At 47.9% G+C, this 237510-nt stretch overlaps 8 protein-coding genes and 1 pseudogene across 45 annotated transcripts in view; 2 read left to right on the forward strand and 7 right to left on the reverse strand.

Annotated features, from left to right (window-relative positions):
* The window catches only part of ANKS3 (ankyrin repeat and sterile alpha motif domain containing 3), a 39404-nt gene extending 17491 nt beyond the window's left edge, over window positions 1-21913 (reverse strand). For 2 of the 21 annotated variants that reach the window (XM_080680419.1, XM_080680401.1), the window contains exons 1-6: window positions 21736-21909; window positions 18793-19000; window positions 16339-16537; window positions 16025-16146; window positions 11101-11182; window positions 1596-1731 (exon numbers count right to left, since the gene is read on the reverse strand). In XM_080680419.1, the coding sequence (XP_080536545.1) occupies window positions 1596-1731; window positions 11101-11182; window positions 16025-16146; window positions 16339-16537; window positions 18793-18962 (709 nt within the window). In that variant the 5' untranslated portion in view covers window positions 18963-19000; window positions 21736-21909. Of the gene's footprint in view, window positions 1-1595; window positions 1732-6893; window positions 6994-11100; window positions 11183-16024; window positions 16221-16338; window positions 16538-18792; window positions 19001-21294 lie in introns of those variants that run through there. The other 19 variants (XM_080680404.1, XM_080680407.1, XM_080680422.1 and 16 more) reach the window with 17 other exon arrangements.
* A 228-nt stretch (window positions 21914-22141) lies between these two features.
* On the forward strand, window positions 22142-43070 carry DNAAF8 (dynein axonemal assembly factor 8). 4 transcript variants are annotated; one of them, XM_080681103.1, is made up of 10 exons: window positions 22149-22383; window positions 23875-24054; window positions 26334-26465; window positions 27377-27877; window positions 30032-30149; window positions 32028-32169; window positions 33381-33509; window positions 33968-34057; window positions 34898-35057; window positions 40909-43070. In XM_080681103.1, the coding sequence occupies exons 2-9, from the start codon at window positions 23926-23928 to the stop codon at window positions 35055-35057; spliced, it is 1401 nt and encodes a 466-aa protein (XP_080537229.1). In that variant the 5' UTR covers window positions 22149-22383; window positions 23875-23925; the 3' UTR covers window positions 40909-43070. The 4 variants fall into 4 exon arrangements, with proteins under 4 accessions (XP_080537230.1, XP_080537229.1, XP_080537228.1 ...); XM_080681102.1 differs by lacking the exon at window positions 40909-43070 and adding an exon at window positions 35268-35692; XM_080681104.1 differs by lacking the exons at window positions 33381-33509; window positions 40909-43070 and adding an exon at window positions 35268-35696 and having other exon boundaries at window positions 22142-22383.
* ZNF500 (zinc finger protein 500) lies at window positions 37614-47742 on the reverse strand. Its single transcript, XM_080681106.1, has 6 exons — window positions 47589-47742; window positions 46446-46938; window positions 44071-44254; window positions 43800-43867; window positions 42657-42765; window positions 37614-39120 (listed from the first exon to the last, which is right to left on the reverse strand). Exons 2-6 carry the CDS (start codon window positions 46839-46841, stop codon window positions 38516-38518), a joined length of 1362 nt encoding a protein of 453 aa, XP_080537232.1. The 5' UTR covers window positions 46842-46938; window positions 47589-47742; the 3' UTR covers window positions 37614-38515.
* A 16190-nt stretch (window positions 47743-63932) lies between these two features.
* On the reverse strand, window positions 63933-74508 carry SEPTIN12 (septin 12; the record flags this gene model as incomplete). Its single annotated transcript, XM_080680075.1, has 8 exons — window positions 63933-63977; window positions 65511-65566; window positions 68319-68414; window positions 68504-68621; window positions 68767-68904; window positions 70420-70501; window positions 70584-70712; window positions 74346-74508. 8 exons carry the CDS (start codon window positions 74506-74508, stop codon window positions 63956-63958), a joined length of 804 nt encoding a protein of 267 aa, XP_080536201.1. The 3' UTR covers window positions 63933-63955.
* Window positions 74509-80929: 6421 nt separating this feature from the next.
* ROGDI (rogdi atypical leucine zipper) lies at window positions 80930-87566 on the reverse strand. Of its 3 annotated transcripts, none has more exons than XM_080681531.1 (11): window positions 87238-87566; window positions 87089-87160; window positions 86233-86287; window positions 86018-86072; window positions 85251-85331; window positions 83980-84075; window positions 82671-82769; window positions 82207-82320; window positions 82055-82104; window positions 81841-81967; window positions 80930-81509 (listed from the first exon to the last, which is right to left on the reverse strand). In XM_080681531.1, exons 1-11 carry the CDS (start codon window positions 87536-87538, stop codon window positions 81468-81470), a joined length of 1092 nt encoding a protein of 363 aa, XP_080537657.1. In that variant the 5' UTR covers window positions 87539-87566; the 3' UTR covers window positions 80930-81467. The 3 variants fall into 3 exon arrangements, with proteins under 3 accessions (XP_080537657.1, XP_080537658.1, XP_080537659.1); XM_080681532.1 differs by having other exon boundaries at window positions 86233-86315; window positions 87238-87558; XM_080681533.1 differs by lacking the exons at window positions 87089-87160; window positions 87238-87566 and adding an exon at window positions 86651-86684.
* Window positions 87567-87802: 236 nt separating this feature from the next.
* GLYR1 (glyoxylate reductase 1 homolog) lies at window positions 87803-135117 on the reverse strand. 8 transcript variants are annotated; one of them, XM_080678191.1, is made up of 16 exons: window positions 134995-135117; window positions 133978-134014; window positions 132982-133061; window positions 123672-123810; window positions 122875-123117; window positions 113050-113136; window positions 111855-111911; window positions 110795-110845; window positions 110630-110703; window positions 105109-105208; window positions 99169-99261; window positions 98395-98496; window positions 97504-97666; window positions 97101-97280; window positions 96657-96781; window positions 87803-89967 (listed from the first exon to the last, which is right to left on the reverse strand). In XM_080678191.1, the coding sequence occupies exons 1-16, from the start codon at window positions 135030-135032 to the stop codon at window positions 89893-89895; spliced, it is 1644 nt and encodes a 547-aa protein (XP_080534317.1). In that variant the 5' UTR covers window positions 135033-135117; the 3' UTR covers window positions 87803-89892. The 8 variants fall into 8 exon arrangements, with proteins under 8 accessions (XP_080534317.1, XP_080534318.1, XP_080534315.1 ...); XM_080678192.1 differs by having other exon boundaries at window positions 98395-98491; window positions 99167-99261; XM_080678189.1 differs by having other exon boundaries at window positions 99169-99279.
* Window positions 135118-135223: 106 nt separating this feature from the next.
* UBN1 (ubinuclein 1) lies at window positions 135224-182660 on the forward strand. 3 transcript variants are annotated; one of them, XM_080678187.1, is made up of 20 exons: window positions 135224-135934; window positions 137022-137124; window positions 140757-141044; window positions 144034-144120; window positions 144648-144743; window positions 145078-145212; window positions 145905-146008; window positions 148880-149318; window positions 156472-156542; window positions 157794-157923; window positions 158100-158218; window positions 158370-158498; window positions 158683-158829; window positions 167321-167371; window positions 167470-167512; window positions 168664-169881; window positions 171590-171833; window positions 172112-172201; window positions 174182-174267; window positions 182588-182660. In XM_080678187.1, the coding sequence occupies exons 3-19, from the start codon at window positions 140796-140798 to the stop codon at window positions 174229-174231; spliced, it is 3402 nt and encodes a 1133-aa protein (XP_080534313.1). In that variant the 5' UTR covers window positions 135224-135934; window positions 137022-137124; window positions 140757-140795; the 3' UTR covers window positions 174232-174267; window positions 182588-182660. The 3 variants fall into 3 exon arrangements, with proteins under 3 accessions (XP_080534313.1, XP_080534312.1, XP_080534314.1); XM_080678186.1 differs by lacking the exon at window positions 182588-182660 and having other exon boundaries at window positions 174182-176330; XM_080678188.1 differs by lacking the exon at window positions 182588-182660 and having other exon boundaries at window positions 157875-157923; window positions 174182-176330.
* Window positions 164659-165587, reverse strand: LOC308253873 (Y-box-binding protein 1-like; annotated as a pseudogene). The gene has a single exon. The product of its transcript is annotated as a Y-box-binding protein 1-like (transcript).
* On the reverse strand, window positions 176518-226996 carry PPL (periplakin). Of its 3 annotated transcripts, none has more exons than XM_080678183.1 (22): window positions 226866-226996; window positions 202622-202721; window positions 196023-196177; window positions 195282-195402; window positions 194612-194737; window positions 194487-194528; window positions 193248-193409; window positions 193037-193144; window positions 191806-191901; window positions 190442-190564; window positions 190151-190297; window positions 189388-189539; window positions 188158-188255; window positions 187795-187952; window positions 186833-187011; window positions 186609-186747; window positions 185465-185658; window positions 183560-183710; window positions 182704-182787; window positions 181356-181472; window positions 180768-180860; window positions 176518-180039 (listed from the first exon to the last, which is right to left on the reverse strand). In XM_080678183.1, exons 1-22 carry the CDS (start codon window positions 226925-226927, stop codon window positions 177379-177381), a joined length of 5268 nt encoding a protein of 1755 aa, XP_080534309.1. In that variant the 5' UTR covers window positions 226928-226996; the 3' UTR covers window positions 176518-177378. The 3 variants fall into 3 exon arrangements, with proteins under 3 accessions (XP_080534309.1, XP_080534311.1, XP_080534310.1); XM_080678185.1 differs by having other exon boundaries at window positions 176518-180042; window positions 226866-226950; XM_080678184.1 differs by lacking the exon at window positions 181356-181472 and having other exon boundaries at window positions 176518-180042.
* Window positions 226997-237510: the final 10514 nt, after the last annotated feature.

The following is a 237510-nucleotide window of genomic DNA, read 5'->3' on the forward strand; positions in this document are numbered from 1 at the left end:
CCTCAACATAAAGGGATAGTTAATTTACAAATTTGCCACAATCTCAATATCAACATGCTGTTTTTAAAGGAGCTAGGCAAGCTGATAATCAAGTTCACACACACACACACACACACACACACACACACACACACACACACAAGCTATAGCTAGGAAAACATTGGAAAGGGAAAGCTACAAAGGAGACCAGCCCTAGTAAAACATATTACAAAAAACCTCTATAATTAAAGCAGTGTGGCTCAGTCCACGGCACAAATGGAAATTTCGTGTAACACAAACAACCACTCAGATCACTAAGTGGTCAAAGTGGACTTTTAAATAAATGATGCTAGGACAACTGGGTAGCCATTTGGGGAAAACCATACCTCATACCATAAATGAAAATAAAAGTGTAAATAAGTCAGAGATCTCAATGTTAAAAATGAAACCATGTCGCCCCTAGCTGGTGTGGTTAGAACACTGGCCCATGCACCAGAGTCTCGGGTTTGATTCCTAGTCAAGGGCACGTACCTGGGTTGCAGGCTCAATCTCCGGCCCAGTCGGGGCACGTATGGGAGACAACCAATCAATGTCTCACGTCAATGTCTCTGTCTCTGTCTCTCTCCCCCCTGCCCTCCTCCCTCACCTTCCATTCTCTCTAAAAATCAATGGAAGAATTATCCTCGGGTGAGGATTAACACACACACACACACACACACACACACACACAATGAAACCATGTCAGTACTAGAAGAAAACATGGATAAATTCTTGTATAACTAGGGCACAGGGAAAGATATTTTTTTTTAATCCTCATCCAAGGATATGTTTACCATTGATCTTTTTAAAAATATATATTTTTTATTGAATTCAGAGAGGAAGGGAGAGGGAGAGAGAGAGAAATCATCAATGATGAGCTGCCTCCTGCAAGCCCCACACCGGGAATCAAACCCGCAACTCGGGCATGTGCCCTGACTGGAAATCAAACCATAGGCTGACGCTCAACCACTGAGCCATGCTGGCTGGGCTCCACTGATGTTTAGAGAGAGAGTGAAAGGGAGAGAGAAACATCAATGTGAGAGATACATCAATTGTTGGCCTCCTGCACGTACCCTGACCAGGGGGGCCAGGATGGAATATACAACCGAGGTACATGCTCTTGACCAGGATTCGAATCTGAGACCCTTCAGTGCTTGGGCCAACACTCTAACCACTGAGCACACTGGCCAGGGCAGGGAAAGATTTTTATGACTCAAAATCCAGAGGAAAGAAGATTGATGAATGTGACTATATAAAATTAAAACATTTTGCACAGCAACAAACACCATTAGAAAATCAAGAAACAAGACCCAGAAGCCAGCCCCCTTGTGAAGCTGCCCTCCTACGTCTGGGTGGTCATCACAAGTCCACATCCTGGGTACCCAAATTCAGCCTGGTGGGTACCACACTACACTCTAACTAACTTGTCCTTAGACAAGCAGGCCTCAACTCTGACTGCAAAATGGAGTCGTCAGGGGAGGCAGAGGTCTGGCAAGGCTGCAGGAGCCAAATCTCTTCAAGTAGGTGAGAGCAGGGGGAGGGACTCCAGGAAACAGTGAGGCCGCAGATACAGGTACCTGGGCTCCGATAGAGGCTCTTGGGCAGAGAAAGCGAGTGAGCATCTATCAACCCCACTATCTTCATGTGTCCATACTGCTTGGCCAGCATTCGGGCTGTGGCTCCACTGTGGTCTCTTGTGTCCACTTTGACTCCCTATGAAAAGGGTAAAAGAACAAGAGTTAGGAACCTCCCCTGCAAAGCACCCTCACTTCCAGAGCTGTAGACCCAGGATGAGAGGTGCAACGGTGTCTTATCACCATCTTGGGAAGGTCTGCACCAGGGTCCTCTAAAACTTCACAACGTGGGGAGAAAAGGCAAGTGCCCGTGTGGTCTCACTCTCGATGCTGAAAGTGGGGTATAGCGAGGAGCTTGCTGGCTTGTCAAATAACACATTAACCCAGCCACCTCACAGCTGAGGCAGCTTCCAGGTTCACTGTCTTTGGCTTTCAGCCGCCGTGGGGCAGGCAGGTACTTAAGGGAGAGAGGCGATCAGGTGCTCTGGGCGAGGATAAACTCAGGCTGCTGTGAGCGAGAGCCCACCTTCACCCTTGGCACCTGGGCATGCGTCCACCTCACTTCATTCTCTTCACACAGAAAATTGGAGACAACAGATTTGGTAAAGAAGCAGCCTTTAAAAAGCATAATCAGAATAAGAGCGCCACTCTTCTGAAACAGAATTAGTAACTTTTATCCTAAGCCCCAAAAAGCACTTATTGTATACTAGAGGCCCGGTGCACGATATTCGTGCAAGAATAGGCAGGTCCCTGGCTTCACTCCCAGCCGCCCGGGAGCCAGCAAGTCCCCGCTCCCCACCCCAGCCGCCTGGGAGCCGGCAAGTCCCCACTCCCTGGCAGCCTGGGAGCCGGCAAGTCCCCACTCCCTGGCAGCCTGGGAGCCGGCAAGTCCCCGCTCCCTGGCAGCCCGGGAGCCAGCGTCCCCACTCCCGGATCGCCTGGAGCCGGCAAGTCCTCGCTTCTGTCTGGAGCACCACTCCAGTAGCTCCCTCCGACGCCCTGCTTCCCCTCATAGCAGGCTTCACACCGCTCTTTGCCTGCATATGCAAAATAACCTCCATCTTTGTTGGGTTAATTTGCATACTCATTCTGATTGGCTGTGGGTGTAGCAGCGTGATGGTTAATTTGCATGTTTCTCTTTTATTAGGTAAGATAGCACTGTAATTCCACTTCTGTGACTCTATACTAAAGAAATAGCCCCAAATACATAAAGAAAGCTTTTACGCACAAAGATGTTTAGCACAACATTTTTGCAATAACAAAAACCCAGAGACAACTTTAATGCTCAGAGATGGAGAGTTCACTATGTTACTGTCATACAAATAATCGGTATAACCAAGTTTTTAAAAGAATCAGGAGAGCCAAAACCGGTTTGGCTCGGTGGATAGAGCGTCAGCCTGCAGACTGAAAGGTCCCAGGTTCGATTCCGGTCAAGGGCATGTAACTTGGTTGCAGGCACATCCCCAGTAGGAGGTGTGCAAGAGGCAGCTGATCGATGTTTCTCTCTCATCAATGTTTCTGACTATCTATCCCTCTTTCTTCCTCTCTGTAAAAAATCAATAAAATATATATTTTAAAAAAATAAAAAAAATAAAAGAACCAGGAGACAAAACTGTATACACATTCCAATTGCAGCAAAACAACAAAGTACTAGTTTACAGAAAGCACATTGGAAGGAAATATGCCCAAACTGTTAATATTATTTTTAATATTTTTATACTTTCTAAACGTATTTCTATGAGCATGTTTACTTTTGAAACTAGAAAAGCCCAATAAACTTTCCGTTTTCAAAGCTTCAACCGTGCGGTCTTATATCTGCAGATGAGACTACCGGATATTGGAGCTCAGTGCTCTGGAGGACATATCAGCAAGAAAAAGTTAAAACATTAAAAGTGAACATACCCTGCCTGGCTAGTGGCTCAGTTGGTTGGGCATCATCCCATGCACCAAAAGGTTGCCAGTACGATTCCCAGTCAGGGCACATGCCCAGGTTGCAGGTTCCATCCCTGGTCAGGGCATGTATGGGAGGCAACCGATCAATGTTTCTTTCCCACATCGATGTTTCTCTATCCCTTCTTCTCTTTCTAAAAATCAATAACATCCTCAGGTGAGGATTGGAAAAAAAAATAATTTCTAGAGGGGAAGGGGGAACTGGGTGAAGGTGGTCAAAAGGTACAAACTTTCAATCCTACTACTGTAAGATGTATAGGAAAAGTTGTTAAGAGAGAAATCCTGAGAGCTCTCATCACATGTTAAAACATAGAGCCCTGGCCTGTGTGCTCAGCCTGCACACCAAAGGGTCTCGGGTTCAGTTCTCGGTAAAGAGCTCCTACCTGGGTTTCAGGTTCACTCCCCACCCCATCTGGGCGTGTGCAGGAGGCAACCAGTTGATGTGTCTCTCTCACATCAATGTTTCTTTCTCTTTCTCTTTCTCCTCCCTCCCCTCCTGCACCTCCCTCTCCCTTCCACTCTCGCTGAAAAGCAATGGAAAAAAATATCCTCAGGTGAGGATTAACACCCCCCACAAAATACGTACAGGTAGGGCAAAAGTAGGTTTACAGTTGTGCGTACACAAGAGTTTATTCTTCTGTCATTATTCATTAATTATTTTATTATTTTCCATATGAACAACTGTAAATCTACTTTTGTCCTACCCTGTATACATATTTCCTATGAGATGATAGATATTAACTAAAGTTATCGTGGTTATCACTTCACATATACATAAGTCAAATCAACTTATATAGTGATGTGTATCAATTATTTCAAAAAACTGGTGGGGGGAAAAATATGATTTCTAGTTTCAGTTTGATAAAAGAAACCCAAAGGTTTCAACGAGAACAAACAATACTATTTTCACGGTAGGGTTTTACCTAGTATCTGTTATTAAGCCTGAAGACTTCAACCTCAGACCAAAGCAATACTATTCCTTAACAAGAAATGAGGAAGAAAGGAGACCCCAGAACAAGAAGGTCCTTGAGGTGAGGAAAGAGAGTATAAGAATTTCTATCTATTTACCCTTTACATGTTTTCCAAATTTTCTTCCTATTTTATAATGTACATAAATTATAAGAAAATTACATGATCAACATTCATTGTAACTGACAGGAAAGTGGGATCAAAGTTTAGAGACCACAGACCAGTAGTAACGTGGGTGCACTGATCAGCTGGAGGGCCACTGGATCAACTCTCAGCTCCCATCTGAGAGAGGCCCAAACACACCCCGACCATCCTGCCCAGACTGAGCTGCTGGAGTCTGCCCCCACTGGAAGGGACAAAGGGTGCAAGGGAAGCAGCCACAGCCCTTTCCTCCCCTGGCGAAGAGTTTGAGGTGGCTGGCCTCATCCACTTCTCCATCTCCAAGAAAGAAGCCTGGCTCTGGTGGGACCTGATGGGCCCACCTCTCTGGCTAACCAAGACCTAGCAGGAGATATGCAAGGAACATGGAGTGGTCATGCAGGGCTAGCCAGACAGCCTCCCCAGCAGTGGAGCAAACTGTTCCACCAGCCACATGCTCTAAGACGTGCCCACCGGCCATCACAGCCAAAGGCAATTGCTTGGAATTGGCCAACAACTTAGCTGATTAGTGAGCTCAAGGAAGAACTCCATAGATTTCCTGAGTTTGATAATGTATGCGAGTATGAAAGAGAAAATTCTTGTTTTTAGGAAATACATATGAAAGTAGTTAGGGGGGAAAGGGCATTATGTTAGCAACTTATTTTCAAATAATTTTTAAAAGATTATATGTAGCCTGACTGGTATAGCTCAGTGGTTGAGCATCAACCTATGAATCAGGAGGTGATGGTTCGATTCCCAGTCAGGGCACATGCCCAGGCTGGGGGCTCAATCCCCAATGTGGGGAGTGCAGGAGGCAGCCGATAAATGATTTTCTTTCATCATTGATGTTTCTGTCTCTCTCTCCTTCTCCCTTCCTCTCTGAAATCCATAAAAAGATATTTTTAAAAATATTATATGTGTATATATATAGAGAGACATGAAATGTTAACACTGGGGAATCTAGCAAAGGTACACAAATTCTGTGTACTATTTTGTGATGTTTAAGTCTGAAATTATTTCAAAGTTTAAAATTTTTTAAAATTTCCAGAAGAAATACAATACAATTTGTTTTCCCTGAGTACGAGTTGCCCATACACGGTCTCAGGCCCAGCTGGGGAGTAAATAATCTTGACGATAGATAAATGATATAAGGTCTCTGATTTACCAATGTTTTCTGTTTAAAAACTACATGAGTAACTGTCTCTTACAATTTTCAGTTCTACATTATTTAAAATCAGAGTCTAAACTCAGAAGCAGAGGTGATGCTTCTTACAGTTCTGGGCTCATCTATTTTTTTTTTTTCTGTCCATCTATTCTTTTTTGTTTGTTTTTTGTTTTTCTTATTATTTTTCTTTGTGCCCATCTATTCTTGACCCTAGGCCAGCCGTGGGCAAACTACGGCCCACGGGCCGGATCCGGCCCATTTGGCTGTTCTATCCGGCCTGCGGAGCCGAAAGAGCAGAGGGTTCTCTTGCTCACCCCTCCGCTCCTTTACTTTGAATTTATATTAGTTCACACAAACACTCCATCCATGCTTTTGTTCCGGCCCTCCGGTTCAGTTTAAGAACCCATTGTGGCCCTCGAGTCAAAAAGTTTGCCCACCCCTGCCCTAGGCTATGTCTTAAGGATCCTGGTCTGTGTGAGTAGGTTTATCTTCAAAGAATAATTATTTGTGGAAAAAGAAGCCCAAATGGCTAACATATGAAAAGATGCCCCACCTCACCAGAAATCTGGAACAGTAAAAATCAATAGGAGACAGCTCGTCTGATATCACATAGCAATTGTTATTGAGGGTGTGAGAGGCAAGAGCTATCAAGTACTATCGGAAAAGTGTAAACTATGACAACTATGGAAGAAAGCAAGTTAACACTCTCTAGTGCAGATGCACCCACTGTACACACCAAAGTTCTATTTTGAAGATTACATCCTGATCTCCCAGAGAAATCCCTTCACACATGCTTGAGGAGACAGGTAAAAAAATGTGAACTGCAGCAATAGCTGAGTGAACACAACTTAAAAGTCCACTAAAAAAGGAAATAATAAACATATTTATAGAGTCAGTAAGTACAGAGCTGTTAAAATGAGTGAATGACGTCTAATTTACCCACACTGTTGAATGACACATACATTCTGGTATGTTATTTATATGAATCTTTAAAATATATAAAAACAAGTCCGTGCATTGCTTAAGGACACACAGTATGTGATGAAAGGATCAAAATCAGAGACAGGAAAGGTACAGACCAGCAGCTGGATAGTGGTGATCTCTGCATCATGTGGGTTAGTTGCATTATCTTCTGTGCTTTTTTACATGTTTAAAGTACTTCACAATTTAAGATTCATAATTCTTGCTGCTGTGGAAAGAGTGTCAGTTGGTACAACTTGCTCTTCGGATGGCAATTTGGCAACATCCATGTTAATTTAAGACTGTATTTACACTTCAACCTTCTACTTTTAGTACTGAACTCTACAGGGGTGGCTGCACACATGTGCAAAGATATATGTGCACAGATATTCTCAAAGCACTGTGCATAATAGCGAATGGTTGGCAACAATCCAATTCTATCTAGACCACTTTAAAGAAATTGATTCATTCCTACAAGGGAGTACGATGCCACACACATAAGAAAAAAGCTTTAGCCCTGGCTGGTTTGGCTCAGTGGATAGAGCATCGGCCTGAGGACCGAGGGGTCCCAGGTTCGATTTTGGTCAAGGGCACATGCCCCAGTTGCGGGCTCAATCCCCAGTGGGGGGCATGCAGGGGGCAGCCAATCAATGATTCTCTCTCATCATTGATATTTCTATCTCTCTCTCCCTCTCCTTGCTCTCTGAAATCAATAAAAATATATTTTTTAAAAAATTAAAAAAGAAAAAGAAAAAAGCTTTATATGCTGATATAAAACAATATCCAGGATAGACAAGTTTAAAAAAAAAAAAAAGGCAAGTTGGGGAGCAGCCACAGGAGAGTGACCAAGAGACTGAGGCAAAGGCCAGAGGCAGGCTCACTGTGTATCTTCTGTCTCATCTGCATTTTTACCATGTAAATGTACTGTCCCCAAATTCACATTCCAGTGTATCGGCCTGCAGACCAAAGGGTCCTGGGTTCGATTCCGGTCAAGGGCACATATCTCGGTTGTAGGCTCCTCCCCGGCCTGGCATCTGGTTGGGGCGCATGCAGGAGGCAACCAATAAATGTGTTTCTCACACATTGATATTTCTCTCTGTCTTTCCCTCTCTCTTCCACTATCTCTAAAGATCAATGAAAAAATATCCTCGGGTGAGGATTAAAAATAAGTAAGTAAATAAAAAGATGTTAACATTTTATTATTCTAAAATTCCCACCAATAAGTAAGAAAACACACACAAACTATACAATAGAAAATTGGGCCCAAAATATAAAGACAATTCATCAAAGAATTACAAATGGCCAATATACTTTAAAATGTTCAACCTCATTAGCAAGTACAAACCAAAACGAGATGCCACTCTTCTCCCACCAGATTGAAAAAAACTTAAGGTGGGTAACCTCCCATCTTAAGGACTGGTGAGGATGTGAGGAAATGAGCACCTTCATATATTATTGGTGGAAAGGACAACAGAAACAACTTTTTAGTGGGAATTTAGTTAGGACTTTATATATAAACTAAATACTTCTCCTTCTGGATTTTTAAAACAACTTTATTAAGATACAATTCATGCCCTAACCGGTTTGGCTCAGTGGATAGAGCATCGGCCTGCGGACTGAAGGGTCCCAGGTTCGATTCTGGTCAAGGGCATGTACCTTGGTTGCGGACACATCCCCAATAGGGGGTGTGCAGGAGGCAGCTGATCGATGTTTCTCTCTCATTGATGTTTCTAACTATCTATCCCTCTCCCTTCCTCTCTGTAAAAAAAATCAATAAAATATATTTTTTTTAAAAAAAAGATACAATTCACATACTATGCAATTCACCCACTTACAGTGTATAATTCAATGGTGTGCCACCATCACCACAATCAATTTCAGGACTTCTTCATCACCCTAAATAGAAATCTTGCATCCCTTAACCACCACCCTCTCCCCAATCTTCCCAGCCCCTCTAGCCTGAGGCAACCACTAATTTACTTCTGTCTCTATAGCTTTGCTTATCCTGGACATCTATATATATAAAAAGCCAGAGACTGGAACGTGGGAATGACCAGAACAACTGGTCACTATGACACACACTGCAGCCAGTGAAACTGCCCGATCAGGGGGTGGAGCCAGCTGGCCAATCTCCTGCGGCCCCTCCCCCTAGTCAGCCCTGCCCCTGATTGGACTCTCCCAACCAGATCAAGGGCCGGGAGGCTAGCCAACCCCCCCACCCCTCGGTCCTTCCCCCCCCCACCCCCCCACCCCCGCTCCAGGCTGGCCCCACCCCCGATCGGCCCATAGCCCCTCCCTCTGGCTGGAACCACCTCTGATCGCCCCCCTACCCCAATAGGAGGCAGGGCCAGCTGGCCAACCTCCTGCAGGCCCTTCCCCTGGCCAGCCCCACCCCCAATGGGCCCCCACCACCCCATCAGTCTGCAGCCCCTCCCCCAGCCAGCTCTGCCCCCAATCACCCCCCACCCCAATCAGGGGCAGGGCCCACTGGCCAATCACCTGCAGCTCCTCCCCGCAGCTGGCCCGGCCCTGATCAGGCCCCGAATGGGGCAGCTGGGCAGGAGGCCTCCCACCGTCTCCTCCTCCCGACAGGCCCGGCCCCGATCTGCCCCTATTGGGGCCAGGCCAGCCGGACCCCACCCATGCACAAATTCGTGCACTGGGCCTCTAGTTTCATATAAAAGGAATCATACAATATGTGGTTGCACCTGGCTTTCACTGAGCATTATTTTCAAGGTTCATCTTTTTATGCCTGATTAATATTGTATGAATATAACACATTTTATTTATCCATTTGTCAGCTGATGGAGATTTAGGTTGTTTCCACCTTTTGGTTATTATAAATAACACTGCTATGGACATTTGTGTTTAAGTTTTTGTATGGACATATTTTCAGTTCTCTTATCTATGTACCTAAGAGTGGAATTGTTGGATCACATGGTAACTACCATGTTTGACTGTTTGAGGAATAGCCAGACTGTTTCCCATAAGCAATGTATGACGGTTCCAATTTCTCCACATCCTCACTAACTCTTGTTATAGTCCATCTCTTTTTTATTATAGACATCCTAAGAGTTTTGATTTACATTTCCCTGATGACTAATGATGTCAAGTATTTTTTTCACATGCTTATTGGCCATCTATATATTTTTCTTTGGTGAAATATCTATTTGGATCCTTTACACATCTTTTAATTATCTTTTTATTAGGACCCATTAAATTTAAAATGTGAGCACCAGCAATCCCTCTTGCAGAAATACAGTATACATAAGTAACTACATGCAGGCTAAAGCTATATATATATAAAACATTCCCTGGAGCACTGTTTACAATTGCAAGATGGTGGAAACCTAAGAACTGATTAAATTAATTATGGCACAGATTATACCAGTACATGTAATACCATACAAGGATAAGATGTCTATGGCATATTAAGTGATCTTTTGTTTTTCTTTTTTAAGTCATCTTTTTAAAAGCTGCAGACCAAATATACAGGAGAATCCCACTTTGTCCAAAATAAAAAGCACTTTTTTTGTAGGTGTCTTCAGACATGCCTGTCTAAGCACAAGAAAAGTCCTGGGGTGTCTCTTTATCAAACCAAGTGGGCATCTTGGGTAGGAGCAGGGAGTGGTTGAAAAGGGAAGAAGATCCTTGCCTTCTTACTCTGTATACTTTTCTTTAAGTATTGGGATTTTTAAAAAATGTATTTTCCATACTTTTCAAATAATAGTATTTTAAAAATTCTTACAGGGAGAGGTGTCTATTTTTACTCATCACTGTACCTTTAATGACTAAGTGCCACAACACTTGACATCAATGGATTCTCAATGAAAATGTATTGAATAATAAAGAGCAATTCTTTCTATGTAGCAGAAAATTCTGTTATAGTTTACTAGAGGCCTGGTGCAAGAATTTGTGAATGGGTGGGGTCCCTTGGCCTGGCCGGTGATCGAGGCCTATGGGGGGGGCCAGCCGGCTGGGGGGAGGGACCCCGGGAGGTTGGCCTACCACCCCCCTGCCCTGATTGGGGTCCAGGGGGAGGGACCGTAGGAGGCTGGCCAGCCAGCTCCCCAATCAGGGCCAATGGGGAAGCTGGCTGGCCAGGGGGAGGGGCTGTGGGAGGTTGGCTGTGGGAGCGCACTGACCACCAGGGGGCAGCTCCTGTGTTGAGCATCTGTCCCCTGGTGGTCAGTGCACATCATAGCGACTGGTCAACCGGTCATTTGGTTGTAAAGGTCTCTTAGCTTTTATATATATATAGATACTTCAGTGATGATTCGTCACTTGCTGTAACTAAATTATAAGCTAACAAAGAGGGTCACTTACATGATTCAGAAAATACTGCACAATTATTTCATGGCCAGCAGCAGCTGCTTCCATCAAAGGGGTGAATCCATATATTGGCTCCCTGCAATATATCAGAGGCCACAGTCCAATGATTAGCAGAGAGTTCTTCCCTTATGCAAACAAAACCAAGCTGATGTCCCTGGCTGGTGTTCCTAAGTGGTTAAAGGCACATACCTGGGTTGCAGGTTTAATCCTTGGCCCCCAGTCGGGGCACATACAGGTGGCAACCAATCGATGTGTCTCTCTCACATTGATGTTTCTCTCTCTCACTCCCTCCCCTACCCTCCCTTGCTTCCACTCTCTCTAAAAATCAATGGAAAAAATAACCTCAGCTGAGGATTAAAAAAACAAACCAAGCTGATGCAAAGTCACCCATCCCTAACTGCAAAGGTCTCCCTTGAGAAAGAATTACCGGGGAAAGAAGAGAAAAGTTCTTATCAACACACCAACTTCATAAACTCTTCTGGTTTCTACCCCACTCTAGTATTTTGTCCTAAAGACATTCTGTCTCCCTACTTCACTCCTTCTAAGCTGTCTGCACCTGCTATCTCTTAAGTCTCCACTTGAATCACCTGCAAAAGGCAGCTATTGCCCTTCACTGCTCACAGAAAGCTAAGGTCTCCCATCCACCTATTCAGACCCTATCTTTTCAGTTTAGCATCCTCCAGGAACCCTCCCAAAAGCTCTGAGACTGATAATCTACCTGCTCTTACTATGCCTGGTACCCAATGCTTACTTTCTGTGCTTGGTTATGGTTAACTCAGCACTGTCTTCAGAGTGCCCCTTAATCCTCACTTCTTTCATGCTGGTCTAGAAGACAGAAACCAAGCTAAATACTGGATTTCCGCCATTCTAAAACACATTGTTTTCACATTTTAACATCTCTGCAGTCAGAATGTGTCTCAAAATCCATAGGTGAGTTGCAGTTTAATTAGTAGTATTTTTTTCTTTCTTGGTGGCATGTAAAACTATGATGTATCTCATAATAGATGACATCAACTGAGGGCTGTGGAAGTGCCAGTTGGATGCTGTGTTGAAAGGGGAGGTAGAGGGCGGGTGGGCGGGGGGGGGGAGGGGGAGGGGGAACATAGAAGGTAAAGGGGGATAAATGGTGATGAAAGGAGACTTGACTTGGGGTGGTAAACACACAATACAACATATAGAAGATGTATTGTAGCATTGTATACGCGGAACCTGAATAATTTTATTAATCAATATCACCCCAATAAATTCAATAAAAATGAAGAAAGAAAAGGGGATTATCATCATGACAGGCTTTAGACAATATCCCTTCCAGCTTATAAAACTCATGACTGAAGGAGAAACCAAGATGGCTGCATAGGTAAACACCTGAAACTGCTGCCTCGCACAACCACTTCAAAACTACAACTAAAAGACAAAACGGATATCATCCAGAACCACGGGAAGGCTGGCTGAGTGGAAATTCTACAACTACAAGGAAAGAGAAAAGCACACTGAGACTCAGAGGAGCTGCGGAAGTAAAGTGCAGAGGTATGGAGGTGTGTGCGTGCCCGCGCCCGTGCGCGCTGGCAACTGAGGACGCTGTTGTCTTTTTCAATTGGGAGGGAGACACAAGCTCCCGACTGCTCTGAACTCCAGTTCCGGGCGAGACACTGGGGACCCAGACTCATACAAGGAGAAACTGGATTGTCTGGCAGCGGGCGGAACTCGAGGGCGGCTTTCTCTCAGAGGTGCTTGCAGCAATTACCATGGGACACTGAGACCCAGGGGCCTCTTAGGGCAGGGCTGACGGGAAACCAATGCTGTCTGCTCCGCCCTGTTGATTCCCTGAGACCCTGCCCCACCAAGTTGTGCGCAGAGGTTTTTGCTATGAATGGCCTGGCCCTTTGCAATCTAAAATTACCTAACAAACTGAAGCTGGGTCAGAAAGCCCCAAAACTTCCAAAAGAAGGTCCAAGGCCCCACAGCAGCTTGCATTGCTTCACAGCTGGGCCTCATCTAGGCACCTCCAAACCCCAAACAAAGAAGAGGAATCTGCAGATCTCTCCATAGTTCCTGCTGAGTGGCCTCAGGCAGAGGCTAAATTTGACCCTCCTTGGAGATCCAAGAGCCAGTGTACCCAGTGGTCAGAGTGGGACCATCCAGATTACAACTCCTCAGATCCATAAGGGACACACTCAGGGGCAGACTCAGTGAGCACCAAAGCCCCACTGAAGCAAGTCTTGCTCCATAAGGGTGTCTCCAGCACAGAATTTCTCCCAGCATAGACACAGCTGATCCTCACAGCCAATTGGCCCGGAGGTCAATTCCTCCCAGTGATACCAACAACAATCAAGGCTTAACTACAACAAGACTGTGCACACAGCCCACAAAGGGGTGCACCAAGAGTGTCCACCTCAGGTAATTGGGGAGGCTGAGCCACTGGATCCTATAGGACACCTAGCACACAAAGCCACCCTATCAACACAGGGAAGCAGCCAAAATGCGGAGACAAAGAAACAGGTCACAAATGAAAGAAATGGAGGAAAGCAAACTACTGGATATAGAGTTCAAAACCACAGTTATAAGGTTTTCAAGAATCTTCTAGAAACCGCCGATAAATTTAGTGAGACCCTCGAGGATATGAAAAAGGACCAAATAGAAGTTAAGTGTACACTGACTGAAACAAAGAATAATATACAGAGATCCAATAGCAGACTAGAGGATCGCAAGAATCAAGTCAAAGATTTGAAATACAAAGAAGCAAAAAACAACCAACTGATAAAGAAAAAAGAATCCAAAAATTTGAAGATAGTGTAAGGAGCCTCTGGACAACTTCAAGCGTACCAACATCCGAATTATGGGGGTGCCAGAAGAAGAGAGAGAGCAAGATACTGAAAACCTATTTGAAGAAATAATGACCGAAAACTTCCCCCACCTGGTGAAAGAAATAGACTTACAAGTCCAGGAAGTGCAGAGAACCCCAAACAAAAGGAATCCAAAGAGGACCACACCAAGACACATCATAATTAAAATGCCAAGGACAAAAGACAAAGAGAGAATCTTGAAAGCAGCAAGAGAAAAACGGTTAGTTACCTACAAGGGAGTACCCATACGACTGTCAGATGATTTCTCAACAGAAACTATGCAGGCCAGACGAGAGTGGCAAGAAATATTCAAGGTGATGAATAGCAAGAACCTACAACCAAGATTACTCTACCCAGCAAAGCTATCATTCAGAATTGAAGGTCAGATAAAGAGCTTCACAGATAAGAAAAAGCTAAAGGAGTTCATCACCACCAAACCAGTATTATATGAAATGCTGAAAGGTATTCTTTAAGAAGAGGAAGAAGAAAAAGGTAAAGATAAAAATTATGAACAACAAATACATATCTATCAACAAGTGAATCTAAAAATCAAGTAAATAAAAAATCTGATGAACAGAATAAACTGGTGAATATAATAGAACCAGGGGCTTGGAAAGGGAGTGGATTGACAATTCTCGTGGTGAAAGGGGTGTGGGGGTGTGGGAAGAGACTGGATAAAAATCGTACACATATGGATGAGGACAGTGGGGGGAGGGGGAGCAAGGGCAGAGGGTGGGGTGGGAACCGGGTGGAGGGGAGCTATGGGGGAAAAAAGAGGAACAACTGTAATAATCTGAACAACAAAGATTTATTTTAAAAAAGAGAAAAAAAATAAAAAGGAAAAATATAAGATAATATGCTAATTATTACATTAAATTATAGATCTGATTTTGTTAGTCCATAGTATTAGTGAGTATATTTCCCCCAATTAATTTGGAATCTGAGCAAACCACTAATTGTAATGTCTAATGTGAACATCTTAACAAATGAACTTTAATAAAAGTTGGCTTTATAAAAAAAAAAATCACACAAAAAAAAACACACAAAAAAAACCTCATGACTGTTTTCAAAGCATCACCTCACCTGATAAGGCCAAAAGGAAAAAGGAGAAAGGCATTAGCATTAAATGCATTTAATTAAGTGCCATCCACTATGTTAGGCCCTTGACATATATAAAATAACATGTAATTGTCCTAGCCCAGTGGTCGGCAAACTCATTAGTCAACAGAGCCAAATATCAACAGTACAATGATTGAAATTTCTTTTGAGAGCCAAATTTTTTAAACTTAAACTTCTTCTAACGCCACTTCTTCAAAATAGACTTGCCCAGGCCGTGGTATTTTGTGGAAGAGTCACACTCAAAGGGCCAAAGAGCCACACGTGGCTCGCGAGCCGCAGTTTGCCAACCACGGCCCTAGCCGGTTTGGCTCAGCGGATAGAGCGTTGGCCTGCGAACTGAAAGGTCCCAGGTTCGATTGCGGTCAAGGGCACATGCCTGGTTTGTGGGCTCGATCCCCAGTGGGGGACTTGCAAGAGGCAGCCGATCCATGATTCTCTCTCATCATGGATGTTACTATCTCTCTCTCCCTCTTCCTTCCTCTCTGAAATCAATAAAATATATTTAAAAAATAACATTAATTCTTCTAACAACTCAATACATAGGTATTGCTAGTCTCAGTTTTCAGATAAAGAAAAGGATGCTCAGAGAGTTTTGTTTGTTTGTTTTTTTATAGGGAAGGTGGAAATTTATTGAAGAAAAAGTACAGATTCCCACATGGGGAAAGGGAAAGAATCTCACAGCACAGACTCCCATGTGGGGAGGGGGGAAGAGTCCCGAGGCTCAGAGAGCTTAACGTGTTGCACCCAATGTTACCTGACAGATGTGTAAAAAGGCCAGGATTATCCCGAGGCCTCCTGCACCTGAATGGGACTGTCTCTTCTGCCACTTTGTCTGAACCCCTCATATGGAAGTGGGGCTGCCCTGACTCTGGCCTGTAGCTGCCTGTATAGTTGCCCTCCTTAGAGTAAGATGTGAGTACACCCACTCCTATGGCCACTTAAGACCTGGTAATCACCTCACGTTGGCATTTGCTCCACTGTCCAAAAGGAACTTGACCATCTGCTGATGTCCCGCGCTGGTGCAGTGGAAGAGGGCAGTCCAGCCTTGAATATCCTTCATTTCTAGCTCAGCGCCTTGCTTCAAGAGAACACAGAATGCTTGTTACAGCCTCGTCTCTTCTACGTGGGGCAGGTGCCCTCCAGGTCATCATGCTGAAAGAATCAAAGTGATTACACGCACACGCACACCATGGCCTACAGTGGTTCACATCTCTGCCAGAGCAGTCAGGAGCCCCTCAGGTTTCTGGACCTGAGTCCCCTCGTAGCTCACCTGGAGGAGAAAGTAGGCGATGCTCTCGTTGCCACAGCTGGAAGCAAGCATCAGTGGAGTCTGCCCTTCTGGGGTCGGCACATTCACACTCACCCCCGCCTCGAGCAGCAGGTGCACGATGGTATCGTGTCCAATGTAGGAGGCATACATCAGCGGGGTCCAGCCACCACCATTCTTCTTATTCAAATCTAACTCTCTCCTAAACAAATGCAAGATATGCTAGCCATGCCCAGCCATCTCACATGTAGGGTGTACCAGAGCCGGAGTCAAGGCCAGAAATGAAGCCAAACATCGTATAGTGCACAGGACAGCCCCCACCACAAAGAATGACCTGGCCCAGATTGTCAGTAGTGCCAAGATTGAGAAATCCTGACCTGGAGCCTTGACTACCTTCCACCAACAGACCACAGTCTGGTAGCCAGTGCTACGAGAGGAAGGGACTTATCGACAATGGAGTTCCAATGCAACTGATTTCCCCTTTGTCACCCTACCCTACAGAAACATTCTTAGAAAATCCGTGACCAAATAATCCTATCTTTCTCACCGATTTCCATTAAATTTCTAGAAAAGCATTTCCCACAGGAAAAAAAATGTGGGCTTCCCAAGGTATGGAAATAACATCCACTTCCAGGAACATCTTGTGTAGTTTATGCCCCACAGCCTTTCCTTTTCCACAGTCCTTGCCTCCAGTGAAGCTATTCAATCTGCCAATCAATCCACACAGCTTGTGCCTCTCATACATGTGCACATAATAAACCATACCATTCACTAGCATCTTCTATTGACTCTGGAATGCCCATACAGCCATTCAAAGGTCCTGATTCCGCCCTGGCTGGTTTGGCTCAGTGGATAGAGCGTCGGCCTGCGGACTGAAAGGTCCCGGGTTTGATTCCAGTCAAGGGCATGTGCCTTGGTTGCGGGCACATCCCCAGTGGGAGGTGTGCAGGAGGCAGCTGATCGATGTTTCTCTCTCATCAATGTTTCTAGCTCTCTATCCCTCTCCCTTCCTCTCTGTAAAATATCAATAAAATATATTTTTAAAATAAAACAAACAAAGGTCCTGATTCCAGGAATGCAGTAACAGCCACTGGCTGGGATAGCCACATGAAGACCAATTCGTCCTCACCACTTGACATTCATTGATGGAGCACTCAATTCCACATGGAGGAGGAAGGACCTGACCCTTGGCAGAACATATCTGAGGGTCTTACACCTCCCATCAGCCCAATCCCCCAATTCGAATGCTTCCAACTCCTTGGATCCTAAGTCTATCTTACCGTGAGCAAGCCTTAGGATTGGCTAGCATCACAATCCCCATCAGAACACAAACATTTCCCTCTTCTCTTCTGTGGAGCCGTCCTGGACTGTGCATTTTACCGGAATACCAAAGTTAAAAGCCCCAAAACACCATAGCAGCAGTTATCAATGAGGTCTTGGTGATCCTCGGGGGGAGATGTGCTGCCTGAGTATCCAGCTACACAATCCCAAGGCCGCCTGGTGCAGGAGTACAATAGAATATCCCTCACCACAGTGCACTTGCACTTGATTGGCCAGGTTTTTATAAGTGATGGCTATGACTTGGGCACTGGAAATCTGGGGCTTCAACAAGATTTGACTTTGATACACCAGGAACTGGAAAAGGCACATGTATGTATGGACATAGATAGTTTCTCTGTGTCATCGATGAGAAATGGAAATATAAGCACAAAGTGTGGTGGATATAAAAGGCGTGAAGGCGAGGAGACAGATTATTTTCCAAAAATTACAGTACACATCACATTGTACTACAAACAAGACAGCCAAGGACCACTGCTGTTATATGGGGACTTAATTTATGTATAACATTAGTAAAAATGGTATGTGGGCAGTTAGTTCAGGTGGCAATCCTCCAGAGGGGCAGATGAACCTTGCTGCCTCCTCCTCCTCCTCCCCCTCTCTCTCCCTCCCCCTCCTCCTCCTCTTCCCCATCCTCCTCCCCCTCCTCCTCCTTCTCCCCATCCTCCTCCTCCTCTCCCTTCTCCACCTTCTCATCCTCCTCCTCCTCCTCCTCCTCTTTGGCAGATGCTGGAGGGAAGAAGAGGGCACCAGGGATTAAAATGAACCCTTTGGGAAAAGAAGGTCATAGGGCATTGCTTTCTATTTTTATTTGAGCATTTCTGCAGTTAGTAAAAAACCGTAAAATTACTTTGGTTAAAGTAAGCTGGAAATGTTTCTAACTATACCTATGAAAAAAAGTTTAGCTTTTTCTTCCTAGGAATAAAAACTGCCTTCCTTATTAGAATCCAGCATAAACCATTATTCACAACTGCGTGAGGGAAGCAGGGTTAATCTAGGCCATATGTACTAAATGTCTATGAATCCTGGTTAGCTTACTAATATCTCTATGTGGGAGTTGAGGCCACTGAGATGGTCCTCAAAATCTGAGGAGGAGGAATATTTCCCAAGGTGTCTTACCGCTGAACACATTCCTTCACCACTTCGTACTGGCCAATGGAAGCAGCTGTATAGAGATCCAAGGGGATGGCCAGTTGCTCCCAGCTGACCTGTGCACCTGGCCCATGCCACATAGACAAGCTGCGGGTCAGGAGTTCTGGCTCACTGGCTTCATCGCTGAGCTCGGACATCGTTGTGGAGGGAGGTCCAGGGGTTAGGTTTTTCTTTCCTGGTGGTTCCAGGGAGTGAAACAAGATGGTCACACTCATACCCACAGTAGGTGGTTATGTCACAACCTAGGACTGATTTAGACAACTTTCTTTCATTAAATATTGTATGATTTTGTTCAGCCAACGTGGCTCAGTAGTTAAGCCTCAACCCATAAACTGGGAGGTCACTGGTTCGATTCCCTGTCAGAGCACATGCCCAGGTTGCAGGCCCAATCCCGAGTAGGGGGCGTGCAGAAGGCAGCGGATTGATGTTTCTCTCTCATGCATGCTTCTATTTCTCTCTCCCTCTCCCTTTCTCTCTCTGAAATCAATAAAAACATCTTTTTTTTTTTTTGATTGTATGATTTTGTGAGCTTGTCACCAGACAGAAAAAGAAGAGCATATATGGTGAATCATAAACTGCAGTGTTATTTTCCTTCATTAATCCTCAGGCCCCACATTCTAGAAAGGGTATTTTCCAGGAATTCAAGAAGCCTGAAAACCTCCTGGATGGTTAATAAAGAAATGCTAATTGGGTCAGTGGACCAAATCAGCTCTTGGGTGTGGGGGAAAGAACCCTGGACTTAGAGTTAGATCAAGATTTAGCTCTGCTGCCCTGGCCAGGTGGCTCAGTTGTTTGGAGCATCATCCCTTATACCAAAAGGTTGTAGGTTTGATTCCAGTCAGGGCACATACCTAGGTTGTGGGTTCCATCCCTGGTTGGGGCACAAACAGGAGGCAACCAATGGATGGTTCTCACTCATATAGATGTTTTTCTCTCTCTGTCTCTCTCTTCCTCTACCTAAAAGAAAGAAACAAACAAACAAAAACAATAGGAACATATCCTCTGGTGAGGATTTAAAAAAGTTATCTCTGCTATTTGGCATCTCCCATCCTGCTTTTCACTGTCTAATGGATACATAATATCTCAAAGAGCTGCTATTCAAGACACATGGAAGACCGAGTAAACAAACAGTGGCACATTCATAGGATGGAATGCTACTCAGCATTAAACAGAAAGAACAACAGTTGATACACACAACATATCACACAACACAGAAACCAATCTCAAACATATTGGGCTAAAAGCCAGACTCAAAGGCTACCTTCTGTATGATTCCATTTATATGACTTTCTGGAAAAAATAAAACTAAATAGTTGGAGAACAGACTAGTAGTACCAAGGGTGGGGGTGGGGGGTGCACAAAGGGATAGCAAGAGGGAATCTGAGGGTGATGGACCTGTTCTGCATCTTAATTGGTGGATGTGTAACTCCATGTATTTATCAAAACTCAAAGACCTGGACACCAAGTGAGTGAATTTTACTGTATGTAAATTGTTTTAAACAAATAAAGTTTGAAAAAAATTGAGAGCACCTACCACAGGAACTAGAATCTGATTGGTGTTCAGCAAATGTCAAATAACTACGAATCTTCCTATTCATCCTTTGAAAGTGGGAGAGATAGGACAATACCAGGAAGATTACGAGAGCCTTTTATTCTGGGAATCTTACCCAAATCAAGGGCAAGTCATTAGCTTTTTAGTAAAACCTTCAGGTCCAGGAGTGACATTTGTCTCCTATTCTTCTCTGGGTGAAATAGAAAGAGAAAACAAAGAAAGGCAAAGTCCAATTCAGAAGGCCTAAAGGTACCACAGATGCTGCTGGGACCTCACTGGCTACTAAAGAATGTTTCCAAGCCTCAGGAGACAGCCAAGATGGCCAAGACAACAAACAAACTGCCAATCTGGGAGACAAAAGATTTGTAGGCCTTTTGCAAGAGTATGTGTACATGTGATGGGGCCTACAGGCAACAAAATTCAGAGCAAAACCCTGCCTCCTGGAACCACCACCTTTCACAGCTGGCAGGATCTGAGATCAAGCAGGTCTCACTTTGCAGGTGTGAGCCTGCAACCTGAGCAGTCCTGACCCACAGAGCCTGATTAAAAGCCAAAAAAGCTAGTGTCAGATCAGAGCTACTTTCAAACACCCCTCAGGCCTTCTGTGGGTGTGTCTCTTCTACCCCAAATGCCTCCTCTTGGGTGAGGCCCATGTTCTCTCTCCTTTTATTGGATGCTCACATGTCTGACGCCCTGAAGAGTTCGGAGGGATAATCAGAACCAGGCCCCTACTCAAGAAGCTTACAGAGAATTTGGATGCGAAGGGACCATAAAGCTATTATTACTTCCTTTTAACCCTGTCACTGCCAAACACAACATGATTATATTTAATACTTTTAGAAAATGTCTTTTGCATATCGCTTCCAGAACTTATCTCCAGTAAGTAGTACTTGGGATAGGAACTTTTTTCACTCTACCTTTTGGTTCTGTCCATTTTGTAAAATAATAAGTACCATTATTTTAAAAATAAGCAAAATGTTAACTTTAAAAAAAAAGGTGCCGGTGGTCGACCGTCACGCCCACAGGCAAGAGATCTATATAAGCCCCAGGGCATCCCCTGCGGTCCTAGTTCGCTGGCCTTCCCCGGGTCCGAGGTATCCCAATCTCCTTCTCAGGCTCTGAAGAGGGTCCCTAGGGAAGAACCCCTAGGAGCACCTACAGCACAGACGTCCCTTGCCGTCTCCTTCCAGTAACCCTACACGGAACGTGGCTTCATCTCCCCGCTCCACAGCTGCAGAGGCGAAAGCTCCGAGTCAGAAACTCACTGAGAGAGCAAGCAGCAGGCTGGGACGCCCCGCTGCGGGCTGCGCAGATGGGCAGCAGGTGCCGGCACCAGGCGGGGCCGCTGTGGACCCTACCTGCGCGGACCTCGAGTCCTGGGTCGCCTTCGGCTAGCTGCCGCCACCAACTGCACGCCCGCTTGCTGCTGCGCTCCTGCGGCTGGACCCACTCTGCGCCGCGCGCGTCCGGGACCCCTCCACACTAGCTGCCTCAGCGGCTGGACCCCACGGCCCTGCTCCCGCCCCGGAAGTGGTTGCGGAGGCGCGGAGCACGCCGGGATGTACGCGGAATCGCGGAGCAGCTCTGAGCGCGGTGGAATTCCCCGGTTCCACACCCAGATCTTCCCGTCAGCTCGCCCGGCTCTCTGTAGGACGCTCGCTACAACCAATGAGCTGGGAGAGTGCGCCTGCCCCGCCCCTCCACTAACCATAGCAAGCAATCCTATTGCAAAAGAGAGAAGACACGCCAAGCCCCGAAAGAGGCGGGGGGTGGGGGTGGGGCGGGAAGACGGTTGGCAGTCCAGTAAAGTAAGACTCCCCTAAGGGGGTATTCCGAAGGCGGTGAAAGGTTCAGTAGTTGCGCCGCGGCCCAAGGGGGCGAAAGCGACCGGAGGGACGCGCTGGAGGCTGCTTATAGCCCTGACAGGACAGCGTTGGGAGGGGAGGCCGAGGCGGAGGCCTGAGGTGAGGGGCCTCGGGCCTGCCGCAGCTGCAGAGATAAATGTCGTGAGTTGGACGGGACGCGGAGGAGACAGGGGTTGGGAGTGTGTGGCTGGGCTTTCCGGTTTCCGAGCTTTAACATTTAAAAGCCTGACCGGGGAGGCCGTTGGCGTCTAGTCGTCACGACAACCACCCGCCCAGTGGTGGGGATGACGGGGGTGGGACTTTGGGTGGGGCTAACGGCTGCAGCCAAGAAACGGACGTGGATTCAGAGTCAGGATTCCGAGGAAACTTGGGATGCCAGTTTGTGTAGCATTTGGTTTAACCCTCATCTGCTGGATGAGCCAAGCTCCTCCGCTTGACGTTCAGGACCCTTCACGATCTGGTCTGTTTTTATCGAAAAGTCCAGCAATTGACACCTTCCCACCCCAAACTTTTTGGGCAATTTTCACTCCTCTGAGACACTACATGTTTTGCAGCCCAATGCCCTCCCATTTCCCTTCATTGCTTTGTCCACCTAAAGCACTTATCAGTCTCTGGTAGTCCCCTTCACCTACGTGATTCTGTTGTCCTCTGATCTGCCCTGCAGCCAGAGAACATCCCATGATGTATGTACCACATGCGTCCACACTGTGCAGTTTCCAGTTCTGGGTGCACCAAACTCCTGTCCCCACTCCTGTAAGCACAGAAAAAGCAAGAAGCCCCACTGCTGCTACACTGATGGGAGATTTGATGCAGAGTGGTAGCCACCTAGGGCTGGAGCAGGAGTGTTCTCTTCCTATTTTATAGGCACAGCTGCCTCAGGCTGCAAGGATTTTCTGGGCACTGGCTCGGAAGTACATCACTCTACATTCCTAAAGCCCCTTTGACCCATGAGGGGTTGGGCCTTTTCCTTTTAGACTGGGATACAAAAGGGGGGGCTGCTTCAGTGCCTTGGTATGAGGGTTAAATTGAGTGATGACTCAAAAAATATATATATGCTGGGACTCCAAAATGTCTCTAGTCTATTCCTTTGTAAGGGAGCAGTAAAAGTTAGTGGGGCCTAAAATCCCCTCTAATTTTGATAGCAAATTCTCTTTCCCATATACAAACAATACAACTTATCTGAACCTATGAAATATAGATAATAGTATATAGTATCTATGTTATATGATATATATATAGTTTATATATATCTATATATCATGTATATACATGTATCATTGTATATATCATATACTTATGTACATAATTATATATCAATATCTATATATTATCATATATCACTATATATTCATATACATATATCTTCGGTCTCCATACTGCACTGCACTGCACACAAACACACACACACACACACACACACACACACACACACACACAGTGCAGGGCATAGTGCCTCGCACTCAGTAACAGGAACCTGCAGAACCAGAAGGGAAATGGGGTAGGAGGTCTGTGAGTCAGTTTTCATCCCCCACAAAGTGGTAGATTCTTTGAAAAGGCACCGCCTGTTCCCCCGCCCCCAGCTCTTGACCCCTGGTCCCTGGATCCTGTCACCTTACCCTGCATCCTCTATAGGGTTCCTTGGATGATGGCACACTGAGAAACTTCCTCTGAGCCCAGGCCCCCATGGCATCCCAAGACAAAGATGTGGAGCCCTCACTGCCCTCTCCATGGGCCTCCCAGATGGGGCCCTGGGAGGCCATTCTTGAGGCTGTCAGGGAGCAGCTTCCATCTCTGGACTCGGATTCCTCTTTGGTAAGTAAGTACCTTCTTCCCATGTCATCTTAGGCCCTGATTGCTCTTCCTTTCCTATGACAAATGCGATGCTGATGCAAGCATGGCTATGAAGCTTATTAGCTCTGCATTCATCAACACTGTTTTTGTTCTCTGATTATATTTATTGGTGCTCAGCATCCTCTTGGGTCTTACTAGTGACCCCAAAGGACAACTGGAGAATTCCTCTGATGGCTTATCATAATGCACTGAAATGGTAGCCACCCTCAGTGGTGGTTCTAGCCAAGTTCTGGCTCAACAGAGAGTTGAGAAAGCACCTCAGCAGAGGAGGATAGCAGGAACATCAGCATCAAGCAGACCTGGGTCCCCATCCCCACTCAGTAGCTAACTTACCATGTAGCCTGTGGGCAGTTATCACTGGTACAAATTTGGGATTCTGTATGTAAAGTGCCTGGCCCAGAATGGGCACTCAACTAATAGAGTTAACAAAGCCACCCATATCCTAGGGTATTTTTTTAATCCTCATCCAAGGGCATATTTATTGATTTTAAGAGAGAGAGGAAGGGGGAGAGAGAAAAATCGATATGAGAGAAAAACATTGATATGAGACAGAAACATCAATTGGCTGCCTCCTGTATGCGCCCAGACCAGGGACTGAATTTGCAACCTTTTACTGCACAGTAAGATGCTTCACCAACTGATCCACCGGCCAAACCTTCATCCTAGTGTTTTTCTCACCCTGGTAAACACCCCCTTTTGCTTTATGGAAGATGGTGATAAACAGAGGTACATCATGTAAGCGTTAAGGACCAAGGCTCCACATTTTAAATTGTTGTAAGGATTAAATAATTAAATTTTGAGCACAGTGCTTGGGACATGGTGAATGTATAATACATAGTAATTTTCTTTTAAAAAAATATGTTTTTATTGACTTCAGAGAGAGGAAGGGAGAGGGAGAGAGAGATAGAAACATCAATGATGAGAGAGAATCATAGATCAGCTGCCTCCTGCATGCCCCCCACTGGAGACTGAGCCCGCTACTGGACATGTGCCCTGACCAGGAATTAAACTGTGACCTCCTGGTTCATGGGTCGACACTCAACCACTGAGCAACACTGGCCAGGCCATAGTACTTTTCTGATTGATCACATGCATTCATTCAACAAACATTTTTTTTAATATATTTTATTGCTTTTTTTACAGAGAGGAAGGAAGAGGGATAGAGAGTTAGAAACATCGATGAGAGAGAAACATCGATCAGCTGCCTCCTGCACACCTCCTACTGGGGATGTGCCCGCAACCAAGTTACGTGCCCTTGACCGGAATCGAACCTGGGACCTTTCAGTCCACAGGCCGACGCTCTATCCACTGAGCCAAACCGGTTTTGGCTCATTCAACAAACATTTAAGGAGCCTACTTAGCCTCTTCAAGGACCAGGAGGCCTTTGTAACGTTATACACTGTGGTGGGCCTTGCTTCACCATGATGCTAATTGTGCTTCTAGTTTCTACTTACTAAGAGAATGTTGGGTGGCAAAAGTGACTCTGAATTTAGGTTTAAGTGAGTTGTACCATCTTCTCATGTAGTGGAAATTAGGCATGTAAGTTGTGACAGCGACCCCACAAACAGAGCAAAGTGGGCAATGCACCATGTGGGAGCTCAGCAGTGGATGTCAAACACACAGGTTGGAGTTGGGTGTGTAGAAAAAGGTTTTAGAAGTAACAAGCCAGATTTGGGTCCTACCTGTGGCACCTGCAAAGATGAAAATGACACAGCTTCAACCCCAGAGATCTTCCAGTGCACAGCGAGGCTAATAGGGCGTAGATAATGCAACCCCAGTGCCTTTTCACATCTTCAATCTCATTTGCTCTCATCTTCAGAATACTCCTGTGAGATGGGCCTCCCCCACCCTACCTTAGAGGCGACAAATGAAGGCTTTATGTCATTAAAAGATGGTTCAAGTCATGGGGGAGGGGAAAAGCTGGACTCTGCTCTTTTAGCTACCACTTCGGTACCCAATTCATTCACACCAGGCATTAACTAAGCACCTGCTGTGTGCAATGTCAAGGGTGGCAGGTATGTGCAGAACTGGGAACTCAGAATCTCACTTCCACGAGATGGTGCTGCTGAGCTTACTTTTCTAAATCAGCAACAGGAACCAGCACTGCGCAAGGCCCTTTGGGAGAGAACTGGTTGCCCCTGCTGTCCTGCCGAGGCAGGGCAGAATGGGGTAAATGGGGCAAGGCCCTCCTGGCTCTGCCCCCTGCCAGGTAATCCCTGAGCTGTCTTGTCGTTCCACAGTCAGACTGCGGAGAAGAGGAGCTGTTCATCTACCAGCGAAATCAAACCACCTTGATTCCAGACTTGTCAGAGGAGCTGGCTGAAGACCCTGATGGGGCCTGGGTTGCTCCGGCCAACAGGTCTCCTCCTGAGGTCAGTGGAATGCAGACTCCAGGGAACCTGCTGGCAGAACAGGGTGTGGGAGTGAGTGTCCATGGCTCTCACTGGATTCTAACAGCAGTGTGGGTCAAAGAGGTCAAAACCCCTGGTCCAGCATCTCTGCACACCCAGGCCTTTCTCCAGGTACAATCCAAGGAGTTCAGACACCAAACATCTACCAGCCTTGTACATAGTACAATTTGAGGAGCCCAGCACCCTTAAGACCAGGATTTTTCTTCATTTCTATTATTACTTCAGCAATTCTTCGGGACGATTTTTTTAAAAATTCAAGATGGCAAAGTCCGTACCAATTTATGAGGGTCAAGCCATGGGCTTGCTCTAGAATCAAAAGGCTTGCGTTTTATCTTGTCCACCGCTTAATAGCTATGTAGCCTATTTATAGTGGCCAAAGGTGGAAGCAACCCACATGTCCGTCAACAAACAAAAGGGATAAAATGTGGTCTAGCCATACAGTGAAATATTATTCAGTCCCCTACAAGGAATAAAGTACTGACACATGCTACAGCATGATGAACCTTGGAAACTGAGCTAAGTGAAAGGGCACAAAAGAACAGACAGTATATGGTTCTACTTCATTGACATATCTAGAATAGGCAAGTTTATAGAGACAGAACGTAGATCAGAGTTTACCAGGGGCTGGACAAGTGGAATAGAGTTTCTGGGTTTTTTGTGGGGAGGGGTGTGGAATGAAAGAGCCTAGGAAATGGACAATGGTGATGGTTGCACTGGATTATGAATGTATTTAATGCCACTGAACTTTACATTTAAAAATATTTAACATGGCAAAGTTTGTTATAGACATGCCACAATTAAAAAACAAAAACAAAACTTCCTTAAAGTATGTTTTTGAGGCTGCTAACTGAGGACACCTGTTTTCTCAACAGCCACTTGTGGCACCTGTGGAGTTCTCAGCAGAGCCCTGGGGTGAATGGAATGTAAGGATGAAGGAAGGAAAGGACCCTGGCCAGCCGTTGGAGAGCGGTGGTGAGAGCGGTTCTCTTAGGATGCCTGAGGAGACCCCCACATGGCAGGAAGGTGACCTTGGGGACATGTCCTTCAACACCAAAGGATCCCTGAATCCTCCTTGGAGGCTGCAGGGAGAAGCCACCCTCTGTCTCCCAGGAGAAGACCTGAGGATGGACCCAAATGCTGTCCCCTGTGTTCAGAAGGGCTCAGACTCTGCAAACCGGAGAGCCCTCCGAAAAGAGAGAAGGAAGATGATTGAGAGAGACCTACTTCATAAAGTCACCTGGGGTGCCAGGGATCCCGCCTGCAGTGACCACAGTCAAGTGAAGGAGACACCCTGTGAATCTGCATCCACAGGTCTGAGACCAGGAACACCACCACAGGGGCCCCGGGAAGGCCTGCCAGTGCTCTCCCTCCAGGTAGGCAGCTCCCTTGCCCTGAGCATCCTCAGGGTGTGACCTGTAGTGGTCTCTAGACCTGTAGTGGTCACAGGCCAACTTGAGGGCTGGCCCATTACACCTGTCTTAATCTGTGGGAGCTGCTATAACAAAATCCCAAGATCCAGGCACCAGCACATTCTGTCTGGTGAGGGCCTGCCCTCTTCTCACTTTGTCCTCACTTGATGGAAGGGATTTGGGGCTCTTTTATGAGGACATTAGTTCCATTCATGAGGCTCCCCTCTCATGACCTAGGCACCTCCCAAAGGCATCACCTCCAAACCCCATCACTTTGGGGGTTAGGATTTCAACATATGAATTTGGGAGGGGCACCAACATTCATTCTACAGCAGCAACCTTAGGCCCATGGTCCCCTGTCCACTGGCAGACAGGCTGTCATACCTGTCTCAGGGTTTGTGCGGTACTGGCAGACAGACCATCCTCAGGTAGAGTTAACAAAAACAAGGAAGAGTAAGGAGACTCCAGCCTTCTTATAAAAAAAAGTGCTAATCCCAAGCATGTTTATAAAGACACACAACTGCAAATAAGAGAGAGAACAGAGCCCCAGCCAGTTTGGCTCAGTGGATAGAGTGTCGGCCTGTGGACTCAAGGGTCCCAGGTTCGATTCCGTCAAGGGCATATACCTTGGTTGCGGGCACATAGCCAGTAGGGGGTGTGCAGGAGGCAGCTGATTGATGCTTCTCTCTCATTGATGTTTCTGACTCTATCCCTCTTCCTTCTTCTCTGTAAAAAATCAATAAAATATATTTTTAAAAAATTAAAAATATCAATGGAAAAATACCCTCAGGTGAGGATTTTTAAAAAATGATGTTGAAAAACAAACAGATAAATAATAAAATAATTTTTTAAAAAAAGATAGAGAACAGACTCTGTCAAAGCATAATTCTCAAACGTTAATGCTCCCATTCTCCTACAAATAGTGAACACCTGTTAACATTAGATTTAGCTCATGAATGAGGGACCAGCAGGATGACAAAAGCAGTTCAAAGAGATTATAAGAAACTAGGATTTTGTAAGACATTGGAAGAAAAGAATTGAATGCCGAGATAAAATTGCTATATTAAGTGCAAAATCAGTCAACTTCCTACCCGGAAACTGAACTGATACCTTTGGGGCTATCTTCTTTACTGGACAGAAAAGAAAACCATTGCACTTTCTCAGTTTTACAAAGTGGTAAAACAGGTGGGCCCTGATCAATTGTGCAAACCAACCTCCCCTAGGAAGGTGAGCTTCTTAGAAAAGCTCCAGCATGACATTGGTCATGCAATTATCTTTTTTGCCTTATTTACAAATTTGAATAATTTTCTTAACAATTTGGAGAAAACTGGCATCAAGGTGTTCATGGAGGTCATTTTCACAAATTCCATTCTTATCAATTCCATTCTTTCTGTTCACTCCTGAACACTTTTATTTTCACTCACCTACAGGGCTGCAAGGAGCTGCAAGGTCATACATAACAAACATTAATTCCTGCTTAATTTCCCTCCTCTGATCACACCAACTCTCCCCCCACAGCATTCTTTTTCAAGTCTCCAGTTTTCAGCATTTGCCTCGAATTACCTGTTTCTTTTCTTTTTTAAATCTATTTTTTATTGATTTCAGAGAGGAAGGGAACAAGAGAGAGATAGGAACATCAATGATGAGAGAATCATTGATTGGCTGCCTCCTGCACACTCCACACTGGGGACTGAGCTTGCAACCCAGGCATGTGCCCTGACCGGGAATTGAACCATGACATCCTGGTTTATAGGTCAATGCTCAACCACTGAGCAATGCTGGCTGGGCACAATCTGTTTCTTAAGAGCAAAACTTTTTAACCTTCCAGTGTTTTAAACCTTCATGAACCTGCAAAGTTTTAAAAAGACACTGGGTTTTCTCCAGGTCAAAATATACCTTTGTGCCATACACAGAAGTATTAACCAAAAAGGCACAGGAAAGAGGTGCAGATCCCTGGTGCTTCATTCTGCAACCCACACAGGGTGGATGAGTAAGCCCCATTTGCAAATGTGGTCATGCCTCCAAATCCTGATTCCTGCTCCGGGACATCCCATGCCAGCCTCTGTTGCTCCCAGCACCCTGCGGCAGCCTTGTAATCTCCACTTTAAATCATTTCAGCAACTTGAAGAGTGGGATTTGGATCACATCCTTCAGAGTCTAGCTGGACAAGAAGACGACCGGGGAGATGGAGCACCTAGAGGAGTGTGGTGGGCAGCTGATCACCTCCAGGGCCCAGGTCTGACCTTAAACACCAGGGCCCAAGGGCATCTCCACAAGTAGCTCCTTCCAGGGCCTCTCAATAAAATAGGTTCATGGGCTGGGTACAGTCAGCCTTGCAGCCCACCATGTCCTCTCTGCTGCTCAGCCCTCACTGTCTTGAACATTCAGGTGCCAGTCCTTGAAAGACTTCATTTATTTACTCATTCATTCACTATATGTGTGACTGGCTGCTATGTGCCAGGCATAGACCAGGCCCTAAGGATACGAGAGGGAGCCCTTCAGAAGTGGTCCCTGCCCTTGACCTTTACCTTTTCCTCCTACCCACCTCTTGAAGCCTTCCTCTCTTTCCCTCTGGGTGGAAAGTGTGGAAAGTAATCCTGTCTTTGGCGCTTCTTCGGCCAACTTCTAAACACAATCCTGCTTCTACTGCTTCCCTGTTTACAAAAGAAAGCCAGGGATGTTGATTACTGTCAGTGCACTTATGGCCTTGCTCTGGGCCAGTGGTTGGCAAACTCATTAGTCAACAGAGCCAAATATCAACAGTACAACGATGAAATTTCTTTTGAGAGCCGAAAACTGACTTCTGCGCATGGGCCACGAAGTTTCAATCGCACTGTACTTGTGCGCCCGCACGTGGTATTTTGTGGAAGAGCCACACTCAAGGGGCCAAAGAGCCGCATGTGGCTCGTGAGCCGCAGTTTGCCGACCACTGCTCTGGGCAATCCTATATAATAAGAGCTAATATGCTAATTAGACCAGATGGTGGAAGGATGAGTGGTGGTGGGGGGGTCAGCGAGCCTGTGCTGCCAAGCCAGCCATGGCAGTCCTGGCACCCCCACTTCCGCAGAGGTGGTTGCAGGGGAGCGGGCCTAAGCTGCAGTTGGACATTCCCCCAGGGCTCCCAGGCTGCCAGAGGGATGTCTGACTGCCAGCTTAGGCCCGATCTCTAGGGGAGCAGACCTAAGCTGGCAGGTGGACATCCCCTGAGGGGTCCTGGACTGCAAGAGGGCACAAGCTAGGCTGAGGGACCCCTGAGTGCACAAATTTTTGTGCACTGGGCCTCTAGTTCTATAAATAAAACAATAGCTCCCTATTCCCTCCATGCCTGGCCCGTAAAGGTAAGTGGGGGCAGGTCTGAGATAAAGAAGCCAGGACATTCAGTTAGGCCTCCAGTTCAGAGTGAAGGCTCTGGGGCTGATAACCCTGTGCTGTTTTTAACAAGGTTTTGTTTGTAATTTAACCCCTGTTAACAAGCTGTGGAAAAACCCTATAAGGTGGGGTGAGAGTGGGGGCTGTAATTAGTACCCCTTTTTTGAGGACAATGTGGCAAAATGTTTTCTATTTAAAAGGCATATAAGCCTTTGATCAAGCTATTCCACTTCTAAAGTCTATCCTAACACATACTCACATAGGTGGGTAAAGATGTGTATTTAAGGATGTTCATCACTGTTGCAGTTTGTTTACAATTGTGAAAAATTGAAAGTAACCCATATTTAGTATCAGTATTCAATAGGAGTCTAGCTAAATCTATTAAACCACAGAACAATCTGCAGTGTTAGTCTGTATACATTAACTTGGAAAGATGTAATATATTCAGTGAAAAAATCTACAGAGGATAATCCAATTGCTATTTTTTTTAAAGTGAACTCAAGTGGAACTAGGGAATGGGATAAAGTGTCAAGAAGTCACCCCTAAGAGTTGTCTCCCTGCTCCTGAAGATACCACTCCCCCAGCCCTACTGGGTGGAGGTGGGATACCAAAGGGGTGGGGCAGGGCTTCCCAGGCCCCCTCACTTCTCCATGTACAAGCTGGAGGTTCATCCACATGAGGGGTCAGGCCTCTGTAAATCAGTAACCAAGTCCCCATTAGTCAGCCTCCCTTACTCTCTGGTCAGGTCATGCCGAGCCCAGTGCCCAGGACAGGCTCATGGAACAGCTCACCCTCCTGTGTGCCACGCAATTCAGAGCCTCTTCCTCTGCCTGGAAGACTCCTGCTGACATGCCCCCGGACAATGAGCAGCTGGAGGTCAGAAGCAGGTGGGACTTCTTGCCAGTCATGGCCCTGTCCTCTTTAGAACTGGCCCAGCCTTGTAGCCTATTGTGGGTGGGGCACTTGATATATATTTCTCATTTCATCTAAAAAAATCTGATCAAGTAGGTGCTACTATTTTCTCCATTTCATAGATGGGGAAACTGAGGCTTAGAGATGTTGACTTACACAGGTCATATGAAGCAAAGCTGGGACTCAGCCCCAAAGCACCTCTCTTTCTCCCACACCATGGAAGCCCTCCCTTCACCATCCACATGGTCTTCCAGGGGCATAGGGCCCTGGTCTTCTGGCCACTGTTAATTGGGCCAGCCCTGAATAGCTGACCCCAACCAGGACAATTAGAGCCTTTCCTTGGGAATTTTTACCCTGGTAAATGGGTAGAGGTAAGCGGGAGGAGAAAGGCCAGTTGTGGTGAAAAATACTAAGCTGGGGGTGGGGAGGAGCAGAGATGAGGACAGGGCCCAGTTGTATCCCTGTCCTTCCCACACTTCGGTTGTTCCACTCTTTTTTTTTTTTTAATATTTTATTGATTTTTTTACAGAGAGGAAGGGAGAGGGAGAATTAGAAACATGGATGTGAGAGAAACATCAATCAGCTGCCTCCTGCACACCCCCTACTGGGGATGTGCCCACACCAAGGTATATGCCCTTGACCAGAATCGAACCTGGGACCCTTGAGTCCGCAGGCCGATGCTCTATCCACTGAGCCAAACCGGTTAGGGCTGTTCCACTCTTTTTAAGAATCTGAGAGCCAATGATTCCCTTTTCGCTTGAGTTAGTTGGAGTGGTTTCTGTCCCTGGCAATCCGAAGTGTCAACAGAAATGTCGACCTGCACTGTTCAATTGTAGCCACTGGCCACATGTGGTTACTGAACCCTTGAAACATGGCCTGTGCAACTGAGGAACTGAATTTTTAATTTTATTAATTTAATTTTAATTAGCCTAAATGTAAATTGCAACAAGTGGCTACCATGATGGAAAGCACAGATATAGGACATCTCAATCATCACAAAAAGTTCTATTGGATGGCACTGGCCTGAATCTTAAGGGTTGTTCTGAAGAGTAAAATAATTCATTGATAGGCCCTCCTCAGTGCCCCACACACAGTGGGCGCTCAGTCAGTGGCAGCCAGTAGCCCAGCAACAGGTCCCCTGTAATCACTGAGAAGTGACTCAGCACCCCTGCTTTTCTCATCTCAGATGTGCTTTGACGGAGCTGGGCTTCCAGGCCGAGCTGAGTCAGCATCGGCCAAGGAACCCAGCAGAGCCTCCCACCACCTTCATCGACCTGAGGCCCACAGAGCCATCAAACCAGGGGTCATTGGAAAGGTACAGAGAGCAATGACAGCCCTGCAGCAAACCCACTGCTCTGTGGATGACACATTGGCCTAGAGGGGAACAGGGACTTTGAGGGTTGGAAAGACTTGGGCACGGGCAAGTCCTGGGAGCACCGCTCAGTTGAGAAGTGCTCTTAGCCAAGAGCCAACAGTCCCACTTGGTCCTCAGGAGGTTCTCCCAGCAGAGAGGGAGGAAGCAGAGGCAGACACAATCTTTCTAGGTCTAAGCAAACAGTCTAGGTGGGGTACATCGCCCTGGGTGCTTCCCTCTACCACCTGGCGGGAAGCCCAGTGGCCCTTTGGTTTGGGTTGGCTGGGCTTTGGCTGGCCTGCCCACCCTCCTGCCTTGGGTTACCAGGGAGGCCTGGGCACGCCAAGTCCTGGTAGGAGCCTGGCCTGGCCAGGGTGGATTGGGGCACATCTAGCGAACTCTCGTTTCCTCTGCCTCAGCCCCAGCTCCAGCTCCGGCTCCATCTCCAGCACCAGCTCCTCTGACAGTGAGGAGGCAGGGGAAGAGGAGACAGCTGCTCAGAGAGACTGGTAAGGCCCAGCGGGGCTACAGTAACCACTACGGGCTCCTGCTGCTTGGGGCTGCTCCCTGTTGCTTCCACACAAGCCCTTGGCTTGGCACATTTAATGTTTGTGCTTTCACCTCTATGTGTTGCACCCAAGCCAGCACATAAGGGTGTGGGAAGGTCTGGGGAAGTGGGGAGGGTAGTCTTGGGAGCCCACCTGGGACCCAGTATCATCTCAGCCTGATTGTTGTTCCCAGTCAACACCAAGGATGCCTTAGCCTGCTCTGAAAAACAGCTCCCCAAATTGATTTCACCCCCAATTGGTGATGGCAGTGGAAGTGAAGAGAAAGTACAGAGATGGAGTAAAGTGATGAAAGGCCTAGATGAAATAAGATGTGAAATGTCAAAATTTAGAGAAGGCGCAAGTCTCTTTCGGGCAGGGGAGGGGGGTTTGGGGGGTAAGTCTCCTTGTGGGGGGTGACACTGTGGTCATTGGCTAGTTACAACATGCTATAGCAGTGTCCATTTTTTGGAATTGGAAAGCTTGCTGATCCTATCCTTTGAGAATGTCAGTCTAATGCAACTTTTTCCATACTCTGGTCCATGATCAAGCATTATAGGAAAAAGGGGAAGAAAAATTTGGGTTGAGAAAGGACACATGGGCTTCATCCCAGACATGTTTAACATGATGACATGAGTTGTGACTCAGCAAGGGCGGGAAGCTGCAATCGTTTATGTACATCTTGAGAACTGGGGGAAAATGCTTCTGGAAGCACTGGCTTTTGTGTGCCCCATTTCAGTGGCAAAGCATTGGGAGGTTTGGCCTCCACTTGGCATTGACTGAGGTGGTTCTCTTGTGTTACAGGGACTGTTCTGGGAAAAGTCAGCTTCTCCAGCAGCTCAGGGCTTTTCGGAAGGGGATGGCTCAGCCCCAGTGGCCTGCCAACAAGGTTCCTAGCAGCCAGAAGGCTCCTGAAGATACAGCTGGATCTGGGACTGGGAGGAAGCAACATGTAACACTCTGAGTAAGGCAGAATGCCCTGGCCAGACACTCGGGAGGAAGTCCTGGGGCTCTGGGGGACCCTTTGGGCCAGGGATAGCCAGAGAGGTCCTGATATCTCCTCTGGGCCAACTGTAAATGCCTCTGGGACTGGATCTTAGGAGGTTTTTGGGATGGGTTGACTCCGTCAGCACACCCAGGCCTGATGGTCCCTTCACTCTCCTGTTTCCATTAGCAGGTGCTTTTGCAGTGCAGGGCCTCTCAGACTGGATCCGTCATCTAGCCCTCTGTTAGAATTTGGTCAGAACATTTTTATGCATTTACAGCAGAGATCCCAGCACAAACTTATACATTGTACAGCATGAAGACAACACAGGTGACCCTAATCCTCTGAGAGGGCGTGGAAGCCCGTGAAGACAATAGTTTTGTTCTGATCGTGGAACTGCGAGCCTTTACATCTTTGTCCATTTCTGCATTTTCCATTAATATACATCTGTTATTTTCATCATACAAGGTCTTTTTAAAAACTGTAAAACATACTTAGAGACTTTCAGGGTGAAAAGGGCCTTGAAAGAGAATTTAACCTGATTTTCTGGGTCCCTGGATACTCGCTCGTTTGTGTACTTACCACACCATACACACATTAAATGAACTTTTGAGATTTCTCTTTTTTCTTTAAGACACAAAGGCACATAGAGGTTCTAAGGTTATTCCAAACTAAAGGTGAAGTTGGCCTTTAAATACAGAGAGAATATTGAATGCTCTAACACCCGAAACTGTCCTTATTTCACAAGGTATCCTTGTGGATAGCCAGCAAGAGCTGAGGGCCCACAGGAGGCACTCCTGTCTCTCTCACCCTGTTTCTTTGCAAGCATTATGCCCCTGCCCCTCATTTTCATAGTCCCTTCATAACAGGCTGAAGCCCTGATACATGGCACCTCTGTTCCCTCCCCAACTTGTTTCCAAGATTTTGCTTGTCAGTCTTTTAACGCTCCTCCCCACCCCCACCTGCTGCATGGGTAGAGCAGAAAAATCATCTGGGGTCTTCCCATGCTGTGGACTGGGGTGGTCCAGCAGGGTCCTTGGCATTTGGGTGCATGTTCCAGCACTCAGCTAGGGTCACAGTTGGCTGCCATCTGCTGAGGGTGGGCAAGGGTCTCTTCCCATTCTGCTCTGCACCAGGCAAGACAGGCCCTGCAGGGCCTCAGCCAGCCACAGGAAGTCAAGATCAGGGCCACAGACACTACTTAATCTGGCCACAGGGTTCCCACAACCAGCCCCCACTCACAACAATGAAGGGCATTTTCATTAGAAGCCAGATGCAACAGGGGCTTCCGCAAGGCCATAGGAGCCCCCAGGAAGACGTTCCTGCAGAGAATGGGCATGCTGCTGTCGCTTGGGGTCCCCAGGCCCTGTCCCACCTGTGGAGGCCCCACACCCTCAGTTCTGGGGCACACACAGGACAGGGCAGCCTCAGTGTTGCATACCTCCACCTGTGCTGCCAGCCTAGCAGTCAAGAGCAAAGGCCATTTTTTCCCTTTAACCCCATTTCCCCCATCTCTACCCCTTTCGATGCCAGTAAGTTCATTTAGGATGTTTTGCAGTGATAGAAAAGAAACTTTGTTCCAAGTTCAACTTTGAATTATTCTCTGTCAAAGTAAAGTGGGAGGATGAGGCGGTGGGAGTTTAGACCTGGATTGAAAGCCTGTTCTGCCACTTGGCTAAGGTTCTTAGAGCTCTTGTGGCTTCAGTTCCCCATCTATAAAAGGAGACTAATGAAAAGTCCTACATCATAGCACTGCATGAGAGCATATCATGGAAGAGGCACTTGATGGGCTCAGCTATCAGACCAGGAAGAGGACAGCCTCCAGCACCAGGCGGTACCTGAGAGAAGTGAGCTGGGGCTCTTGGCTGTGTGTATGTGGGAGGCGGGTTGTCGGCAGTGTTGGACCAGCTAGATCTGGCTGGGTATACTTGTCCTACAAGAACTCTGGAAGCTGGCCTAGAAGGTGAAAACCATCTTTAAACTAGGCGGCCCCATTCTCCAGTGAATAGGCAGGACAGAGCACAATGGGGCTGGGAGGACCCACATAATGTATTAAGGGAGAACCGGTCACATGCCCTGGAACCTGAGTTGTGTAGAAAGGTGAAAATATATACAGCAATTGAGTGACAAAACAGTGGAGCGTCAAGAACTGGCATGAAGGCCAACGCCACCCAGCAATAAGGAACAGTCACATTTCCGGATAAAACATTCTAGAACCCAGTGATTTCAGCAGCTGCCCCATGACTCCAGATGACTAAACTGGACAAGGACTCTATACCTCTTCCCTCAGCCACTCAGGAGACCGTGGATATAAAGAGGCATGTCTACCTCAAAGTAGGGCAACCAAGACTGGCCTGTATCCTGGGACATGGCCACTTGGGGCTGGCGCAGAGGCAGCCCTGGATCCTTACCTGGGAGGATGGCAAGGCCAGTCAAATCCCCAGGCTTCCTCATGGGTTGGGGAGGTCTGGAGATGGAGTCAGGCATCCATCCTATGAAACTGTGGATCTTCAACTCACCCCATTGCCTTTTTTTAAAATTTATTTTTATTGATTTCAGAAAGGGAGAGGGAGAGAAAAACATAAATTATGAGAATCATTGATTGGCTGCCTCTTGCACGACCCCTACTGGAGGATCGAGCCCACACCTGGGCAGGTGCCCTGACTGGGAATCTAATCGAGGCCTCCTGGTTCATAGGTCAACGCTCAGCCACTTAGCCACACCAGTCAGGCACCCCATTTCCTTGTTGACACCACTGGAATGTAGGAAAAGCCCCCATCACCTACATTTAGAAAGTGTAGCAAGGTTGGAGGGGAAGGCTGGGGTATGTAATGCCATAAGCTACTGCAGCCATTGCAGCTTCCCCTGCAGTGGTTAAAAAGTGTCCCTCAAATTCTAGTCCAACCAGAACCTCAGAATGTGACCTTATTTGGAAATAGGGACATTGTACTAGTAGATGTAATTAGTTAAGATGAGGTCATTCAGAGGGGCCAGTAAATACAATCACTATATCCTTAGAAGAGGAGGGGACAGACACAGGGAGAAGGCCGCAGGGTCTGTGGGCCACATCGGAAGTGGAAGAGGCACAGGAGTTCTCTACCAGAGCCTCCAGAAGACACCAGGACTTTGGACTTGTGGCCACCTGGACTGACAGGATTAATTCCTGTTGTAAGCTGGCCAATGTGTGGTCATTTATACAGCAGCCTTAGAACCGAATACACCTGGCCCTGTGCCCAGCATTCCACCTGAAATGTCCCCTACTGTGTCCTCACACCAGGCCCAGGGGAGCAGAGTCCATGTGAAGATGCCTTAATGTCAGCGTTTCTGGCTCTAGCAGCTTCATAAACTGTGCATGGTAGTCAGGCTTTGGCCCCTGGGAACTCCTGGAGCCTCGAGGGTCTGGGTAGTGGCTACACCCCCTTGGTGTAGCTATGTGGTTATTTCTCCCCATTGTGGGTCCTCTGGTGTTTGTGGAGGTCGATGCCCCGGCGGAAGCCCTGGCCACAGGCTGGGCATGTGTAGGGCTTCTCGCCTGTGTGCGTCCTGCGGTGGGCGCTGAAGTGTGAGCTGTTGCTGAAGCGTTTCCCACACTCGGCACACACATAAGGCCGCTCCCCGGTGTGTGTCCGGCGATGGATGACCAGGCTGGAGCTCTGGCTGAAGCGCTTCCCACACTCGGCACACTGGTAGGGCTTCTCGCCCGTGTGGACCCGCTGGTGGGTGCTGAAGTTGGAGCGGTTGCTGAAGCCCTTCCCACACACGGGACACTGGTACGGTCGTTCCCCGGTGTGCGTGCGCTGGTGCTTGGTCAAGTGGGACGTCTTGCTAAAGCCTTTGCCGCATTCGGGGCACGTGTATGGCTTTGCCACCCTGCAGGGCCCCCCTCTTTCCAGAAGTTGCTCAGATTTGGTCAACCCCCTGACAGGGGCCGGCTTGTGACCTGGGAATGGGGGGCTGGGAACCCCGCACCGAGCAGACAGCACTCGGTCCCATTCTGTTCTCATCTGTGTGTCCTCTTCATCCTTAAACTGCATTCCAAGGCCTGAGACAGAGAAAGCAGAGGAGGAGGAGGGGAGCTTCTGATAAGAAGGCAAAGGCTGAGTGGGCAGCCCTTCTGAGGAAAATGGAGAGCATTGCTCTTCAAATCCCTCTCAAAACACAAGCATGTCAGCCAGACCCTGACGTGAGGTGCTAACACCACGGCCAGAGGCTGTTATAAACACACATCAACTTGTTTAATCCTTGTAATGCCCATGTAATGCCCATGAGGTGGGTGCTATTACTGTCCCATTTTATGGACAAGGAAACTAAGGCACAGGGAAGTTAGGGAACTTACCAGAGTCACTTAGCTGGTAAGTTAAGAGGCCCAGTAGTCTGTCTCTGGAGTCTGGGCTCGTAACCTCTAGGCCAGGGGCAGTGGTGCACCTCAGGCAACACTTGACAATGTCTGGAGACATCTTGGTTGTTATGTCTAGGGCCTGGAGTGTTGCAACTGGCATCTAGTGGGTGGAGGCCAAGGATGCTGATGTATAGTCTTTGGTACACAGATGGCCCCACAACAAAAAACGACCTGGCCCTCGTGTCAATAGTGCGCAGGGAGGGAGAGCCTGCTCTAGGTTGTTCTGTTTAAAGCAGGACCAAAAGGCCTGGTGACCCAGATCCTCAGTCTCCCGCTCATGTACTTAGGGGCAGCCCCTGAACCCTTTGCAGACCCAAGTACAAGAGTGACCACCGTGGTGACACAAGCACAGAATAAAAGGATCCTGGAACGGACCTTGGCTCTATCCCTCCAGGTTGTGTGACTTTGGTCAAGTGCTTTATTCTGCTTCCTTGTCTAAGACATAAGGCAAACTCCACCTGGGGGACCTTGAGCATGAGGCATGCTGGGGCACTGGGGCTGGGGGGTTGGGGAGCTGGGGAGCAGATGGCTTCAAGCAGAACCCCCTGAAAAGCTGACAGTGGGGGCACACTGAACCGACAAGGAGGAACAGAACTTTCTGTCACCCTGAGATATGTCTGCTCTAAGACCCAGAAGCCAAACATGGGCTTCAGTTCACATTTACTGAATCCTTAATCCTTACATGTGTACAATTAAGATGTAACCACCTCACTGGTCTGTTGTGAGATTGTTTTTTGTTTTGTTAATCCTCACCTGAGGATATTTTTCCCATTGATTTTTAGGGAGCATGGAAGAGAGAGGAAAAGACAGAACACATCGATTGGTTGCCTCCTGCATGAGCCCTGACCAGGGCCCAGGCCAGGGAGGAGCCTGCAACTGAGGTATGTGCCTTTGACCGGAATCGAACCCAGGACCCTTTGGTCCGCAGGCCGACGCCCTATCCACTGAGCCAAACTGGTTAGAGCTGTTGTGAGAATTTTTAAAAAGGAATTGAAACTGGCAGTTCTTCAAAAGGTTACATAGTCACATGACCCAGCAATCCATCCCCAGGTGTAGGTTCAAGAGAGTAAGTGCTGACAGGGTGACACTCGGGGACTCTCTGATCCAGCTCACGCTTGGCCTGGCTCCTTGCCCTCCTTTCTTCCTTGGGAACTAGTTTCACTTTTGCTCCTGCGGGCAGTATATGGTCCCAGACTGACCTGGTATGACTCTCCATCTCCACTGAGGATTTCTGCTGGAGCCCCAAACCTTTCTCAAGGTCACTATCTCCCCTTGCTTTTCCCTTGGGCAGGGGTCAGCACACCTGGACCCATAGGCAGTGCCTATCTCTATAAATAAAGTTTTCTGTTCTTTTGTGGCTGCTTTCACGCCAAGATGGCAGAGACTGTATGGCCCACAAACCTGAACAATTTATTATTTGTCCTTTTACAGAAAAGATCTGCTGACTCCTCCTCTAAGTCCTTGGCTTGAACTACACAAACACAATCACCATGGTTTAAACCCCAGGAGAGGACAGAAGCTAACCTGGGACTTCTGTTTCCTTCTTGCTGACCCCGCCCCCTTGCCACCTGAGCTGGCACCACCAGAGACATCCCTAGGTCGCAAGGCAGCAAGAGCTGGGTCCCGCAGGCCTCCTCCTCACCCCTGCCGGGCTGTCAGATGGGGCCTGGGAGTGGGGAGTCCTGCTTACAGGAAAAGAGAGGGGAGGATGTGAGTGTGGGCTGTATCAGAACCGTGGGACTGCAAATCCTTTCCTCGTGAGGGCAAAGGGGCATCAGAAGAATCTATAGAAAAGTGAGATGCTCTGAAAGACAAAGGTTTTGCTTCTGTGCAGACTGTTTCCTCTGAGGGAGGGGAAGTGAGGAAACAGGGCTCAAGGCTTTCACTGGCTCTGGGAGGGGAAACCCTGACACCCTGGAGGAGTCTGGAGTTTCATCACAACAGAGACTAAGTGGCCAAGGATTACAACTAAGTGGGAGACAGATATGGAACAGAAAGCATGGAGCAAGGGTCCAGCAACAGTGTGCACAGAAAATTTTAGTGTTCTCCTTCTATGAGGCAGTGGAAAGGTTCATTTTCATTCATTTCACAGATTCTTAGTTTGAAAAAAATGAGGATATAAAGGAAAGTATGTAATGATTATGGCTATGTTGTTGGTTTAAATGCTAATGTAGATGCCGCTGTTGGAGGTGTTATGTAGATGTGATTAACATTTACAAATCAACTGACTTAAGTAAAGCAGATCACCCTCTGCACTGGAGGTGGGCCTCATCTAACCAGGTGAAGGCCTTAAGAGCAAATCCTGAGGTTTTCCAGAGAAGGAATTCTGCCTCAAGACTGCAGCATAGAAATCTTGCCTGAGTTTCCAGCCTGCTGCCTTGCCATACAGATTTTGGACTTGCCAGCCTCCACAATCATGTGAGCCAATTCCTTAAAATAAATCTCTTTATATATACACATCCTATTAGCTCTGTTTCTCTGCAGAACTCCAACTGGTACAAAGCAGCATCTCATCTCCTTTAGAAAACATTTTAGGGAGTAAGTGGCAAGACAAGACAAGCAGAAAGAGAAGAGACAGTGTTGAGTGGGGAGCCGGGGCGCTGGTAAGGAGAGGCCATTGATGACCAAGGCCTTGCCAGGAACAGCTCTACCTATGGGGGCTGAGGGCAGCACTGAGGCTGAAGGGAAACTGGACCAATTGTATGGGTGCAGGAGTGAAAGAAGAAGGAACTCAGGACAGCTCTGGGCATCTGCCTGGGATGTGGTGAGCCACCACACTGTCCCCACTGCAGCTGGGCCACTGACAAGACACCAGCAAACCTGGCTTTGCAGGCTGTATGCAGCTAGATACCAAGCAAAATTGCAAGAGAGCACACCTGGCCTACTAAACCAACCCCTGGGCATGGGGCCAGTGAATTCCTATTTCTAAAATGCTTCCCATGATTCCTCAGGCTACTACAGTTTGAGAACTGCTAGACTGGCTCCTGTAGGCATTAGGGAGCCAGGGAAGGTGTGAGCGGGGAGATGGCCTGGGTCTTGGGTCCTGAAGGCAACACACCTGGGGGATGCCAGGTCAGCTACATCCAACATGAGGCAAAGAGCCTCCGCCCCCTAGGACTGGCCCACACCAGACATCATGGTTTCTAATGGGTAGCAGCCAGGGTCTCCTCACATGTTACCTTCACTCTCTGGCAGCATGTCCCAACTTTGGTCCTGCTGAGGTGGGTCCAGACACCCCCACTCCTCCTGGGACAGGTACACGGCCATGTCCTCCAAGGTCACTGGTACCTGCAAGGACACAGCCCACTCAGTCCTACAGGCTGGGCCAGCCTGGTGAGCTGACCTTTCCCTTCCACTCACGGCACAATGGTGGGTCCTGCTTACCTCCCACCACTTTTTCCCTCCCCACACTTTCCCTCTCCACATGCTGTCATACACCTCTCCTCCCAACCTCAGCTCACAGACACGGCAGGATCCTGCTCTTTGGGACAACACTGTTGCCATCATGCTCTGTCCTGTTGTTGCAGGGCAGTACAGGGTGGACAGATTCGCTGTGCGGAGCAGCCAGATCCACTGTGTGCTCAGCCACTGGGGCCCATACTCCTTGGCGACACGGGTTAGCATGCCCTACCTCAACTCAAGCCAGCCCTGGGACCCAAACGGGGTGACTTGAGGATTTCAGGTGCTAGATTTGGGAACCTCTAAGCCAGCGGTTCCCAAATCTAGCACCAGACTGACCTGGGGAACATGATTAAAACTCAAGCAAAAGTAAATAAATAACATAAATAAAACCCAAGCTTACAAGGTCCAGAAGAGACAAATGCAGAAACAGAAAGAGGATCAGTGGTTGCTGGGGCCTGGGGGAGGGGCAATGGGGAGTGACCACTAAAGAGTGTGGGGAATTTTGGGCAGGTGGTGAAAATATTCTAAAATTGATTGTGGTGATTGCATAACTCTGTAAATATACTAAACACTGTATACTTTAAATAGATGAAATGTATGTATATGAATATTTCAATAAACTTTTATTTAAACAAGCATAAAAGACTATTCCAGGCCATGGCTGGGAGAGGAATCTTTATTTTTACCTAGAGTCCCAAGAGATTCTAACACCCAGTTGGGTTTGAGTGATTGCCCAAGCTCACCATTGGACCCCAGACTCCTACAAACACACCTAATATTCAGGTGGCATCTGAGAAAGAGCAAGATACTCCTAGTAGGCAAAGGTCATTTCAGGGGGGAGTGTCTCAGAAACCCACAGTCCTGGTCACGGGAGAGAAGTGTCTCCATAGGGATGCTGCAGACCAGGAATGCCCGCTCACCTGGGACCAGGCTGCAAGGAAGGATGTGGCTGGTACTGCCATCTCCTGGTGCTGGGAATTGACTGGGCCTGGGGAAAGAGCAGTCACCAGTGAAGTCCACATAGCCCACCTGTGAGCACAGCAATGAAGGCCAGGACAGGTCCAGCAGCTCCCCACCTGTGCTCAGCTCCCCACCAGGAGCCACATGCACACAGGCCTCAACCTCCCGCAACACTCTTTTCCCTTTGCCTCCCTCTCCTGTAGGGCTGCTTCCTTAAGGGCGGCTACTCACCCCTCTTTGGCCAGAGTTCAGGGTTTCTTTTTAGTTTGCGGCTTAGCTGGGCTGGGGGCCGCTGGCTGGAATCCCGAACTCCTTCCTCCAGGGACAACTCCTTTGGCTGGGCCTCTGCCTGACGTTTCAAAGACTGTTCCCCCATCTGGTGGGGCACTGCATGGTCAGAGAGTACCTCCGGGCCCTGCACACAGATGGAGAGCGCCAACCAGCTCCCAGGTCAGAGGGAGACCCACAAGGTCTCCAACCCCTTGTCGGGCACCCCTGGCCACCCTCACCACCAAAGTGGCCTCATCATTGCGCTCTTGGCCCTCCACATGCCACACACAGCCCTACCTCCAGCAACACCCAGGGAGAATGTGAGCTGGGAAGAGGTCAGGTTCCTAGCTTGGACACAAGGAGGCCTGGTCTGCTCCTGAATGAGACTCCAGTCTCTCCCTGTCACATTGCATTGGTGTCACTGTCACACTCTTACCCTTGTTTCTTGGTGCTCTCAACAAACCCTGGGCTAGAAGGGCCCCGTATCAAATCTCATTTTGGAAGTTGGCATTACTGCATTTGCTACCTTTTTTGAAATCACTTATAGGTGCTCTGGGATAATCTAATTCCTTATTCCAGAGAAGGTGAATTGAACAAACTTGAGTCACAGTTTACTGAGCTCTGCAATAGCACTTGAGATAAGAAACATTCCCCAGGGAACTGCTAAGACAGCTGGAGAACCCATCTCAGGCTCCCTCTCATCCAACATCCCACACCTCTGACAGGAGACAGTCCTAGAGATTCCAGGGTACACAGTGACAAAGGGAAGCCATGCAGGAACCCCCAGAACCAGGCTGGAGGGGTTGGGAGTTCTTATTAGTCACTAGGACTATAGGATTTGCTTACTGCACTCAACTCACATAGTGGTCAGGTTTTGGGGGAATGTGTCTGTCCTGCTGGATGCAAGGGAACAGCAGTGTGTGGGCAATGGCACTGCCACAGGAAGAAAGTGACCTGTCAGCATTTGCCAAACATCTAATCTGGGCATGGCACTGAAAAAAGAATTTAAAAAGGCAAAGTGGCTTTTTAATTTTTTTTCATTTAATGAGTTTAGTGACTAAAAGCACGAGAAATTTGTGAGAGACTTCCCACTCCCCAAATCTGGTTAGGAGGAGGTGGCATGTGCTCTAGAGCAGGCATCCTCAAACTTTTTAAACAGGGGGCCAGTTCACTGTCCCTCAGACCGTTGGAGGGCCGGACTATAGTTTAAAAAAACAACAACTATGAACAAATTCCTATGCGCACTGCGGGCCCGGGCCGAATCAGCTGCTAAGCAGGACAGACAGCAGCACCCAGCGGGCCGGATAAATGTCATCGGCGGGCTGCATGTGGCCCGCGGGCCGTAGTTTGAGGACGCCTGCTCTAGAGTTACACTGTCTATAGAACTTCCCACGATGATGGAAGTGTCCTATAGCCACACTGTCCAGTATGGCAGTCACTAGCCACGTGTGACGACTAGGCACTTGAAATGTGGCTGGTGTGACTTAGGAATTACATTTTTAATTTTACTTAATTTTAAAAGTCACATGGGGCTGTTGGACAATGTAGCTCTACAGCAGTGGTTCTCAACCTTTCTAATGCCGCGACCCTTTAATACAGTTCCTCATGTTGTGGTGACCCCCAACCATAAAATTATTTTCGTTACTACTTCATAACTGTAATTTTGCTACTGTTATGAATCGTAATGTAAATATCCAATGGTCTTAGATGACCCTGCTAGCGGTTCTCTACCTGTGGGTCGCGACCCACAGGTTGAGAACCACTGCTGTAGAGCCCAAGACCATCAGAAAACACAGATATTTACATTACGATTCATTAACAGTAGCAAAATTACAGTTACGAAGTAGCAACGAAAATAATTTTATGGTTGGGGGTCACCACAACATGAGGAACTGTATTAAAGGGTCGCGGCATTAGAAAGGTTGAGAACCACTGCTCTAGAGAGATTTGGGAACATCTGGGGGCGCTAATCAGGGCACTCACCAGCCATGAGCACCTCCCTCTGTTGGGATCTCTTCTACTCCCACGGCCATGCCTTGGAAGGTGTCCAATCTGTGCCTGGCCCATGCTGTGACAGTATTAGCAAACCAATCCACACTAGCTTAGAAAAGACTATCAGAGCTAGATGTGGTTAATCAACAGGTGGATACCCCTTGGCCAAGGATGAGAAACTTTATAGCTGCCTTCTTCCATTCAAAACATCTGGTTCTCCCAATGACCCCACCTGGCCACAGCTCCAGAACCCAAGGAATCTCCAAATGCAGACCCCAGCAGCAGGGCCCTGAGGACACAGAGCCCCTTTCCTCACCTCAGGGCTAGAATGGCCCCCACCTCACCCTCTGTTTCCTGGGCTCCCGCTGAAGCCCTTCCACGAGGACCACGGCCTCCTCACCACTCTCCGGCTGCCGCTCCCGCACCCGGGCCTGGATCTCCCCAGGCAGCACCATCAGGAACTGCTCCAGCACCAGCAGCTCCAGGATCTGCTCCTTGGTGCGCAGCTCCGGCCGCAGCCAGCGGCAGCAGAGCTCCCAGAGGCGGCTCAGGGCCTCCCGAGGGCCGGCCACCTCCTGGTAGCAGAAGAGCCGGAAGAGCTGGCGGAAGGTCTCAGGGCTGGGGTCTTCCATCTTCGCGGCGGGCTCCCCTTCCCAGTGGAAGTCCTCCTCCACCTTCACAATCAGGATCTCATCCTCCTCCAGGGGTGGTGGGGGCGGGAGGCCCCGGGCAGTCGCCATGTTCCCAGTGGGCCTTGCTCCTTCTCAGGCCTCAGGGATCAAATTTGTCTCTCCCTATACCCCTGGCCAGGCACTGGGTAGATGTTTTTTCAGGAATCTGTGGACAGAAGATAACATCATTTGAGGTGCACTGGGGCTGGATAAGCGTCTGCACCTATAAGCCCCTGCGTTCCAGAACTAACTCACCCTCTTTGGCAAAAAGCAAGGGTTGAAATAGATCAACTTATCTCTGTTACTAACTCCCTGCTAGTTCCGGGACAAACTGCTTAACCTCTCTGGGCCTGAGTTTCCTCATTTGAAAAGAAAAGATGGTGAAATCATCCATACACAGGTTGCTGAGGGAACTACACGGGATGTTTGGGAAGTTTAGCGCAGTGCCTGGAACCGGTCAGAGGTCGAGAAACGCTGAGTTTTCATTACATTACAGTTGACCCTTTTGGGTGGGGTCCCTTTGGAAATATGGTGGGAACCAGAGTCCCCTCTGCCCAGGAGGACGCAGATTCTGTCTCAACCTGACACGGGATTCGGGCGCGGTGAGTAAGTCCCTCCACGAGCCCCGCCGGGTACACTGAGTGGACAGTCACCACGGGGGTCCCTCCAGCTCCAGGACCCTGGGAGGGTGGGACTCCGGGCGGACTGCCCAGATCTCGGAAAGTGAGCGGTGGCCGAGCCCGGAGCACAAACCAGGGTGCTGGAGCGGGCCGCGGGATGGCAGTTAGAGTCGGGACCCCGGGCCCTCGAACTCACCCGCTGCGCTGTGGACCCTGGAATGTTCGGTGTGCGGGACGGGAGCGGGAACGCGGGCGCTGGGGACTCGACGGGCAGGCTGGCTTGGGTCGTGGGCGGGGAGGTAGAGGACCCCGAGGCAGTGTGGGCAGGTCCACGGGAAGCTTTGGGCGGGGCGTCACTTAGTCCTCGAGCGATTGGCCGAGCTGGCTGTCAAGAACAGTAATTAGATTGAATAGGCGGGTGTTTGGGAGGTGTTGTGGGTTACGTAATCCTCGCACCATTAGTTGAGAGACTGTCAGGCGTTGGCTGGAGGCCACGTAGGCGGGCCTGCAAGATGCATTTTGGATAATGTAGTTCTGGAACCCCCGGCGAACCGTTATGAGTGTGGGGAGGAGGCATACGTGAGCCCGCGGTAAGCACTGGGGGTAATTAGTCCCCCCTACCCCGCACCTTCAGTGAGTACACGCTGGTGCTCGGAGGCTCCTCATCTGGGCCATTTCCCGTCTCCCTTCCATACCTACCCTTCCACTGTGGAGGGGACCTTGAAAAGTAACTTTTTTTTACTTATATAGTACTTTGTACGTACCAGGCTCTATTCTAAGGGCTTTCCTATTATTAACCTGACTAGATGCCTGGTGCATGAAATTCATGCACAGGTAGGGTCCCTAGGCCTGGCTGGTGATCACATCTGGTCCTGGCCGGCAGCCGCTGGGGTTTTCCTATTTTTCGCACCACCCCCTGGTGGTCAGCGCAGGTCATAGCGAGTGATCCAACTCCCTAGGGGACACTTTGCATATTAGCCTTTTATATATAGAGATTCCTCTTTGAAACAACCCTAGGAGGTAGGTAGTGTTACCCCTATTTCATAGATGAGAAATCAGAGGCACAGAGGAGTTCAGCGAGGTTGGAAGCCAGACATCTATCCTAGTTCAACCCCTTAATTTAATTTTTTATGTGTGTGTTTTTTTTATTGATGAGAGAGAGAGAGAGGAAGAGAGAGAGAGAGAGAGAGAGAGAAGGGAGAGGGAGAGAGAAACTGAAGCATGGTAGCAATCATCTCAGGTAAAAACTGCCGTATAATTTTTAACCCTGCTGCTCTGGCTTCTGTAACTGTTTGCTTGCTAAAATAATAGAGAAGTTATTTTGATTTCCTGAACTTCTATAAATCACCCTATTCAATTGTATACCCCATTGATTGTGGTTTTGCTGGTCTTTCAAAATCCATTCCCCTGCCCTGGAGACCAGGACAGCACAATTGCTTTAATTGCTTCAGTGACTCCAGGAAATGTGTTGACTCAGTGACTCCAAGACCTAAAACTATAATTAATCTTTGTAGATAACTGACTTGCTCAATTTAGCTTCTCTAACTGCCTTTTGCAAACCAGGTTCCTCATTCCAAACCTAAAGATGTAATCGGGGTAACTGATTTTTGCAAACCAGGTTCCCATTCCAAAACCTAAAGATGTAATTGATACCTTTGTGATATCTGCCTATATAAGCCTGATGTTATCGCCATTCGTGGCTGCGAGATTTGGAGTGCTATTGCCCCCTTGTAGCCGCTGGCTCATGAAATAAATATGGCTCCTTAATTTGACTTCTTGAGGCATCATTGTGTGATTCGTGGGGTACATTACAACAAAACATCAATCGGTTGCCTCCCATGGGCGCCCTAACCAGGGATGGAACCCACAACCTGGGTATTTTTCGTGACTGATAATTGAACCCTTGAACCTTTGGTGCGTGGGAGGATGCTCTAACCCAGTGGTCGGCAAACTCATTAGTCAACAGAGCGGCAAACCGCGGCTCGTGAGCCGCATGTGGCTCGCAAGCCGCAGTTTGCCGACCACTGCTCTAACCACAGCAGCCAGGGTGTCAATCCCCTTAACTTTAGAGACTCTCCATTCTCATGTTTTATTCCCTGTCCCCCTACATCTGATACCCAGTTTTTATTTTGAGGGCACCAGGCAGAAAAAGACACTGGGTTGGCCATGATTGATTTCTGTAGACCACCACCTCCCTGAGTGGGAGGCATCTATAAGGGCAGATGTCAGATTTCTGGACTGCCTTAGGCCCCCACAGCCTTTTGGGACCTGGAGAAAGCAGGCCCATATGTGCCTCAGTTTCTCCTTACAACACCAGGCCTCTTGTCAGGAAAGTCGGGATCTTAGAATGAACTACCTCTGATTATGGGTATGTTGCTGGGACTACCAAGGCATGCAGCTGTGTAGAGAACTGGTGCCCAAGTCCAACCAGGAGGCCTGCCATTCTGTCTGCTTCGGGAGAGTGTGGAAAGGGATAATTTGAACAAGTCACATCAATGTTTCTCTCCCTCTCTCTTCAATCAATAAAAACATATTTAAAAATAAAACAAGCAAGCAAACAAAAAACACACCCCACAGCAGTGCCAGCATGATGACAGATGGCTGCTGACACAGGCCTCTGTGTCAGGGACACAGGAAGCAGTGGGGGATGTAGACCCAATGCTGCCAGCCAATCAGATTGTTCCCCATAAGCCAGATATCTCCATGTTTAGTTGAAAACTCCCAATTCTGAATGTATACTTAAAATGGTTTTAAGCTGAAACCGGTTTGGCTCAGTGGATAGAGCGTCGGCCTGCGGACTGGAGGGTCCCAGGTTCAATTCCGGTCAAGGGCATGTACCTTGGTTGCGGGCACATCCCCAGTGGGGAGTATGCAGGAGGCAGCTGATCGATGTTTCTCTCTCATCGATGTTTCTGGCTCTCTATCCCTCTCCCTTCCTCTCTGTGAAATATCAATAAAATATATTTTTAAAAAAATGGTTTTAAATCTTGTTTCAAATAAATAAAACACAACAACACATTTCTGGGCTGTGTCTGGCACACACAGACATATAAAATGATGCAGGTGGAGATAATGCTCTGAAGAAAAACAATGCACCATGAGAGGAGAGAGTGGTGCAGTTGCTCTTTTAGGTAGAGAATATTTCAACAAAAGGGCTATTCACTCACCTGGGTTCTACTCAAGGAGGGAAGCCAGCATCTCCTTGGCTTCAATACTTCCTTCAAAGGCTTGTTTAGACATGATAGGAGGTCAGAGCTAAGGGAAGATAGTCAGAGGTAAAATGTCCAGCTTACCCCCCCAAAATCTGTAGGCTGAAGCCAGTCATGTAGAGGAGAGCCAGCCTGTGAGACAGAGACAGATAGACACACAGAGAGAGTCGGGAGGGGTGGAATTAAAAGCATCAGTGATTCCCTAGCTGGTTTGGCTCAGTGGGTGGAGCGTCAGCCTGCGAACTGAAGGGTCCCAGGTTTGATTCCGGTCAGGGACACAAGCCCAGGTTGGGGGCTCAACCCCCAGTAGGGGGCATGAGGAGGCAGTCAATCAATGATTCTCTCATCATTGATGTTTCTATCTCTCTCTCCCCTCTCCCTTCCTCTCTGAAATCAATAAAAATATATTATTTTGGAGAGAAACCAAGATGGCGGCATAGGTAAGCACCTAAACTGCTGCCTCGCACAACAATTTCAAAACTACAACTAAAAGGCAGAACGGACACCATCCAGAACCACAGGAAAGCTGGCTGAGTGAAAATTCTACAACTAGAAGGAAAGAGAAAAGCTCACAGAGAATTGGAGGTACGGCAAAGGGTCTTTGTGCGCGCAGAGAGGAAGGGCGGCTGAGAGCCTGGCTGATTTTCTCTGGCGGAAGGGGGAAGGAAGCCCCTGACCGCACTGAACCCCAGTTCTGACTGCAATGAACCCCAGTTCCGGGCAAGCCCCTGGGGACCCACGCTCTTGTGGGGGGAGTCTAGACTCTCGGGCGGAGACTCGGGAGCTGGGGAAGGCAGAAGTCTGAAGGCGCGCGTGTGCCAGTGCGCACAAAGGCTGCGGAGGTTGCCACAGGCTTTCCCTAGTGGAAGAGAGTCAGAGGCTCCTGACTGCACTGAGCCCCAGTTCTGACTGCAGTGAACCCCAGTTCCAGGCGAGCCCCTGGGGACCCACGCTCTTGTGGGGGGAGTCTGGACTCTCGGGCGAAGACTCGGGAGCCGGGGAAGACAGAGGTCTGAAGGCACGCATGTGAGCGCAAGGGCAAGGCTGACGGGGAGCCAAGACTGAGACTCGACCCCATCCAAGCTGAGCACAGAGGCTATTGCAATTTGGCAAGTCTAATCCTATAAGGCTGTCTCCAGCACCGAACTTCTCCCAGCATAGACACAGCTGATCCTTACAGCCAACTGGCCTGGAGGTCAATTCTTCCCAGTGATACCAACAACAATCAAGACTTAATTACAACAAGGCTGTACACACAGTCCACAAAGGGGTGCACCAAGAGTGTCCACCTCAGGTTAACTGGGGAGGCCGACCCACTGGGCCATATAGGAAAGCTAGCACACAAATCTATCCTACCAACTCAGGGAAGCAGTGAAAATGCGGCGTCAAAGAAACAGATCACAAACGAAAGAAATGGAGGAAAACAAACGACTGGATATAGAATTCAAAACCACGGTTATAAGGCTTTTCAAGAATATCCTAGAAAAGGCCGATAAATATAACGAGACCCTCGAAGATATGAAAAAGGACCAACTAGAAATTAAACATACACTGACTGAAATAAAAAATATTATACAGAGACCCAACAACAGACTAGAGGAACACAAAAATCAAGTCAAAGAATTGAAATACAAAGAAGCAAAAAACACTCAACCGAAAAAGCAAAAAGAAAAAAAAATCCAAAAAGTTGAAGATAGTGTAAGAAGACTCTGGGACAACTTCAAGCGTACCAACATCAGAATTATGGGGGTGCCCGAAGAAGAGAGAGAGCAAGATACTGAAAACCTATTTGAAGAAATAATGACTGAAAACTTCCCCCACCTGGTGAAAGAAATAGACTTACAAGTCTAGGAAGCGCACAGAACCCCAAACAAAAGGAATCCAAAGAGGACCACACCAAGACACATCATCATTAAAATGCCAAGAGCAAAAGACAAAGAGAGAATATTAAAAGCAGCAAGAGAAAAACAGTTAATTACCTACAAGGGAGCACCCATACTATTGTCAGCTGATTTCTCAACAGAAACTATGCAGGCCAGACGGGATTGGCAAGAAATTTACAAAGTGATGAATAGCAAGAACCTACAACCAAGATTACTCTACCCAGCAAAGCTATCATTCAGAATTGAAGGGCAGATAAAGAGCTTCACAGATAAGAAAATGCTGAAGGAGTTCATCACCACCAAACCAGGATTACATGAAATGCTGAAGGGTATTCTTTAAGAAGAGGAGGAAGAAGAAAAAAGTAAAGATAAAAATTATGAACAACAGCCGAAACCGGTTTGGCTCAGTGGATAGAGCGTCCGCCTGTGGACTGAGGGGTCCCAGGTTCGATTCCGGTCAAGGGCACGTACCTTGGTTGCGGGCACATCCCCAGTGGGAGGTGTGCAGGAGGCAGCTGATCGATGTTTCTCTCTCATTGATGTTTCTAACTCTCTATCCCTCTCTCTTCCTCTCTGTGAAAAATCAATAAAATATATTTAAAAAAAAATTATGAACAACAAATACATATCTATCAACAAGTGAACCTAAAAATCAAGTGAATTAAAAACCTGAGGAACAGAATAATCTGGTGAATATAATAGAATCAGGGGCATAGAAAGGGAGTGGACTGATAATTCTCAGGGGGAAAGGGGTATGGGGGGGTTCAGGAAGAGACGACAAAAATCATACACCTATGGATGAGGACAGTGTGGGGGAGGTAAGGGCAGAAGGTGGAGTGGGAACAGGGTGGAGGGGAGCTATGGGGGGGAAAAGGAGAAACAATTGTAATAATCTGAATAAAGATTTATTAAAAAAAATAAAATAAAAATAAAAAAATAAAAAAAGTAGGCGCACAATAAAGGTCAGCCTCAGGGACTAGGGCCATGGAGACACACCCCTGATTATTAGCCACCACTCTCATCGTCTTGCCCAAAGGATCTGCTGGGACATACCCGCCGGAAGCCGAGCTCCCGGATGTTGGAGCTGGGGAGTGGGCCGGACTACATATCCCAGAGTGCTCCGCGCTGCACCCGGGTGGGCGGGTGCGGGGTGGATGGGTTCAGCGCTGCCTTGAGGGTCTCCCAGGAGGTGCCTCTGCGAGAGACTGATTGGCATGGGCCTCAGCCTGAGGGCGGCGGCGTCTTTGTCGCCTAGGTCGCGGGCCAGTCCCTCGCGCGCTCTGAGCTTCAGTTTCCACACCTGTGAACGGGGGATATTAACTTGTTCAAAACAAGCCGCATATACCGGCTCTGCTAGGCTGTGGGGTTACCGCAGTGGTGAGCAGGTGCTTGCTTTCATGGAATTCGCATTCTACCAAGAGAGGCATACAGTGGATACAATAACTGCACAAATAATTTGGTTACTTCTTTGATAAATGCCGCAAGAGGTATGAAGAGGGGACTTTACCCCCTTGGTGGAGGTAATGGAGGCAGCATAGAGTTAACCTGGGGAATAATTGGGGAAGAGGGTTCCACACAAGGAACCGCAGGTGTGAGAGTCCTAAGAGATCGGGGATGGTTTGGGGACAGAAAGGAACCAGTGTAGTCCAGGTGCAGGGGTGAGATTGAGAGACCATCAGAGAGGTGGGACCATGTAGGAGGGCCTTGGAGGCTCTGGTGGGAATGATGCTTTTATCCTAAGAGCAGTGGGAAACCAATGGAGTTTGGGGTTTTATATAGGATAGTGTCTTGAGAGGCTAGGAAGCTTTGTGGAATACATATCCCAGAGACCAAAGGGAAGCAGTGAGACCAACTGGAAGCTCCTGAGTTGAGTTAATGCTACTAGTGATGGTGGCAGTCGTGAGGGATGGAGCTGAGCCAGATTCCTGAAGCAGAATCAACTGTGCCCTGTGGTTGATTGGGTTGGGGTGAAGGAGTAGAGCAGGCAAGAATAACTCATTAGTAAAATGGGGATAATAACACCTGGGATAGGTCATTGTTATTAAAAAGAGGCAAAACCAAGTGCCTGACACATAATAGAGGCAGTATACGCTAATTTAGTGAATAATAAAGACTACCTCAGTGTTCAGAGCGGTGTTTCTAATGGAAAAACCTAAAAACAACCTAGGTGTCAATCAACAGAAAAGAATTGATGGATATATGTCAAAGGGATGATGTTGAGCAAAAAAGCAAGTGGCAGTATATAATTTCCAATTATAAAAATGTGCAAAACCGTATTACATATGAGTTAGAGAATATATACATACATAGTAAAAATGTAAAGAAATGCTTGGGGTTTGGATAAACACCTAATTCAGGATGATAATTTTTCATGAAGGTAGGGCAGGAGTTGGAGAAAGCTGTGATGGGAGAAGGGTGCAGGAAGCTAAAACTGCAAGTTTTAATGTACTTTTTAAACAACAACAAAAGTAGCCATTCTTGAGAATTTTCATTCTTTTTAAAAATATATATTTTTATTGATTTCAGAGAGGGAGAGAAAGAGAGAAATGTCAATGATGAGAGAGAATCACTGATAGGCTGACTCCTGCACAGAGAGTGGATCACTGATAGGCTGCCTCTTGCACACCCCACACTGGGGATTGAGCCCACAACCTGGGCATGTGCCCTGACTGGGAATTGAACCGTGACCTCCTGGTTCATAGGTTGATGCTCAATCACTGAGCCATGCCAGCTGGGCAAGAATTTGCATTCTTAAAGTATTGAAACCTAGCAAATGTTTTCATAAATAATTTTAAATAAATGAAGTGCTCATTTTTGAGCAGGCCCATTGGATATATGCTGTTTCTATTCTAATTTTTAAACATTTATCTACAAAAAATTTTTATTCAGGTATATTTATAGTAAAGTATGCAAATCTTAAGTGTATGTCTCAAAGAATTTTATGAATCGATACACCTGTGTAACCTCCACCCAGATCAAGATATAGGTCATTTTTAATACATTAGAAGGCTCCCTTGGCCTCCACCACCGTTCCCCACCCCCTCGTTGAAACCACTGATCTGATATCTATTACCTTAGATTGATTTTTCCTGTTCTTGAACTCTATAAATAGCATCCACACAGTATGTTTCCTTTGCTGTCTGGCATCTTTCTCTCATTGTGTCTGTGAGATTCATCCATGCTGTTGCTTGTATCAGTAGTTGGTTCATTTTTATTGCCAAGGAGCATTTCATTGCATGCCTAAAGCCTTTATACCAAGCATGTCAAACTCAAAGGCTAACATGGGCCAAATAAACAAGGTTTAAGTTTATGTGGGCCACAAAAAAACAAAAGCTTCTATTTTCATAGAAACGTAGGTTTATTTCAATAGAGACATGAATACAAAGGGCTGAAATAAATGAGTCATCATTAACATAAAATAGTAGAACATTTTAATAAAAATTAATATTTTTTCTTGAACATTAACTTACCCGACACTGAGTAACTGCACAAATAAACCTATTTTTCTTGTTCTCCAAAAGCGAAATATTTCCTATTGCATACACCAAAAAGTTAGTGCAAAACTAATGATGTGGCAATCACCTGCTAAAATATTCGCTGCTAGTGTTAGTGGAGAGACATGTTGCGCCTGTGAGTAAGACGCTTAAGAGAAATGAATACAACACGATTATTGTAATCAGTCATTAGTGAACATTGTGGTTCGTTATTAATAATTATGTATAACAGGATATTGTGAAAATTAAGTTAAGAAATTTTTATGAAAACGTTTCTTACATACCATTATATTGACTGGGCTGCAAAAATATTCGTTGTGGGCCGCATGCGGTCCGAGGGCCGGAGTTTGACATGCTTGCTTTAGGCATTCTCCTCTCACTGAACATTTGCTGTCTCCAGTTTGGGGCTATCATGCATAAAGCTGCTATGAACATTCTTGTCCATGTAATCTGGTGGATGTTTTATTATATCAGGCACGTGGGACTTCATTTTGTGATTTTTCTATTTCTTAAAAATGCTCCTTATTGTTATTTAATATGATGACTGTATCATTATGACATGAGCCTGCGTAGTGTACCACACCACACAAAACACCCCACACCTACAAAACAACAAAACAGTCAGAAAAACTGTTCCTTGTGGGATCATGGCATCTGTGAGCAGGTTTTTCATCACACGACCCTGAGGTAGGAGGTTGGTGTTGCTCTCCCCTTTCACACATGAGGAAATGGATTTCAGAGTGTAGGGTGACTTCTAAAGTCTTGGAGTTTAAAAGGGGCAGAGCTTGCTCTAACCGGTTTGGCTCAGTGGATAGAGCGTCAGCCTGCGGACTGAAGGGTCCCAGGTTCGATTCTGGTCAAGGGCATGTACCTTGGTTGCAGACACATCCCTAATAGGGGGTGTGCAGGAGGCAGCTGATCGATGTTTCTAACTCTATATCCTTCTCCCTTCCTCTCTGTAAAAAATCAATAAAATATATTTTAAAAAATAAAAATAAAAGGGGCAGAGCTTGCCCCGCCTAAGTGGCTCAGTTGGTTGAGTGTCGTCCTGTGCACAGAAAGGTTGCCGGTTGATTCCTGGTCAGGGTACATGCCTGGGTTTCGGGTTTGATCCTCGCCTGGGGCATGTATGATCAATGTTTCTCTTTCTCTCTCTCTCTCTCTCTCTCCCAACATGTCCTCAGGTGAGGATAAAAAAAGGAGTGGGGGCAGAGCTGGACTTGGAACCCACACTTGCTGGGCTTGGGCTTGGGGAATCCCAAAATGTATCAGATGAGGTTTTGTCCTCATGTAGAGCAGGAATTGCAGAAGAAATCTGTGCCTGGCCCTATTCAGTACACAACTATGCATCTGTGCCAAGCATGAGCTGTAGAGTCGCTATGGGTGTGGCAAGAGTAGCCAGAACTTGAGGTAAAGTCATCAGTAGAGAGTAGGACCAACACTCCTTAGAATACACCCCTCTCCCCAAAGATTAGCCCCATGAACACGAGTGCAGCAAGGTGAGAATGCAGTGAGAGGTGCCACATGGAATAGGTGCCATTTTGGGGAGGGCCACAACAGGGTGACCAGTAAGCGGGGAGGAAGAGTTCGGCTATCAGACCCTATGGTGACTCTGGTTGGAGGAGATCCTACCTTCCAGAGTAGGGCCACGGGCTAATATTTTATTTATTTTAAAATATATTTTTGTTGATTTCAAAGAGGAAGGGAGAGGGAGAGAGAAACATCAATTATGAGAGAGAATCATTGATCAGCTGCCTCCTGCATGCCCCACATTGGGGATTGAGCCTGCAACCCAGGCATATGCCCTGACTGGAATCAAACTGTGACCTCCTGGTCCATAGGTCTACGCTCAACCACTGAGCCACGCCGATCAGGCACAAGGGCTAATATTTTACATGCACTAAAGTTTTCTGAATAGATAATACATGTGCCTGGTTAACAAGCCATTCACACAGTGCAAAAATTAGAGTGAAAATTAAGTCTACTTCCCACTCTTGATTCCTATTCCACCCAGAAACAACTATTTGCCCCAGTGTCTTGAGTGTTTTTCCAGAGATATTTAGGCTCCACATGCCATCAGCTATGCACTCTATTGTTCCTTTTTTTCCTTTCATCAATATCCGTAGGTGGTCCATCAGTTATTCATCTTATAACTCAAAGTTTGTACCCAATATCTCTATAAATAGAGTTACGATATAAGGAACTCCAATTTGACAGGCTGTGGGCCTGCCCTTCAACCTGCCTCTCTGTCCTCATTTCTCCCCACTCTTTCCCCTGGTTCATGTTGCTCCAGGCACACAGGCCTTTTTGCTATTCCTTGAATACATCTAGTACACCCCTGCCCCAGGGCCTTTGCACTTGCAGTGCCCTCTTTTTTTTCTGTCTGGAATGCTCTGCCCCCACATATTCCCATGGTTTATTCCTTTACTCCTTCACATCTTTACTCTAAGCTCCCTTCTCAGTTTGGCCCTTCCTGACGTTCTTACAATTACAAACCCCCTCAATCCTAGACAGTAAATGCCTTACTTGGTGCCAGAGTGTCCATCACAGTACAACATGCTCAGCATTTTACTTATTTGTCTTGTTTATTGTCATCTTGCCCCACCCAGGTGCACGCTTCGGAGGGCAGTGACTTGATTTTGTTCCTCGCTTAAACCCAGCCTCTGAAGCAGCATATAGTGGGCCCTGGAGATCTGTTCGTAGAAAGAACACATGGATGATTGTAGAGCTGCCTCAACTTTTTTTTCTCCTCCAGGTTTATGGAAATGTAATTGATAAGTAACATTGTGTAAGCTTAAGATGATATATGAATATATTGTGAAATAATTACCACAATAAAGTTAGTTAGCACATAGTTATCTTTGTGTATGTGTGGTGAGAATATTTAAGATCTACTCTCTTAGCAACTTTCAATTATATAATACAGTATTGTCAACTATAATCACCATGCTGTGTATTAGAGCTCCAAAACTTATTAATCTGAAAACTGAAAGTTTGTACCCTTTGACCTATGTCTCCCCATTTTCCCCACCCCCAGCCCCTGGCAACCACCACCCTACTTTGTTTCAACTCTTTGATTCCACATATAAGTGAGATCATGCTGTGATTGCCTTACTTCATTCTTCTTAAGGACCATGTTATATTCCATGGTGTGGTGGGCTGAAAAACAGCCCCCCTAAGTGTCCAATTCCTGCTTCAGAACCTACAAATATGTTATCTTATATGACAAGAGACTTTGCAGATGTGATTGAGGATTTCGATTATCTTGGATAATCCCAGTGTGTCCAACGTAATCACAACGGTCCTTATAAGAGAAGGCAGAAGGAGATCTGACTGCAGAAGGCAATGTGACAGCTGAAGCAAGGTGGAGGAAGGGGCTGTGAGCCAAGGAATGCAGTCTGCTTCTAGAAGCTTGTAAAGGCAAATAAATGGATTCTCCCCTCAGCCTCCAGAGGCAGCACCACCTTGATCTGGACCCAGTGATAATAATTTCAGATTTCTGATCTCCAGAATTAACTGTGTCATTTCAGCCTCCCAGTTTGTGCTAATTTGTTACAGCATCCATAGGAAAACCATACACATGGTATGGATGTCCTATGATTTACTCTCCAGTCCACTCCTGGTGGACAGGTAGACAACTTCTCGTCTTTACTATCCTAGGTACCACTATCTGTGGTTCTCAGCTGAGGGGATTTTATCCCTCAGGGGACACCAGGCAATGTCTAGAGACATTTTTGATTGTCACAATTGGGTGGGTGGTGCTACTGGCATCTCCTGCATGGAGGTCCAGAAATGCTCTAGTCCAAACATCCTACAATACATAGAACAGCCTTGACAGCAAAGAATGATCCGTCCCTAAATGTCAATAGTGAGGTTGAGAAACTCTGGTCTGTCTAAGATCTGTTCCTAGAAATACATTTGCTGAGCCAAAGGGTGTTTGCTTTAAAAATGTTGTAGACATTGCCATGTTGCCTAGGGATAATATTAACTTTGGGAATGCGCGCAGTCCCTATGTAGCAACACACAAACTCTCAGATGTTGGTGTGGATGGCGTGGGTCCCCTCAAACCTGGAGTCAATTGCTTTGTGAAACTGGCGGGTAAATAGTTATGGGGCAGGTACTGAAGGGTTCAGTTATTTAATAGCTGGATCTTGAGCACCTGTCAGGTACAGAATGAAGTTGACATATCCCTGCCCTCACAGAGCTCCCAGTCTAACGGGGGAGGTTGACCAGAAAACAAACCCTGTGATATATGCAGGGAGTGGGCAGCGAGTATGTTGACCTGGGAAGTCAAGGAGGGATTCATGGAGAAGGTAACTTTTAGCTGGTGTCACTTGAAACCTATATAATTTTATTAACCAATGTCACCCCAATAAATTCAATTAAAAAAAACCCTTTTAGCTGGTGTGATGGTTAATTTTGTGTTAACTTGCCTGGGCTAAAGGATGCCCAGATGGCTGGTAAACATTATTTCTGGGTGTGTCCCTGAGGGTGTTTCTGGAAGAGATTAGCATTTGATTCAGTTGACTGAGATGATCACCCTCCAAATGCGGGTGGGCATAATTCAGTCAGTCCATTGAGGGCTTGAACAGAACAAAAAGGTGAAGGAAGAGGGAATTTGCTCTCTCTGCTAGAGCTGAGACATCCATCTTCTGCCCTTGGACATCAGAAAGCCTGGGTCTCGGGTGTTTGGGTTCCGGCTGGCACCTACGCCATTGGTTCCTGATTCTTAGGCTTTCTGACTCTAACGGAATTACATCACTGGTTTTCTAGGTCTCCTGCTTCAGATGGCAGATCGTTAAGACTTCTTAACTCCATGACTGTGTAAGCCAATTCCCATCATGTATATCTCCATATATATGTCCTATTGGATCTGTTTTCTGAAGGACCCATATACCCATGGTCACTTACTGGATGCTCACCACATGCTCTCTCCCTCCAGGCACTTGGGTTTTGGATTATAGGAGTCACTTATTCTTTTGTTAACCAAACTAACCGAGCTTCAGGCCCCAACCAGGTAGGCTTCTATGCAGTCCTTTCATTTTCTCTTTATTTTATTTTTTAATATATTTTTATTGATTTCAGAAGGGAAGGGAGAGGGAGAAAGAGATAGAAACATCAATGATGAGAGAGAATCATTGACCGGCTGCCTCCTGCATGCCCCCCACTGGGGATGGAGCCCGCAACCCGAGCCTGTGACCTGACCAGGAACCTGGGCCTGTGACCTGGTTCCTAGGTTGGTGCTCAGCCACTGAGCTGTCCTCATTTTTAGTCCAGGCCCCATCCTGGCCCAGCAGCCCCTGGGCATAGTTCTGCCCAAGGAAAACAGGGCTCCTCGCCATGGAGAGCCCTGCTCACACCCAGTGCACAAGTCCCCAAGCCACCCCTGGGACTCCAAGAACCCCCACCCCCACCTCAGCCACCTTCCCATCTGAGGGCACCTGGCCTCTCCCCCAGCTTCTCTTGTTGGTGTTGGTGGGGGTGGAGTCAGGGGGCATGTGTACCCAGGGCCCGGCATCCCATCCTCCCTGTCCTGGTTCCAGCTGACGTCATGGACAAGGCCCCCCTGGAGAAGGCCCCGGGCCTCATCGCGGAGCTGCTGCCTACCCGGTGGACACAGAGATGGCAGAGGCTGGCTGTGCGGTCCTCTGGCTGCTGTACTTGCTGGGTAAGGTCCCGGGGCCCCCAGGGCTGGGGGGTGGCCTGGGCCCAGGTGGTGATGAGGCCCCTGGCCCCCCTGCAGGCTGCATAAAGGAGCACCTGTTGGAGGAGGTGGTGGTGCTGTTCCTGCAAAGCCCCTGGCTGTGCGAAGACCGTGTCCTACTGGTGAACAATGCCTGCGGGGGGCTGGCCAGCCTCGCCAAGGTGTCAGGTGAACCGGGTTGGCCTGGGCCTGAAGGTGGGGCCTTCACTGCTGGGAGGGGGGCTCTGAAGGGCGTGCCAGGATCTTCCCTCTGAGGGAGGCTGAGGTGCTGAAGGCGGGAGGAACTTGGTTCCGCTCACAAGCAGGGCTGTCAGAGTCCAGTGGGCAGGACCCCAGAGTGAGTCGGGTGAGGAGTGTGTCTTGGCACCTGCTGGCTCTGTCCCCCAGGTCCCAGAGGGATCTGAGGAGTTGTGTACACAACACCCCAGGTCACTGCTCACACAGGCTGACCCCTAATGCGGGGCGCCGTGGAGTACCCCCATGCCCTCCCACGGGTGGACTACTCTGCGAGCGGCTGGAGCCTTTGTTGCCTGGGGGAGGGGCGTCCCCACTAGGAAACAGCCAGGCACTTTTTACAAGCTTTGCATCTGCAGTGGGGAAACTGACCTAGGAGTCCTGGCTGCAGGAAGCCAAGGCTGTCCCATCCCGCGACTGAGGCCGTGTTGTTCCAACCCGGTCCCACGCTCATCCCATTTCCCAGAGGACATGGGGGCTGCAGGGAATGAACCCCGTCATGCCTCCCTGCACCCCCCATAGCTGGGTGGCTCTTAAAATTTTTTTTTTTATTGATTTCAGAGAGGAAGGGAGAGGGAGAGAGAGATAGAAACATCAATGATGAGAGAGAATCATTGATGAGCTGCCTCCTGCATGCTCCACACTGGGGATCTAGCCAAAAACCTGGGCATGTGCCCTGACAAGAAATCGAACTGTGACCTCCTGGTTCATAGGTCAATGCTCAACCACTGAGCCAAACCCAGCCAGCTGAAGTCCCTTTATTTTCCATGTTTCTGGAAAGTCCTGGGAAGTGCTCACACATTCTTCAGGCACATCCTCCACCCCAACCAAGCTCTCTCCTGTTCCCCTCACCTGTCTGAGAGCCTTCTGCAGGCCTAGGCAGGCACATTACACAAATTACTCAATTTTGTTCGCACAACAACACTATGAGAGCAATGCTACCATTCCGTTTTATAGATGAAGAAACTGAGGCCCTAGCCCTGACCGGTTTGGCTCAGTGGATAGAGCGTCGGCCTGCGGACTGAAAGGTCCCAGGTTCGATTCCGGTCAAGGGCATGTGCCTCGGTTGCGGGCACATCCCCAGTAGGAGGTGTGCAGGAGGCAGCTGATCGATGTTTCTCTCTCATCGATGTTTCTAACTCTCTATCCCTCTCCCTTCCTATCTGTAAAAAATCAATAAAATATAAAAAAAAAGAAACTGAGGCCCAGGAAGAGCAAGTGACTTGCTGAAGATCACATGGCACAGGGATTTCCATCAGCTTTGCCAGACTCCAAAGTTGGAGCTGTTTCTCACTGTGCTGGTTGGCCAGGGTAGGGTAGGAAGGCAGGGGCAGGGGCACAGTGTTGTGGGAAGATGGTCAAAGATGGGAGTGTTATGACACCATGGGCCTGGCCCTGGGCTGGAGGGATGGTCAGGATGGAAGGTAGAGTCAGATTTGGAACTTGACTCTAGTTCTGGGGCAGAAGGGGGGTCCATCATCAAGGCACACCCCACCAGCGCTTCATGACACCCTGGGGCCTGGGTTTCATGCTGTTACTTAAAAAAGAATCAATCTTTTTTTGAGGATAGCTTAAAGAAGTCATTTACAGAACTCCTTTTGTTTTCAAAGCACAGCTTGTCATAAAAAGCAATGTCCACCTTTAATACATGTTCTAGTACACAGGTGTGTGTTGGGGGCTGCTGAGCACTTGGGAAACCCAAGTGGCCCGGGGTGTGCCTGTGTTCAGTACTCCTCTGAGGGATTGTCCTGGGCCCATCGACACACCTTTGAGGGCCCAGGAATGGCCGGGGGGCTGGCAGGGGTCGGGTCCAGGTTCACCCAGCCGGGTCCCCGGGGCAGCATGTGGCTTTCGTTGAGTCTGCAGACACGGTAGTTCTCATAGTGGACATTGTGGGTGATGTCCTTCAGGTCTTGGAGATGGGAGCTGGGAGAGAGATGGCAGGTCAGGCTGAGCTGGCCACTGCAACCCCCTGCCCACCACTGCCCCTGGGGTCCCTGCACCCTCACCGGATGAGCAGGTCTCTCAGGAGGGGAAACTCACAGTGCTCCATGTTCTCCACTGCAAGATAGGATACTTAGCACCGAGTAAGTGCCTACTGTATGCTGCACAACACCTGTACCCACCACCATCTATTCCCAACACTTCTTACTGTCTTATCCCACCTCCCATTCTTTTTGTTGTTGTTAATCCTCACCTGAGGATATTTTTTTCCACTGATTTTCAGAGAGTGGAAGGAAGGGAGGGAGGGAGACAGAGGAAGAGAAAGAAGGAAACATTGATATGTGAGACATACATCGATTGGTTGCCTCCTGTGCTCACTCTGACCAGGGCAGGGATCGAACCAGCAATCCAGGTAAGTGCCCCTGACTGGAAATCAAACCCGAGAACCTTCAGTTCATGGGCCGACGCTCTAACCACTGAGATACACTGGCCAGGGCCCACCTCCCATTCTTGATTGATTTATTAATTGATTCCTTCATTCATTGCTGTGACCCCAGTGGCTGGTATAGGTGGCTCCTACAAATAGTTGTTAAATCAGTCAATCCACTGGTCACTTATTATCTTATATATTATATTGTATATATAATATAATGTATACATATGGTATATATTGTTTAACATATTGTGTGTAATGTATATAAATATACATTTAATATAATGTATGTAAATTATATTGTATATGGTATAATATACATAAGATAATATAGTATATATGTAAGAATAATAGATATTATATTCTACTTTTAATAATTATATTGCTAAATCAGGGCTCAGGCTCTGACTGCTGCTCCTTTACCTGATAGTCTGATCCTTATCCTTCTCTGCTCCCTGAGGTAGGCCTCCTCTCCCACCCCATGTATTGCCTTCATCATGCTTCTCCCACCTGTCATCATCTTGCCAGCTCTATGGGGACAGGAACCCTGTTGGTCCTATTTTCCCTGTCTTCACCTTAGGAATAGCACATAGTATGCCTGGCACATAGTAGGCCTTCAATAAATTCTGGGTGCCAGGCACTGTTCAAAGTGGTGGTTCTGCCTCTTCCAACTACCCTATGAGATTGATGTTACTATCATGCTCATTTTGCTGTGAAGAAGCTGAGGTCCAGTCCTAGCCGGTTTGGCTCAGTGGATAGAGTGTTGGTCTCTGGACTGAAGGCTTACAGGTTTGATTCCGGTCAAGGGCATGTATCTTGGTTGCAGGCTCGATCTCTGGCCTTGCACGAGGCCTGTGTGGGAGGCAACCAATCCATGTGTCACTCTCACATCGATGTTTTTCTCTCTGTGTCTCTTCCCTCCCTTCTACTCTCTCTAAAAATCAATGGAAAAATAAATAAGGATTAAAAAAGAAAAGAAACTGAAGTCCAGAATGTCAGTAATTTGCCTGAGGCCTCCCAGCTATAAAGGGGCTTGATCCCAGCTCTGTCTCTTCCCTGGCTGTGGGCTTAATGACTAGGGCCCTGTGATAGGTGCTAAGGGTCCCAAAGGCAAGAGGGTGTGTCCTGGCTTCCAACCCATTCTCACTGGTGTCCTCCCCAAACGCCTGCACTGACCTTCAATGATGCCCCACTTTGTCTTCCGGCCCAACACACACCTCCCGTTCACCAGGTGCTCTCGGTCAGCCCCGACCACAGCAAAGGGGATCCGGTCCTTTGGGGAGGGGACAAGACCAGAAGGTTGGCCTTGCCAGGCATGTGGAGAGTAAAGGTCCCGAGGTGGGGGGTGGGGCAAGTGGTAGAAGGAGCACCAGATATCTAATGACTTAGAAGATGTAAAGTCGAATCAGTGCCTCACTTTTTATATCTGTAGAGTGAGAGTCTTAATAGTACTGACATAGAGCTTTGTGAATGTTTGGGAAGTGCTTAGCATTATTAAGGGTTAGCAGAGTAACCCTTGGAAACTGTGTGGTTACTAATAGCCATGTGACTAAAATCTTGCTGACGTCAGTCTCTTACCTTACCTATGAAACAGGAACAGTAATCACATTCAACAAGATTACTTAGTAAACCAGGGTTGGCCCCGTCTGGCTCACAGCCACCCGGCCCACCTCCTGTTTCCCTCTGTGAAGTTTAACATAGCCCTGTCCATTCAGTTACTCTTGTCTATGTGGCTTTCACGCTACCACAGCGGAGCGGAGTAATTGCGAGAGCCGGCTTGGCCCACACAGCATAAAATCCGTATTTACCATCATCTGGCCTGTTACAAAAATGTTTGCTAAACCCTGTACTCAAGTCTAGTTGTTTACTTGCTCCTGACTAGAAGTGGAGATTCAAACTTGTGGACTCCAAAGTGCTGTATATAGGTTTGTCTTTATTGCTAGAATTTGTAATTTGATGCTAAAAATAGTAACCATTTGTTGTACACTTCTTATGCGCCTCCTAGCCGACAGCAGCTAAATCCTGGATCAATGTTCTGTTGGATGATTTACTGAGACATTAATTTGAGAAGGTGCTCCCGGTGCTCCGTCTAGCTCTGTTTGGGCTGTGGCCAGGCTGTCGTCTTTGCCTGCCTCAGGACAGAATGCAGAGCTGGTGAAGGTTGGGTGCTTTGAATCTTTGACGGGGAATCCTGTTCCTTGCTCCAGTGGGGAGGGAGAGAGGGGATGTGTAGAGAAATTGGGTGCCAGGTGGGAAGCAGGGCCTCCATGTACGGATGTGCGGGGCTGAAATCAGGGTAGGCCTTCTACTGGGAAGGCAGCTGTTGCCTTTTCCTAGTCCAAGTGAAAGCACTGTGTAGGCTGGCAGGGCCCCCAGGGCGGGAGTTGAGGTCTGGTGTCTACAGATGATGCAGGTGCTTCGCAGGTTCCAGGGGACTGACACTGACTGCACCCTACGGATAGCAGGATGGGGCTTGGAGTTGGAATTCAGTTAATTCAGAGAAAATGAAGATGTGAGCTATTTTCCTCTTTCTTTTTTGTAACAGCTTTATTGAGATATAAGTCACATACCACACAATTCACCCTTTTGAAGGTGCAGCCCAGTTGTTTGTAGTATGTTCACAAGATTGTGCAACTATTAGCACAATATAATTTCAGAGAACTTCCATCATCCCCAAAAGAAATCTGTTAGCCCCTGGCAAACACTTCTCTATAGATCTGTTTCTATAGATTTGCCTATTCTGGACATTTCCTACAATGGAATCATGCAGCATGTGGCCTTTTGTGTCTGGCTTCTTTCACTGAGCATCATGTTTCCAAGGTTCATCCAGGTGGGAGCACCTATCAGAACTTCTGTGGATAGACTACACTTGTTTATCCACTCACAAGTTAATGGACATTTGGATTGTTTCCACTTTTTGGCTATTACGAATAATTCTACTATAAAGACGTGTGTATAAGTTTTTACGTGAACATAGGTTTTAATTTCTTTTGGGAGAGAAATTACTGGGTCACAGGGTACTTAGTGTTTAACCTTTTTATTTTTTTTGAAAGATTCTATTTTTGAAAAATATTTTTATTGATTTCAGAGAGGAAGGGAGAGGGAGAGAGAGAGAGAAACATCAATGATGAGAGAGAATCATTGATCAACTGCTTCCTGCACAACTCACACTGGGGATTGAGCCCACAACGTGGGCATGTGCTCTGACCAGGAATTGAACAGTGACCTCTGGTTCATAGGTAGACGCTCAACCACTTAGCTAAGCCGCTGGGCAGTGTTTAACCTTTTTTTTTTTTTTCAGTCTTTTTATTGATTTTAAAGAGAGATTTTAGAGAGAGGGAGATAGAAACATCGATCAGCTGCCTCCTGCATGCCCCCTACTGGGAATCAAGCCCACAACCTGTGCATGTGCCCTGACCAGGTATGGAACCAGCAACCTCTTGGTGCATGGTGTAGTGCTCAACCAACTGAGCCACACCAGCCAGGGCAGTGTTTAACCTTTTGAAGAATTGTCCAACTGTTTTCCAAAGCTACAGTACCCATTTGATATTCCTACCGGCAGTGTGTGAAAGTTTCAATTTCTGCACATCCTCACTAACACTTGTTATATCTGTAATTTTGATAATAGCCATCCTAGTGGGTGTGAAGTGATTTGCATTTCCCTGATGACTGAAGATGTCGACCATCTTTTCATATGCTCATTGGCCATTCCTATAAAGTATTTGGGGAAATGTCTAACTCAAGATCCTTTGCCCATTCTTAAATTGGGTTGTCCTTTATTGTTGATTTGTAAGAGATCTTTTTACAATCAGGATACAAGCCCCTTATCAGATACAGCATTTGTAAACATTTTCTCTTATTCTGTGGGTTGTTGATATGGCTTATTTCTTGCTCACCTTAGAGATTCGCATCTGCTAGAAATATGTGAGATTTCTCCCAGTATAATCTTCAGATGGAAAGAACGAGTGGGAAGAAAATCACTCTGCCTTTGTCCCACTAGCCTCCCTGCCCCCACGGCCTCCTACCCGGATCTTGCAGTTGAGGATCTTGTCATTGATGTCCTCATCGAAGCACTGCTGTGGGTACACATCGATGCTGTGAGTCCTCAGGTTGTGCTGGATCTGGGGACCAGGGAACCTCAGGTCAACCTATGCACTTTGCTTCTCCCCACCCCCACCAACCCCATCCTCGCCTCAGGCACCCAGATCACCGTGCGCCTGAAGTTCTCTCGCTCCTCAATGGTCAGGCTGTCTGCCCTAGCGATCACGGGCACCACGTTCACAGTCCGGCAGAGCCGCTGCAGAAACTCAATGTCCAGGGGCCGCAGGCTGCTCAGGCAGGACAGTGATGGTGGTGGTAGTGGCAGCAGCAAGTGTGTGAGTGAGGGGATGCCAGCCCACAGCCCATGCCAGGAACCCCTGCTTCTCCTCCCCCTCCTCCTCCTCTCTGCCCTGGTCGGCCCAGCCACCTCACCTGTGCCCCGTGGGCGGCACGAAGTACACACAGCAGTGCACCCGGGTATCGGGGATGTGGCGCTGGCGGGTGATGAGGATCTCCTCCTGCAGGTACTGCTCATACTGTCCATTGATGTAGCCCAGGATGGGGTCCCAGCTGGGGTGGGGGATGGACCTGACCTCAGGGCTGTGCCCAGGAGCCCCACCTGTCTCCCTGGGTCCTTTGGGTAGTCGCCCCTGCAGATGACCAATTAACTCGTTTGCCTAGGACACAGGACCTTTGGTGTCGCACAACTTGAGGTGCTTGGGCACCTGAATATACTCCACATCTTTACTCCCTGCATCATCAGAGAGGCCCTCTGCCATTCTCGAGCTGAAGCCTCATCTTTCCTGTCTATAAAATGGGGACAATAAGAATACCTACTTTGGGGTAGGGAGGGTGAGCATTAAACAAGAGAAATGGCCGCTGGCCTGGTTCAAACCATGGTGGACTTCTGCCTGACTGTGGAAGGATTTCCTGACTCCTCTCCCTGAGCCCCTTCTCTCTGTGGGCTGTTCTCAATGGCAGCCAAGAAGATCCTTCCAAAACCAGGAGTTAGATCATGTCCCTTTCCTGCTCAGCCTCTAGGGACTGAACAAAAGCCAGTCCTTACATTGCCCTACAGGGCCCTATACTACCCCACCACTGCTTCCTGCCTGCCCTCTCCTCCTCTCCCTATTCCTCCTGCCCTGCCAGCCACACCAGCCTGCCTACCTCAGGGCCTTTGCACATGCCACCCTCAGCCTCGGACACTCCTTCCCCCATGTCCACGTGGCTCATTCTCTCATTGTCTGGAAGTCTGTGCATAAATGTCAACTTTCTGGGAGGTCTTTCTTGAGCACTCTGCTTAAAATTGCAACCCCCTACAGCTCTCTACCCCTGCCGCTCTCAGAAATGTCCTGTTTGGTTGATAGAGTTCAGGCTCTCCCTCGGATTAACTGATTATTTTTTTCATTGTCTGTCCCTCACCCCTGTGACAATGTAAATTCCATGCAAGCAAGGATGTTTACCTCTTTTGTTTATTGCTCTAGAACAGAGCTGGCATGTAGCAAATGCTCAACAAAGCATTTGGTGCAGGGCCGGCTTCAGTGGAGTGAATGGAGCCCAGGGATCTGTCCTGAGAAGGGCCCGGGCTTGGTTGACTGTTCTGTGTTTGTGTTCTTACAATTCTTGATCATTTTTGAACAAGGGACCCCACATTTTCATCACACTGCGTTCCACAGATTATGCAGCCAGTCCTGATTTTGCGTGTCTGTCTCATTTAGAGCCTTGAACAGCTCTGCAAGGTGGGTGTCATCATTCCCAAGTCACAAAGAAAACCGGGGCTCATAGAGCTTCCGTGACTAGTCCCAGGTTGTGCAGCTAGAAAGTGGTCTGACCCGGGGTCCCGAGTGTGGGCTTCTACCTCGTGCTTATGCCTTTACTGAGTGCTTACTGTGTGCCAGGCAGCGGCTACAACCTTTACACACTGACTCTCTTCAATCTTGGCGGGAGAGTTGTGTATACTCATCATATAGACGAATAAACTGAGGCTCAAAGATACCACAGTCAGGTCGTTCCAGGGTGGGGATGTTCCAGGAGCAGGGGCAGGGGCAGGGCAACCAGGGCTCCGCCCCACTCCAGAGGACCCACCACTTGTCATTGTTGATTTGGTCCCCAAAGCCAGGCGTGTCGGTCACGGTCAGCTTGAGCTTCACGCCTTTCTCCTCGATGACTGTGGAGGAGAGCGGAGGGAGGAAGGGATTGGACTGGGTGGGACAGGGTGGGGGTAGGGGTGAGGGTGGGGTCTCACTCACCATGGGTCACCGAGTGCAGCTGCAGCGTCTGGGGCATGGGCCCCTGCACCAGGCCTGGTGGGGTGGACTTCCACATTTTGGACTTGAACAGTGTGTTCACCATTGTGGACTTGCCCAGCCCACTCTGCCCTGGGAGTAATCAGATGACAGCAATAATGGTGGACATTTTAGGTGTTTCTCAAACTTGTAAATCTTTTTTTAGAAAGTAAACAGTTTTCTAAGTATAACATAAATATTAAAAAAGTGCATACTATCCCAAGTGCTCGCCTCAATGCTTACCCCATTTCTTATTGAGGCAAAATTCATATAATAAAAGAATTAACCAGTAACCATTTATTTTTTATTTTATTGTTTTTTAAAAATATTTTTATGGATTTCAGAGAGGAAGGGAGAGAGAGATAGAAACATCAATGATGAGAGAGAATCATTGATCGGCTGCCTCCTGCAGGCCCCACACTGGGGATAAAGCCCACAACCTGGGCATGTGCCCTGATCAGGAATCAAACCGTGACCTTTTTTTTTTTTTTTTAAAATATATTTTATTGATATTTCACAGAAAGGAAGGGAGAGGGATAGAGAGATAGAAACATCGATGAGAGAGAAACATCGATCAGCTGCCTCCTGCACACCTCCCACTGAGGATGTGCCCGCAACCAAGGTACATGCCCTTGACCGGAATTGAACCCGGAACCTTTCAGTCCGCAGGCCGACGCTCTATCCACTGAGCCAAACCGGGTTCGGCAAACCGTGACCTTTTGGTTTATAGGTCAAAGGGCAACCACGGATCCACATTGGCTGGGCAACCAGTAACCATTTAAAGTGAACAATTCAGTAGCATTTGGTGCATTTAGTAGTGTTGTGCAACCACCACCTCTATCTAGCACCAAAACGTTTTCATCACCTCCCCAAAAGAAACTGTTCATTAAAGCAGCCACTTCCCGTTCCCTCTGCCAGCCTCCAGTAACCACCAATCTACTTCCTGTCTCTATGGATTACCACTCTGGATATTTCATATAAATGGATTAATGCAATATTTGTCTTTTTGTGTTTGGCTTCTTTCACTCAGCTTAATGTTTTCAAAGTCCATCCATGTTATAGTATATATCACCACTTCATTCTTTTAAAAGAAAATCCTCACCCAAGGATATGTTTTTATTGATTTTAGAGGGAGAGAGAAAGGAAAAAAGAGAAATATCTATGTGAGAGAGAAACATCAATTGGTTGCTTCCCCCATGTGCCCCGAACAGGGATTGAACCAGAAACCTAAGTATGTGCCCTGACTGGAAATCGAATCCACTACCTTTTTGTGTACGGGATGACGCTCCAACCAACTGAGGCACCTGGCCAGGGCACTATTTCATTCTTTTTCACAGCTGAGTAATATTCTATGGATGGACAGACCACATTGTGTTTGTCCATTTATGTGTTGATGGGCAGTTCAAGTTTTTACAAATGAAACAACCTGTGTACAAAGCACCAGATCACAAAACACACAGCTCCCCACAGCCCACTCATGCCCCATCTCAGCGACTATTAACCATGTCCCTCTGGGACTGCCACTCTCCTAACTTATATCAGCAGGGGCAGTTCTTTCCTCCCTTGACCTAGGGCATCACTCAGCAGGTACTCTTTTGTGTCTGGCTTCTTTTGCTACTTGGAGAGGTCCTTGCATCCTGCCTGTGGGTTGTGAGGTACTTCTCCAACTCTGTGGACGACATCTCCCAGTAGGAAACACCCTACTGTACAACCCAGGACACACCTTTGTGTATATAACCAAATTGTCCCTAGGGTTGTTCTGTCCAACACTGGAGCCAGACCTGGTTATTGCACCTGGCAATATGGCAGATCTGAATTGAGATGTGCCCTCAATCCTATCTAATAAAAGGGTTAATATGCAAATTAACCATCACTCCATCACAAAGATGGCAGCACCCATAGCCACAAGATGGCGGTGCCCAGTCCTCTCAGCCCCGCTGGAGTCCCCCAGGCCCGGAGTGGGGGGGGGGGGGCAGCCGCTGAGAGCGGGCAGCGTGAGCGGCCTGGCGGAATGCTTGCTTCGTGGTGCGCCCAGCTCAGGCCGGCCCCCCGGAGCCGGAGTGGACATGGATAGGGATAGGGGCGCCAGCATGCAGCCTCTGTGGCCAAGCTCAGGCCCCAGAGAGGAGACGGTGGGCCTGCCTCCCGAGGAATCGGCATGGGTCCCTCCCGGCTCCTGCGGAAGCCGCATGGCTCCCGTAGAAGCAGCGAGTGGCCTACTGTGCACGATATTGCGCAATGGGCTACTAGTGGAAAATACAAACCAGGTTTTATAGACTTGGTAAGACAAGAAGAACGTGAAAGATACCATGAATTTTTAGATGGATTACATGTTGAGGTAATAGCATTTTGGCACATATTGGGTTAAATAAAATAGATGATTAAAATTAATTTCTTCTGCCCTAGCCAATTTGGCTCATTGGATAGAGCATTGGCCCTCAGACTGAAGGGTTCTGGGTTCGATTCTGGTCAAGGACACGTACTTCAGTTGCAAGCTCAATCCCCTCTGCCTCGTCGGGGTGCATGAGGGAGGCAATCAATCAATGTGTCTCTCTCACATCGATGTTTCTCTCTCTCTGCCCCTCTCCCTTCCACTTTCTCTAAGAAACAGTGGAAAAATATCCTCAGGTGAAGATTAACAACAACAAAATTTTATCTTGTTTTACTTTTTTTGAAGTGGCTACTAGGAAATTTAAAAATTACATACGTGGCCCTAACCGGTTTGGCTCAGTGGATAGAGTGTCAGCCTGCGGACTCAAGGGTCCCAGGTTCCATTCCAGTCAAGGGCATGTATCTTGATTGCGGGCACATACCCAGTAGGGAGTGTGCAGGAGGCAGCTGATCGATGTTTCTAACTCTCTATCCCTCTCCCTTCCTCTCTGTAAAAAATCAATAAAACATATTTTTTAAAAAATTACATATGTGGCTCATGTTACATTTCTATTATACAGTGCTGCCTTAGAATAATGTCCTTAATTGGAGATACACACTCCAATATTTTGTGTCCTGTTGTATCTAGTTTGTTTTGTTAAAAGTGTAGTAGTGTATTGGCTGGGTAGCTAGTTGGTTAGAGTGTCATCCCAATACACCAAGGTTTTGGGTTCCATTCCCGGTCTGGGTACATATAAGAATCAACTCATGAATGCATATATAAGTGGAACAACAAATCAATGTTCTTTCTCTCCCTACCTTCCTTTCTCTCTAAAATCAATCAATAAATTTTAAAAAATTAAAAAGTATAGTATTGACCTACAAAATCAATTGTGAATATATAAGAAAGCAATTCCAGGGCAGGTGCAGGATAGAGGGAGTCGGGGTGGGGGTGGGGATGGGGGGAAAGGGGCCATCTGTAATACTTTCAACAATAAAGATAAATTTTTTTAAAAAAGCAATTCCAGATAAACTGACCCAGGGAGAACTTACTAAACGCCAGGCACTGTGTTAAGCCAGATGAGGGAACTGTGGTGAAGAGAGGTCAGAGGCTATGCCCAAGATCCCTCCCTGCTGGGTTGGTGGGCTTAGGCTGGGACCAGGATCTGAGTGGGATGTTCACCACTTGCTGCCTCGGCCTATAGTTTATTGTTCTGTTTGGGTTTGGTTGGGGCTTTATGGGTGATTTTTGTCTTTTAACTCAGTGTTTCCCAGATTTTCAACTGCAAGGCCCCAAGAGGTGAGGCGACATGCCCTGGCCCTTTGGTCCTCCTGTGAGCCCCGCCTCTCACTCACCCACCACCATGATGTTGAACTCAAAACCCATCTTCATGGCCTTGATCTTCAGTTGGTCCAGCACAGCCTCGATGCCCACATAACCAAGCATCTCGCAGGACGGGGTCCTGGGGCTGGTGGGCCTTGACGAGCCGGGGGAGGGGGATCGCCTTAGGGGGTCCATGGGGCCCAGGACACGACGATGCCTGTTATGTGGGTGAGGTGAGGAGAAAAGGGTTGCTGGGGCTCCAGAGGAGGAACATCTGAGTTCTCATTTTGAACCCTGACTCCTTGGTTCTGCTGCCAGACACTCCCACACATTATGCCCCTGATCCGTCTATCCTCCAGGCGCCCATGGCCCAAGGGGTTTGGTGAGCGGTGCACAGGGGAGCTGCCTCTGGAGGGAGACTGAACTCCATCCGGACATGCACCTTCCCAGGGATCTGTTTCTCCTGTATCCCAGCTCCCACTCCAGACCCAGCCATGCCCAGACAGACTCTCTGCTCAGACACTACCCAGCAAAGCCCAGCGGCCGACCTGTCGGAGACAGAGAGAGAAGCAGCCTCTTATGGCACCTGGAGGCCCTGGGCTCCTGTGGGAGCTTTGGGGGCTGCCCTGTCCTGGAAGATCCTGGTGTTTGTGGTGAGGGGGAGGGGAGAGGGTGACAGTTAACTGAAGAATCGAAGCCCCGCTGCTCCCTGTGACACCACCTGGGGGATCCTCTGCAGCAGGGAGCTGAGGGCAGGGACAGGTAAGCTGCTCCTCCAGGCCCGTTCGAGACACTACCCTGCAATTCTCACTATGACCTTGGCATAGGACTATAGACAGAAACCCAGGTGCCCAGGGCAGCTCCCTTGCCCAAGGTCACCTAGATGGTATGAATGGCAGATGTGGGCTTCATTCAGCCAGTCTCTCTGGCTTCCAAGTTCATGTCCCTTAACCACTCTGCCAGGGGATGCAAAGCAGAACGTCCATGTACTTTCTTTGGTCTATCCATTGCTGGTACCATAGTGTTTTAAATTGGCAGCATTGAAAATCAAAGCATCAATTTAGCAAATACTTAATTAAATGGCATTGTTCTAGGGGCCATAGAAGAACTTGTTTAATAATCATCATAGCCTATGAAACAAGTGCTGTTACTATGCCGTCTATAGATAACCCAGTTTATACATAAGAGCCAAGGGGATTGTTCAAGGTCACACACTCAATGAGGAAATGGCAGAGATGAAATCTGAGGCCATGGGCTCATCTTTTCTGGTCTCTTTTCTTATTTACACAAAGATCTAGATTTCCAATGTTATTTTAGAGATTGTAAGCCCTGGCAATTCTGGGCCCAGCCCATAGCTGATTCAAGCTGCTCTCTAGCTGAGCCATATGCTCTTCAATTTGCTACAGTCCTCAGCCTTCCCTAATGTTTCTTTTTTTTAAAAAAAATATTTTTATTGATTTCAGAGAGGAAGGGAGAGGGAGAGATAGAAACATCAATGATGAGAGAGAATCCTTGATTGGCTACTTCTTGCACGCCCCCTACTGGGAATTGAACTTGCAACCTGGGCATGTGCCCTGACCAGGGAATCAAACCTTGACCTCCTGGCTCATAGGTCGACGGTCAACCACTGAGCCACACCAGCCAGGCTCCCTGATGTTTCTTATACCAAATCCATCTCACTTTTTTCTCACCTATTTTCTGGCACCTGAGTTTGCAAGCCCTAAGCAATCCTCGGTCTCAGATGTTGATAAATAGTTCTCAGACAGTATATACTATTAGATTTCAGGTTTTGCAGATCGTAAGATCTCTGTTGCAACTACTCTTCAGCTGTGAAAGCAGAAAAGTAAAGGGGAGGGTGTGACTGTGTGCCAGTAAAACTATTAGGGTTGTTCTGTCCATCGACTAAACTCTGCCCCAATATACTTCTTACTAACTGTCCTGTGCTCCAACCAGCCTGTGCCTCTCTGTCCACACTCTTCTACTCCCCCACTGTCTACACATCTGAGAAGAGGCCTAACCTTCATTGTCAAGGCTTGGAGGCTGGAAGTGGGGCCCAGGGCAGGACTGGGACAAGAGTCTGCCCTGAACGTGGTTCCATTCCCAGCAGAAAAATCTCTCAAGTTACAACTGCACGGTTCTTGAGGGATTCAGCAAGGCTGGCCTCATCAAAGCAAATGAGAACTTTAGAAGCAGACAACCAAAGAGTGCCCGTGACCTGTGGTATGACCTTGAACCGGAGCACATTCTGCTTCTGGGCATGTCCCCTACGGAAATAAGCCTCTCTGCAGAGAAAGCACTTTCTCCAGGAAAACCATCACATGTGAGTGATACGGGATTCTGAAAATGTTGGGAAGAAAGTCTCAGCGATTGTGAACTGGAGGGTCAGAAAGCGGCAGTCATTTGCAAGACACTCTTGGCTATGTTGTTTGGGAGACGTGGAGGGGAGGCTAACGCGGTCTGAGCAGTGTGAGGATGGCAGGTGAGCCCAAATGTATACCAAGAACTAAGAGCTAGAGGGGATCACAGCCACAAAATGAGTGAGAGCAACACATGGCCACTTAGTGCCTGCTTTCGATTGTACGTCACTGTGCCAGAGACACTTCTACGTCAATTAATTCAGTCAATCCTCACAACCACCTGAAGAAGGGACATTGTTCTCACACACAGATGAGGAAATCGAGGCAGAGAGGGGTCAGGGACCGTGTTTCAGGTCACACACGTACTGGTGGGTGTTAAAAGCTGGGACCAGGATCCGAATCTGGGGTCTGACTTGCCTGAACCCTCCCCAACCCATCATTGCTGTTTGGATCTGGGGCCTCTTTGTGGTTTTGTCTTTTAACACCTTGGAGTTTCCCAGATTTTAATGAGGTTTTAATTTCATAATGGGAATCACAAACAAAAAATGAGGCACCCAAGGGTCTGGGCTGTAAGACTGAGGGCCAGTGGGGAGGGGAGGGGAGCTTGGGCCTTTTCACCACTCAGCCAGGCCAACGGGGGGTTGGGGGGGCTGAAGTTATTGGCCTCCCTCCCCACTTTTTTCCAACTGAGATAAAGTCCACATAACATAAAATTAATCATCAGCCATTTTAAAGTGAACAGATCAGTGGCATTTACTAGTAGTACATTCACAAGGTTGCAAAGCCACCCTCTACCTAGTTCCAAGGCATGTTCATCACCCCAAAAGGAAACCCTATAACCACTAAGCACTCAGTCGCCCATCCCCCATTCCTGGCAACCACTATTTTCTGTCTCTATGGATTTGCCTGTTCTGGACATTTTATATAAATGGGATCATACAATATGTGGCCTTTTGTGACTAGCCTCTTTTACTTGGCATCATGTTTTTGAGGTTCATTCATGTTGTAGCATGTCAGTGCTTCATTCCCTTTTATGAATAATATTCCATTGTATGGATAGACCACGTTTTATCCATTCATCAGTTGATGGACACTGGGTTGTTTCCACCTTTTGACTATTGTGGTTAGTGCTGCTGTGAACAGTTGTGTACAAGCCTTTGAGTACTTGCTTCCAATTCTCTTGGGTGTATACCTAGGAGTGGAATTGTTAGGTCACATGGTAACACTGTATGTAACTTTTTGAGGAATTGCCAGACTGTTTTCCATAGTCTGTACCCCACTCCCTCCCCATTTTTACACAAGAACATTCTAGTCCGTTTAAAAATACCCTACTGAGATTTCAGAATAGGATGGAGGGTGTAAGACGGGGATCCCAGCAAAGGAAACCCCATAACATGATGGTCAAGGGCTCTGGGATCTGAATGCCTGAGTCCCAATTCTGGCTTCTCTGCTCACTGGTTGTGGTTGGCTTAGAATCATAGCCCCTAAAGATATTTCCCTCCTAATCCCTGGAACCTGTGAATATGTCACCTTAAGTGGCAAAAGGGTTCTTTGCAGATGTGATTAAGAATTTTGCTGGGGAGATTATCCTGGGGGCCAATGTAATCACAGGGTTCCTTACAAGAGAAGAACAGGAAGGCAGTCAGAGAAGATGTGAAGATGGAAGCAGAAATTAAAGTGATGTGCTGGGGCATGAACCAAAGAATATGACCTATAGAAACTGGAAAGGCAACGAATGGTTTCTCCCTTACAGCCTCCGGAAGGAATACAGCCCTGCCAACCCATTTAGACTCCAACCTCCAGAGCTGTGAGGTAATAAATTTGTATTGTCTTAAGCCACTATGTTTGTGGTTGTATGTTACAACAGCAACAGGAAATGAATCCCTTAGATGTGACTTGAGAGCTGGTTGCTGAGCTTCTCAAGGCCTTTTTTCATATCTGTAAAATGGGAATAGCAATACCCACTGTAAGATTGCCATGAGGAATAAGTTAGGTAATGTACATATAGCCTAACATTAGCTGATAGGTTCTTTCCTACTAGATCATAAGCACTATAAGAACAAAACATTGTGTCTACCTGTTTTATAGCCAACCTCAAGTGCTGAGTAGTGTCTGGCCCCTAGTTCCCAGTGGGCCTGGAAACGTCTGTGCTCTGCAAGAAGGCAGGAGTGAGAGCTGCCTCACTGACGTGGTCAGGGATGGCAGGGTTAGGGGCCCCAAGCCTCAACTTCTGGGCAAAGAGCTCTTTTGAGAGATAACCATAGGGTTATTGTGAGAAATAGAACAGAGAAAATAAGGATCTAAGACTTCTAATATGGTGCCAGGTACATCCCAGCAGCTCAAGAAGGGTGGTGGAAAAGATACTTCTTCCTCTCTCCCTTCCCCTCCTTTCCCTACTCAAATATTTTTAAAAATTTAATCTTGACCCGAGGATATGTTCTTTTTTTTTTGTTTTTTGTTTTAAAGAGAGAGAGGGAGAGAGAAACATCAATCGGTTACCTTTTCTACACCACGTACAGACCAGGAGTGAACCCGTGATGCTTTGGTGCAAGGGCTGATGCTCCAACCACTGAGCAACACTGGCCAGGGCAAATCTACCACCTTTTGGTATATGGGACGATGCTTCAACCAACTGATCCACCCAGCCAGGGCTCCTTTCTTTAACCGTCCTCCCTCCCTTCTTTTTGTCTTTCCTTTATTCATGGTTAGCAGCAGTTGAGTGCCTACTGTCCCAGGCTGCTTGTATGGTCTACCGAGAAAAAGTGAAAAAGCCCTGGAACGAGGAGACTGACAGGCCCGTGACCTCCTCCTGAGACCAGCAGGACCAGCTGCTGTTGGGAAGCAGGAAGCACACCTGCTGGGACACAGGCCCCGCCCTTCTGAGTTCTGGCAACCCCTGGCTGGCCGTGGGGAGAGGGGCTGGTTGCTAAGGCCTCAGGTGGAGTGGATCCGGAAGCAGGAAGCCTATGCTCCCAGGAGTTAGGGCCCGTCTGGCTGGGAGAGCCTGGAGGCAGGTCAGGTCTCCATGTGGGGTTGCTGGGGGAAGTGGGAAGAGAAGGGGCTGCCCAGGTCAGGTTCAGGACCAAGGGAAGGGCCCAGCGAGGAGTGGAAGAGAAGTTGGGGCAGGAACTGAGGCCTAGAGGGACCATGTAAAAGGGGCAGGGGCTGGACGGTGGGAGGCCTGTTTGTGACCTGGCCCCAGAGGAGCCTGAGCTCTAAGGGTTTCCCTCTGGGGGGTTGCGGCAGGTGGCATCCAGGACCCTCTAGCTGGGATGGCCAACCTGAAGGATCTGGAGACCACAGCAGAGGAAGTGCTGGGGAAACTGAAGAGCAACCAACTGTTCCAGTCCAAGTGGGACACCGCTTACTTCATTATCTTCCTCATTGTCCTGGGTATGGTCTCTGCCTCGGGCCCATCATCCTCCCATACCAGGCCCTAGGTGCAGGGCCATGTCTGGACACCTGTCCCACCCCCAGGCACTCTGTTGCTCCTGCTGCTGCTTATTTGCCTCAACTGCTGCTGCAGCCCCTGCTGCTGCTGCCGCTGCTGTTGCCGCTGTTGCTGCCGCTGCTGCCACCGCTGCTCCCACTGCTGCCCCCACCACTCCTCCAGATCCCAGACAATGAGTGCCAAGCAGGTGAGCCCCACTGGCCCTCGAAGGCCAGGAATTGCACTGGGATGGAGGAGAGGCTGCTGGGGCTCCACAAGATGGGGGGTTAGCAGGAAACTGAGGCCTGAAGCCCATTGGGCTCCCTCTGTTCTTCTCTGACAGGAGAACTCCATAGGACCGAGTAACTTGGCTCTGGAACCATAATGAGGCGAGTCCCCCAGCCCCTCTGCTCACATGCCCTGCTGGGCAACAGTAACAAGGCCTTGTCTGTCCAGAGCCTGAGTCTGAAGTGTGTTCCAACCTCCCACCAAGGGGTGGGCAATGCAAGTACTTACTGCTCCATCTAGGTGCCAGCATGACTGTCACCAGGAAACCTTAAGTAACTTGCTGGGGGTCATCCAGCAACTACCCATGGGAGAGGAAGCTGGGCTCAAACTCGGGGCCCAAACCCCCAAGCTGACCCCTTGTCACCATCCACTCAGCCCCTCAGCAGCCAGAGGACCCTCTCAAAGGAGGCATGAGTAGGCCAGGGGCTCATTCACTGGGTGCTCCACTTGGCTCCTACAATCAGGGACCCCCAGCTTGGTCCCTACTCAGACAGACAGACAGACAGACAGACAGACAGACGGATAGACAGAGGGGTCCAGGCAAAGTTGGATGATCTTTATTTCTTGGAGGCCCTGGTAGGATTGCTAAGTAAACAGTCAAGGGACCCCAGCTCATGGTAGGTGGCTTCTGTGTCTGCCCTTTCCTTCTTCCCTCCCAACTCACAGCTTAGGGTCTCCACCCACTCCTCACCTTCCAGCGGGAGGAGGAGTGCAGCTGCCCCTCACCTGGGGGAAGCTCAGCAGGCAGGCAGTTCAGCAGGGAGGAAGGAGAGCCCTGGGCTGGGCTCCACCTTGAGTCCAAAGGGCAGGGATTGGAATGTGGGCCAACTCCTGACCCCACCTCCTTGACCCACCCCCATCCAAAAAAAAAAAAAAAGCAAGTCAGCCTCCCTTCATTCCAGAAGTTCCAGTGTTCAACTCCCATCTGTGCAAATGTGACGGGCAGGACAGGCAAGGAGGGAAGTAAATCGCCTATAGTGCTGGCTCTGGCTTGGGCCGTACTCCAGGGCGTGTATGGTAGGGGCAGGGACACCCTGGTAGGGCCACTTCTCAGGGGGACAGGCTCTTGGGTGCTCTGCTTAGAAAGGCCTGTAGCTCCAGTAGCTGGAGAACACCGAGATCTAGGGAGGGAGGAAGGTGCGGGGGGGGGGGGGGGGGCAAAGTGAGTGGTTGTGCTGGGGGGCCTGGCCCCTGTTGCACCCTGTGACTCAGGTGAGATTTCAAGGTTATCCAAGGGCAATGTGTCAGGGAGAGGGTACTGTTGCCCAGCAGCACAATGGCCCATCAGCCTGGTGTGTGCAGCGGGTACAAAAGACCTTAAGATTTGGGGGTGCTTTGGTCCTGAGACAAGAGCCCCTGGAATACCCCCAAAATGAAGGGGCTATTGCCTGGCTAGCCTCATCTGTTTGAGACTGTGGCACAGCCCAGACCCCACCACCCCTGTGCTCCCACCTTATCCTTGAGCTGCTGGCAGAGCTGCAGGGAGACGGTAAAGAAGACCAGGGCATCATTTAGCCACGGGATCACCGACTCCACTTTGTGCACATGGCTCACCTCCAGACGCTGGGAGCCCCACTCACTGTGGGCAGAGAGGCGGGTCCCTGAGTCCTGCAGCCCCTGAGGTGTAGAGGGCCCTCCAGGGCACCCCTCCCAACAGTGTACTTACAACATGGCTCCAGGGCTGTGGAGCACGGAGCCTCCAGCTGGGCGGAAGTTCTAGGCAGAAGAGCATCAGACCCAGTCTCAGGCCTTTGGGGTTGCAGGGATGGGTCAGTGGGGGCAGAGGTCGGGGGCTGGGGGTGGCAGGGTTCTGCTTACCTTGGTGGAATTAGGCTGCAGGGTGTGCAGCTGGTACACAGTGAGACAGAGCTTGTTGAGGTTGATGTAGACGTTGACCAGCAAGTCAGAGGGGAGGGCAGGGGTGAACATACGCTGGAGGCCGGGGGGGTGGGGAAGGCAGGCAAGTGAGATAAGGGTAGGGCAGGGCAGGGAGAAGCCCCCCAAGAACCACCTGGGGGAATCTCAGTCCTCATCATATGGACTGGGGCATCTAGCCTCTTCCCAGGTGCCTTGGGTAACTTCCTGCTCTGCTGGGTTGGGAACCACTGACTCGATAGGGTGATGTGTCCGGAGGGACACAGGAGAGAAGCTGAGGACCCTATCTCAGAAAACTGCATAGACATAGACATAGAACCCCTACTGATGACAATTTGGAGCTTCTGACCCCTTGGCACCCCTGTGTCCCTTTCCAGGGACCCGCTGTCTTGGCCCGAGGCACTGACCGTGAGGCCACTGGCGGCAATCTCAGGCAGAGTGAGGGTGGCCGGTGTGGTCAGCCGGTTGCGAGCTCTGGTCAGTTGCAGCATCACGGCATCCATCAGCTGGAGGGAGGGGTTAGTCACAGCTGTTGCAAGGGCTAATCCATCCCCCCCAACCCCAGCATCAGGGAGCGACTAAGTTATGGTGGCTCCAGCTCCTGCCCTGGTGGTCCTGGTCTCAGGGCCTGAACCCCCCTAAAATGGGGTCTTGTTAAAAATGCAGGTAATTGGGGTCTGGGGGTGGGGTGGGGAGAGGAGGGTAGGACGTCTGTACTATGTACCACCCATCCAGGAGGTTCTACTGAATGGGATCCTGTGAACTGCTCCAATGGGGAATGAGATGCCAGGAGTTAGTCTCAGGGGCATGAGGGCTTGGTGGATGGGGATGCAGGCAATGAAGGAGCTTACAAGGGGCCCAAATCTGGCTAGGGTGCAAGGGGCTAGGGAGGGCTTCCTGGAGGAAGCAATGGGACAGCTGAGTTGATGCCTTAAGTCAGATATCAACCCCATTTCATAGGTGAAGAAACAGAGGCTCTGAAGAGGTAAAGTCACATAGCTCGTGAACTGTGGAACCATCTAGAACTGATCCCTTTCCTTTACCACAGAGCAGTGCCCTTGCTTGGACTCCTCTGAGCCCCAGCTTCCACTGTTTCCAGCTGTTGCTGTAGGTGCTAGGCTGACCTGGCTCCCAGGAAAGGCAAAACTATTGGGGGGAGGCATGGGGCTGCAGCAGTTCTGGGAGGGACCTTAGTCCATCTAGTTCCAAGTTTCATATGAAGAATCAGAGGTCCAGAGGGGGTAGGTGAACCACCTGAGGACTGGTCCAGGGCATCCAGACTCACTTCTCCCCTCCATGCTTTGTGAATTGACTTTGTTCATTGCCAGGGTTTGTTCTTATTGCTAGTACTACTATTAGCAGCTACTATTTACTGAGCACTTACTAGGGGCCACTTTACCTGCATTATAACAATTGGTAGTCACTATATCTTATCCCCCGTTTGCAGGGGAGGATATAGAGGCACAGAGTGGCTAAGTAAGTGACTTGAAGTTGTACAGCTAATAGTGGAGGCCCTAGGATCAGAACCCAGGTCTGATTCCGAAGCTTGGTCTATGAGCTATTTGAGTATGGCTGGATGGACATGTGTATACTGAGAGGTGAAGGGTTAACAGTCAGCTATACTTGAAGACATGGGGGCAGAGTTCTCCAGGAACCTGGTCAGGGGTCAGGGCGGGTGTGGGAAACCTGGCTCCCCTATCCCTGCAGGCAACTCACCTTAAGGACCTCTGCTCCTGTCCTGAACTGATAGCTCTCATCCCGGTTGTTGAGGAGGTAAATGGCTTGGCTCACGTGGTTCCTGGCATCCTGGATCTGAAAACAGTGCCCACCGAGTGGTTAGTGGGCTGGCCCCAGCCAATGAGCCCCCACTCCGAGGGGCTGTCATCCTTGGAGGGGTGGATGGGTGCTGCTTGCCCGACTCCACCCCCACAGCTGTTGGCTTCCTGCCCTGGCTGGGTGCTTGCACATGGCACAGACTGAGGCAGGCTTGGTCCCTGGCCTCATGGAGCTTACTTTCTAAAGGAGGACAGATGGTAACAGAGTAAAGGCACAAGAAACAGACTGCATGGCTCACACAAGGAAATAAACAGGGTGACGGATGGGGTTAGGGGAGCCTCTATAGATGGGGATCTGAGGAGGCCCCAGGGAGGTGATTCTTGAGCTGACACTCATCACTCTTGCGATGAGAAAAGCTTGTGGAGAGGACTCCAGGTAGAGAGACAAGCAATAGCAAAGGCCCAAAGATGGAGACTGCTGGTGGCCAGTTGTGTGGGGGCGAGTAGAAGTTGAGGCCCAGTCACATAGGAGTTGATAGGGAGCATGGACTTTGTCCATGGAGCCATCAAAGACTATATATGCATAGTCCATGGACACAGACAATAATGTGGTGAAGCCCTAGCAGGGGGGCGGGGGGACAGGGGCAGGGTGGAGGCAAAGGGGGACATTCATAATAGAGGAAAAAAAAAAAGAGCCCGACTCAGGTGGCTCAGTGGTTGCGCTTCTACCCATGAACCAGGAGGTCACGGTCAATTTCTAGTTGGGGCACAAGGCGGGGATGTTGGCTTGATCCCCAGTAGGGGGTGTGCAGGAGGCAGCCTATCAATGATTCTCTCTCATCATTGATGTTTCTATCTCTCTCCTCATCTCCCTTCCTCTCGGAAATCAATAAAAATATATTAAAAAAAAAAAAAAAAAAGAGCCATGAGAATCCCCTGGAAGCTTTGGGCAGGGACTGACTTGTTCAAGGGGGATCCCTGTGGCTCTGGCTAAGGGCTGGGGACATACAGACAGGTTCTCCACTTCCCACAAGGCTAGGTTCTGGAGCCCAGGCTCCTCCCACCCCAGCTTCCCTGCTAGGAAACACCCTATCAGGCTTGCCGTGGAAGAAAATCCCCAGTGTCCTGCCCCTGGAGGCCTTAGCACCACTGTGCAGGCCTGCCCCTGCCTGTCCTATGGCCTGAGCCCTGGCTGGGGAAGGGCCTGATTACCTGCTGCAGCTTCCACTGCTTGTCCTCCCGGAAGGCAAAATGCAGCAGCTGGTTGTTCCGGGGCATCTTCAGGTTCACATCCTGATGGGTGAGAGTGGGATAAGCTGGGCAGAGGGATGCCCTTCTGCTTTTGGCCATTCTGAGCCTTAGAGCCAAGGGTGGAAACTGGTGGTTCAGGCCCCAGCCTCTCCTAGCCAGGGGAGGGAGAGTAGGACTCCCAATACCATGGCCATTTGGCGGGGGGTGAACAGGAGGTCAGGAAACAGGAACTCAGGCCCATGAGGAACCACAAAGAAATGAAAGGGAAAAGAAGCCAAGAAAGGGGAAGGTGGCCTCAGCTGGGAGGAGGCATGTGATGGTGGGCAGATGGAGAACATCTGCACAGGCTAATGGACTGAATACCCACTCATCAAGGACAGGGACCTTCTCCCATACCTTGGCACCTGGCACAGGGCTGGGTGCAGTTGGAGCTCAGATGATGGTGATTCCACTTTGATCTGGGACAACCTAATCCTGCCAATGCTCTGGGCTGGGCCATGTGCAAAGCATCCCTCTCCTGTACTCAATGAAACCTCTCACTAATCTCATGAGGAAGTTGGGAGTTGTTGTCATTTACAAACAAAGAAACTGAGGCCCAGAATGGTCAAGGATTCTGCCTTGCTTCACACAGCCAGTCAGTGGCAGAGCTGAGATAAGCAGGAGGCCCCCATGCTCTTCCCCACTGGCTTCTCCAACAACATAGAAAGGGAGAGGGACCAGGGACTCACCGCCTGGCTCAGCGCGTCCCCTTGCAGAGTCAGCACGCCCTTCACCTGGTCTGTGCTGCAACACACGGGGTCAGAGCAGAACCTGCAGCCGATCCCTCCCACCACCCAGCCTTCCCATTGGGCCGCTTGTGGCTCTGTCACAGGATGTTCCAACCCAGGTGTTCTCACCCCCGTAAGGAGTCCATCCCAGGGGTTTCCACCAAGCCAGGGCTTACCCACAGCTGCCCAGAATGAAGTTCTCTTGCTTGGCAGGCCCCTCCATGCCTGAGCCTGGCAGAGTGAAGCGAAGAGAGGCTTCCTGGGGGGCATCGGGGAGTGGGGCAAAGTTCACCCAATCCAGCCCAGAAGTCCCACTCCCACGTGGGCCAGGGAAGGTACAAGATGGGCTGGCCTCACAGGAACGTCCTACCCAAGCCCTCAGGGCACCTTCCCACGGCTCTGGCTCCTCCCCCAGGGCCCGAGTTTCAGGTCCTACCCAAGCCAATACCAGCTCCTTCCATGTTCTCTGGGGGCCTGTGCCCAACATGGGGATATAAAACAGGACTACTCTCCCAGCTTGGTTAAGGTGCTCAGGTGTGAGGAACAGGGTCAGGGAACCCCGGTAGTCATGGCAACCCGCAATTCTGACCATACCAAGGCAATGCCTGAACATTTGTGTGTTGATTGGCTTATCTGCAGGTTAACCTTGAGGCAGGTACTGTTACTTCCTTTTTGCAAATGACGAAAGGGAGGCCGAGAAAGATTGAGTACTTAGCTAGTGTCACAATGTTGGGGTCCTTGATCTCAGATTACATGTCACTGCTTCAAAGAAGGCCTACCCCGTCCGGACCCCGAGGCTCACCCAGACCCACAGCACTCACACAGCCGCTGGTGGAACAGGGTGATTATCTGCTGGCGCCCCCGACTAGACTCCCAAGTCCACCGACGACAAAGCCCCGCCTGAACACTGCGCTACGCGTACCCAGCAGGCTCTAGGGAGGCAGTTGCGGCCGGCCAGGGGAGGAGCCGCACTAGGGAAGGCTGCGGAGGGTGGACGCGCTCAAAGGCCCACGGCCACCCGCGAGACGTTACCTTTAGGATGTCCTGTAGCTGCCTCAGCACGGCGTGCACTTCGTCGTGCAGTAGCCAGCGGAATTCCTCCTCCTGGCGGGACAGGCCGCGGTCAGCCGCCCGGGCCCACCGTCCCCACCCTGCTCCATCCAACCGCCCGTGCGCCTCACCAGCACCGCCCGCTCCACCGCCGTCGGTGCCATCGCGGTCGCCATCGCCACCGCTCGCTGTGCAGCTACTGTCCCCGGCCAGCGGTCCGCGCCCGTCGCTCGGTCGGTATACAGCGCCCGGGCCCAGCCCCCGCCGCCGATTGGCTAAGTGGGAACCAGCCCCATTCCACCGATTGGCTGAGAGGACACCCGCCCCGCCCCCGGCTGCGACACTGCGGTACAAAACTAGGCTGGCTGCAGTAAGAACCCGCCCGCTCTGGTTCGACCGAGACGCCGCCGGCACAAGCCGCGGGCGCCGCATCCAAGCTGCTCTTTGCTGGAGCTCTCGTCCCGCCTCTTCCGGGCTCTGATAGGGTGCCCTTACCCACTTGCGCTCTATTGGCCGGCGGAATGGCTGGCTCTCGCCGCGCCTGGCGATTGGTCGACGGGGTAGCCTGCTCCAGCTGGGCCTTGCCTTCCACCCTAGTTCATGGGTCCAGGAAAAGCCCAGGGCTTAGCCCCCGCCCTCCTCCCTCCACGGCAGGGCGGTACAGTGTTTAGGCGCAGGCAAGGTAATCAGTCCCAGTTGGGTTACCAAGAAACGTTTTATTCTGCTTGCAGTAGCCTTTTGTTAATTGCACAAAATCATTTGTTTTTGCCATTTAAACATTATCACACAATCCTATTCTGAAAAACATGTTCATGAAAAAAAAAAAGCAAAAATAAAAATTCACAACCTTAATTACCAGATTTGTCATTTAAGGAAAAAAAGGAGGGGGGCAGAGGAGGGGCTTTCTTACAAGCTTTTCCACAAGTGTCACATTTTTTCCTTAAAAGGGAAGGATTTCAAAACAAAGGTGAAATAGCTTAAACAAATATTCATAAAAAGGAACTTTACAGAATTGTCAACAATATTAAGACAACATTGACTAACAGTTTCATTACAGCATCTTCCCCTACTCCCAACCCCCCCCCTCCCCCAGTGTCCAGCTAGGACTATAACAGGCTTTGTGTTCAGAGAGAAAATAATTCAAAATCCCAGTGAAATCAACTGTCAAAACCCACAGGCATCTTCCCTGCCCTCTCCCGTCTTCTGAGAGCCCATAACTTGGGTTCTGTGGGAAAGGGCCAAGGTTGTGAGGGGAAGGGACCCACACCAGTGTGGCCACCTTATTTTTTATATATAATTATATATTCACTATAAATGCTGACCATCTGCAAAGTGTGACTTTGAAAAACCCAACCCATGCAGAGGGAGACATTGACAACCTTCAGATGACTTCTCCTTGTTCTTTTGCCACATTCCAACACCCTCTGGTCCCCTATCCAAGGAGATATACTAGGTCCTCAAGGATGTCTTGGATCCACCTCTGAGGGTCAGTTAGTTCAGGTTCAGTCAAACCCAGTTCTCCTTTTCCCTCCCGACAGACCTCAGGACCCTGGAAGTACCAAAGATCACCAAGTTGCTGGCTGAAGTGAAGACACTCATTCTGTTCAAGAGCTGAGCCTAAAAAATGGTCATCGTTGGTCAGGCTGGGTCTGGGCCAAAGGGAAAGAGACAGGAAGAAATTCTGCTTCCATGGGGGGAAAAGGGAAAAGGAGGAGAATGGAGAGAGGTGGGCATGCAGAGGACTTGTACAGGAGCAGGCTGGATAAAGTGGGACCACTGTGAGGGCACCTGGGTCAGATTGGCTCTTCAGGACGATATGAAGTCTGTGGCATAAAGGAAACAGAAAGCCCATCGCCCCCACTCTTCACTGGTGGCCCTCAGGATCCCCTTCCCAAGGGCTGGAATGCAAATCTAAATACTAAAACAGCCTGTTGAGGAGTGAGATCCCCCTACACCAAAGCAAGGAAGTCTGATCCTAGCCCAGGACTCTGTAGTGATGGCGACTTCTAGGATGGGTGCTGAAGAGCAGTGAGGAGATAGGCTTCCGTGAGACTCAACCTACAGGCTGACTGCTGCTCTCCTGGAAAGCCAGAGCCTTGTCTTCACTTGACTTTGCCAATCTCTTTTCAGTTCACAAAGGCATTTCTGGAGAGTTGGTTGCACGTTGGTAGCTTAAACATGACAATCCCCATCAGCTGGTCACCTGAGGCTGGGAGGGTCCACAGGATCCTCCTTTTAGTCTGTACTAGTTCATCTTGGCCCAGAGCCCCTCTCTGCAAGGGATCCAGTCGGGAATGTGAATGTGACCATGGCCTCTTCGCTCTGAGGGAAGCAGGAAGGCTTCCAATTCTCATTGCTGATTCTAGTTCCTCAACTGGAAGGGGTAGGAGATAAGACAAGCTTGGAAGAAGGGAAAAAAAGCCAGGCAGCAGTTTCCGGGCAGCTTCTATCCTGGAGTAAGAGCCAGTGTGTGTGTGTGTGTGTGTGTGTGTGTGTGTGTGTGTGTGTGTGTGTGTGTGTGTGTGTGTGTGTGTGTATGTATGTGTGTGTGAACACACAGCCACCTGGTTCAGGGGCCAGTGCCCAGCTCAAGAGCTTTGCTACAGGCCAATCCTGCTGACGCCTCCCCCCTTCCCAGGACTTTCAGGGGAGGAGTAGTGCTGTGCTGATGGCAAGTCTCAAAGTCTGTATAAAAGAAGATGGAGACAGGTGGGCTGGTCCAGAGTGAAGTCCCAGGACTCCAACTCCGTGTGAGGAAGAGGGGGTCAGAGGGAGGGAGTGGGGGCTTAGTGTATGTAGGCCCGGTACACGGCAGACATGTCGTTATCAGACTGGTCCAGTGCCTTGGCTCTTTTGTACACCTGGAAAAAAATGAGATGAGCTCAGTCTCTGACCATATAGCTGACTTAAAGACATGGATCTGCTTCCTGGAGGTGGTTCTAGATGTGGTTAGGTAGGTAGGTTCTGGAGTCCAGGCTGTCTGGGTGTGACCCCTGGCTCCTTTGATGACTGGCCTGACCTTGGATAAAGTGCCTCAGCCACCGCTTTCTGATATCATGGAGGAGGTAATAGGGTTACGGGAAGGATTAAATGGAGGGAAGTATAATGTTCAGAGTGTGGGCACAGAGGGAGGGCTCAGTGTTGTTAGCAATTATAACCATGTCTCTTCCTGCTGATGACCCTCCAAGGACTTCCCATGATATTCTCTGGGCTACTGTTCTTGCCCTTTCCTCTGCACAGGATGCCCTTCCCTCAGCATGGCTGGCTCCTTCCCAAAGGCCTTCCCTGACCACCTCATCTAAAGCAGCAGCTGCACCACTTTACCCTGGTCACTTCTATCCCCTTACTCTGTTCTATTTTATTCATATTTCTGACCATCTGAAATTCTCATTTGTTTAAATATGTATGTGCTTATTTTGTTCCTCCTTCCATTAAAATGTACGCCAACCTGTCCCCAGAGCCTAGTATGGTGCTTGTCAATTAACAATTGCCTTGGTGATAACTAGATGAATATAAAGAAGTATGAAAATAATTAAAAAGCCATTGTTCAACAACAGTGGTGTGACATACAGTCATGCTGAGGAAATGCAGTTGGACACAAACTTCCTCTCTTACATGGCTGGGTACATTTTTTAAAATTTATTTTTTTACTCATTTTATTATTTTTAAAAAATATTTTTATTGATTTCAGAGAGGAAAAGAGAGGGAGAGAGATAGAAACATCAATGATTCTCTCCATCATTGATGTTTCTATCTCTATCTCCCTGAAATCAATAAAAATATATTAAAACAAACAAACCAACGAACAAACTCCATTTGGAGCCACCATAATTGTCATTACAGCTCAGGTGAAGTTGTCAACTCAGAATGAAGGCTAAAGACCTTTTCAGATAAAAGAAAACCACTTGCTGCCAGCAGACCTGCATTACAGGAAATGCTAAAGCACGTTTCCCAGCTGAAAGAAAATAACACCAGAGAGAAATTCAATTCTTCAGAAAAGAATGGAGAGCACTGGAGATCGTAATTAGAAAAATTATAAAATTATTTTTCTCTTTATTTCTTTAAAATACGTATGACTAATTAAAGCAAAACATTTCAACATTATCTTATGGGTTTAAAACAAAGGCAGATATAACACATAGGACCTACTTCCTCTGAGCTCCACCACTGGGGCAGTGGCATGGAGGAATCCACGGACATATGGGGAGGAACTGGATTTCTGGCATTGGAACAAGTACTCAGGGGCGGCTTTCTCCCAGACAGGAGTGCTCGCAGGGGTCATTCTTCCTATGCTGAGACCTCCTCTGTCACAGAGCTGACTGGCAGCCAAATGAGAGATTCCATCAGCCAGGCTAACACTGTTCACTCCACAGTGCTGATTCCCTGAGTCCCTGCCCCATCCAATTTGCAGCCCCTGAGACCCTGCCCTATCCAATTTGCAGCCCCACCCAAGCTATTTGTAGCAGTTTTTCTATGTGACTGGCCTGTCCTGGCTCAGGCTTCAGATTTTCATAAAATCTCTCAAATAAGCATCAGCTGGCATCAGCATGCTCTATACCTATCAATAAGAGGCCCAAGACCAGGCACTAGCACAGCCTTGGGCAAACTACGGCCTGCGGGCCAGATCTGGCTGTTCTATCCAGTTCTCTTGCTCTCCCCTCTGCTCCTTTACTTTGAATTTATATTAGTTCACACAAACACTCCATCCATGCTTTTGTTCCAGCCCTCCGGTCCAGTTTAAGAACCCATTGTGGCCGAAACCGGTTTGGCTCAGTGGATAGAGCGTCGGCCTGCGGACTGAAAGGTCCCGGGTTCGATTCCGGTCAAGGGCATGTACCTTGGTTGCGGGCACGTCCTCAGTGGGAGGTGTGCAGGAGGCAGCTGATCGATGTTTCTCTCTCATCGATGTTTCTAGCTCTCTATCCCTCTCCCTTCCTCTCTGAAAAAGTTTGCCCACCCCTGCACTAGCAGTAGCCTGCCTTGCTTCACAGCTTGGCATTGCCTAGGCACTTCCAAGTCCAGCACAAGTAGCCACCATCTGCAGATCACTCTGTAGCTCCTCCCAGGTAATTCCAGGCAGTGGCTGACTTTGCACCTTTCAGGAGACCTCAGAGCTAGTGTACCCAGTGGTCAGCTTCAGACCATACCGGATTACAACTCTACACATCCACAAGTGACATACTCAAGTAGCAGACTCAGTGAGCACCAAAGCCCCACTGAAGCAAGTCCTGCTCCATAGGGGTGTCTCCTGCACAGCAGCTCTTCCATTGTAGCTGCAGCTGGTCCTCACAGCCAATTGGCCTGAAGGTCAATTTCTCCCAGTGACACCAACAACAATCAAGGTTCACTTACAATAAGACTGAACACAGCCTACACTGGGCACACCTAGAGTGCCCAGCTCAGGTGACTAGGGAGGTGAGCCACTGGGCCTTACAGGACACCTACTACACAAGGCCACTACAAATTCCAGGAGACATAGCAGCTCTATCTAATACATAGAAACAAACACAGGAAAGCAGCCAAAATGTGGACACAAAGAAGTATGTCACAAATGAAAGTACAGAAGAAATCTCCAGAAAAAGAACTAAATGAAAATGGAAGCAAACAACGTACTAGATACAGAGTTCAAAACAATGGTTATAAGGATGCTCAAGGATCTTACTGAGAGCTTCAAGGGACTTAGTGAGACTTTCAAGGATCTTAGTGAAAACAAAGACATGAAAAAGGACCAGACAGAATTTAAGCATACACTAACTAAAATAAATAATAATTTATAGGGATTCAACAGTAGAGTAGAGGATTCCAAGAATCAAATCAATGATTTGGAATATGAGGAGGCAAAAACACCCAATCAGAAGAGCAAAAAGAAAAATGATTCCAAAAATGTGAAGATAGTGTAAGGAGCCTCTGGGACAACTTCAAGCGTACCAACATTCGCATTGTAGAGGTGCCAGAAGGAGAAGAGAGAGAGAGAGAGCAAGATATTTGCAGCCCATCATTATTTCTTCAAATAGATATTGAAAACATATTTGAAGAAATAATGACAGAAAACTTCCCCTATCTGGTGAAAGAAATAGACTTACAAGTCTAGGAAGCACAGATCCTAAATAAGAGGAACCCAAAGAGACCCACACCAAGACACATCATAATTAAAATGCCAAAGGTTAAAGACAAAGAGAGAATCTTAAAAGCAGCAAGAGAAAAGCAGTTAGTTACATCCAAGGGAGTGCCCATAGACTGTCAGTTGATGTCTCAACAGAACCTTTGCAGGCCAGAAGGGAGTGGCAAGAAATAGTCCAAGTGATGAATATCAAGGATCTACAAACAAGATTACTCTACCCAGCAAAGCTCTCATTTAGAACTGAAAGTCAGATAAAGATCTTCACAGACAAGAAAAAGCAAAAGGAGTTCACCACCACTAAACCAGCATTACATGAAATGTTGAAGGGTTTTCTTTAGGAAGAAGAAAAAAGGATAAAAAATGTTAACAATAAAATGGCAATAAATACATTATCTATCAAAAATTTAATCTAAAAAACAAAATAAACGAACAAGGAATCTAATTAACAAAATAAACTGATGAATAAAATAGAAACAGAGGCATGGGAACATGGAACAGACTGACAAATCTCAGAGGGAAGGGGGGTGGGGAGTGCAGGAAGAGATTAACCAAAGAACTTATATGCATATATGCATTTCCTATGGACACAGGCAATAGAGTGGTGAAGGCCTGAGTGGGGCAGGAACCAGATGGAGGGAACAAAAAAGGAGGACATCTGTAATACTCTCAACAATAAAGATTAAAATAAATAAATAAATATAAATACAGAAAAAACAAACAAACAATTAAAAGAAAGACAGATTTAACACATAGGACATCTGTAACTTAAAGCAGGAGTTCCCAGCCTGGGGATTTTGGTAATGCCTGGATATATTTTCTATGGATGGGGGTGCTGCTAATATCTAGTGAATAGAGGGCAGAGATGCTGTTAACATCCTATAATGCACAGGACAGTTCCTACAACAAAATATCAATAGTACCTGCATTGAGAAATCCTGCCTTAAAGGGTGAGGGACAGAGAGGTAAATCAATCTGTTTTTGGTAAATATTAACTCTAAGTAGGCTGTGAAGGTAAGTACATACTGCAAGTCCTAGAGCAAAGATAGAAGAAAAATTATGCCTCATTAAAAAGTCAATAGATATCTAAAATGAAATTCTAAAAATATATTCAAATGACACAAAAGAAGGCAAGGCAGGCCTAGCCAGTGTGGCTTGTGATTAGAGTATATATATATACCTGGGTTACAGGTTTGATGCCCAGCCCTGGTCAGGGTGTATGCGGGAGGCAAACCAATTGATGTGTCTCTATCATATTGATGTTTCTCTCTCTTTCTCTTCCCCTCTCCCAAAATAAAGGCAAGAAAGGAGGAACAAACAAAAGCCAGAAGGGAGAAACAGCAATCAAATGTTTGGTAGCTTTGAATTTAACCACACAACAGACTTCAAGACAAATTAAATGTTAAAGGACTATTTAACTTTAAGATCCAATCAGTAGGGAACTTCAAGTCACACTATCCAAACAAATGGTCAGAAAGTACCATGCTACAATGAGAAATTAACTAATATGTCTATTTCCAAACTAATGAAGGAGTGTGAAGGGAAGTCAGAAATCACCTCATAGAGAAGTGTTGCCAACACAAACCACACACAGAACCCTTTCAGTTAAAGATAAGCTTATCAATAAAAAATTGATAAAATACATGCAGAATCTACTGCCAAGAGAGAACCCACAGGTGAAACAATCAGGAAAAACATGAAATTGTACTGCAACTTAAAAGAGTGAAATAGCCCTAGCCAGTTTGGCTCAGTGGATAGAGTGCCAGCCTGCAGACTGAAGGGTCGTGGGTTTGATTCTGGTCAAGGATATGTACTTCAGTTGCAGATTCAATCCCCGGCCCGTCAGGCGCGTGAGGAGGCAACCAATTAATGTGTCTCTCTCACATTGATGTCTCTGTCTCTCCCTCTCCCTTCCACTCACACTAAAAATCCATGGAAAAATATCCTCGGGTGAGGATTAACAAAACAAACAAAAAAGAGTGAAATAAGTACTTTTAGATATTCAGGCAAGGAAGAACAGAAGATATAGAATTTAGGGACAGAAGACTATAAACTATGAAAAGGCAGGTCTGAAAAGAGCAGTATGCTATTTTTTTGCTAGAATAAGCCACTTGAGACCTGTAAGTATTTAATTTGAATGAAAATGTGTATCAGCTTATAACATTTGAAGCAGCTTCTACAATAAATGACCGGGAATGGAACCCACCACCTTTCAGCTGTATTTTTAAAAATATATTTTTATTGATTTCAGATAGGAAGGGAGAGGGAGAGAGAGAGAGAGAAACATCAATGATGAGAGATAATCACTGATTGCCTGCCTCCTGCATGCCCCCTACTGGGGATCAAGACAGCAACTGGGCATGGGCCCTTGACTGGAATCAAACCCGGGACCCTTCAGTCCACAGGCCAATGCTCTATCCACTGAGCCAAACCAGCTAGGGCCAGCTGTTTATTAAGATTATGTTTCTATCAGGTTGAGATAAGAAAGTTGAACTTCTAAACAACTGTTTTCAATAAGTGCATGTGTAGGTGCTTAATAAATGTCATTCAAAAAAAATGTTAATGATTAAACACTCCAATTAATAGGCAGATATTGTCAGAATGTATAAAAATGTAAGCCCCAATTATAGACTGTCTACAAAAGATACAATTTAAAGTCACAGACTGAAAGTAAATGGATGGAAAAAGACATACCATGAAAACAGTAAGAATGAGAGGCTGTAGTAGTGATATTAAAATTAGACAATAGATTTCAAGACAAAGATTGAGAGACATTTCATAATAATGATGAAAGGGTAAATTCATCAGGAAAACATAATAAACAAGTGTTTCAAAGGCATTAAGCAAAATGGACAGAATTAAACAGACAATCCCATGATCATAGTGGGGAGATTTTACTATCCCTCTCTCAGTGACTGAAAGAAGAAGAAACATCAGTAAAGATGATCTGAAAAACATTAACCACCATCTTGACCTAACTGATATCTGTGGAACACAGCACCCAGCAACTGCAGTCAGTCTTATTAAGTGCACATGGAACACCCAGCAACAACTATTAGGCTATAAAACAAGTCTGAATAAACTTAATGAGCTAAAAATCATACAGGGCATAGTCTTTGGCCTCAAAAGTGACCCATTACAAATCAACAACTACTAGACAACTAGGAAAACCCTAAATATTTGATAAAATTTAAAGTAATCCACAGGTCAAAGAAGCAATCACAAGAGAAGTATGCTCGGCTCAGAAGGAAGTGTCTAGTTTTTAATGGTCCTTTTAGAAAAGGGAGGTCTAAAATCAATGACCTAACATTTCATCCTGAGAGATTAGAACAGATAGCAAAGAAAAGCAAAAGTAAGTAGAAGGGAGGAATAACAAGAAAAACAAAGGGAAGGCTGCTGGGACTTGAGCCACTGGCTCTTGTAGTTAGTTACCTCATTGGCTGCAGCTGCCATAGGAGTTGGATGGTTGACGGCATCACCCAGCGCAATGGCTAAGCGAAGATCCTTCTGAATGTATTTCAGGTAGAAATCAGGTTTAAAGTTTCCTTGCAGAATATCTGAGGAAAGAAAGCCACTTATCAGAAGAATTAATAGGACCCTAAATAAGAAAACACCTGCAAGTACCACAAGGGTTCAACACGTAGCATTTCTCACCCCCTCAAACACCCAAGAATCAAGGTTCCAGCCTGTACACCCAAATCCCATCTACCGTCTCTGGACCCTCACTACCTGGAGATATAGAGAGGGTGCATCTTTTACACCTAATGAGCTTCTGAAGAAGAGACTGTTGTGACAGTGGCCTTCCTTACCCAGTTCCTCAGCTCTAGTAAAAAAAAAAAAAAAAAAAAGGAAGAAGAGAGGCCAATGACAACTTACTTTGGCACTTCTGGTCCAGAAAGATGCTGGCCAATTGTCCTTGATTGAGAATATCCAAGAGTGTCTGCTGGGACTGGCCTGTCACTTGGGCCAGGGTCAACCCCTCAGCGATAGTTGCCATGAAGCTTCCCTGGACCATGTTCACAATCAGCATCATTTTGGCTGCATTGCCAACCTCACCTGCCCAGGGCAAAGAATCATGGTCACTTCCCAAGAATCCATTCACCTGCCCCTGACAGAACTGGCTCTGACCCTTCTGGTTCTTCCTCCTTCCAGGCACTGACTGTGCAAATCAAAGGAAACCTTCCCACGGGGGCCCCAGGCTGAAAGGCCATGCGGGATTGATTTTGTCATCAGTGCAGTCTGGGGGGAATGTGGCCCAACAGGTGGGCAGGTATGTTACCTAGAAAGAAGGAGGTCTTCCCCATCGCCTGGAAGCAGCTGCTGCAGTCCTCATATAAGCCCCTGTCTCCGGCTGCTAAGATCACCAACATCCCATCATTAGACAGCTGCTGGTTCCCTGAGACTGGGGCTTCCAGAAAGCGGCCCCCCCTGGACACAATCACCTGGAAAGGAAAGTCACAGCTTCTGGAGTCCTTGCCTCTCCCACGGGTCTCAGGTAGGGAGCAAAAAGGGTCCTTGAGTGGAAGTACTTAGCCCTCCACATGGAAGCCCCAAAGCTGACATCTATACAAAGGTGCTGGACTAATGCTGTGGAAGGGTCAGCAGATTATCTTCCAACAGATGCCTGACTCACATGTAGTAAACTGAGAGAGGCTGGGCTCTCCTCATAAGTTCCCATTTACTCTGAATTTCTTATAAAGACCAAAGATTATAACCAAACATGGCTGTGCCAACTGCTTGGTTGTCCACACCTCTTATAGACACTGCCCTTCCCAGACTTCACTCTTAGAACACACACGAGCCAGAAGTCACCACTCCCTCATTTGGGCCCAGCAGCTCAGGCAGGAGGAATACTTGACAGATAGATGCTTAAACCAAAAAGGCTGTGCTGACAGCTTGGACTGCTTCTCACTGTGAGGCTGGCAACTATGGGATCTGATGCCCATCTCAGCTAGGGAGCACCTCTCCTCTCATGGCCACTTATATTAACTGTGACTTTGAAGGTAGAGAATGAAGACAGGCTAGTCCCAAGGCTACTGGCCTCACTTCTTCTCTCCTCTCTGGCTTTGGCTCTAGAGTAACTGAGTTATCTACACTTGGGCATGGTCAGCTTAGGTCTTGGGATCCAACCAAAAGGATGCTGGAGGGCCAGCCTGAACAAGGCTGCTACCTGGGCCAGCTCAGTGACTGTGTCAGCATCCACTGTTGACATGTCCACGTAGCACTTTCCAGGACGGATCCCTTGCAGTACACCACTGGGGCCCAGCACCAGCTGTGGGGACACAAGGGAGAAGCAATAGCCCAGGCCCCCAGCCAGATACCCAGGAACCCCTTAGACCCAAAGTCAGAATTCATTTGCTTTTTTGGTTCATTTCCTGATAAGGAGCTAATAAATATTAAGGCTGAAAAGGGAAAAGCAAGTAAATAAGCAAGGGAAAGAAAAGTATTTCTGGTATGCTCCCATTTATCTTTAAAAATAGTATATTTCTATTAAAAACTTCCCATTTAAAAGATGGAATCTCACTGTTTCAGTTTTGGGGCTTCTTTGGATTTACTTGGATTAGACAAACTAGTCACCAGTTTAACAAGATGACTACTGCACTTGAACTTTTAAAACATACAAATACAGTGATAGCCAAACATAGGAACTTGGCACATAGACCAAAGCACATACAGTCCCAAAGCTTCCAGCTCAATAAGAATATATCACAGACCATGTCAGCAAACCTCAGGGATCCTAGCCATTTTCATTCTTTGTTCTGAATTAAAGGAAGTCTGTATTCAATTTATGCAAACACCCTTCACAATGGGAGAAGGCCCCCAGATGGGAAATTCAACCCCCCACATGCAGACACTCACTCCGTATGCAGGGGAGAAGGGGAGGAGGCCAGCCAGCTTTCCTGGCCACAATCTGAGACGCTGAGGGGAGGGAGGGGATCCTTACATCCTTGGCCGCCTTTGGATCCGACACACAGGCAAAGGTGATGTCACAAGTTGAAACAACTTCAGCGGGGGTTCTTCCTAGGCGGGCCCCCTCCTGGATGAACAAATCACACTGCAAAAGTCACAGATCCTAACGTGAGCTGCAGGCATTGCACAACAAACACGACAGCCAGGCCAGAGATACGGTGCCCAGTCCTCCTGGCTGGCCTCTCAAGGCAGGAGACTGAAGCTGAGGCTGGGAGCCCCGGACACCAGAGCTGGTGGTCTGACTTCTTGGGGGAAGTGGATGGGACTTCTTCAGGACTGTTTTGTGTTTTCGCATCCTTGGTGCCTAGACTGATGTTTTACTTCACAGTAAGCATAAAATAAGTGTCTGCTGAAGGATTCCTGTTTGAAAACAGGATGTAAACAGTGCCTGTTTGCAGCCCTGCGTTATCAGCACTGTGCTAGGGAAGCAGGGCTGGGGGTGGGAGGCTGCCATCCCTTACTACGATGTTTCTGGGGGTCTAAAAACACTATTTTAGTGCATTACCCTTTTCCAAAGGCATTTAAAAAGTAATCAGAGTAACTACTATTTTGTATCCAACGTTTACTAATTTGTAAGGCTTACATTTATCCATATTGTCTCATTATTATCACTTACAATGAATGGCTGTAAAATACTCCATCAAGAGACATATCTGGATTTACCTAATGGCTCCGCTGCAGTTTGATATTTGGACTGCTTTTAATTATAAATGACTCCAACAAATATCTTTATGTTTTCAATGTAGACTTCTAAGAATAAAACAGGCTCAAATGGTTTTTATGCTCTTAATAAATGTAGACAAATGGTTTTTCAATAGGGCTGAGAATACATAATGATCACCAACAAGGTCTTAAATCACCAGCACTGAGTACATCATTTAAAAACAATGAACAATCATCCATAAATATATTAAAATTTTATCCTCCTTGATTTAAACAGCTAAAAATAGCAACTTTTTACGTGATATATTTTGATTACTCCTGATAACTAAACCTTTTAAATACCTTTGTTTTAAAATTGTTTGCCTTCTGTAAGCTACTTCTTTATTTAATAATTCTTTATTGTTGAAAGTATTACACATGTCATCTTTTTTTCCTCCCTTGACCTCCTACAGACCCCCCCACCCGCCCAGGCCTTCAGCACCCTATTGTCTGTGTCCATGGGTTATGCAAATATGCATACAAGGTCTGTGAGCTACTTCTTTTATATATTGTTGAATATGAGCTACTTTTTATCTTAAGAGTTATCAAACTATGTGTTTCATAAAATTAACACATTACCCTTTTCTATCATATTTGCTATAAGAACTTTTATTTTATTTATTTATTTTTTTAAATATATTTTATTAATTTTTTACAGAGAGGAAGGGAGAGGGATAGAGAGCTAGAAACATCGATGAGAGAAAGACATCGATCAGCTGCCTCCTGCACACCTCCTACTGGGGATGTGCCCGCAACCAAGGTACATGCCCTTGACCGGAATCGAACCCCGGACCTTTCAGTCCACAGGCTGACGCTCTATCCACTGAGCCAAACCGGTTTCGGCTTGCTATAAGCACTTTTAGTTGGTGTACCTTTCACTTTTATTCTTTTATTTTTTGTTGTGGGGAGTATCTATGTTAATATTTAGTTGTCTTTCCTTTTTTAAAAAAAATGTTTTTATTGATTTTAGAGAGAGGGAGGGGGAGAGAGAGGGAGAGAAACATGGACGAGAGAGAGAGAGAGAGAGAGAGAGAGAGAGAGAATGGACAAGAGAGAGAATCATCAATCAGATGCCTTCTGCACACCCCCTAATGGGGATGGAGCCTGCAACCAGGTATGTGCTCTGATCAGGAATCAAACGCTCAAACTTTCAGTGTATGGGATGATGCTCCAATCGAGCCACATCAGCCAGGACTATTTAGTTTTATTTTCTTCTGATTTTTCCTTTGGAAAAAAAAAATAGTAATCTATCTGGAATATATTTTATTATGTGGTAGGAAGTGAGATTAGTATTTCCTCCAATTTCTAACCAGTTGTTCTGAACATACTTACTGACCAACCCTTCTTCAATATCACTGACTCACAGTGCGATGGCTCTATCAGAGGAAGTCCTAGGCTTTCTGGGCTACCTGGTAGGTCTGTGTCTTTGCTATAGCACACATGTATCTTGGTGAATTTACATTATTACGTTTTCACATTTACTTGGGAGAAGAACTCCTTATTACTCTCCTTTACTGAAAATTTAAAAACGTTTCATCTTTTTCCAGAAGGACCACAGGATTATTTATTAAAAATATTTTTATTGATTTCAGAGAGGAAGGGAAAGGGAGAGAAAGAGAGAAAAACATCAATGACGAGAGAGAATCATTGATCAGCTGCCTCCTGCACACCCCCAACTGGGGACTGAGCCCGCAACTGGGGCATGTGCCCTTGAAAGGAATCAAACCTGGGACCCTTCAGTCCACAGGCCAACGCTCTATCCACTGAGCCAAACCAGCTAGGGAAGAATCATTTTCATTAAGATCCTGTTATAAAAATTCCATGGGGACTGTCACAAGGATTAAATGGCTTTTCAAAGATGATATTTACTACATAACTTGTGCCAGGCACTGTGCTGAGTACTTTACATCATCTAATTTAACCTTCACACCCCCCTTGAAGCTGGGGCTTTTGCTGTCCATCATTTTACAGATCTAGGGAAGTAAACTATTTCACTGAAGCCCTAGGGCAAGCAGCAGAGTGTGACTTGGACTTAGGTCGGCCCTATTCCAAACCCAAGTTCTACCTGCTTTGCTCACCTGCCTTCCTGTAAACCAGTGGTTCTCAACCTTTCTAATGCCACGACCCTTTAATACAGTTCCTCATGTTGTGGTGACCCCCAACCATAAAATTATTTTCGTTGCTACTTCATAACTGTAATTTTGCTACTGTTAATGAATCGTAATGTAAATATCTGTGTTTTCCGATAGTCGTGACCCACAGGTTGAGAACCGCTAGCAGGGTCGCCTAAGACCATCGGAAAACACAGATATTTACATTACGATTCATTAACAGTAGCAAAATTACAGTTATGAAGTAGCAACGAAAATAATTTTATGGTTGGGGGTCACCACATGAGGAACTGTATTAAAGGGTCGCGGCATTAGAAAGGTTGAGAACCACTGCTGTAAACTAATCAGGAAGGAATGGCCTTGTTTATAACATTTCTGCATTTTAATCAGGAAAACAGGAAGATCATAGGCACTTCTATCAAAGGGGAATGTACTTATAAGCAAGCCCCCTGGTTCTCCTGATGTTCTGTCACTGTGTACCTCTAGATTTCCTGACTACTCTAGCCTTGAATCACAAACTACCCTGCCGATGAAGCCTCTGAGATCTCACTCCTGACTTAGGTCCACACAGTGCCCAGCACCTGAAGCAAGCCCTTAGCATGGCCTTCAGTGCCCTCTTCAACTCTTCAACCAGTTTTTGTTATTCTTGAAAAGGACTCTGTTTCAGCAAAGTGAATTTCTTACTTTGCTAGAACATTTTTGTTAATTCAAATACATCAGCTCCGCCAACTCCTTCAGCAATCACACCTTATTTCAGCTCTCACCTTTGCACATAGAGTCATGCACCCAGTAATTACACAAATACATGCTCAGCCACACCTTGTTCCTCAAGAAGCTGGTCCTTTCCCAGTCTTTCTTTGGTCCTGGCAAGTACAGTGTTTAATTTCCTGGTACTCAGATGACAGTTCTTCATCTTTTCTTGAATGATAACTTGATGGAAGCCAGGGCCTCTCCCCATTACAAAAGGTACACATTCACAGCTATGGAATTCCAAGGGAGGGCCCACACAGATCCCTGGAAGCTGTGGGCTGCCACCTTAGGTTAAGAACTTCTAAATGTGTTCTGTCCAATATGGTAGCCACTAGCCATATGGGATTATTTTTGTTAATCCAATGACACTTTTCCCATTGATTTTTAGAGAGTGAAAGGGAAGGGGAGAGACAGAGACACACATTGATGTGAGAGAGACACATCAATTGACTGACTCTCACACGTGTTCCAATTGGGGCCAGGGATTGAGCCAGCAACCTAGGTACATGCCCTTGACCTGAATCGAACCTGGGACCCTTTAGTCCACAGGCCGACAATTTAACCACTGAGAAAAACTGGCTAGGGCCAAAGGGGACTATTTTAAGTGAAATAAAATTAGAAATTCAATCCTTCAGTTGTACTAGCCTTGATTCAAGTGCTTAAGAGCCACATGTAAGCCACTGTGCCCAGCAGGGCAGGCTGTGACCACAGGTTCAGCACACAGGTCACAAGAATCCTAGAAGGCCTGTCCTTGCTGGCAATGACTATGGGCTGCTGGTTTTTACGATACAGGTGGGATGGGACCCTTCATTAATATTTGACTTTAATAAGTGGGTATGGATATATTTTTTTGTCTATGTTCTGTTTCAACTTATGTAGATTATTATAAATTGATGTAAACCACACGAGAAGAAAATGTTAATAAAAAAATGCAAACCCCCGCCCCCCCGAAGAGCCACATGTGGCTAGTGACTATCAAACTAGATAGTGCAGATACAGAACATCACAGCAGAATGCTGTATTGCACAGCTAACACAATCCAAACTGAATATAGTACAGTCACTGAAAAGGATGTTATAGATCTATTTATACACATTCCTTACCAATGACTTCATAATACACACACTCGTATTTTGTGGGCATGGAAAAAAGGATGCAAACCCTAACATGGGCTAGCTCAGGTAATAGCAGAGAGGGAGGAATTTTCCCTTTTTCATTTTTATTTTTGTTAATCCTCACCCAAGGATATTTTTTCCCATTGCTTTTTAGAGAGAATGGAAGGGAGGGAGGGAGAAGAGGGAGAGGGAGAGAGGGAAGAGAGGGAGGGAGGGAAGGAGGGAGAGAGAAACAGAGAGAGAGGAATTGAATCCACAACTGTTTGGTGTGGGGGGCAATGCTCCAACCACTGAGCAATACTGGCCAGTGCAAATTTTCACTTTTATATTCCTGGGTATCTATAATAACAAAAGCATAATATGCTAATTAGACCAGACATCCTTTCAGACGACCTTCCAGACGAAGCTGGGGCTGCGAGGGAAGCCCGGGTCATGGGTGCCAGAGGGGAGCCAGTACCAGCAGCCGGGGGAAGGAAGGCCTACTCTTTTTTTTTTTTTTTTTAAATGTATTTTTATTGATTTCAGAGAGGAAGGGAGAGGGATAGAGAGAAACATCAATGATGAGAGAGAACCATTGACTGGCTGCCTCCTGCACGCCACCCACTGGGGGGAGGGGGGCTAGCCTGCAACCCTGGCATGTGCCCTTGGCCAGAATCGAACCGGGGACCCTGCAGTCCACAGACCGATGCTCTATCCACTGAGCCAAACCAGCCAGGGCAGGAAGGCCTACTCTTGCACGTATTTTGTACCTCTAATTTTTTAAAAATAAATACACACACACACACACACACACACACACACACACACACACACTTTTTACTCACTTTAGAGAGAGAGGAAGGGAGAGGGAGAGTAACATTGATGAGAGAGAGAAACATTGACTAGTTGCATCCCACAAGTACCCTGACTAGGGATCAAACCTGAAACCTGGGTATGTGCCCTGAGTGGAAATCAAACCAGCAACCTTTCAGTGCATGGGATAACACTCAACCAACTGAGCAACACTGGCCATGGCACCCCTGGGTACTTTTAAATGTTTCCTTTCTATACTAATACTCTAAACTTATTTGTCTACATATCTACCTGCTTGAATAAAAGCGTGGCTCCTCCTACTCTACCATATGTAGAATGCTGAGTGAAGACATCAGGAAGACATTCCCATCTTTAGTTACCCAAGCTCCATGGGTCAAGGCTTGTTCCCTCCCCGTCTGACAAGCAGCACTCATTAATGCTTACTTTTTCTGCAGTCCGGTTCCAGACAGTCACTGTGTGACCCATTTTTAATAAGTTGGAGACGATGCCACTTCCCATTAGGCCGAGGCCCAAAAATCCTATCCTGAAAAAGAGAGAGACTAATTAGTTTGGGGAGGAGTGGAAGGGACAGGGTAAGGTGTCCTGAATGTAGCATAGACTCTGCTTCCTCATAAACCTGGGGTGGGATCTCAGACCACCAGAAACATCGCTCAGCGATGTTCTGACACCACGAGCACTGAGGCAGATGTGGGGCATGCAGATTGTGCCTTTTCTTATTATGCCATCGCTTAAAAGTGTCCCTAGATTTAAAAGGGCATTTCTAAACCCTTAACTGCCACAGAAAGAATTATGACATTTTTGGTTTAGGTGTTCCAAATAATTTCCTTGATGCTTTGATAGAGAGTCTGAGCTTCCAATTCCATAACAGTGAGAAAGCAGACATTTGTCTCCGGCTTTGCAAGAGTTTTGAGTTCTACGTCTTCAGATGCCTCTTGAAAGCACACCAGGATCCATGACAAGTAACTGAAGTGGTGAGTCAGAGCCAGTCACCTTCCTCAACTGCAGAAATCTGGGTCCCAGTCTTCCCCTTCCTCTTCAGGCTCCAAACCTATACTACCCTTTGCATTCTTCCTGATAGCAGAGACAAGCCATGTCCCTCTTCTTCAAAGATTTTCCTGAGCTTTGGAGCCAACCTTTCCCAGTGCACGAGTTCTTCCTAAATATGCCTTCTCCTGCACCTTTCCCCATCTGCTGGCCCACCCCTCTCTGTTCTCCACCACACCCTTCTAACTGCAGGCCCATTATGATCCTTTTTTATGCTCTGTTTACCTTCACTTCCTATAGCCTGCTCCTTTCTGTAACCCCAAGAACTTGGGGACTGCTGCTTTTACAGATGACTTTACCCTGCCCAAATGTCTTTTCTTGGTTCCTGTATTTCTTTATTATCTCTCCTGCATGTGACTTGGCTCAACTATGCCTCTTTCTTCATTTCTTATTACATTATGTAGTTTTCACCTTGGGCTTTCTCTCAGCTCTGGACAAACTCTGAAGCTTCTCCACTTTGACCTGTGTTATCCTTTCAGTATTTTTGGTCTTGGTCTCTGGTAAGACATCTGCAGCCACTCCTGCAAATTGGCTCTTCTACTCAGTTTCCCCTAATCCCTGCTGTAATATGCACTTCTCACACTCTCTCTGTCCCAGCCAGCAGTTATCAGAATCAAATGTAAAAAATGGAACAGGATCTGAATAGACACTTCTCCAAAGAGGAAAGACACATGTCCAACAGACATTATGAAAAAATGCTCAAGGTCACTAATCGTCAGGAAGATGCAAATTAAAACTCCAACAAGGTATCACCTCACACTTGTCAGAATGGCTATCATCAATAAATCAACAAACAACAAGTGCTGGCAACGATGTGGAGAAAGGGAACCCTAGTGCACTGTTGGTGGGAATGTAGATTGGTCCAACCACTGTGGAAAACAGTATGGAGTTTCCTCAAAAAATTAAAAATGGAAGTGCCTTTTGACCCAGTAATCCCACTTCTGGGTATATACATCCTAAGAATCCTTAGGATAGCAGCCTTATCTACAATAGCCAAGATCTGGAAACAGGCCAAGTGCCCATCAGTAGATGAGTATATAAAAAAGTTGTGGTACATTTACACAATGGAATACTTACTATGCGGCTATAAAAAGGAAGGAATTCTTACCCTTTGCGATAACATGGATGGACCTGGAGATTACTATGCTAAGTGAAATAAGCCAGTTGGAGAAAGACAAATACCATATGATCTCACTAATATGTGGAATCTAATGCACAAAATAAACTAACGAACAAAATAGAAACAGAGGCATAGATACATGGAACAAACTGACAAATGTCAGTGGGGAGGGGAGGGGAGTGACTGGATAAAAGAATGTGAAGGGATTAGCTAAAGAACATATATGCATAGCCCATGGACATGGATAATAGTTTGGTGAGGGCTGGGGAGGGGGAGGGGGGCTATAGGGGCTGGGTGGAGGTGGGCAAAGGGGGGTGAAATGGGGGACATCTGCAATAGGTCAACAATAGAATATTTCAATTTTAAGAAAATAAAAAGGGAACCTATCACCTTCCTCACCAAATGGTGCCCTGTCCACTAAGTTTTAAGCCAAAGCATAAAAACAAGATCTTTTGTCATTCACAGCAATATGGGTAGTGTAAGTTTTCCCTATGATTCTAAATCATGAGGACTAATTATTTTTCCATTTCTTGGTGTTTGTTCTAGGATACCCAGCAGACCTGGGGATGAAGCTTCTGGATTTTTAACATGGCAAGTAACAGTCCTCATGGTGCCCTTGAGATAAGATGGAGAATGTAGACTAAGTGGATTAAGAACAATACAGCCGGTTAGCTTTAGGTGGCTTCATACTCAGGTTAAAAAAGTATTTTACTATAAGGGCAATAACAGGCCTTGGGTGAAAGCACTGAGACTATACTCAAACCTGTCCTAGTTTTTAAAATTTAAAAACACCACAATCCTCATCAAATGAATGGGTGCCACCCATCTTCCTTTTTATCTATATCAGTGGTTGGCAAACTGCGGCTCACGAGCCACATGCGGCTCTTTGGCCCCTTGAGTGTGGCTCTTCCACAAAATACCACGGCCTGGGCGAGTCTATTTTGAAGAAGTGACGTTAGAAGAAGTTTAAGTTTAAAAAATTTGGCTCTCAAAAGAAATTTCAATCGTTGTACTCTTAATATTTAGCTCTGATGACTAATGAGTTTGCCGACCACTGATCTAGATACTAGAGGCCCGTGCATGAAATTTGTGCATGGGTAGGGTCCCTAGGCCTGACCAGTGATCAGGGCTGAACGGGGCCTTCCAGCTGCTGATTGGGGCCTTCCTTCATTCTGCACCGTGCCCTGGTGGTCAGCATACATCATAGCGAGCGACTGAATTCCCAGTCTCCAGGTCGAACTCCCAAGGGGACACTTTGTATATTAGCCATATATACATATATACATATATACATATATACATATATACATATACACACACACACACTAGAGGCCCGGTGCATGAAAATTCATGCACTGGAGGGGGGGTCCCTCAGCCCAGCCTGCCCCCTCTCACAGTCCAGGAGCCCTCAGGGGTGGGAGGTGACCTGGCGATCAGGGGAAGGTGATGCCCCCATCACACCTCTGCTGCTGCCACTGCCGGCAACGCAAGCCTTGGCTGGCCCTGGTTACCTGAGCCTTGGGTGGCCCTGGGTGGCTGGGCAGCTGCCAACCGAGGCTTGCATGCGCTTCGGGCTGGCCCTGGGCTGCTGGGGGGCTGAGGGCGGGTCCGGCCGCACCATGCGCCTGCTGCCCCCCGGCTGGGCTGAAAGGACTGTGGGACTCCAGCGGGGCTGAGGGGACTGGGCGCTGCCACCTTTGTGACAGTGTGATGCTCAATTTGCATATTCCCTCTTTATTCGATAGGATATAGTTAAGATATCTATATATATAAAAGCCTAAGCGTCCATTATGACCAGAACGACTGGTCAACCAGTTGCTATTAGGCGCACTGACCACCAGGGGGCAGATGGTCAATGCAGGAGCTGCCCCCTGGTGGTCAGTACACTCCCACAGCCAACCTCCCATGGCCAGCCAACCTCCCCCTGTCCCTCCCCGCAGTTGGCAAACCTCTCATGGTCCCTTCCCCTATCTGGCAGGCTGCATCTGGCAACTGGCAGGTTGCACCTGGCAGCCGGCCCGGGCCCAATTGGGACTGGGTGAGATGGCCCTGATTGGGACTGGCCGAGATGGCCCCGACAGGTCCCGATCGCCAGCCAGACCTAGGGACCCCACCCGTACACGAATTTTGTGCACCAGGCCTCTAATCTATACTAATTAGAAGGTAATATGCTAATTAGACCAGGAGACCTTCTGGGATACCTTCCGGACAAAGCCATGGTGGCAGGGCTGAGGAAGAGGTGGTTAGGGGCGATCAGGCCAGGAGGGGAGGGCAGTTGGGGGTGATCAGGCCAGCGGGGGTGGGGGGTGTCAGCTGGGGGCAAGCAGGCCGGCAAGGGGGACCAGTTGGGGATGAGCAGGCTGGTGAGGGGGCAGTTGGAGGTGAGCGGTTAGGAGCCAGCGGTCCCAGATTGAAGAGGGTGCAGGCAGGGCTGAGGGACACCCCCCATGCATGAATTTCATGCACCAGGCCACTAGTATATCTATAAAAGCCTAAGCGACTGGTCGACAGATTGACTGGCTGGTAGCTATGACACACACTGACCACCAGGGGGCAGACGCTCAATGCAGGAGCTGTCCCCTGGTAGTCAGTGTGCTCTCACAGTAGGAATGGGCACCAGATGCACGGCTGGCAAGTGCTGTTGTGGTGGCACAAGCCTCTCCTGCCTCCGCTTATTAAACTGAACCCTTAACACCACTTATTAAAACTGAACCCTTAACCATTCTTCATTATAATTTACCTAAAAAGTTAGGCCTCATGTGGGATGCTGCGACGGCAATCACAGCAGGGCCGGGATGAGCGGGAGCTGCACCCTGGCCGCCTACCGCTTCGCGCACTACTACATCCCCGAGGGTTCCTGGATTTCAAGAGGGCACAGGCAACCTCTAGTTAGTATATAACATGCCTCTATCTCCTCCACTCTACAAAGAGAAGTCATTCCAAAAAACTGGTAGAAATCAGTGATTTTGATAGCACAGGGACTGAAGTAAAAGATGCACTGTTTTTAGGCTTTGAAAGAACCTTTTGGAAGACACAGACAGGAAATTCAGACTTGGTTATCTTGCTCAGGAGAATGTTCGTTTTCAGCAAAAAACCCTTTTCATCATCACGACTCTGAAAACACAACTGGCCAGAGTGAGGGCAAAGGTGAGCATGGGTGCAACCTAAAGTTTGGGGACAATAGTCAAGGCTCTCCAACCTGCCTGAGCAGGACAGAGAGTAGCAGGCAGGTGCATGAGAAGGACTGGAAGGTGACTGCAGGGAGAGCAAGGGGGGGAGGTGGGCAGGATATTCTAAATATCTTCATCTCTCATCCCTCACAGTCAAATTCAGGATTTTCATCACAGTTCTACTAAGCTAGGGGGTTCTCAAATGTGGTCTCCTGACTAGCAGCAGTGGCATATCTGGGAACTTGTCCAAAATACCAATTTTCAGGCTCCACCCCAGACCTACTGAGAAAACCCCAGGGGTCAGTCCAACAATCAGTGCTTTACTAACAGCCTTCCAGGTGATTCTGAGGCATAGGAAAGTCTGAGAAGCATAGAGCCGAGCATTCCCTGCTCACAAACTCACATTTAAGGGCATACATTTAAAGACAACTTTTGTCTTCTGCAGGTCAATTTACTCCTAGACAAATCATCATCAGTAAAGATTACAACTTTCTTCCCTTTTTTACATTCAGTTCTAGCAATGACTGGAGCATAACCTTTAAAGAGCCACCTTGGGGTCATCCCGCACCCCTCAGCAGAACCAACGAAATCTTTTTGCCAATGGCCCTACTTTTTGTCTGTGGGTGTGATGCTGCCATTCACGGCCGTGCTGTCTGCTGCCTGGATGGAGGTAGACCCCGTCTCCTAGGGAAAGGAAGCACAGAGCATCAAGTCAGGCTGCCCATGGCAAGGCCCTAGCGGAAGATAAAAACGAGGAGGCGTGGAACCTACGTACCTCTTCACATATTTTCAACTTCTTTGTGATGGCCTGGTAACAGACAGCTGGCTAATAAAGAGGGAGGAAAAAACACCACTTATTAAACTGAACCCTTAACCATTCTTCATTATAATTTACCTAAAAAGTTAGGCCTCATGTGGGATGCTAACATCAAAATCTTATTTGGTGTTCAATTTTATTGAACGTTCCAGATGACACAGAAAGTTAACACACATTACTTCATTCAATTCTCCATGCAACTCTGCAAGATCCTTTTGTTAACAATGACATTAAGAATTAGAGGCATTTGGTCACGTGCCCAGAATTACAGTGTTGGTCAGTGTAACTGGGTTTAGAACCCCGCTCTGTCCAACTTCAAAGCTATATTCTATCAGCAGATCCTAACAAGGCTTGGCCTAACCCAGTGGTTGGCAAACTCATTAGTCAACAGAGCTGCAGTTTGCCGACCACTGGCCTAACCCCATACCTTGCAGTCAGAAAACTTTCCCTCCACACCTGGAGGCTATGGAGACTATCTACCCAGCAGCACATGCTACCTCACAGGTAGCTGACAGCTCACGGGTTTTGGTTTCTGCCCTATACTCTGAAGGCAATCACAAATGTCTCAATCACAGAGCTGACAAGTTTTTAAAGCCTTTTTTTTTTTGGGGGGGGGGGGGGGCGTTATCTATAATAATAAAAGCGTAATATACCAATTAGACCGGACGTCCTTCCGGACGAAGCCGGGGCTGTGAGGGAAGTCCGGGTCCTGGGTGCCTGCTGGCAGCTGGAGGGAAGCCCAGGTCCTGGGTGCTAGAGGGAAGCTGGCGCTGGCAGCAGGTGGAAGGAAGGCCTACCCTTGCATGGTTTTCATGCACCGGGCCTCTAGTTTTTAATATTAACAACACCCAAATCATGAGTGAGCCCCTATGTGACTTTTACTAGTAACTAGCTGCTTTGGGCAGTGGTACAGGCAGAGCCTAACTTTTCAGACTAGTAAGGTGAAGTTCCAATGGAGCAACGCTCTCCCTTAGGCCAGCTCCTGACCAAGGATCAAGAACTTCAAAGAACAACTCACCTTCTCGGTTTGGCTGAGCAGGAAGTGATGGAAATGAGGGTCTGCATCTTTAACCGGCTGAAACCAGAAAATTATTAAATAAAACAAATCATCTTCCACCAAAGACCCCTTCCTTCTGCCTGGTAACTGCTTTCCTCTGGCTAAACACCCCTGGGAGCTGGCCCTAATTTTATAACTGCTTGGAAACTCTTTTCCCATTGTTGATCTAAGCCAGTAGTCGGCAAACTGCGGCTCGCGAGCCACGTGCGGCTCATGAGCCGCTATTTGCCACTCTGTTGACTAATGAGTTTGCCGACCACTGGGATAGGGGCTTAATCACAAGGAACAACAACAGCCTATAGTTATTGGAATCAAGAGTCTAGGTCAGTGGTTGGCAAACTCATTAGTCAACAGAGCCGCATGTGGCTCGCGAGTCGCAGTTTGCCCACCACTGATCTAAGCCTTTTGTAAACGACGTCTGTTCCAGCTAAAGGAAAACTGGCCTCAAGTAGATATTTCTGCCAGGTTGGTACACAAATTATTCCAATAACATCATGGGAAAACATTTAAAAGGCATACTAATATTTTTAAAGTCCAGCATTCTCACTAGTCATGTTGCATAACACAGCTGACAAAGACAAATCAATTTTGAGGGTTCTTTTCCAGTTTTAGGGTTTTGGCCTACTTGTGTCTGGTACCAGACCTTTGAGTGTTTTCATCTCACTGAGGGTCGATATTAATAGAAATAAAGTGACAACAACTGCAGGACTTTCATAATTAGGCCCAATAACAGGGAAAGGGTGCCTCTATACCAAGGATAGAATAACGTATGGCTACTAACCATCAAAGTTTTATATACAGACAATGAAAGAGTATTTATAAAGCATCAAGTGAAAAAAATCTGTGGATGATCCCACTTTTGCGAAAAATAACCCTGGTCTCAACAACACAAACTATATATGGGTATGTAATTAATAAGTGATGGCTAATGCGTGTATCAAAGGGGCTGAAATAAATTAATCAAACTTAACAGTGAGCACCCCTGAGAGTGGAAACTTGCATTCTTTACCTCATACTCCTCTGTACTGATTAAAAAAAAAATATATAAAGGCAGCTTCACATACACAAAAAGGAGAAAAAGGGAAAAAAGTGTATCACAGGCTAGGAAATCAGCTCTGAGGCCAACCTTGAATTGGCCTGCAGGAGAGATCCTTACCTCATTCACAGTTGGCTGCCATTTAAATGCAGCCATGGGTCCGGCCATCATCCCCTTAATGGTACTAGACTCAGGAATGGTGAGATCCTACAGAGGGAAAGGCATATGGTCAAGATGCTGTGAGACCTTGATAGTAGATGTCTTCCTGCCCCAAATTGGGGAGCAACTCTTCATTGGTCTGCTTCCTTCAGTAACATTCCATCCACACTAAACCCCTAGCCTGTCCTGGCAGGTATTGCTCAGGGGTTAGAATGTTGGCCTGTGCACCGAAGGGTTGTGGGTTCGAATCTTGGTCAGGGATATGAACCTGGGTTGCAGGTTCGATCCCTGCCTTGGTTGGGGCATGTGTGGAGAGCAGCACACCTATGTGTTTCTCTCACATCGATGTTTCTTTCCTCTCTCTCTCTCCCCTTCCCTCCCTTCCACTCTCTAAAATCAATCAATCAATCAATCAATCAATCAATCAATGGAAGAGGTATCCTTGGGTGAGGATTAAAAAACAAACAAACCCAGCCCACCCGGCATGGCTCAGTGGTTGAGCGTTAACTTATGAATCAGGAGGTCATGGTTCCAATCCCGGCCAGGGCACATGCATAGGTTGCGGGCTTGATCTCTACTGTGGGGCATGCAGGAGGCAGCATCTCAATGATTCTCTCTCATCACTGATGTTTCTATCTCTCCTTCTCTCTTCCCCTCTGAAATCAATAAAAATATATTTAAAAACAAACAAATAAATAAAAAAACAACAAAAAACCCTTAGCCAGCTCCATGGTCTCAGTGTCAGTTCAAGCCCATGTCCCCGGCCAGGTTCTGATGACCGTCCATTGGGAGAACCAGGGAAAGTTCTCATCAACACAGAGTGAGCTTTTCTTCTCTGTTCTTGAAATAACAAAACATATTCTGGTGTGTGATGGAGAAAAGTCCAACTATGGTCTGCAGTGTTGTTAGCAGGTCACAGAGAAAATACCTTATGGCGAATAATAAACATTATTAAGAAAATAGTACAGGCTTCAGAAGGAATCCACTAATCTCAAAAACAAACACACACACAAAACAAACCACCAAAAAAGCCACATGGTGCTCATGAGGAAATCTGCCCAACATTTTTCAGGACTAAGTGACAGAACTGGAAGTCAGGGTGGTCTGGAGCCAAGATCCCCATTCTCTCCCCAGACTGATGCAAGGAAAGGACCCAGCGGAATGAGGCTGCTGCTCCTCTTTATTAAGGGCCTGACCCGTACCCATTCTAGCAAAGAGGCACTGTTCGTTCCAGCTTTACAACTGGCCTGTTCTCTTTCCCTCCACCACTGACTTTACCGCCTCCTCCCTTTCTCCATCTGCTATCTTCCAGCCACAGTGGTCCTTCCAACATTTCTACTTGGATATCAAATAGGTATCTTGACATGCCCAACTGAACTCTTGCTTTCCCTGCCCAAACGGCTTCTTCTACAGTCTTCTCAATCTCCGAAACAGCAACTCCATACTACCAGGCCACGATCCTTGGAGTCCTTGATTCTACCCTCCTCTCTCCTCTAATCCATCAACAATGATTATGGCTTTACAAATGGGAATCTGCAATCCCTTCTTCTGAGTACCCCTACTAACACCTAAGGATCAGGCTACCATTGCCTATCACTTGGACTGGAGCAAAAGGAATCTCTCTGCTTCTGCTCTGGACCCGTACAGTCTAGTCCAGGGGTGGGCAAACTTTTTGACTCGAGGGTCACAATGGGTTCTTAAACTGGACCGGAGGGCCGGAACAAAAGCATGGATGGAGTGTTTGTGTGAACTAATATAAATTCAAAGTAAACATCATTACATAAAAGGGTACGGTCTTTTTTTTTTAATTTCAATAGTTTTATTCATTTCAAACATTTTAACAAGAAGAATGTAAACACTAATTATTATAATTTGAAACTTCAAAAAATGGAGGAATCATAGCACAATAACATACCTTATATTGAAGATGGCAAAGGCAAAATAAAATTGCCTAACAAAGGAAAGGTACAAAAGCCTTTCAAATTAAACTTAAATATAATAAAATAATTTAAAACTAAAACAAATAGAAAAGAACAAAATGTGTAAACAGTAAATTAAACATTTTCTTTAGTGCAACTTCCAAATTATGCCCGGGACGTAGATGTAGATGGCAATGTAGACTGGGTTGAAAGGTTTTTGGTCTTTAAAACATCAACTTCAGTGGGAACAGTGTTGTTGGTCTCCTTTTTAGCTAATGCTCTGATACTGTGCTCTCCAGGGGCGTGTCTCCCTACATCACCACGATAACGTGTCTACGCATTCCCAGGGTGATGTCTGGGGACGCGTCCGCGATTACAAGGAGCATCTGGAAGATTGAGAGGTTGTTCCTTCTACTGAATGGGCGAATATAAATCCACCCACTCAGAAGAAGGAGCTGCGGCCGTGTTTCCCGACGTTGCCATGTTAACACTGATGCTGGTGAAGGAGCGGAGGGGAGAGCAAGAGAACCCTCTGCTCTTTCGGCTCCGCAGGCCAGATAGAACAGCCGAACGGGCCGGATCCGGCCCGCGGGCTGTAGTTTGCCCACGGCTGGTCTAGTCTATACACAGCAGCCAGAGTGAAGCATGACACTTCTCTGCCTAAAACTGGCATCCTGTCTCACATGGTCAAGCTAGAGGCTTTTATTGTGGACTCTAGGCCCTAGATGTGCTGCAACCCCACTCCATGCTAATCTCCAACCTAATGTCCTGTTACTTTCTCTCCCCTGACCTCTCTCCAGCCCACCAGCACCCCCTTGGCCCTCCACCTCCATTCCCTGAAAACACCACACATGCAAATACTCTAGTGCCTTTGCACGGCTGGGAATGCTCTTCAAACTTGGTTCATATGCTCACTTTAGGTCTCCATTGAAATGTCACCATATCAGAATGCTTTCCCTCATCTCTCTGTATTTTCCTCCATTGGAACGTGATGCTGATTACTATAAATGAAAGCAAATGCTTTTACAGGGCTTAACATATGCCAGACATTAGTGTGCTATTTATAGGTGTACTAGAGGCCCGGTGCACAAAATTTGTGCATGGGAGGTGGGGGGTATCCCTCAGCCCGGCCTGCACCCTCTCCAATCTGGGACCCTTCGGGGGATGTCCAACTGCCAGTTTAGGCCTGATCCCAGGTATCGGGCCTAAACCAGCAGTTGGACATCCATCTCACAATCTGGGACTGCTGGCTCCTAACCGCTCGCCCACCTGCCTGCCTGATTGCCCCTAACTGCTTCTGCCTGCCAGCCTGATTGACGCCTAACTGCTCCCCTGCCAGCCTGATTGCCCACAACTGCCCTCCCCTCCTGAGACCCGCCTCCTCCGCAAGGGCCGCGGAACCCCCCAGGGCTCACCGTGCGGAGCAGCCACCGGGCCCTGCCTCTGCTGTGCACTTGGCCATCTTGTGACAACGTGAGGGCATGATGCCACCTAGGCTATTATTAGTATATATTCTCACATAAATGTCACAACCTCATCTCCATTTTACAGAGGAGAAAACTGAGAGCTTAAGTAGCCTTGCCTACGGTCACAGAGCTAATAATGAATGTGTTATATGAAATTTAAACTCAGGGAATTTGGCTTCAGGATCTATCCTATATAATAAAGATGTAACATGCAAATGGTCATTACGCAATGAAGCGTAACAACCGACCGCGTTAACGACCAGATCACAGATCAGCAGGAGGGTGGGGCAGTGAGCTACAAGCGGGTGGCAGAGAGCTACAGGAGGGGGCAGGGCAGCAAGCTATGAGGGGGGGGGCCAGGGGGCACGGGGGGGGGGGGGGGAGCTACTGGAGGGCGGCAGTGAGCTACTGGCACACGGACTCGTGCGCAGGGCTACTAATGTTATTATAAGTTCTATGAAAGTAAGAACTTCACCAATTTTGTTTACTTTATATATCCCATGCTGGGAACCATTCCTGGTACATAGTTGCTGTTCAATATTTATTGGAGAAATGAACACGATAAGGGTCTTGTTTATCTTTCACGCTGCTTTATCTCTAGACACCTGTTGAATATAGGGGTTTGGGTAAAAGAGGTCTAGTGCAGTACTGCCAAAAACAATTTTCTGCCATGATGAACATGTCCTATACCTGTACTAATACTATAGCCAATAGTCACAATCTACCATGGAGCACCTTATATGTGGCTAGTGTGACTGAGAAACTGAATTTTAAATTGTATTTAATTTAAATGTAAACGGTCACCTGTGACTAGGGGCAGCACAGCTTTAATGACTTGCCTAAGACCAAAATGACAGATGAGAGTAAGGCAGAGAACACAGCTTTCCACCTAGCACTAACCAAAGGCCTTGACTCCTAAATCAGTACTCTCTGTACTAGTCTGGGATTTTAGGAGAGCCACAGGACTGACAGTTTTATTCTGTCAGGGTGCTTTGTGCCCAGAGTTGTAGTTCTCAGCTAGAGACTTGGACGGATGTCTAGACACAAACCCAGCCTCTGCTTGCCTGCATGTAATTGACACCTCGACTATCAAGATCAGCCTTTTCCGTTAATCGTTACAGGATAGGAGATTATGGCCCAGAATGGCAATCATCTGGGACTTTGCCCAGTTATCAGCCTACACTACTGCTCTCTGTTTCACAGAGGGGCTCGCCAGCCAAATGACAATTACTATAGCAACACAATACTCTTTTTAGACCACAGGATATATCAGATCATAAGATACACCAAAATTCCAAACCCAAGCAGATTTCCTATATCTCTGAAGATGCTTAATTAAGATCAATGGTGAGAACTGAAATCGCCATGTGTCCCCAGCACCACTAGCCATGCTCTTTCCTTTCCTGACAAATCCTTCATTAGAGTCCAGGCCTAGCATGGAAATCTGGTAGAAAAAAAATTCCTAAAGATCAATAGCAGGTAGAACTCCTGAATGGAGACCTGGCTCTGAGAACAGCGGTAAAAATGTTACTCTCCCCCACCCCCAATTAATAATTCAGACCAAGGGGTAAACTGCTTTTTACTGTGAGAAATTCCTCCCAGCAAGTCTGGCAGCAGTCTTGGGGTTGCACTAAACCAGTGCCCTCACTGCACAACAGGCTACTGCTGAAAAATATCAAAGTTATGACATTTACACCCAGCCAGCATGGCTAAGTGGTTGAGCGTTGACCTATGAACCATGAGGTCATGGTTCAATTCCTGGTCAGGTCACATGCTCTGGTTGTGGGCTTGATCCCCAGTGTGGGGTATACAGGAGGCAGCCAATCAATGATCCCCTCTCACCATTGATGCTTCTATCTTTCTCTCTCCCTCTTCCTTCCTCTCTGAAATCAATAGAAAAAAAATCCTATAAATAAAAGCATAATATGTAAATCGTCTAAATGGAGGAACAACTGGTCGCTATGTGCACTGACCACCAAGGGACAGACGCTCAACGCAGGAGCTACCCTCTGGTGGTCAGTGTGCTCCCACAGGGGGAGCGCTGCTCAGCCAGAAGCCCTGCTCATGGCTGGCGAGTGCAGCAGTGGTGGCGGGAGCCTCTCCCGCCTCTGCTGCAGGCGGGTGGTAAGGAGCAAGGGGTCCCAGACTGCGAGAGGGTGCAGGCCAGGCTGAGGGATCCCCTCCCCCGCAGTGCACTAATCTTGTGCACCGGGTCTTTAGTGTATATATAAGTGTATGACATTTATCACATGCATAATGTGTTGCAGGCACTATCTTAGGTGCTTTGCTTGTGTTACTCATTTAATTCTCACAACAAATGTAAGGGGCAGGTATCCTATATAATAAAGAGCTAATATGCAAATGGTCATCACGTCCTCACGCCGGGGCCAAGGGACCTGAGGCTGCACCCCCTGCCCTGCAGGGCTTGACAGGGGTGGGGCCAGCCAGGTCTGGGTCTCGCACGATTTCGAGGCGCACGTGGGTGGGCAGGGACTTAACTCTGGGTCCCTCAGTGCAGCGCGCCCCAGACTCTGACAGGAGGGAGATTTTCATATACATTTTATTAATGTTCTTTCATCTCTGACACTTCTATTATAGAGAAAGGGCAAACAGCAATATTAAAATATTTCCTCTAATTAATTCCCTTTTATTGTGCACAAATTTTGTGCACCGGGCCACTAGTCTTTAATAATCCCAATGATCAGACGGGGAAACCAAGGCAAAGGTAGCTGGTCAAGATCACACAGGTATAGCAAGTCATGGAGTCATGATTCAAACTCAAGGCCCTCCTCCTAACTTTTCCTTTATACTTCCCTTTTATCCAAAAAGAAATAATTTCTCTCCAGAGCCAGCAGAGGAGTTGGCGAGATCCACAGCTTAAAGACACGAGACAGTGTGAATTTGGAGAATAGTATAAAACCTGATGGCCCAGATTCCTCTGGGTCCCTGAAAATAAATTCAACTAGATCAAATTAGATCAAACCCCCTAAGAAGTTTTTCACACACTGCAGCCAGCATTTTTTGAAACCTTCTCTGCCTTTGGCTGGCATTTCCCTATGCTCATGATAACCTAGGGCTGTCCCCACCACTACAGTCACTCTCATCTACTCTCAGTCTTAGGTCATTTGACAGCATGACAGACCTTCTCTAAAACGGAGTTCACACTGACAGCCCACTGGCTGAATCTGGTGCAGAGATGTTCCTTTAGAATAAGTATTTTAAAATTATGAGTTAGCTACTAACAATTAAAATTGGAACATTTCACATAAAAACTTGTATTTCCAGCTTCTTTTGAGAAAAACCAGACGATCTGGCAAAAGTTGGCTGGAACTCAATAGGCAGAGCATAACCTCCCCAGATCACCAGCCACTGCCACCCCTAATGCTCTCAGCATGGAGGCAGGGCAGGGCCGTGGAACCTCCTGCTTGAGCCATTTCTTCTTGCATCAGTGGGCTCCACTCACTTCAATTACCTGTCTGGTCTTGCTGGTATCTGAATTTGCAAGTCTTGATCTGATATCTAGCATTTCATCACAGCCTCATCACCCAACTGTTTCTGCCAGCCATCTGGCTTCTACCTCCTTGATTCTGCTCTCACAATTACCTGTGTTAGACAAGACTACCTACTTCATCTTAACACATTGCGGACCAGTAGTTTTATTTCTAGCTTTACCCAGTGGCCAGATAAGTTTTTATTGAACGAGTACAAAAAACGTTTTACATAAATGTTAAAGGCACACTTTAAAATTAAATACCCATTGCATTTTGAAGTTACTTATTACATATTTTTACAAGCTAGTATCTTTTTAAAGTATGATACTTTGTAAAACACTGTATGCGTCACCTTTCGAACATTTTGGCAAGCCTCTATTTGTTCGAATTGTTCCGCAAACACTTGTTTTATGTAGTAATAAAGTTTCTGAGATTGAAATGCTATTGTAATAGTTATCTTGGTATATATGATGTCCCAATTCTAGATACGGCCGAAGTGGTGACAAAATAGTCACTCAATTTTTTTCCTTCACCTGTGTAAATTTCCATATTGCAAATATACTCAAGTCTTGCTCTCACATACCATTCTTACAAATAAACCACATTTAATAATTTTAGCTGGGTTGTAATTTGAAATAGAAGACATCCCCTCCAGGGAATGATGCCTTCATCGAATGATAATTCTCACATAGGTTTATATATTGTTTGAAATTTACTAATAAAGTGGTCAAGTACAGACTGAATTTTAAATAGTCTGGATGAAGATTTAGTCATGTTTGCATTGTCACTGAAATGCCAGTAAGTCCAGATTTGTTCAAAACAATTTCAACTCATTGTCTGAGGAAATATTGGAACAGCTAGAACTGAATTAGTAGACCAATATTCTTTCCAAGTATCCTTTCAAGTACACCCCATTTAGCAATATAAGTCCTAAAAAATTTTTCATATCTGTTGGAGTAACAGGAGACCACTTTATTGCTTTCAAAATTTTGTGCTTTCCCAAATTTTGGTTATAATTTATGTTCGACTGATGACAAAACAGTTAAACAGATTGTCGTCAAAAATCAAGTTGGTGACTTCAATGATGTTCCTAGAATCAGACGGTATAACTGTAACCCCAGAATTACCTTCAAATTTTTCCAAATTAGTTTGAAAGTCCTCTTTTGACCAATCATTATCTTGGCAACCAAGACGCAAATTACACTCAAAATCATGTGTGGAACTGTTCAAATTTTCAGGTTTGGAATCACTTGAAATGACTATTTTTCGCCTTTTTCAAGGAATAACTGTATCACTGCCACTTTCAAAGCTTTTATCACTTTCACTTGGAATACCTGATAAATTGTCAGCAAATATATCCAGAATTTTACCATGTTCTTCATCACTATCCATGGTTGCTGAGCACTTTAAAAATATCAAATTGATATAAAAAAGTTATTTTTATTACTAACGACAAGAGACTAATCACTTTTAATTCCTTTTGTAATTTTTAACTTCAGCGAATGTGTCTCTCTAAATGACAACAATGGCCCTAGCCGGTTTGGCTCAGTGGATAGAGCATCAGTCTGCGAACTGAAAGGTCCCAGGTTCGATTCCGGTCAAGGGCACATGCCCAGGTTGTGGGCTCGATCCCCAGTGGGGTAGTTGCAGGAGGCAGCTGATCAATGCTTCTCTCTCATCATGGATGTTTCTATCTCCCTCTCCCTCTTCCTTCCTCTCTGAAATCAATAAAAATATATTTTAAAAAATGATAATAATGAAAAGCCAAGAATTCTCGTGATTGGCCACAAGCCTTAGGACAGAAACCATGAGAATTCTCGTGATCCGTCCCCAATATGTTAAATTCTCCTCCCTTGGCATCCAAGACTTGACAAAAAATCATTACAAGAAGGAGAGAGGTATGTTATTTCTCCATTATTTCATTTTGCTAACTTCTTCCCACCCTGAACTACAGGCACTCTTACTGCAAAGCTAACTACTACCCTTGACTCTTCTCCCTCCTTTACTTTCCCAAACATAAACCCCATCTAGTCTCATGGATCCAACATTCTTCCTACACATGTGCTTCCCACATCTACATTTCTGTCCTGCAACTCCAAGCTGCTCTGGTGGTCTAGGCATCAGCTAGCTCCTCCTGATCCCTCTGCTCTTAAGAAAGGCATCACCATTTCCCCAGGCACAAACTTGAAATCATCTCTCTTTCCCTTTTCTCATTCATCCCCTTTATAACCAGTTGCCAATCTTACAAACTCTTTCTCTGAAGTGCCTCGCACAGTTACTTTCAATGTCTGCTATCACCCCCTTAGAATAGCTCCTTTTGTGAACAGACACCTGAATTAGCCTTCTAATAGGCTTTGAGCCTTTCTTCTCTGCCCTCCATGAGATTACTAATGCATAGTTTGGAGAACACCGCCACCTCCATACCCAGCTCAAACAACTTTATGGCCCTCTAACTAACTTCATGACAATACACCACCACTTAAGTAGACCATAATGCTCTCCACAATCCAGTGACAACCTACTTTTATCTTTCTGCTCTCCTTCCTGTCCTCTCCCTGTACTGAGAATATCCACACTGACATTAAGCCCCACGTGAACTATGCCCTCCACCTCTGGAATGCCTTCCCTTCTTTCTTGCTATGCCCTTTCCAGTGCCAGCCCTTGCACACTGCTCAGGTGGACCATTCTTCTGACTTGAGCATTTAGTTGAATGCATTCTTTGCTGCCTTGTGTTCCTATTTCACACCTGTGCATCCAGGCGGCAAATCTCCTCTGATCTGAAGGATTCTTTAGAACAACTCTTAGTACAGGACTCTGTTCACTCAATGAACTGAACCATATTGTAAAGCTCAACTCTGCTGCATACAAAAGAAAGTTACTAATCCCAGAAGCTGCAGAGATAAAACAAACCTTCTCATCCTTTGGGGGCCGACCCCGTTTCCGGGGACTCTGCTCTTGGGCTCTTTTCAGAGAGGACTTGGAGCCTCTCTCTGAAGAGCCTGATGACACCCTCTTCTTTCCTTCTCCCATGTTCTTCTTCACCTTCCCTTCAGACAGGCTAAGCTTGCGCTTCTCATCACCTGAGTTTGGCCTACTTCTCTCCTCACTGGAATTACGCCGATTCTTGTCATCAGCAGAATTGTGGGATGATGTCTGAAAGTTTAATAATAATAATGATAACCACCACAATTAGCCGCTGCCATCACCACCACCGTTTACACGAGCCATGCCCTATGATGAGCACTTTACATGCATTATCTGCACAACCCTATGAAACAGGTCTGCTGTCATCCCCACTTACACTTGAGTAGATTAAAAAAAAAAAAAAAAAAAAAAATCAAGTCACTTGCCCATAGTCCCAAAGCTAAGAAGTAGAATTTACACCCAGGCAGTGGATATATATCCCAGAAGCTGTGCTCCTAATCTCTGAGCTATGAAAGGAGAAAAGACTTGTGCTACACTGAGATACTTCTCCTGAGTCCAAGTGACTTTCCCAAGAGCAACAATCTATTCCAGAAAGGTCAGCTGCATGCATGGAGCTTCAAGCTGATTACCAAAATGCTGATACCTCAGAAATGAAGTAGCTCTTTCTACTGGCATTTCATAAGAATAGAGTTTTGAATTAGGGTGACATTTAATCTGTTAGTTAGTATGCAAAAATAACCAGTCTGGCATTGGCATAAATCAAGAATTATGGAGTTTCTCACCTGGTCTTTCCCTTTGGCTCTCCTGAGGAACTCTTCCACAGCATCCACAGCTTGCTGGAATCGTTTTCCCTTGTTAATCTTTATCATTTCCTCCTTATGTGCATGGTATGGCTTTAGCTGTTCCACTTTGATCCAGGCACTAGCAGAAAACACACATAGAAAGGGTATGATCCACACTACCTATGCCAGATATCAAAGACATCACCCTAGCAGAATGCAATGAAAATATCCATTTGCTTTCATTGGACTTTGAAACAGGCCTGCCATTTTTTCAAAACATATTATTGACCACTTCAAGCTCTTGAGCCGGAAAGCATGTTTTCTTGGAACAAGCCAAGCAGAAGAAAAATCAGAATATCCTTCAAATGAAATCACTGTGTCATATGTTATTTCCACCCCTATTCACCTTCCTTCTACACTCAACCACACACACCATGACACTTGCTCTCAGGACAGAGGAAACCTGGAGCTGCTCTCCCATTTTCACCACACAGTACAGATGGCCACATATGGATCCCAGGAAATCAGGGCACCTGGAAGCATCGCCACCAGCAACAACCTAAATCAGATTGATGACCTGTCAATCAACTCAGAAACAGGGATATGAGGACTAAAGAAATACAACATCTAAAATCTTCTGCTCTTACAGATATTTGTAGCTGTGGAGCCTATATTTATTCATAAATGATTGTATCCATGGCTACTAGACCACACAAAACATGTGACACATGGCTTGGAATGAGGGCAGCAGCACAAAGGGAGGCCTTTAAAAACAAGATTCTATTTGCGATTAAAGGTAGAAAAACATACTCTTCTAATATTTAATTTTTAATTACTACCATCCGTGCATAACATATGAAAGTGAAAAAAGCTCTCCATTGTCAATTCTGGAATATCTGACCAACCATACTTACCATCTAAACAATTCAGCATCAGCTGACTTTCTGTGGTTTCCCTAAATGATATTCAGTTTCACAGTATAAAGGAGAGAATTTTATAGGCTTGGCAAGGTAACAGTTAATTTATATGTTTTACCTTGCAACACTCAAAGGTTTCATAGTATACCCTTCAGAAAAAGTGGGTCAGGTTAAGGATTTAGAAACTGGGCTACTACACTAACTTAGGGTTCTTTCCATTAGAGAAAGCTAGAGAATTTTCATTAATAACTAGAGGCCCGATGCACGAAATTTGTGTAAGGGGCTCAGCTCTCACAGACCCAGCCGGCCCTTGCAGCCCCCGGCTGGCCCTCCCAGCCTCGGCTGGCCCTCCCAGCCCCGGCTTCGTCCAGAAGGTTGTCGTTCTGCTATTCGCTCTAATTAGCATATTAGCTCTTTATTATATAGGATAGTAAAAGTGCTAACTTGTGTACATAAAAATAGTGCTACCAACCAACCAACAGCTTTGGGTGTTGTGCTAATGATTTGTGACAGTGGGTCTGTACAAAGATAACAGCCCTGGGACCATCAACCTGCAAGTGGGACAGCAAACCAGGACTAGGCATGTTACCTATGGGTAAACAAAACTAGACATAATGATGAAAGGGGACTCAGCCCTAGCTGGTCTGGCTCAGCGGATAGAGCCTGGGTCTTCAGACTGAAGGGCCCTGGTTCGATTCTGGTCAAGGGTATATGCCCAGGTTGCGGGCTTGATCTCCAGTAGGGGCGTGCAGGAGGCAGCCAATCAATGACTCTGTCATCATGGATGTTTCTCTCTTTCTCTCTCCCTCCCTCTCTCCCTTCCTCCCTCCCTCCCTTCCACTCCTTTTCTGAAATCAATACAAGTATATTAAAGAAAAAAAAAAAGAAGAAAAAGAAAGGGGACTTAGACACTGGTCTTGCCGCAGAGAGCTTCCACTGGATGGGTAAGCAGGTACCTTTCTTGTGACCAATTCATTTTAAAGTTTGAAATCTGACACAATGGAGCTAAGTGGGTCCGATCTACAGGAAGACAAACTGGAATTAAATTTCAACCCCATATTGTCTGGCAAGTATACCACTGAACTGACCTTCTTGCCTCTCCTTGCATATACTGGTAGTGTTTCGAAGGCAGACCATCAGAGCAATCAGATACAAAGCCAGGCATGCCCTGAAAAGCCAGTTAAGTTGTCATACCAACTGGCGGCTCAAATATGACACAAGTATCAGTAATGAAGCTTAAAAGAGCCACAAACCTCATGACAGGCTTCTTCCTTTTCTGAGCTTCAGTCAGAAGCTGAGAACTGCACAAGTTCCAGAAAAAAACCAATGGGGTGGTTTTGATGGAGCCCTTGAGGTGGGACAACATACTCCTAGAATCCTAATTCCTAATCCCCCTCCCCACATTAACCTTTGATTCAGAGTAAGTGGAAGGGTAAGGCTATCTGTGGAGGAAGCACCAATAAATCCACACCTATGTTTTTACTGAAGCATTTTACTGATTTCTGCCAGGAGAACAATACAGTAAAAATTCCATTCAACCTAAAGACTGGCATTTGAAATAGTAAAGTGAAATTTTCCTCTATGATCATCTTTTTGAAAAGGGCTTGCTAAATGAACTGACAGCATAAATATGACTTTAAAAAGATAAATGCAAAAAGTTAATCTACTTAAGAATCAATCAGTTGTTGGAAAGCATCCTGCCACATTAGAAAAACAGTAAATAAAAAGCCAGCCCGCCAGAGCCCCAGGAAGATTACTTCATGAAAGCAAATCAAACTGAAATCCCTTTGGCTGTCTGAATAGAATTTTTTCTCTAAAGGCGGTGGTACTGCAAAACCCTCTGTTTCCGTAAAGAGGGTTTGCTTTTCAGCAGTAGCTTCAATAATGCACCATTCTCCTATCCACTGAGGCTCATCAAGAGGGCCTGGCATGCAACTGGTGCTCAATAAATAATCACAGGGTAAATGATGCCTTCCAGGCACATTCAGGGTGACTCTGGGTTAAATGTTGTAAAGCTTTAGTGGCCGTTTGTGGTTGTTGCTGTTGTATATTTTTTTAGTGACTGCTGTTTGTTTCCTTGATATAAGCTGTAACTTGTGATTTCCCTTATGTCATTCTCCCAATGCCTAGATGGAGCTGGACCTTTTCTGTCCAACTTGCTATAGGTTGGGAAGTCATAAAAATCAAGCTTAGTCAAGTTGCATCTAAAGCATGTGCCTTTTCTTTCATGTAAAAGAAAGTTAATTACATATTGTTTGTAGAAGTAAACACCTAAAAACAAAGTAGCTAGCGATCAGCAAGGTCATTAAAAGTACAAAATGGAAGGTCCCTTAAGATATTTGGCTAAGCGGAAAAAGTAAGATATAGAGCAGTATGTAGTATTCTAACACTTGTGCAAAAAAGAGGAAAAAGGCCCAAGCCAGTGTTGCAAAGTGGTCAGAGTGTCGGCCTGCACACTGAAGGGTCTCAGGTTCAATTCCGGGTCAAGGACATGTACCTGGGTTGCAGGTTCCCTCCCCACCCCTGGTCGGGGCGTGTGCAGGAGGCAACCAGTTGATGTGTCTCTCTTACATCTCTCTCTCTCCCCTTTCCTCTCTCCCTTTCTTTCTCTCTGTAAAGCAATGTGAGGATTAACCAAACAAGAACAAAAACAAAAATGATGAAAAAGGAACATGTAGCTTCTTGATTATACACACACTATCTCTAGAGGGCTATGCCATAAAAAACACTGATGACTATAGGCAGGGAACTGGGTGGCTGAGGGACAGAGATGAAGGAACCCTTTCACCGTTTATAGCTTGAGTTTTTTTGGTAACTATAAAAGCATACTATCTTTAAAAAACATCAAATCAATAAAGACCTCTGCTGTAGCACAAGGGCTATTCTGACTGCCCAGAGAGTTTTTCCCATTATTTCCTTGTTTATGGGGTTTCCTCAGATGGGTAGTAACTGCTTGGATGCCTGTTAGATGAACTGTAGTATGGTCAAGAGCAGCTAACTTACCCTGGTATTCTGACATACCTCCTACAAAGTCGTTTCATTTGTGAATATAAACCTTCCACTTAGCCACCTTCAGATTACACACTCCACTGAAAATGAATTTAAAAACATTACATTTTTGCCCTGCCTGGTGTGGGTTGCAGGTTCAATTTCTGGTCAGGGCACATGCCCAGGTTGTGGGTTCGATCTCAGGTCAGGGAGTGTATGGGAGGCATACGATAGATGTTTCTCTCTCTCAAATCAATAAAGAATATCCTTGGGTGAGGATTAAAAACAACAACAAATTACATTTTCAAAAACTTGCATAATTCTGACCTGCTCTCCTCTTAAATTAAAATCATACCATGCAGCTACCTTATTCAAGATACCAGGGTCCATGAACAATCTCAAACACCCTCACATATGTGTCTCAGACTTTGCACAAACACAATGACTTGGGTGGGGGTGAGGGAAGGAGAGAGAACACATGCAACCACAGTCCAAAGGTGAGGATAAGAAGAGGGTCAGAAGATGTGGGTTCACTTCTCCATCTGGAATTGGTGAGTAGCACATTTTAAATAATTTCTAAGCTCCCCACTCCATACCATTGAAAAAGGCTAAGTATTCTGAGGTATTAGAGCTTCAAATCCAAGCCATTCAGAAATCAAGATACCCCCCAAAACCACAAACAACTCAAAAAACAAAACAACCAAGAACCACACACACACAAAAAAAATAATAAAAAATTTCTCAGTTAATTTCAAGCAATGATTATCACAGAGACATGAACGAAGTCTTGCAGATAAGATAAAGATTTTGTTCCTAAAACTTGAAAACATTCCCAAAAGCTGGGTGAGATTTTCAAGCTGCCTGTCTATACCAATGCTGCCAGCTGCATTTTTTGGTGCCATTTTCTATAATTCCAGTGCATGACACATGCTCCTGCCTCAGCCACCAAAGGAGACACCTGTAGGATGGGAGCTGTGCTGGTGCTAGGTGAGAAGAATCTACTCAGTGCTCTATGTCTACCCTGGCAGGACGACACTGCTGGCTCAGTCCAAATATCCAGAGCAGTGGCCCTCACTCTCTACTTGGCTCAATTCTTCAACTATTACACGGCGTTATATGTAGTAAAAGTGGGTCAATCAGTTGCCAGGTGAAAGAAAAAGGGATGCTTAGATGGTTCCAATCTGTTATGCTCTGAGCCACAGATTTTTCTAGAAGAATTATTTGAGTACTCACTCAGACAGCTCACACCCAGCCTGTCCCACCTTCTATCTGGCTTGATGTAAAAGTACCTCAGGCTGACATGACTTAAAATCCACAAATCTCCTGCCTCTCAGTTTCCACAATCTACCACTATAGATGGAAGTTTCTGAAAACGTAATTTTTTTGTTTCTGTTGGTTTTGAGCACCTACAGACTAAATAAACTCCCTTCACTCTGTCATCCACAGTCACTGACCAAACGTGTAAACTCTGAGCTCAGTTTCTGCTCTGATGGGCAGCCACCTGTCCAAGGTGGGCCCTCATGTGCCTGAGATTTAATCTTTGGTTGTGGCCACCTGATAGAGTTGACAATTATATTAAAGTTATGTTTCCCTCTGTATTTCCATGAAACAGAAAACAACTATGGGCAATTCCATCCAGCCTTGGAGAGTTGAATCCAGCCATCTTACTAAGTCCTTCACTTCACAGGGGAGGCTGGTTAGGAAAATCTGGCCCTCTCTTCCTAACAGTGGGATGTCAACAAAATAGTTTAGATGTTTTGGCAGAGGAAGGGAGAATGAAAAATCAAGTTTCTAAAAGATTGAAATCGTTGTTTATCTTAAGGAGTTACTTTTAAAAAAAGTGTTTTTATTGACTTTAGAGAGAGAGGGAAAGGGACAGGGAGATAGAAACATTGACTGTTTGTCTCTTGCATACCCCCTACTAGGGATCTAACTTGAAAACTGGGCATCTGCCCTGACCAGGAATCAAATCGGTGACCTCTTAATTCATGGGTTGACACTCAAACACTGAGCCACCCCGGCTGGGCTATTTTTACTCTTTAATAAAGGTCCTTGCTAATATAAAAAACCCCATCTCTATATATTTTCTCCATAAGTAGTATAACAGTTTTGAAACTGAATACCTGTAACTGAATCCTATATTCCTCGGGAGTACAGGAATAGCCCCACTGGGTCAGGCCCTGTCCACCATGGTCAGTGCCCAATCACCAGAGGAGCCTCAAATCTAGAATGTGCCTGACATCAAGTATTGAAGGTGAAATAGAGACCAGCTTCTTCTGTAGCTCTTATGGCTTTGCCCTTCACAAAGTAGTCCTTATCCCTAAAAAGTTCACTTGCATTTCTTTCCTAAACCACCTCTTAAACGTTTGTTTCATATTGTACTCCTTATCCATGTCCTAAACAGTCATATGTTTATTATACTCATGGTGCCACTTGTTGAAACATTTGGGAGGTTTATGAACAAGTCAGTGCTTACCTCCTTACGGTCACTTATTATTTCATCCATTTGGATTGTGCTTTTTTCAGTCTTTGCCTTTTAAAGAGTCCTACTCTTTTGTCTGATTTGGTCCCCTTTCCCGATCTTGACAAGTTCCTCCTCCAGATCCCTTTGGGAGCATGGACTGGATTGTACAAGTACCCTTAGAGGTGCACAGTATAGTTTTTACATAAAGATGGGAGGATGTAAAAATAAGAAAAAGTAAAGAAAAAAGGTGGAACAATGTATTGTGTTCAAAGCCTTTTTGGTCAGAAGAGCAGACCTGCTGATGTCCTTAGGAATTTCCAACTTTCAGGTGACTTTCTTTTCAAACACTTTCTTTTCTCTCTATGGGCAGTCTGTGTCTATCTCTCTCACATTTTTCCTACTGAAAGCCACCTGCTTCTTACCAGCTTTTTCTCTTGTAATAAGAGATCTATACCCTAACCTGTCTGCTGAACACCTGCTGTATGTATCAAAACCACACTATGAATAAATGACACTACTTCTTTGTACAAGGTCAGGAGTATTATTCTTACATGTAGATAAGGACGCAGAGTCCTAGAAAGATGAACTTGCCCAAATCAGAGTAGGTGAAACTGGTATATGAATGCATGTTAGGCTGGTAACAAATCTAGAGCTCTTTCCCCAAAGTAATTCACTGCTACCCAACAATCTGGAGAGTTCACCCTCAGATAATATAAAGATACTAAATAAAATATGCCTTAACACTGATCACTAAGAACCCTCCTCCCTTCAGAGAAGTGCTGTCGATCCTTACCCTTGTTTCCTTTCACGGAGTCAACTGCCTAGCCACAAAAAGATAACATGTTAGTCCTACAGTAACTTAATTTTTAAATAGCTTTTTATATGGAACTCTATTAAGGAAGTTTAAAAAGCTTAATGATATTAAATCAAGCAGTTTCCCTGTATCTACTTGCTTATGAATCACCTCAAAAAACTTTAGCCCATTAGAAATCACATCATCAACACTACTGACACCATTAGGTTATCTTTGCGTTCAGTAAGTGCATCCTTTTCATTGGCTTTACTTGTTTGCCTGTTGAGTACGGCAATTCACTCAACTCCAATTTTCTGTGTTTTATCTGTAGTATTTCTTACACATAAGGACTAGTTTATTTCTCTAAACTTCCAGAACTTTAAAAAACATTATCATAAAAACACAATGACTTTCAGGCTTGCCATAATCTGATTAGGTCCCCACTTTCTATAGTTTTCATTTTTCTTTCATACTTGGTTAGCTAAATCAAGAAGTACACAAATTAGGCCAACCTAATATTGCCTCTGTCATTCACAAGCACAAGTTCTTTTCTTTGTTAAGAATATTTTTTTCCATTGATTTTTAGAGAGAGTGGAAGGGAGGAGATATAGAGACACATCAATTGGTTGCCTTCTACATGCACCCCAACTATGGCCGGGGATTGAGCCTGCAATGAGGCACATGCTCTTGACTGGAATTGAACCTGAGACCCTTCAGTCCACGGGCCAACCCTCCAACCACTGAAGCAAACCAGCTAGGTCCCAAGCACAAGTTCTTTACCTTAGATGGGGAGCCCTCTCTCTGCCCACATATCCAACTAAAAGTCCAGTTATTTATAGAATCCACTGCCTAGAATACCCTTACTGTTCCTGCCTACACCAATTCTATCCATCCCGAGTTTGATTCAAATTCCATCTCTTACATCAGCCTTTGACCTGGCCGTTCTCCACTGATCTCTATATATATTCTAGAGCCCTTTAATAATTATCTGAATCAGTCATTCTGCACTTAACCCCATCTTAAATGTTTATGTCTTTGTCACCTGAGTTCCTGGAAGACGGGCACCACAACATTCGCTTTCCAAGTTCCCTTCGGTGTCAAGCAATTCGGAGTGTGGTTGTACAATCAGCACTTGTTTTATGCATCAGGACAATCTTTCTTGTGAAATCCATGGCATACAAGAACATTCTCTCTTCCAGAGTGTCTCTGGCTCTCACAGCTCCAGGATAGTGACCCCTTTGAAATATTGCCATCAAAAGGCTGCTAAGTTGGTTTGTAAGAGAGAACTGGGGCTGGGTATATCAGTATATCTGTATGATGCCAGGCAAACGCTAAATCAAAATGAGTAAGCACTCTGACACATAAACTCCTGAGCAAATGAAGAGCACTGTTCAGAAGAGATTTTCCTATGGAATATTATATCTTGCTTTCTAGGAATGTGTATTTTAATCACTGGTATTAAATTATCAGAAAAGTCACATTTTCCTAACCCCAAATTATATTTTCCTGTAAGAATCACAGACAGAAATATAACTAAAGAAATCAAACCATCTAGCTAGACCTAGGTAATCAACTTGATGTAGTGATAAGAAAGTTAAACAAATCACTCAAGCAAATACATCTTCTTCCCCTCATTGTGCTTTCCTATCAAAGAATCTCAAATTAATGGTTCTGATTTCAACTTAGGTCTCGTTAAAAAGCATTACTTTTACAATGTTAGAGTAAGCTATTTAGTCTTACAAAAGAAAGCAGATTAAACAATTACTTTAGATAAATACTTTAATATTCACTGTATATCTCATGCATGAGCCAAATGATAAACAGCCATTTACAGAGAACCAAATGTGGGCTTTATAAAAGGAACTGCCTATGGGATGGGTAAAGAGATGTGAGAAACTATCTCAATGTGATTATTATATTTAAAAGGTGGTGAGCCCTAGTTCTCACCTGACTGACATTGTTATTAGCCAGGACAGTTTCCGCAGGATAGAATACCATCTTTTATTTAGGTATGAAGCCAGAATGATACACATCCTTACAGACTATAGTAAGGCTGAACTAGGGTTCCTAGAATATTCTCAAAGCAGCTCAGACCCAGGGCAAAAGCTAAAAAAAGGGAAAGGGAAACTCTTGGTGAGTACTACTCACTGATCCTCTGTTCCAAAAAACTTTACAAAGAAGCATTTCTTCCCACGAGGTTTCTTCAAATCCTTGGGTGGATTAACAATCTGGGGGATAAAAGGGGAAAAAAAGGTTTTTTTTCCACAGCTCAAAGCTGGTAAGAAAAAAAAAAAAAAAAAAGGAATGTCTTAAAATAAAAACCCAGGGCCTAGAATATGTTTAGACTTGGCACTTTTCTACAGAAGTTCCCTGTATCAAACATGTAACAAGCACAGTGTTCAGTAGATAAAATTTCTTTTGAAATGGTCCTGTTTTAAAAGCAATTAAAATGAAGACCAACAGCCCCCACCCTCACCCCCCAAATTGACCCTGTAATCACTGAAGAAATGTAAAGGACACTTTTGAAAATATTTCAAGGCAGGAAGAGTTGAGACAGGTAATAGTGACAATGAAAGTCTAATGAGGCACTGAAAATGCCATGCTGCAAAGAGACAGTCTAAAGACATTTCTTGGGCTCCTAGCAAGAATATAAAAACAGAACATTTGGAAAGCTATGATGGATCGCCTCTTGCAAAATTTGAAATGCCAACTTCTGCAAAGATGCACTGGGGCAGCACATATGGTAACATGGAAAGAAGATTTAAACTGAGTTGGGACAAAAATACTTTGACTTTTCACTAACCTACATTTAGATTTCTCTCTTCCTGGAGAATTTACTTCCTTCTCCTTTTGTTAGATTTAAGTATAAAGCTAAATTCAAACTAGACTTGATTTCCAGAGTTAAAAGACTCCATCAAAACCATCTCTGATTCAAGAAATAAGCAATTACTGCAGATTAAATGACCTGGTTTATACAATGACTGTTCTAAACGAACTGATATTAGAGGAAAAAAATTCTGATTGTTATTTAAATAGGCACAGTTTAATTCAATGTTAGAAATTGAGGGGAATGCATCTTACATTCTTCACCTCTTCAAACCCAACTTCAGATGTCTTCCTTTAGTTTAGTGGCAAGACACTCACCTTTCCCGGCCATGGAGGATACCGGCCGAGTTTCCCCCTAGAGAAAACACAGAGAGTCAGCATCTGCCTTGGAAAAGCTTGTCCATTTCCTTCAACCCACTTAATATGCAATTTATTTTCCTAAATCTCCACTTGCATCCTCAAGCGCCAGAACAAAAGCTGGCAAACAGGAGTTCTTAATCTGGCTTCCATGGATGGCCCAACAAGTCTAAACCCCTCAGAACTGGAATGCAAAACTGTACACATATGCGCATAAGGTGTGTGCATTCATCTGGCAACAAGGGATACAACAAAACCACCAAGAGTCACTTGTCTAGAGCCTCCCCTTGATGGGGGTGGGGGACAGTTTGCTCTGTAAACACAGACTTCCCCTCACAGTCTGGTTTAGTTCACCGCGAGACCAGTTTTGCCAAATGCTAATGGAAGCCTTCCTCTGGGTCAAGAAACAAGCTACGCAGCTAGAGAAGCGGCGACAGTCAGTCTTGGTTCGGGCGGTTGTCTGGGACACAGAAGCAGACTAGGAGAGGCACACAAGAAGGTACTGGTCACTGCCAAGCCTAAAGGAGAAGTGTCCCCTCCATTTCTTCACGGGGCAGCGCCATTAGTCCGGTTTCGACACCCCCGGATGAGCCGCCCGCACAGGTCGGTTCCATCGCATCACGGGTTTTAACGGGCTTGCCCGGACGATATGGCCTCGCGGGCTCCCCACGAACCCCAGCAAGACCCAGAGGGAACCAGCGTCTGCGGCCGACGCCCTTCATAGTAACCGCCGGCGTCCGGTCTGGAGCGTAGCTCTCTCCCGGGCGCCCTCACGGCCCACCACGGCCACCCTCAGACTCAGTCCCCGGGGGCCAGGCTGCCCCTTCCGCCCGGCGTCATTCGCAGTGCCGGCACCTCATCTCGTCCTCTCCGTGGCCTGGAGCGCACAGAAAAGCAGCTCCTGGGCTGGCCGCCAACTCCGCGCCCAGGGGAGCAGCGCCCGGCGCACCTCGCTTGGACCCGGCTGCCCGGACTCACCATACCAAGTCGCCGAGCCGCAGACTCACAGCCGCCATCTTACCACCCAACCACCACCGACGCACGGGTCGCCGGGAACCTTAGGTAGCCCTGGCACCGCCCATTGGAGTGCGCCCTGCCACGTGACTGGGAACGGCTGTCATCGGCCTAGCCGCTTCTCTGACGTCACCGCGCCCGCCGGGGCTTATTGGCCGGGGGAGAGGCACGTGACCAGGGCGCCGCTGTCTCCGCGCGCCGGAGCCCCAAGACTCCCGGCTCCTTCCCCCCTCCCTCAGGCTCGTGACAACGAAGCACCCGCGGTCTGAGGCGGCGGCGAGGACTGAGCTGCTGACCGAGCGCGCGCGAGGGAGTCGGCCCCGCGACCCGCCCCGCCCCCGGACCCTGGCCTCTGGCCCCTTCCTCCTGGGCGTTTCCGTTACGGCCGTTAGTCTCCCGCGGGCCCCGGGGCCGGCCGCATCGCCGCGCCGGCCGCTTCCCTGACGGAACTCGGCGCGGCCTGGAAGCCAGCCTCCGCCCGCTCCCGGGGCCCCGCGCCCAACGAGCTCTACGTGGCCGCGCCTGGAGGGCGACGCGGTTCTTCGGAGCGCGCTTTCTAACGGCTGCGTTCGGGAAGCGGCCCCCATCCCGAGCCCTCGTCCGCGCCGCAAGTTCTCACAGGGCATCAGTGCAGCCCGCCCCGAGGTCCCGAGTTATTCGACTTGTAGTTGGCGTCTCTCCACTTCCTCCTGGGTCAGCAGGCGGCACGGCCGGCGAGGCTCCTCCGGGCGCTCCGGGACCCGGCCATGGGCCGCGGCGCAGGCCGGTCGCCCGCCGGGAGGCATGGCTCGGGGGCCGGCCGCTAGCAGCGCCGCAGTCGGGGCTCCCGGGCCGGCATGAGGACGGTCGCGGGGGGACGAATGCGGCCCGTGGGTCCATAGGCTGCGTTGCGCCGGGGACAAAGGTGCGTGTCTTTGTCGGGACCGGGCTCTCACATAAGCTGAGTTGTAGTTTGACACTTTTGGAGAAGTTAGGAGCAGTTGGTTGTGACAACAGGAAGGCAGATGCCAGTCGGTCATAGTTTCAATACGTGAAAACTTAAGCTGTTGAATGGGAGCTAGTTCAGCACAGCGACAGCCCAAACGTCAAATTCCAGATAGAAAATAATAAATTTTCGAAAGGTCCCATTCCCAGTTGCAGACTCCAAAGATTCTAAGTCAAGGGTTTCCTTAACTAACCTGACGTTTCTTGGGTTGCCGCCTGCTTGGAAAGGTGGAGGATCCACAGCTCCCATAGGCGATTTTCTTATACGGAGATTTTGGTGGAAGAGGTGCTGGGGTTAGCGAACTGGCTTGTACACAGCCTGGATTTTTCATTGGAGTTCAGTTTCCCTAAGTACTGTCAGTTACAGGAACTGCCACTGTTTTGTTTTAAAGACAAACCGATCATTTATGATTCCAGGAAATAATTCCATAAGATTCAACACAATGTTTCTAATTTTAAAACTCTTGAATGAAAGGATATTTTAATGACTTGATAAAAATATGAAGTTTAAAGTAACATTACTTTGGGATTAGAGTCAGGAACATGGCAAAGAATATATTGTCTAATACTATCTTGGAATTTCTAGCCAATGCAATAAGACATGAAACAAAAATAAACATAATTTTTCAGAAAGAAGACATTCTCATTTCTGTGGATGACAGGATAGCCTATTTTTAAATGGAGAGGGAAACCATTAAAACAAAAGTTTAGTAAAGAGACTAATTACAAAATCAGCACACAAAATTCACTTTTTCTGTGTTTCACCAATGACCAATTTGAAAATATAGTGATTAAGAGAATGTATAGCAAAAAAATACATAATTCCTGGGAATAACCTGAAATAAAAGGAGGCTAACGTTTCTTAGATAACATTAGTTGAGGGTTTTAAGAGGGATTTTTTTTTTTTTTGTAGAATACTGTGCTTTTACTTAGAATAAGATTTAGCTATTTAAGGTGAGTACAGACATACCTTGTTTTATTGCACTTCACTTTATTGCCCTTCACAGATGTTGCGTTTTTTACAAATTGAAGGCAAGACCCTCCACCAGCAAAAAGATTACAGCTCGCTTTACTGTGGTAGTCTGGAACTGAACCTGGAATATCTCCGAGGTATACCTGTATTTAATACTTAGCTTTTCTTAAGACTATACGTTTTACTGATAAATCTGGTTTTATTTACAAATATAAGAATGTTTATATAACATTCTTCATCTGCGAAGCCTCAATTAGGGCACCAGTTTAACAGATTAAGTTCTCCTAAACCAGTGGTTGGCAAACTTGCGGCTCGCGAGCCACGTTTTGCCCCTCTGTTGACTAATGAGTTTGCCAACAACTGTCCTAAACAATGAGCTTTTTTTACAAAGATAAATTCCCTTAAATGTTCTAACTGCATTTAAAGTTTTATATGCTTAGTCTCTTCAATACTTCAAATTTCTAAAACAGTGAACTTATAAATCTAATAGTAAAATCTCTTCAAGGACTTAAGTCTTGTAAGTCAAATAAGTGTGTAAATGAAGTCAGGTTCTTTTAAATGTACACTTTGAAACTTATTTCAAATTAAAATTGTAAGTCTGATATTCATTAATGACTGATTCTCTTAAATGTTTCACATGACTTAGTAACAAGCAGTATCAGTTATGATGATTATAAAAATGAAAAATCTGTTAATATGCTATAGGTTTGATTTACTTTATTCTCTTGTAGTATATCTATAACTTCTCAGGCCTGCAATGTCACTTAAACAACTAAGAGAAGTAGTTTTACCATCTAGGTGGACTGAAGTTACAGTGTCTAAAATTTGGGCCAGGATAAGGTTACATTTTTAAATTAGTGCCTCAGTAGGGACAGGACCTGGTTGCCACTTCTAGGATGACTTTCCTGCATCCCTTCAGTTAACTTGCAGATCTCTTATAATGAGACCTTGCCTGCTCTTGTCAGTAGGGGACTTTTAAGCCTTCGACCTTCAGCTGAAATTTATTTTCACAACCCAGTGCATCACAATGTCCTGGGGGCCTTGGTTTCTTTTAGAGGAATTTCAAAATCTTAGTGCATGATGGTCTTTTTGCACCACCAACCTGTTTTGCTGCTAATCACTTTGTTGCCTAGTTAGAATTATATTAACTCTTTTAGATATTTTACTTTCTTGTCTGGTTTTTATAGATTACAGTTTTATGGTCATAATAGAAAGAATGAATATTGCATTTACTATATAAATACCCATACACATATATGGATATATATACATACATACATATACATACTGTATATAAACCTTTCTGAATTCATATTTATAATTCATTTACAGTCAAAATGCAGTGAGCTTTTTTGGGGGAAACGTATCAAAATGATTCTAAAATTGATCTGAAATAATGAACAGGCTGGAATAGCCAAGTATTACTTTATTTTTTATATATTTTAAAACAAGTTTTAATTATTGATTTTAGAAAGAGGAAAGGAAGGACAGAGGAAAAGAGGAGGAGGGGGAGAGAGACATTGAATTGTTCCATTCATGCATCCATTGGTTGACTTTTATGTGCCCTGACCAGGGATCAAACTCACAACCTTGGCACATCAGAATGATGCTCCAACCAACTGAGCTATCCACCTAGAGCAGCCAAGTATTACTTTTAAAAGAATAATAATAAAGATTAATTTAAAATTCAAGATGTAACAGAAATAGACCTTAAGCCCTAACCCGTTTGGCTCAGTGGATAGAGCGTCGGCCTTCGGACTGAAGGGTCCCAGGTTCGATTCTGGTCAAGGGCATGTACCTTGGTTGCGGGCACATCCCCAGTAGGGAGTGTGCAAGAGGCAGCTGAATTGATGTTTCTCTCTCATTGATGTTTCTAACTCTCTATACCTCTCCTTTCCTCTCTGTAAAAAATCAATAAAATATATTTTAAAAAAAAGAAAAAGAAATAGACCTTAAGATATCCAAATTGTTGTATAAGATATATACCAGATCAGCAGGGAAAAGAGGATTATTTAGTGATTGATGCTGGGAAGAAACCAAGGTTAGAGCCTGACCTTTCACCTTATAGCACAGTAAATTCAACTTGGGTTAGAGTTCATTGTGAAAATTGTATCTGTGAAAGATAAGTAAAGTCTAATATAAGAATTCCTGGTTGAAGAAGGACATTCTAGGGACAAAAGAAATGGGAGAAGCCATAGGGAAAAGAGCCGCTTTTTAACTGCATAAAAAGTTTAAATTTCCTTCATACTTCACTCTAAGCAAAGTTAAACATAAATAACAATGAAGGAAAAGTATGAGAGAGATGACAAACACTATATATATGTGTATATATATACAGACACACACCCATATATACCTATCCATATATAATACATGTTACATGTCAAGGATATATCAAAAGCCCTTACAAATCAATAAAAGAGCTTTAATTTTTTAGACCGTTCCCTTAATGCTGGACATTCAGATTTAGGTTGCTTATATTATTTTTTCCTAAACACAAGGCTGCAATGACTGTCCATACAGATGTGGTAAGAAGTTAACACTTGAATGTGAGTTTTAAAAAGCAGGACACAAATTATACATGAAGCACAATATATGTGTATGTGTGTCTGGTATATTTGCTTATTTATATTGTGTAAACCCTTGAAATTCTGGAGTTTACGATATGTATACCCTGATCATTTCCAAGTAACTTTGAAGGTCTTTGGCATGTGATAATTTGGCACTTTGCCAACACCTGAGGGTGGTGAGAAGCTGGTGTCTTACTAATATTTTTAAATTCCAGCTTTTAAAAAATATGTTTTTATTGATTTCAGAGAGGAAGGCAGGGAGAGAGAAACATCAATGATGAGAGAATCATTGATTGGCTGCCTCCTGCATGCCCCACACTGGGGATCGAGCCTGCAACCTGGGCATGCACCCTGACCAGGAATTGAACTGTGACTTCCAGGTTCATAGGTTGATGCTGAGCCACTGAGCCACGCCAGAAGCTGGTGTCTTAGGAAGTGAGCCTAGTCACACCACTCTTAAGACGTTTTTTTTTTTTTTACTTATTCCAGGATAGGCATTACTCTGAACTAATGAAAACTTTGCCATTGTGAAGAATGGCTCTAAATGAAAGTAAACTGCTGGTAATGAAAATAAAGAGGTCTTACAAAAGAGGTTATTCTTAGCCAGAAAAAAAGTGTTGGAGAGCCCTGGCCAGTTTGGCTATCTGGGTTGGATTCTGGTCAAGGGCTCGTTCCCTGGTTGCAGGCTCGATCCCCAGGCCCTGGTCAGGGCATGTGCGGGAGGCAACCAATTGATGATGTCTCTCACATCAATGTTTGTCTCTGTCTTTCCCCCTCCCTTCCATTCTCTCTAAAAAATCAATGGAAAAATATCCTTGGGTGAAGATTAGCAACAACAACAAAAAACATTGGGTAAATAAAAAACAGTATCTCTAGGGTTCTGTGCAATTATGAGGATTCTTTAAGGAATCTGATGTCAAGGATTTAGTGAATATACATAGAAAAAAGACTGGCAGAAAGTATGCTAAAGAAATATCTGAATAAGGGTATATAAAAATTTCATTTATATATGAAATTTTCATATATATGAAAAAATTTTGTATTTGATAGTATTTAAACAGAAAAAAGCAATAAATGATAATTAAGATAAATTGAACAGTGGATTCTTCTTGACAATGAAATTCTTTTAAACTTAAATCTGTATAACTGAACAGAAAAAAATCTTGGTTTGACCTGGCCTTTCTTTTCAATGTTAACAGAAGCCATGCAGTGACATCCGCTAAGACTTGTTGATAGCCATGTCGGAGCCCCACAGGGTCCAGTTCACCTCTCTCCCAGGTTCTCTGAATCCTGTGTTTTTGAAGAAATCCCGGAAGGAGGACGTTGGGGGAGCAGAGCAGCATCAGGACTCTGAGCCGGCTGCAGCAGCTGTTCGGATTACACTCACCCTCTTTGAGCCAGATCACAAGCGCTGCCCGGAATTCTTCTACCCAGAGCTTGTGAAGAATATACGAGGGAAAGTGAAAGGCCTTCAAACTGGAGACAAGGTATACCCCAGTGGTCCCAGGCTCACTGCAGATCTAATGCTCAGGGCAGCATAGGCAAATAGTACTTCCAGAAGGTGAAAGCAAGACTAGGGAGGCTTTGGCTGCCCCAAGATCATGGCACCCATCTCAAAGCAAGCACCGGGTTTGCCGGTTTTGCCCCTGGGCATGAAGAGAATCAGTTCGATTTTCAAGTGTTTTTTAAAAGGTCTATAGTAAACCCTCAATTTTGCAAACCTGGATTTAATGGATTTAGGATTTAACGGACAAAATTTCTGTTCTTTATGTCATATATGAAAATGAACACCTTGTTAATTTTAAAATGCTTTAACCAAGATTTGCTTGTAATTAAATTATCAGTTTAGTTTTTTTTTTTTTTTTTTATTAATTCACTGTTACTTTATTTTAAAAAAATACATTTTTATTGCTTTTGAGAGTAAGGGAGAGGGAGAGAGAAATAGAAACATCAATGATGAGAGAGAATCGTTGATTGGCTGCCTCCTGCACGACCCACACTGGGGATTGAGCCCACAACCTGGGCATGTGCCCTGACCAGGAATCGAACCATGACCTCCAGGTTCATAGGTTATGCTCAATCACTGAGCCACGCTGGCCGGGCAATTCACTGTTATTTATAACAAATTTTAGCGAATATGTTGTCTGTTGGAAAAAACACTAGTAATTTTGCCGAAATAAATATTACATATCTACAACTATAGTCTACATATTTAAATCCAAGAGTCACTGCTCTTAAACAGTGCTCGGTGAACGATTAGCAAATGATCACACCGCATCTCTCTTGGTAATTGGTTGTGTTGTCTCATGGCATGACTTTCTGCAGCAGTTTTGACACGTGCTGCTGATGTTCCCACCTGGAATGAGCCACGCCCCTGCCATGTACATTTGTTTTCTCTTGGTGACTGGTGAATGCGCTCATTTACTAGACCTATTTGGTACAAATGTAAAATTACTGTGATATATATAGAAAACCTTTCTGTGAAATTAAACTTTTCATACATAATTTTAATTACACAAACATGTCTATATAAGTAAAACAGGTAAACTAATTTGTCAACTTTTTAACATATGCATTCAGAAAACCTAATTTGTTATATAATGGACTTTGGACTTTAACAGACACTCCCTCAGCTGAATTAGTCTGTTATATTGAGGTTTTACTGTATTTGTTTTCTTGGCAGATTTGTTTTTACTTTTTAGTATGGAACTTCTCAAACATGCATAAACTAGAGAGAATTATATAATAAGCCCCATGTACCCATCACCCAGTTTCAACTATTACTGATGTTTTGGTAACTCATTAACATTGTAAAAAATTTTTATAAACTTATTAATTGAACTAGAGGCCCAGTGCACGAAATTCGTGCACGGGTAGGGTCCTTAGGCCTGGTCAGCAATCAGGGCCGATTGGGGCCTTCCGGCTGCTGGCCGGGGCCTTCCTTCCCGGCTGCCGGCTGCCGGCTGGGGCTTCCCTTCCCCGGCTGCCGGCTGCCAGCTGAGGCCTTCCTTCGTTCTGCGCCACCCCCTGGTGGTCAGTGCACATCATAGTGAGCAAATTGGTCTCCTGGTCAAACTCCCATGGGGACAATTTGCATGTTCGGTTTTTATATATGTAGATTATGCACTTAAGAAAAATGCACATATGCCAGGCCAGTGTGGTAGCACCAAGAGGGGGGCATGCAGTAGTTAGTCAATTGATGTTTTTCTCTCATTAATGTTTCTTTTTCCCTCTTCTCCCTCTCCCTTTCTCTCTCTCTAAAAATCAATAAAAACATACTGTTTTAAAAAAGAAAAGTGCATCTGATAAATGCACAGCCTAATGGATTTCCACAAACTTAACAAATGTAACCTGTGCCTAGATCACAAAATAAAACATTTTCTAGGACACCAGAAACCCAACATGATCTCAGACACTCTGTGAGCCAGGTACTAGCCTAATTCCCATTTGACTAAGAGCTACTCAAGAGAAATGCTACAGTGTGAGACCCATCCAACCTACCCTTAGTGCCTCATATGGTGCACAGGTATATAGTAGATGCTTACAAATGCTCTTTACCTAGCTCCTGCTCATACTGTATAATTCCATCTTTATAAAATACAAAAACAGGCAAAGCTAATCAAAGCTGATGGAAATCAGGGTAGTCATTACCCTTGAAGATGGGGTAGTATTTTGGGAAGGCAGGAGGAGAGGTTTCTAGACATTTCCACATTCTTTTAGTGTAGTATCACCTAATCACTGATGTGGAAGCAAATGTAGAGCTTGGAGAGAACAGAATGCAGTTATAAACAAATGCATGAAGATACAAAAAATGCACGCAGCAGGATTAGTATATGTGCTAAATGGACGAATGAGCCCCTAAAATTTATCCTTAGAATATTTGGAGTGAGTATTGAGGTTGGAAGGAAAGAGATTACTGATCCTTCAAAATAGGTGTCCAAAGAAAGGGACTGCCATGAACCTAGGTTTGATTTTCAGTAGAACTGAGAGAAGAGCAAATTTATACCCTTCTTCTGACCGAAAAGCAGAATAACTCTTAAGAACTTGTGCTACATTTATTGAATTCTTAACCTTTTTGAGCCATTGACTGCTTTGAAAGTGAATCCGTCCTTACAGTAATGTTTTTAAGTATATAAAGTAATTTTTAGGTTTACAAAAGAAACCAACTATATTGAAACACATGTCTGTATAGATTGAGCATCCCTGACTGAAGGCCCTTTGCCATATTTGGAGCTCTGCAGGACCTAGTGATGTGGTGGGTAATTGTAGGCATTTTGTTTTGATGAATTAAATGAATGGAAGTTTTTCTTTCTTAAACAACTAAAGTAAACACTGATGGAAAGTAGCATGTATTCTACCTTGTCTTCTCTGAAAAACAGTTGTTACTGGTATGCAGTTCATAGGTGTTGAGTAGTCAGTGAATGTATTATAAATATATGGTGGGGATTTTTATTTTGTGAAATGTTCTCTTTACAGAAGAAAGATCTCTTGGATCCTTTTAATGATGAAGAAAAGGAAAGGCATAAAGTGGAGGCCCTTGCCCGGAAATTTGAAGAAAAATACGTAAGGTTTCTCTATGTGAGGTTTCTAGACATTTCCACATTCTTTTAATGGAGTATCATCTAATCAACACTGATGTAGAAATAAGTGTAGAGCTTGGAGAGAACAGAATGCAATTATAAACAAATGCATGAAAATACAGAAAATGCATGCGGCAGGACTAGTATATGCAGCTAAATGGATGAATGAACCCCTAGAATTTATCCTTAGAATAAATGTTACCCCTAGAATTGATACTTAGAATAATTATTTTGGTAAAAGGCATATGAAGCCATTTAGTCTCTTCTGTGTTAGGCCATTTTATGCAGATACAAATCTATCCTATTTTAAAAGGTCTTTATGGAAGGAGATTTGGGAAGAGGGAGTGTGACTGTTGAGTGCTTTATACCCTTTAGTCACTAGCTGATGGAATTCAAGGCAACAATTCTGTGACTTTAGACTTAAAAATTCGTTAAGAGAGTAGGTCTCATTATGTGTTCTTACCACAATTACAAACAAAAAAAAAGCATATAACCTACTTTAAATTTTAGGGTGGAAAAAAACGTAGAAAAGACCGAATACAGGACTTGATTGATATGGGGTATGGTTATGATGAATCCGATTCCTTCATCGATAACTCTGAGGCGGTAAGTACTTAATGAAAATGCCACATAGGAATGACCACATCGTTGCTCCTACTGGTAATGGCCCAGAAGCTAGGGGATGGGTCAAAGTGGGCCTGCCTTTAGCATGAGGAAGGAGCTGCACTGATGGAGGAAGAGACACCCTTGATCTGGGCCTTGGTTTCTTCACTGAAAAGGATACAAGATCTGCCCAAAACACCATCTAGCTCAGACATGGATGACTGACCAGAAGCATGAGTAGGCATTTGGTCTAAAATGTGGTAGGGAAACATATGCTCTGCATCTTTGGACTGTAGTAGCAGCAATTGTAGCTGACTATTTGTTTTTCCCCTTTCAGTATGATGAGCTTGTTCCTGCTTCTTTGACTACAAAGTATGGAGGATTTTACATTAACTCAGGAACCCTGCAGTTTCGACAAGCATCAGAATCTGAGGATGACTTTATTAAAGAAAAGAAGAAAAAATCTCCAAAGGTTAGAACATTGCTCGCTTTTGAATTTCAGAAGTGCTTTTTTTAAAACAAACGTTGTGAGGTCAGTGGGTGACTTGATAGAATATGTGCCATTTTAGGAAAGGTTAGGTGATTGGCAGAAAGGCATGAGCTGTGCCAAGGCTGACAGTTCATCTCTCACACCTGTGCTGTGGCGAGATGCTGTGAGTCCCAGCAGGCTTGGCTTGGCAAGGATTTCTTTCTTAAGGTTGTCTCAGGGTGGGGATGAGGGCAGTGAAGGGTGGGGGAGTTTGCATCAGTATTGCTGTGTCTCTTTTGTGAACATGTAGAGGTCTTCAATTCCTAGGGGTGTCATCCAGTAGAAACAAGTTAGCCTTAAGATAAGTTTATTTTGAAATCTATCACTGCCTGTGTGTTTAACATGAGAGGCAGGGCCCACATAGAGCCCATTTCAAACTAGGAAGGTATCTGGCTCTACAATGGTCACTGTTGTCTCAGCCCCAGGTGCTTCTAGGAGACACTGTTGGTGGAAATGCTGTATTGACCTGCCACTGGTCTGTGGTCCAGGAACTGATCTGAAAGCTTTTGTTCATGAAAGAACAAAGTAGGATAATTCTCAGGATATGCCCTAGACAGAGCAAGGCCAGTATTCTGTCGTGTACTTGCTTCCTGAGTGAGGGAGCTGTGTAACTGTGCCTTGTCTTTAATTCCCAGAAGCGGAAGTTGAAGGAAGGTGGTGAAAAGATAAAGAAGAAGAAAAAAGATGACACTTATGACAAGGAGAAGAAATCGAAAAAGTCCAAGTTTTCCAAAGCCGGGTGAGAGGCAGCAGCTTCTTTGCTAGGATAAAATCTGAACTATTAGGGCAGGACACCTGGGAGCTGACTTGTGCTCCTCCTCTCAGCTTCAGATGAGGCAGCTGGGCCTGGCCTTCAATTCCCCCTCACACCTCGCACAGTGCTCTCACATCTCTTTGTGTCAGACATCCAGAGTTCTCTCTGTCTCACTGTCAGTATTGGCAGGGTTTCAGTCACTATATGATTGCTGCTGTCTCTTGTTCTCTGGGGCACATCTCCTCTGCCCCAGTTTTCCTTCTATCTCTGCGGTTTCCCTTTGTCTTCTCTGGTTCTGCTTTCTTTGCCTCACTCAGTCTCACCCCAGCTGCCCTTCAAGTTGCTGCTGCTCCTGTTTTCTCCCTTTAACTACATTCCTTGCTCATCCCCTTTTTGCATCCTTTTATTTCAGCCTGGCAGTGTTTTTGTTTTTTGTTTTTAAATTTAATCTTTATTCAGATTATTACAGTTGTTCCTCTTTCCCCCCCCCCATAGCTCCGCTCCACCCGGTTCCCACCCCACACTCTGCCCTTACCTCCCCCTCACTGTCCTCATCCATAGGTGTACGATTTTTGTCCAGTCTCTTCCTGCATCCCCCACACCCCCTTCCCCCTGAGAATTGTCAGTCCACTCCCTTTCTATGCCCCTGATTCGATTCTATTCACCAGTTTATTCTGTTCATCAGGTTTTTAATTCACTTGATTTTTAGATTCACTTGTTGATAGATATGTATTTGTTGTTCATAATTTTTATCTTTACCTTTTTCTTCTTCTTTTCTTAAAGAATACCTTTCAGCATTTTATATAATACTGGTTTGGTGTTGATGAACTCCTTTAGCTTTTTCTTATCTGTGAAGCTTTTTATCTGACCTTCAATTCTGAATGATAGCTTTGCTGGGTAGAGTAATTTTGGTTGTAGGTTCTTGCTATTCATCACTTTGAAAATTTCTTGCCACTCCCGTCTGGCCTGCATAGTTTCTGTTGAGAAATCAGCTGACAATCGTATGGGTGCTCCCTTGTAGGTAATTAACTGTTTTTCTCTTGCTGCTTTTAATATTCTCTCTTTGTCTTTTGCTCTTGGCATTTTAATTATGATGTGTCTTGGTGTGGTCCTCTTTGGATTCCTTTTGTTTGGGGTTCTGTGCACTTCCTGAACTTGTAAGTCTATTTCTTTCACCAGGTGGGGGAAGTTTTCGGTCATTATTTCTTCAAATAGGTTTTCAGTATCTTGCTCTCTCTCTTCTTCTGGCACCCCCATAATTCTGATGTTGGTACGCTTGAAGTTTTCCCAGAGGCTCTTTACACTATCTTCAAATTTTTGGATTCTTTTTTCTTTTTGCTTTTCCGGTTGAGTGTTTTTTGCTTCTTTGTATTTCAAATCTTTGACTTGATTCTTGCGTTCCTCTAGTCTGCTGTTAGGTCTCTGTATATTTTTTATTTCAGTCAGTGTATGTTTAATTTCTAGTTGGTCCTTTTTCATATCCTCGAGGGTCTCACTAAATTTATTGGCCTTTTCTAGGAAATTCTTGAAAAACCTTATAACCGTCGTTTTGAACTCTATATTCAGTTGTTTGCTTTCCTCCATTTCATTCGTTTGTGATCTGTTTCTTTGTCTCCGCATTTTCGTTGCTTCCCAGAGTTGGTAGAGTAGCTTTGTGTGCTAGGTGTCCTATATGGCCCAGTGGCTCAGCCTCCCCAATTACCTGAGGTGGACACTCTTGATGCACCCCTTTGTGGACTGTGTGTACAGCCTTGTAGTTAAGTCTTGATTGTTGTTAGTATCACTGGGAGGAAATGACTTCCAGGCCAATTTGCTGTGAGGATCAGCTGTGTCTACGCCGGGAGAACTTCTGTGCTGGAGACATCCTTATGGGACAAGACTTGCAAAATTGTAAAAGCCTCTGTGCTCAGCTTGGATGGGGCGGAGTCTCAGGGCGGAGCAGACAGCCTTGGCTTCCCATCAGCCCTGCCCTATGAGGCCCCTGGGTCTCAGTGTCCCTCAGTAATCGCTGTAAGCACCTCTGAGAGAAAGCCGCCCTTGAGTTTCGCCCATTGCCAGACAGTCCAGTTTCTCCCCGAATTAGTCTGGGTTCCCAGTAACTCGCCCGGAACTGGAGTTCAGCGCAGTCGCGAGCTTCCGTCTCCTTCCCGCTTTAGAAAGCCAGCCGCACACTCAGCTGCCTGTGCACTCAGCCGCCTGTCCTCTCTGCGCGCGCGCGCCTTCGGATCTCTGCCTCCACAGCTCCCCTGAGTCTCAGTGTGCTTTCTCTTTTCCTGACAGTCCATTTTCTCCCCGAATGAATCTGGGTTCCCAGAAACTCGCCCGGAACTGGAGTTCAGCGCAGTTGGGAGCTTCTGTCTCCCTCACGCTTTAGAAAGCCAGCCGCACACTCAGCCGCCTGTCCTCTCCACGGGCTCGCGCCTTTTGCAGCTCCTCTGATTCTCAATGTGCTTTCCTCTTTCCTTCTAGTTGTAGACTTTCCACTCAGCCAGCTTTCCTGTGGTTCTGGATGGTGTCCGTTTTGTCTTTTAGTTGTAGTTTTGATATTGTTGTGTGAGACAGCAGTTTAGGTGTTTACCTATGCCGCCATCTTGGTTTCTCTGGCAGTGTTTTTTAAAAGCCACTGGGTGTGTTGCACTTTGTGACATGGTTTTGCTAACCTGTATTAAATCTCAAGCTTTGGTCCCAGTAAGAAGGAGGTTCATGTGCCAAGAGGAGGGAGGAGGAATAACAGGGTGGACTTGTGACTTAGGTTCCTGGAGACCATTGTGCTGGGGACAGGGGTGAAGTCCCTCTGTGAATTTCCCTTTTGAGGTGTACTGCAGCCTTAGTAATCAGTTTCCTCCTTACTTGCAGCTTCACAGCCCTCAATGCCAGTAAAGAGAAGAAAAAAAAGAAATATTCTGGGGCTTTGAGTGTTAAAGAGATGCTAAAGAAATTTCAGAAGGAGAAAGAGGCTCAGAGAAAGAGGGACGAAGAGCATAAGTCTGTAGCAGTCTCGTCAGCAGAAGCTCAGGGCCTACGGGAATTGGAGGGCACCTCTGACCCCTTGCTGTCACTCTTCGGCTCCACTTCTGATAATGACTTGCTTCAGGCAGCCACTGCCATGGACTCACTGACTGATTTGGACTTGGAGCATCTGCTCAGTGAGTCTCCAGAAGGAAGCCCCTTCCGCGATATGGATGATGAAAGCGATTCCCTTGGGGTGGGACTGGACCAGGAATTCAGGCAGCCCTCTTCCCTCCCTGAAGGCCTGCCTGCACCCCTGGAGAAGCGCGTTAAGGAGCTGGCTCAGGTATGGTGACACAGAGTGGCCAGGCTTTCCTGGAAGCAGTTTGGGCAGATTGACACTGGTTCTGCACCTCATGAAGCTTGCTGCCCAGAGCAACTCTTAGTGAATTGGCAATTTTACTGTAATCTTTTCCAGGCTCTCTTCTCATCCCAAGTGAGGAAACAGTGTAAGCTCTGCTTGTCAGATGTCATTTTTAGACCTTTTGTGGTTCTTTAACTCTTAGAAAATTTACTTTCTTCTGGGGAGATTTTTCTATTTTCTGCCTGTAGGTTCCTTTCCCACAGAGTATCTTTCCTTTTGTGTGATAGACTGACACTAATGTTGGCAGTAAGCAGCTAAGGCAGAGATCCACCTATTTATTAGTAATCGGTTGAAGATTTTGGAAATTCACAAAAGTTTGCAGATGTATTACACATAGAGTATATACTTAATTGTCACTGAGTTTCACTTGCTCCCTAGACTTGCATGTCATCAATGTGTTAGGTACTGATTACAGAATGCCTAAATGGTGATAAATAAAAAGGAGCAGAACCTGAAATGCCGTTCATGCTCTTTTGAAACCAGCGACAACTGTCAGAACGAGCAGCCATTGCTGTTTTCCCCTGGTGACTGGGAATTGATCCCTAGAGTGCTAAGAACTGTCAATTCAGTAACCTATAAACCAAGCATGGGTTGTTAGTCATGATGACATTGACCCTTCAGTTAAAATAACCTATCATCTTGGGCATCTTGGCTTGTCGTGTAGCTCCTGTGGCATTTATAATCCATAGCTGTAAGGTTTTTATTTTATTTTATATAGCTATAAGTTTTAAACCAGTGATTCTCATAATGTTCCAGAATAACTATAGATATAATACCCCGTGTGTTTTAGGGCAGGGTAAATGTTAACTAGTGCTACCAATGATTTTCTCACTTCCAAAAAATATTTGAATACAATATACAAAGTAAATTAAACTATTTATTTTTATTAGTTTGTGTGAGGTGTTCTATTTGAATGTAATGATTTAAATGAATTGTACCACACCAGAATTCAGAGTATATCTTAATAGGACATTAAGTTGGAAGTAGTTGAATCTAAACTTGGCATGTTTGAGCATACTGTCCTATATTTACTCTCAGAATTTATGTCAAAGAACTATTACTCCTTGTTCTTTTCAATCCTTCGGTTTGTAATCAAATTGTTTTGTAGCATCTGAAAGTCATGTTAAGTAAGTTGAATAAGGTATGTGTGGCAGTAGCTAGTTGTTTTTTAGAGAAAAGTCAAAGCAATTCTTGGATATATCCTGACTTCCACCACAGGTTGTATTCTAGTCTAATGACTTATACTCATTATTTCCCTTTCTTGGGAAAGATGGACAAATTTAGTGGAAACAAAGTGACATAACATGAAACAGCATTGGGCTGTGATTCAAGAAAGCCTCACTTTCTGGAGTGCCCTGATGGACACTGTGAGCAAGCTGTCCTTCCTCAGTGACTGCCAAGTCTTGGTTTTCTCTTGGGCACAATGGAGAGAGAGTTCAGGATTCCATAGGTAAGGTAGGCTTGGGTTCTGGTGGGGCAGCGGTGACCAGGAGAGTTTGATGTACTGGCTTGAAAATATAATGTTCAAATGTGAAATTGATACGTTAGTCATTTTCTAACGCTTCTATAACAGCAATTAAAGAAACTTTGGGAAATGAGGTGGAAAGTGGGAATTACCCATCATCCTGACAATCTGAAAACTTTTTAATTTACATATTCTTTTCTAGCCTCTTTGTGTATATGTTTTTATGTAGTTGTAATTATAGTTGTGAATAATTGTTTCCTGCTTTCTTCTCTTAATAAATATGATAAAGCCCTCATCACTTTTAATGGCTGCATGAAAAAGAAGGCTTATTTTAGAAAGTTACTTAATGCCACTTCTAAGGATCCCCAGGTGCTTTGTTCCTACAGGGTCCTGCACTGGGGACACTTGGAGTCTCCAGAACATGTGCATAAGTGCTCTAGACCCAGACCCTCCTGAGAATCTGCTGGGAAAGATAGTCTTCCTAGGGAAAAATGCCTATGTACACAGGAATTGCATATAATTTCAAAAGCCATACATGGGTATTCGGATCCTTAATAAGGAGCCCTATTCTAGATCTTGAACTGGATATTGCATTTTAAAAGCTTAAATTAAACTTGATGTTTATAACTATAATGTTAGCAATGTTATGTATTTCTCACTTTTTCACTCCCTTCATTTTTCTTTTTTTCTTCTTTTATTTTAATAATAATTTGTTTAGATTTTAAATCTTGGCCTTAGATGATACATGTATCAGTTTCTACTGTTAACTAAAAAACTATCCCAAAACAGTGACTTCAAACAGCAGTTCATTTCTCCTGACTCTGTGGGTTGGCTGGGTGGTTCTTCTTTGCCCTACCTGGGTGCTCTCTTGTACCTGCACTCAGCTGGCAAGATGGCTGGGTGCTGGGACGGGGGGGCTCTCTCTCCTCTGGTCTTCCTAGTCTTTTTTCAGTGCATGGCAATTTTAGGGCAATATTTCAAGAGGGTGATTGTAGAAGTCATAAGGCCCTTAAGATCTAGCCTTAGAAGTTGTATGTACCACTTCACTTTTGCCACACTGTATTGGTAAAGTGAGTCACAAGTACACACCAAATTGGAGGGTTGGGGAACTAGAGACCACCTCTCCCTGCGGCAGGAATGCATGTTCTGGGAGGGGAGGAAAATGTGGTCCTGTTTGAGGTCTACCACAGAACATAAGCAGATTCTAATCTGATGTCATCCCTTATGGAAAATTTTTTTCTGTGGGAAACAAAAAATAGATTTATCTTCTAGCAAGAAGTGATACTTAAAACTTTGAAAAATATATTTGAAAGTTTAAGTATGCTAAAGAGGCCCTCCAAGAGGGTAACCTTGGTGAATGCTGCCCATACATTATTTACTGTTTTCTTCTCATACCCATCTTTAACTTCTTACTCCCTTGAACTGTACATTTTTCTGGCCCCAGAGAATCCAGTGATTTCATTCAATGTGTATTTTATTTTGGTTGTTGGAAAGCTCAGGTGTGTTGCCCCCTTAGGTTATGATCTTTAGTTTGGCAGCCTCTCAGCCTGGTTCATACACATGACCCAGGTCTGTTTTGGTCCTCTTTAGTCAAGCATAAAATGGGAACAATACTAAGACTAGAAAAGAAACAGAGACCCCATGTCACCCACCCGTCTGCTCTTACCTGCTTACTGTCCTACTGATTTAGAACCCCTGCATTGCAAATCCAGGGAGACATGAATTCAAGGAGGATAAGGTTGGAAAAAACTAACCTGTTTGATCTTCTTTAAAAAAAATTATGTCAGATTTCATTCTGTTCAGCAAAAACAGGTACGGTATCTGAGGTTATAAGTGGCTTTTCTTACAATAAATAAAACAGCTTATTAAAAGGCTATCGAAACTATTGTAGATCGGCATGATCTGGCTGGCTTAACTTCCTATTTTTAAAAAATGTGTTTTTTTTTAATTGATTTCAGAGAGGAAGGGAGAGGGAGAAAAAGATAGAAACATCAGTATGAGAGAGAATCATTGATCGGCTGCCTCCTGCATGCCCCACACAGGGGATCAAGCCCACAACCTCGGCATGTGCCCTGATGGGGAATTGAACTGTGACCTCCTGGTTCATAGGTCAACGCTCAACCACTGAGCCATGCTGGCCAGGCTTACTTTCTGTTTAATCTTGGATTGATCAGTTCATTCAACTCCTTGGGCAAGGATGTCCCTTAAGGTTGAAGGACCTAACTTATTTCTGGAAGACTATCTGATGGATATCCAATTGCTACTTTAATTAGATTTATTTTAAAATGCAGCACCTGGCCTGGCCAGCATGGCTGACTCAGTTGGTTGGGCATTGTCCCATGTACCAAAAGGTTGCCATTTGGTTCGATTCCAGGTCAGGGCACACGCCGGAGTTGCAGGCTCGATCCCCCAAAAGGGGTGTGCAGGAGGCAGCTGATCAATGTTTTGCTCTCACATTGATATTTCTCTCTCTCTTTCCCTTCCACTCTCTCTAAAAATCAGTAAAATAAAATAAAAAATCTTTAAAATATAAAAATGTAGCACTTGACTAATTATCTTCAATATGAAAACAGACCCTCAGAGATAGTGTCTACCGCCCAGGGGTCCTCAAACTACGGCCCGCAGGCCACATGCGGCCCGCCGAGGACATTTATATGGCCCGCCGGGTGCTGCTGCCTGTCCTGCTTAGCAGCCGACTCGTCCCGGGCCCGCAGTGTGCATAGGAATTTGTTCATAGTTTTTTTTTTCAAACTATAGTCCGGCCCTCCAACGGTCTGAGGGACAGTGAACTGGCCCCCTGTTTAAAAAGTTTGTGGACCCCTGGTCAATCCAAAAGGCATCAGGAAAAGAAGTCTTTAATGATGGGTCTGATAAACAGTGGGGCATTTGAAATACATGTTGAAGTAATTAGGTTGAATACTATGAAGATGCTTCTGGATCTTAAAACTAGTATTGTATAAGCTTAAGCAAAAGAATGGCTTGGTTTTATTTTCTCTCAAACTAAAATCATAATTGCAGTACATTAAAAGTGCTAAGTTAGAATTCCAAATCCTTCTGAAAGTATAAGAAATTGGCAGATGAATGGGTTAAAAGTCACACCATTTCTTTCTTCCATTCCATCCATCCATTTGACTCCTTTCATCTCAGGCTTCTGTGCTATCCTCTAGCCAAGATATCTTGCAGAAGCTGCAAGTTATGTTTGGTTGTTTGATACGGAGTTTTTCTTCCTCTAATTTGCATTCTTTAAATCAATGCTATCTGTTCATTTGTTCATTCATCTATCCACTCAGTTGGCATTTACTATGCATCTATTATATGATAGGTAGGTGTGGGAAATATATTGATGAATAAGGTTCAGTTCTTGTTCTCCATGAGCTTATATAAATGGATCAGGAGACATGTAAAAAAACGGTTGGACAAAACAATGAAATAAGCCTTGTGATTTTTTTTTTTCCTGGTCTTTTTTTGTTCGTTAGCCCTGTGATGTGTTGATGGCCAAGTAGATGGTCAGGTGGTTCAACAATAAAGATTAAAAGAAAAAAAAAAAGAGTGGAAGGATTTAAGAAAAATAGACTGCTGTTATTAGAATTGGGGAACATAAAAGGGAGAGTAGAAACTAGTAGGTTTGGTGTTTGCATACCAGAAGGTCATCCATTTATAGATATAATTGGAAATTACTTAGAGGTAATTGGAAATTCTGATTAGGGCTTAGAAAAAAAGGTTTATGCTAGAGGTTTAGATTAGAGAGACCTAATTTGTGCATTTGTGTTGTTTTGAAGCTGTGAAGGGGAAGGTGTTATTGGGAGAAGTGAGTTCTAAGTAGAACTTTGGAGGTCCATCTGTAATGAACGAACTAGTGGAAAAGACAGATGGAGTAGTCAGAGGTAGGACAAGGACCTGGTGAGGAAGGCAAGTGGGATGAGATGAAAGTAGAGGATAGTTATTGGTGCCTGCTGTTTCAGAGGGCTTGATCAGGATTGATAATTTCATTTTAGGTAGTCACCTTATTGCCTTTGTTTGCCATCATTATTATATTGTATACTATGCCTGAAGTTTTACTTTGCCAAAAGCCTTTGGACCACTCTTGGATTTAGATCAGTGACTCTCAATCCTCTCTGTACCTTAGAGTCACCAGAGTTACTATTTTTTCTTTATTGATTAAGGTATTACGTATGTGTCCTTATCCCCCCATGACCCCCCCCATTCATGCCCTCACCCCCCTGTTGTCTGTGTCCATTGGTTAGGCTTATATGCATGCATACAAGTCCTTTAGTTGATCTCTCCCCCTTACCGCCACCGTCCCCTACCTTCCCTCTGAGGTTTGATGGTTTAATCCAGTGGTCGGCAAACCGCGGCTCGCGAGCCACATGCAAGCCGCGGTTTGCCGCTCTTTTGACTAATGAGTTTGCCGACCACTGGACTAGACTAAATGTTACCGTGTAGTTGGAAGCTGTGAGGATTAGGCAATTGTGGCATATTGTGTGCAAAGAGGTAAAGGGTGGTATATGTCCTCTAATCGATGTTTCTCTGTCTCTGGATCTGTTTTTGTTCATCAGAGTACTGATAGTTGGGCTTTTTTTAAAGAATACAAATTCATGAGCCTCGTTCCTAGATATTCTGATGTGATTGGTCCAGGGTGGGTAAAGCTGCCAGGTGATTCCAATGCGCAGTCAAGTATGAGAACCACTGGTTAACTTTGGCAGTTAGCTTTCCTCACTTGTGCTTTCAGGGCTGTGGCTGCTTGCTATGGTTGCTTCAGGGGTTTCCAAGCTTGCCATCCAGATGTTAACTGTGTTCTCATAGGAAGCAAAACACTGTATAGTAACCTGCTATATCTTGTGTTAATAGGTAGTAAAGTATGTTAGTAATTCTATGGACTGGGTAATGGAGTTTCTGCTATACTGTAAGTAGATTATGAATTGTCAGAGAATTATAATGTCCTTAAATGCTAATGCAGCACATTATTATTATTTTGGTAGATAAAGGTCTTCAAATATTGCAGGTTTTAAAAAAGTTCTTGATTGTTTTTGTACTGCATATGTATGGAAATTCCAACTTGTAATTTAGATGATAGAGTGCTGGGAACAAAAGTTAGCTAGCTGGCCCTAGCTGGTATGGGTCAGCGGATAGAGCATTGGCCTGCAGACTGAAGGGTCCCGGGTTCAATTCTGGTCAAGGGCACATGCCCGAGTTGTGGGCTCGATTCCCTGGTATGGGGTGTGCAGAAGGCAGCCGCCAATCAATGATTCTCTCTCATTGATGTTTCTCTCTCCCTCTCCCTTCCTCTCTGAAATCAATAAAAATATATCTTAAAAAAAAAAGTTAGCTAGCTGACAAAATCAAATGCACAATGATTGCTTTGACTCTGATTTTCTTTTATGTGACTTTATTTCAAGTCCCGGGCAGAAGAGAGAGTCCATAGATGTTTCAGCAGCATTTGAAAAGAGCTGGATATACCATTTCTAGAGCATATAGTGATCACAGGTGGGCATGGTGAGGACTTTATCGATAGGTATTCTGTAGGGACTGACTGCTCTTGTGCCTGTGGGTGAATGTGAGGGCCCTGTGGGGAAAGTGCACTAATGGATGTTACTGTCTGCTATGAACCAGGCTGCCAGAGCTGCTGAGGGAGAGAGCAGACAGAAGTTCTTCACCCAGGATATTAATGGCATCCTCTTAGAGTGAGTATCTTTTGTTTCTTTACTGTTAGCATGCCCGGGTTTGAGCAGGCCAGGGGGTTGGGAGTGTGATTGAACTACTTAAAGACCCCTGATGAGATATTTAAAAAATTATTTTTGTTTTATTGTTCTTTTTAAATGGGGGGGGGGGCGCACACAAAATATTTGTCTCTAGGAAATAATAGACCTTACTAATCTTAGGTAGCAGACGTTACTAGGGCACTGTCATGGCCTGTTGGAAGTAGATTTTGTGGCAAACATGAGGTGAGATGAAAAAGAAGGTGTTGCCTGCCTGTCTCTGGGAAAAGTAAGAGATGATTTGGTACAGCCAGGGGCCTGCTCTCCTGGGTGCTCCTCAGCGTACCTGGTCATTCCTTTCTTGATGTCACTTCTCCTCCCAGGGCCAGTGTGCACCATCCTGTAATACTTCTCTCAAATGCCCGAACCTCTGAGTGCCACACTGTATGAATTGAGTTAAAAAGCAAAACAATAACAACAAAACACCCCTACACACATAAATCCAAACCAGATTCTTTGTAGGTGGCTCTACAGCTTTGCCGCTTCTCTCCTGGTTACATTTTGCACTGTGTAGCAGAGGAAGCTTGCTGCTCAACAGCTGAGGATTTTTCACATGTAAGAACAGTTGTCAAGACTTAGGGATATTCTAGCAAAGTACCTTGCCTGGCCAGGTTAGGAAGCCTTGGGATATGGAGAGCACCTGAGGATCAGCGGAGATAAGGGTTTTATGTCCACCGTGCCTGTTACAGAGCTCAAGGGATCAAAGACTATTGGAAATAGTGTTTTATTTATCTAGATGGAGACACTGGAGGGATGAGAATTTCCCTGACTTCCTGATCAGGGATAGGACTGGGAACTAGAATAGTAAGGAAGTGCTTTTAGAAAGTATTGACCCCAAGTAACTCAGTTACTTTCCAGTTTGAAAGCTTTTATGTCTTTTTCATTTATGAAATTTAATACTTCAGAGCTTTTTCTCTTGGGCTCTGATAACGTTTGGCTTGGTCTTGTCTTAGAACTGAGAGCCTTAGCCCACTTTACCCCTCGGGTTCATCAGGTTTGGGAATTTTTGTTTGGTGACTGTTGGAGATCTGTTGCACTGGCCACTTGGTTGCATTGTGTGATGAGATAAGATTTTACCTGCTCTTGGCTCTTAGCTTTCCTGTCCATGGTAGGGTGATCTAATGATGAAAGAATATGCCTGGGCTGTGGCCCATTGATAACTATTCTGTTCTTCAGCATAGAGGTGCAAACTCGGGAGCTGAGTAGCCAGGTTCGTTCTGGGGTATATGCCTATCTTGCTTCATTCCTGCCCTGCAGCAAGGACACCCTCGTCAAGCGTGCTCGAAAGCTTCACCTCTGTGAACAGGTGGGTGACTCTGCAGTGGAACATGTTGACTTTGGGGACCCAGAGGAGGGGTGACTGAGTCTTCACAGATGTCACAGGTGCTGCTGCACTGCCTCTGTGCAATTATTTCTGTAGTGGGTCCTCAGTATAAGAAGAGGTACATAAAACAGATTTATGATATGTCCTGCTCTCTGCAGGGGGGCCGTCTGAAGGAACCTCTCCAGAAGCTTAAGGAAGCCATTGGCAGGGCAATGCCAGAGCAGATGGCCAAGTACCAGGATGAATGCCAGGCCCATACACAAGCCAAGGTTGCTAAGTAAGTATGTCCCATCACTCTCATCAGCATTCCCACCTCCTTATCTTAGCGGTCCCAGGGGAAGGGAGACAAAAGGGAGGCAGTGGACACAGGAGGAAGTAGTTTTCCTGTGGTGACTTTAGGGTCCTGTTTAATTCTGTTCACCCGGTAGGATGCTGGAAGAGGAGAAAGACAAGGAGCAGAAAGAACGGATTTGTTCTGATGAGGAAGAAGATGAAGAAAAGGGGGGCAGGAGGATAATGGGACCCCGGAAGAAATTTCAGTGGAATGATGAAATCAGGTGTGCCCAAACTGGGTCCTTGCCTCATTGGAGGGTTTGTGGGGCCAGTGTCTGAGCATGTTCCTGTATTTCTAATGAAGGTTAGAATCATTTACTTTAATCAGGGCTGGTGAAAGTACATGATTAAAACCTTGAAGAAGCATTTGGGGTGGTTTGAAGTTTCTGACTTCTGCCTACTCCTTAGGGAGCTGCTCTGCCATGTGGTGAAGATAAAACTGGAGAGCTATGATCTGGAGAAGAACAACAAAGTCCATTCCTGGGAAGATTATGTGAAGGTGTTTCTGGATGCTGAGGTCAGACCTCTCTGGCCTAAAGGCTGGATGCAGGCCAGGTGAGTGCCCATGAACAGCCATATGGTCAGTGTGACGATGAGGTGGAATATTGTTACAGTAAAGAAATATTTGAGTGCTTCTATTGTGCTAGGTCAATAGGGTTCCTTCTCTCAGGGACCCACTGTCTGGTTGACTCAACTCTAATTTCACATGAGGAATTGGGGGCATGAGGAATTGGGGCTCCATACCCTTCCCACCTCAGTCTGCTCTTTCCTATGTTGAGATGATGGCTCCTACTGGAAGCTGAGAGATGGAAACATCTTAATGTTCCGAACAGAAGTCTCATTTGCAAGTAGCAGGGCTGACTGATTAATTGGAGTTAAGTGCCAGACTTCTCATAGGCTGCTTTGTATTATGTAGCTTCCCATGAATAGGCTACATTTGCAATACCCAAAGCTAGCTGGAGCTAGTGTTCTTTTTAAAAATGTTTTATTGTGGTAAAATATACTTAACATAAAATTTATTATCTTAACCTTTTTTTAAATCCTCATTCGAGGATATTTTTTCCATTGATTTCTAGAGAAAGTGGAAGGGAGGGAGGAGAAAGGAAGGGAGAGAAAGAGGAAGGGAGGGAGAGAGAGAGAGAGAGAGAACATCCATGTAAGAGAGAGACATCAATCGGCTGTCTCCTGCACACACCCCTACCGGGGCTGGGGAACCTGCAACTGAGGTATGGACCTGGAATTGAACCCCTGTCCCTTCATTCTGCATGCCAACGCTCTAACCACTGAACAAACCATCCAGGGCCCATCATAACCATTTTTAAGTGCACAGTTCAGTAGTATTACATACATTGACATTGTTGTGAGCCATCACTACCATCTATCTTCATAAATCTTTTCATCTTATAAAACTGAAACTGTACCGATTAAATGATAATTTCGTTTCTCTCTCCATAGACACTTGCAAGCATCGTTCTACTTTCTGTCTCTCTAAATTTGACTACTCTTAAGTACCTCATATAAGTGGAGTAATTCAGTATTTATCTTTTTGTGACTGGCTTACTTAACTTAGCATAATGTTTTCAGGGTTCACATTGTAGATAGCACAGAATTTCCTTCGTTTTTAAGGCTGAATAACATTCCATTGTATGTATATATCGCATTTTGCTTATTCATTTGTCGATGGATAGTTACGTTGCTTCCATATTTTAGTTGTTGTGAATAATGCTGCTATGAACATGGATGTTGAGACCCTACTTTCAATTCTTTGGGGTTTATATGTACCCAGAAGGGGAATTGCTGGATGATATGGTAATTCTATGTTTACTTTCTTGAGGAATTTCTACAGTGGCTATTTTACATTTTCACCAACAGTGCACAGGGTTGGGCCGGGGTCACACACAGACATGGACTCAAGGCTCAGTGTAATCAAAATGATGTTTATTTGAGGCACCTGGGTGCAGGTGGTCTGACTCGAGAAAGACCCAATGGTGAATTGGGGAGGGAGCAGGCTTTTTATTCACTCAGGGAGAGCTGCAGACAGGGCTTCGGCTTGACCCAGGTATCAGGACCATGCCCCTGTCATAGTTGTTTTACGACCTTGCCCTTTGTCCTTCTGCTGGCACTAGACGTCCTTTCTTGGGGGGGCTATGCAGGGGTGATGGTCTTCAGGAATTTCTGTAAAATAACCACTCAAGGGGAGCATGTTTGTGCAAGCTAACAGAATGAGCTTTCCCTTTGACATTTGTTAGATTTTGTAAGGCTCAAGCCTTGTTTTCTCCAGTTAACCCTTTCACTTGTGAATATAATTATTCATGTGTAGAAATGCAACTGATTTTTATGTGTTGACTTAAAAAAATATTTTATTTATTTTGTTAATCCTCACCCGAGGACATTTTTTCCATTGATTTTCCAAGAGAGAGTGGAAAGGAGGAAGGGGGAAGGAGGGAGAGAGACAGAGAGAGAGAGAAACAGAAACATCGATGTGAAAGAGACACATCAATTGGTTGCCTCCCGCATGTATCCCCACTGGGCCGGGGGTGGAACTTGCAACCCAGGTTTGTACCCTTCAGTGAGTGCGTGATGCTCTAACCATTTATCCACCAGCCAAGGCTATTTGTTCTTTTTTAATGTCCCCACTTTCTGATTTTGATAATTTGAGTCTTTTTAAAAAATATATATTTTTATTGATTTCAGAGAGGAAGGGAGAGGGGGAGAGAGAGATGGAAACATCAGTGATGAGAGAGAATCATTGATTGGCTGCCTCCAACACAACCCCCACTGGGGATCTATTCCACAACCTAGGCATGTTCCCTGACCAGAATCGAATCTGGCACCCTTCATTCTGCAGGCCGATGCTCTATCCTGCCAGGGCTTGAGTCTCTTTTTTCATGACTTGAGTGGACTTTATTTTGCAGGCAAGAATGCAGCAGATGACGTAAGGGTAATCATTAAACTGAGCTCTCAATGGCAAGGAGACTCATCTGGAAGAGGGCTCGGGCAACCAAAATTTCAAGAGGTACAGGTTTAGGTCTAAGAAGGTGTTCATGGTGTAGTCATGATGCTGGAGATTCTTGTAGTTGATGTTGTCAACAATTCAGTAGGTGCAGTTGCTCGTGCTGGCAATTTTGGTGGACTTTGTTTCTTGAGATTCAGTAGCAGAGATCCTTGTCACTCTGGATTCTACAAAAAGATAAGCTGTAGGAGCAAGTGCCTTGTAGAAGCATAGTCTTCAGCGCTCCAACTTGTCCTTGCTGGAGTAGGAAGGCTATCATTGTAATGACTTGGAGCTGGCAGGGCAGAGGTGCCCAGCAAATTTCATTTAAAATTTATTTTTTAGTTACATTTAACATATATTATTATTAGCTTCAGGTGTAAAACATAGTGATTAGACATTTACATATCTTACAAAGTGATCACCGAAGTAAGTCTAGTACCATCTGGACACCATACATGATTATTACAATATTATTGGCTATTTCTCTATGCTGTACTTTACATCCATGTGAACTATTTTTATAACTGGCAATTTGTTCTTCTTAATCCCTTTCACCTTTTTCACCTATTTCCCACCATCCCCCTCCTGCCTGGTGACTAACAATTTGTGCTCTGTATTTGTCAGTTTCTATTTTGTTTGTTCATTTTTTTTTTTTTTAGATTCTACATATATGTGAAATGATATGGTATATGTCTTTCTCTGATTTATTTCCTTAAGCACAATACCATCCATGTCACAATGGCAAGATTTCTTTATTTTTATGGCTGATTAATATTCCATTTTATGTATGAACCATATCTTCTTTATCCATTTGTCTGTGGATGGACATTTGGATTACTTTCACATCTTGGCTATTGTAAATAATGCTGTGATGAACATAGAGGAGCATATATCTTTTTGATTTAGTGTTTGGCTGTCTTTGGGTAAATACCCAGAAGTGAAAATGCTGGGTTATATGGTAGTTCTATTTTTAACTTTTTGAGAAACCTTCATACTGTTTTCTAATGACTGCACTAATTTAGAATCCCTGAATTCAGTTTGCTAATTGCTAAATGAGGGTTCCTTTTTCTCTTTTGCCAACAATCAAGGAGTGAGGATATTTTTCCCATTTATTTAAAAAAATATATTTTTATTGATTTCAGAGAGGAAGGGGGAGAGAGAGAGACAGACAGACAGACAAACATCAGTAATGAGACAGAATCATTGATAGGTTTCCTCCTGTACACCCCACACTGGGGTTCGAGCCCACAACCTGGGCATATGCCCTGACTGGGAATTGAACTTTGACCTCCTGGTTCATAGGTCGACACTCAACCACTGAGCCATGTCTGCTGGGCTCCATTGATTTTTAGAGTGGAAGAGAGGGATAAAGGGGAGAAAGAGAGAAATATATATGTGACAGAGATACATCTTATTGGTTGCCTCCCACACATGCCCCAACCAAGGGCAGATATCGGGCCTGCAACCCAGATATGTGCCCTTGACTGGGAATTGAACCTGCAACCCTTTGGTGTGCAGGCCGATGGTCTTACCACTGAACCATGCTGGCCTAGGGTTCTGTCATTATTTTCTCAAATAGGTTTTTCATGTCTTGTCTTTTTTGTTTTTTAATCCTCACCCAAGGATATTTTTTCCATTGATTTCTAGAGATAGTGCGAGGGAGAAGGTAGAGAGAGGGAGAGAGAAAGAAAGAAACATCAGTGTGAGAGAGAGACATTGATTGGTTGCCTCCTGCACGTGCCCCTACCAGGGCTGGGGACCTGCAACCAAGCTATGTGCCCTGGACCTGGAATTGAACCCGAAACCCTTTGGTCCAAGGGCTGACACTCTAACCACTGAGCCAAACCAGTCAGGGAGGTTTTCAATTTCTTACTCCCTCTTCTCCTTCCAGCATCCTATGATGTAAATGTTGGTACCCTTGAAGTTGTCGCAGAGGCTCCTTACACTGTCTTTATAATTTTGGATTCTTTTCTTTTTGCTCTTCTGATTGGGTGTTTTTTTGCTTCCTCATATCATATTCCAAATCGTTGATTTGATTCTCGGTATCCTCTTACTCTACTGTTGATTCCCTGTAAATTATCCTTCATCTCTGACTGGTCTTTTTTTATGTTGTTGATGTTCTAAGTTCCTTGAAGTTCTTATTAGTTTCTTGAGCATCCTTATAAGTATTGTTTTGAACTCTATCTGGTAGTTTGCTTGCTTCCATTTAATTTAATTCTTTTTCTGGAGACTTCTTCTGTCCTTTCATTTGTTTGTCTCTGCATTTTTTGCTGCTTCCCTGTGTTTGTTTCTATGTATTAGAGCTGCTGTGTCTCCTGGAATTGGTAAAGTGGCCCTGTGTAGTAGGTGTTCTATAGGCCCCAGTAGCTCAGCCTCTCCGGTCACCTGAGCTGGGCACTCTAGGTGCATCCCTGTGGGCTGTGTGCACAGTCTTGTTGTAGTTGACCCTTGATTGCTGTTGGTGTCACTGGGAGGGATTGACCCCCAATCCAATTGGCTGTGAAGGCCATCTGTGACTCCAGCGGAAGAGCTGCTGTGCAGGAGATGCCCCTATGGAGCAGGACTAGCTTCAGTGTGGCTTTGGTGCTCACTGAGTCCACCCCTTAAGTGTGTCACTTGTGGATGTGGTAGGGTTGTAATCTGGTGTAATCTGTGGGTGCAGTGGCTCTGGGGGCCTCCTGGGAGGTGCAAAGTCAATACTGCCTGTGCCCTGCCTGGGGCCACTGACAAGAGCTACAGAGCCATCTGCAGATGGCTGCTACTTGTGATGGGCTTGGAGGTGCCCAGGAGACGCCAAGCTGTAAATCAAGGCAGGCTGCTGCTAGTATTAGGCCAGGGGCCACTTATCGAGAAGTATAAGGCATGCGGAGGCCAGCTGTTGCTTTTTTTGCAGGCTTTTTTAAAAAACCACATTTGTTGCCGGCCACCGTGGCTCAATGGTTGAGCGTTGACTTATGAACCAGAAGGTCATAGTTCAATTCTTAGGAATTGGAGCCCAGATTGTGGACTCCATCCCCAGTGTGGGGCATACAGGAGGCAGCTGATCAATGATTCTCTCTCATCATTGATGTTTCTATCTCTCTCTCCCTCTCCCTTCCTCTCTGAAATCAACAAAAATATTTTTTTTTAAAGGAAAGCAACCGGTAATATTTGAACATTTAAAAAAATTTTTAAACCATATGTTTGTCATTACCAAAAAGAGACATCTTTAAAACCCCATGCTGCATAGAAAATGCAGATAGTTCTAGTTATCTGGTCAACAGACAAAAAGCAAGCACTTAAGGTCTTCAACTTTAATCTTTTGTTCATTCCTTATTACTGGAATTTCATTTCATGCATTTCTTCTTGTTGGATGACTAAACCAGATGGTAGAGAGGGTAAGCCTGCATTTACTCAGCCCTGCCCTGCTCAGCCTAGAAAGCAGACAGATTCTCAGCTGGTGGATCGACTGCTTTTGTCTCTTTGCCATCTTGTGGTTTAGGGTTTTTTGGCCGTCTGCTTCAGTAATTGAAGTTGTGGCAGTACCAACTTTGAGGTGGCTGCTGACCTTCCTTAATTTTTCTTATCTTCTTCATTGCCATCCTCTCTAGGCTTTCTTTGGTGAGGAGGGACCCTGTGAAATCATGGTTTATAGTCCTGATACATAGTTTGTCTCACTAGTCTACCTTATTCACCTGCACCCTGGTTTTCAGCACCCTCCATTACTTATCCACAGGAAGGTTGGAATACTGTGGGCGATGCCCAAAGGATCTCTGCATATAGTACAGTGATAACCATCACCTGGGGTAGGGCTGCGTGGGATAGGGCCAGCGCTGTTGGGCCTGGCCTTCAGGAGGCCTCTCCTATCCCTCATTCTTTTCCCCACTTTCACTATTCTGATAATTGCATGGAGGACCCCTGTGATGTGGATAGTGTCTATAATGGTTATGGTCTGTTGCATATGTTACAGGCCTTTACTGGAAATCCACCAGGGCCTGTAACATTTGCTGCCTCCATAACTTTTTCTCCTTCAACAACATCAAACTCCACAGTCTCTCTATATCCTACTCTGCAAAGGTACTTCTGGGGTTCTTCTTTATGGCAATCTTGTGTACAAATACATCTTCCTTGGGTGTCATTCCTGTTGATGAAACCATATCTGTTTCTTACATTGAACCATTTTACTGATTCTAAAACCTTTGTTGCAATAAGCTTCTTGTCCCCCAGTGATGTGAGGCTGCCCTGGCTGTTTAGCCGCTGCCTGTGGTGCTGGGCTTGGTGTTGGCAGTGCTGGAGGGGGGCAGTGGGGATACTGCTGGGTCTTGGCCTCCCTGCTCATGGTTATGGTGATGGTGATTGGGGCCGGCTGCGGCAGCTATGGTTCTCCCAGGGTATGATGATAACTAGCTCTGTGGTGGCGGTGGGGCTGCTCAGGGCTCTCTGGGGTCCACTTTCGACTACCACCTGAACTTTAACTCTCTTTTTAAAATTATCATTTATTTACTTATTTTTATCACTGTAGGTTGTCTGTGTGCCAACTTGAAGCCTGAAGTGTAGATTTAATGTTTTCTTAAATCTTTTATCAGCTTTTCCTTGGATATGCATAGTCACTTTCTAATTTTACCCATGTATGCAGTTGTTTTGAATGTCCTAGTCCAGTGGTCGGCAAACTGCGGCTTGTGAGCCGCGGTTTGCCGCTCTGTTGACTCATGAGTTTGCCGACCACTGTCATATACTACCCTTTACCTCTTTGCACACAATATGCCACAATTGCCTAATCCTCACAGCTTCCAACTACACGGTAACATTTAGTTTAGTCCAGTGGTCAGGAAACTCATTAGTCAGGAAACTCATTAGTCAACAGAGCCGCGGTTTGCCGACCACTGTCCTAGTCTTTAATGTTTGGCTTCTAAAAGGGGAAAATTGAAAAATGGTGTTAAAAAAAGGCACTGGCCCTTAAAATCTCCTAGAAGTCACTTGAACCAGAGGTGCAGAGGTTCACAATGGTGGGAAGAGAAACAACAATGGCTGCTCTCTATGAACAGAAGGAGCAATCAATAATTAGAGCACAGATCCTGATAGTTGTAGGAGAAGGTCCTTTTGCCCACCCTAGTTCCTGCAAGCTACTTTGAGAACAGGTGCACAGCTACCTGCTATGGGATTAAGGGTTGGGTAGCTGCTACTGTGCTAAGAGCTGAAATAACCCCACAATTTACCCCCAAGTCTTCCCTTGGAAGCTGCTAGCTTTGATCAGTCTCTAGAGTTCCGAAATAGTTATTTCAGAGAGATTCTGCTAGGGCAGTTGTTGTCCAGGGTGGGGAAAGGATTAATTCTGGTGCTTTCTACTCTGCCAACTTCCCAGAATCCTCCCCTGGAGCTTATGTTCTTGATTGGACCTGACTTTTTGTGGGTCGGGCAAATCAGGGAGCCTTTTCTTGTTTCAGTATCCCATCTGTAAATGGGATTGCTCTTCTCTCCTTAGAGATTGGACTTTTGAAGATATGAAGGGAAGGGCATAAAGATCATTTTGTTGAGTTCCTCTGGAAAGAGACATACTGTGGGTCAATCCACATTTTTACTCCTAGAAGATGAGAATGGGCATCAAGGAAAGCACTCCTGCCTTCAGGGGAAACATCACTAAGAGAGGTTTGGATGTAGAACCATCGTTTTTTTTTTTTTTTTTTTTTTTTTAATTAATGTGATTTTATTATTTTAGAGAGGGAGAGAGAAAGAAACATCAATGAGAGAGAAACATCAACATTGATTGGCTGCCTCCTGCAAGCCACCCCACTGGAGATTGAATCCGCAACCCGGGCATGTGCCCTGACCAGGAATCGAACTGAGCCACATTGGCCAGGTGAGCCATAGCTTTTTGGTAAACCTTAGACTCTTGCCTTTCAGGTGGCAAGCACATCCACTTTTGATCTTCTCACCAGCAATGAAGTCACTAGTGCTCTGACATTTAATTAGTAATAGTTACTGAGTACCAGGGATGGTAGGGAGCTCTAGAAACAAGGTCTCTGTCTTCAGGGGGCTTATGCAAACTCCACCTTGTTAATCTGTTTGTTTCAGGACTCTGTTTAAGGAGAGCAGACGAGGCCATGGGCACCTAACATCAATCCTGTGAGTGTTTCAGTGTTTTCATTTCTCAAGACAACTGCCATTTTTATCTCTTTGGTGGATCTCCTCTAAACCTTTTCTGTGTTCATTCTTTTGTTCAGGGCCAAGAAGAAAGTAATGGCTCCTTCAAAAATCAAGGTGAAGGTGAGTCAGCCTGCTCAGATCATGTACCATCTGTTCTCCTCTCTCTCCAGCCATGCTCATGAAACCTTTTGAATGATGATGGCAGCTCATTGAGCTTTGCTGCTCTGGGGAACAGCTCTTCAGGATGGTATTCTTGAGGTTGTACCAAGAAGCAGGCCAGGTCCACCAGAGGGGCCTTGGGTTGTTGGCAGGGCAGAGACCTGAGCTGGGGCACTTAGTACCTTCCATCCTCAGTTCTAAGAAGCAGTACCCACCAGGCCAGTTCCCAAGGTTGTTGTGGGATTAAATGAGGTCTTCCTGACAACTGTCTGAGGCATGAAAAGCCCCTGCATATGTGAGGGTATTATACTATGATAAAGGTATTTTTATGGAAGAACACACTCCTAGCCAAGTGTGGGTTAGCCTGGAGCTACAACGGAAGGACAGGTGGCTTTGTTGAGTTGAAGTAGCAGAAATAAAAGGAAGTACAGTGATTAGAGAATAGAGACTGAAAATTAGCTTAGATATTGCAGAAACCTCTCAATCTAGTAGAAATTGCTATTTTACTAAAATTTTATCAATTCCTGAGGCTTTATAGTGCCCTTAACCATACCAGAACGGTCTGGGAGAATAAGCTATGTACATTGTTTATTTCTAAGTATCTGTTGAGCTCCTGCAATGTCTCAGGCACACTGTATTTAGCACTTAGATAGCTCCCATTTGTATCCCATGAAAGGACTTTTCTTTTGAACCCCCTGAGGAGGCAGGTGCTAGGAAAAATCAAGGAGGAAAAGAAAACTAGTTCAAGGCAGTTTTCATGCCATGCATCCTTTTCTGATTACAGTTAGGAGATTCTGAGATAGTGTGTGTGCCAGTAGGGAGAGTGTCTGCTCAAGTCTTGTATTTTTTCAAAAACAGAGAAAAGAAGCATTTCCCTGTGGGTTCATGTGTACTTAGCAACAGAACATGCTTGAGTAAGCCCAGGCCCAGCCAGATGGATGTGTTCACGTCTACACAGGCTTGTCACCTGCGCTTGTCCCCCTTATTTGTGATTACATAGGAAGGCCTGATTCTTGGGACCTTGTGGTATTCTCACGCATGCATTCTTACAACAGGACCAATATTGGCGTCTTTGGGCACTTCTTAACATCAGCATTTCTACTTTCCTGTAGGAATCATCTATTAAACCTGATAAAAAGGTTTCCGTCTCATCAGGCCAGATTGGCGGCCCCCTGGCTTTGCCTTCAGAACACCCAGGAGGAGGCCTGAACTCTGGAGCTGCAAACAGGGAGCTTTCGTCCCAGGCTTTGGGCAGCCAAACGAATCCTGTTCCTGTCAGCCTGGAGAACTCGTTGGATGGAGACTTGATCCATAATTCAGCCTCCTCATTGGAGGCTGTGTCCAAGGAACTGGCTGCGCTGAACAGCAGAGCAAGTGGGAGCTCCGAGTTCACATTGCCTGCACCCTCGAAAGTGCCTGCAGAGAAAGTTGCAGGTGTTTTATGTACAGAAGAAAAAAGGAACTTTACGAAGGCTAGCCCTTCTGCCCCACCATCCTCCAGCTCTCTGCAGTCACCCCTCAATTTTCTGGCTGAACAGGCTCTGGCACTGGGGCAGTCCTCTCAGGAGAAAAAAACAGAGAGTTCTGGCTATAAAGAGCTGTCCTGTCAGGTTTCCCTGAGCAAGGGCCTGCCAGAAGGGCACCAGTCCAAAGCAAAACACCATGGTTTGCCACGGACGTCTCATGCACCCCAGACAGCAGCTCCTGTGCCTGGCCCCCAAGTAAAAGTCTTTCATGCAGGCACTCAACAACAAAAGAGTTTCACCCCTCCAGCTCCATTTATCAGTAAGCTCCAGGGCCCAAAGCCTTCTTCCCCACAGTGTCATCGTTCTCTCATCCAGCTTGTGAAGACGGCAGCCAAAGGCCAGAGCTTCCATTCCTCCACACCAGCCTCTTCAGGAGGCACGCCAGCCTCCAGCAGTAGTTCTCATAAGACCCCAGCCTTGTCCTCCGCTGCCCTGAGCCATCCAGCAAAACAGCACTCAGCCAGCTCCTCAGGGCCATCTTACAAGAATAGCCCCTTTGCCGGCTCTGTCTCCAAACACGGGATTTCTTCTGGCAGCTCTTCTGTAGGAACACCAGTCCAGAGCTCCACTTCCGGGAATCTGCTCTCCGGTGCACAGCCTGCCTCTACAGGACAGCCTGCCAGCCGACCTGTCCCAGGCTCTGCAGTGAAAAAACCGCCTGTTTCCCAGAAGCTGACCCTGGTGGCCCCTCCGGGGGGTCCAAGTGGAGATTCTAGTGGTGGGACCCAGGGAGTGGCCAAGTTACTGACCTCCTCCCTGAAGCCCAGTGCAGTTAGCAGCGTGACATCGTCTACCTCCTTGCCAGTGAGTATCCTGGTACAGCAGCCACCCTCATGGGTCTTGTGGACAAGGCCACCTGCCTTGCCCTGGTCAGACAGAGCTGAAACTGGAGGTTGGGTAGGAACAGTAAACCCAGAAATCATGAGGACTGGCTTCCTGTTTTCCTGTTTTGTCTTTTCTGTTGGCATGAATCCCAAGAGAGCCTGAAACTTCTTGGAGGATGAGTGGAGAGAAAGGACTGGTCAGCACTGTGTTTGCAGGAGGCTATGAATCTAGAACAGTGGTTCTCAACCTTTCTAATGCTGTGACCCTTTAATACAGTTCCTCATGTTGTGGTGACCCCCACCCATAAAATTATTTTCATTGCTACTTCATAACTGTAATTTTGCTACTGTTATGAATCGTAATGTAAATATCTGTGTTTTCCGATGGTCTTAGGCGACCCTGCTAGCAGTTCTCAACCTGTGGGTCGCGACCCACAGGTTGAAAACCACTGATCTAGAAGGTGTGGAATGAGCCACAAAACTTTCCTTTCATGGCCTCCTACCTGTCCCATCTCTCCGGACGAGTTAGTGAAATTAATACTACCTATCAGATCGTTAGTTATGTAGAGATGTTCATACAGTAGGAAGATGAGTACCTTCTAAAAGTGATTCTCCCAATTGGGTTTTGAAGGGCTCTGCAGGTCAAAGGTGATCTGACAGAGTGCAATGAATGGCTGGTGAGGCCTGCCTATAGGAATTAACAGAAATTGGGTGCAGGTTGGGGAAATGAGAGAGAGTATATTTTTTTCCCCACTATGTAAAACGACTATTTGGTTGCAAAGGAAAAACTTTAGAAAGGTATGTTCTGCCCTAGCTGGTTTGGCTCAATGGATAGAGCGTTGGCCTGTGGACTGAAGGGTCCCTGGTTTGATTTCGGCCAAGGGCACATGCTTGGGTTTCAGGCTCAATCCCCAGTAGGGGGCGTGCAGGAGGCAGCCAATCAATGGTTCTCATCATTGATGTTTCTATCTCTCTCTCCCTCTCCCTTCCTCTCTAAAATCAATAAAATACATATTTTTTAAAAAAGGTATGTTCATTGAGGTCTCACCTGCTTCTGCCCTATTTCTATCACCCAACAAGGTAACAATGTCCCTTAGTTTCCAGGATTTTCCCGTTTCTCTCTAAAAACAAAGATTATTACATACAAATGTGTGTGTGTGTGGCTTATGTATATAAAAATACATATATTTGTACATACCTACATTTGTGGATGTCTATATATAATATTCTTCCCTTTCTTGCACAAAGGAGGTATATTTAACATCCTGATTTCTTTTTTTAAAAATATATTTTTATTGATTTCAGAGAGGAAGGGAGAGGAAGAGAGAGATAGAAACATCAATGATGAGAGAGAATCATCAATTGGCTGCCTCCTGCACGTTTGGGATCAAGCTCGCAACCCGAGCATGTGCCCTTGACCGGAATTGAACCCGGGACCCTTCAGTCCACAGGCCAATGCTCTGTCCACTGAGCCAAACGGGCGAGGGCTTAACATCCTGCTTTTTAAAGTGAACACTGTCCTAGGGGGCATATTAGGCCAGTTTAGAGACTGTTCTCTTTGGGGCTGCAGACTAGGGTTCCTGCATACGGAGCAGTCGTTGTTCCCACCCTGTGTGTTGACAGGTTTGGTTTGTGAGCAGGCCATGGACAGGCGGGAGCTCTGATCCTTTTGTGTGTTTCATCCCCAGAAAGGAACGAGCGGGGCTGTGCTACTGACCAGCTCATCGCCCTTAAATCTGCTATCCTCATCCTACAAGACAGGCGGCCCAAAGCTGCCTGGAGCTGTGAACTCAAACTCCCTGGGGATCATCTCTCCGTTTCCTCTCCGTGTGCTCTCCTTTAGCGCCGACTCCTCTGCCAAAGCAGGGGTCTCCAAGGATGCCATCGTCACGGGCCCTGCCCCTGGGACGTTTCACCATGGCCTCAGCCACAGTAAGTGCTTCTCCCTTTCCTCCCCTCATTTGGAGGCACAGAAGGTGCCCCGGGACTTTTTCTGTGACCAGTGAGTTCTGTTGTGTACTGGGTTCCTGTGTGTGTCTGGTGTGTGGCTATGGGCAACATTTTCAGGGATCGTGCTGAGCCCTTCCACAGGGTGTTTCACCAGGACTGGTCAGTAGGTTGTCTGGGGCTCTGAATCACTAAGGATGCTTTTCTGTTTTTGTCTTCAATGTGTGTGTCTTGTTCTTTTCTCCCCTCCTGTTTTCTCTCAGGTCTCCTGGCTGGCTTGCACTCCAGCCCGCCCCACACATCACCTCTCCCACACGCTGCCGTGTCTACCCACGTCCCGCAGAATCTCCCAGGTAATTAATTGCCAGGTGGTCAGAGTACCATGTGCACTGTGTGTCGTTCCCCTCTCCACTCAGTAGATGCCGTCCGCTGCCAAAGGTTTCTGTATCTTCACCTTATTATCACTTTGCTGTCTTGGTTTGTCCTTTCAGGCTCTTGTTCTGTGGGTACTCAGAATGGGACAGGTTTCCTCCACTTTGTGATTTCCCCTGGTCCCCTGCCACTGGGTCAGCCTTATTACCCCATGTGATCACAGGGGAAGTCAGGGTGACCTGTGTGCAAGGCAGAGGAATCCCCAACCCTTGGCTAGTTGGGGTACTACAGGCCTTTAAATTCAAGCTGCTACACCTTCCAGGTAGTACCAGCTAACAGAAGGCACTGTAAATTTAGTTTTAAGTGAAAGGGGAAGTTCAAGTAGTAGTGAGAGGTCACAGTGGCAAGGCTTCAGGAGGGACCTTTACCTCTGATGTCAGCATGTATTCAAGAGAGGAGCAGCTGTCAATTCAGTTCAGATGTAAAGGCAAAGAGTTGGGAGCACAACAGGAATTGGGGCAGCGTTCCCTCTTTCCTTCTCCCGCTTTTCCTCTCCAGAGACCAGTGACTTTCGGAAATGGGCACTGTATAAGCTCTAGGTTTATAGCTGTGAGAAGCTGGCACCTTTGTCATCAGCAATTGGCCTTATCCTGTGCTAGGACCTGATTCTTAGGTGCAGCCAATGGAATGCTGTTGTAGAGCCTCAGGGATCTTGGTTTTGGCCTGTGGCTCTTACTACTCTCTGGAAATGACCAGGGGCCTCATTGGTCAGGGAGAGCCATTCTTCAGGAAGCTGAGCCTGGAGCCACCCTGGCAGACTGATACTTTACCTGGAAGTAAGATGGGATTCATCCAGCTGGGCATGCCTGACACCTGCTGTACTGAGAGCACTGGCCCCGACATGGCTCAAGTCTGTCCCAGATTTTGCTGTGGGTCCCTGGCCCCTGTGTCCTTAAACTGATGCATTTGTAGTGAATGCCAGCAGCCATCTGGGTACAAAAGTGGATTATAACTCTCCAAGATGGAATTGTTGCTTCTCAAAGAAAAACCTAGAGCTAAGCTTGTATCAGCAGTTACTCCGTTTTCCCCTGGAGCAGCAGTAAAATGTAGTGTGGACTTGCTCCACAAACTGGTGGCTGCCGCTGTAGCTAAGATTATAATATAGGGGTTGCAGAGCTACATGGGTGAGAGCTTGTGGTTTTTCAAAGAGAGCTTGCACTGCCTCTGCTGCTTTCAGGAATGTCACCCTTTTAAACAGAGACAATAATGAAAAGCCTTTAGAAATGTGATATTGGTCTGTGGTATTTTCAGCAAAAAAGGGAAAAGTGCTTTCTGGTACCATTTCTTCCCTGTTTTTCTTCTGGGTATTAAAAGGCTATCAGAAAAGCATCTATGCTAAAACAGGCTGAGTAGGCTTTTCTTCTCTCCTTTAGACCTTCAGGCTATAGGATTCCATTGAGTGGTTGTAAATGAGAAGCTGTCTGGACATTTTAATTGTGTGACTTATTTCTGATTTGCTTTTTTTCCTATGTGGACTCAGAATGCTAGTGCCTTTGAACTTGTCTTTATAGAACCTGAGGATCTATTGATGGTGAGAATGTTAATTGCTCCTTGACTTCAGTGTGACTGTCAAACCCCATCATGGAACCCATGTGCCATTGCATAGCTGTAGCCAAGAACAGAAGTGGCCCACATTGCATAGTAGAGTTGTCTGTGAACACAGCACTCCATGAGCAGCTGCCTTCATGGTGCTCAGAGGGCTGGGCATGCTGCAGGCTGCTATAAGTAACAAACTGAAATCACCTTTGTCAAGTGTTTGTGACTCGTTTGAGCCTCAGAATACTCAACATACAGAGGCTTTTGCTATTTCAGAAGTGACCTCCTTGAGGTTTGGTTACTGCTGCCTTAAGAAAATCAGAGATCCTGAAAGATTTATATTGTTTTTGCTCATTCTTTTCCAGATGCTTCTCAGCTTCATGGGAAAGGGGCTGGTGTTCCACGGAAATTGTGACCTCTTCAGAGGAAATGCTGGAAGCTGAACTAGTAGGTCTCTGAAAAATTAGATAATCAATACGCTCTTTCTGCTGATTGGTTTTCTTCTGGAGAAGGCATAAGTGCTAAGTGGAACGTTTCTTGGCACTTGTGACGTGCCTTCACTTGGGAGCAGCCTTGTGCTTCTCCAGAGGTACTGACTGGCCTGGTGATCCAGGCCTCGTGGCTTTGTCGCGGACAATCGTTGGAGGGGCAGCTCTAGGCTGGGAAGTGTACTGGGTCATGTACAGAGCTCTGGTGGCAGGACTGAGCATTGGCACACGTGTTGTAAGTCTGCCCAACCCCCTGGCATTTGGTCAGAGTAACTCATGGCACTGCACTGGGCAGGGGCTCCTTTTGGCCACACTAGGGTCCCTGGATGGTCATGGTGTCTATCCCATCCTCAGGCTGTGTGCTAAATGGACAGAAACCCAGGCTAATGCCATAGCTGGGAGACTTACCTTGTCTCGTTGAAAAATACTCAGAACAGCTAGTGTGTGCTCATCATGGGGGCCAGTTTATCCTCTAAACATGACAATGAAGCTCTTTTAGAGAAAGACCTTTGTAGATTCAACAATTGTGATAGGATTTTTAAAGACACTTATTTTTGGCTCAGTTTTCATCATTACCATCAATGCATTGGATAGAGGGACTGTTCTTCACATGTCATATTTTCACACGTCATATGGAGACATAATCCCAGTGCCTTTATGGTGGAGCAGAATTAGACACACGTCCATTGGGCCCTCTGTGTGGATCTCAGATGAAGACCTTTTTAAAAGATGTCTGTCTACTTAAGACGTAGCCAGTCTTATTTGAGGTTTTTTTTTTTGTTTTTTTTTTATCATTGCACATCATAATCTGTGCTGTCCTGACTTAAAGATCATCTGGGTCCTCAAATCCCAGGTCCTAATTCAGCCAGGGCCTCCGTTTTGTTTTTTCAGAGTTCATACAGGTGGACTGCAGAGCCCCAAAGGCCTTTGAGGGCAAGGATATGAGAGGTTCCAAGTTACAGATAGACATTCCAGCTTATTTAGAAATCATTCTCAGGCAGAGCTGCAGGTGTGGGCATTTGTGAAGTGTCTGCTGTATAGACAGGCCTTGAAGTCCTAGGGCTCTGCAGGCAGTGGGGCTATGCCTGACTTAAGGGTGACGCACCACTGAGCTTGGAGAGTGCATTAGAGACAGACTTAAGACAATTAACCCCGGAGCTCCCAAGTCATTATGCTGTTCCCATTTAACCACTGGCTGCTTCATGAGGAGTTTTAGGGCACTTGCCGGTCCTGTGAAGTCTCTGCCACAGGCATGTCTCAACTGACTGCTCTAAGCGATTTCGAATATTTAGAGAGTAAATAGCCTCCTCAGAATGCAGACCTATGTGGAGACACAGGCAGCTCTTTTGGTTCCTGGCACCCAAGGTCCAGTGCTTAGTAACTCATGCTTTATGCTGAGGTTTGGTGTCCAAGGAGCAAGGCCTCTACTCTGACTTTTTACATAAGAACCAACACACATTTCACATGGGGCTACATGGATTTCTTATCCCTTTATTATATATATATTTTGAAACTTGGATTTCCAGTTTGTTTACAGAATAGTCTTAGGAAGTAGCAAAAGAGCCAAAGAAGAGATTTGTATTGCTGAGCTCAGAGCCGTGCAGAGACTGCCCATGAGCTCCTTTTCTGCCCGAGACATCCGGTTCCCCTGCAGTGCCCCCTCTTCCCCACATACTATTGAGTGTGCAGCTGGAGCAGAATACCCTCATTTGTAGGAATCTAGTGATGCCTCTTGCCTCAGGGAAACGTTTCTTTGATGGGGAGATTTCTTTTTCTTGTTTATGCTTTATTTGTGGTAATGAAAGAGTGAATGACTTAAACAGCCATGGCAAGGCAGATCTACAGGCAGAGCGGGCTCCGGGCCTGGGGGCTGCGGTGCTGCAGGGCTTTCCTTGGTGCGGCCGTTTCTTAAGTGTGAAAGGGGCTGTGGCTTTGGTGCAGCCACTAGGTTGGTATTAGGGGGTGGTGTGGAAATTGTTAAATCTTGTATAAAGCAACTTAATAAATTGTTTCAAGGTTTCCAATACATTGTTTCTCTCTTTTTTTTTTTTTTTGCCATATTTGCTAATAATTCTTTCTCCCATAGGAACTGGTAAGTGATTGGGACTGGTAAATGGATATCCATATGGGATATCCTGGCTGAAAACCAAGAGGGAGTAGGGGCAATAAACCACACATGCAAAAGAGGAAGAAACACACTTAGCATAAAATTAGAGTCAAGCCACCAGGTGTTTTATTTTTTGCGCTATAAGGTGGAGTTCCCTATTTCTTTCTGTTTTTTTATGTAATACAGGAGATACAGAGAACCTGAAATTAATTTGGTGAAAAATCAACTGTGTACTATGCCTAAGTACCAATTAAGAGAATAAGCAAGACTTGTAAGGCCCTGAAGCTAAGGCTAACAGCATCACAGTCCACAACGAAAACACTGTAATTTCAGAACCAGAAAAGTCTTGATTGGTGTGTTCTCCTGGGACAGTCAGGCTGACAGAGGGTCCTGTGCTGTTTTCTTTGCGCCTTCTCTGGCATAGATCCCAGATCTGTCTCACCAGTAGAAGTCTGACGGAAAGTTGGCTCTCAGCCAGACTCCTGGAGGGGTGTGAGTGCAGGTCGGCAGCCCCAAGGGGCCCAGTCCTTTGATGAGTGGAAGGGTGTGTAGAAGGGAGGCCTTTCTGCCCTAGAGTTTCCCCATCTGGTGTGTGAAGGCCAGTGCTGCATGGAGTGGCTGGGTCTGCCTCAGTGTTCTTGTGGTTTAGTAGTATTCGGATTGCTTCCAGGTTTCCCACAAGGAGTCTGTTGATGGGATTGTGTAGGAAAAGGGAGAGAAAAGAAGGGCTTTGTGATTTTGAATCATTAGAGGATGAAGCAGGTCTCTCACCTGGGTTAAATGATGGTGCAGCCAGTGACCATTCCGCTTGTACATGAGCTATACTCTGAGTAGCTTGGCTGAGAAGGCATGGGTGGCATGTTCAGCTCCGCACGGATTAGGAGCCTGCACAGGGCCAGGGAGAAGAAGGTATGGGGTAGGAGAGAGCCAGCGTCAGCTTCCAGGAGACTGAGGGGCAGGGCTGTGCCTACTTCTGCCCAGACACCAGGACGGCCAGCTCCTGGATGGACATATCCTTGTTGACATATCGGTCATACTGAGCAGGAGTCAGCCTCCCATTCTGTAGGGCCTCTTCAATGGAGAACTTCTTGCCAGACTTCCTGTCGTGGATCACAGAGGACTCCCCATTGGGACCCTTGACTGATATTTCCTCCCAATCGCACTCCTGACTTCTGAGTTTCACAAACATGTTCCAGTCGATGAGGCCAGCCCGATGGGCTTCCTCCGGGGACAGCTCCCGGCCTGTGTCAGGGTCGATGACCACAATGGAGCGCCGCAGATGGTTCTCTCTCTGCTCCCTCTTGACGGCCACAGAACCCAGGCGCTTCTGCAGCTCATCGATCTCAAGATCTTTGTCTTTGGAGAGCCTTTTGAGGTCATCCAGCTCTCTCTCCAGGGACCATAGTCTGGAGTCGAGGTTTGTCCCAGAGTCCACTGTGGTCATGTTTCTCAGGTCCCGTGTTTCTGTCGCCGCCATTTCAATTTCTGTTTGGAGCCTCCGGGTCTCCAACTCCAGGTTTTGCCGCTCCAGCTGTAGTTTGTGGTTTTCTTCCCTGAGAAAGTCCAGCTCCTTGGATGACTTGGAGTTGTGGAACTCCAGTTCTGACAGCTTGGCTTCCAGACGGCCCACCTCGGCGTCCAGTTCCCTCTTGCTCCGGCTCTCCTCCTCCAGGCTGCTCTTGAGCTTCTGAATTTCCTGTTCAGTGTCACCTTTCTCCACCTGGACACTTTCGGAGAAGACCACCTTTTCCTTGACCTCCATCTTCTCCAGGTTGATGAGCTTCTTCTTTAGGGTCTCCAGTTCACTCTCCAGGACCTGCCGCCGATGCCTTTCCTCCTCCAGCTGGAGCTTGAGCAGGGAGTGCTCCCGGGCCTGCTGGGGGTCCTGCTGTAGCACTACTTTCTGCTTGTGGGTCACCTTCTCTTGGGCTTCCCCCTCCTCCTTTTCCAGGTCAGCCAGCCGTTGCTTCAGGCGCTGCACCTCCAGCTCGGCCTCCCTGCGTGCCTGCCGTTCACGTTCCAGCTCCTCCAGCTGTCGCTCCAGCTCGGCCCGTCTGCGCTGTAGCCGTCGCAGCTCCCCACGGAGGTGGTCGATCTGCCGGAGCTCTACATCAATGCTCTGGGTGAAGGCGTCCACCTCAGCTCGCAAGCCTGGCTCCTCCTCGTACCTGACTACCTCCTGTTGGACCACCTTTTCCTTCACCTGGGAAAGCTCTTCCTCCTTCTGTTTGATTTTCTCCTCTTGGGAAGCCCTCTCCCTTTCCAGGTCCACTTGTTTTTTCTGTTCCTCTGATAGTCTGGCCCTCAAAGACTCTACTTCCTCTTTGGTTTGGGGGTCTTCCTGAAACTGAAGGATCTCCTGGACTACCTCCTTGGTCTGTACCTGTGGTTTAGTGTCTTTCAGAGACTGAATCTCTTGCTTCAGCTGGTAGATCTCTAAATCACACCTTTCGATGAGTCTGGTCTTGTCCACGATCTCCTCCCGGAGCCTCTGGAGCTCTTTCTCCATCTCAGGGTCAGTCTTGTACTTAATGACTTCCTTCGTCACCTCTCTGACTTCCACCTGCGGGCCCCGCCTCCGCAGTGCCTCCAGCTCACCCTGGTAGCTCTTCAGCTGTTCCTCGGCACCCCGGTACTTGCGCTCCTGCTCTACAAGCTCCAGGCGGAGGTTGGCCACTTCGCTCTCTGCCTTGGGGTCTGGCCGGACAATCTCCCGCACTTTCTCCTGCACCACCACCTTGGCATTTTCCTCTTCCAAGGCCCAAATCTTACGGAGCAGCTCACTCTTCTCCCTCTGGTGGGCACGAGCCTTGGCAGCCTCGTCTTCATACTGGCGTTTTAGGTCGCCAGCCTCCCTCTCAACTGCCATGTCCTTTTCCACCTTGAGCACCTCCTTGACAGTGACCTTACCCTCAGCCATGGCCCTCTCCTTCTCCAGTCTCTTTAGCTTGTCCTGCAGAAAGCTCAGCTCCTCCTCCTGCTTCTCCCTGCGCTTGCCCTCCTGCTGCTGGTCCTCCTGCAGCTGCCGGTACTCTGCCTCCAGCTGGGGGTCGTTCTGCAGTTTCACCACCTCCTTCTCAGTGACCTTCTCCCTTGCCCGGCTCTTCTCCTCAGCTAGGGCCGCGATGCGCTGCTGCAGGAGGACTGCCTCTGCTTCCCGGGTGCCCTTCTGCCGCCTTAGCTCCTCCAGCTCCTCCCTCAGCCTCAAGACCTCGTCAGCCTGGGCTCTGTCTGGCTCGATGCGCAGGACCTCCTTGACTATGTACTCCTGCCCGCCGTTCCTGGTCTCCTGCTCCAGGGCGCGTAGCCGCAGCTGCAGCGCCTCCAACTCCTCCTGAAGCAGCTGGTTCTTGTGCTGCTCCTCCGTCAGCGTGCGCTGCATCTGCTGGAAGCTCTCCTCAAGTGCAGGGTCTGGAACCTTCTTCAGCACCTCCTTCCTCACCACTGCTTCCTGGGGGTTCCGATTCTGCAGAATCTGGATTTCCTCCTGGGCACTCTTGACTTCCTTCTCCAGCTGCTGCCTCCGCTCAGTTTCCTCGTCCAACTCCTTCCGGATCTTCCATGATTCCTCTGATCTGGAGCCCGGCTGGCTCCCTTGCTGACTCTCATGGGTCACTCCTACCTCTGGCTGCTGGGAAAGAGAAGACAGTGCATGGTTAAAGCTGGACTCTCCCTGTAAACAGGTCAGACTGGTGGTTCTGTGATCTCCAACTGCTGGGTTCACAGGAGTTCTAGGGTTACTTTTAAAAATGGTAAAACAGCTGGTTTAGGTTTTCTTAAAATTTATCTGGTAAAATATTTTAAAACCATAGAGGAGTGTGAAAGGAAATCAGTCTTCCACCTCTGGTCCTGTCCTATTGCTAGAAGGGTATCTGTCATCTTAGGACAAGTATATTTTTAGTGTGTGTCAAATGTTTATTTTTCTGCACAAATGGTAAGTCCCCTGTTCTGCACCCTTGTTGCACTTAATCTAGATAGAGGAAATTTCACAGCACAGAGACTCTACTTCACTGTTTAATAACTACATGTGGACAGACCATAATTTAATTAGCCATTGCTGATGAGTATTGAGTTGCTTCCAGTTTCTTGTTATTTCAGTGCTATCATAAACATTATGGACTTTGAACATGCTACCTCTACTAGGTACTCTGCAAATTCTGTTGGAGGGAATATATAAGTTACACTCATGTCAACAGAGGCGCTGGCTTGGGCCAGTATTTGCACTGGTGCTGCCCAGCCGTGTTTGCAAGGGACACTCCCCCTAGTTTACAGGCTGTTTCTTTGAGGCTGAAGGAGTCTTGTTTCTCACCTGCTGGAACAGTTTTGAGTAGAATGTGTTACACTAAGATTCATTACCTGTCTCAGTAGATTCAGAGCAAACTCCAGGTTCTGCAGCCTCTGTCTGTTGATGGCGTTAACTTCGGTGAACTTGGCAGTAAGAGTCGCTTCCTATAGGGGAGCATTCAGCAAATAGGAGTCAATAGATTGAGGGGGAAAGAGCTAGGACGGGTTTTGAAAAGTTTGGCATTTGGGGATAGAGGGTAGCTTCTTGCCCCTTCCTACTACAATCATCTGGTGGAGAGAACACTGGGTTTAGAGTCAGAATAATTCCCAGTGGCCTTGAGCAGATGTCCTTTTGAGCGTTGATATTCTTGTGTATAGAGGAAATAACGTCGGCCTCTTGTATATGTATTAGGCAGGGGGAGCAGAGTGGGAACCTCCCTAATCTATGGCTCTGACCCATATACCTCCAGCAGGCTGTCTTTCTAGGTATATCAATGTCGCTGCCCCAGATAAAGTTCATTATCTTCTCTTACAAAACCTGTTTGCACTCAGGAAAGCTCTCAGCCCAGTTTCCATGTTATGCCTGCCTCTCTGAGGCCTGCATGCCATGCTCCCTTGAAGGCTGCACAACTCTTGAGAACGCCTATCCACAAAGCTCACCTCTTCCCTCACTTTGGCAGCAGGGGACTGGAGCCTGGCTCTCTTGCTCACGTGGCTGCTCCTTCCATTCTCCAAGTCAAGAAGGGACCTTAGTTTCTCTGCTTCTAACTCATAGTCCTGGGGGAGAGACATGGCAGAGGGCAGACAAGGTCAGTTGATTGCAGAGGTCTTCCGCTCAGCTACACTCTACTGACTGCTAGGAGTTTTTGAGAACCTTCAATACATCAACAATACATAGCTATGTCCCTCAACAACATGTGAGATAAGAAAAAGTATGCCCACAGTTCCCCCTCCCCAGAGGGCTCCCTTCAGGCCTTCCCTTCATGCTAGAGCTGATGCTGTGCTTTCTCCATTTGTCTCATGTTGCCCCTCCTAATCCTCTGGGTTATCAGTTGGACAACTTTATAATACATCAAGTGAATGGATGACAATTTACCTAGCCATTCCTCTGCTATTGGACACTTAAGTTATTTGTAGTTTGTCTATTTTGCTATTATAAATAACTAGAGGCCCGGTGCACGAAAATTCATGCACTGGAGGGGACGTCCCTCAGCCCGGCCTGCCCCCTCTCACAGTCTGGGAGCCCTCAGGGGCGGGAAGTGACCCAGCGATCAGGGGAAGGCGACACCCCCATCACACCTCTGCTGCTGCCACTGCCGGCGCGCGTGCAAGCCTTGGCCAGCCCTGGTTACCTGAGCCTCGGGTGGCTCTGGGCAGCTGGGCAGCCACCATCCGAGGCTTGCCTGTGCCTCAGGCCGGCCCTGGGCAGCTGGGCAGCTGCCATCCGAGGCTTGCCTGCGCCTCGGGCTGGCCCTGGGCAGCTGGAGGTTTGAGGGGACTGGGGGACTCCAGAGGCAGGCATGGGGAGTGGTCAGACCCGCCTGGGGGTTGGTCCAGCCGCTCCACGTGCCTGCCGCCCCAATGGGGCTGAGGGGACTGGGCATCACCATCTTGTGGCTGTGGGCACCGCCATCTATGAGGGCGTGGCAGTCAATCAGCATATTCCCTCATTGGCTGTGGGCGCTACCGTCTTTGTGAGGACATGATGGTCAGTTAGCATATTTTCTCTCTATTAGATAGGATGCTGTTACAATGATTTTATTTATTCTATATTATTGTTGTTCTGTAGTTTTTCAATGATTGGGGGATAAATTCCCCCCAGTTTACTGCTTCATACAGTAGAAAACCCTTCTCTGGTATTTGATGCTTAGTACCATATTATTTTCCCAAAGGACTGTGCCAGTTTGCATGGCTGCCAGCAGGGCCTGAGGATGACCCTGCCAGGCCCAGTGCTTCTCTTCCCAGAGACCCTGATGTTTTACACTCTGGACGGGACTTCGCTTCTCACCTTGACAGCTTGCTGGTACTGCTGGGAATGAGCACAGACTTTCTGAACCTCCTGTTCTCTTCTCGCTATTTCATCCAGCAGGTTCTGTAAAACAACAGAGACTTTCAAAACAAAACAAAAAAAGAACAACCTTGATAAGTTAGCTAGATTCCTTAAATCTGAAATTCTTCTTCTATTGTACAGAGTACAATGAATGGCTTCCTTTTATGCATGTGTTGGTTACAAAGGCAACTCTAAGGACTGGTGAAGAAGGGCCAACATTATCTTTGCCAGGAAAAGAATGTTTACTGTGTGCTTCAAAATGTCAGGCACTGTTCTAATATGTAACTTAGATGACCTCATTTAATCTTCCAACAACCCTGTGAGGTAAGTACCATCATTATCTAGCTTATAAGTGAGGAAACCGAGGCACAGTGAGGTTCAGTGGCTTGCCTGAGGGGCACAGCTAATAGTGAAATGGCATTTGACTTTAGGCTGTTGGGTTCCCATGTTCCTCCTCCCTCACCCTATTGACATTGCTGCCTTCTGAGGACCCAGGACTCTGAACTTTGAAAATGGGATTTTTCCCCATGCAGGGGTCTCATATTTTCGTAGCCATTCACTCATTCAGCCGGCCTGTGCTGCGTGTCCACTCTGGGCCAGGACCCATGCTGGGTACTGAGGAGGGAAAAGTGAGCAAGACTGTCCTTGTTCTCAGAGTTAAGTGCTGGGAACCAGGCAGGGCCAAGGTCCTGTGAGATCACAGCTGTGCCAGGGCAAACAGCAGCCACTCCTGGCTCTCCTCCACAATGGGGAATAACTGACCTCTGACCCCACCTTGTGACTATGCCTGTGAATGCAGAAGCAGTTGTCTTACTTTCTGATTCTTCAGCTTGGTTTCCATCTGGTTGAGGCTGTCTGTCTCCTGGGGCTCATAGCTTGGGGTGTTGGACAAGAACTGGAGCATGTGGTCGCAGCCACTGCGGTAGTCATCATAGGCAGCCTTGGCACTCCGCAGGCTCTGGGCCCTACAGGAGCAAAGCCGGTCAGGCCTCTAGCACAGCGAGAAGATGTCTCACTAAAACCTTCCCCTGTCCCTGCCCAGCCAGAGTAGCTCAGTGTGGCCCATGCTCCAAGAGGTTACAGTTTGATTCCTGGTCAGGGCACATGCCCGGGTTGTGGGCTCGACCCCTGGTGAGGGGCATACAGGAGGTAGCTGATCAATGTTTCTCATTGATGTTTCTATCTCCCTTTCCCTTCCTCTTTCTCTAAAAATAAAAAATAAACAACAAAAAGCTTCCCCTGTCCCTTTTAAAGGAGTCCATCTGTGTTCTTTGTGTGTGTTTTCATTTTTTAAAATGTGTGTGTGTGTAGGGGGGTAGGGGACGAATGTAATTTAACTGGAAATAACCTGCACATTCACTAGAAAGGGAATAGTTAAGCAAATTATGGAATGTTAAATTGGAGTACTCCCTGGCCTCTGTGAAGAACAGGTAGGTAGGTCCACATGTACTGACATGCAGAGATAATGTGTACTACAGGACCTAAAGAACCCACAGGGCCAGGGAGGAATCACAAGGGAGGTTAGGAAGTCTTCTGAACTCACCAAAAATAAAAACATACCAAAATGTGTGGGACACAGCAAAAACTGCTGAGAGGGAAAAGTATGGGATTAAATGTTTGTATTAGAAAAGAATGCTCTCAAATCAACAATCTAAGCTTCCACCTTAAGAAATAAAAAGAGCAAATTAAATTAAGCAGCAGTAAGGAAATAATAAAAAGCAGATATCAATGCAACCGGAAACAAGGAAACGGGAAAAATCATTGAAACCATAGCTAGTTCTTTAAAATGGTCAATAAATTGATAAAAGAGAATGTATATATACAATGAAAGAAGATTTAACATCAGGAATGAGAGGGGATATAGCCTTAGAACCTATAGGTAGTGATAAGAGAATATTATGAAAAATTTTATGCCAATAAATTCAACAACTTGATGAGATGGATAAATTCCTTGAAAGACACAAGAGTGAGATGAGCCCTGGCCAGTGTGGCTCAGTTGGTTGAACATCGTCCTGTGCACTGAAAGGTTACCAGTTTGCTTCCCAGTCAGGGCATATACACAGGTTTCAGGTTCAATCCCCATTCAGGGTGCCTGCAGGAGGCAGCTGATTGATGTTAGTCTCTCACATCAATGTTTCTCTCTGCCTCTCCCTCTCCTTACTAAATAGTATATATTTAAAGAGGTTGAATTTGTAGTTAAAATCCTTCTTACAAAAAATAAGTTGCAGGCCCAGACAGCCTCACTGGAGAATTCTTCCAAGCATTTAAGGAAGTGATAATCAGTTCTATACAAACTCTTCCAGAAAACAGAAGAGGAGAAGGGAATACTTAACTGACTCACGAGGCTTATAAAATATGTGACAGGAAAAACAGCAAGATACAGCGTACATGATATATTGTCATTCATGTGTTTTCCGCTTACCCCAGCTTGTACAGAACACCTTTTTGGAAGGGTTCATAAGAAACTGGTAGCAGCGTTTACCTTGAGAAAATGGGGCTGGTCATTAACCAGTTAACTGCCGCGCATCCAAAACGGAAACCATCCTTACGTCCATAGGCGCTTATGGTGTACACAGGGTTATAATTACTTTGAGTGTTTTACTTTGTATGTTATTTTTTCAAAAAGCAGAAATTATTTAGAAAACAGCCTTTGGTGGTATCGGTTGAGCATTTTGGCCTCAAGGCAGATTAGCTCAGCCAGGCCACCTGGGCCCCTCACCTGAGCTCAGCCTGCTGGCGGAGGTTGTCAAAGCGCTGGCCCAGCTTGTGCACCTCGGCCTCCTGGCGCTCCAGATCAGGGCAGTGCTCCTGGAAGCGGCTGGCCAGGGAGCTGGAGCACTGCTTGGCGGCCTGCAGGTTCTGCTCCACCTCACTGAGGAGGGACTTCTGGGCCTGCAGCTCGGAAGCCATGGCCTGTGGGGTGGAGAGGCAGCCAGTGGGCAGGCGCTGTGGTCAGAGCTCACAGGGACCAAGGCAGCACTGCCCAGGTGCTTGGGGACACCTGCTTTGGGTGTGTGGCGGGGGTGGGGGGGGTGTTGCGGGGAGGGGTTAGTGCCTGGATGTGGGAAGGGACTGGGGCCTTGCCTCTGAGTTTCTCCTCACATCTGGTGGCCATTTCTACAAAGTTCCATTTTGTTACAATGAACAAAACCTGGAAAAACTAAAAATCCTGTGGCTGGCTGCATGTGCCCGGTGATGATGCACCCAGGACTAGAATGGGCTGCTGCTCTCCAGCCTCCAGGCTCATTTCCTCAGCTCTGAGGTGAGGGTCTTAGCACACAGCCAGGATTTTGTGAATTGATGTGTGAATAAGGGCCTCCCTCAGGCTCACAGACTTGGATATCCATAGTGGTCAGGCAGGTAAATGCTGGGGGTTCGGTGGCAGCTGCTGCATAGATACTGGGAATCTTGAGGGGAGGGGAGCATGCACATCTCTGATTTAAAAATACTAGTACCCTGCCGAAACCGGTTTGGCTCAGTGGATAGAGCGTCGGCCTGTGGACTGAAAGGTCCCGGGTTCGATTCTGGTCAAGGGCATGTACCTTGGTTGCGGGCACATCCTCGGTGGGAGGTGTGCAGGAGGCAGCTGATTGATGTTTCTCTCTCATCGATGTTTCTAGCTCTCTATCCCTCTCCCTCTCTGTGAAATATCAATAAAATACATTTAAAAAAAAAATACTAGTACCCAATTTCCACAAGCCCATGAGTAGCTGGGATTTGTGCCATGTGCCTCCGTTTACAACTTCCTGTTGGGCACTGTGGGCATCCAAATCTGCAGAGACTTCCTGCCCTGGGCATCAGGGCCTCGGGCCTCGGCCTCTCATCTGTCCAGAGCTGATGGGTGCCAGGGTCCCCACACTCACCGCCAGCTCCTGCCTCTTGCTGTCCAGGGCACGGCCACTCTCAGGCACTGTGTCGTCCTGGATCAGCTGGTTCTCATATGTGGCCAGCACCTCCCAGCCCTCCTGCAGGCTCTTCTCCAGGCGGTTGGCAACAGCAACCCTGAGGACACAGGTCAGGAGTGAGGGGTTGCCGGCCTTGGCCCCCTGACCTCAGCTGACCTCCCTGCTGCCCGCCTGACACCCACTTCTCCTGGGCCAAGTCCAGTAGCTGCACCAGGCGCTCGTATCTGCGGTTGGTGTCCTCCACCCGAGTCCTCAGCAAGGGTGCACTGCCACTGCTTGGAAGGGCCTGCACGAAGGCCTCGCACTCGGCTGTGCTGTGAGCCTTCTCAGGCTCGATCTGCAGCAGCTCGTTGGTGATGTTCTGTGGAGACCAGAGGCCCTCCTGTTGGCCACAGTTGGGCATCCTCCTCCTCCAGTGGCCTGCCAGCCTCAGGGAGCAGGGGAAGCTGCTCGGGGGGCAGCTCTGATGGAAATGCGAGGCTTGGGCCCTGCCTGGGAGCCTGAGTCTGCATGTGTACGGAGCACCCCGGGCATTCTGCACCAAGCAGGGGACTCACAGGGGAATGAAATGAACAGGCACTTACCCAGCACTCGCTGTTCCAAGTACCACACGTGGTGATTTCATTCATTGTTGGGGGCAACCCATGAGGGAGGCACATTTTCTCTCCCTCTTCTCAGCTGGGGATCCAAGCAGCTTAGGAAGGGACGTGGTGGGGCCTGGCCTCTGCTCCCACCCTCTACCGGGTATCCTCTCAGCCTTGAATCAGCCTCTGTCAGCCGTGATGTGAGGCCCCTTCTCCAAGCCCAGTTCCTCCTCTGTAAACCAAGCACGGTCACCCCTGCCACAGAGGGCGCCTGAGGACTAGGGAGACTGTGAAAGAGGAGCATGCGTGCTGTTCCCACCCGACCACCTGGCACCGAGCTGCTCAGGTGTCAAACACGCAGAGACGGGCCTCCTCAGGCCTCCCCCCGGACATGTTTGAAGCAGAGCACCAGGGCTCAGGCACGTCCTGATCCCCGGCCTAGCACAACCCCCGCCCCCTATGACTCAGGAAGTCTTGTGACATATGGCAGGTGGTCCCCGCTGAGCACCAAGACCCCTGTGGAGATGAGAGCTTGAGCAGGGGCCCCAACCTGGTGGTACCTTGAGGTCTTTGGCCCGCTGGGCACTGTCCTGCACGGCCCGGCCTTGTTCCAGTGGTGGCCGAAGGATACCTGTGATGGCCTTCTCCTGCCGGTCTAAGTCACTGGCCACCTTGTCCAAGCCTGCCAACAGCTGCCGTCCCTGCAGGTCAGAGGCATCTGCCGGAGGGAAGTCAGAGTTGGATGTCAGTTGGGGGCATGAGTCCCAGGGAAGGGGCCTAGGAGGCCAGTTGACCTTCAGGGCTGGCTCAGCCTCCCCTATCCCTGCCATGCCTGACCCATGCTGTCTCTTCGGCAGTACAAACCGTGGGTCCATTGCCTCCTCCCCGTCCCCCACAGACTGGGCAGTGGCCCTGGCACCCACCTCCAGGGTTCTCTGCCTTGAGCACCTCGTGCCGCTGCTGGAGTGCATTCCTGGTCCCGACTGCCTTCTGCCGCACGCTCCGGTACTGGCTGCCCAGGCTGTGAGAGCAAAAATGGACTGGACCCAGGGCAGCCTACTGCCCCTGCACCCACAGGTGCCAAGACCCTGGACTTTGGCTGGGCCAACAGCCCAGAGGAGTCAGGTGGCCATCAAAATGCTTTGAAAAGTTAAATCATATAAAGGTTTGCTGAAACGCTGGCCTGTCTTTGCTTGTGGGTTCAGATGGACCCTTTCCTTCCTTTGCCCCTTTCTTTCTCTCTTCTTTGTAGCAAGTCTTACTTCCTAAAATCATCTTGTTTGTTCCTTTGCCTTCCCTTCTAAGATGTTACCCCTGAGGGAGCAGTACACAGGTGCTCAATAAATACTTGCTGAGCCCTAACCGGTTTGGCTCAGTGGATAGAGAGTTGGCCTGTGGACTGAAGGGTCCCAGGTTCAATTCCCGTCAAGGGCATGTACCATGGTTGTGGGCACATCCCCAGTAGGGAGTGTTAAGGAGGCAGCTGATTGATGTTTCTCTCTCATCGATGTTTCTAACTCTATCCCTCTCCTTTCCTCTCTGTAAAAAAATCAATAAAATATATTTAAATAATAATAATAATAATAATAATAAAATACTTGCTGAATGAATAAATGAAGCATTCCTAGAGTCACTCACTCAACAAAGTTCTTGGGTCTTCACTTTGCACCAGGTACTGAACAAGGCCCTGGAGACAGTAAACCTCAAGGAGCCCCTGCCAGGAGACTGACCCTTACACAAAGCATCCTGATCAAGAGCAGGGTGTGCGCGGGAGGGAGGAGGTGCATGAAAGCTGAGAGGCAGCAGCACTTCGGGAGCCAGGTGTTAGGCAAGGGGGCAGTCAGGGAAGGCTTCACAGAAAAGGTGATCCTGAAGCTGAGTCAAGCCGAGAGGCTTGAGCTGACCAGGCAATGAGTAGGTGTCCAGGTAAAGGGAACAGCATGTGCAAAGGCCCAGAGGCACTCCCAAAGAAAGTGCTCGCTGAACTGTGCCCACAGCTGAACATTCACACACAGCAAGTCAGCCTGGCCAACAGGATCCGCCCCCATCCCAGTGAGCCTCCACGTGGGTACAGGTGTGGGGGTGTTACCCAGGGCAATGAAGGGGCCCAAGGGGTGGGGCCAGTCCATGCTGGCTACCTCCTTAGCCTGTACCTGTCGGCCAGAGCCAGGGCCTCGGGGTCGGTGGGGGGGATCATGAAGCAGACGGCTGGGGCGGTCAGCGTGTTTCCCGCACTGTCAGTGAGGTCCCAGCTCTCTCCGTTGTTTCTCTGCAGGGTGTAGCTGTAGCCCCTTGAGATCAGGCCCTAGCATGGGCAGGCCAAACAGTGAGAAGGCACAGAGAGACCTGCCTTGGCTGGTAGCCTGGGAGCCCAGAGGCCACCTTGGTCCTGCCCATCAACTCTGGCACCTGGGGAGTCAGCCCATCTCTCAGATCCTTCCCAAGACATCATACCCTAGTTGGGAAGGACTAGAACTCCCCCCATTCCCAGTCCATGTGGCCTCTCCCTTCTCCATTCCCAGTCCTTTACTACTCAGGGTGGACATGTGACTCAGGCCCGCCAATGAGAGAATGGCATTATCCCCTGACACACACCAGCAGTGACTGGTTGAGGCTGACATGAGTCAAACCGGGCCAGTGAGAACCCTCCCTGGCACTCCTGCTGGAATGACTGGGTTTGCTAAGCTGATAGCACACAAGGCCAGGGCAGCTTAGCTGGGAGAGTCGGGGGGGCGGGGGGGGGGGGGGGGGGAAGGCGGCGCGCAGGCCTCGCAGAGAATGACCCCAATGATGGGCACAGGTTCCTGAAAATGTTTGAGGCCCTCATTCAGCAATGTCACCCCTAAGACCTTCCAGTGACATGAAAAGAGGCATATTTGGGCCCGGCCTGCCTGGGGCACCTGGGCAACAGCTCACCTGGTCACCCTCAAAGTCACAGAGTGCCTCCACGGGGATGGGCTTGAGCGGTGTCTCCCGGCGGTACTTGAGGGGCACCACCTGCTGCCCTCGCTTCTGCAGGCCCTGCACCACGTGCTCATACTTGTCCAGAGCCTTCTCCTGGTCCTGAGCACGGGGAGTGCCACGGTGAGATCATGCAGCCTCCCCCGGGGGGTGGGGGCCAGGCAGCAGGGGAGAGCTGTGGGGGGCCGGCTCGGGGCTGAGGGCGGGGAGGGGACACCCCGAGTCATTCATGGGACCATCACTCACATCCAGTTCCCGCAGCAGCAACTCAATCTGGTATCGGTCCTTGAAGTCAGGATTGTATTTTTGGTTCAGGTCTGAATCCACCTTGCGTAGCAGCTCCTGAGCATCCTTCATGTCTTTGTGGAACTAGACCAGGTGGCCCAATTACGAACATGAAGCCACTAGGACACCTGGGCTAATCCTGGCTGTGGCTGCAAGTCCAATCCCAGTTGGGGCTGGGCCTCCCACTCACCCTGAGTCCACAGGCTCTGCTGCTCGTGGACACCCAGCCCGCCCAGGCCTGGCTCCCGAGAAGACCTCACAGGAAGAAGCCAGGTCCCTTCCGCCCGTCCACGTGACCGCCTCTGCGACCCATTAACTTCCAAGTGCACACCAATGACCTTCGGTGCTCTTAAATTTCATTCCTCTTTGTGTCAGGGTCACCTTGATAATGCTATGCTTTCATTTTTGATACATGGAAGACAAGCCTCCCCACTTTGTTCTAGAAAATTCTCTTGCCCATTCTTTAGTTCATCAACTCTGGAATCACTCATTGTCAGCTGTCCCCTGGGCTGCAGCCACGAATGGCACTTTGGGATCCTGTGAATCTCACAGCCCAGCAGGGCTCAGACACCAAACCAGGAGTTACAGAAGTGTCATCTGAGTTCAAGCGTCTCCAGACCGCACAATCATTAGTCACCCGCCTCTCTTCCTAAAAAACACATTCCTATGAAACAACCGGTCTCCATCCACAGATGAATGGGTAAACACAATGTGGTCTGTCCACGCAGGGGAATATTATATGGCCATAAAAAGGAATGGCATTCTGATTCATGCTACAACGTGGATGACGCTTGAAAACATGCTCAGTGAAAGAAGCCACCAAGGCCAAAGAGCCTGTGATTCCACTTATATGCAATATCTAGAACAGGCAACCCGAAGAAACACAGATCAGAGGTTACCCAGGGCTGGGGAGGGAGGAATGGGGAGTGACTGTTAGCGGGCTCAGAGCTCCCATTTGGGGTGATGAAAAGTTTTGGAAAGACAGTGGTGATGGTTGTACCACATCATGAATGTAATGAATGCCACTGGATTGTATGCTTAAAAATGGCTAAAATAGCAAATTTCATATTATATATATTTTACCAAAATGAAAACCCACACATTCATTCCTGGCCTCACATTGACCTGGTGAATTCACCCCCTAGCCTTGGCCCCCAGGGAAGACTGACAAGGGCCGGGCAAGCTGAAGGCACACCTGTGTCCAGCATGGGCAGTGGGAGGCCCAGGAAGGCAGCCCTGCAAGGCTCCCGAGGAAGCAGCATGGAGGCCAAGAGTGGGCCAAGCAGGCACTGAGTGCTCCCACCAGTGGGCGCAGGCCGGGGTACCTGGTGGTAGTCTTCCATGTACTTCAGGTGGCTCTCCTCACAGATGAGCAGGTTCAGATACTCCTTCCAATCTGCATGCACGGCCTCCATGTGAGCCTGCCAGAGAAGGGGGGTCACTGCCAGGCGAGTGCCTGGGGCACTGGAAGAGGCCTGTGGGATTCCAGACCAGAGAGTGGCAGGGGAGAGGGCATCTGGCACCTGCGTAGGTGTGGCTCCCACAGGGGCAGCTGGCTCCTCCCCAGGGGTGGAAAGAGGAGAGAGGGGGCATATCACGGAGTCGAGCAGGGCTCCATGCACAGGTGCCAGGGCTGCACAGTGCATAAGGCACAGGAGGGGCTGTGTCTGCCCAACGTGGTGCTTTTAAAAAATTGTCCTGCCAAAACCGGTTTGGCTCAGTGGATAGAGCATTGGCCTGCGGACTGAAGGGTCCCGGGTTCGATTCCGGTCAAGGGCATGTAACTTGGTTGCGGGCACATCCCCAGTGGGAGGTGTGCAGGAGGCAGCTGATCGATGTTTCTCTCTCATCGATGTTTCTGACTATCTGTCCTTCCTTCCTCTCTGTAAAAAATCAATAAAATATATTTAAAAAAAAAATTGTCCTGAAGGTGAATGGTATCTCCCCACCCCAAACTCAGAATGAGACTTTATTTGGAATCTGGGTCTTTGCAGATGTAATTGGTGAAAGAATCTCAGGATGAAATCACCCGGGTTTAGGATGGGCCCTAAGTTTAATGACTGGTGTTGCTATAAGAAGAGGAGACAGGGAGAGGCCCTGTGAACAGTAGTGTAGATAGAAGTGATGCAGCCCCAAGCCAAGGAAGGCCAAGGATTGCCACAGCCGGAAGCAGGGAGAGGGGCAAAGAACCCTCCCCCAGAGGGAACAAGCCTGCCAACACCTTGACGTTACCCTTCTGTCCTCAGAATTATGAGAGAATAGATCCTGTTGTTTTTAGCCACCCAGTTTGTGGTCATTTGTTAGGGCAGCACAGGACACTGATACAGGCGCCATATGGGCTTCAGAAGTCTGGGAGCCGAGAGCAGGGTGTGACAAAAGGTCAAGATAAAGAGAGGAGGCAGGGTCAGAGCAAGATGAGCGGGCGGAATAATGAGACAGGCAGACAGACGGACACCCGCCCCCCTATCTTGGGGGCTGCCCAAATCCAGGAGGCCCACAGCAGAGGTTGCCCTGAGGCCACCCTGGAGGAGGCATCCCCTCCCGGTGTACACACACCTCAATGGAGTTCCTCCCAGGGTGCTCAGCAGCTAGCAGCTGGTCTCCCTCACTGTGCAGCTTATTGATTCTCTCCTCTTTGACCTCCAGGTTCCGGTTGATGAAATTCTGCATTGGGGGGAGGAGGGGCAGTAGAGGGGCTCAGTGCGCAACCTGGCGGCCTCGTGGTCCCTTCTGGCCCCTCCCGCCCCCCCCAGGCCCCGGCACCCACCTCGTACTGACGCCTGCGGCTGGGGAAGTCGAGGTTGCGGTCACTCCAGTCGTACTGCATGCGGCCCTTGGCCTGCTGGTCCAGCCAATACAGCTCGTTGGTGCAGCGCTGCATGTAGTCCTGCAGCGAGCTCAGGTGCTGTTGCCGCGCCTGCGACGCCGCCTGCGGGGTGGGGACAGGGCTGAGACTCCCCTCCACACCTGCAGTGGCCGGCTCTGGCCCGGCCGAACCCCCGTGGGTAAGTTACTGACCCTCTGAAACGCATTCATTCTTTCGGCAAACATTTACTGAGCACCTGCTAAGTGCTGGGCATTGCTGCAGGCCCTGGGATACAGTAGTGAGCAAAGCAGACAGAACCCTCATGGCACTGACATTTTGTGGAGCCCCAGTGACTCCTCTGCACAATGGGAATGACAGCACTGAGAGGGGACATGTCACGGAGCCAAGCAGGGCCCGAAGTCCAGCATATAGTTGGTGCTCAATAAAAATTAGCAGCTACAGCTTCCACTTTATCTCTGTCAGGTCATTGTTTAGATGGCTAGGACAGTAGAAATTGCTAGGGCTTTATATCTGAGAAAGGGCCGGGCAGGCAGAGAGGATGGGGAAGGAGGAGGGACAGCTACATTTTACTCTGCAAATAAGAACAGCAGCTAACACATACATGGGGCCACCATGAGCCCAAACTGTGCTAAGATCTTCTCCAACATTAACTAATGCCATCTGCAAAGCAATCCAGTGAGACAGGGACTCGCAGTAACTCCACTTTACAGATGAGGAAACTGAGGCTCCCAGGCTAAGGAGCTCGTTCAAGGTCTCCCCACCCACCAAGGGTGGAGGCAGTCTGGCCCCAGAGCCTGCTAACGGCTGTGCTCCACCTCCACCCATCCCCACAGCTGGGGTGCTTGAAACGTCTGCAGCAAGAAAGCATTGAGGCGTCACTTGTGCGTTTCTAAAATTCATTCTTTAAAGGTTTTGAAAATAGAAAACTTTTGCTTATAAAGTATGTGGCATCGTACTTGGCACACAGAAGGTGCTTAATAAAGAAACAAGAGGCAAACTGTAGGACAGGCTGTACCGCAATAAGTAAATGGGATCTACTGGGGTTTTCCATGAGCTCAGGGCTAACTGGGGCACCTCTCAGGCAGGGGCCCTGGGTACCATCTCTTCCCGCTTCACCTCCCTCCATTCTGTTTGAACTGCACATGCTTCCTGTCCCAGCCCCTCCCACCCTGTTCTCACCAGCAGTTTCTGGTACTTGGCCTGGAGTTCGCTGTTCTGCTCCTGAGGACAGAGCCGAGGACAGGGTTAGGGCGGGGTGCAGGTGTGAGCCCTCCTTCCCGGTCCCGCCTCCCACTGGCGCTCACCTTGCCCCCGTCCTTGGCCAGGTGGGGCCCGATGGCCTTGACCTCGTTGTGGAAGATGTTGTGCTGCTCCACCTGGTAGTCCACCAGCGGCAGGTCTGTTCCGAAGCTCTGGCTGCTCAGCTTGTCCTGGAGGGGAGGATGGAGACAACGCACAATGCAGGGGCGGGCCAGGGCTGGGGACTCCTCCTCACAGGACCGGCCCAGGAGGGACGCAGGAGAGGCTGTCACCTTTATCTGTAGGTCATCTCATTTAATCTCATGGCACCCTCAGAGGCTCGCATGCACCGTTACCCTGCCCATTTCACAGATGGCTGAGTCCAGCGTCACACCCCTAAACGAGGGCTCTAGGCTCCCGTGGGTGCGCTCCTCCACCGTGGAGATGGGCTGGCCAGGGCATGGGAAGGGCAGTGGCTGAGCAGAAACCAGCCAGCCTGCCAGGACCCCAACGAACCAGGTTGGAGGGTGATCCCAGGAGGGTCTTACTCTTCATCACCTCTGCTGTGTGACTCTGGGCTAGGCACTGACCCTCTCTGAGCCTCGCTCTCCTCATTGACACAAACATCAGAAAACCGGGAATGCGACTACCTCCCGCGTGACTGTGGTGACATTAAGTGGTGGGATTCTCCCCCGACACACACGGACCCCCCCCGAGCTGCAGCCTGGGCCGTACCAGCTTTTCTTCCACCAGCGCCGCCCAGTTGACCTGTGGGTCCACCTCCTTCACCGCCAGGTTGTAGATCTGCTTGTGTTTCCCACGGAGGTTGGTCACACGCTCCTTCAGCTGACGGATGCTGAGTGCGAGAGTGACCGCCCTGGTTAGCAGGCTAGTGGGCAGGGCACTGCCTTAACCCCCCACCCCCCAACTTTCTGCCAAGCGTTCTGGGAGGGCAGGGTAACAGGGCCTTGGGCTCCAGATAAACACTCGAGCTCTCCTCCTATCTGCTTTCCCACTTCCTTCCTTCTTCCATTAACACTTCCCCAGGGCCCACTGTGTGCCCCAGGCCATAGAAGGTTCTGGAAGAAACAGGCTGGAGTCCACTATCTAGCCAGGGCCACAGTGGGTGTGGGTCATGGCAGGGACGAGCACAGGGGGTTGTGAGGCACTGGGAGACCCTGGTCCCTGCTGTCTTAGGTGCTGATTTAGCCACATGGAGCTAAGGCAAGAGCCATGAGCATGGGGCCGGGTGGGCGTCCGGGTGGGAAAGCGTGCTCAAAAGCCGGGAGGTCGGACAGCATGTCAGGAAGTTGGGGTCACACTATGAGCAGAGCAGGGAACACCAGTCCGAGATGTCATGTGCCTGGCATCTAGCTAGCCCCCCAGAAGCTCTGATGTGGCTCCTGAGTGCGGGTGGGCTGCGGCCCTCCTGCCCGGCCCAGGCGGCTCCCTCAGAACGGAAGCAGAGGGACCTACTCCTCGGCGATCATGTCCCCCTGGGGGTGCTTCATGTGCTTGGCGATGGCTGCGTCCGCCTCCAGCATGTACAGCAGCTTCTCCGAGTCCGACACCTTCTGCAGGGCCACGTCCCGGTGCTCGGGCTGCTGGCCCTCCTGCAGCCGGGCCAGGTCCTGTGAGAGGCACAAGAGAGGGGGACATCAGACAGGGACTCAGGGGGTCTGCAGGGATGGGAGGGACTCCCCAGCCATGCCTGTCCTCTCCTCCAGCCCCTCAGCCAACAGAGCCTAAATGCCTGCTTGTGTGGGGCTCTGGGATGCAGCCCAGCCCAGTGGGGAGACCACCAGGAAGGCATGTCAACAGCTAAACCTCACCAAGGTGACGGCAAGTTCGTCAGGTCAGTGTTGACCATGGAAGCGCACCAGAGGTGGAGTGAGGGGGACCTGCGTTAGCTCCGGTGGTCAGTGGGGCCCCTCTGAGGTAGTGACACCGGTAAGAATGAAGGCTGGAAGGGAAGAGGGGTCAAGGCAGAGGGAACCGCCTGTGCAAAGGCCCTGAGGCAGGAAAAGGCAAGCTGTGAGAAGCCACCATGGCTGAAGCTGAGAGATGGGCAGGGCAGGCCAGAGCACAAAGGACCTGTGGGCGGTGGGGCGGGGGCCAGAGCACCGAATGGCTCTGTGGAGGGAAGTGACATGGCCTCACGTATCTTTAAAGCCATGCCTCCTGGCTCTGCAGGGAGGAGGTACAGGCTGAGAGGGCAGGCAGCCGCTGCAACAGCGCCCAGGTGAGCGCTGAGGTGGCCCGTGCTGGGACGTGGCGAGAATGAACACAGTGGGTGGACATCTGGGGGGAACAAGCCATAAGTCACTGAGTCCGGGGTCTTGCTTGTTTAGGGAAGAACAATGAACTGGCAGTCAGGGTGGCAGGTTTCTAAACACAGCCCTCCAATTCACTTAATCAACACTCGTGAAGACTGGCCAGGCACTGTGCCAGGCCCTGGGCACCCCAGGCCAACAGGGGAGGTGGTGATAAGTCAGTGACTGGGCTGAGGACAGACCAGGTGTAACAGGGGGTCCTGTAGGGGCCAGTGCCCTCCCCGGCCTGGGTCTCGGTGTCTCCATCTCTGCCATGGGAATAAGAAACACCTGCCTCAGGGGCACTGCGATGCCCACAGCAGCGGACAGAGGAACCACTGCCGCACGTGGAAGGGCCTCAGAAACTAAGGGAGTGAGAAAAGCCAGACACAAAGGCCACGGCACGTAGGAGTCAGTCCATTTACGTGAAACCTGTAGCGACAGAATCACGGTGAGTGGTTGCAGGGGCTGCATGGAAGTGGGAATTGATGGTAAACAAACGGGCGCAGGAGATCTTCCTAGGGGACGAGAACTGCGCCCCTCAGCGAAGTTACTCACAGTGGCTGCATCATACACTGAGGGGGAGCTTTTCTGATGTCTAAAATAAGCCTCCATAAAGCTATCAAGAAAGGGCAAGAAAGGAAGGAAGACATAACTAAAGAAAAAGGAGTGCGTGGTGGTACAGACATCACTTCCTCTCCCGGCCACCCTCGGGGGGCCAGGGCAGGCGGGGCTTGGAGGTGAGGCCCAGGTGTCAGAAGGCCAACCGGGCTGGGCCTGGCTAGTTAAAAAACGACAACAAAACATCATGGTTCTTGGCTTGGGTGGAATTTTATCGTTCCCTCATCACCAGCTGATCTGAAGCTCTCCTGGGCAGGTAGAGTGTCAAAGACTTATTCTACAAAAGGAGGAAGTAAATTAGTCATTACCCAATTCATGCAAGCCTCTTCAAAGCACGCTAGCCAAGACGGGAAAGGAACAGCTAGCTTAATGCCCTGGAGGCGAGGTGTTCCAGAGTCCTAAGTCAGGCAGGCCCAACCAATGGAGAGAGCCTGCACAGGGGTTCCCTCGGGGAATATGGATTGGGAAGGTTGAGGGGAGCTTTTTTTTTTTTTTTTTTTTTAAATATATTTTATTGATATTTCACAGAGAGGAAGGAAGAGGGATAGAGAGCTAGAAACATCGATCAACTGCCTCCTGCACACCTCCCACTGGGGATGTGCCCGCAACCAAGGTACATGCCCTTGACCGGAATCGAACCTGGGACCTTTCAGTCCGCAGGCCGACGCTCTATCCACTGAGCCAAACCGGTTTCGGCGAGGGGAGCTTTTTGAGAAATGTTCTCTATCTGGACTTAGCGGCGGTGACGTGGGCACCTACTGATAGAAACACTCATGCGGCCAAACTCTTTACATTTGGATGCTTTCTACATTCCTTATGTAAGTTACACCTCAATAAAAAGGGTTTTTAAAACTAAAAATATCACAGGGACCGACATATCTAATGCATCACACGTATAGTGACGGACAGTAGCCAGCAGGCGTTACTGGTGGGATCTGAGTGGCAGGGATCCGGCTGTACCCTATACCATCTTCCAACTTAGCATGTTTAAAATTTTGGCAAACACAAAAGTTCACATATTGTATGATTATGCTTATATGGAATATCCACAATAAGTACAGCAGATTAGTGATTGCCAGGGCTGGGAGGAGGGACTGCTAATGCATGCGGGGTTTCCCTTTGGGTGACAAAAATGCCTTGGAACTAGATAGAGGTGGTGGCTGCACAACACTGCAAATGTACAAAATGCCACTGAATTATTCACTTTACACGATTACTTTATGTTATGCCAATTGCACTTCAATTTTAAAAAATAGGGAAATTCGCCCTGGCCAGTGTGGCTCAGGTGGTTGGGTGTCATCCCACACACTGAAAGGTCCCCGGTTCAATTCCCGGTCAGGGCACGTGTCCAGATTGCGGGCTCAATTCTGTTAGGGGACGTGCAGGAGGCAGCCAACTGATGTCTCTCTCTCACATCAATGTTTTTCTCTCTCTCTCTCCCTCTCTCCTCCTCTCTCTCTAAAAAGCAATTTTTTAAAAATCTTTTTTAAAAGTAGAAAAATTCTACAGAACTTTGGGGTAATTAAATCAATAATGATGTTTTCTTCTGAAAACAGGAAGAGAAAAGAAAGAGAAAAAAGATTAGTGTACATGCAGTCTTCAAAGTGTGGTCTCTTTTTCTGAGTTTGTTCATTCAAAGTTAAAAAACAGCCCTGGCCGGTTTGGCTCAGTGGCTAGAGCGTTGGCCTGGGGACTGAGGGGTCCCAGGTTCGATTCCGGTCAAGGGCATGTACCTTGGTTGCAGGCACATCCCCAGTGGGAGGTGTGCAGGAGGCAGCTGATCGATGTCTCTCTCTCATTAATGTTTCCAACTCTCTATCACTCTCCCTTCCTCTCTGTGAAAAATCAATAAAATATATTAAAAAAAAAAGAAACTTTAAAAAAATTAAAAAAATAAAACAAAGTTAAAAAACAGTTTAGCCTGGCTAGTGTATCTCAGTGGTTGAGCATTGACCTATGAACCAGGAGATCAGGGTTCAATTCTCGGTCAGGACACATGCCTAGGTTGTGGGCTCGATCCCCAGTGCGGGGCGTGCAGGAGGCAGCCAATTGATGCTTCTCTCTCATCACTGATGTTTCTATCTCTCTCTTCCCCCGACCTTCCTCTCTGAAATCAATAAAAATATATTTTTTTAAAAAAGACAGTTCAAAATTATCTCCCAAATACATCCTTGTTAGTTTTGAGTCATTACTCTAAGCAAATAAACAGAGACCCTATTCATACACACACAACACGCAAGTAAAGGTCAGATACATCAAAATGTTAATAGCTGATAGACCTCTCTGGTGGTGGAATTATGCATGATTTTAATTTGCTTCCGTATACTTGTTTACCAGTCCTGAAATGTCCATACTGAACACATTGCTTTTATTAGAAGGAAAGGCCACACCCCAAAAGCTGTTTTCACTTAAGAAAGAACACAAAGTGTGACAGAGTGAAAAGTCACAGGAGGAGCCGGGTAGGAGGGTGCGGCAGAAGGAAAAGGGGCTGGTGGGGTGGGCACTGAGGCAAGGAAGCAGGAGGGGGCCCAGCAGGTGAGGGCAAGGAAGGAGTGGAGGGAAGGGTACCTGGCAGGGAACAGAGTCCCCACTTGCATTTCCTGTCCCCATTTCTCACTGACAGCTGTGCCATCCCCAGCCCACCCAGCCTCTCAGGTCTCTGGGCTGCCTGGGACTGGCCCTCGGCTAGCCCTGGGGACAGCAATGGGGCCAGCCAGACCTACTCCCTCGTGACCTGTCTCCCTGCAGTCCCCTACTCCTCTTAGTCACGCCCTGGGTAGGAAGGCAGATGAAATACAGATCTCCCAGTTACATTATAATTTCAGATAAACAATGGATAATTTCGTACTGTAAGTATTTCCCAAATAGCACAAGGGACATCCTATCTAATAAAAGAGTAATATGCAAATTAACTATCACTCCTCTACACCCACCAGCCACGCCCACCAGCCACACCCACCAGCCAATCAGGAGCGAATATGCAAATAAACCCAACCAAGATGGCTACGGCCACAGAGAGCAGGAGGGAGGCTTGGGTTTCCCCGGCGATGGAGGAAGCCAAGCTTTCTGCCTGCCCTTGCCGGCCTAGGCCTCCACTCAAGGCTACAAAGTTTCAATGATAGAAGATACATAAACCCAAACAGAAATGGCGGCAGCCACGGAACTGGAAAGAGCAGGAGGCTAGGGTTGCCCCCGGTGATGGAGGAAGCCAAGCTTTCCCCACACTCTGGCCGGCCCAAGCCTCCGCTTAAGGCTACAAAGTTTCAATTATAGAAAATACATAAATCCCCCCAAAAATGGCTTCCGCCACGGAGCAAGCAGAAGGCTTGGCTCCGCTCCAGGCTACAAAGTTTCAATTGTAGAAGATAAATAAACCCCAGATACCAGGGCCTCTGCTTGGGTTCCCAGGGGGCGGGGCCAGCCTGCAAACCACCACAGGCCCCTCGCCCAGGCTGCCTCACACCCCAAGGGAACCCCCACCCTGATCCGGGACATCCTTCAGGGCAAACCAGCCAGCCCCCACCCATGCACCAGGCCTCTATCCTATCTAATAAAAGAGTAATATGCAGATTGACCATCACTCCAACACACAAGATGGCTGCCCCATGTGGTCAAAGATCCTGCCCCCATGTGGACACAAGATGGCCACCACAAGATGGCCTGCAAGGGAGGGCAGTTGGGAGGGACCAGGCCTGCAAGGGAGGGCAGTTGTGGGTGATCAGGCCAGCAGGGGAGGGCAGTTAGGGGTGACCAGGCCTGCAGGGGAGGGCAGTTGTGGGGGGACCCAGGCCTGCAGGGGAGAGCAGTTAGGGGCAAACAGGCTGGCAGGGGAGCAGTTAGGTATCAATCAGGCTGGCAGGGGAGTGGTTAGGGCGTGATCAGGCTGGCAGGCAGAAGCGGTTAGGGGCAATCAGGAAGGCAGGCAGGCAAGCAATTGGGAGCCAGCAGTCCTGGATTGTGAGAGGGATGTCCAACTGCCCGTTTAGGCCCGATTCCGGTGGTGGGATCGGGCCTAAATGGGCAGTCGGACATCCCTCGAAGGGTCCCAGATTGAGAGGGTGCAGGCTGGGCTGAGGGACACCCCCCCCCCAGTGCACGAATTTCGTGCACCGGGCCTCTAGTACTTATAATAAAAAACATTGTTATTTGTGTTCTGAAATGCAAATTTAACTGGTATCCTGTAATCTATTTGCTAAATCTGACTATCCCACCTCTGGGATGATTCTGGGGCCAGCTCTGTCACTGACTAATTACCCTGGCCTTCTCTGAACCTCAGTTTCTCCAGCTACAAAATGGGTATAAACTCAACTGCACTGGACTAGTGGAGTTTTCATCTTAGCAGCTCACAGTCTGAGTGCAGCTCCAGTGTCCTGTGTGGTACAGCACCCTTAGGAGAAACTACAGCTCAGGACTGTTGTTATCCTCATGTACAGAGAGGAGAAGGAAACTGAGGCAAGAGAGGGAAAGTGATTTCCCCAGCTACTTCCTCTCTCTTCCTTCAAAAAGGAGGTTCATATGAGTCTGAGTAATGGCAGTGGTTGCATGAGAAGTAAGAGTGATGATATTGATGATAATATTGAGTCCTGCATTGCACCTGCATAATAATCTCATTGACTCAATAATCTCATCGACTCTTTACAGCAGCTTGGGCAATAGGGACCATCACTCTTATCCCTTCAGAGGGAATCACATGCACAGAGAGGTAAGGTGACTTGCCCAAGGTCACACAGTAAATGGCAACGAGTGTCCTAACCACAGGATCCTCCTGAACCTGTGGTTCTCTTCCAGGGGCCCATAAGCGGCAGGAACTTAGTACCCGGGGTGGGGGGCTGGTGTTAACAGCCATAACAAGGTTCCTCCTCAGTTTTTCCACTTCAGCACTGCTGACATCTGATACTGAATCCCTGGTGTGTGTGTGTGGGGGGGGGCGTCCTGTGCCCTACAGGGTGTTTAATAGCATCCCACTAGATACCCATCCACTGCATCCCCTAGGTTGTGACAGCTAAAAATGTCTCCAAATGTGCACACATGTCCCCCAGGGGGCAGAATGACCCTATGTGGGAACCTCTGCGTAAGACAAGACCCTGTTCTGAGTGGGGCTGAGGCTCAGGGGGGTACCAGGTAGGAAGTGTGGGCACTCACGCTCTGCATCTTGGCCTCTGTGTCCACGATGTTCTTCTCCACCTGGTCGGCATTCTTCTGCAGCTGATCAATCAGCTCTGACAGCTCCTTGTTAGAGATGCTGCGGGCGGGAGAGGAGGAGGTGAGCAGGGGAAAGAGGGGCAAGGGCCACGTCCCCACAGGGCACTGCCACCCAGGCTGTCCCCCAGGTGAAGTCACTAAACAAGACAGCACCTGGCGGGGGAATCAGCCCCTGCTCTGGTCATTCACTTGGCCGCTTCTATTTTGCCAGGTTGGCAGAACACTCTTACTCATTTTCCCATATTTTTTATTGAGATGTAACTCACATACTATAAAATTCACCCTTTTAAAGTACATAATTCAGTGCTTTCTAATATAGTCACAAGGTTATACAACATCATCACTATCTAATTCCAGAATATTTTCATCACCCAGAAAAGAAACCCCGTATCCTTTTTATGGCTGAATAATATTCCATTGCATGGATAGCCCACATGTTGTTTATCCATTCATCTGTCCATGGACATTTGGGTTGTTTCCACGGTTGGGCATTATAAATCATGCTACTGTAATCATTCAGGTACAAGTTTTTGTGCAAGCACCCTGATTGTTAAACACCTGATACTTTTCTTTTAATCTACAGAGTCTTTATCCTATCTAATAAAGAGGGAATATGCTAATTGACCATCACTCCGTCACAAAGATGGCTGCACCCACAGCTGAGGCCAAGATCCCATAAGGAGCCTTAACAAGCAATCAGCAGGGACCTGAGGCTACGCCCTCCCCCACCCCCGTGGGGCTTGACAGGGGACCTCAGGCTGCACCCCCCACCCGGCAGGGCTTGACAGGGAACCTCAGGCTGCGCCCCCCCACCCGGCAGGGCTTGACAGGGAACCTCAGGCTGCGCCCCCCCACCCGGCAGGGCTTGACAGGGGACCTCAGGCCACCCCTCTGCCCTGGCGTCAGGCTGGGGGACCTCAGGCCACACCCCCCACCCCGGCACCAGGCCAGGGGACCTGAGGCCATGCCCCCCGACCGGCGGGGCTTGACAGGGGACCTCAAGGTGTGCTTCCCGTCCTGGTGCTGGGCTAGGGGACCTCAGACTGCTCCCCCCGCCCCAGCGCCAGACCGGGGACCTCAGGCCACGCCCCCCACCAGGTGGGGCTTGACAGGGGACCTCAAGGTGCACCCCCAGTGCTGGGTCAGGGGAACTCAGGCTGCACCCCCCGCCGAGCGGGACTTGACGGGGGACCTGAGGATGCGCCCCCCCGCCAGTGGGGCTTGATGGGGGACCTGAGGCTGCGCCCCCCTCCTGGTGCTGGGCCGGGGGACCTGAGGCTGTGCCCCCCTGCCTGGCAGGGCTTGATGGGGACCTCAGGCCATGCCCCCCATCCAGCGGGGCTTGACAGGGGACCTCAAGGCACGCCCCCCGGCCTGGCACCAGGCCAGGGGACCTGAGGCTATGCCCCCTGCCCAGCGGGGCTTGACAAGGGTGGGACTGGCCGGGTCTGGATCTAGCCCAATGGCAGGGGGCCGGCCGGGTCTGGGTCTCATGCAATTTTAAGGTGCATGTGGGTGCGTGAGGACTTGACTCTGAGTCCCGTGGTGCGCCCCAGACTCTGACAGGAGGAAGGTTTTCATATACATTTTACTAATTTTCTTTCATCTCTGACACTTCTATTATAGAGATAGGGCAAGTAGCAATATTAAATTATTTCCTCTAATTAAACCCCTTTTAATGTGCACAAATTTCGTGCACCTGGCCACTAGTATTTAAATAAATTTACTTAAAAGGTGAACTTGAGCTCCCCCCTGTACACAGAAAACCAGAAACCCTTGCCATAATGGAAGTAACCACCAAAACGAATTCCGTGGAAATACTAGTACAATGGCAGCATGAGGTTCTAGCTGGCAGCGTGGTGGCCTGCACAAGACCAAGTCCTGCCCTCTTACTGCACAGCAGAGGTTGGCATGTATCACAGCCAAGCCAGAGCTGTGTTAGCACCAAGCAGAGACTTTCTCTTGGGAGTTCTCAGAACTGCTCTGAAATCAGAACAGCTTTCCTGAGCCATGTTTCTGTGCTCTCTCCCATTACAGGAACCCCGAAATCTCATCACATACCACTCTGGCAAACACTACTGAGGTCGTGAAGACCTTAGCCCTGGAATCAAACGTGGGCTCTGGCTATGTGGCTTGACCAAGCTGCAGTACCGCTCTGTGCCTCTGCTTCCGCGTCAGATGAAATACCTGCACCTTTCACGGTAGGGTGTTGTGAATGGGAGTGAGGTTGTACAGGCAAAGAGCTGCACCTCTAGCAAGTCTCACAAAGGTTTGTGATTGTTGTTGTTAAAGAGCTTTACTGGCCATTTTTCAGCCCCACCTTTGCTGTTGTTTTCTTTAAACAAAGGAAGAAACAGACTAGAAAGGAAAAGCAACTGGGCCAATGTCGCCAGCCAGCCAGATGGTCAAGATTAGTGCTCAGTCCCCCAATCTCCATAAAACACCCTTTTATATTAACTCCACATACCCCAATCTCCATAAAAAACCCTTTTATACTGACTCCACATACCCCAATCTCCATAAAAAACCCTTCTGTACCAACGCCACGGTGGGGCCTGAGCAGCCAAGCAGCCAGAAGTTTCATTCCACCTGCACTCATTAGCACAGCAGGCCCACACTGCACACAGACACAGCCTCGCCCTGTGAGAATTCACCCCTTAGACAAGAAGGAAATCAGCATTTACAGAAACAGTCACAAGAATGAGGCAGGCATGGCAGCTGGGGAGGCCAAGAGGGGCCTCCTAACAGGCTGGGTGGGGAGGGGTGGTCAGGGAGGGCTTCCTGGAGGAGGTGGTGGTAGCTGGGTTCTAAAGGACGAGGAAGACGTGGGTTCATGGGCAGAGGGCTCCCATGAGGAGAGGCCATGAAAGAGACAGGTCCTGGGAGTGTCTCTTGGGTTGGGCCAGGGCAGAGCTCTTAACCCTCAAGCCAAGGGGGCTGACAGCTTTCAGAGTGTAATTTCTCACATCAAGGCCTGGGAGCCATCTGCTATGGCATGAAAACCTCAGATTCTCAGGCATAACCCAGACTTTCTGAACCCAGATCTCCAGAGCTGGGCCCAGGAAGCTGTATTATTGTTGCTGTTGTTTCTACAGGGTCCCCAGGGGACCCTATCCCTCTTGAGTTTGAGGTCCAACACTGCAGGAACTGCTGGTATGGGGAGAAGTCGGGAGGCAGAAATGGGTGCAGCAAACAGAAGTCTATCCATGTCCCAAACCTTGCCTGAAGGCCTGCTGGGGCGGTGGGGGGGGGGGGGGGGGGGCGGGGGTGGGGAGAGAAGGGCAGGGAGAACGACAAGACCCAGGCCACACCTCTGCAAAGTCAACCAAGGAGGCAGCCTTTCCCAAAGTGGGGTCCCAGGAATCCCAGGCTTCTAAGTCACTCTCAGAATGAAGCCTTTGCCAGCCAAGGCAGTTAGGAAAAAACCAACCCCTCCATAAGTTTATGACTCAGTAAAGGCTCTGAGAAGTCCTGCAAGAGAGAAAGCTGGTATTCAGTGGAGTGGCCGGGAAGGCTCAGTAGAGGAGACTGTGGATGGAGGATCTGGGTAAGGAGGGATAAGGGCTGGGGCACTGGGTCATGGGCCAACCCCTATTGCTCCCACCCCCTGACTGGGCAGACCACCTAGGGAATGTGAGCACTTCCTGGTCCCTCAGCCCCACCCTAGCCACTGATCCTTAGCCTGGCCTGTTGAGACCGTGGGGAGTTTCAACCCAAATATTTAACCCATGACGGTGTTGGCCACCATCAGGAACCTGCAGTGTGGGTTAGGTGGGGCCTTCATCTCTCTCGGGCCCAGCCCAGCTGCACCTCTGGGTGTGGGGCCAGTTCCCAATCCAGCCCCTTCAATCGTTGGGGCAAGTGTGAGGAAAGCACCTTCTGGACCCACCCTGGCTGCCCATTATTCTAGTTAAAGCCCAACTGGAAGGGGACATGGGGCAGAGAGGGGGATGGAGACAGCCAGCCCCAGGGACCTGGGCTCCTACTGGAGAGCAAAGGAGGGTTCAGTGGGAGCTTTGGGCCACAAAGGCATGGGCTCCAAGTCCTGTTGGGCTGTTTATTGTTTGGACCATCTTACCCTAACATGCCTCAGTTTCTCCATCTGTGGACTAGGGTAACCACACAGGCATCATGGTAATTTGACACTTACAGACATCAGACAGGTTCGAAGACACTACCCCAACAGTACCCACACCCTAATTCCCTGGGGAGGTTTGTATGCCCCTTTACAGATGAGGAAACCAAGGTTCAGAGATGTCGAGGCACTTGCCCAGGGTCACACAGCTTGTGAATGTGGAGCCAGGATTCTCTCCTAGGGAAGTCTTGCTGTAGAGCAGCCGTCGCCAACCGGTGGTCCGCAGACCACTGATGGTCCGTGAGGTCCGAAAGGTTGGCAACTGCTGCTCTAGAGCCACATGATCAAAAGTAGGCTAATAGCTACTCATGGGAAAAATCACATGAGCCAACATATATAGCAACAACCACCAACAGCATTCTAATAGGAGCTCATATTTACTTTCTACACGCCAGGCTTCCACCCACTTCTTTAATCTTCATTACAACCCTATGAGGTAGGTGTTGGCCCAGTGGAAAATCATTATTTATCACCCCCACTCTACAGATGTGGAAACTGAGGACCAGAGAGGTTCAGTAACTTTCCCAAAGTCACACAATAATTAAATGTCAGCTAGAATTCCAACCCAGGCAAGTCCCTTGTGCAGGACATTAGCAAACCCATGTGACTATCCTGTAAGGGCTCCCGCACACAATAGGCACTTAACATACTAACTTAAAATGCCAAGTGCCCCAGCCCTGGCTCGTGTGCTCAGTGGGCAGAGCGTTGGCCTGGGCACCGCAGGGTTGTGGGTTTGATTCCTGGTCAAGGGCATGTATCTGGGTTGTAGGCTCGATCCCCAGCCCTGGTTGGGACATGTGCAGGAGGCAACCAATTGATGTGTCTCTCTCACATCGATGTTTCTCTCTCCCTCCCTCCTCCTTCTCTTCCCCCACCTCCCTCCTTTCCACTCTCTCTAAAAATGAATGGAAAAAATATTCTCGGGTAAGGACTAACAACAAAACGCCAAGTGCCCCAGACCACAATGGGATACCACTTCTCACCCACTAGGATGGAAATAATAAAAAAAGACAGACAATAACAATTGTTGACAAGGATATGCAGAAATCAGAACCCTCACACGCTGCTGGTGGGGCTACAAAGTGGTGCAGCTACTTTAGAAAACAGTATGGAAGTTCCTCAAAAAGTGAAATATAAAGTTGCCATATGACCCAGCAATTCTATCTACCCAAGATAAATGAAGACATAGGTCCACAGGAAAGCTTGTACACAGATGTTCACAGATCACAGAGCACTATTTACAACAGCCAAAAAAGTGGCAGCAACCAAGTAGTCATCAACGGATGAATGACGCAGTGTGGTCTAGCCACACAGGGAATACAATTCAGCCAGAAATGGAGTGAAGTCCGAAACATGCTACAACACTGAGAAACCCTGGAACCATCATGCCAGGCGTCACATATTGTGTGATCCCATTTATCTGAAATAGCCAGGCCAGGCAAATTCACAGAAGCAAAAAAATGGGTGAGTGGTTGGCAGGGGCCAAGGAGATGGGAGTGGCTGCTAAGGGGGAGGGTTTCTTTCTGAGGTGATGAAAATGTTCTAAAAGTGATTGTGGTGGTGATTGTATAATTTGCTGAATACACTAAAACCCAGTGAATTGCATATTTTAAATGAGTGAATTGTATGGTATATGACTTATATTTCAGTAAGGCTGTGTAAGTGCCACTTGTAAGTGGTAGGGTTTTATTTTCTTCTTCCCTCGGCCTCTGGAGTCAGTCCTTTATCCTGCTTTGCACGGAAGCAGGAGCCTCCATCTCATTGCACAGGTTACACCCAGCGGCCTGGAGGATGCTAGTTAACACTCAACAGAGGGTTGACCATGTACCTGGCTGGTGCTAAGCAAGTCACATATAGAAGAACTCATTTAACCCTACCCTTCCCCCTTTCCCCCCGAGGTAGCACTGTTCTCCCATTTAGGAAAACTGAGGTGCAGAGTGATTAGGTCACTTGGCCACAGACCCACTGCCAGAAAGCAGGGTAAAGCTGAGATGAGAATCCAGGCCTCCGGGGCATGGTTCCAACATCTTCACCCTTTGGGTTTAGGGTCCTGAATGAGAGGCCCCAAAGGGTCCTCATTCCTCCTGCCACCCAGTGGCCACAGGAGCCAACGTGTCCACATAAGAGCTCCAGCCCCGTGCCAGGAGTGCAGGAATGCAGCTGGTTGGGGAGCCCACAGGGAAGGGTGCAGATCCCAGGAGGGCTGGGAACTGGCTGGGCAGGTCCAGCTTTTCATCTCGTTAATAAGCCACAAGGGGCAGCCAGACGTGGCACCCTGGAGGCCATCAGCTGGGCTAATGGAGGCCAAGATACAGCCAGTATCTTGTCCCAGTCCTGTGCCACCCACACACTCACCTGGCACCTCCACCCACCTGGCAAGGGACGGGAATCGGATCTGAGTGGCATGCTGGGAGAGGGCATGCCTAGCCCTCCCTCCACTGAGAAGTTTTACATGGACGCCAGAGCTGCGGGCAGTGGCCGTGGGCACTGGAAGCTGCCTCGGAAGTCATCCAGCCCCACCCGCTCATTACACAGATGAGCAAACTGAGGCCCTCACAAGCGAAGGCACCTGCCCAAGGTCACACAGAGGGCAGTTGGTATCTGGAACCAGACAGGTTCAAATCCTGACCGTGCCAACCATGGGTGTAACCTTGGAGGGGCTGTTGATATTTCTGAGCCTCAGTTTCATTTTCATCTGTAAAATGGGGGTGGTACATCCCACCTAGTTAAGTGAGGTGCGTGAGGAGGGTTAGGGTCACTTCTGGAAACATGAGAATTGGGTTTCAAAGATCACTTTGGGGTTCAAGGATCAAGCTGGAGGTTCAGAGCAGCGTCTAGGGGTGCCAAAGCAGATTTGGATTCAAACTCACAAGTGGGGTGTCACTGCTGTTTCACCAGCACCTAAACAGTGGCTGGTACACAGGTGCCAAATGAAGGCCTGCAATTCGCCTGGCACATTACATTGCTCCCTGAACTGTGCATGGAGTTCTTCCCCAGGGAGCCTGTTCCTCTCCTGGGGATCCCCACTTGCTTCTTTCTGGAAAACGGTAACTTCACAGTGAAGACAGCAAGGTTAACATCACCAGGGAGACGATGCATCACCAGGGTGGGACTCCTGACACCCGGCACTGAGGGGACACAGGATCACATCTGCGGAATCCTTCCCAGTCACACACAGCTTCCATCGCATTGCCACCTTCACACACAGCCTCCATCTCATCGCCACCATCACACACAGCCTCCATCTCATTGCCACCTTCACACACAGCCTCCATCTCATCGCCACCATCACACACAGCCTCCATCTCATTGCCACCTTCACACACAGCCTCCATCTCATTGCACAGTCACACACAGCCTCCATCTCATTGCACAGTCACACACAGCCTCCATCTCATTGCCACCGTCACACACAGCCTCCATCTCATTGCCACCGTCACACACAGCCTCCATCTCATTGCCACCGTCACACACAGCCTCCATCTCATTGCCACCGTCACACACAGCCTCCATCTCATTGCCACCTTCACACACAGCCTCCATCTCATTGCCACCGTCACACACAGCCTCCATCTCATTGCCACCGTCACACACAGCCTCCATCTCATTGCACAGTCACACACAGCCTCCATCTCATTGCACAGTCACATACAGCCTCCATCTCATTGCACAGTCACACACAGCCTCCATCTCATTGCCACCGTCACACACAGCCTCCATCTCATTGCCACCTTCACACACAGCCTCCATCTCATTGCACAGTCACACACAGCCTCCATCTCATTGCACAGTCACACACAGCCTCCATCTCATTGCCACCGTCACACACAGCCTCCATCTCATTGCCACCGTCACACACAGCCTCCATCTCATTGCCACCGTCACACACAGCCTCCATCTCATTGCCACCTTCACACACAGCCTCCATCTCATTGCCACCGTCACACACAGCCTCCATCTCATTGCCACCGTCACACACAGCCTCCATCTCATTGCACACACACAGCTTCCATCTCATTGCACAGTCACACACAGCCTCCATCTCATTGCACACACACAGCTTCCATCTCATTGCACAGTCACACACAGCCTCCATCTCATTGCACAGTCACACACAGCCTCCATCTCATTGCCACCTTCACACACAGCCTCCATCTCATTGCACAGTCACACACAGCCTCCTTCTCATCGCCACCTTCACACACAGCTTCCATCTCATTGCACAGTCACACACAGCCTCCATCTCATTGCCACCTTCACATACAACCTCCATCTCATTGCACAGTCACACACAGCCTCCTTCTCATCGCCACCTTCACACACAGCTTCCATCTCATTGCACAGTCACACACAGCCTCCATCTCATTGCCACCTTCACATACAGCCTCCATCTCATTACACAGTCACACACAGCCTCCATCTCATCGCCACCTTCACATACAGCCTCCATCTCATTGCACAGTCACACACAGCCTCCATCTCATTGCCAGTAGCCAGCAGACAAACCCAAACTGAGGACAGATCTACAAAACACATCTCTGAAATGTCCAGGTCACAAAAGACAAGACTAGGGAACTGTCAGACAGGAGGCAACCAAAGAGACATGACAACTAAATGGGACATGGGATCCTGGGACAGAAAATGGACACTAGGGGAAACTGGGGGGTTAGGAAAAAAGTTTATATTTTAGTTTTAGTTTTTTGTGTTTTTAAAAAGGCTCCTTCTAGATTTCTGGATTTTCCAGAAAACCGCTATAGGAGAAGATGCTTCTGGGTGATGAGGCACCTGGGATGCCCCCCTGTGGACAGGCAGGGAGGAAGTGGGTGCTGTGGCCTGAGACGCCCCACTGATGGGACCCAGAACTCAGTTGTCGCCAGAAATGGCCCCCTCAGCCCAGCCCAGGCTGTGGTCAGGGCTGCAGGCGGGTTCACAAGCCAGGCGAGGTCCTCACAGGGCAGATTGGGGCCGTTTCTCCAGAGACTCAGCCCTGGTTCACTTCTCCCAGGCGGAGGAAGCCGGAATGTGGTGTGAGTCCAGGCCCAGGTCTTGTCCCAGGTATGACAAGCACCCCTGTTTATTAGGCCTGGTCTGCATATAAGACTTCAGGCATAAGAAGGGAGAAACAGGGTGCAGGCTGGCCAGGGCTGGGTCTGAGGACACACTCAGGCACAAACAAGGTTTTTGGGCCTGAGCCCACAGGCATCAGCCCAGAACAGGCACCTCTTTGTGTCCCTGGATGTACTCAGAGCACTGGGGCTGTGGGGAGAGGGCCTGGGAGCCTCACAGGCATCAGGTACCCCGGCTCTGTCCCTGGGAGTTAGAAATTCAATAACCACAGTCCGACCTGCTTTACAGGTGGCCACTCACAGCCGAAGAGGTCAAAGTGGGGAGCTGGGATTAGAACCCGGGCCATGTGACATCCGCTGTGGCCCAGGATGGCCCATGGTCTGGTCATTGAGCCATCAAGTATATGGGGCCCTAGCTGGTTTGGCTCAGTGGATAGAGTGTCGGCCTGAGGACTGAAGAGTCCTGGATTCGATTCCGGTCAGGGGCACATGCCCGGGCTGTGGGCTCCATCCCCAGTTGGGGGCGTGCAGGAGGTAGCCAATCAATGATTCTCTCTCATCATTGATGTTTCTATCTCTCCTTCTCCCTTCCTCTCTGAAACCAATAAAAATATATTAAAAAAAAAAAAAAAAGAATATGGGGACAGAGGTGGCACCCGAGGTCACTGTGGATGCTTCACATGAGCAAATAAAGAGAACCCAGGTGTCTCGAAGGACCCGTTAGTCGCCTCTTGCCTTGGTTCCGTGCGATGCCCCCACCCTTTCCTGCAGTACAGCTATAGGTAGTTACAACCTGGGGGTGAAGGCCGATATCCTGGATTTACATCCTGGCTCAGTCCTTCTAAGCTGTAAATTACTTAGCCTCTCTGAACCTCAGTTTCCCTATTTGTCAATGGGGGTCATGGCAGTACGCACACCACAGAGCTGGGGTGGGGGTTAATTGAGAGAATAAAGTGCTACCTTGGGGGGGGGAGCCCAGGCTCTCTGCTGCCACCAGAGGTCATAGTCCAAAGATTTGGGCTCCTTTTAAGGAGCTGATAAAAGCCAGCAGCGGAGGCCAACGTCAGAACCCACTGGCAATGAGGAGCTAAAGACCCCAGGCTACCCACGCCATTCATACTGATGTGCATGCAAGCGCAGACACGCTCTGGTTCTGTCTCATGGATGTTGTCTCACCCGGGCATGGAGAATTCACAAGGAACCTCAATATTTGGAAATGCCTCCTCCAAGCTCTGCAGGGAGAGGCTGGTGCACGAATGCGGGTAATGAGGCTGCTGGGAGGATGCAGATGCCAGGCCTGGCCTGGTTGACCCATCTTGAGTTTGGGCTAAGGATCGCCTCTACAGGTTCGGAGATTAGAGGGGTACAGGGTGTTTCCATGATGGGGTTTCTGCTGCTCTGGGAACACTCCCCTCTGCAGGAGGGAACCACAGAAGGGAGGGTGGGGAAGGCCCGTCTACCCAGTTGTTCAAGCAGAACCCCAACAACCGCCCTGATCCCCATCTCTTCCTCCACTGGCTCCACCTGGTAACAGCTCTCAGTGCTTCTGTCCTCCCTCTGCCCCATGGCTTCCACCTCATCAAGGTCGCCGCCGCTCAGCTGGACCAGTGCAACGGCCACCCCAACCACCTCCCTGCACCCTGACTCTTGCCTCCCGGAGCCAACTTCAGCACATTTGTCAGAGAGATCTTTCAACAATACAACCAAGCACACACCTATCCGGCTTCAGACTAGCCAGTGCTCCCCAGTGCTCTCAGAATAGAGCTTACCCTCCTGCCCAGGCCCCCAAGGCCCCGAGAACCAGCCGCTCTTGCCCCCAGCCCTCATCCCTGCGCCTGGCCTCACTTCCCAAGTGTGTGGGGCTCTTTCCTGCTTCAAGGCCTTTGCACTTGCCATGCCCTCTGTAGGTCTCTGTTCATGGGTCACCTCCAGGACCACCCCGGCTGAGACTCAGTCTCCTGACCACAAGCCCAGTTGTTCCACTTGGTCTTTCCACCTCCTCCCTGGACCCTATGGCTCCCAGAAGTACCTGCTTTCCAGTCCCCTGCCCCCAGGAGAGACCCAGGCCCTCCAAGGACACCATGAATGGCCAACCCTCCAATCCACAGCAGAGCCCCCCTTGCTGGCTGCCTTCCTCTCTCGCTGAACCAACTGGCCTGTTCTCTCTATCCTGCCTGCAGGGAGGAGGGCTGAGTCAGCTGGCATGGAGAAAGAATGCAGACTGTGGTGTCACTCCAACCTGGGTGTGGGCTCGAGCAGGTTCCTTAGCCTCTCTGTGCCTCAGTTTTCTCATCTGTGAACTGGGAATAAGAATTGATCCCACCCAAGAGGGTTGAGATAATTCAAGGAGATGATCCTTGTAAAGCACCGAGGATGTGGCTGTTACATCACAAAGGCTAGTTGCTGGGGCTTTTGTCTATTTTGTTCTCTGCCATGTCCACAGTGTCCAATACAGACTTTGTCCCAGCAACAGTCAAATGAACTTCTGCCGGTGTTTGGAGTAGCAATGCGTATTATTTTATTGGCCTTCATTTCCTCATCCATACAATGGGATTATGGCATCAGCTGGCCAAGTAGCAAACAGGAAACATATTGGGGGGTTACTATGTCACTTTGAGTTCAAGGCCACCACTGTCCAAAAGAACTGAATGTGCCACATTTGTAGTTTAGCTTTCCAGTAGCCACATGAAAAAAGTCAAAAGAAACAGGTACACTTACCTTTTTTTAAAGATATTTCATTCAACCTAACATATCTAAATATTATGTTGACAGGTAGCCAATAGGACACTATTAATGAGAGATTTTAGACTCCTCTTTTCACACTATGTCTTCGAAGCCTGGCATGTAGTTTCCATATGCGGCACATCTACTGTGTTCTAAGCACATCTCATGTGGCTAGTGGTTACTGACAGGAGGACACGGCTCGGATAATTCTGAGGCGTCTGGACCACTTTGCTTTAACCCCTAGCAACTATTTGTTTTGCCCTAAAGAGGCTGTCGGATGCTCGGAGCATCTATCTGCCTCACTCAGTGCCTGGTACCTAGAGATGCATAATAAATAGCCATTCCTTTTGCTCCCTGCCACTCTCCCACCAGACCTACACAGGCTGGCCAGACACCTGCCCAGGGCCAGGTCTTATCTATGGATCCCTGGCTGCCCGCTTCAAAACAATGCAAGGTTCCTACTTTGCCCAACAGAGCATGGTGCCTGGGTGTGGTATGCCTGGGCATGCAGAACGCAGCCCAACACCCTTTTCCAGGCCCCCAGAGCTACAGCATCCTTACCCACAGGCCATGGGCAGAACCAGGGCACCTGGCTTGCTGCCCAGCCATCCCTCCTCCAGCTGGGAGAATGGCCCCTTTCCTGAACCGCCGCTCCAGGGACAGGTTACACCCTGTGCCCCCTCCAGCTGTTCCTTCCTGCCCAGTATGTTCTGTACCCCATCGGTCACAACTCAGCTTTCCGTGTGCAGAGGTGACAACTGGAGGGGAAAGAGCATGTCTCGTGGGGACAGCTCTCCCTCCCTGGCCAAAGCCACCTCGACTTCCAGGCCTGAGTCAGGCCCCATGTTCCAGGCGGTGAACACGTCTCCAGCTCCTCCCTTTCCAGGTTAATTGTGCCTCAGTGGGTGTGCGCAGGAGCAGGCAGGAGCAGGAGGCACCCGCCATGGAATGTCTGGAATGTAAAGGGGTGCACACCTCTCCCGGGAACCAAGCTTGCTCCTCCCAGAGCCATAGAAGGGTCCTGGCCTCCTGCTGCTGTCACCCTATTCTGGGTGGGTCTTGCCTGCCCCCAGGGCCAGCCAAGGCCTGAGTGCCTCCCTAGAAACCTCCAGAACTGGTGGGAAGCTCACCTAGGGTGCTGGGTGGCCCCAGTCTCCACCTTCTTTAAACACTACCTGGCTGAGAGAGCGAAGGCTTGTCACTCCTGGGCATTGTCCTGTCCCTGACACAAAGGTCCGTACAGTAGGCACTCAGGAAATGACTGGTGAATACCAATAACTAAACAATAAGAGCACCTACTAGGTGCCTATGGCCTGCTCAGCCCTTTCATGCACTACCCATTGAAATTACAGCCCTAGGAGGTAGGCATCCTTATAGTCACTGAGGCGCTTTCTTAATTCTGCCTATAACTTCTGGACAATAGGACTTATTCATTTTGGGGGGCCCTTCTGTAGCCCTTAATTCAAAGCCTTGGGGCTCAATAAATAGGTGTTGAATTGAGCAGACATTTTATAGCAGTCAACAACTCTTGTCCCCCATTTTCCAGATAAAGATAATTGAGGCTCGGAGGGGTTAAGAAACTTGCCCAAAGTCACACAGCTGGGAAGTAATGGTGCCAGAATTTTTACAAGCTCCAGATTCACCTCCTCAGAACACGGAACATCGATATAGAGCCACAAACAAAGAGAGAGACTTCGGGGAGACAGGAGATAGGACGATGCAGCAAGGTGTTCGCCACCCAGGGGAGACACAGTGATTCCCATCTTGTTGACATCTTCATCAGTACAATTAATACCAGTGGTTGGATAACCTTAAGAGATGAGTCACTTTCCTAAGAAGACACCATGGGGGGCTCTCAGCCTGTCCCTCCAAGCAGGCCTTTTGGCGGGGGAGGAGGGCAGACAGCACGAAAGGAACACCTCCCCAGGCCACACCCTACCTGGTGCTTGACACAGGTTCACGCTTTGATCCTCATAACAACCCTTTGGTACTATTATTGCTCCCACTGCAGATGAAGACTCTGAGCCCAGGAAGGAGCGGCAACTTGCCTGGGGCCACAGAGTTCGTTTCTAAGTTGGTGGCTGCTGCCACCCCAGCTGGTTTTCTACATAGACAATATTTTTAAATACTCAATTATTGCTGAATAAATTTTCACCCTCACCCGCCAACTCTCTCATCCTCTGCCCTTCTTACAGGCCCTGGGACGGGCCCTGCGACAGGCCCATCTGCATTACCAAGCCCCTGCAGACAGGAGCTGTTGAAGACATGCTATAAAATGCTCAATTTAACACCTATTTATTGAGTCCCATGTGCAGGCAAGGCCTGGAATTAAGGGCTACCGAAGGGCTCCCTAAAAAATGAGGAAGTCCTTATTGTCCAAAGGTTTATAGCTCCTAGGTAGGATTAAGAAAGCACCTCAATAAGTATAATTACAAAGATTCAGAACCCCTGGGTCAGGGTATTTTCATTTGTTCTGTCCATTCAGGCCTTATATCCTAATTTTAATTGTGAAAATATAACTCAATCCACTAAAATACAGGAAAAGAACACAAAGAAAACATAATAAGAAGGAATACAAATCAATATGGCAGGAGTAGTTCCAAACACATCAGTGATTACGATGAACGTAAATGAGTTAAACTTGCCAGTTAAAAGATGAAGACTCTCAGATGAGAATATAGAAAACAAAAGCCAGCTCTAGGCCATTTTATAAGACATACTATAGACCCGGTGCACACATTCGTGCACCTGTGGGGTCCCTCAGCTTGGCCACGGAGGTGGGAGAGGTTTGCACCGCTTCAGCTGTGCTTGCCAGCCATGAGCCCAGTGTCTGGCATCCGTTGGTCAGCTGAGCAGCACTCCCGCTGTGGGAGTGCACTGACCATCAGGGGGCTGCTCCTGCGCTGAGCATCTGCCCCCTGGTGGTCAATGCATGTCATAGTGACCAGTCAACCAACCATTCGGTCATTCAGTTGTTTGGTCGCTTAGGCTTTTATATATATAGATACCTGAAACAAAATGATAGGGGATGATTGAGAATACAAGAATAGAGTGAGACAGACTGGGAAACTGCTACTGAAAGGAGAAAGCAAGGTGTGTACATAACTCTAATACAAGATGAAGCAAGGCAATGAATGTAAATATGTGGTTCACACCTCTGGCTGCACATCAAAAGACTGAAATCTTGCCCGTCTGGTGTGGCTCAGTGGCTGAGCATCGACCTGTGAACCCACAGGTCACAGTTCAATTCCCAGTCAGGGCATATGCCTGGGTTTTGGGCTCGATCCCCAGTGTGGGGTGTGCAGGAGGCAGCAGATCAATCATTTTCTCTCATTATTGATGCTTCTACCTCCTCTACCTCTTCCTTCCTCTCTGAAATCAATTTTTAAAAAATATTTTATTGATTTTTTACAGAGAGGAAGGGAGAGGGATAGAGAGTTAGAAACATCGATGCGAGAGAAACATCGATCAGCTGCCTCCTGCACACCACCTACTGGGGATGTGCCTGCAACCAAGGTACATGCCCTTGACCGGGATCGAACCTGGGACCCTGCAGTCTGCAGGCCGACGCTCTATCCACTGAGCCAAACCAGTTAGGGCTCAATTGTTTTTTAAAAGACTGAAGTCTGGGTGTGACCTTAGAGATTCTGACTCAGTTGGTCTTCAGCAGGGCCTGACCATTGCTTTTTATAGCTCCTCACATGATTCTAATGTGCAACCAGGGTGGGAATGAGAAAACAACCCACAGCAATGTGTTACAGGACTAGAGGGAGCAGACTGAGGAAGAATCCTCGATCTCTACAGGAAGGAAATCTTGTGAGAAAGCAGGACACAGGAAGTAGCCAATAAACACCAGATTGATTGGTCAATTGACTGATACTCTCCTTACCAGAAACTTCTAAGGTAATTAGGCAGTAAATTTCTCCACACCCAGCTATTAGTCCTGGGGAAGTAAGATTGAGAGGGTTGTTGATGTAGTAACTATGGCTGCTTCATGGCCTAGTCTGCTTCTGCGTAGAGAAGGCCTCACCACCTCTGCTGTGTCAGGCATATGTTTTGGACACACACAGAAATTCTTTTTGTAACACCAGGGCATGTCTTGAAGATTTTTGCAAGGTTTAAACAGAGCTCGAGCTGATCTTGGCACCCCCGGATGTGTTAGGACAGCATTCCTGATTTAAGACCACTGGGTAAGAAGTACAGGTCTCCATTTATTAAGCATCTACTATGTGCTTGATGCTTTACACACATCATTGCCAGTCCTCTCCACAATCCCACATGCCACCAATTCCCCAATTCAAAACAGACCTTCCACCACTGTTTACTGAGCAGCTACCATGTGCTAGGCACTATTCTGGGGTTTGAGAGCAACCACACAGCATGCAAAGTCCCTGCCTTCATGAAGCGTGTACTCCAGTGATGAAGAACAAAGCCCAGCCCTGTCCAGTGGCTCAGCTGGTCGGGGCGTCATCCTGTACACCAAAAGTTTGCGGGTTTGATTCCCAGTCAGGGCACATACCTAGCTCGTGGGTTTGAGCCCCTGTTGGGGTGTGTATAGGAGGCAACTTATTGATGTTTCTCTCTCTCCTTTCCTCTCTCTAAAATTAAGAAAAATATATCTTCAGCCCTGGCCGGTTTGGCTCAGTGGATAGAGAGTTGGCCTTTGGACTGAAGGGTCCCGGGTTCGATTCCCCGTCAAGGGCACATGCCCAGGTTGTGGGCTTGATCCCCGGTAGGGGCGTGCAGAAAGCAGCCAATCAATGATTCTCTCTCATCATTGATGTTTCTCTCTATTCCTCTCTGAAATCAATAAATATATATATTTAAAAAAACACACATATCTTCAGATGAGGATTAAAAAAAAAGAAAAAAAAGAACAAAGCCCAGAGAGGGGCAGGAATATGGCCATGGCACAGCTGACAAGTGACACAGCTGGACCTGGAAGGTGGGTTCTTGGCTCCCAAACCCAGGTTTTTCCTACTCTGCCCACCTTGCCCCCCATCCCTGCCCATCGGCCTCAGCTTCCCCCTCAGTAACACAGGGAGTTAGTTGCCCATCTCATAGTTGGAAAGAGTCACACTCTTTTTCCAGAGCAACAGGACTGGAGCCCTCTCTGCTCTTGGAGGCACAGACTCAGAATCCTTCCTCAACCTTGAATTGGAACCAAAGTCCCCCTGCCCTGGATGGAGAAAACCTTAAAAGGTATGAGTCTGAAATCTGAGCCTAGGCATCTGGGACAACAAAGAATTCTGCACACGACTGTTTCCTGCAGCTCTGCAGCCTTCCAGGGTCAGCAGGCAGCGGGAAGAGCTGCCAGCCACTGCACTGTGTGCATTTATCTCACAAGACCTGACAAAATCCCTCCGTCCAGGAAAGGATGGACCAGCGGCCAGCTGTGGCCCCTGCCAACTGGCTTGCCTGCTCCCAGCTCAGAATGCCCAGGTCAGTGCAGCTGAGAGTCCTTGGGCAGAATACTGGGACTCTGAGCCTCGCCTGGAAAAGAGAGATGAGTGTAGTATTGTCTAAGAAAGACAATAATTATAAGTTAGGACAGTTGTCCCAAGCTAGGACTCAACCTCAGAGACTCTTGTATGTTCACACCTTTCCAAATTCACCTCCCCATCCCCGGAGGCCCCATCCAGAACCTCCCTGCTTGACCTCCATTCTTGCTCCCCATGTGTGGGCACCTTACCATCCGGAGGTCCCTTCCCTCTCCTCCCCCAGATCCTTTCTCTTCCTATTTACTGGACGCTGAGCTGCAGGACGCTGGGCTCCCCCCCGGCTCTCACCCATGCCGTGTCCTCTGCCAGCTCTCCTTGACCGTCCCACCCCTCACTTGAAAAAACTTGAAAACCCATGACCTAACTCGAACATGCAGAAAGTCCTGAAAAGAATCCTACCACAATTTAGCTGATGTTCCAGATTTGCTTCAGGTTTTGCTTAAAAAGAAATAAAATGTTGTTTATTGTTCACGATCCCTTAGGCCCCTCTTTGAGGGTGGTGTTCATTTTGGAGCTGCTGCTTTCTTCCTAAGCCTGTTTTACATTTGCAATACATATCTATGTCTGCATCTTGAAATATTGTATAGAACTGTGTTGCATGTATGTTTTTTTAAAATGTACACAATAGCCCTGGCTTGTTTGGCTCAGTGGACAGAGTGTCGGCCTGCAGACTGAAGGGTCCGGGGTTCAATTCCAGTCAAGGACACATCCCTGGGTTGCAGGCTCTATCCCCAGGGGGGTGGCGGGTTGTGCAGGAGGCAGCCGATCAATGATTCTCTCTCATCATTGATGTTTTTATCTCTCTTGCTTCCTCTCTGAAATCAATAAAAATATATTTTTTAAAAAATGTACACAACATACTCCTTGCACCCTCCACCACCTTGCTTTAACTTTGCAACACGCTATCATTGCAGGTTTAGGCAGGTGGATACACCTAGCAGTTTCGTCCTCAGTGCTTTCTCTCCCGAGATGTCCCCTCCTCCGGGCTGGCTCAGGGCCCCTTTGCCTCCACTGTTTAACTTCCCACCCTGTATTGTTGCTGCCATCTGTTTGCTAAACTCACAGAGGTGACTGGATGGAGGCAGGGGGCAGTGGGCACTCTGCTCTGGCCCTCAAATTTCTGTCTACAGATAAAACCCAGCCCCATCTTCTTGGTGTGTGTGTGTGTGTGTGTGTGTGTGTGTGTGTGTGTGTACACGAACCAGTGTGTTTGTTCCTGTGAGATGTTTTAGAGGTGGGGAGAGAATCTTAGCTCACCCTCATTCATTCACTCAACACATGGACTGCACCAGCCAGTCTCTGGGAAGACACACATTAATCCCCATTTGGCTACCACACAGTTTAATGGCTGCTGAGATGAGAGTCACACAGGAGATGGTGAGACAATAGAGAAGGTGAGTCTGCCCCAGCACAGAGGTTAGGCAGGGCTTTCCTGAGGAACAGCGAAGAACCATGGAAGAGGAAGACAAGCAAGGAATTGAAGATGGGTGGGAAGAGCATCCCAGGCAGAGGGACAGTGAAGGCAAAGGCCCAGTGGCTGGACGCAGTGTGGAAAGGTGAGGGTGAATGGTCCGCATTCATGCTGTGCAGGGCAGCTCCCAGGGCCTGAGAGCAAAGGGAAGCCTGGGGCAGGGGTGAGAGCTACAGGGAGACAGGATAAGACTTGCGTCTTACAAAGAGCTCCCTGGGTGCCGGAGGAGGAGGGACAGGGTGCTGGGATGGAAGCAGGAAGTGTGAAAAGGCTACTACAGTGTCCAGGCAAGAGGGACTGGTGGCCCAGCCTGGGCTGCTACCTCTGGAGGCAGGGAGAAGTGGGGGAAAGGTCAGGCCCAGGCTGCAGGCAGCTCCAGGCTGCCTAGAGACAGAGAGCAGCACCAGGGGCCTCCCTCCCCAGGCCCAGGAGGCTGTCACACAGAACACCAACCAAAAGCAGAGAGAACAAAGCCCAGAGGCGATTTCCCTCTTCCAGCTCTATCTCTGGGACAGGCCGGGGCAGGCAGGTCGGGAGGATGCAGGTGCCAGTGGCAAGATGGGAATCCTGGATCCTCCTCCCTTGACAAGGAACCATGGAAATGCTCTCCCCAAACCCCTCAGGACCCTCCTGATGCCCCTCCCCCTCCTCAGGGAGTGGCCTCGGTGATATGAATTGAGCTAAGCCTCTCCCCCAAAACTCCCTGTCTCCAGATAATTGCCCCGACAATGCGTGAAATGCCACCAGTAGCGGCCATCCTTATAGGTTCAGCTGGTTCTGTTCTTAATCTAATGTATCAGGTCTCATTCCCTCTGCCAAGAGAAGGACTAGGCAAGTGAGGGCAAAGCCAGAGAGATGAGAGAAGGAAAAGATGGCTGGGCGGAGTCAGCGAATACAAAAGCCAAATGACTGGCCCAGGGCAGTGCCTGGTCAGCTGCCACCAGCCCCAGGTTCTGGTGGAGAGACCTAGTTTCCTTACTCAGGGGCTCCTGAGTCCCCAGCATCAGCTATTGTGAGCTGTGAACCCAAGGTGAGTGCCTTTACTCTTGGCCTCAGTGTTACCCTCTGTGAAATAGGATACCACCACTAATGGCAGGCACAGTGTTAGAATGGGATGCTATAACATCCATGGCCATACCAGGCACACAGTAGGTGCTTGAGAGATGGCTGGTCAAATCACTGCAATCCAATCACCCATACGGCTGGAGGCAGGCTTTACTGACAGGGAAAGACTCCCTGTCAAATCATTCAGCCTTTCCAGCTGTCCCTAATAAGTGTGTGCATGTGTGTCTCTCCATGTGTCTGCTTAAGGGGGGTGTGAGGGTCCACATGAATGTTTGGGAGTCAGCTGACCCCATGCCCCACCCAGGCTGCAGCCTCCACAGTTGGAAGGAGACCAGCTGCCTGGTCAACTGTGGCTTAGCCCAATCCTTACCTTAACAGCCGTGTGTGATTACTAACATTGGCTGCTATGGTTTACTGAGCATTCACTGAGCCAGGCCTGGGGCGGGGTCTATCATGCACATTTGACTTCACCAGCTAAAGGGTTGCTATCATCACTCCCATTTCACAGATGAGAAAACTAAGACTCGGAGATGTTAAGTGTCCTGTCCAAGCTCACACAGCTCAGGAGGGTCTTGAACTCATACCTGGCCATCAAATTCTGTGCTCTTAACCACCAAGAGGCTCAGGATACCCCAGCCGGCTTCTGGGAAGTTACATGTCCCTTTCACCAGCCTACACCTCCCACACAGGTTCCCCCCATTAGGACTGAGCCATTCTCGCAGCAACCTGTGATGTCAGGAGACCAGCCCAGGCTGCAGGGTGCTTGCTGTGACCCAGGTCTGGGTGGAAGAGCAAGATTAGTCAGTCCCATTTTACAGATGGGAAAACGAAGGCTCAGCAAGGTCAAATTTCTTTGCCAAAATCAAACAGGCAGAATTCAGTCTAACTTTAGAGCTGGATCTTCACCCCTCCACGCCTCCCCACGAAAGGTTAGACTCCTTCCCCAGGAAGTCCTCTGTGATCTCTGAGATCTCTACTCTAACAGTGCTCACTTCAGACCAGTTAGGGAGCACTAGAGCCACTAGGCTAAAACATCTGTCCAGTTCTATGTCCTGCTGGGGACAACAGCTCTTGCTTGCCCCCTCCCCTCCCACTGAAACCCAGTCCTGTAACCATACTTGTAATTAGCATAGCTCCATCAATCAAGTGCAGGGAGATTGTGAATGTTTCCTTCACATCCCCCCAAGCCTCACCCCAGGAATGGCATCCCTGGAGCTGTGCAGGGCATATCCTGACCAGTTCAGGCACACAGTAAGTGCATTTGTTCAATAATTATGCTCATTATAGCTGCCATGGATTGAGGCCTCCTATAATTCTTAACTCTTTCCTAAATTATTTCATTTGATTCTCAGGCTAGCCATATCACCAGGAAGGCACTCTGCTTGTGCCCATTGTGTAGGTGAGAACACAGGGGCACAGAGAGGCCAAGCAGCTCGCCCCAGATTGTACAGCCAGGAAGTAAGGGCTGTTCAGGGCTGAACTCAGGCACAGAGCAGGAAGATGAGAGCATATCACCTCCTAACCCTCCCAGTCCTTGGTGACCTGCACCGTCAGCCCTGACCCTGTCATTAGCTCAGGTGTGAACATCAGCTCCCACACCTGTCATTAGGAATCAGGGTGACTAGGAGCAGCAGAGCTGTTCACACCCTGTCCCAGCCCTCCCCAGTTTCAGCTGCTGAAAGGCTGACAAACAGGGAGGTGCCGCGTTTTTCTCCGTGGAGGCACTCTATTCGTTAGTTCACACTTGTGCAGCTCAAAGCTGTGACTGCCTGGGTGTGAAGGTCACAACCCCTGGCTCCTGGGTCCCCTCAGCTGGGGCGGTGATGCTGACCCACTGTCTGGGCACCTCTGATGTGCTAGAAGCATTCTCTTTGTTGTCACATTTGCTCCTTGCAGGAACCCCATGTAGGAGATATTGGCGCCATTCCTGCTTTGCGGATGAGAAATTTGAGGCTCAGAGAGGTTCCCTCACTTGCCCACAGCAGAAGTGGTAAAGCCACAATCAGAAGCGAGGTATTCTGCCCAGGGCCAAAGCTCCCACCCACCATACCATACTGAATCTCACTGGCAATGGAGAAGACCCCCAGAAACTTAGGGTGAAAGAATAACTTGGGGACCTGTGCCCCATGACCTATAACCACATCTTAGAGCTACAAGTACAGGCTTAAGCTCTGGTTAATGCCCAAAGATTCTTGTTGAGAGAATGGGGCAAGAGGCTGTCCCCCACCCCATAATCCAGTCCATGAACTTGACCCCATGGAGAGGAAAGGGCAAGGGGCGCACCCGGCTGGTGAGACCACTTGGAGAAGCACCTGGCCCCTCCTCAGGGCTGTGACTGTGCAAGGCCATGGGAGCTCAAAGGAAGTCTTTCACTCCCTCCTGGGGAGAGAACCAAGAAGGCTTTCTGGAGAAAGACACCTCAAAGCTCAGATCTCAGATCAATCAGGTCATCAGCCAAGGGTAGAGGGTGGCTGCCTTGGGCTAGGAGTCTGGAGAGGGGCAGCACCAGTGTCCTTGCCACCCCAGGCCCTCCGAGTCCCCATAGCTATAAAGGATGGGAATCCTTTCTTCCTACGTCTGCCGGAAAAGCCATGTCCCTCTCAGTTTGTCTGGATTTATTATAACCTTTTGTTAGGTCTAAGCCCAGGCCTTGGGGGACTGGATGCAGGGCGAGGCCTGGCCCATCTCCTGGGATGAGGGACTGGAGGGGCCTGAGTCTTGATGGAGGGAGAACAGCACAGTCCTCTGTGGCTGGCACAGAGCATGCAATTGTGCAATGTTCGAGAGAACAGCTCAGGGACTGGACAGGACCCCAGCTGAGTTGGAGAGCCAGCTGGACTCAGGCACAGAGGAACAGTGTGCAGGGCCCTGCCCCATCTCTGGGATTGTGAAAGACCAAGGGGGCCTGGTTGGGGGAGCCTTGGAGGGGAGGGAAAGAAATGCCTCTGAGCTTGAAACAGCCCAACGGAGAGGTGGGGGCGGGTGGGATCACTGGGCAGTGCAGTTTCTGAAAGGGCTGTGCCCACACGCTCTGCGCCAGCACCCGGGCCCCACAACACTTGTCAAACAGGTCTGCCTGGGCTGGACCACAGGGGCAGGGTGGGGGCCCTGGCCAGCGTTTTCTTGCCTTCATCTGGGGCCTGGGAGGGAGTTAGGAGCAGCTCAGGGTCAAGGAGGGGTGCCGGGCTCACGGTGAGTGCACCTTGGGGAGGATACCCAGGCAGGTGGGCTGTGCAATTCTGAGTGCCCCACCTGCCTGGAGCCCCTTGTAGGGAGAAATTTAGTAAAGTGCTCTCCCCTAAATGGGAGCCCCACCCCCATTTTCCCTTCAGCGGGGACTAGGCAGACCGAAGTCCCGCCCCCTCCCTCAATCTCAGCATCTCCACGAGGCTCCCTTAAACCGGTTATTAAGTGAATACATTAGGCTTATCAAAACGGACGTGGGCTGCCGTCTCAACGCAAACACATCAAGACATGTCATTCCCTTCGCAACCTGCCCTGGGAACCCCGGCTCAGGGACGCCGCCAGTTTCGGGGCTGTGGGGGGAGGGCGCGGCCAGAAAGAGGTCCGGACACCGCCCAGCCGCAGCGCAGACCCCAGCTCGGCTGCCGCCGGGGAGCAGAAACAGGAGGTGTTTCAGCCTGTGCCCCCCAACCCAATCGACCCCACACCCACCGAGCGCAGGGTGGCACCCCACCTCTAGGCTTCCCAACGCCAGGAGCACCTGCGCGCTCTCCAAGGGAGGGGAACGCCCCCTCCCACACCCTAGCTCAATTTACCCGCCCCCGTGCGCCCCTAGACGTGTTTCCTAGGTCCCCTCCACCCGACCTTGGGTGTAGCGTCTCTGGACACACCACTCCCCACCCGGGCGGTGCTTCCCGGCGCCAGGGCGACCCTGGGAGACGGAGGTCGCCTACACCTCCAGCTCAGCTCCCGCCCTCTAGGCGCTAAGTCAGTGTTCTCTGGGCTCCTAGAACTCTCTGGTGCCAGATACAGTGTTTTCCCGAGGACGCCCATCCCATCCCTATCGCCGCCGGAATTCCCAGCTCTAGGGTGGCCGGCGGGCCACACGTTCCAGAGTGTCGCGCACTCCGGGCTCAGTCCCCGCCCTCCGGGCCTCCCAGGACAGTGCTTCCTGAGCTCCCTGCAGACCTCAGCCCCCCGCCCCACAGCGCGCGGCTTCGCGAGGGCGTGTGGGAGCGGTGTGCGGACGCCTCCTCACCTCCGGGTCTGCACCTTGGGGCTGTATTTGCCTTTGTTTCTCTTCTTGAAGAGCGAATGCATGGTGGCGCTGGGGTGCGCGGGCGGACGGGCAGCGGGTGACGGCGCGGGCCTGGGTACTGGGCGGCGGGGGGACCCAGCGCGCACCGAGGGGCGGCAGCGGGCGCAGGTGAACGGGCGACAGCTCGGGAGCCCGAGTGAGGCGCTACTGGGGAGCCGGGTCACTACTCGCGAGGGGCGGGGCGCCCGCAGACCCAGGGCTCTCCCGGCCGCTCCCGGGAAGGTGGTGCTTACCTTCCCGAAGGAGGGGCCATCGGACGGGCGGGACTTCCCGAGGCGTCGGGCGCGCGCCCTGGGCCTGGCGGGAGGGAGTGGGGCCCCCCCGGCCTGGGCTGGGGGTGGGGACACGGGGTCTTTTCCGGATACACACACACACACGCGCGCACACACACACACACACACACACACACACACACACACCCCACGCTGAGCAGGCGGGCGGGGGCGCTCAGACCACTTTCCTAAACATCCTCAGCCCCACCCCTCACTCCCGGGCCTGGCGTGTCCCCTGGCTGAGGGCCTTCACCTGGCTCTCTGTTGCCTCTCTTGTTGGCTAACACCTAGGTGGGTCCTCCAGACAGGTGTGGCGAAGACCAGTCTGGGCCCTGGGCCCTGGATAGCTAGTGAGTTACACGCAGGTGGTAGCAGTGTCGGTGGAAATTGAGAAAAAGGGGATCTGGAGTGCGCCACTGGTGTTCAGATCCTGCAGCCACAAATGGTCAGCTGACTCCTCCGCGAAGCTTCCTAGCCCTCCCAGCCCCAGTTTCCTCGTATGTTGAACAGTGATAACCACCCCATCCCAGCGGGTTTTGAAGAGATTCGTGTAGATAATTCACACAAAGCACTTAGCACAGCGCTTGGCCTGAGTGCGCAGGAAGCTCTGCCATCATTATCACTGTGCCATCTCTGGCGGACAAAAAATCCTTTGAAACTTGATAACTCCAGGCCCTGGCAGGACAGACTACTTCATAGAGGGTCATAAACGCTGCTGGGTTCTGGTTCAGAATAGCCACATTGCACAATGCTGCCAGCATGTGCCCAGTTACACTGCGCACTACAGGTGGCAGCTGGACAGATAGTGAACCCAGTCCAGCGGTGAACCCAAAGGAGACGGACAGCTGGGAGGGTTCAGGACCTACCACATGCCCCACACTGGGGATCAAGCCCACAACCCAGTCATACGCCCTGACCAGACTCGAACCATGACCTCCTGGATCATAGGTCAACGCTCAAGCACTGAACCAGGCTAGCCAGGCTCCCCACCTGTTTTTTTATTGATAAAACTAGAAGCCCGGTGCACAAATTCGTGCACAAGTAGGGTCCCTCGACCTGGACAGCGATTGGGGCTATTGGGGTAGAGGGAGGTTGGTCAGCCAATCAGGGCCATGGGGCCAGCTGGCCAGGGGGAGGGGCCACAGGAGTTTGGCGACCCTGATCGAGGTCATTGGGCTGGCCAGTTGGGGGGGGGAGAGGGGCCACCGGAGGTTGGCTGTGGGAGTGCACTGACCACTAAGGGGCAGCTCCTGCGTTGAGCGTCTGCCTGCTGGTGGTCAGTGCGCATCACGTCCATCGGTTGCTTAGGCTTTATATATATAGATAAGGAGGTTGATGGGAAAGTGGATTCCCAAGGGCTTACCCTGCCTCAGACCCAGCAGCTTTTGAAAACTTAGTGTCCTTTGGGCCTTCTCTTGTTTCTGCCACCAAAGGACTGAGCTTTCAGTGTTACAGAGACTCTAGGACAGGGGTCCTCAAACTTTTTAAACAGGGGGCCAGTTCACTGTCCCTCAGACCATTGGAGGGCCGGACTATAGTTTAAAAAAAAAACTATGAACAAATTCCTATGCTCACTGCGGGCCCGGGACGAGTCGGCTGCTAAGCAGGACAGGCAGCGGCACCCGGCGGGCCGGATAGATGTCTTCAGCAGGCCGCATGTGGCCCACGGGCCATAGTTTGAGGACGCCTGCTCTAGGAAATCTTACTCTTTTTATTTTATGTTATTTCTTGACTAGAGGCCCGGTGCATGGGTCCCTCAGCCTGGCCTGCGCCTCTCGAAATCAAGGACCCTTCAGGGGATGTCGGTCTGCCGATTTCAGCCTGATCCCCATGAAACCAGCAGTCTGACACCCCTGGAGGGATGTAGTAGTGCGCAAAGCAGCAGGCGGCTGGGGAGGAGTCTGTGCTGCTCCACTCATCCCGGCCTGCTCGGCCTGCCACAGCTACTCATAAGCTCGCTGAGCGGCACTCCCGCTGTGGGAGCGCACTGACCACCAGGGGGCAGCTCCTGCGTTGGTTGTCTCCCCGCCTGGTGGTCAGTGTGTGTCATAGCAACCGGTCATTTGGTCGTTCAGTCACTTAGGCTTTTATATATATAGATTTTAGAGAGAGAGGACGGAGGAGAGAGAGAGAGAAACATCAATTTTTGTTGTTCCACTTATTTACACATTCATTGATTGGTTGTTGTATGTGCCCTGACCTGGGATCGAACCCGAAACCTTGGTGTTGGAGATGACACTCTAACCCAGTGGTCGGCAAACTGCGGCTCTGTTGACTAATGAGTTTGCCGACCACTGGGATAGGGGCTTAATCACAAGGAACAACAACAGCCTGTAATTATTGGAATCGAGAGTCTAGGTCAGTGGTCAGCAAACTCATTAGTCAACAGAGTGGCAAACCGCGGCTCGAGAGCCGCAGTTTGCCGACCACTGCTCTAACCAACTGAATTACCCAGCCGGGGCAGAAACCTTATTCTTAAGGGGGCATCTGTGGGTGGGCTTAAGGGAGTCTGTGAGCCCCCCTACACTTGATTTTAAAATGTGTGTCCATATGTGCATTTTCCTGGGGGAGAGTCTATCACTCTCAATAGGTTCATTAATTCACTCATTCAACAGACTAACACTCTCCAACCTTGGCTGCCTGGTGCTGCTGCATTGGTTAGAAAAGGGAAAAAACAAAAAACAGCAAAGGGCCTTTCTCTTGGAGAAGGGGAGAAGATACATACATACTAATATTTTTTTTAAAATTGGTGACCCTTAAATTAACTTTTCAGAAAGGTCTGGGAACCTAAAAAGGATAAAGGGCCCTGCAAGATGCAATGGCTCTGAAGGTGTGCATCGGGATCAGGAGGGCAGTTTGTAAAAATGCAGATCCCAGGGCTTTGAGCTCCTGACAGGGGAGCGTGGGGAGGGGCCCAGGAATCTGAACTTTTGGCAAGTCTCTGTGAGAAGCCAGGAGCCAGGGATCTTTCTTGCAGCCCCTCCACCCCCACCCTCACCTCCAATCTTCTCAGGTAGGGAGCCTTTAACAGATCTTGCCAAATCTAACCCTGTCATTGCCTCTGTGAACTTGGCTCTGCCTGGCTCCTCTCTCAAACCCTCCCCCTCCTTCAGGCAGGGAGTTCCTCACTGGGCAGCTAAGGGCTTGAGCAATTCCCTTGGTCCTTCAGTGAATTCCTTCCAGGGTCTGAGGATAGGACAGGGCCTGGAGGGCACCAAGGAACTTGCCTCCAGCAAGCCGATGGTATGATGGTGTAGATCAGGTGTCAGGGAGGAGTCAAAGCTACAGAATATAAGTGGGACCCGCTGGTGTGGCTCAGTGGTTGAGCGTCAACCTATGAACAAGGAGGTCACGGTTTGATTCCTGGTCTGGGCACATGCCTGGGTTTCGAGCTCAATCCACGGTGTGGGGTGTGCAGAAGGCAGCCGATCAATGATTCTCTCTCATCATTGATGTTTCTATCTCTCCCTCTCCCTTCCTCTCTGAAATAATACATATTTTTTTAAAGGAAAAGAACGAACACATTGTAAAATTTAAAAAAAGAATATAGGTGGGGGCCCACCAAGGACCTGCAGAAGCCTCAGCTCAGCACAGAGCTGTCACCTAGGACCCCTTCCTCACACCCCAAGTGGCCATAGACAGGGGCTCATGAGGGGATCTTGTTAGTGCCCTTGCTTTTGCCCACTTCACAACTCTGCCTGGAAATCCTTTCCTTACTCCCCTCCCCCCCATTACCTTTCCCTGCAGGGAGCTCTTATGTGGGGGCTGAGCGGGCCTCAGGGGTGTTCAGGGCAGCACTGTTGCGGGGAAGGAAGTCATCAGATGGCCACTGGAAGGGGGTGTTTAAATAACCCAGGGTGAATCCACACCAGGAAAGGCCCCACCCCGAGAAGAATGGGAAGCGATGCGGAGCACTGCTGAGACACATGTAGGGTCAGGTGCCAAGTGCAGGGAAGAGGGTGAGGGAGAGAATGAACGTGCATGTGTACGTGCACAGAAAACTTCTGGAAGGATCCACAAGAAACTTAGCCATGAGTTCCCCTCAGGAGGGACAAGAGAGAAATCTAGCATTTGGACTTTTTAAAAATATTATTTTTTGTATGTACTTGAATTGCTTCTTCAATGTCTTTTTCCAGTTACGATTAAAAACTTATTTAAAAATGACCAAAGTCTGTCATTCCCTCTTCCAGAGCCTTCCTTCTACCCCCTTCCCTGTCCCCCAACTTCTTGCCCCACCACACCCTATGGTTCTAACCTCCTTCCTTGTTGGAGGAGGACTGGGGGATACTGATGGATAAGGATTACGAAAGATATGAAATTTGGGGGGAAGAGAACCATGCTGAGGAAGGCAGCCACTCTACCGTTCAGTTGCTGAGACTCTAACAGCCATAAAGATACAAACAAGTACAAAGCCCACCGTGAGGAGTCTGGGAAGAAGAGCTGTGTCAGGGTCCAGAGATGGGGAGAAGGGGAGCAGCCTGGGGACACCTGGGTTGGAGTCCTCACTCTGTCCCTTTCAGCTGTGTGAATGTGGGAAAATCCTTTTCCCTCTCTGAGCCTCTGTTTCTCTCATCTGTGAAATGGGCACAACTGTAGCATCCCCCTCAGAGGGTGAGCTCCCGTGAATTAAGCGCTTGCCCCCTGGCAGTTAGGGAGGGCTCGACCAATGGAGGGGGGAGGGGTGCACATCTGTAGCTGGAGGCTCAATGCTTATGGGACTGAGGGGTACAAGCAAGAACTCTAAACTGTCTCCAAACCCTGGACTTCTCCCAACTTCCAAATCTCCTTTCCCACACCCCCTAGGTCCACTTAGGGGAGGGAAACCAGACTAGGAACCTCCAGGTGAGCAGGCTTGCAGCTCAGCTGCTGAGTAACAGCCATGACATTGACGGTGTTAATGCCACTTCTCATTTATTGAGGGTGATTCTGTGCCAAGCAACAGGGTGTGTGCCTGACATGCCTCAGCTGATTGATTGTCCCCAAGGATCACCCCCATACCCTGGGGTGCAGCAGACCAGCCAGCTGGGAGGAAGCGCTAATGCTCCAGGGAAAGGCACTGAGGTCCTGAGCGGTCTGTGCCCGATTGGCTGGTTCCCAGGTCAGCGTGCTGGAGCCTTGGACCCCCACCCCCCCTACCTTCCCAGGCCCCTGCTGACTCAGCTGGGCCCCCACCCAGGAGCTTCAGGAGAGTTAGCAGGTTTAGGGAGGAATTTGTGTTGTGCCTCACTGTCCCTCCTCCCTCATCCTCTACAAGCTGAGCTCTGAGAGCTAGTGTGGCTGTGTGTGCATGCACATGTGTATACACGTGTGCACACCACTTGTCTCGGGCAGGAGGATGGGGTGGGAGCTGCATTCTGGCCCTGTGCATCCTCCTCTGGGCAGATGGGATTTGTTTGGTTCTCCTCTTATGCCAAGTGACTCATCCCTCTGCCATGTGGGATGGGGGTTCAGGGAGGGTGTTTGCTTTCCTGGCATTTGCTTGATGGTTAACCCCACAGAGGTGGCACCTGCAGGGCCATTGGGTTCCCTGGCAACCAGGCCACCCTAGGCCCCTTAACCCTGTCCCCTCTCTGTAGCTGGGCCAGGCTGTGGCTCCCAGGAGGCCACCACTTTCCTGAAAGGTCAGGAAACACTCTCATTGTTCGCTGTCGCTGTTTCCCCAGCAGCTGGAGAGCTGCTTGTTCATTCACTCGCTGGCTTGGGGTGTTTATATGAACCAGTTTGAAACAAGAAGGGCAGCATTCCCCCAGCCCCAGAGAGAGGGGCGTGTGTAGGACCTAGCAGCCTGTTCTTACCCTATGAGCCTTCTCCTCTCAGGGCGAGGCCAGCCCAGGCTCCAGCGGATAGTCATTCTCCCATCTCCAACTGTTCAGGTCCCCCCCCCCCCCCCCCCGACCCCAGGAGAATTTACAAATGCAGATTCTAGGGCCCCCTCTGAGATAATGGTGGGGTGGGTTTAGGTAGGGCCCAGGGATCTGCATATTAACAAATACCTATGCCCACCCCCATGCTGAGGCACAGCTGTGAACAGGAAGAGAGGCAGCACAAGCTCAGGCCTGGTCTACACCCCCTGAGAAGAGCCCACAGGCTGTAGCTTGAAGCCAACTTGGGTTTGAATCCTGGCTCCCACTCATCAAACTGTGTGGCCTTGGGTAGGTAGCTTAACCTCTCTGAACCCTGGTTTCCCTATCTCTAAAATGGGGGAGAGCCAGTGCGCCTGGCACTGAGGCCCCTCTCTTCCTCTCTCTTCCCCCACCTACCAAAGGGACAGAAGGGAGCTGGCCTAGCTTCACGCGTGTTTTGTAACACATATTTACTTTTCTAGCAGAACAATGCAAGGATGGAAAATCATGCTGGCCCTTCAGCCAAGATGGGCTGACTCACACTCGGTCCTGAGGGCCTGTTGAGCTCCCCACAGCCCATGCTGGGCCAGGGGGAGGCTGGGCCCTGGCAACCAGGGAGGAGAGGGTCCACGATGAGTCACCCTTCTGCCTGCCCCTGAGTCATTCCCCAAGAATGGCCCACACTCAGTGGGGGCCTCTGCCAGGCAGCCACACCCTGCTGCCCCCACAGGGAGCCGCTGCTCAATGACCCCCTGCCAGCCCTCCCTGGATGCAGATGTGCACCTGTCAGCTGCGTCTGTTATCAGAATATTGAAACAACTCCCCACCCGTGGTTAAATAGCAACTGCTTTGAGCCTCGGATGCTCCGGCCCACCCTGGCCCTTCCCGCAGAACCCAGCCCCTGATTAGCTCTGATCTCAGCAGGGGGCCTCTCCAACCCGGCCTCACCCACAGGGCAGCGCCCACTCAGACCCAGCCACACTACCCCACCCGGCCATCTCACAGGTCTAGGCCTCAGCGTGCACCCTGGACCGCTTTCCAGCACAATCTGTCCCACATCTCTGGACACCTCATTTCCAGCCAGTCCCTGGGCCTCTCAGACCAGGCTGGGAGTGCCGCCCAGCAAAGAGGTCACACAGTCAGGGCAGAGAGTGGATGGAGCTGGGTGGGGCCAGACTGGCTCTGCCAGGCCTGGGATCCCCGCAGGACAGGCTGCCCAACCCCAAAACTCCCATCCTCCCCTCAACGCCTAAGCGTACTTCCTCCCAAGCCTACTTCCTCCCACCCGCTTGCCTCACCGGGCCCTGCCAGGGCTCACGTCTGCCAGACTTGGCAGACCGGTAGGGCTGCATTTCTGGAGCCAGTGTCCTGGCTGTGACAGCCCCTGGGGATCCCAAGTCAGGAGGTTAGGATTCCATTCCTTTGTGAGGCTGGGGGCCTGAGTGATGGACACACCAGGTCCCAAGGGACAAAACAGAATAAAATAGGGTTTTAACTTTAAGCCAACCTGGGTTTGAATCCTGGCTCTGCCATGCAGCCAACTGTGTGACCTTAGGCAGGTGGCTTAACCTCTCTAAAACTCAGTTTCTCCTTCTGTCACATGAAGAAGAACCAAGGAGCTTAGATGTCAAACTACAGCTCCTCTATTTCCTAGCTGTGTCACCCTGGGGAAATGTCTTTACCTTTCTGAACCTCGGTTTCTTCATCTGTAAAATGGGGACACTGGAGCCTGCTCCATGGGGTCTTAAAAGGATTCAGTGAAGTCAGACACGCAATCGTGACTTCACCCACTTTTGTTGAACATTTACTATGTGCCAGGCCCTGTGCTAAGTGCTTGTCTTGGGGGGTTGGTATTATGTTTTCCAGCTGTATTGAGGTATGATGGACATACAACAAAGTGCACGTGTTTAAAGTGTACCGACTGATGAGTTTTGACGTAAACACCCAACAGTGAAGCCGTCACCACAATGGAGATGATGAACTGGCCCTCTTCCTTTCCCATTTTTCCGACATGGAAACTGACGCTCCAAGACATTACCTGCTTGCTCAAGCTGGCCACGAGGACACTCGGAATTTAAACCCCACAGTCTGAGCCAGCACCCTTGTCCCCACCTTCACCACCATTCAGCAGGGTGCTTGGCACATTTATTCTAAATAAATGAATGAGAGGGTCAGTGCGTAGGGGTGGTTACAGGGAAGGTCCCCGGAGGAGAACAAACCAAGCGTTAGTAGGTCCTGAGTCAGAACTAAGGTAGAAGAGAAAGGGTTCCTTCGTTAAAAATTTATTGAGCACCTGCTATGTGACAAGTCCTGTGCTAGGCACTCAGGGTACAGGGCAAGCACAGCAGGCACAGGTTCCTGCCCTCGGAAAGCTGGCTGCAGAGGACCAGGGCTGGGGAGGGGTGGGGGACAGTATAAGTCTGAGGTCACTTGTGGGTGAAAGATGACACCTGTCACCAGGTCCCCAATTACAGAGCACCCCCAGGCAGACAAAGTCATGGAGCAGGTCCTGGGGACACTGTGAGGAAAGCCCCCAGGCTACAGGCTGAGGGCAGTTGGAGCCCTGGTTAGGAAGGAGGGACCCCAGTTCCCTCACCATCCTCCCTCCTGCACATCACTGCATTTCCTGGGGAATTGGGGCAGGATCTCCACCTCTTGTCCTCACAGTGCCTTCTATACATTTACGTATCCATTTATGAAGCACCTACTATATGCCTAGCCCTGGGAATACAGCGGCTGACAAGACACAGCCCAGTCTGGGAAGGGAAAGGGAGAAAAATGCAAGCAGACAACCACATTTTTAAGAAATGAAATAACCTAAGTGTCCATCAGTGGGGGAGTGGCTGACACAGGATGAACCTGTCATAGTCTGGAAGGGTAGACAGGGGTCAGGAATGCGATGGGTGTATAGGCGTCTCAAGGAAGGAAGCCTGGGTATAGTAAGTGAAAAAAGGAAGTGGCCACCATTGGGTGCTGTATTTTTGCCCATGGTGATTTAAAATAGAGCTGCCTCCATATCTCGATGACTCTGCCCTCCCGCCTGCCTGCCTCGGTCTGGGTCCGCCTGGCCCTTTGTCCACTCTATCTGCTGAGATGAAACATTCCTGCCCAGGACCCAGCGAGCCAATCTTCCATGCGCTGCCTTCCCAGGCCACTCTCAGGTCACTGGCTCAGGCTTAATCTCTCGCCCGGGCCCAGACCTCCAGGGCTGATGAGTCAACACAAGCCAGCTCTGAACAAACACCCCCTCCTCCCGGCCTGGGGTCCCTCTCCCACCCCCGCCCGGCCCAGTCTATCCTGTTCCCCAGGAAGCACCCATTCTCTGCTGGTCTGGGTGACTCCTGAGCAGCCCTGTCCCCTGGGACTTCCTACCCTGACGGGAATATTTCACATATACCTGGGAGGCATTAGCTACCTGTGGCTACTGAGCAGTTGAAGTGTGGCTGGTGCAACCCAATTTTTAATGTTACTGTTTATGTTATATTTGCTATTATTTATATAAATATATGACACATTCATATTCATTTAATTAATTTAAATGGCCACATGTGACTGGTTGCTATTTCACTGGGAGGATCTGGAGAGTCAGCCTGGGTCCAGGCATGAAGAAGTGACATCCTGGGACCCTGGCCTCTGCCCCAGGTAGAGTCAGCCTGGGGAGCTGGTTGGACAGCTGGGGCCTCAGGGACGGACTGGGGTGTCCCTTGGGGTCTGCTCTATTGATGGAGCTGAACATAGCTTTGGGTGCCTGTGGCCACCCCTCCACCTGCCTAGCCCTTGGTCTGACTCCAGCTTGATGGGCAGTGTCGTGATGTGAGCTGACTTACTGTTAGAGTGCTCAGCTCCAGCATCGTGTCTAATATCCTTCACTCCCAGACCTCTGACTGATTACATCACAGCCCTGCCCCTCCTCTGCTGGTTCCCATCTCTGCTCCCCACTCCAAGCAGCTTCCAGAGGACTTGACTTAGGATGGCGGGTTGTTGTCATATCTAATCTGCTAAAAGGCAACAGTGACACATCCCCCTTCCAACCAGGGGGACTCAGAGTCTATAGCGGCCCTGGCCCAGTTCTCCCTAATGAGCTTGGGTACAAAGGCTTTGCTTTTGAAGTAACCCCAGGGCACAGGATCAGGGCATGAGGAAGGGAGGGGGTACTTGGGGGGGGGGCGGGATGAGAGGTTAGGAGGCTAATCAACCCAGGGTGCAGTGGCAAGCTGGGCCCTGCAGTGGGCTGATGGTAGCCCCCAAAAGGTAAGTGCAAGTCCTATCCCCCCAGGACCTGGGAATGTGCCCTTATTTGGAAAAAGGGTCTTTAAGGATCCTTAAGTTAAGAATCTCAAGATGCGATCCTCCTTGCCGAAACCGGTTTGGCTCGGTGGATAGAGCGTCGGCTTGCGGACTGAAGGTCCCGGGTTCGATTCCGGTCAAGGGCATGTGCCTTGGTTGCGGGCACATCCCCAGTGGGGGGTG

The sequence above is a fragment of the Plecotus auritus genome (genome assembly GCF_963455305.1).
Source record: "Plecotus auritus genome assembly, chromosome: 7".
Taxonomy (NCBI): Eukaryota; Metazoa; Chordata; class Mammalia; order Chiroptera; family Vespertilionidae; genus Plecotus; species Plecotus auritus.

Bases quoted from the DNA above. Each gene is read 5' to 3' on its own strand.
- DNAAF8 (XM_080681103.1), top strand. From the start codon at position 23,926: ATGGCATCCCAAGACAAAGATGTGGAGCCCTCACTGCCCTCTCCATGG. The intron at 26,466-27,376 runs GTCAGTGGAATG...TTTTCTCAACAG, and splicing joins CCAACAGGTCTCCTCCTGAG to CCACTTGTGGCACCTGTGGA. The intron at 27,878-30,031 runs GTAGGCAGCTCC...AAATCATTTCAG, and splicing joins TGCCAGTGCTCTCCCTCCAG to CAACTTGAAGAGTGGGATTT.
- ZNF500 (XM_080681106.1), bottom strand. From the start codon at position 46,841: ATGGCGACTGCCCGGGGCCTCCCGCCCCCACCACCCCTGGAGGAGGAT. The intron at 42,766-43,799 runs GTGAGCGGGCAT...GTGTCCTTGCAG, and splicing joins TCCTTGCAGCCTGGTCCCAG to GTACCAGTGACCTTGGAGGA. The intron at 39,121-42,656 runs GTAACATGTGAG...TCTCTGTCTCAG, and splicing joins CATGCTGCCAGAGAGTGAAG to GCCTTGGAATGCAGTTTAAG.
- ROGDI (XM_080681531.1), bottom strand. From the start codon at position 87,538: ATGCGGCGCCCGCGGCTTGTGCCGGCGGCGTCTCGGTCGAACCAGAGC. The intron at 84,076-85,250 runs GTAATCAGGCCC...CACTGTTTTCAG, and splicing joins AGCAGTGGAAGCTGCAGCAG to ATCCAGGATGCCAGGAACCA. The intron at 82,770-83,979 runs GTGAGTTGCCTG...CCCTCCCTCCAG, and splicing joins CAGGAGCAGAGGTCCTTAAG to CTGATGGATGCCGTGATGCT.
- GLYR1 (XM_080678189.1), bottom strand. From the start codon at position 135,032: ATGGCGGCTGTGAGTCTGCGGCTCGGCGACTTGGTATG. The intron at 99,280-105,108 runs GTAAGCATTAAT...TGACTTTTGCAG, and splicing joins GGAACCGGACTGCAGAAAAA to TGTGATTTGTTCATCCAGGA. The intron at 89,968-96,656 runs GTAACTAACTAC...ATTTTTTTCCAG, and splicing joins TGGCAGCTGCAGCCAATGAG to GTGTACAAAAGAGCCAAGGC.
- UBN1 (XM_080678187.1), top strand. From the start codon at position 140,796: ATGTCGGAGCCCCACAGGGTCCAGTTCACCTCTCTCCCAGGTTCTCTG. The intron at 149,319-156,471 runs GTATGGTGACAC...GCTATGAACCAG, and splicing joins GCGTTAAGGAGCTGGCTCAG to GCTGCCAGAGCTGCTGAGGG. The intron at 156,543-157,793 runs GTGAGTATCTTT...TCTGTTCTTCAG, and splicing joins ATTAATGGCATCCTCTTAGA to CATAGAGGTGCAAACTCGGG.
- PPL (XM_080678185.1), bottom strand. From the start codon at position 226,927: ATGCATTCGCTCTTCAAGAAGAGAAACAAAGGCAAATACAGCCCCAAG. The intron at 182,788-183,559 runs GTAAGACAACTG...GTTGTTTTACAG, and splicing joins CCAAGCTGAAGAATCAGAAA to AACCTGCTGGATGAAATAGC. The intron at 180,043-180,767 runs GTAATGAATCTT...TCTCTTTCCCAG, and splicing joins CTCTGAATCTACTGAGACAG to CAGCCAGAGGTAGGAGTGAC.